Genomic DNA, 288358 nt, shown 5'->3' on the forward strand with positions numbered 1-288358 from the left:
AAGAATTGAGGAAGTGGAAGCTGATACATGCTGCTCATAAACAAAAAATTGTTAATAGTGTTAGGCATAGGAATGAGGAGTTAAATAAGCACTTTACTGTTTGAGTGAAGGTCTGCTTCAACTTCAATCAACAAGGCATGTTCTAGCAAAATCTTCTTTTTTTTTTTTATTTCCCTCACACATGATTGGGTTCTCAAAATGAACGCAGTTTCATCTTATCCACTAATATTCACTAAGCAAATGGAACACTCACTTTGCTAAGTGGACAACCTTGACTCAATAAATTAGTAAGCCAACCTCATGTTGTTCCATAGTAATAGCATGTAACACAATAATGAACCAAAGTTTTAGCTTATCTTATCTTATCACACTGCTTTGAAAGCAGTGTGATTAAAAAAAAATGCCCATGCATTAAAATGGCTCCACACCGTCTAGGTATGCAACTAAATAATTTCATCAGAAAAAACACCCTAGACCTGAGTGAAACATATCAGCTTATTTCCTGACCCCATGGAACAATGAATGAGGAAAGATTTAGCAACAGCCCATAATAAACCATGTGATTTAGACCTGATGATTTGCAGCCGACAGGCAAGGTGACATTTTCACAGACTTCTCTCAAGAACTCCTCCTAATACTTGAAAATCGTAACAGTTCATTCAATTATAACAAAACTGGCATTACCAGGCCACCTGATATCAATGCTGAACTCACTTGCTGGGATGCCTCTATGCATCAGACTTCTAAGATTAATAGTTCTCTTGCAAGAGGAAAGTTTCAGCAGCTACTGAAAAACTTGCCTCTAACATATCTAAGGAATAAAAATGTATATATAATGAAATATTCATTGGTCTAATTTAATTTCAACGGTCTTGCCACGTGTTGTTCACCTATAAAAGAGAAAACAATGCGTCATAAGCTGCAGTTTACCAGAACAAGAAGAAGAAGATCACATCTCACATTCCTCTCCGGTGACTGCACTATGGATTCCTTACTGCGTCAGATGATTGAGTGGGCCGGAGCCGACGGCGGTGAGCAATGGCTTCGGTCCTGTGGGTCTGCACCTACGATCGATTCCCCTTCTGCCTCCTGCCATCCTCCTGCTTTGGCTCGTCAGACTGACGATCGGATTGTTTACACGGATGCCTCCTCCCATGTTCAGCCAGATGTTCCTATGATGTCGGCTTCCTCTTCCTCCCGCTGGGTTCCTCCTCTTGACCCCGTGATACAGGGTCCGCCATTCGGGGATTTCCACGCTGATTCCGCCTATTCTCCGATCTCAGAAGACGGCGCATGCACAGTGGATCCTTCTATAATGCTGTGTACACACGAACGGAATTCCGGCCAAAAAAAGACAGATGAGAGCTTTTCATCGGAAAATGCGACCATGTGTATGCTCCATCGGAATTTAGCTGTCCGAATTTTCGCCAGCCAAAAATTGATAGCATGTTCTCAATTTTCCTGACGGAAAAACTTTCTATCGGTAATTCTGATCGTGTGTATGCAATTCTGACACGCCAAAAATCACGCATGCTCAGATTCAACTACGAGACAGGTGCTATTGGCTATTGAACTTCCTTTTTCTAGTCCCGTCGTACGTGTTGTACATCACCGCATTCTAAATGATCGGAATTTGATGTGACCATGTGTAGGCAAGACAGATTGAGCCGAATTCCGTCGGAATTCCGTTGGGAAAACTATCAGAGCTTTTTCCAACGAGAATTCAGATCGTGTGTACGCGGCATTAGACAGAAAAGAATGAGAAAAACACCGCAAAGATTTGAATCGTTTGAGGTGCAACTTCATACAGGCAAAGGTACTGCTGTTGGTCATTTAAAGAAAAAGTCTAAAAAGAGACATTTGAATTCAGCTGCACTAGAAAAATGTGCTTTAGAGAAAGGCATATGTATGATGGATAGTAATCCTACTACAGCCACTGTTGTTTGTGCTGCTAACCCTATTGCTGACAGTGTTGCTATGGTTACTGTTGATACTCAAGCTGCTGCTACTACTACTGACCAGGATGTATCTTCAGATGTTGTTCGACAGGGCAATGCTCCTATGGTTCAAGCTAGTTCAAATTTATCTGGAGGTGAGTCTTTAGATGGCTCTGTTCTGCGTATTTTGTTTTAAATATGTCTGCTTTATTGACAAAAATGTTGCCTACCCCTACATCATCTCCATCTGAAGCTCAATCGGGTTTGGCGTCAATGTGGATAGATAATATGACTACTGCTAATGATTCTACTGTCTTACATAATATAGCTTTGTCTTCTTCTGAGTTATCTATGACTCCTTCTTCTGTACCTGTATCTAATGTACCTGAACCATATATGAAAGAAGTACTTTCTTGTGAATTGTCACCATTAGGTTTTCACTTAACTGTTGCTATTAAAGAAAAAATATGGAAAGGTGATCACATTGAATTGTTGTCTCTATTGCCTTCCTTTAAAGACAATTGATTTGATAAAAAAGAAAGTGATAAATTGGATAATGACAGGCGATGGTCTAGTCCTCGCAATTTTAATAATTGGTTGCAAGCGTTTTGTATATATGCTAGTGTTAGGCCGCGTACACACGGGCGGACTGTTCGCCCAACTTTGTCCGCTGAACAGTGTTTGGGCGGACAGTCCGCTCGTGTGTGGGCTTTCAGCAGACAGTTTCAGCGGACAGTTGGACGGACAAGGTTTTTCGGAAATTCCGAAAAACTGTCCGCTGAAACCTTGTTTGAGCGAACAGTCCGCCCGTGTGTAGGCTTGTTCGTCAAACAAAGTTGCGCGCATGCTCAGAAAGGATTTTCACGCCGAAAGCTATAATGCAGTGTATAGGACGTCGTATTTTTCGTCCCGTCGTACGTGCCGTTCACGTCATCGCGCACGGTTTCAGCAAACTGTTCGTTCGTCGTGTGTGGGCATGTCCGTCCATGCTAAGTTTGAGCGGACTGTTTGCCGAAACTGTTGGACGGACAAAGTTGGGCGAACAGTCCGCGCGTGTGTACGCGGCCTTATGGGGGAAAGATATCCTGAGTTATGCAGTGATGTTCCAACACGTTGAAAGTATTTTATAGGCATAGAAACATTTTCCATGTTTGTCTTGGTTCTTTTATGATGAAGCTTTTAGACAAAAACTTTCTGTTCATAAATCTTTGAAATGGGGTATGAAAGACGCCGGCCTTTGGTTGAATCTTTTGTTGCCACAAAAACCTGCTGTTAAACCTTTAGTACCTGTAGCTGGACCATTTCGTAAGGGTTTATGTTTTAATTTCAATGAAGGCCATTGCAAATGGCTTCATAATTGTAGATATAAACATGAATGCTGGATCGCACCCAGCTATTTGTTGTTTTTAAAAAACAGGTACAGAATGCTACGTCTACATTGAAGGATACATTTCACAAAAGCAGTAATGCCAGTGATTTTGTAAAATTTTTTGCCATGGCTGCTTCTGTACCCAGATCACAAGAAAGCGGACATTTTATTTGATGGTTTCGGGTTTATTTTACCTACTTTCTCTGGTGTTGCTTGTATAATTTTTAAGAATTTAGCTTCCGTTTCATTCAGAGGCGGCTCCAGGCTTTGTGTGGCCTTAGGCATAACTTAGACATGAGGCCCCACTCTTGTTCATAAGGGAAAAAATAATTCAAGCAATAAAATTGCATATTAAGAGTACTGGCGTCTGTGTCCTCTATTTCAAAGCTGGTGTCAGTGCTGACACGCTCTCAATACTGGTGTCAGGGCACTCCACCTCAGTGCAGTGTGCTCTCTCTCAGTGCTGGTGTCAGTGCTCCGTCTCTCTCAGTGCTGGTGTCAGTGCTCCGTCTCTCTCAGTGCTGGTGTCAGTGCTCCGTCTCTCTCAGTGCTGGTGTTAGTGCTCCGTCTCTCTCAGTGCTCCGTCTCTGTCAGTGCTGGTGTCAGTGTTCTGTCTCTCTCAGTGCTGGTGTCAGTGCTCTGTCTCTCTCAGTGCTGGTGTCAGTGCTCCGTCTCTCTCAGTGCTCCGTCTCTGTCAGTGCTGGTGTCAGTGTTCTGTCTCTCTCAGTGCTGGTGTCAGTGCTCTGTCTCTCTCAGTGCTGGTGTCAGTGCTCCGTCTCTCTCAGTGCTCCGTCTCTCTCAGTGCTCCGTCTCTCTCAGTGTTGGTGTCAGTGCTCTGTCTCTCTCAGTGCTGGTGTCAGTGCTCCGTCTCTCTCAGTGCTCCGTCTCTCTCAGTGCTCCGTCTCTCTCAGTGCTCCGTCTCTCTCAGTGCTGGTGTCAGTGCTCTGTCTATTTCATCATCCCTGTTGGGCAGCAGTAGGTCCCCTCGGACTCCTCATAGTGGAAAAGCTCCTGGTGGGAGATAGCCACAGAGAAGCCGATCATGAGCAGTGCCAGCGCAGAATGAAGAGTGCCTTGCCCACCTTGGCTGAGGGATCACACTGGACTGAGCTGGGACCTCCCAACCACCGCAGTGGAGCCCTGGATGGCTGGGGATGAGGGTGGGGTGGACTCAGGTCAGGAGGACACGGGTTGTCAATCACAGGCAGGCACATTGGGACACTGGCAGAGGACTGAGCAGACCTGACTGTAAACCCCAGTCACATGTATCCCCCCAAGTCACATTCGCACCTCCCGTTGCATGCTCCCCCCCGTCGCATATACCCCCCCCCCAGTCACATTCACACACCCCCAATCACATGTTCTCCCTCCTCTAGTGATATGCACACACCTCCCCCCGTCACATGCACACACCTCCCCCCGTCGCATGCACACACCTCCCCCGTCGCATGCACACACCTCCCCCCGTTACATGCACACACCTCCCCCCGTCACATGCACACACCTCCCCCGTCACATGCACACACCCCCAATCACATGTTCTCCCCCTCTAGTGATATGCACACACCTCCCCCCGTCACATGCACACACCTCCCCCCCGTCACATACACACACCCCCTAGTGACATGCACACACCTCCCCCAGTCAAATGCACACACCTCCCCCAGTCACATACACACACCCCCATCACATGTGCTCCCAGTCACATGTTCACCCCCCCTAGAGACATGCACACACCCCTCAGTCACATGTTAACACCCCCCCAGTCACCTGCATGTACCCTCCAATCACATGTTCACCCCCCTAGTGACATGCACACACCCCCCATTCACATGCACACACCTCCCCCAGTCACATGCATGTACCCTCCAATCACATGTTCACCCCCCCCAGTGACATGCACACACCCCCCATTCACATGCACACACATCCCCCAGTCACATGCATGTACCCTCCAATCACATGTTCACCCCCCCCCTAGTGACATGCATACCCCCCCATTCACATGCACACACCTCCCCCAGTCACATGCATGTACCCTCCAATCACATGTTCTCCCCCCTCTAGTGATATGCACACACCCCCCCCGTCACATGCACACACCTCCACCCGTCACATGCACACACCTCCCCCGTCACATGCACACACCTCCCCCCGTCACATGCACACACCTCCCCGTCACATGCACACACTCCCATCACATGTGCCCCCAGTCACATGTTCACCCCCCCTAGTGACATGCACACACCCCCCCAGTCACATGTTAACACCCCCCCAGTCACCTGCATGCACCCTCCAATCACATGTTCACCCCCCTAGTGACATGCACACACCCCCAGTCACATGCACACCCCCCCCAGTCACATGTTCACCCCCTAGTGACATTCACACACACCCCCAGTCACATGTTCACCCCCCTAGTGACATGCACACACCCCCCATTCACATGCACACACCTCCTCCAGTCACATGCTCACACCCCCCCCAGTCACATGCATGTACCCTCCAATCACATGTACACCCCCCATTCACATGCACACACCTCCTCCAGTCACATGCATGTACCCTCCAATCACATGTTCACCCCCCTAGTGACATGCACATCCCCCCCCCCCCCATTCACATGCACACACCTCCCCCAGTCACCTGCATGTACCCTCCAATCACATGTTCACCCCCCTAGTGACATGCACACACCCCCAGTCACATGCACACACCCCCCCAGTCACATGTTCACCCCCTAGTGACATTCACACACACCTCCAGTCACATGTTCACCCCCCAGTGACATGCACACACCCCCCATTCACATGCACACATCTCCCCCAGTCACATGCTCACACCCCCCCCAGTCACATGCATGTACCCTCCAATCACATGTTCACCCCCCCCCCAGTGACATGCACACACCCCCCATTCACATGCACACACCTCCTCCAGTCACATGCATGTACCCTCCAATCACATGTTCACCTCCCCTAGTGACATGCACACCCCCCCATTCACATGCACACACCTCCCCCAGTCACATGCATGTACCCTCCAATCACATGTTCTCCCCCTCTAGTGATATGCACACACCTCCCCCCGTCACATGCACACACCTCCCCGTCACATGCATACACCTCCCCCGTCACATGCACACACCTCCCCGTCACATGCACACACACCCAGTCACATGTTCACCCCCTAGTGACATGCACACACCCCCCCCCAGTCAAATGCACACACCTCCCCCAGTCACATACACACACCCCCAGTCACATGTTCACTCCCCCTAGTGACATGCACACACCCCCCCAGTCACATGCTCACACCCCCCAGTCACATGTTAACACCCCCCCAGTCACCTGCATGTACCCTCTAATCACATGTTCACCCCCCTAGTGACATGCACACACACCCCCAGTCACATGTTCACCCCCCTAGTGACATTTACACACACCCACAGTCACATGTTCACCCCCCCTAGTGACATGCACACACCCCCCCATTCACATGCACACACCTCCCCCAGTCACATGCTCACACCTCCCCCAGTCACATGCATGTACCCTCCAATCACATGTTCACCCCCCCCTAGTGACATGCACACACCCCCATTCACATGCACACACCTCCCCCAGTCACATGCATGTACCCTCCAATCACATGTTCACCCCCCCTAGTGACATGCACACACCCCCCATTCACATGCACACACCTCCCCCAGTCACATGCATGTACCCTTCAATCACATATTCACCCCCCTAGTGACATGCACACACCCCCCATTCACATGCACACACCTCCCCCAGTCACATGCATGTACCCTCCAATCACATATTCACCCCCCTAGTGACATGCACACACCCCCCCCCCATTCACATGTACCTCACACATAAAGGCTCTGTCCCCTCACAGCTTGGTCAGCACATCCTCAGCTCACTGAGCTCAGTAGTCAGTCAGCTGCACACAGACAGGCTACAGCGAGAGGACTGGAATTGGCTCCGCCTCCAACACAGAAGCCCCACCCTGGAAGAGGGTGGACTCGCAATCCTGCTGAGGTGCTAGCTGTACCCAGCCTTTGCACAAGATATCGGCTCAAGGGACAGACATCATTTGCTGGCGGGGCTGTAAGGGGCGGGGCAGTTGCTAGTCTCTGTCGGCTGTTCCGATGGAGACTGGGCAGTCATCTCATGGGGCGTGGTGTAACAGAGCAGAAAGGAGGAGGAGGAGGACTGTTTGTAAACTGAAGGAGGCGGGCACAAAGCTCCCCTGCGCTGACTGTACTAGGATTGATGCAGGAGGATAGTAGAGGCAGCTCTTTAGGCAAACTAGGTGGTGACGAGGCTCCTGAGAGGGCGAGGCCCTTGAGAGGGCGAGACCTTAGGCCATCGCCTAATTTGCCTAATTAGAGAGCCGCCTCTGGTTTCATTACATGTTGAGATTGTTAGGGAAAAAAATTGTAATTAAATTGATGCAGGGAGGGTGGCTGGCCCATTTGAGACCCCTCCATTTGATAACTTTCGAATATCTCCTTTAGGGGTTATTTCTAAAAAAGAGGTTGGTTCCTTTAGGATTATTCATCATTTGTCCTACCCTGAAGGTCTTTCTTTAAATGATGAAATTGACCCAGACTTGTGTTTGGTTTCTTATTCTTCATTTGAAGATACGTTAATAAAAATCAGGGCAGTTGGTAATTCGGTTTTGTTAGCTAAAGCTGATATAAAATCGACTTTTGGCTTTTGCCTATTCGTCCTTCTGCGTTTAATTCTCTAGGTTTTGTTTTTGATAATCAGTTTTTCTTTGAGAAGTTTTTGCCTATGGGCTGTTTCATATCATGTTATTATTTCGAACTTTTTTCGTCCTTTTTAGAATGGGTTGTTTGTCGCAGGTCTAATTCTCCTAATTGTATTCATTATTTGGATGATTTTTTGTTCATAGATAAAGCAGATTGTTTAGATTGTTTACTTCTTTTTATTGAATTTCAAATAATTTGTGATTTATTTGGTGCCCAGTTGGCGACAGAAAAATATGTTTTTCCTTGTACTTGTTTAGAATTTTTGTGAAGACTAGGTTCTTGTTAGATTCTATTTTATCTAAACAGAAAGTTCAGTTGAAAACTATTCAATCTTTATTAGGTTTGTTGGCTTTTTCTGCTAGGGTAATTCCTATGGGGAGGGTTTTCTCTAAGCGCCTTTATAGAGCCATTTCTGGCATTAAATCTCCTAAACACTTTATTCGGATAACTAATGATATTCAGGAAGATTTGTTGATTTAGAATAGATTTTTGGTTTCTTTTAATGGTTGCTCTCTTTGGTAATCCCTTTTTGTGTGGCTTCGGCACTTTATCTTTATACGGATGCTTCTGGTAGTTATGGGTATGGTGCCTTTTGGCATGGTAAATAGTCAGCTGAACTATGGCTCTTCTTGGATTGAAAAGTGTTTTATTTGGAATGTTGTTCTTCTTGAGCTATTCCCTGTTGTGGTTGCTCTTGAATTGTGGGGTGTTCATTTTAAGAACAAACGCATACTTTTGCATTCTGATAATAAAGGCGTTGTGTTTGCTATTAATTGTTTGGTCTCTAAATCTCTACCTGTTATTTCTCTTCTCCGTTTCTTAGTTTTTCAGTGTTTAAAATTGAATATATGGTTGAAAGCTAAATTTGTCCAAGGTGTTCACAATGTCATAGCTGATTCTCTGTCTCGTCAACAGATGCACAAATTTCAGGAATTGGTTCCGGATGCAGAAGTGGTTGGGGAGTCATGTCCTCCTCATTTGTGGATGTTAGTTTGATGCAAGTGCAGTCTGCTATTAAAAATTCTTTAGCCCCTTCCACGTGGGCATGTTATGTTATGTATCAATGATTTAGAATTAAGCAGAGCATATGGATCCCTCAAATGCTCTGTCTAAATTAGAAGATCTAGAAATCCATAACAGAAAAGGAAACATTAGAATCAGCCAGCTCTTGCAGTTTATGGAAGACAAGGAGTTGTAAAGGCAGAAGGTTTTTTATCTTAATGTATGCTATGCATTACGATAAAAAGCCTTCTGTGTGTAGTAGCCTCCCTCAGCCCCCTAATACTTACCTGAGCCCCCTCTCTGTCCAGTGATGTCCACGAATCCCTCGGCCATCCGGGACTCTCCCTCCTGATTGGCTGGGACACAGTAGCAGTGCCATTGGCTTCAGTGGCTGTTAATCAAAGTCAGTTAACCAATCAGGTGAGAGAGGGGGAGTGGCAAAAAGTCAGATCCATGTCTGAATGGATACACAGAGCTGCAGCTCAGCTCGGGTGCCATAGCAAGCTGGGAGGGACCAGGAGCAGCAAAGAGGAGGATCCAGATGGAAAATGGGTACCCCCCGCGCTACTTAGGAAATAAAACAAAATAAAATAAAAACAAAAAGCCATGGGTGCTACAAACATCGTAAGGGTCAAACACTAGGAAACAAAAGCAAATCAATAGTTGGTGTTGCGCTCCTAACGTGTGCCAGATAAATAAAATAGTGTTCAAATAAAGCAAAATTAAATGCTTAGGCACAGTGTAACCAGTGAGGTACAGATAAGCATAAATAAACAAATATGATAAAGTGCAAAGTGTGCTAATCCAGTGACTACCGTGAAAAATTGAATATAGAATAAATTGATTCAATCCACAAAAACTCATATAAACGAAACTCATTACTATATATAAAAAATAATCAATAATAAATAAAAGTCCATATAAAGTGCAAATAGTGCAAATAGTGCTGATAGATCACAGACAAAAGCTCCTCTGGATTCAAATTGCAAAGTGCAGTGGGAGGGTTTTCTGTAGTAACATCAAATAACACACTTCAGTGATATGCGAATCCTCATTGTGTGTTCTACCCATGGGTGTATTAAATTATTACCTTACTGCTGTAAGGTACACAGCATTTCAGAAAGAGGGGGAGAGAGGGAGTAGATCACTCAGGATAGGTTGTTTCCTATGGGTCCCAGTATGTGCAGAGCTTTAGCAAATCCTTCCTTTCATTTCAGTAGGATGGCTGTCAGGGTTTCGTTCAAATGCATATAAACTGGACATATATGGGAAGGGATATATAGCCTCTATAAAGAGGAGGATCCTGGCTGCCCTGTGCAAAACCTTTTGGTTGATTGGCAGACTGGTTGGTGGGTTGAGCTATGGAATGTTCTGTTGGTCTTTTATGCATTTGCCCTTCCATATGCTCTTTGCTGTGTTATAGGTGGGGGCAGGGGCCATTTGTTTGTTACTGCTGTAAATATGGTTTGGGGGGACACTGGGCATCTTTGCTGCCACTGTGCTACATGCTGGGTGTGCAGTGTGCTCCTGGTCCTTTAAGGGGTGGACTGCCTCATCTATCCATGTAATGCATGTGCTCCCATTGTGGAGACGCTCATAAATTCAGTAGTGTTTAGGACTGCAGGCATACACAGGGCGCTGTGAAGAGGCCTTGCAGCTTATGCGTGTATTTGCAAAACCCCTGTTTTTAAAACAGACTGTTGGTTGGTAGAATTGTTGGTGAGCTGAGCTATGCAATGTATTGTTTTTGTCTTTCAACTGCATAGAGCCATTAAGTATAACACATTTGTTTGTTTGTTTTTTTGTTTTTTAACATAACTTTACAATCACTTTAACTTTACTATCACAACTCTTCTGCAGGAGTTTCTGTCAGAGATGGTTGGAATTTGGACCCACCTATTACAAAACAAAATATACTATATTGCAGGCTGCCTTGAAAAAGAAGGACTTAAAAAACACAACATTGAAGATTTCAAATTTTTCTTCATCAATTCACTTCTGATTATTCTCCACCGATTGCACTCAGAAGAGATACAAGAGCTCCTGAAATTGATTAAATTTACACTCCAAATTAACACCAACCACACCAGCCAGCACAGGCCACAATCAAAGACTTGACTATCTCCATGTTTAACCTTCATTTTTGGATGAACACCCATGAGAAAATAGACTAATCTCTGGTATACATTGTTTACATTCACACCCTTCTATCCCATCAAAAAATTTAAATGTTCCTAGCTAAGTCAGAAGTGTGTCTACAATCTCACTAAAAAAACAGAGCCCTTAACAAGTTGGCAGTTGGCACCACTCATCCTTAAAAGCTTGTTCCATTGCAGCTGCATTACACTTCTTCCTTTATGTTTAATGTTCTTACTGTACATTGGTCTGCTGTGCACCTTATTAGCATTTTTTTTAGCTTTTTATTATTGTTCTGTTGTATAATAAGGAACATTTTTAATATAAATTGTCAATTTAAAAAAAAAAAGAAGCTCGTTCCAATTGAACCTTAATAAACCTTTAACGTGCCCCTACCATATTCCTGTGTCCTCAGAACATGCCCCCCTAGAATTCTGATTATCTGATATGGAGCACCTGTTTAGAAACCAATATTACCCCTGAATATGGAACAATCATATCCATATTTATCCCTAACATCACATTTCTGTTAACTCTCTAATGGCCACTGCTAATAATTGGCTAATGTCCTATGTTGAACCAAGTTGGTGTACCAGGCCTCAGCCCCTCGTCTGGCCTCAGATGGGATCAGGATGCTTCAGCCAAGCCTGACTAATGAGATATACCAGGTGGGGATCTGTAACTCCAAAATGTATACTGTATGTTTCTACAATAAGTTAAACTGCTAAAATATGGGTATTAAGATTCTACTAGTTCAAGTAGATGAGTAAAAAATAACTAAAATAAGGCAGCCATCCTCAGAGTGTGTCCAGGAACTCTAAAACATGTGGAAAGCAGAGCATGAATTTCTCTTGCTTCCTGTAAGTCTTTTTAATCTTGTGCAATAAATGATGATATTCTAATACTACACTTAGTTGGAGCCTCCCCCTCTCTGCATTCTACAAGCCTGAATAATGGCTTTTGCTGCCAATATACTATGGATACTTTGACACCTACTGTATGTCTCTTGGATCTTTGCAGAACCTTGTTCATCTGGAATATCTGTCCTTATATATCCCTGTGGGCACTGGACTGAATCTTATGCTTCACTCACAGTATGTGCCACAGAGCTACTACACCCCAATGCCAACCAGTACTAAACAGAATGTTCTCATATAAGCACCTCAAAAATTAGATGCACTGAGATTGTCACTCATACCTTTCATGTGTACATACTCCCACTTCTTCACAAATAATTTCACCATGTGAGACTACTGTTCAAAGGGTCACTGTTATTGTTATCTTTATTGACTAATAACGTTTATTTCATAAAAAAAGTTTATTGAAACAAAGTTGCCCTTAGAGCCGGTTCACACAGGAGCGACTCGTCAGGCGACTTAGCCGCCTGACAAGTTATGTCCCGTTCTATGCAATGGAACCGTTCTAATCGGAGCGACTCAAGTCGCTCCGACTTAGAAAAAGGTTCCTGTACAACTTTTGGGGCGACTTGTATTGACTTCTATACAGAAGTCATTTTGCAAGCCGCCGCTAAAGTCGGATCCCGGTTGCCTGAGGCAGTCGTGCTGAAAGTCGTGCTGCCTCAGTGTGAATGGGCTCTTAAGTGCTAGCAGCCATTGCATAGCATGTGGAGTAGGGTATAAGGACAACCTACATTTTAATCACCTCAAACTTTTGACACTCACACTGCCCTTCACTAGCAGCATTTACACATTACTGTTATCACTATTATGACTTCCACAAGCGCATGGCACCTCTGCCAGTTAGCACCCTATATGTTCCTTCACAATCATGTCAACTGTGTAATATAACTGTATAAATGATACTAGTCATATTATTCCAAAGACTGTATTGATTGTCATTGATTATATATGTCCCTTCACTGTCGTTACAGGTTAACTGACCTCCGATCAACTGACCTTTCATGAAACCAGCAGAGCTTTCCAAGCTTAACGATCTGACCTCTACTCAACCCATAAAACTCTCTTGCTATGTCAGTTTGATTAAACATTTTCTGACCACTATCATATTATTATTCACCCTATTGCTCCCAGCTCGACACAACCTATGACAAAAATCGTTACTAGCTATCATTTAAAAATGAGGGGAAAAAATGAGAACCAGGCCATATGACCTCTTGCACATTGCTCAGTGAATATGACCTTCTCACTTTATACTAAGTAATCCCTTGTTAAAAGGCCCATTGCATGTAGAGCTGGGGAAAATGTGTTGTTTTCCTACTCATGTATGTAGAGACACGTTATTGTTTTAGGTATACGTCAGTTTTGTAACTTGTTCATTATGGTTCAATGTATACCTGGTTGATTATAGTTGAATTCACAGTGTGTAACTGTTTTAAATCCACTAATTTCTTTAGCTTAAATGAGAAGAACAGATAAAGCTCATTTAGCTTTACTTTTCCTGTGGAACACAGGAGCGCAGTTCGTTCTGCATTCCTGTGACCTGTTTTCGCTGACGTCACAGAGCCGCTCTGGAAAGATCACGACTATATGGTAGGGATCCGCCCACTTGCCTGGGTCGGCACCTGGCTCAGCCTCTCAGTGAGCCACTGAGAGCCTAAGCCGGCTGCTCCAATCCCCTCCACAGCTCAACGCTCCAGTGAGAGTGATGGGGGGGAGCAGTGACTGACAGCCACCAGCTCTCTGACATGTTTTTTTACCCAAAACGAACCAATTCAGTTGGTATCTATATGATTCCTTGTTCTTTTCTACAAGCGTAGCCTTCTCTATTCAAGCTTCTCTTACATAATACTTTGAAGAATACACTGCATCAGTAGCATCTCCGCTCCTATGCTGGAAACCGACAAAGAAAAATCACCCTTCTACATCTATATATAAATGGGTGGATGCTGTCACTAAACCAACTTTTTAATAATAAAGCTGAATAACAAATATACTGGACCAAGATTTTACTTAACTACTCGCCAACTGACGCACGTCGGCAGAATGGCACGGACAGGCAAATGGGTGTACAGGTACGTCCATTTAAATTTGCAGCCATGCCATCGCGTGCACGCCGGTCTGGATCTCCATGAGTCCCGCGGACTCGATCACCGTGGGGGCTACCAGCGATCGTCTCGCGGGGAGGAAGAACGGGGAGATGCTAATGTAAACAAGCATCTCCCCGTTCTGCCTAGTGACAGTGTCACTGATTTATGCTCCCTGTGATCGGAGCAGAGATCACACAGCCACGCCCCCCCACAGTTATAAATACTCCCCAGGGCTCACTTATCTCCTACACTGCCACCTAGTGGTTAACTCCTTCACTGCCAGTGCCATTTACATAGGAATCAGTGCATTTGTATAGCACTGATTGCTGTATAAATGACAATGGTCCCAAAAATGTGTCAAAAATGTCCGATGTGTCTGCCATAATGTCACAGTCATGATCCAAATCGCTGATCGCTGCCATTACTAGTAAAAAAATGCCATAAAACTATACCCTATTTTGTAAACGCTATAACTTGCGCAAACCAATCAATAATCACTTATTGCGATTTTTTTTTACCAAAAATATGTAGAAGAATACGTATCGGCCTAAACTGAGGAAAAACATTTTTTTATAGATTTTTGGGGGATATTTATTATAGCAAAATGTAAAAAATAATGCTTTTTTTCAAAATTGTCGCTCTTTTTTTGTTTGTACCGCAAAAAATAAAAACCGCAGGAGTGATTAAATACCACCAAAAGAAAACTCTATTTGTGGGAAAATAAGAATGTCAATTTTGTTTGGGAGCCACTTCGCACGACTGCGCAATTGTCAGTTAAAGCGACGCAGTGCCGAAATCGCAAAAAGTGCTCTGGTCCTGGCCTGCAAAATGGTCTGGGGCTTAAGTGGTAAAGTTAGTAAGCCAGTCTCAATGTTGGTAAATTTACTTACTTTCCATGACAAAAGTATTAAACCACTAATGTTACACTTAGCAGACAACATAATCACAGCCAAACTTTCCACTACTGTGAAGAAATTGACATCCTTCCTTACCAAATTCTATCAAAAACCAACTTCCTTTCAACCTAACCTAGTAGATAAGCTATTCCAAGGTATCACACTCCCCACCCTAAGGCAGGCACCCTGAGGCAGAGGTAACAATCCCGATGACAGACCAATTTTAAATATTGATATCAAAATACTATCTCAAATTTCAACTACCATACTCAATGTTTTCCAACTGTCCTAATTTATAGAGACCAGGCAAGCTTCACACAGGCAAGCATCACATAAAAATAATACCTGCAAAGTAATCCACCTCATTCACATAATGTGCTATAAAAAAAACTTCAAGGAAAGCATACATGTTGGATGAATGTACCAAGTTATAACCATGCACATATAGCCGTGGAAGTTTAACAAATGCCATATTAAGCCTCTGTTAGGAATAATGTAGAAGTATAGACCTAGGCAATATTGTTTTTTTTGTAACTATTAATGTATTGGCTTCATTTGATTAAACTCATATACATCAGCATATATTGTAAGGAGATTCCATAATACATTGCGTTATTGATTGTTGATTCTGATTATTGCTTTTACCCTGGAGATATATTGCTAATATCAATACAATACAAATCAATACAGGATTGCTAATCTGCTTAAGTAATTTAGAAAAACTTTAACTTGATACAATTTAGAAAATCTATCTCATGATAGTATTGCTTAATACTGAATTATCTCATGATCATGTCTATCTATTTCTGTAAAAATGTCTTTGTTTCAGGACGCATCTGTTTGTGGTTTTCCTCTCTGTACACTGTTACTGGGTATGGAAAGGCTAGACTTGGTTTTTAGGAAGTTGTGGCTGGCACGTCATGGTCAGCAGACGGTAACAGAAAGTATGAAGTCATTGAACTGGAATAAGCTTTGAAATACAGAGGTTAAGATTGAGGTCACAAGACATTAATAATGTGCTAATGAATATTAATGTGTATAATTTTGATTGGTCCCCAAAATTGGGGCAGAGTCTTGTAAAAATAGTATAAAACGGCAAAACCAGAATTAAAGATTGTAACCATTTCAGCATCACAATTGTGTATGAGTCATTGGTTATCTCGCCGGCGAGGACTTCCACTGAGCCATCTCCAAGAGCCTAGGCCACAAGGAGAAGTCGGGCGACCTAACAGTTTTGGTACCAGAAGTGGGGTCTGGCGTTTGTTTGAACAGGTAAGACACATTCTGCTCCTTTTTACCTATTTTTGGTGAACTGGTGTTGGTGCTTGCCTTGTTCAAATAACCTTGTATATCCACCCACTTACATAACTGTGCCTTCGCAACGGGCTAGGCTGGCCCCTTGGAAGGTTAGAGGGGCTCGCAGGTATTTTGGTTTTTTTTAGAGTAGTCTGACTAGGCTTGGTCTGACTGTATTGAGTATGTTAGGTAGAGGTAGAGGTATATATAATAAGTGTGTTTAAAACTCGGGAAGTATAGGATACGCCCGCAGTATAAGGAGTGGCTGAGTGGACGCCCAATCTTTTTGGGGGAAATATAGTGCACTTATAATAACATGTTGATATAATGTAAATTTGTTTGGCCATTGTATATATATATATGATTTTGCTTGTTTTTCTTTTAGGTACCACCGTAAGTATTTAGGGTGTATAGAGAATTAGAGATAAGTGTATGGTATATATATATGTATGACAACTGAATGTAAAGTATTGCATTGATTTGAAGGGTTTTATTAAGGCATTACACATATATGCACTAAATGAACAACATAAATCAGGAACCCGATTGTAGTGAGATAGCGCCCGCCTGCCCACGTTGCACCTTTGGTTTACTGTTCCTTAGTGTTGACAGGACGTGGATCCTGCTAACTACTAGACCAACTGGGTTCTCATACCGACTTGGTGCAAGGGGAGTATATCCTACCACGAGGAGGGGTTTCCTATACCGAGTACTGAGGGTTAACCTTCATAGCTATATCAGCCCCACAGCAATAACAGACGAGGGGACATATTCACAAGTCAGGGAACAGATTATAGCACAAACAGGTTGCTTTCATCTCTGTCCCTGTACTAGACACACCCTACCAAGGTTATTAGATGGGGAATTCTGCAGCAACCCAGACCACGGCCAACCCATCCCCCTATGAGTATGTTAAAAACACACTACCGGGGCCACAGGTAGAACCTTTTTGGACACAGGTCAGAGAACGGTGCCAACAGCTGGGAATACATGACCCAGGACCACTAGGTCCCTGTTCAGAGGATGAATGGAAAGAGGTGAGCAAGGTGTGTCAGGTGCACAAGCACTCTTATCCACCTGGGAAATGGGAAGACACCCAGTACATGAAAGATTGTTACAAAACATGGAATAAATGCTTAGCCAAGTACAAAACAAAGTATGTAACTAAAGTCCCCACAGTAAAGCCTGTAAACTCACCCGCCCTATCTCAGCAACCTGAGGCACCACCACCCCCCCCTTATGTGATGGTTAAACAGGAAGATGGAACATTGGGTCCATGTCTTCAGCTGTATCCATCCTTAGACCCAGCAGTGTTGGCCACCATAGTGTATGGGGCAGCTGATCAGGCACAAGTTACACGATGGGAAAACGAAAGTAGAAGCAGGAAAGAGGAAGTCCGGACAGAAGGTATAGAAAGTAGGGAAGAAGAGAGGATTAGAAAAATGGAAAGGGAATTAGAAGAGAAGTTAAAAGAGCTTAGAGAAAGAAAGGAGGAAATAGAGCAGAAAATGTCTAGGAGGGAGAAAGAGCTGGAAGAGTATAAAAGAGAGCTGGATAAGAGGGAAGGTGAGATGAGAGAATATTCTGCGATAACTAAGGAAGAAAGGGATAGAAAGACCCTGAAAGAGGGGGAAGAGGAAGGAGTCGGGAAGTTGAGCCCCAGGGAAAAGGAATGGGAGGAGAAACAGAAAGAATTTAATAAGAGACAGCAGGTAGAGGAAGAAAGAATACAGAGGAAAAGGGAAGATTTAGAGGCATACGAAAGGAAACTAGAGAAAGAGGCAAGAAGGATTGAGGAGGCCAAGGGAAAGATAATTTCACAGCCATCCACCACACTCAGAAGCCAAACGAAATCGGCCATAAGCCAGAAACCCCCACAGGAGGAAAGGGAGCAGGGTGAGAAAGAAATAGACGTGGAACAGGAAAGTCTGGGTGCCACCTTTAAAGCACCGCTTATGCATATAGGGGAGACGGAAGTCCATATTCCCCTACCTTTAGGCACACTGTCAAAAATAAAGGAATTATGCCCCAGTCCAAAGAAAAGCCCAAGGGAGGCTGGCGCTTTCCTTGCAAAATACAGTGCAGGGACAAGCTTGGATAAGGAAGATATAAAAGGGATCCTTAGTATAATTGACCCTGACAGTCCAGAAGGGCATCCCGTAGAGGCCTTATGGACAGCCCACATAAAGGAAGATAAAGATTGGGTATCTTTTTGGAAAGGCATGGGGAATCACTGGTCTACTATATACAAGGGTTCATCCGCACTCCAGGAACTTATCCTAGCAAAACAGGGACCAAAGGAAAAATTCTATGAATTTTGTACCCGGGTGTATGGCTTGTGGAAAGCAATAGATAACGCCAACCCCCAATTGTTCACCTCCACCATTATGGCTGGTGGCGATACGAAGGTGACACAGCTGCTTAAATTCACTAATCCAAAGTGGGCAGAACAAGCCCCAGATGAATTTATGAAGGATACTAGATCACGAGAAACATCAGGGGTATTTGAGCAGAAGGGTGGCATTTTTCCCTCCCTGACACCAACCCAGACTCCGCCCACCCACATAATGACAATGCAACCTTATCCACCAATGCAATCTTATCCCCCAGATCAGGCTTACCCACCAGACAAGGGATGCTTTAACTGTGGGGAACTGGGACACTGGAAGTCCCAATGTCCCTACAGAATTGGAACAAACGCTCAGAGAGGAAGAGGTAGGAATCTAAACACCACCGCCCCACATCGCCTTCAGGATATCAGGTATCCTCACCCACCACAACCCCAATACCAGCCTCAGCCTCATAGACCACCCCCACGCATCCCGATGCAGTGGCCATCCGCTCGGCGGACCCCACAATAGGGATGCCAAGAGAATGTCCCGTCCCTCAGCCTTGTGTGTTATAATCCATCGTGGAAAAGTCTTCCGCAGGTACTATTGCGGGTAGACAAACACCTGATATGTCTATTATTAGATTCAGGGGCTACATTCAGTAGTTTGAATGATGCCATATATGACACACCGCACTGTACTGAGGGAAACTCTATTGGTATAAATGGGACATCAATTACCCACCCCATCACTCCACCATTGCCCGTGGCTACTCCAGAAGGGCAGGAACTATGTACCCAGAGTTTTGCTGTCCTTGTGGATTGTCCAGTATCTTTAATGGGGAGGGACCTACTCTCAAAACTGAATATCACCATTAAATTTGACAGAGGGGGCTCCCTCACTGCCAGCTCACCATTTTGCGATTTACATGCTCCAAAGAGACACACTTACAGGGGACTCTTTGCATCATTACCACCCACTCTAGAAACACATGCCATATGGGCAGAAAACAAAGGGAGTGTGGGTTTTATTAACTGTACACCTTACACACCACAAATGCGTCCAGACGCCAAAGTACAATATCATAAGCAATACCCCCTGCCACTCGAAAAAATTGAAGGCATCACACCATTAATTGATGATTACATAGCAAAAGGGATTCTGAAACACATTATAAGCCCCTGGAATACACCAATCTACCCTGTGAAAAAGGCGAATGGGGAGTGGAGGCTTGTACAGGACCTAAGGGCCGTCAACAAGCAGGTTATACCTCTGCCACCTTTGGTGGCAGATATTTCTTTCATTTTTTTGAAAATACCTGCTGATTCCCTTTGCTACACAGTAGTGGACCTGGCAAATGCATTTTTTAGCATCCCGATCGATGAAGGGGTATTGCCCATGTTCTCGTTCTCATGGGGGTGGGGAAAAAAGGCTCAGCAGTTGACCTGGTCAAGATTACCGCAGGGGTATGTGGACAGTCCGGCAGCCTTCTCCATGGTCCTTAATGAGACAGTTAAGTCATGGACTGCTGAGCGCGGGTCGGTACTAATACAGTATGTGGACGACTTGCTCCTGTGCAGTCGATCTGCTGAAGATTGTGCGGTCGATTCCACATCTCTGTTACATCACCTGGCCAGGTCTGGCCACCTAGCATCGCGGAAGAAGATACAATGGTGTCAAAGTCAGGTAGAATACCTGGGATGCATTTTGAAGGAGGGAACCAGGCTAGTATCCCCCAAACGTGCCGCAGCCCTGCAGGCTCTCAGTCCTCCGAGAGACAAAGCAACCTTGCTGTCATTCTTGGGCGCAATCGTATATTGCCGCCAATGGATCCCAGATTGTTCATATTATGATGGCATTCTGAGGGAGGCTACCTTATCCACCGCCCCAAAGACAATAGATTGGACAACAGAAAGGCTCCATGCTTTTCAGGCCTTGTTAAAAAGTCTGACTCAGGCCCCCGCCCTGGGATTGGTAGAATATGGCAAACCTTTTCAATTATACTGTGTGGTGTCGAGAAATTCTTTTGCTGCGGTTTTGACACAGCAACATGGAACCGGGTACCGGCCAGTCTCCTATCTCTCAAAAAAAAGTTGCCTACCCAAGTACAAGGGATGCCATCTTGTTTACAAAACCTTGCTGCTTGTGCAATGGCAGTTCAAGAAGCTAACAAATCAGTATTAGGCCATGAGCTGACTCTCTACACTACTCATTCAGTGACTCACCTCCTGCAAAACATGAACACGCAGCATATGACAGCACAAAGGCTTAGTGGGTATGAGATCACACTTCTGAATACTGATAACCTCACCCTCAAACACGCACCACCAAGTAATCCCACTGTCCGCCTTTTGCATTCTTTGCTCAGGCTGCCACGAGACCCTGATCAGAAACACAATTGTGTTGAACAGGTTGCAGCAATAACCAGCCCTCGCCCAGATCTCACTGATATTCCCCTGCCAGGAGTACAGGACGTCTTCATAGATGGCAGCTGCTCCCGCCCCTCTGATGCAACATTCCTGACAGGGTACGCCATTGTCCAACTCCCTGATGTGGTGTTGGAAGCAAAAGCTTTACCACCCTCCTCGGCACAGGTAGCAGAATTGGAGGCGCTCACAAGAGCTTGCATACTTTTCTCAGATCAGGAGGTAAACATCTACACAGATAGTAGGTACGCTTTTGGGGTCACGCATGACTATGGCGTAATATGGGCAAATAGAGGATTTAAAACTGCTGACAACAAGCCAATTGCTAACTCTACGCAAATTAAAGCACTCTTGCAAGCGATTCTTCTCCCAAAGCGGATAGCGGTCATCAAGGTAAAGGCCCATTCATCAAATAACAGCAGAATTTCCAAAGGAAACGCGCTGGCAGACAGAGAAGCAAAAAAGGCCGCTGCCCTATACATTGGTCAGCCAGCCCCCACAACAATGTTCTTCAAAGAACATTTTACATCACCCAACTTTAAAACCATTGTGGCACAAATACAGGGATTAGCTACAAAGGAGGATGTTTCTTTTTGGGTCAAGGATGGTTTGACCAAGGACCAAGAAGGTCTTTGGTCAAAAGAGGGGAAGATATTGGGCATACCAGAAGCAAGCAGTGTTCTCATACTTTCCTATCTCCATGGTCCAGGACATATAGGTACCACCGCCCTAACGAACATATACACAAAGTCTTTCTGTACAAACAACTTAAATAAACAGGCAAAACTCCTCACCAGCAGTTGTATGACCTGTGCACAAAACAATGTCCAAGGGAAACATCATGGATTACATGGCCACCTGCCCCCACCCCTAGGTCCCCTAACAGATTTACAAATAGACTTTACACACATGCCCAAACAAAGAGGCAACTTGAGATGCCTTTGCGTAATCGTATGTAAATGGTCAGGCTGGATTGAAGCTATTCCGTGTACAGGTGAGACCGCTAAAATTGCTGCCAAATGCATACTGAACCATTGGGTTTGTAGGTTTGGAATACCAACGGCCATATGGTCAGACAGAGGACCTGCCTTCAGCTCCTCTGTTACACAGACTTTAGCTAAGCTACTAGGCTTACAGTGGAAACTGCACATCCCTTACCACCCACAAAGTGCAGGGGTAGTGGAAAGAATGAACAGGAACATTAAAGACAAGTTAAAAAAGGCTACGGGGGGCACCATGAAAGGATGGTTGGATTACCTTCCTTCTGTCCTATTTCAGATCAGAACAACACCACATGCCAGAACAAAACTCTCGCCCTTTGAGATTTTGATGGGAGTTCCTGCAAACATAGAGCTGCCCCTCTTAGATCAAAACACTGACATTAACATCTATTCCCAACAGGAAATGTACGTGAAAAATCTGGTAAGTATGCTACAGGAAATGAACGAACATGTCTCTGTCACTTTTTCTCCTCTTCCCACAGAGCCGACACACCCCTTCATCCCAGGAGATCAAGTGCTAGTCAAGCAACTGGCCCACAAAAAGAGGATCGGACCAATCTACTCCGGACCTTGGAAGATAGAGAAGGTTTCCAGAACTGCTGTACTGACCGATCTAGGAAACACCTGGATCCACGCCAGCCGGCTAAAGAAGTGTCCACAGCAACCCCAGATCCCAGACCCGCCTCCAGCACCCCAGGACTCCTCTGACCAGGAACAGCAACCAGACTTGAAGGACGTTCAAGAAGGCATAAAGCAAATCTCTCTGAACGACGAGACAAATCCCTCACCCACAGGAAGAAACGAGTAGCAGAACTTTGTACACAATACCTGACAAAAATGATTTCCACTTTTGTGTCAGGAAAAACATTATGCTTCTGGACATGTCTGATTCTGATAGTATTCATACCTGTTTGGTTAATAGCAAATTGTGTGTACCATCCAGAAGATTCAGGGCTATTAGAAGGCATATGTGGGAAAGCACAGACAGCCAATGCACCACCTAGTTTAAAATATAAAAGAAGTATACACCCCACTGAACCCCCTTCAGGTTTCACCGACAGAATGTTGTTGTTAAAGTTTAAGTACAGTTATGCACAAAAGTCTGGTTTTAAGAAATGTTGGATATGCAGCAAACTCCACCCTAATACAGCCAGAATCCCATTAATGGCCATTCCCTTAAACATCACTCCTTTCCTGAATGGAACACCCCCTATTGTTCTTGCCAATGTCATAAGGAAAAGTCCCAAAAAGCCCCTCAGTTTTCAAATCGTGGGTAGAAGCCATGCTCCAGATTGGTGTTTCATAATGGGAAACATTTCCAGGGGAGCTGAGGTGTGCAAATGGTCGAAACTTAATGTCTCCATGGCTTCCCTTACCGATAACTCATTTTTTCACACCACAGACCCTGTGATTAATGCTACCATCTATGACCTTTTTAATTCTAGCTCCCACTCCCCGGTCACACAGTTATTAGCTCTGCTGACGACATCTGGATATTCAAAAGGCGCAAGGACTATTGTTAGTCAACGACCCTTAGCACTAGGCAACACAACCTACATCTGTTGTGGCAAGCTCTGTTACCCATGGATTCCTGAGGAACCCCAAGGGTGGTGTTATCTAGCTAAAATAGTCCCTATAATGGGAGTAGTGGGGGATAATGGACAAGGACACCTACTTAAAGCTAGTACCCACCCAAGATACCCTCTAAAACACCATGTGAAAAGAGAAATGTTCCTAGAAAAAGACATGACCTGGGCCTGGTTTCCTTCCTGGACAGGATGGGGAATAGATTTGATGAAGAAACTAAACAACTACACTTCAATCATAGATGAGATCTTGGAAAAGGACTCTGATGACATCACAAAACTAAACCTAGAAACCAGAGCAATTAGGAAACAACTAGAGTTACATGACCTGGCTATAGAAAGCATGAGTGCAGCCCTCACTGGCCTCTGTGAAATTACTGAGGACTATGAATGCTGCACCTGGATACATAACACGAGTATCGAGATCCCTGATTACTATGACATAATTGCACAACACCGAAAAGAGGTAAACAAGCTACAACAAGATGCAAGGGACATTGGGAAGACATGGGACCCTTTCTCTACCGGGTTCAGTTTAGGAGGTCTCACTTCATGGTTGAAGAACACTGCAATGACTATTTTCACCATACTGCTTTTCGTATTGTTCTTGTATGCATGCTTCATGTTACTCAAATGCCTCTGCAGGAAGGGTAGCGAAGCACGTTCCGAAACCATGAAGCTGACTTCCATTTCCAGAGATCCCACTGTATGGTACGAGAGTCAGGAACATGAGGCCGGAGGATATGAATCCATGAGGCCTAACGAAATGGGTAGAGAATGACCATTTCGATAATATCGAATGGTCAAAGGGAGGATTGTAAGGAGATTCCATAATACATTGCGTTATTGATTGTTGATTCTGATTATTGCTTTTACCCTGGAGATATATTGCTAATATCAATACAATACAAATCAATACAGGATTGCTAATCTGCTTAAGTAATTTAGAAAAACTTTAACTTGATACAATTTAGAAAATCTATCTCATGATAGTATTGCTTAATACTGAATTATCTCATGATCATGTCTATCTATTTCTGTAAAAATGTCTTAGTTTCAGGACGCATCTGTTTGTGGTTTTCCTCTCTGTACACTGTTACTGGGTATGGAAAGGCTAGACTTGGTTTTTAGGAAGTTGTGGCTGGCACGTCATGGTCAGCAGACGGTAACAGAAAGTATGAAGTCATTGAACTGGAATAAGCTTTGAAATACAGAGGTTAAGATTGAGGTCACAAGACATTAATAATGTGCTAATGAATATTAATGTGTATAATTTTGATTGGTCCCCAAAATTGGGGCAGAGTCTTGTAAAAATAGTATAAAACGGCAAAACCAGAATTAAAGATTGTAACCATTTCAGCATCACAATTGTGTATGAGTCATTGGTTATCTCGCCGGCGAGGACTTCCACTGAGCCATCTCCAAGAGCCTAGGCCACAAGGAGAAGTCGGGCGACCTAACATATATGTCACCTCAGTTGGACAAAGAATACAGGTGCCTTGAGTGGATACACTGAAAATACTGGCATAAATTCTTACAAAGGGAGCTCTCTAAATATCAAGGAGGTACAGTGGGTGAGGTTATAATGGGGATAAGCTATTTCTTGGTGATTTTACAGTATATTTTGTACAATATATGGTATTTGGGGTACATGGCTTATATTAACGTATATTAACAGTGGTTCCTTTTTGTGTATTGGAAGGTAGAAAAAACAACTTTTTTTTTTTTTTTTTAAGCCCATGGTGTGTGCACCATGCAAAACATAAGAACGCAAAAAAGTGCACAGGATGTACACATGGACCTCCTCCAAAGAGGAAAGTCCCTTAACCTGATCCCCCAGGGTACAAGGCTCCTGACTGGGGCTGAGGTACTCACTGGTCCACCTAGCCAAATCCAGGTAGACCCCGTTCTCTGGGAGGTCTGCCAAAACAGAGCAACCCCAAGTACTAGGTGGGGCTCCCCAAAGGGAGACCCCATGAGAGAGGGTGGACAAATACAGAAGGCCATATCCACCCCCTCCCAAGACGTTCAGGGCAGGCCCGAGGACCTATATCCTATTAATCAAACTGTGATAAAGTGTATTGTGCAACAAAAAAAGACAAACATGACAAAAATACACAAATAAAAGTGGGGAAAAGGAAGTGGAGAAGTGTCATAGTGCCATACCATGGCAGGCCCTTTTACCAGAGACCAAAAAGTCCCTTGGTGCCAGCCAAAAGACCCAGCCCTAGAGGCAGGTGTGAAAAAAGTATGTAGTCAGGCAGTGCCCAAAAGCTCCAGAGGAGTTCCCCCACCTGCGAAAATTAACGCACCCCTGGCCAAGCCATACCAGGGGCACATACACCACGGGCTTCTCTCACAGCCCAGTCTTCGGGCAGACAAATACAGCCCCATCCCTACCAGGAGGCATCATAATTTAGACAGCTTAGGGAGAGCCTTGCCTACAACTGGGAATAAGCCTTAATCAAGGCCAGTGTTAACCCAGGAGGAAAAAGGCCCTCCCACCACAATCACCATTGCTTACCAATTACATCAAAGAGGAACACTAGCCAGCACTCTGTCTCTCCATAGGACACCAGCATTCTCTGTTCTGAAAACTGATAAGAACAGATGCTACACTTGATCTTAGCCAAAAGGCAGAGAAAAAAAACAACTATGCTACCTAATGGGAATTCGTCACCTGAAGAAATCTGGAAAAATCCCTTTTTTTAAAAAGGAACCTGTTTGGAGACCCGTTTTGGTGAGTCAGCATGACCTTAAACAAACATGTGTGCTTCAAATGAGATGCCAAAAATGAAGCTGGCATCATGTAATCGCAGCACTTGTGTGCAGGAGTTATATTATTGGTGGACACCCAAAAGCTAGCTGAAGAGAAAATACATCAGATGCAGAAAATAATAAGAATAAGATAACAGAGTGTCAGTGTGTATATAAGCTTCAAGGACGTACTTTGGAGATTAAGGGTTGCTGAGCACTTATGTGCAGATCAATGTTCCATAGTTTTTAGACATTGCTAGAATGTGTACAAGGGCAACATAGATACACTCATTTTCATGATATAGAGAAAATTGATTATGTGTGTATTCTCCTGTTTCTCATTGTTTTTTTTTTTTTAGATATTTATACTAAGGCCTCTTTCACATGGCCGATCTGTTCAGGTCCGCCTGTCAGTTTTTTTTTAGGCGGACCTGAATGGACGCTCTATAGACCTCTATGGAGCATCGGATGTCAGCGGTGACATGTCCGCTGACATCCGACCCACTCCGATCCAAAAAAGTGTGACGGAGGAAAAACCTACTTTTCCATCCGTCTGCAGATTGGATTGGGTGACGACGGACTCTACGGTCCGTCCTCATCAGAACCCCCATAGGGGAGAGCGGCGCTCTGACAGGTACGTCCCTGTGTAGTGTGCAGAGACAGACCTGTCAACTTCCTGATCAGCGGGGATCGACGGAGCAATCCCCGCTGAGCAAGCGGATGTCCACGGGGTGTATCATCATGGATCCGTTCCATGTGAAATAGCCCTTAGAGTCTTACTCTTAATTATAGGAGAGAAGTTAAACTTCACATTTAGATCCCATTTATGCAGCTGCCTTAACATACATGTGCTATATTTTATATATCATTTCTATACTGTTGTGTATGTGTGTGTCTGTGTGTGTCTTTACTACAGGGTTTAATGTAAATATCAGTCCTTTCAATCCTTTTAAGATATTAAACCATATGACACAAAGCAATGTGTGCTCTTTATTTAGTTTTTATGTAATCCGATGCTCTGAGACTGAAGATTACCTTTTTTTTCCCAGAAAATACTTAATACAGGATTAACACTACAGCTGACTTAATTTCTTAGGTACAAGGATAGCTAACCTGAATTCAAGAAAGTCATGCGTTTAAATGACTAAAATAATTTATTAAACATGTCTGTAACTTATTGTGATTTAAAAATGAAAGACATGGGTACTTAGCACTGCCAAATCTACTTCAGCAATTATTATTTTTTATATTCATTTTACAGGGTCTAAAGAAATTCACAGCCATGTAATAAATTGTAATGAAAATCTTGACTATTGTTTGTAATTTAATTATCAAATGCCACTGGAAACATTTACAAACCACAATGACGTGACCTCTATTATAACCCGGAATGATGTATATTAGCTTAGGAATATGCAGGGAATAGCCTGTCTTTTTTAATATGCGATAATCTGTCTCACAAAAAAAAAATAAGGCATTAACTATTTTTATATAAATATTTCTTTAGAAGCAAAGCATAGGCAAAAAGACATTTCTATGGCTGATAAAAAATTCATTGTATTTATTGATACCATGGGGAACCATAACCTTTACAAGCTAGTAATAAAAATATAAATGACAGCTTTTTGCCTAAGGTAATTTTGTCCTTCTTCCAAAACTACAATAAATGGGCTTTGAATAATAATAAAATTGCAAAACATTTAAAAATGTTCTAATTACCACAAGTACTAGTAGTAAGGTTAGTATTTTCTTTCTCTATTTTTAGACATATTCGTCAGACTGGTCAGATGACATTCATGGTATTCTTTTTGGATGTTTGTGCAGCTCTCTGTCTCATTACACTGTAAGTGAAGAACATCACCTTTAGGGAATAAGTCTAGAATGCCCTATACAGTATCCACAGGGTGTCTTCAGTCTTGTGGATTAAATGACGCCCATTATAATTCAACCCAGAAGACTAAGGACATGTTCTAACAAACAAGAATTACTGTGTGAGATATTATCAAAAAGGAAGTAAGTTGCTTTTTTTTTATTTTAAAACCTCTCATGAGACAATTAGAAAAAAAAAATAGCCTGAACGTAGGCTTTAACTAAATAGGTATTTTTTGGAGAAAAGACACAAACTAATATTGCAGTCTTGCCATGTAAGACATGCAATCTTTGAACATATAATATATAGAGTATATAGGTCAAACTGTAACATCTAGATAACTGACAAGCAAAATAAGGAAGGACTGAAAATGTGGATAATGTTTAGACTGTTTAAAGGCTGCCTGCCAGTGGAGAATTGCAAACAGGTTGTTGTTATGGGCTCTTGACTCTCAAACTGAGAGGGTAGTTGTGAGTTGGAAGGAAATAAAGCTGGATGTCTGTCGATGTGGAATCTGCCACTTAAATAAACTGATGATCAACACCATTTTTAAGAAGACAAAAAAAAACGATAATGATAACTATACTTTAATGTTAATATTATAATATACAATTGAAACCCATAGGGAATAAAATAGCTGGCTAGCTCTGGCCAGTACTAGGCAGTAAATATATTGCAGGTTGGCACGCAATGCATCACCATCCCACAACCAGGATAAAAAGTGCTTTTATGACCTCTAATTTTAAAATTCCTGTAAACTGAATACGTATATGCGGGAACAAATTCTGCTGAACAGTTGGGGGTTCATATGTGCAGTGAACAGTGAAAGGAGTGACAGGGCCAAATACTGGTAATCAGTGGAAGGTACATATATTCCCTCCAGTGACTGGGCCGATTGCTACTGAGCAGTGGGGGATTCATTCAAATTCTCCAATGTTTCAAACAGAAAAAGGTTCCTTGTCCATAGCATTTATATTATAATTAAATCACAGAGAACCAACTGACTTTTTTTCATGTAATAATCCTGAAATGGTTGTAATTTGCATAAACAGGTTTTCTTTAAGTCTTCACTCTCACACTTCAACGCTAGTTGACTAAACTCTAATTCAGGCTTAGACAGCAAATCTTGCCTGCAAGAGGTGGCTCACATGAGGGAAGGTAGAGTAAGATGGCAGTATTTCATCAGTGACCAAGCGGTTGGGGGCTGATGCAATGAGGTGCACATGAGCTAATGGAGTAGAGTGTCTTATGCAGCAGAGAAAATTAAGATTACAAAAAAAAGGCAATTACAAAAATGCCTTTTTGACAAAATGATTTAAACAGACATGATAGGGGGCAACCCTAACAACAGCAGAGCCAGTACTGCAGCAATTGGTAGTGTGTTTAAAACCCTGGGCTGCCACCAACATGGTGGTTTATTATGGTAATGAATTACTGTTTGGGCTCTCTCTCACTCTCCTTCTCACTTAATATGTGTGGGTTTTACTCTGACATTGACGTGGGTGTTAGATATGCAAGCTAACTGCTGTTCAGGGCTCTCTCACTCTCTTAATTACTCTTTCTCTGCTGTGGGAGTAAGCTGTTGTGTCAAATGGCTGACTTCTGACAGAAAATTAAACCTTGGGTACAAGTGCTCCCTGTTTGTGATGGGAGAACTCATTAGGAGGCACGTTGTTAGTCAAGAAATAACCTGAGTTTCGTTGGTGGCTCAGAGAAGCAAATGTGTTGTTTATTTTATGTTTTGGGCTTGCTATACAAAGCCCTCCTGTATTCAAACTCTGTTTGTTTGTTACTTTTCTGAATTAAAGGGCAGGACAAACCTGCTCGGACTATTCATGGGTGTCTCTGTTTCATGCATTGTTTACTACTGCAAATACCAGTTTAGCCTGTCTTCCTTACAACTTTTTGCTTGGATGAAGACAGCATCCTAAAGATACAGACACCAATTCTTGAACAAATGGGGGAGTTTGTAAAACAGCTTATACTGGCAAAGACTAACTAAAAAGGGGTGAACTTCTTAACTGCCCAGTGCATGCAACAGCTGTCTGTAGCCCACCAGGCCTTCTTAGAGGGTCAGCAGAAACTACAGGCTCTGTTAGAGAGGCAGATGGTGGCACAGGGACTTCATTTTACACCTCAACAGTTGGAGCACAGTGCTTTATGAAAATTGTCCTTGGAGGGAGTGTTTAAACCTACCTCAGCATCTTTGAGATACTAAATGTGGGACGCTACCCAAAGAGCAGTGAGATAATATGCTAGCACCATTTTTAATGGGGGAAGGGAGAATGTGAAGGGCAATACAACTACTTTGACTTACAACCTCAGAATACCAAGGAGTATAAGGCTTGGGGTTACAATTTCTGGCAACAGTGTGTGTTTACATGGAAATGTAAATGAAAATATGCAAACCTGTAATAAAGATTTCTGTAGGTACAGTAAATATTTCCTAAACGTACACCATTTAGGAGATATTTACTGTAGTAGCAGCCGGTGATGTCACTGACACATGCGCACTGTGCTATGAATGAATGGTGCCATCTATTCAGAGCTCTATGCCAAGGTCGTGGCTCCTGTGTGCATGTGCAGAAGTGACATCATTGTTGCTCAGTCATTTACACAGCCAAAGCCTGCAAACCCTGAAGGAAAGATGGAAGCTGGTACAATGTCAGGAAACAAAATATTCAAATTTGAAGCTTATGTCCTGAGTTAGGTGGATTAGTTGATAGGAAGGTTGAAAGGTTGAATAACGACAGGTACTTTAGCACCCTTGATCTTAATAAAGGGTTTGGCCGGTTCCTCAACAGCCAAGATATATGTGGTACTACCTTTTGGTTTACATAGGGCCCAGTTGCATTCCAAAGAATAATGACACACATTGTCAAACCCCACAATGCATATACTTCAGCATACCTGAATTATATTGTAATTTTGAATCTTGACTGGGATTACCACCTATAGAAGGTATAGAAAAGGAAATAACAGCCTTACCAATAAAAATGCACAATAAATCTGGAAGAAGCCTGGTATCTGGTCTACAGCTTTGGGCAGGAGTTCATAAATCTTTTAATAGACAAGACTGAAGCAATTAAAATTTGGCCCCAGCCCATGTCATACATTTCCAGTTAGAGCCTTTATATAGGTTGTTAGATATTACTGGAGAATTTTGCCTAAGTTTGCTACTGTAACCATTTCAAATTCCGATCTCACTAAGGGGAGCAAATACAACACAGTTAAACGAAGTAAAGGAACAGCGGAGAGAGCTTTTCAAGAGCGGAAGGCAATGTTGGGTAAGAGAGCAGGGTTAATCATTCCCAATTCAGTCAATAATTTCTTGTACAAGCAGATGCAACAGATGTTGCCCTGAGGGAGTCTTGTCCCAGGAAATTAATAGAGAAGAATATCCAGTAACTTACCCTTGCAGGGTGGGATTATTCAATAGTGGAAAAGACCATGAAGTGGACCCTAGAGTCATTGAGGTATTACTTTTTGGGCAGACAGTTTCCAATTCTTTACAGTCTATTCTCCTCTAGAGATAATGTTTCGTTTGCTTCATGCTATGGAATTAAAATTGTGTTTGTGTGCTGCCTTGCTAAATAAAAGTGCAAACCTGCTGGACTGTTCCTGGGTAGGGATGAGCTTCGTGTTCGAGTCGAACATCGGCTCCGAACGTTATGGGCCATTCGCGGCAAATTCGTGTGGCGCTCACGGCCCACAATGCACTGCGTTATCGCAGTGCATTGCTGGCTCATGATTGGCCAAGCATGCACTGTGACCCCGCATGCTTGGCCAATCACAGCGCCAACAGCGAGGAGAGCCATGATTGGCCACAGGCAGGATGCCTGTGGCCAATCATAGCTCAGGCTGTGTAGTACACGCCCCACACTATATAGGGCCGCCAGCGCGGCGGCTTTGTATAGTGTGTTGGTGTCTGAAGCAGTTAGTGGGTGTTCTGTGTACCTTCAACACAGTATACACCGATCGTTATCGGCCGATTTTCGATCTTGCTCTTCTGTAGTGGTTGTTGTCTGTGTGCCCTGACCGCAGTATACACCGCTATATTCCCCTCACCTATATAGCTAGTGATCTATCTTTTATAATAGAGCTTGCAGTCAGTAGTGTTAGGAGCTTGTGCGTGCTGTCTACGTGCTCTGTACCCAGTACACACCGCTATATCCACCTACATAGCTCTTCTCTATTTGAGCCATCTGCCATATGCAGGAGTTATTGGAAGTTGTGTGTGCCTCCAGCACAGCACAGTATACATCTGTATATACCCCTTTATCTCTGGTGTTCTATAATAAAGGCATCTGCAGGAGTTAGTGGGTGTTGTGTGCCTCCAGCACAATATACACCTGTATCTACCCTTTATTGCTGTTCTCTAATAGAGCCATCTGCAGGGCTTAGTGGGTGTTGTGTGACTCCATTACAGTATACCCCTTTATCTCTGGTGTTCTATAATAAAGGCATCTGCAGGAGTTAGTGGGTGTTGTGTGCCTCCAGCACAATATACACTACCCAACTGCTGTTTTACCCAACTCCCTTCAGGCCATTACCATGTCTGGAAGGCCAGCAAGGAGAGGCAGACAGGCGCGAGCCGATAAAAGAGGGCAAGCAGGCTCTGTGTCTAGAGACAACAGTGCTGGTCGTGGACGCGGTGCATTGTCATCAGCACGTGGCCATCGGACACGCTTGTCCTTCTTTTCGGCAGCTGGACATGTTGAACCGCAACATGCCAACGACTTGGTAGAGTGGATGACCAAGCCCTCTTCATCCTCCTCATCCTCTCTCACCCAGTCTCAGGGTACTAGCAAAGCAGCTGCCAACGCATCGTCTTCCCTCATCTCAATGTCATCATCAGTGACTCCTTCCCTAGACCCACCACGTCCTCCTGAGGAGTCTCCTGAACTCTTTGAGCACAGTGTTGGGTACATGCTCCAGGAGGATGCCCAGTGATTTGTAGGCTCTGATGATGACACTCAGCTAGAGGAAGGCAATAGCATGAATGCAGAGAGAGGGGATGCTCAAGAAGGACAGAAATTTGGCAGTCATGTTCCACAAGCTGCAGCATATTGCCAGGTTTGCTACAGCGATGAAGAGGGAGGGGATGATGAGGGCACTGACTCCACGTGGGTGCCTGGTAGGAGAGAGGAGGAGGAGGAGGAGGCACATGTCCAACGAGGCAGGATGCCCTCCGGGGGCCAGCTTAGGGGCAGCACACCGACTGAATCACACCGCAGAGCTCCGCCTGTGCAGGGCGCTGCCTCTGCTGCGTTATTCTAAAAGTTCTTTGGTGTGGGCCTTTTTTGAGACGAGTGCATCAGATCGCACCGCTGCTATTTGCAACATATGTCTCAAGCATATCTGGCGTGGCCAAAACATCAGCCGCTTGGGGACCACATGCTTGACCATGCAGCTCGTTGGCAAGCGTACCTCAAAGACCCACACCAAAGAACAAAGCGGACCTCTCCTTGCTCCTCATCAGCTGGCATCTCCAACCCCACTAGACCTTCAGTCCTCTCTGAAACCTGCTCTGAGAGGAATGAAGGTGTAGAATTAGGTGTGTCACAGCCAAGTGCTTCCGGGCACTCTGCTAGCAGTACACCCACGTCCGATTATAGCAGGCAAATGTCCCTGCCCCAGCTGCTGGACCGGCGAAAGAATTTCACTCCCAGCCATCCACATGCCTAGCGGTTGAATGCTAGCTTGGCTAAATTGCTAGCACTTCAACTGCTGCCTTTTCAGTTGGTAGACTCGGCCCCTTTCCGTGAGTTTGTACAATGTGCGGTTCCTCAGTGGCAGGTCCCCAAACGCCACTTTTTCTCACGGAAGGCGATTCCGGCTCTCTACCGGCATGTAGAAGGCAATGTCCTTGCCTCACTGGACAGGGCGGTCAGCGGTAAGGTGCATATTACCGCTGACTCATGGTCCAGCAGGTATGGACAGGGATGTTACCTGTCTTTCACGGCCCATTGGGTCACTCTTCTGGCAGCTGGGAAGGATGCAGGACAAGGTGCAGTAGTGTTGGAGGTTGTTCCGCCACCACGCCTCCAAAATGCTACTATTGGTTGTGACACACTTCTCTCCTCCACCCCCTCCTCTTCTTCTTCCTCCATGGCCTCTTCCAGTGCTCTGTCCTCAGAACCAGCGGTGCTCCGTAGGCGTTCCAGGGGCTACGCAAGTACGCAGGCAAAACGATGCCATGCCGTGCTTGCGCTGGTTTGTTTGGGGGACAGGAGCCACACTGGGATGGATGTTTTGTCAGCTCTGCAGGGGCAGGCCGAGAGGTGGTTGACGCCACGCCAGCTTAAGCCAGGAATGGTGGTTTGCGACAATGGCACCAACCTCCTCTCCGCCCTCCGACAGGGACAACTGACTCATGTGCCCTGTGTAGCTCACGTCCTTAACCTGGTGGTGCAGCGGTTCTTGGGCAGGTACCCGGGCTTACAGGATGTCCTGAAGCAGGCCAGGAAAGTCTGTGTGCATTTCCGCCAATCATTTAATGCCTGTGCTCGGCTGGCTGAGCTCCAAAAGAAGTTGAACCTGCCCAAGAACCGCCTTATATGTGACATGCCCACCAGGTGGAACTCAACGCTGGCCATGCTGCAGCGGCTGCACATGCAGCAGAGGGCCATCAATGAGTACCTGTGCGACTACGGCACCAGGACAGGGTCAGGGGAGCTCTGTTTTTTCTCACCACGCCAGTGGGGCATGATCAGAGGACTTCCTTGCCTCTCAAGGCCCCCTTTATCCAGACAGTGTTCCTGCTGTGCCACCCATCACACAGGAAGAAGATGAGGAGGAGGAAGAGGAGGAGGAATATGATTGTGTCAGCATGGAGGTGGAGGCTGGCACTCAGCATCAGCAGCAGCAGTCTTGTAGGGAGGATTTACAGTCCCAAGAAACCCGTGGACTTGTACGTGGCTGGGAGGAGGTAGCTACGGATCATGTTGTCCTTAGTGACCCAGAGGACTCCGGACTGAATGCCTTAGCTAACCTACGCTGCATGGCCTCCCTGATCCTGCAAAACCTGCGGAAGGATCCTCGTATTCTTCGGATCAAGGAGAGGGACCATTACTGGCTGGCCACTCTCCTTGATCCATGGTACAAGGGTAAGGTTGCCGACCTTATCTTGCCATCGCAGAGGGAGCAGAGGATGAGACATCTCCGGGAGGCCTTGCAGAAAGGTCTGTGCAATGCGTTCCCAGAGACTGGGAGGTTACAAACTCCTGGTCCTGGACAACGTGTTGCTGAGGCATCGGTCAGAAGGAGCGGTGGAGAAGGTGGCCGTCTGACTGATGCTTTCAGACAATTTTTTAGTCCGCAGCCCCAAGGTATGATCGGTTCCAGCAACCATCGCCAGCGTCTGATTTACATGGTGCAGGAATACTTAGGGGCAAGGTCAGACTTGGACACCTTTCCCACCGAAAATCCTCTGGCTTACTGGGTCTTGAGGATGGATCACTGGTAGGGATGAGCTTCGTGTTCGAGTCGAACGTACGTTCGACTCGAACATTGGCTGTTCGTCCGTTCGGCGAAATCCGAACATTTTGGTCCGTTCACGTCAAATTCGCGTGGCGTTCACGGCCCACAATGCACTGCGATGGCGCAGTGCATTGCTGGCTCATGATTGGCCAAGCATGCACTGTGACCCCGCATGCTTGGCCAATCGCAGCGCCAGCAGCGAGGAGAGCCATGATTGGCCACAGGCAGGATGCCTGTGGCCAATCATAGCTCAGGCTTTGTAGTGCACGCCCCACACTATATAAGGCCGCCATCGCGGCGGACTCGTGTAGTGTTTTGGCATCTGAAGCAGTGGGTGTTCTGTGTACCTTCAACACAGTACACACCGATCGTTTTCGGCCGATTTTATATCTTGCTGTTGTGTAGTGGTTATTGCCTGCGTGCCCTGACCGCAGTATACACCGCTATATTCACCTCACCTATATAGCTAGTGATCTATCTTTAATAATAGAGCTTGCAGTCAGTAGTGTTAGGAGATAGTGCGTGCTGTCTGCGTGCTCTGTACCCAGTACATACCGCTATATCCACCTACATAGCTGTTCTCTATTTGAGCCCACTTGCCATCTGCAGGAGTTATTGGAAGTTGTGTTTGCCTCCAGCACAGCACAGTATACATCTGTATATACCCCTTTATCTCTGGTGTTCTCTGGTTATTGTCTGCGTGCCCTGACCGCAGTATACACCGCTATATTCACCTCACCTATATAGATAGTGATCTATCTTTAATAATAGAGCTTGCAGTCAGTAGTGTTAGGAGATAGTGCGTGCTGTCTGCGTGCTCTGTACCCAGTAAATACCACTATATCCACCTACATAGCTGTTCTCTATTTGAGCCCACTTGCCATCTGCAGGAGTTATTGGAAGTTGTGTGTGCCTCCAGCACAGCACAGTATACATCTGTATATACCCCTTTATCTCTGGTGTTCTATAATAAAGGCATCTGCAGGAGTTAGTGGGTGTTGTGTGCCTCCAGCACAATATAAACTACCCAACTGCTGTTTTACCCAACTCCCTTCAGGCCATTACCATGTCTGGAAGGCCAGCAAGGAGAGGCAGACAGGCGCGAGCCGATAAAAGAGGGCAAGCAGGCTCTGTGTCTAGAGACAACGGTGCTGGTCGTGGACGCGGTGCATTGTCATCAGCACGTGGCCATGGGACATGCTTGTCCTTCTTTTCGGCAGCTGGACATGTTGAACCGCAACATGCCAACGACTTGGTAGAGTGGATGACCAAGCCCTCTTCATCCTCCTCATCCTCTCTCACCCAGTCTCAGGGTAGTAGCAAAGCAGCTGCCAACGCATCGTCTTCCCTCCTCTCAATGTCATCATCAGTGACTCCTTCCCTAGACCCACCACGTCCTCCTGAGGAGTCTCCTGAACTCTTTGAGCACAGTGTTGGGTACATGCTCCAGGAGGATGCCCAGTGTTTTGTGGGCTCTGATGATGACACTCAGCTAGAGGAAGGCAGTAGCGTGAGCGCAGAGAGAGGGGATGCTCAAGAAGGACAGCAATCTGGCAGTCATGTTCCACAAGCTGCAGCATACTGCCAGGTTTGCTACAGCGATGAAGAGGGAGGGGATGATGAGGGCACTGACTCCACGTGGGTGCCTGGAAGGAGGGAGGAGGAGGAGACACATGTCCAACGAGGCAGGATGCCCTCCGGGGGCCAGCTTAGGGGCAGCACACCGACTGAATCACACCGCAGAGCTCCGCCTGTGCAGAGCGCTGCCTCTGCGCGTTATTCTAAAAGTTCTTTGGTGTGGGCCTTTTTTGAGACGAGTGCATCAGATCGCACCGCTACTATTTGCAACATATGTCTCAAGCGTATCTCACTTGGCCAAAACATCAGCCGCTTGGGCACCACATGCTTGACCAGACATATGTTGACCTGCCATGCAGCTCGTTGGCAAGCGTACCTCAAAGACCCACACCAAAGAACAAAGCGGACCTCTCCTTGCTCCTCATCAGCTGGCATCTCCAACCCCACTAGACCTTCAGTCCTCTCTGAAACCTGCTCTGAGAGGAATGAAGGTGTAGAATTAGGTGTGTCACAGCCAAGTGCTTCCGGGAACTCTGCTAGCGGTACACCCACGTCCGATTATAGCAGGCAAATGTCCCTGCCCCAGCTGCTGGACCGGCGGAAGAAGTTCACTCCCAGCCATCCACATGCCTAGCGGTTGAATGCTAGCTTGGCTAAGTTGCTAGCACTTCAACTGCTGCCTTTTCAGTTGGTAGACTCGGCCCCCTTCCGTGAGTTTGTACAATGTGCGGTTCCTCAGTGGCAGGTCCCCAAACGCCACTTTTTCTCACGGAAGGCGATTCCGGCTCTCTACCGGCATGTGGAAGGCAATGTCCTTGCCTCGCTGGACAGGGCGGTCAGCGGTAAGGTGCATATTACCGCTGACTCATGGTCCAGCAGGCATGGACAGGGACGTTACCTGTCTTTCACGGCCCATTGGGTCACTCTTCTGGCAGCTGGGAAGGATGCAGGACAAGGTGCAGTAGTGTTGGAGGTTGTTCCGCCACCACGCCTCCAAAATGCTACTATTGGTTGTGACACACCTCTCTCCTCCACCCCCCCCTCTTCTTCTTCCTCCATGGCCTCTTCCAGTGCTCTGTCCTCAGAACCAGCGGTGCTCCGTAGGCGTTCCAGGGGCTACGCAAGTTTGCAGGCAAAACGATGCCATGCCGTGCTTGCGCTGGTTTGTTTGGGGGACAGGAGCCACACTGGGGCGGATGTTTTGTCAGCTCTGCAGGGGCAGGCCGAGAGGTGGTTGACGCCACGCCAGCTTAAGCCAGGAATGGTGGTTTGCGACAATGGCACCAACCTCCTCTCCGCCCTCCGACAGGGACAACTGACCCATGTGCCCTGTGTAGCTCACGTCCTTAACCTGGTGATGCAGCGGTTCTTGGGCAGGTACCCCGGCTTACAGAATGTCCTGAAGCAGGCCAGGAAAATATGTGTGCATTTCCGCCGATCATTTAATGCCTGTGCTCGGCTGGCTGAGCTCCAAAAGGAGTTGAACCTGCCCAAGAACCGCCTTATATGTGACATGCCCACCAGATGGAACTCAACATTGGCCATGCTGCAGCGGCTGCACACGCAGCAGAGGGCCATCAATGAGTACCTGTGCGACTACGGCACCAGGACAGGGTCAGGGGAGCTCGGTTTTTTCTCACCACGCCAGTGGGGCATGATCAGGGATGCATGCACTGTCCTGTCACCGTTTGAGGAGGCCAAAAGGATGGTGAGCAGTGACAGTGCATGCATCAGTGACACTGTACCTCTTGTCCACCTCTTGGAGCATACGCTGCGTGGAATAATGGACAGGGCACTTGAGGCAGAACAGAGGCAGGAAGAGGAGGACTTCCTTGCCTCTCAAGGCCCCCTTTATCCAGACAGTGTTCCTGCTGTGCCACCCATCACACAGGAAGAGGATGAGGAGGAGGAAGAGGAGGAGGAGGATGATTGTGTCAGCATGGAGGTGGAGGCTGGCACTCAGCATCAGCATCATCAGCAGCAGCAGCAGTCTTGTAGGGATGATTTACAGTCCCAAGAAACACGTGGACTTGTACGTGGCTGGGAGGAGGTAGCTGCGGATCATGTTGTCCTTAGTGACCCAGAGGACTCAGGACCGAATGCCTCAGCTAACCTACGCTGCATGGCCTCCCTGATCCTGCAAAGCCTGCGGAAGGATCCTCGTATTCTTCGGATCAAGGAGAGGGACCATTACTGGCTGGCCACTCTCCTTGATCCACGGTACAAGGGTAAGGTTGCCGACCTCACCTTGCAATCGCAGAGGGAGCAGAGGATGAGACATCTCCGGGAGGCCTTGCAGAAAGGTCTGTGCAACGCGTTCCCAGAGACTGGGAGGTTACAAACTCCTGGTCCTGGACAACGTGTTGCTGAGGCATCGGTCAGAAGGAGCGGTGGAGAAGGTGGCCGTCTGACTGATGCTTTCAGACAATTTTTTAGTCCGCAGCCCCAAGGTATGATCGGTTCCAGCACCCATCGCCAGCGTCTGATTTACATGGTGCAGGAATACCTAGGGGCAAGGTCAGACTTGGACACCTTTCCCACCGAAAATCCTCTGGCTTACTGGGTCTTGAGGATGGATCACTGGCCAGAGCTTGCACAGTATGCAACTGAGCTACTGGCCTGTCCTGCATCCAGCGTTCTTTCGGAACGCACCTTCAGTGCTGCTGGTGGCTTTGTTACCGATCACAGGGTCCACCGAATCAGTTGATCGACTGACCTTCATCAAAATGAATCAGTCTTGGATCACCCACAGCTACCAAGCACCTGAAGCTGATGTAACCGAATAATTTTTTTTGAAACACCACATCCCTTCAAGACTGCCTATGCTGATGCTGAGTGACTGTCCTGTTATGTTGATTGTCTATCCTCTTCCTCCTCCGCTGTTATGTTGGAAGAACATTTCTGGTTCTGGTTGATGCCATCAGCCCAATTTTTCTGCCCCTGTTTAACAGGGGCGTTTAAGTACAATTTTTGATGCAATGCTTTGCAGCAGGGCTAATTCCTGCAATAAAACTAGAGTATATGGCAGAGGTTGCAGTGTGGTGGCACCAGCACCAGTGCCTAAGGCCCAATTTTTCTGCCCCTGTTTAACAGGGGCGTTTAAGTACAATTTTTGATGCAATGCTTTGCAGCAGGGCTAATTCCTGCAATAAAACTAGAGTATATGGCAGAGGTTGCAGTGTGGTGGCACCAGCAGCAGTGCCTAAGGCCACATTTTTCTGCCCCTGTTTAACAGGGACATGTAATTACAATTCTTGATATAATATTTCACAGGAGGGCCCATTCCTGTGCCCACCCAGAGTAACGGTGAGGACTTATAGTGTTGTGGCACCAGCACCACAACCACCAAAGGTCAATTTTTCTACCACTGTTCAACAATGGCATGTAATTACAATTCTTGATATAATCCTTCACAGCAGGGCGCTCCAGCGCCCACCAAGAGTCACTTTGAGGGCTTACAATGTTGTGGCAAAACCAACACCTTGTTCCGCCATTTCTGCAGAGCATATAGGGCAGGCCCCTACTTTCAAACATCCAATTTACAAACATCTTCTACTTGCAAACGGAAGGAGACAACAGCAAGTGAGATGAAAAAAGATGTACGACAAAACAAATTATACAGGGGTGATAACCCTTCCCTATGTTTTCCAAAAAGCTTAAAAATAGTTTTTTTGACTGGAGCTACACTTTAAAAATGTACCAGTTGAAAATTACAAACAGATTCAACTTAACACAACAAACCTACACAGTCCCTGTCTTGTATACTGCTGTTCTGAGTATATAGGGCCTGGGGGCCACACGCATTTCCTTTTTTTAATATGGGTACTTGGTTCCCCTTAATATGCGTACAAGACCCAAAGGGGCTGGTAATGGGCAGGGAGGGCTACCCATGCCATTTTTCTCAATGATTTTCAACCATATTGCAGGAACCAGATATAACATTAAAACTGCAAGCAGTTTTAAATGATGTTATTTCCGTTTAATGTCATTTTGTGCAGGGACTGTTCTAAACACGGGAAACACGTGGCACTTCACAGGCATACTACAGACACCCCCCAGGCACCATATTTAAAGGAATATTTCACTTTTTTCACTTTAATCGTCATTAAAATCAGTGCTCCCGCCAAAACGGCCATTTTTAAAAACATTTTAGGCATTGACCCATGTCCCCTGGGGTAGGAGCCAGGTCCCCAAACCCTTTTTAGGACAGTATCTTGCATATTAGCCGTTAAAATTAGCACTTTTAATTTCGAACGTTCGAGTCCCATAGAGTTCAATGGGGTTCTAAAGTTCGTACGAATTTGGGGTCCGTTCGAAAGTTCTGGTGCGAACCGAACCGGGGGGTGTTCGGCTCATCCCTATTCCTGGGTGTTTCAGTCTCATACATGGTTTAACACTGCCAATATATATTTACTTAAAATTTACTATACAAATATTTTATAGAGCTTCATTTGAAACCCCCTGATACAGTACTAGTACACACTCATACACATAGGAAAAAAAAAAAAGAATGAACAGTAACATTAACTTATCCTAGTTGCAAATTTTTGGTTACAGGAACTGCCGTCTGAGCATTATTTTAAGTCCAGTGCCCATTGAGGCCCCTGCATGTCTCACAATGATAGTTGCTGAGTTTTGATAGTCATAATGACATTACTTTTTGTGCTCCATCTGGAAGCCCAATCAGTACAGTTCTGAGTTCTGTTTTATGGTCTCATCAGTTTATCTTTAATTCTGAGGTTTAAAGGCATTGTGGAAGCTTAATATAACAGGCTGTCTGACTGCTAAATACATCTCTGTAAATTCTATCTTAGTTGTTAAGTAGCATAAGCTCTATATTTGATATACAACTTATAATATATCATTTAACACCACACAAGAGATCGTGGAGACACAGTGTATCTAAGCAGCTTGAACATATGTATGAACAAGGGTAGAAAGATATATGGAGCGTGACAGACAACAGTGACGTGACATGGTGCTTGTGGCCATAGATATATAGTGTAGCAGCACGCAGGTAAAATCACCTGGTTGTATCCAGGATGGGAAATATGTGTGTCCTAGATTCAGGCTTTATGCAGACTTTTACAATTAGAGGGGAAGAGTTAATGAGCCCAGCTGAAGTAAGTGGGCTCATTAAGACCTCTACAAAAAACCCCAGCATGCATAGGGAGATGCTCCATCCTGGAACCAGTTTTGTGTGTATAGACTGGGGAGTCTGAGATCTGTTCTGTGCGGTGAGTTAACGCCTGTGTGGCAAACCCCTACAATAGAGACAGGGACTGGGGCTGCACCCAGTTGTTAGACAGGGAGTCTACGTGTGTAGTTAGAGGTCAAGCTGACCAGGATTTATTTTTTCTTGTTTTATTTTGTTTGGCTGTTATATGTATCACTGCATGTAGCCTAAATAAACCGGACCTTTTGTTTTTTGCACCTACACCGCTGTCTGCTGTGCCTGACTTTGTGTTGTGAACCCATCCAGGGGGTCACACACACCCGCTACCGAGCGAACCCCCTCACAGTTGGTGGAGAATTTTGGCAGTTTTTTTTTTTTTTTTTATTAAGGCCAGCATGGAGGAGATACTGAGACAGCTGGCTCTAGCGAATGCAAACCAGCTCAAGCAAATGCAAACCAGCAGCAAGCAAATGCAAATCAGCAGCAAACAAATGCAGCTTTACAAAAGAGCCTTGCAGCTCAACAACAAGCCCAGCAGCAGGCAAATGCAAATCAGCAGCAGACAAATGCAACTTTGCAGCAGAGTTTGGAAGCTCAGCAACAAGCCCAGCAGCGATCTGAAGCCCGCTTCATAGACCTGTTGCAGAATTTTCAACAGCAAATAGAGACATTGATACAGCAACGTCCGCAGACCAATGAAGCAAGTGGGTACAATAATACCGCAACCTTTGGTGTGAGCCGTTACTGACAAAAATGACTGGAGAGGATGATCCGGAGGTGTTTTTGACCACATTTGAAAGGACTGCTGAAAGGGAAAAGTGGCCTAAGGAGCAATGGGCTGGACTGGTGGCCCCTCTGTTAACTGGGGAATCGCAGAAAGCTTATTATGACCTAGAGCCTGACCAAGCAAAAGACTATGTGGTGCTAAAAGCAGAAATATTGGCACGGCTGGGTGTCACCCTGGCCGTCCGGGCTCAGCGTGTGCATAACTGGACTTTTCAGGTTGGAAAACCTCCCAGGTCTCAAATGTATGATCTCATTCACCTGAGCAGGAAGTGGCTGCAGCCAGAGATTTTGACCGCACCAAACATTGTGGAACGTGTGGTTATGGATCGTTTCCTGAGAGCTCTTCCTACTGCCATCCAAAAATGGGTAAGCCATGGAGACCCAGAAAATGCAGATAAACTTGTGGATCTGGTTGAGAGGTACTTGGCTACAGAGAACTTGACCACCTCTTCCAGGGACTCACGGACTTTCCCCCCTAAGGCCAGATCATCCCCAGTGGCGGGTAAGATGACTCCAAGGGGTGAGGGTGGAGAGAGTGAGAGGGTGGGAGTTCTACCTAAGGTCTGGCGGGAGCAGCCCAGGAAGCCCATGCTGCAAGAGGCAGCGGAAAAAATTATTTGCTACCGCTGCCGGCAAGAGGGACATATTGCAGCCAATTGCCCAGTTGTGGATGAGCCTATGCAATGTGACTTTTTAAGGGAGAGACGTCAGTCGCTGTTTGCGACAGTTGCATGCACTGCCATTCGGGGACCTGAGAAACATTTATGTAAAATGTGTATTAATGGTAGACATGTTGATGTGTTGCTAGATTCAGGTAGCCTGGTAACATTGATAAAAGCTGAATTATTTACTACAGAGGTCTCTGGGAAGAACAGGGTGGCTGTTATTTGTGTGCATGGGGACACCCGAGAGTATCCTGTAACTTCAGAGTTTTTTGAGACCCCCAAAGGTAACCTCTCTCATCAGGTGGGGTTAGTGTCTCAGTTACCACATGATGCTATTGTGGGAAGGGATTTTCCAAAATTCTGGGAACTCTGGGATTGTCCTGAGGCCCCCATTGGTGCCCCTTTAAACCAGGAAGATGACCAGAATTCCTCTGGGAGTGGTGAGGACTCTCCTGAATTTCCCTTGTCGGTATTGGCGGGGGAAACTCGAGAAACTGGGGAGGAGCCAACATCCTCAGATGAAAACATGCCGTCTGTGGAGTTTTCGGATCTTGAGGTTCACAGGGAAAATTTTGCCACAGAACAGTTAAAAGACCCCACCTTAATAAAGGCACGGGAAAATGTGGTGAAAATAGATGGCGAGTTAGTGAACCCAGATAAGACTTGCCCTTATCCTTACTTCACTATGGAAAGGGACCTGCTATATCGAGTGGCTCAAAGGGCAGAAGAAACCATTGAGCAACTTGTAGTGCCCAAACCTTACAGGAAGTTGGTGTTAGAATTGGCTCATGGACACATTCTGGGAGGTCATCTGGGGACAGAGAAAACCAGAGAGAGGGTATTGCAGAGATTCTATTGGCCTGGGGTCATGAAGGAAATAGAAAATTATTGTTCCTCCTGCCCTGTGTGTCAGAAGTCGGCACCTATGCCACATTTCCTTAACCCACTGGTACCTCTTCCTATCATTGAGGTCCCCTTTGAGAGGATCGCAATGGATTTGGTAGGTCCGATAATGAAGTCTGCTAGGGGGCATCAGTACATTTTGGTTATATTGGACTATGCCACCCGTTATCCGGAAGCAATTCCTCTCCGAAATACCTCGGCCAAAACCATAGCCAAAGAGCTATCCCTTGTTTTTAGCCGCGTGGGTATTTGTAAGGAACTGCTTACGGACCAAGGTACACCCTTTATGTCCCGGGTTATGAAAGAATTATGCAAGTTGTACAAAGTGAAGCAATTGCGTACATCTGTGTATCACCCCTAAACAGATGGGTTGGTTGAAAGATTCAACAAAACCCTGAAACAAATGTTAAAGAAGGTGGTGGATAGAGATGGAAAGAATTGGGATTGTCTAATACCCTATCTGATGTTTGCCATTAGGGAGGTACCCCAATCCTCTACGGGTTTCTCACCCTTCGAGTTGCTCTATGGGAGACACCCAAGAGGGCTGCTGGATATCGCCAAGGAAACTTGGGAAAATGAGAGTTCTCCTCACAGGAGTGTGATTGAGCATGTCGCCCTGATGCAAGATAGAATTGCACAGGTAATGCCAATTGTAAAGGAACATTTAACCCAAGCGCAGTTAGCACAGCAGAGAGTGTACAACCGTGGGGCCAAGACACGTACTTTTTCCCCGGGGGATAGGGTCTTGGTGCTAGTCGCTACGGTTGAAAGCAAATTTCTGGCCAAATGGCAAGGTCCATATGAAGTAATTGAAAAAATTAGTGAGGTGAACTACAGGGTTAGACAGCCAGGAAGGCGAAAGCCGGAGCAGATCTATCACGTCAATCTGCTGAAAGCCTGGAGGGATAGGGAATCCCTAGTCGCAGAGACTTTGTCACAAGTACAGCCTGATTGCTTAGTTCCTGAGGTTGGAATAGCAGACACCCTATCGAAACCCCAACAACAGGAGGTTAAAGAGTTTGTACTTCGTAACAAAGAGATTTTCTCTGAGCTTCCGGGACAAACATCTGGCGTAGAGCATGACATTATCACCCCGCCAGGAGAAAGGGTAAAACTAAAACCTTATAGAATACCAGAGGCCCGACGGGAGGCAATACGTGGGGAGGTTCAAAGGATGCTGGAATTGGGTGTGATAGAGGAGTCCCAGAGTGACTGGTCCAGTCCTATTGTACTAGTGCCCAAACCTGATGGGAGCTGGCGGTTTTGTAACGATTTTAGACAATTAAATAAAGTTACAAAATTTGACACCTACCCCATGCCACGTATAGATGAGTTGGTTGACCGGCTGGGAACAGCCCGATATATGACAACTCTTGATCTCACCAAAGGGTATTGGCAAATTCCCCTGGCCGAGTCGGCCAAGGAGAAAACTGCGTTTGTAACCCCAGATGGGGCATTCCAATATAAGAGAATGCCGTTTGGGTTACAGAATGCACCGGCAACATTCCAGCGGAAAATGGATAAGATTCTGAGGCCCCATCATAAATATGCTGCAGCTTACCTGGATGATGTGATTATCCATAGCACAGACTGGGTCTCACATTTGCCAAAAGTACAAGCAGTCCTAGACTCTATCCGGGAAGCTGGGTTTACGGCCAATCCAAAGAAGTGTACCATTGGACAGGAGGAGGCCAAATATCTTGGGTACACTATTGGGAGGGGGGTGATAAAACCCCAAGTCAATAAAGTCGAGGCCATACAGAGTTGGCCACGTCCCAACAGCAAGAAACAGGTACGAGCCTTTCTGGGAATCGCTGGCTATTATCGACGATTCATTCCCCATTTTGCTTCTCAGGCTGTGCCCCTCACCAACCTGACAAAAGGGAAAGAGTCGGTTATGGTTAAATGGTCCCCAGAGGCTGAGGAAGCATTTCAGTCCTTAAAAACAGCCTTATGTAGCCAGCCAGTGTTGTACTCACCAGACTTCTCTAAGGACTTTGTTGTACAAACTGATGCAACAGACGTTGGGTTAGGAGCAGTGTTATCCCAGGTCTGGAACGGGGAAGAGCACCCAGTCATTTACCTCAGCAGGAAGTTGAAGTCCCATGAGGTAAATTACTCCACGATTGAGAAGGAATGTTTAGCAGTGAAGTGGGCTCTAGATTCCCTTCGGTACTATCTGCTAGGTAGGCACTTTGACCTGGTGACTGATCACGCTCCTTTAAAGTGGATGGCTCAAAACAAGGAGACCAATAGAAGGGTAAATAGGTGGTTCCTGGCCCTACAGGAATTTAACTTTACAGTTAAGCATCGCCCTGGTGTTAAAATGGGGAATGTGGATGCTTTGTCTCGGATACATGCGTGTCTGGCTGCTTGTGTTACAACCCCAAGGTTGAAACAAGAGGGGGGGGTATGTGGCAGCACGCAGGTAAAATCACCTGGTTGTATCCAGGATGGGAAATATGTGTGTCCTAGATTCAGGCTTTATGCAGACTTTTACAATTAGAGGGGAAGAGTTAATGAGCCCAGCTGAAGTAAGTGGGCTCATTAAGACCTCTACAAAAAAAAAACAGCATGCATAGGGAGATGCTCCATCCTGGAACCAGTTTTGTGTGTATAGACTGGGGAGTCTGAGATCTGTTCTGTGCGGTGAGTTAACGCCTGTGTGGCAAACCCCTACAATAGAGACAGGGACTGGGGCTGCACCCAGTTGTTAGACAGGGAGTCTACGTGTGTAGTTAGAGGTCAAGCTGACCAGGATTTATTTTTTCTTGTTTTATTTTGTTTGGCTGTTATATGTATCACTGCATGTAGCCTAAATAAACCGGACCTTTTGTTTTTTGCACCTACACCGCTGTCTGCTGTGCCTGACTTTGTGTTGTGAACCCATCCAGGGGGTCACACACACCCGCTACCGAGCGAACCCCCTCACAGTTGGTGGAGAATTTTGGCAGTTTTTTTTTTTTTTTTTATTAAGGCCAGCATGGAGGAGATACTGAGACAGCTGGCTCTAGCGAATGCAAACCAGCTCAAGCAAATGCAAACCAGCAGCAAGCAAATGCAAATCAGCAGCAAACAAATGCAGCTTTACAAAAGAGCCTTGCAGCTCAACAACAAGCCCAGCAGCAGGCAAATGCAAATCAGCAGCAGACAAATGCAACTTTGCAGCAGAGTTTGGAAGCTCAGCAACAAGCCCAGCAGCGATCTGAAGCCCGCTTCATAGACCTGTTGCAGAATTTTCAACAGCAAATAGAGACATTGATACAGCAACGTCCGCAGACCAATGAAGCAAGTGGGTACAATAATACCGCAACCTTTGGTGTGAGCCGTTTACTGACAAAAATGACTGGAGAGGATGATCCGGAGGTGTTTTTGACCACATTTGAAAGGACTGCTGAAAGGGAAAAGTGGCCTAAGGAGCAATGGGCTGGATTGGTGGCCCCTCTGTTAACTGGGGAATCGCAGAAAGCTTATTATGACCTAGAGCCTGACCAAGCAAAAGACTATGTGGTGCTAAAAGCAGAAATATTGGCACGGCTGGGTGTCACCCTGGCCGTCCGGGCTCAGCGTGTGCATAACTGGACTTTTCAGGTTGGAAAACCTCCCAGGTCTCAAATGTATGATCTCATTCACCTGAGCAGGAAGTGGCTGCAGCCAGAGATTTTGACCGCACCAAACATTGTGGAACGTGTGGTTATGGATCGTTTCCTGAGAGCTCTTCCTACTGCCATCCAAAAATGGGTAAGCCATGGAGACCCAGAAAATGCAGATAAACTTGTGGATCTGGTTGAGAGGTACTTGGCTACAGAGAACTTGACCACCTCTTCCAGGGACTCACGGACTTTCCCCCCTAAGGCCAGATCATCCCCAGTGGCGGGTAAGATGACTCCAAGGGGTGAGGGTGGAGAGAGTGAGAGGGTGGGAGTTCTACCTAAGGTCTGGCGGGAGCAGCCCAGGAAGCCCATGCTGCAAGAGGCAGCGAAAAAAATTATTTGCTACCGCTGCCGGCAAGAGGGACATATTGCAGCCAATTGCCCAGTTGTGGATGAGCCTATGCAATGTGACTTTTTAAGGGAGAGACGTCAGTCGCTGTTTGCGACAGTTGCATGCACTGCCATTCGGGGACCTGAGAAACATTTATGTAAAATGTGTGTTAATGGTAGACATGTTGATGTGTTGCTAGATTCAGGTAGCCTGGTAACATTGATAAAAGCTGAATTATTTACTACAGAGGTCTCTGGGAAGAACAGGGTGGCTGTTATTTGTGTGCATGGGGACACCCGAGAGTATCCTGTAACTTCAGAGTTTTTTGAGACCCCCAAAGGTAACCTCTCTCATCAGGTGGGGTTAGTGTCTCAGTTACCACATGATGCTATTGTGGGAAGGGATTTTCCAAAATTCTGGGAACTCTGGGATTGTCCTGAGGCCCCCATTGGTGCCCCTTTAAACCAGGAAGATGACCAGAATTCCTCTGGGAGTGGTGAGGACTCTCCTGAATTTCCCTTGTCGGTATTGGCGGGGGAAACTCGAGAAACTGGGGAGGAGCCAACATCCTCAGATGAAAACATGCCGTCTGTGGAGTTTTCGGATCTTGAGGTTCACAGGGAAAATTTTGCCACAGAACAGTTAAAAGACCCCACCTTAATAAAGGCACGGGAAAATGTGGTGAAAATAGATGGCGAGTTAGTGAACCCAGATAAGACTTGCCCTTATCCTTACTTCACTATGGAAAGGGACCTGCTATATCGAGTGGCTCAAAGGGCAGAAGAAACCATTGAGCAACTTGTAGTGCCCAAACCTTACAGGAAGTTGGTGTTAGAATTGGCTCATGGACACATTCTGGGAGGTCATCTGGGGACAGAGAAAACCAGAGAGAGGGTATTGCAGAGATTCTATTGGCCTGGGGTCATGAAGGAAATAGAAAATTATTGTTCCTCCTGCCCTGTGTGTCAGAAGTCGGCACCTATGCCACATTTCCTTAACCCACTGGTACCTCTTCCTATCATTGAGGTCCCCTTTGAGAGGATCGCAATGGATTTGGTAGGTCCGATAATGAAGTCTGCTAGGGGGCATCAGTACATTTTGGTTATATTGGACTATGCCACCCGTTATCCGGAAGCAATTCCTCTCCGAAATACCTCGGCCAAAACCATAGCCAAAGAGCTATCCCTTGTTTTTAGCCGCGTGGGTATTTGTAAGGAACTGCTTACGGACCAAGGTACACCCTTTATGTCCCGGGTTATGAAAGAATTATGCAAGTTGTACAAAGTGAAGCAATTGCGTACATCTGTGTATCACCCCTAAACAGATGGGTTGGTTGAAAGATTCAACAAAACCCTGAAACAAATGTTAAAGAAGGTGGTGGATAGAGATGGAAAGAATTGGGATTGTCTAATACCCTATCTGATGTTTGCCATTAGGGAGGTACCCCAATCCTCTACGGGTTTCTCACCCTTCGAGTTGCTCTATGGGAGACACCCAAGAGGGCTGCTGGATATCGCCAAGGAAACTTGGGAAAATGAGAGTTCTCCTCACAGGAGTGTGATTGAGCATGTCGCCCTGATGCAAGATAGAATTGCACAGGTAATGCCAATTGTAAAGGAACATTTAACCCAAGCGCAGTTAGCACAGCAGAGAGTGTACAACCGTGGGGCCAAGACACGTACTTTTTCCCCGGGGGATAGGGTCTTGGTGCTAGTCGCTACGGTTGAAAGCAAATTTCTGGCCAAATGGCAAGGTCCATATGAAGTAATTGAAAAAATTAGTGAGGTGAACTACAGGGTTAGACAGCCAGGAAGGCGAAAGCCGGAGCAGATCTATCACGTCAATCTGCTGAAAGCCTGGAGGGATAGGGAATCCCTAGTCGCAGAGACTTTGTCACAAGTACAGCCTGATTGCTTAGTTCCTGAGGTTGGAATAGCAGACACCCTATCGAAACCCCAACAACAGGAGGTTAAAGAGTTTGTACTTCGTAACAAAGAGATTTTCTCTGAGCTTCCGGGACAAACATCTGGCGTAGAGCATGACATTATCACCCCGCCAGGAGAAAGGGTAAAACTAAAACCTTATAGAATACCAGAGGCCCGACGGGAGGCAATACGTGGGGAGGTTCAAAGGATGCTGGAATTGGGTGTGATAGAGGAGTCCCAGAGTGACTGGTCCAGTCCTATTGTACTAGTGCCCAAACCTGATGGGAGCTGGCGGTTTTGTAACGATTTTAGACAATTAAATAAAGTTACAAAATTTGACACCTACCCCATGCCACGTATAGATGAGTTGGTTGACCGGCTGGGAACAGCCCGATATATGACAACTCTTGATCTCACCAAAGGGTATTGGCAAATTCCCCTGGCCGAGTCGGCCAAGGAGAAAACTGCGTTTGTAACCCCAGATGGGGCATTCCAATATAAGAGAATGCCGTTTGGGTTACAGAATGCACCGGCAACATTCCAGCGGAAAATGGATAAGATTCTGAGGCCCCATCATAAATATGCTGCAGCTTACCTGGATGATGTGATTATCCATAGCACAGACTGGGTCTCACATTTGCCAAAAGTACAAGCAGTCCTAGACTCTATCCGGGAAGCTGGGTTTACGGCCAATCCAAAGAAGTGTACCATTGGACAGGAGGAGGCCAAATATCTTGGGTACACTATTGGGAGGGGGGTGATAAAACCCCAAGTCAATAAAGTCGAGGCCATACAGAGTTGGCCACGTCCCAACAGCAAGAAACAGGTACGAGCCTTTCTGGGAATCGCTGGCTATTATCGACGATTCATTCCCCATTTTGCTTCTCAGGCTGTGCCCCTCACCAACCTGACAAAAGGGAAAGAGTCGGTTATGGTTAAATGGTCCCCAGAGGCTGAGGAAGCATTTCAGTCCTTAAAAACAGCCTTATGTAGCCAGCCAGTGTTGTACTCACCAGACTTCTCTAAGGACTTTGTTGTACAAACTGATGCAACAGACGTTGGGTTAGGAGCAGTGTTATCCCAGGTCTGGAACGGGGAAGAGCACCCAGTCATTTACCTCAGCAGGAAGTTGAAGTCCCATGAGGTAAATTACTCCACGATTGAGAAGGAATGTTTAGCAGTGAAGTGGGCTCTAGATTCCCTTCGGTACTATCTGCTAGGTAGGCACTTTGACCTGGTGACTGATCACGCTCCTTTAAAGTGGATGGCTCAAAACAAGGAGACCAATAGAAGGGTAAATAGGTGGTTCCTGGCCCTACAGGAATTTAACTTTACAGTTAAGCATCGCCCTGGTGTTAAAATGGGGAATGTGGATGCTTTGTCTCGGATACATGCGTGTCTGGCTGCTTGTGTTACAACCCCAAGGTTGAAACAAGAGGGGGGGGTATGTGGCAGCACGCAGGTAAAATCACCTGGTTGTATCCAGGATGGGAAATATGTGTGTCCTAGATTCAGGCTTTATGCAGACTTTTACAATTAGAGGGGAAGAGTTAATGAGCCCAGCTGAAGTAAGTGGGCTCATTAAGACCTCTACAAAAAAAAAACAGCATGCATAGGGAGATGCTCCATCCTGGAACCAGTTTTGTGTGTATAGACTGGGGAGTCTGAGATCTGTTCTGTGCGGTGAGTTAACGCCTGTGTGGCAAACCCCTACAATAGAGACAGGGACTGGGGCTGCACCCAGTTGTTAGACAGGGAGTCTACGTGTGTAGTTAGAGGTCAAGCTGACCAGGATTTATTTTTTCTTGTTTTATTTTGTTTGGCTGTTATATGTATCACTGCATGTAGCCTAAATAAACCGGACCTTTTGTTTTTTGCACCTACACCGCTGTCTGCTGTGCCTGACTTTGTGTTGTGAACCCATCCAGGGGGTCACACACACCCGCTACCGAGCGAACCCCCTCACAGTTGGTGGAGAATTTTGGCAGTTTTTTTTTTTTTTTTTATTAAGGCCAGCATGGAGGAGATACTGAGACAGCTGGCTCTAGCGAATGCAAACCAGCTCAAGCAAATGCAAACCAGCAGCAAGCAAATGCAAATCAGCAGCAAACAAATGCAGCTTTACAAAAGAGCCTTGCAGCTCAACAACAAGCCCAGCAGCAGGCAAATGCAAATCAGCAGCAGACAAATGCAACTTTGCAGCAGAGTTTGGAAGCTCAGCAACAAGCCCAGCAGCGATCTGAAGCCCGCTTCATAGACCTGTTGCAGAATTTTCAACAGCAAATAGAGACATTGATACAGCAACGTCCGCAGACCAATGAAGCAAGTGGGTACAATAATACCGCAACCTTTGGTGTGAGCCGTTTACTGACAAAAATGACTGGAGAGGATGATCCGGAGGTGTTTTTGACCACATTTGAAAGGACTGCTGAAAGGGAAAAGTGGCCTAAGGAGCAATGGGCTGGATTGGTGGCCCCTCTGTTAACTGGGGAATCGCAGAAAGCTTATTATGACCTAGAGCCTGACCAAGCAAAAGACTATGTGGTGCTAAAAGCAGAAATATTGGCACGGCTGGGTGTCACCCTGGCCGTCCGGGCTCAGCGTGTGCATAACTGGACTTTTCAGGTTGGAAAACCTCCCAGGTCTCAAATGTATGATCTCATTCACCTGAGCAGGAAGTGGCTGCAGCCAGAGATTTTGACCGCACCAAACATTGTGGAACGTGTGGTTATGGATCGTTTCCTGAGAGCTCTTCCTACTGCCATCCAAAAATGGGTAAGCCATGGAGACCCAGAAAATGCAGATAAACTTGTGGATCTGGTTGAGAGGTACTTGGCTACAGAGAACTTGACCACCTCTTCCAGGGACTCACGGACTTTCCCCCCTAAGGCCAGATCATCCCCAGTGGCGGGTAAGATGACTCCAAGGGGTGAGGGTGGAGAGAGTGAGAGGGTGGGAGTTCTACCTAAGGTCTGGCGGGAGCAGCCCAGGAAGCCCATGCTGCAAGAGGCAGCGAAAAAAATTATTTGCTACCGCTGCCGGCAAGAGGGACATATTGCAGCCAATTGCCCAGTTGTGGATGAGCCTATGCAATGTGACTTTTTAAGGGAGAGACGTCAGTCGCTGTTTGCGACAGTTGCATGCACTGCCATTCGGGGACCTGAGAAACATTTATGTAAAATGTGTGTTAATGGTAGACATGTTGATGTGTTGCTAGATTCAGGTAGCCTGGTAACATTGATAAAAGCTGAATTATTTACTACAGAGGTCTCTGGGAAGAACAGGGTGGCTGTTATTTGTGTGCATGGGGACACCCGAGAGTATCCTGTAACTTCAGAGTTTTTTGAGACCCCCAAAGGTAACCTCTCTCATCAGGTGGGGTTAGTGTCTCAGTTACCACATGATGCTATTGTGGGAAGGGATTTTCCAAAATTCTGGGAACTCTGGGATTGTCCTGAGGCCCCCATTGGTGCCCCTTTAAACCAGGAAGATGACCAGAATTCCTCTGGGAGTGGTGAGGACTCTCCTGAATTTCCCTTGTCGGTATTGGCGGGGGAAACTCGAGAAACTGGGGAGGAGCCAACATCCTCAGATGAAAACATGCCGTCTGTGGAGTTTTCGGATCTTGAGGTTCACAGGGAAAATTTTGCCACAGAACAGTTAAAAGACCCCACCTTAATAAAGGCACGGGAAAATGTGGTGAAAATAGATGGCGAGTTAGTGAACCCAGATAAGACTTGCCCTTATCCTTACTTCACTATGGAAAGGGACCTGCTATATCGAGTGGCTCAAAGGGCAGAAGAAACCATTGAGCAACTTGTAGTGCCCAAACCTTACAGGAAGTTGGTGTTAGAATTGGCTCATGGACACATTCTGGGAGGTCATCTGGGGACAGAGAAAACCAGAGAGAGGGTATTGCAGAGATTCTATTGGCCTGGGGTCATGAAGGAAATAGAAAATTATTGTTCCTCCTGCCCTGTGTGTCAGAAGTCGGCACCTATGCCACATTTCCTTAACCCACTGGTACCTCTTCCTATCATTGAGGTCCCCTTTGAGAGGATCGCAATGGATTTGGTAGGTCCGATAATGAAGTCTGCTAGGGGGCATCAGTACATTTTGGTTATATTGGACTATGCCACCCGTTATCCGGAAGCAATTCCTCTCCGAAATACCTCGGCCAAAACCATAGCCAAAGAGCTATCCCTTGTTTTTAGCCGCGTGGGTATTTGTAAGGAACTGCTTACGGACCAAGGTACACCCTTTATGTCCCGGGTTATGAAAGAATTATGCAAGTTGTACAAAGTGAAGCAATTGCGTACATCTGTGTATCACCCCCAAACAGATGGGTTGGTTGAAAGATTCAACAAAACCCTGAAACAAATGTTAAAGAAGGTGGTGGATAGAGATGGAAAGAATTGGGATTGTCTAATACCCTATCTGATGTTTGCCATTAGGGAGGTACCCCAATCCTCTACGGGTTTCTCACCCTTCGAGTTGCTCTATGGGAGACACCCAAGAGGGCTGCTGGATATCGCCAAGGAAACTTGGGAAAATGAGAGTTCTCCTCACAGGAGTGTGATTGAGCATGTCGCCCTGATGCAAGATAGAATTGCACAGGTAATGCCAATTGTAAAGGAACATTTAACCCAAGCGCAGTTAGCACAGCAGAGAGTGTACAACCGTGGGGCCAAGACACGTACTTTTTCCCCGGGGGATAGGGTCTTGGTGCTAGTCGCTACGGTTGAAAGCAAATTTCTGGCCAAATGGCAAGGTCCATATGAAGTAATTGAAAAAATTAGTGAGGTGAACTACAGGGTTAGACAGCCAGGAAGGCGAAAGCCGGAGCAGATCTATCACGTCAATCTGCTGAAAGCCTGGAGGGATAGGGAATCCCTAGTCGCAGAGACTTTGTCACAAGTACAGCCTGATTGCTTAGTTCCTGAGGTTGGAATAGCAGACACCCTATCGAAACCCCAACAACAGGAGGTTAAAGAGTTTGTACTTCGTAACAAAGAGATTTTCTCTGAGCTTCCGGGACAAACATCTGGCGTAGAGCATGACATTATCACCCCGCCAGGAGAAAGGGTAAAACTAAAACCTTATAGAACACCAGAGGCCCGACGGGAGGCAATACGTGGGGAGGTTCAAAGGATGCTGGAATTGGGTGTGATAGAGGAGTCCCAGAGTGACTGGTCCAGTCCTATTGTACTAGTGCCCAAACCTGATGGGAGCTGGCGGTTTTGTAACGATTTTAGACAATTAAATAAAGTTACAAAATTTGACACCTACCCCATGCCACGTATAGATGAGTTGGTTGACCGGCTGGGAACAGCCCGATATATGACAACTCTTGATCTCACCAAAGGGTATTGGCAAATTCCCCTGGCCGAGTCGGCCAAGGAGAAAACTGCGTTTGTAACCCCAGATGGGGCATTCCAATATAAGAGAATGCCGTTTGGGTTACAGAATGCACCGGCAACATTCCAGCGGAAAATGGATAAGATTCTGAGGCCCCATCATAAATATGCTGCAGCTTACCTGGATGATGTGATTATCCATAGCACAGACTGGGTCTCACATTTGCCAAAAGTACAAGCAGTCCTAGACTCTATCCGGGAAACTGGGTTTACGGCCAATCCAAAGAAGTGTACCATTGGACAGGAGGAGGCCAAATATCTTGGGTACACTATTGGGAGGGGGGGGATAAAACCCCAAGTCAATAAAGTCGAGGCCATACAGAGTTGGCCACGTCCCAACAGCAAGAAACAGGTACGAGCCTTTCTGGGAATCGCTGGCTATTATCGACGATTCATTCCCCATTTTGCTTCTCAGGCTGTGCCCCTCACCAACCTGACAAAAGGGAAAGAGTTGGTTATGGTTAAATGGTCCCCAGAGGCTGAGGAAGCATTTCAGTCCTTAAAAACAGCCTTATGTAGCCAGCCAGTGTTGTACTCACCAGACTTCTCTAAGGACTTTGTTGTACAAACTGATGCAACAGACGTTGGGTTAGGAGCAGTGTTATCCCAGGTCTGGAACGGGGAAGAGCACCCAGTCATTTACCTCAGCAGGAAGTTGAAGTCCCATGAGGTAAATTACTCCACGATTGAGAAGGAATGTTTAGCAGTGAAGTGGGCTCTAGATTCCCTTCGGTACTATCTGCTAGGTAGGCACTTTGACCTGGTGACTGATCACGCTCCTTTAAAGTGGATGGCTCAAAACAAGGAGACCAATAGAAGGGTAAATAGGTGGTTCCTGGCCCTACAGGAATTTAACTTTACAGTTAAGCATCGCCCTGGTGTTAAAATGGGGAATGTGGATGCTTTGTCTTGGATACATGCGTGTCTGGCTGCTTGTGTTACAACCCCAAGGTTGAAACAAGAGGGGGGGGTATGTGGCAGCACGCAGGTAAAATCACCTGGTTGTATCCAGGATGGGAAATATGTGTGTCCTAGATTCAGGCTTTATGCAGACTTTTACAATTAGAGGGGAAGAGTTAATGAGCCCAGCTGAAGTAAGTGGGCTCATTAAGACCTCTACAAAAAAAAAACAGCATGCATAGGGAGATGCTCCATCCTGGAACCAGTTTTGTGTGTATAGACTGGGGAGTCTGAGATCTGTTCTGTGCGGTGAGTTAACGCCTGTGTGGCAAACCCCTACAATAGAGACAGGGACTGGGGCTGCACCCAGTTGTTAGACAGGGAGTCTACGTGTGTAGTTAGAGGTCAAGCTGACCAGGATTTATTTTTTCTTGTTTTATTTTGTTTGGCTGTTATATGTATCACTGCATGTAGCCTAAATAAACCGGACCTTTTGTTTTTTGCACCTACACCGCTGTCTGCTGTGCCTGACTTTGTGTTGTGAACCCATCCAGGGGGTCACACACACCCGCTACCGAGCGAACCCCCTCACAATAGCCATAGCATTTATCTATAAGGAGTGATAATATTCAGTGACAGGAACATTGCACTATTAAGCACTGCTTGGTACATATGCAAAAAAGATGTTGACAGACAGTATGACAGGGATACTGTGGTACTGAGCAAGGGATATTATGTGTGTGCTGGAAGTGTTGATATGGTAAGAGTAAATATAAACTGGTGATTTTTCTACTGAATGATTTAACCAGTGGTGGTAGCAGCAATGGATTTCAGTGTGTTGTATAGTGGTAATCAAGGTAACTACTAACAAGAGCTTTAATTGCATGAAAACATGAGATTGCGATTGCCAATATACTGTAGGCTAGCCCTACTTGTTCTGCTGCAACTTGTGGCTCCTAGATGTCTTATTTTTCAGCAGTAATGTCCTTAACATGAATGGATATGCCTTTGTAAATTAATTAACCTTTTTTTTTGCCAGGTCTCAGAAACTTCTTAAACATATAAAATGTTCTTAATAGATATTATTTAAATGAATGCAAAATGCAGAAATTGTGTGTTCAAAATGTTACTAGGAAACTGCATATAATGACAGCATTAGCATTACTTGTCTCTATATGAATGCAACGTTCTGAAGTCGACTTTTAGAGTCCTCAGGAGATATTTGGGATAAATAACACCTGATATCACAAACCAAGCAAAAATCAGATATGCAGATATAATAATCTGGAAACAAAGATTAAATATGTTGTTTACTCCTAATTTAAATCAAACACCTGGTCTCCATTAGGAGCTGTGCTAGTGTTAATATGTTGCAGGTGTTATGATACGTTTTTACTATCTGACAAGACACCTGTCTTTTGTGGCTCCATTAGACATGCTTGAAGTGAATGAAGACCCCCTCAGGTATGCTTTGTCCCACCTAAAAAGCCACAGTAAGCAGTGTCCTGTAATTAGAAAATCAGAGTCCTCATGGTTGAGAATACATTTTTAACAAATTACACCTAATTAGTTTAAAATTGCCTTTAATTTGTGATGAAACCATAGGTTTAGCTGTGTCCTGCTACACCTTCCTCTTTATCTTTATGCAAATATGATTACACATTATCAAACTGGCACACCCAGACATACAACAGCTGCAGCTAGTTTTCTGCACACCAGAGAGGTCCTGGAAGTATGCCACTCAATAGTTTGTTTGGATATGTATATTTTCTTATATAACTAGTAATTGTTTTTATGAATCAGGATACTAAGTCTGTAATCATTGTAATACCAGCAATTGATGCTATTGGTTCTATATAATGTAGAAAGCCAAAGTGTAGAGTCTGATTATAGGAATCTGTATTGAAATCTGGATGGGATGAGGGAGATGTTGTCTTGTACAACTGTTTGCATTATAGAAGAACAGAATACAACCTATGTCTAAAATGTTCTTGGTAAGGCTCTAGAAAATGGCAGCAACACCAGCAATAGCATAATTATATTTTGGTAGTTTATCCATGACTCCAAAATGGCATGGCATGAAAAAGTTGAACAAAACTACAAGCATTTGTCTTTTAGTCTTTAGAACTTGAATCAATTATCACAATTCCCTTCCTTTGAAAGTAAACTGATAAACCGACTTTCTTATTGGCTAAATTACAGCCTAATGACTAGGAATGTGAAATCTCATCCCACAATGCTCCCACACCAGGACCATTTGCAGATTACAAATATAGTGCATTAGTGAGGAATTCAAAAATTTCTTCCATGAGATCAATTCCGAGGCCAGCCACAAACACATAAACAGCATGTATGTAGGAATCTCCACTCCAGTTACAGTATTTTAGGATATCCAAATATAGGATGCAGTCACTGTTCAGCTGACACTTTTTGATCCAAATCCCTTTTCAGTCGAAGTTTGTTGGGTCAGGTGATGCTAACAGGACCACACATGGAACCGATTTAGCAGGCATGAGCCAACATTGTGGTGGTAGTTTTTGTTTCTACCTAAAATAAATAAAACATTTAAAAAAATAGCAATTCATAAATATACAATCTAGATTGCAGGACAGAATTCAGCAGATGAGAAGAACACTTTATTGACTGTTTATCTGTATGTTGCACCTAAAGAGTGCATGTATAGTGAAAACTTTTGCTTTAGGTTTTAGATGGAGTCAATAGAAAATTAGGAATTACCATCTTAGAAAGGTATCACAGGAACAAGTTTCCCCATTGGATAATTTAGCCTTGACTTTGGTGACAACTGCACAATAGTTAATTTCCCCCTCACTTTCTGTTTCACTAACAGTATTCACCAGAAGTTGACAAAAGGTCTAGCCCCCCCCCCCCCCACTCTATCCAAAACTAAAAAAAATTTTTGCCTTGACGTATACAGTAAACATTAAAGCTCTATATTCCAGGTGTATTTGGGTCATTTTTCTTGAAAAATAAGTGTTATGCCGCATACACACGATCAGAATTCTTGTCGGAAAAAAGCTCTAATGGTTTTGACGTGTCGGAATTGCATACACACGATCGGAATTTCTGATAGAAAGTTTTTCTGTCTGTAAAATTGAGAACATGCTATCAATTTTTAGCTGGCGGAATTTTCGGACAGCTAAATCCTGATGGAGAATACACACTGTCGCATTTTCCGATGAAAAGCTCTCTTCAGTCTTTTTCTGTCTGGAATTCCAATTGTGTGTATGCGGCATTAGAGTTTATACATGCTAAAGTAGTAACAAGATCTAGGTAAGTGCTTCTTGTGATTCAAAACAATAAATATGCTTGAATCTAATTTATACAGATTTAGTTGGCATTGGTCCAAAGTGCCAGAGATATCTCATACAGGTGTATTTAAAAAAAAATATATATCATCAAAAAGTTAATGTATTTCGGTAAGTGAAACTCACATATTGTATAGATTCATTACACACATAGATATATTTAAAGCATTTCTTTCTTTTAATTTTGATGATCATGGCCTACAGCTAGCGAAAACATAAAATCCAGTATCTCAGAAAATTTGAATATTACATAAGACCAATAAAAAAAAATATTTTTAATACAGAAATGTTGGCTTACTGAAAGGTATGTCCATGTGCAGTATAGTATGCACTCAATACTTGGTTGGGGCTCCTTTAGCATGAATTACTGCATCAATGTAGTGTGTGGCATGGAAGCATTCAGCTTGTGGCACTGCTGAGGTATTATGGAAGCCCAGGTTGCTTTGATAGCGGGCCTTCAGCTCGTCTGCATTGTTGGGTCTGGTGTCTCTCATCTTCCTCTTGACAATACCCCACATATTCTTTATGGGGCTTAAGTTGGGTGAGTTTGCTGGCCAATCAAGCACAGTGGTACCATGATCATTCAACCAGGTATTGCTACTTTTGGCAGTGTGGGCTGGTGTCAAGTCCTGCTGCAAAATGTGAACAGCATCCCAAGTGCTCTAGAATTTCCTGGTAAAGGGTTGCGCTGACTTTGGACTTACATATTTACATAGTTAGTAAGGTTGAATAAAGACACCAGTCCATCCAGTTCAACCTGAGTGAGTGTCTACAATTGTCCCTATCCCTGTACATTGCACACTCACATTGGTCACTACACCCTCAAGGAGCCCACAACAGCCTTGATACAACACAGTGGACCAACAGCAGCAGATGACATGGATCCCCAAATCATCACTGACTGTGGAAACTTAATACTGGACCTCATACAACTTGGATTATGTGCCTCTGCACTCTTCCTCCAGACTCTGGGACCTTGATTTCCAAGTGAAATGCAAAATTTACTTTCATTACAATAGTTTTTATTGGCAATTTTTCAACAGTAGCACAAAAGTGTAATACATTATGGAAAGCCCACTTTGGCCCTACATATTAAGGAACTGGGTGCATACAGGAACAAAAAAGACAAAGTCAGTCTAATAATTCCCACTCATTGGTCGGATGGTAAGGTTACTGAAGAGATAAAATCCGGACCGTAAGCCACGAACCTTAGTATCATTTGCATCATCCCCAACAGGGATAACTATTGTGTGATATTAAAAAAAAAAGCGTGAAGAAATACTATGCATAGTACTATGTTAACTTGAACATATTATTAACTTCACGTTATATTTATTGACTAAGTCGCTCCGGACCAACAATGTGTTTAAGGTTAATCCATTTTGTAGAATGAATGGAGAAGGAAAGATGAGTGGGAGAAGGAAAAGGAAAAAAAAAAGAAAACCCAGAGGGGGAAGTATTAGGTAAAATAAGAGAAAAACTCGTAGAGCAAAATTCACTTTCATCCTAAAAGAGGACTGGGGATAACTGAGCAACAGTCCAGTCCTTTTTCTCCTTAGCCAGGTAAGATGCTTCTGATGTTGTCTCTGGTTCAGGAGTGGCTTGACACAAGGAATGTGGCAGTTGTAGCCCATGTCCTGGATACGTTTGTGTGTGGTGGCTCTAGAAATGAAATGAACAAAAAAATTTAATTAATGCTTTGCTAACGGGCCTTCAGCTCGTCTGCATTGTCTGGTGTCTCTCATCTTCCTCTTGACAATACCCCACAGATTATTTATGGAATTTAAGTCAGGGGAGTTTGCTGGCCATTCAAGCACAGTAGTATCATGATCATTAAACCAGGTGTTGGTACTTTTCCTGCTGGAAAATGAAATCAGCATCTCCATAAAGCTGGTCAGCAGAGGGAAGCATGAAGTGCTCTAGAATTTCCTGGTAGAGGGTTGTGCTGACTTTGGACTTGATAAAACACCGTGGACCAACAGCAGCAGATGACATGGTTCTCTAAATCACTACTGACTGTGAAAACTTAAAGGGGTTGTAAACCCTCGATTTTTTTTTGTTTTTTTTCTATTACAAGAGATGTTTACATTCCTTGTAATAGGAATAAAAGTGGCACATTTTTTTTATTAAAAAAAGTCTAAAAATAAAAATAAAAGGTAAAATAAATAAGAAAAAAAATGTAAATGTGCCCCATCCCTCGCATGAAGCGAACACATACGTGAGTGACGACCGCATAATGAAAAAGTGTTCGAATCACGCATGTGAAATATTGCCACGATCAGTAGAGTGAGAGCAATAATAATAATAATAATAAGCATGAAGTGCTCTAGAATTTCCTGGTAGAGGGCTGTGCTGACTTTGGACTTGATAAAACACAGTGGCCCAACAGCAGCAGATAACATGGCTCCCCAAATCACTACTGTGAACTGTGAAAACTTAAAGGGGTTGTAAACCCTTGATTTTTTTAAAATAACAAACATGTCATAGTTACCTCCAATGTGCAGTGTGTTTTGAACAGAGTGGCCCCAATCAGCCTCTTCTGGGGTCCCCCAGTGGCGTTATCAGCTCCTCCCTGCATTGGGAAACCACTTAGGAGAAGCGCTCTCCTTGGGGGGCTGACTACGGCTGAGTACGGCTGGGTATGGCTGAGTATGGCTGGGTATTGCTATCGCTTATGGAGTTTTTTAAGGGTAAAAGTTTTGTCACCTTTCCCCGAGCAGACGCAATATTGAAGTGGGACATGTTAGGTATCAATTTACTCAGCGTAACATTATCTTTCACAATATTAAAAAAAATTGGGCTAACTTTACTGTTGTCTTATTTTTTAATTTAAAAAAAGTGCGCTTATAAGACCGCTGCGCAAATACTGTGTGACAGAAAGTATTGCAATGACTGCCATTTTATTCTCTAGGGTGTTCGAAAAAAAGTATAATTTTTGGGGGTTCTAAGTAATTTTCTAGCAAAAAAAAACTGTTTTTAACTAGTAAACAACACATCTAAAAAAAAGAGGCTCAGTCCTTAAGTGGTTAATATACTTGGATACAGCACTCTGTGAACAGAGAGCTTCTTTAGCAATTACCCTTTGTGACCTATCCTACCTGTGGAGGATGTCAATGACTGCCCTCTGGACAACTGTAAAGTTAGCAGTATTCCCCATGATTGTGTAACCTACTGAACCAGACTGAGAGACCATTTAAAGTGGTTGTAAACTGATTACAACCACCTTAACCTACAGTTAAGCCTAGATTAAGGCTTAATTCCTTAATGCTCTGGTTATTAAGGGGGTAAAATCTTCTGTGGATTGGGGCTGAAGTGGTTCATGATGAAATAGCAATTAACCCCACAGATGTGTATGGGCAATTGATCCATCTGATGGGAATCATATGATTTTTGCTAATTTTTTTTGTTGTATTTCCCAATTAAACATATGTTAAACATATGTAACATATAATGAGTGGTGCTGTCTTTTTTCATGCCAATCCTTATTGATAGGGTGTTGTACAGTGGAAATAACATTAGTCTGTACAAATTATACTAGAGTGGTCTGCTTCCCTTGCCTGTACTTTTTAAGGTTTTTTGCTTTTTTTAATGCTTAGATTTTTTTTTTTTTAAGTCACTTGTCTTAATTTAACACATTTAGTAAATAAAATACTTTGGGGTTGATTTACTAAAACAGGTGAGTGCAAATTCTGGTGCAGCTCTGCATAGAGATCTATCAGCTTCCACTTTTTTTTGTCAAAGGTTAATTGAACAAGCTGAATGTAGAAGCTGGTTGGCTTACTATGCAAGCTACTGCAGAAAAAAACAAATAAATAGATAAAAAGCTGCCAGCACACTTCCTATTTATGTGAATAACAAATGAGTGCATCTCTAAGTGGAAACAAATTATCGATAAATGCGATATGTGAACCCCTGTCCTGGATGGTCAGTAGTGTACAATGCTCAATACGATCTACCAATCCTCAGTAAAGTGCAAGCAGTCAAAGCTCCACATGGATTCCCAATCATAAACAAAAAATATAAACAGATAAAGTAAATAAATAAATTAATAAAGTGATATAGATAAATGGGAATAACGGATGCAATAATAAAACAATATTGTATATCTGTGGGCTTCCGCGCTCTATGGAAAATTTGGGAAAGGTAAATTAAAAGCAGCAGCAATCACTGTTATGAGTAAACTCTCAATATAGGATAAATTAATAGGGGGGTGTGTGCGCTCGCTTTTAAACCAAAAAAAAAGAGATAACAGACAATGTTTTCAATAACAACCAGGTGTGAGTGAATGTGAAATATGTGAACCAGCACAAACAGTAAGTACGTAAACTTATATATAAACTATGTGGACTCACACAAGTAAAAAAATGGAAAGTGACTTAGTGCAAAATTAAAGTTGCTGCATACATAAAAGATGCATGCGCCATATACCTTAAATATTCTAATAAAATCAAATAAATAAAATATGGCAACAAACAGTGAAATGAAATATGGTACAAGCCATATATGTGAAACACAGTGATATCAGTGCATCAGGCTAAAGTGTCCCAAATAAGATGCAAACATGCAACTCAAAAGATCGCAGCAAAAAAAAATTTAATTTAAAGTGCAATGTGCCAAACGGGGGACGATCCTCTAGTGGTGATCCGTGCCAGTAGTGCTAGCGCTGGGTAATTACCTCCCCGCTTAACCCCAGTTGAAGTCCTATTGATGACGTAACGCGTAGGAACCGGAAGTGACGTTTACATCCGGGCTAGACGCTCGGCGGTCTGCTGTGCTTATGTTGGCATTTCCTTGTGAGTAGATATTTTATTTAACCACTTGCTTACTGGGCACTTAAACCCCCCTCAGTCCCAGACCAATTTTCAGCTTTCAGCGCTGATACACTTTGAATGACAATTGCGCGGGCATACAACACTGTACCCAAATTAAATTTTTATCATTTTTTTCCCACAAATAGAGCTTTCTTTTGGTGGTATTTAGTTACAGCTCGGAGTTTTATTTTTTGCTAAACAAACAAAAAAAGATGCAAAAAAAAAAAAAAAAAAATCATGTTTTAATAGTTTGTTATAAAATTTTGCAAACGGGTCATTTTTCTCCTTCATTGAAGTGCGCTGATAAGGCGGCACTGATAGGCTGCATTGGTGGGCACTGATGGGCTGCATTGGTGGGCACTGATAGGCTGCATTGGTGGGCACTGATAGGCTGCACTGGTGGGCACTGATAGGCATAGTTAAGGCGGCACTAATAGGCACAGATAAGGCGGCACCGATGGGCACAGATAAGGCGGCACTGATGGGCAAAGATGGGCACAGATAAGATGGCACGGATGGGTGGCACGGATAAGTGGCACGGATGGGTGGCACGGATGGGCACTGATAGGTACCACAGATAGATGGGACTGATGGGCACTGATAGGTGGCACTGATAGGTGGCTCTGATAGGTGGCACTGCTGGGCACTGATGGGCGGCACTGCTGGGCACTGATGGGCGGCACTGCTGGGCACTGATGGGCGGCACTGGGGTGCAGCACCTTTGAGGCAGATTGGGTGGCACTGTGGGTGGCACTGTGGGTGGCACTGTGGGCACTATGGGCACAGACGGGGGGCACTTACTTTCACTTTTATTTATCCTTCAGGATGGCACTGCGGGAGGCAGGTGGGCACTGGCAGGTGGCATGTGGTGCCTTGCATTGCTGGCCATGATCGGGACTGATGTCCCGATCACGGCCGCCGGTGATCGGCTTTTTTTTTTCTCCTCGCGCTGTCAGCGCGAGGAGGAATAATAGCCGATTACGGCTCCGTTCTATCACATGATCAGCTGTCATTGGCTGACAGCTGATCACGTGATAAGGGGTCGGGATCGACCCCTTGCACGGATCGGTGATCAGGCGAGTCTCACGGACTCGCCGATCACAGAGCGCGCCGCGCGCGCCCCTCAGGGGGCGCGCAGGCCGCTCGTAACCGGGACGACGTCAATAGACGTAGTCCCGGAAATCTAGGTCCGCGCTAATGCCGTCATTCGGCAATAGCGCGGTACCCAAGTGGTTAAAATAAAAAGGTGTTTTAAAATACTACACTATGGCGGTATCTTTTGGTTTATCCTTCTGAGCCCGGTGACCATATACGAGGAAACTGGAGACATTTGTGTTATCCCCAAGACCTTGCTGTACAGCCATCCCTTGGATCATCCTCTGCCACCTGGTTGCCTGTGTGATTTTTCGCTGCTTATCTTGCAGCGGGGAGGTAATTACCCAGCGCTAGCACTACTGGCACGGATCACCACTAGAGGATCGTCCCCCGTTTGGCACATTGCACTTTAAATTAATTTTTTTTTTGCTGCGATCTTTTGAGTTGCATGTTTGCATCTTATTTGGGACACTTTAGCCTGATGCACTGATATCACTGTGTTTCACATATATGGCTTGTACCATATTTCATTTCACTGTTTGTTGCCATATTTTATTTATTTGATTTTATTAGAATATTTAAGGTATATGGCGCATGCATCTTTTATGTATGCAGCAACTTTAATTTTGCACTAAGTCACTTTCCATTTTTTTACTTGTGTGAGTCCACATAGTTTATATATAAGTTTACGTACTTACTGTTTGTGCTGGTTCACATATTTCACATTCACTCACACCTGGTTGTTATTGAAAACATTGTCTGTTATCTCTTTTTTTTTTGGTTTAAAAGCGAGCGCACACACCCCCCTATTAATAAAACAATATTCTTATAAACAATTATTAAATGAGGAATAGTCCCATCTATAGTGAATACGGACAATATAATAGTCCGATGTATAGTGAATAAAGGTGAAATGCTATAGACCGAAGCTCTTCACTTTGATCCACCTCTGTGCATGCGACAAATCACTCCTTGTGCAACCCTTCACCAGATGCCCCCTTACCTTAAGGCTTATTAAAAACATGTGACAGTGGTTAATCCTCTGGGGTATTTCTCTTATTTGTTCCTACTTCCTTTGGTATATATCTTAGGCAACCGATTCCACCATGTAATATTCCTTCCTGATAGTCACCAAAGCCCTCCTCTCACATCACCCACATGCAAAGTAAAACTGGCAATAGTGCTTTATCCTTTTAAAGCACTCATTTGCTATCGTTTTCACTATTGAAAATATTTGAAGGTTAGGGTCCAACCAATAGAAGTATCTGGTGGCCACTTCAAAAATACTTAGACATCAATACATTTCTATTTCTCAACTCTTAAGCCGCGTACACACAATCCGACGGACAGTCCGTCCTACTTTTGAATGAACGGACTTGACCACACACGATGAACAGACAGTCCGTTGAAAGCTTGCGCGATGACGTGTACAGCACGTACGACGGGACTAGAAATACGACGTCCAATACACTGCAATGCAACCTTCGGCCGTGTAAATCCTTTCTGAGCATGCGCCATACTTAGTCCGTCCAACTTGCCTACTCACGAGCGGACTGTCCGCTGAAACCAAAGTTGGACGGACAATATTACGGAAATTCCGAAAGACTTAGTCCGCCAGACTGTCCGCTGAAAAAGTCCGCTGAAGCCCACACACGAGCGGACTGTCCGCTGAAATGTGTTTCAGCGGACTAAGTTGGACAGACAGTCCGCCCGTGTGTACGCGGCTTTACATTTGTTACAGTAATTCACCAATACTCTGTCAACCAAAAAGCTCCATAGTCCTGTAACACCAAGGGAAGAAAGCATGTTCTCCTATCTGATTTTAGCCTAAAGCAAAGGCAAAATATCTTTCTGGAGTAACATGGTGACATTAATAATTTAAATTCAGACACAATGTTTTGAGCCTCAATGCTATTGTCAATGGTATTACCATTATAAGGTAAGGTAACCTCATTGTTTCAGTAACACATTTTAACATTTCTGATATTAATGTTACTGTTACATACCCCTTTTTAAAATGAATGTCAGGTAATCTATTTTTTTATGTTGGAGTAATTTAGTTTAAAAGGATATACTCATAGATTGCTACAGCATCACTTAGTGTGGGAATATGTATTGCTAAAACCAGCTGCCCTTGAATTTTTTTTTTAAATCCCATACCTGTTCTTAGTCTGCTAACATACATACCCATATGTCTGTGTGGCATGGTGCCCACCTAGACATTTGTTAAAGCAAGGGGACTGGGCCATGTGTTCTATACAATGGTTGGCTGACTCTATAGTTGCGGTCAGTAATGATCTGTCTGCAATTCCATGCTCCATCGTGTTTACTAATTGCTATCAGAATAAGTTGAATACAAATCTCAGTGCGGAGGTAGCTCAGTTAACCATAAGGCTCATGCTGATTAATGTTATTTCCAAACAGTTCTTTTCTGTGTGTTCAGTGAATATAGTTTCAATGTTGTGTAGCATTTATAACAACAGTAGTTTGAGGATTTCTCCTTCTGCAAGCGAAGCTTGAAAGAAAACAGCAGGCGCCATTGGAATTAATTCTTGATCAGAATGGAGCTTGTAAGAGCCAAGTTGCATGAAGCGAAACACAGAGTAATGGTGAAAGCAGAGAATTAATATCATGTTCCTGAAAACCAGGAATTGGGGCCAGGAGTTTTAAGTATCCACATACAGCTGAAGTCATATGGAGAGTGCATTGAAGATCCATGAGAAAATTACAAGTTCTACCTTGAGATAGAAATTTTGTATTTGTAGTGGGATGTCCTGCTAGCAAAATTTGAATTATAATTAAAACCTTTTTATAGTTGTATTGAGATCTAATTTACTATAAAGTTCAGATTCAAAAAATATACTTATGTTACTTCACCACTACAACAAATTATAACCTTAATACGTCTACAAGGATTGTACAGTATATCTGGTAAAGTTGCAGTATACTATTCTAATCTTCTAATCAGCCCTCTACCCCAGCAAGATATTCAATTGTAAATATATCAGCGAAAAAGCCACACAGACCTTTCTGCACGTGTTAGTTTTCTGTCTCTCAAGCTGATCCTTTATCTTCAATACTCTTGCTATAGGTGTCTGACCTGAAAAGGTACATAGATATAGCATTTTTAATTTTTTCTAACTATTCTGATCTGCAAACTACATCGGTGACTCAGGAAGTTTTGAAACCAGTCAACATAGTAGCCAGGCAGCTACCATTTCAGTTGGAGATCATCAACAGAAGCCAATTATCTCTCAGAAAATATGTGCGCTATGGGAAAAGAGACTCTCATCTATTAGTTGCATGTCTATATGCGATAACCAGTAACTGTATGAACCAAGAATATCTGAAACAGGTAATTAAAACTGCAGATTTTTGGTTCTGGAGATCTGAGGATGCAAGATTTTTGTTGAAGCTTTACTCCCTCATCAGCACCCCTCTGCAAAGTGCAGTCCTAACTCTAATCTTTGAAAGTCTCCATGTAGAAGCTATATAGCAATGGATAAATTAAGGGAAGGAGACAACTACTTTTTTTCAGGCGGAACATTTTTTAAGTATCATTATGCTGCTGAAGTCATATGGACAGTGTATTAAAGACAAAATGATTAGCTCTACCTTGGGTCAGAAATTTGCTTTTCTAGTGGATTATCCTGTTAGCAAAATATGTATTATTGGACTCACTATGTGCTGTAACTTTGTAAAATAATTTCACAAATAACGGAGCATATGGGTTAGTGGTAAACCTTATCTAACCTTACATTTGCTACGGCACGTCCAGTTGGGAAAATGCAATATTGCATTTGAGATCAGCTTTAGATGCTTCTGAAATGATTCTAAGGTTCTTAACAAGTGCTTCTGTCTCCTCATGTTTTGCATTTGATTTCCTAAATGATATTGAGCTGCATCAAGCTACTTTGGCATATCTGCCGACTCATATGGGGAGAAAACAAGTTGTGACTTGAAAAAAGAAAATAACATTTGCAAAATATGTTTGGATTAAAATATGATTTGATTGAAGTTTTTGCATTAGATTGCTACAATAGTTATTCCAGTTAGGGGATTAACTTTCGCACAAAATTAAGAGAACCATAGGGCCTATAAAGATTTTTTGTTTATGTTTTTACTTCAGAACTAGTTTTTTAACAAATTTATAGCAGTATTTTCTTTATTGACTATGATCAGGAAAAAATGATTTAACATAATTAAGCACAATAACAATATATTTTTAGGTGAATATGAAATATCTTACATTAATTGTTTGTCATCTTTTTTGAGCAAGCATGTGTTTTTTTAATGCTTCATTTCACTTATTGTTCTGAGTCTCGTTACCTACTATTGTAAAAAGCCAGTTGTTTACAAGGGTCAATAACTCACGATGAAATCTGCACACAAGTGAATAAGCCAGAGCAGTGGCATACTCCCTCATTCTCCCTTCCCTGAGGTTTCTAAAGACTTATGAACTATTTATGAATTAAGGCTGACCCAAACCATCATGGATTACCTTTAATGACTGAGACTGAGTGAGAAGATAGAACAATATAGATAAGAATTAGCACATTCTTAAAAAAAACTAAGTTAAAGCTTTGTTTTCACAGTACACTTCTGCATTCCCATTAAAGAAAATACCTTAGTCAGAGCTTTGTTTTTCCACTGGGGTATTCTGTTTCCAGTAGATATGTCTCCTTCTCCATCCTCTTTCACACCCCACCTCTTCTGCTTTATTGACCAATTATACTTTAACAAAATGAACATGCTACCCGTCAAACAGTCACCCCTCTGAACTGCTGTGGTCCCAAGTGGCAGATCTCCTTTCCCTGTCTGCAGTCACCACAATATGCTAGGTTTCAATCACTAAATGCACCCAAGTACCTGCTCCCCTATTCCTGTTCCAACTCCTGTCCAGACCACTCCACTCCCAGGCAATGCCTCCCTGCCCAGGCTGCTCCACTGACAGCCTATGAACCCCTCCCAAAACATTCCACTCCCAGCCAACACACCTCTGCCCACACTGCTCTGCTCCCTTTGCAAGCATTACTGTACAGGGAAGGCAAACAGCTCTCACTGCTCCCACCATCTGTTCTATGCGTAACAGCCTTGCAATGTAGATCTGGTGTGATAGTGGCCATGGCACTGGCCAAGGGCTTGGCTATGTTTGCATTTTCTGAATTTTTGAACCACTCCCTGGAGAGAGCTGTACTGACCAGGTCCCTCAACTTGATTATCAGGGAAATGGGAGACTTTCCAAGAATTGTGCACTCCCAACATGACCTCAGTGATACCACCGGAAAGGGAATAAGGAAAAGTCAGCCCCTTTGGGAGTCACTTGTGTGTGCTGAGGTGACAGAGACTTTCTACCTGCTGTTCCACCTGTCATATTGTCACACCTGATGCTGTGGGGCTAGCTTTTTTTCATTGATTCATTGTTCATTGTTTAGAAAATAAAAATAAAATAATTGTTACTGTTATAGCCAGTTTGCCTTTATTTCTTAGCACCAGTGTTCCTAAATCAGTCCCTCTAGACCCACTGCTCCCCCTTCCTTTAACACCCACCACATTTGACCCTCCTCACCTCACCTTACCTCGCTACCCTTTTTTTTTCTTTTTTTTTTTTAAGTTTCAAAAATCGTTTATTAAAACTTTCAAAAATAACATCCATCCGACAATGAAAACAGAATGCAGAAGGTGAAATTGGTACAAAGCATAAGTCAACAGACTCTGAACGTCAAAGCAGGTATGACAAAATACGGGTGGATGAGGAAAATACATACCCTCTAAGAAGTAAAACCAAAAAAGAAAAGAGTACGTAAAGGGTTCCAGGTAATAGAGTAGACTTCCGTGTGAGTAGCTGTCTACTTGGAATGCTCAGCCAGCTCTGCTAACAGGTCTTGGATGGTGAGATTGTACACATAAACGGACGGGACCCTGTTTCCAAGTCCCCCAGGATCAAACCCCGGTCAGGACCCCTCACTCCATAGGGATCTTGCTGTGAGGGGGCTGACCAAGGAGACCCCGAAGGACCAGCAAAATTAGCCCAGGAGGGCCCTCTGTCCTGAAACCCAAACCTGAGAAAAACTAGGACCTCTATGAGGAAATGCAATTAACATAGGGAAGTTGCCATGAAATGGGCCGAAGGAGGACAGACCCTCCAGCCCATACTCTGGATGGGAGCCCAAATCAGAGGCCGTAATAGAATACAAAAAAATTACATCGTATACATACAAACAGGGAAGAGAAACAAAGAACAAAAAACCTAAACGGTTGTAAAGACCCACTGTCATCCAGTATACTCCAGTACATGTGGTGGGTCAAGACGGCCTCGCGACAAGGTAAGTAGTAATAGAGGAAGTCAGAGAGGGAGATTGGGGTTCGAAGGAAGAAAAGAGCGGGGAAAAAAGGGAGTTAAGGAGGAAGGGGAGGGCAGGAACCTTCGCAGACGAACCTGTTTTTTAGGGGGAATCGGGGGGGGGGGGGTAGGGATCTTGAGGAATATCAGGGCAAAAGGGATATTCCAACGTAAGCAGCCCAAGGTTCCCATATAAGTCTAAATTTCTCAGCCGAGTCCAGGATCTTGCTGGCCACCTTTTCTTGTGCCATTATCCAGGATATTTTTTGTTTGGCCTGGGAGAAGGAAACTGAAGGGGATTTCCACGAGTGTGCCAGCGTGATCTTGGCTCCCAGAAGGATAAAGTGGATTAGAGAGTACGTCTGTTTAGGAACCTTGGGGATGCTAGAGTTGAGAAGGGCTGTGGTGGGATCCTGTTTAATTGCCCGTGGACTTGCGAATGAGATTAAAAATTTTGTTCCAGTAGCCCCTGATTTTGGGGCATTCCCAAAACGTGTGCAAGAGAGAGCCCTGAAGGCCGCACCCCCTGAAGCAGAGCGGGGAAGACTTGGGGAAAAACTTGGTGAGCCGGGTGGGGACCAGGTACCATCGAGATATGACCTTAAGGTCTGCTTCCACAAGGGCGTAATTAAGAATGCCCCTGTAGGAGCGAAATTGAGGTGCCAGGTGTCCAGATCCCATTCGAACTGAAGGTCTTGCTCCCACATCACCATGTAGTTCGCTTTTCCCTGGGGATCAGCTAGCACAGAGTAAATAAGGGAAATTCCCCCCCTGACCCCCATGGCTGAGGAGCACCAAAGCTCATATGGAGTCACCGACAGAGATTTGTCATGGCTCATCCAAATCCCATGCAGATAGTGTGAAAGTTGATGGTAGCGAAAAGATTCTGAGGGTGGCATGTTTAATTTGGAGATGCAGTGTTTAAGAGATAAGGGGCCATTGCAGTTGAAAAAATGTCCTATTCTATAGAGGCCCTTGTCTAGCCACCACTGGAAAGCCTTGATATTGAGACCAGGGGGAAAGTGGGGGTTATGGAAGATGTGTGCGAGGGGGTGCCAGGGCGAAATCAGGGAATGTTTTTTGTGAAGGGTGTCACACAAGGCTAGTGTGTGTGACAAGGTTGGAGAAAGGATTGGGGGCCTTTCTTTTTCTGGTCTCCAGGCGAGAAAGTCAAGGGTATGATGCGGAGTAGCCTGTCTTTCTAAGTCTACCCAGTCGGGTTTCGGGCCTTTCGAGTATATGGCCGAGAATTGGCAGAGTTGGGCAGCTTGAAAGTACCACCATAAGTTAGGTAGCCCTAGGCCTCCTTTTTTCCTAGATCTGAAAAGAACCGACTTAGAGAGGCGGTGGCCTTCCCCCTCCCCCAAATAAATTGAATAATTGCTGGCTGGAATTTATCCAGTGTGCGTTTTGGAATGGATATGGGAAGGGACCGGAAAAGGTATAAGATCCTGGGGAGCAGGGTCATTTTAATTGCATTTACCCGTCCCAGCCACGACAATTTATAAAGCGACCATTGCTCAAGATCTTCAGATAACTTCTTGAATAAGGGAGGGTAGTTATGGTGGTATAAAAGGTCTATCTTGGGGGTGAGGTGAATACCTAGGTAGGATAGAGAGGAGGAACTCCAAGAGAAAGGGCAGTGGACTTTGATTCTATCTAACAGTTCTTGAGGGGTGGATATGTTAAGGGCAGTAGACTTGGACATGTTAACCTGAAGTCCTGAAATTACCCCGAATTTTTGAAGGAGTAGGAGAACATTAGGTGTGGAGATGAGGGGGGCGGTGATGAACAGCAACATGCCATCCGCAAAGAGGGCGCACTTGTGGGTTTTTGGACCACATTGTACTCCATGAATATCTTGGTGTTGTCTGATAGCTAAGGCTAGCGTCTCGATTGCTATGGCAAAAAGAATGGGTGAAAGGGGGCAGCCTTGCCTGGTTCCCTTAAGGATTGGGAATTGGTCGGAGAGATGACTCTGCAATTTAACTTGGGCTTTTGGAGAAGAATAGAGGGATGAAAGTGTTGTGAGAAACATCGGGCCAAAGCCCCATTTTTGGAGAGTGGTAAAGAGGTACGGCCAAGTGACCGTGTCAAAGGCCTTTTGGAGGTCTATAGAGAGAATAAATCCAGATTGGGGGGAGTTCCCGTCCCAGGAGGATTGCATGAGAGAGATGAGGTCAATAGCTCTCATGATCTGGTCCGGCCCCTGTCTCCCCGGAATAAAACCAACCTGGTCTTTGTGTATATATTTACCAATAAACGAGGCCATTCTGTTCGCTAATATTTTTGTCATGATTTTTAGATCATTATTAATTAAAGATATTGGCCTGTAATTGCCTACTTCACTGGGGTCTTTGCCCGGCTTGGGGATGACCGAAATGAACGCAAGGTTGGCCGCTGGCTCCAATTGGGAGCCCTCCCGAAGAGAGTTGAAGACCCGGACCAGATAAGGAGAGAGGACCTCAGAAAAATGTTTTATAGTAGCGTGACGAAAAACCATCCGGGCCTGGGGCGGAGTCGGGCTTGAGGTTCTTGATGACGTCCTGGACTTCCCTGATCTGGAATAGGGAGTCCATGACGTCACGGTGAGAATTTGTGAGTTTGGGAAGTGCCACCTCATCTAAAAATGCATTAATGGAATCCGGATCGGTCGGGATGGAATTGGAGTATAGATTCGAGTAAAAGGTATGGAAGGCCTCTAGAATTTTATGGGGGTTCTGAGTAAGGACACCTGCTCGGGATTTTATCTTAGGTAAAGAGAAAACCTTAATTTTAGGGGAGAGTCTCGCTGCCAGCTGCGAGCCAATTTTACCGGCCTGTAGATAGAACTTGCCGCTTAGCCAGCTTAAGTGTTTGTTCGCATTGGATGTGAGGGCTAAATTGAGGGCCACCCGGGCAGAATTAGCTAAGGTTTCTGGGGTAGGGTTGCTTTTGTGGGCTTTACTACAGGACTTAAATTTGCTTTCAAGTTTTTCCACATCTATTTTCCATTCCCGTTTTAGTTTAGACGCTAGTTAAATTATTTTCCCCCTCAGGACCGCCTTATGCGCACCCCATCAATTGGTTGGGGAAATGTCCCCAGTATCATTGAGACTGAAGAATTCACGAATATCTCTTTCCAGCATGGTGCAATGAACTGGATTGGACAGAAGGTTCTTACTAAGGCGCCACTGAGGGGGGCCAGGAGGGGAGAGGGAGCTAGTTATGCGCAGGGTCACAAGAGAGTGGTCCGACCATGGAACTTCATGAATATCAGCATGAGTCGCAGTGTGGATCTCCGAGTTTGGAATGAAGATATGATCAATCCTGGCGTACGTTGCAGAGTAGTGAGTGTAGTCTTTGGCCGTAGGGTTTAGTTCTCTCCAAGAGTCAATCAGACCTCTGTCATGGAGGAGACGAGCAATTCGTAGACTCTGTTTAGGGGGTCTTTTTAGTTTGGCTTTGTCTAGAGTGGTTTTGTCAAGCATGTGGTCGAACGAAATGTTGGAATCACCTCCCAAAACAATTCTGCCTTCCAAGTGTGGGGCAAGGGTGGAAAGCATGGAGGCAAAGAAGCGTGTTTGGCCCTGGTTGGGGGCGTAGTAAGAGATAATTGAATACATAAATCCCGCAATGTGACCTTTAACTAGTATGTATCTACCTTTGGTGTCTTTGATCGTTTGAGAGTGTAGGAACGGAATTCGTTTTGCCAGTAAGATGGCCACCCCCCTTTTTTTGGAGTCGGCATTAGCTAGGTAAAGTGTTGGAAAGCTGCTGTGAAGAAAGGAAGGTGTATAGCTGGCAGGGAAATGGGTCTCTTGGAGGAGCACAATATCAAGGCTTCTGGTGTGGTAGCTCTGGAATGCCTTACGGCATTTTGAGGGCGAGTTGAGCCCTTGGGTGTTATGCGAGGCTATCTTGAGCGAGAGAGTATGGGCTATAGAATATATAGAATCAGCCATGGAAGTCAGAGGTGGGTGGCGAGCATGAGTGAGTGGGGCTTACCTTAGTCCTTGGAGCGTTGGGCACGGATTGTGGGGGACTATCCTCCCGGGGGTCTCCTGAGAGTTGAATGAGTGACGGTCTCCGCGAAGGTTCCTCGAGGGAGAGAGGAGGGGAGGGGAGGCGCCCGAGAGAAGGCAAAGATAGAAGGAGGAGAGGGGAAAAAAGGGTGGAGCGAGAAAAATGAAAAAGAACATATTTAGTACAGCAGATATGCAAAACATAACGATCAGCTATTCTCTTATGAAAACAAAAAGGACTGGCGAACCAAGTCCAAGTCCGGGGCCCCCTGGTAAGGAGGGCTTGGAAAAAGTACAACCGCTAAGGGTTGTGTTCCTGGTGTCACCCGGGGGAGGTGCGTCCCTCCAAGTCACAACAGGTAGGGTGGCATGATGGACCGCTCCGGCCGCGGTCCCCAAGAATTAAAAAAAAAAACATAGTACGGGGACAAATGATATAACATATGTCTCTAGGGTCAACTGTAGAAAAAAAACTAGTGTCAAGAACTAGAATAGTGCAAAAATTAAATAAAATAAAAATAAAAAAGGGGACCCCCCAGCAGGACACGAAGTAGAAGCAAAACAGGAGAAATTTACATCACAAAAAAACAACTTTGTATGAGAGGCATAAGCTTCCTGGGTAGAAGGGTAGGGTGGAGTGTCTTAGGCTGGAAGCTGGGGAGAGGGGAGCCTCACTGAGCTTGGCTAAAGACCGGGGGATGCTGAGGGAAGAGGCAAGAAAAACAACAATATCAAAAAATAAAAAATAAAAAGATAAACAAATTGTGAAGTGGGGAGATAGAAGTCCTTGAGGGAAGTCCCGTCCCTAGCCGGGGTGGAGGAAAATAAAAGCACGGACAGGTATCCCAGTTAGCCATAAGGGGGCTAATGGAGCCCGACCATAGAATGCAGAGGATTCTGCAAGGGTCCAACCTAAAAGTCAGAGTCCAGGGGGGGTTGTCCACTTACTCATTTAAGTGGGTCCCCCCTGCAATCCCATGAGAGGAAAAAATCGGATCCGGGTAAGGATCCCGAGGAAAGAACTCATCTAGGGGGGCATGAGTCCTGTTGCCTCTTTGGAAGCTGTTTGTTCCATAGTGGGTTTAGGGGGCTCCCTGGAGGTGGTCGCTTGGAAGAGCTTGTCTTGGTCGGTTGAAGCAAAGGAGCTAGTTCCTGGGCTATAAGTCCGAGTTTCAGTAGCAGGCGCTCGCCATCTTGGAAACAGGAAAAGCCATACTGTTTATCTCTTAGTTGAAACTGGGGGCGAAAGGGGAATGACCAGCGGTATTTGATGGAATTCTGATTCAGGATTTCAAGCAGGGGTTTAAGGGCTCTGCACTTCTGAATGGTAGTGGGGGATATGTCCGCAAAAATTAGGATTTTGTGACCCTGGAAGGAAAGGTCATCCAGATTACGGGTTTTTCTCATCACTTCTTCTTTGACGCTGTAAAAATGGGGTTTAACGATAATGTCCCTCGGGAGGCCATATTGGCAGGGGGGGCTGTAATGCTCTGTGGGCTCTATCGAGCTCTAGCCTATGGCCCTGGATATCTGGGATGAGTTCCTTGATAAAGAGTTTGACAGTGCTGGGTACATCTGCGACAGATTCAGGTAACCCCCGTATGCGAAAATTGTATCATCTGCTCCTGTTCTCAAGGTCGTCAATTTTAGCCTGGGCGGCTTCTAATTGATCCTGGAGCGATTGGATGCAGGTCGAGTTCTGGATGGTGCGGGCCACTGTGTTGTCCACTACATGTTCTATTGCATCCAAACGGGCTCCTAGGTCTTGTAAGTCTTGTAAATCTGCCTTGATGGTGGATGTAATCTGCTTAGCATTTTGGGCAAGCCCTGCAGCAAGCATGTCAGAGAAGCTCTGCATTAGTAGGTTTACATCATGGGACTGGGCCGGCAGCATGGGGGATGAATGCATGGTGCCTGGGATGCCTGTGAGGCCTGCCAGGCCTATGGGAGTATGCAGGGAGGGAGTCTGGAGAATGCCCCCTACTGTTCTGTCTAGCAGGGATTCCGTGGAGGCAGGGGAGAAGCCTTGTGGGGAGGCTGTACTCACAGGGTTTGCCAGCAGTGAAGACCGGTGCTGGATAGGGGATGGAGGATCCTCTATGGATGCTTGTTCCTCCATGTTGTCTCGTGCCTGCGATGCGGCCGCCATCTTAGCTGCTCTAGGGGCCTTCTGTGTGAAGTCCAGCTGGCGGCTGACGTCCATCTTTCTGGGACCGATCAGCATGCAAATTGTTGCCTGAGTGGTTCAGGAAGCTTGGGGGTCCGTGTAGAGTGTGTCCCGCTCAGTGTAGATGGAAGGGGAGCCGGACGGGGCCGGAGCGGTGCGGAGCTCTCGGTTAGAGCGTCTTCCCGGGAGTCCCCCCTCCCTCCCTTCCCGGGAGCACCCCCTCCCTCGCTTCCCTTACCACTCTCTATGCCTGCATTCCCCTATCTCCCACCCCTTTCTGCAGTTGGTTGAACTGGATGAACGTATGTCTTTTTTCAACGAGGTTACCTATGCAACTCACTATAACGACAGCCCACCTTTCCCTCAACACCCTCCACACAGCACTCTGTCTATAAATCTTTGTTTTGTCTCCTTTTTCAGACCTGCAAAAAGTGTTCCTTTCAATACGGTGCCTGTACATTCTTTCTCTCAGTCAAACTCCATACACCCACGCTACCTCTGCTTTCACCCAGCCTTGCAGGAAGTGCCAGCCCCCCCAGCCCCTTTGAGATACACTGTCACTCATCCTACTCTGCCTGCTCTTACCATTGCCCCTGCATCCCCCCTCACCCCATCAATACTCTTACTTCTCCAGTCTTGTCTGTTATCCTACAAACAAAACACTAATACAATTTAAATCTAACTTAAAACCTATTACTTTGAAAATCAGTACTAAAACTTTAAAAAGATATATTAGATATTTTATTATATTGAATAATAAGAATAATAGATGGTGTAAACTCAGCCTAGCATACCTGTACAGTTAAAACTTAGTTCAGCACACCTATTTATTCAATAAAAAGCAATTCTGTATTAAGCCCCTTCAGTTGCACATTATATAATATAGAAATCTATTTAGTCCATTTCTCTCTTTGAATCTGAACTCCTTCATTTCAGCATTATTACTTGTGAACGCAGAAGCCCAAGTTCTTGGGTTATCCAAGCCAGGTGGCACCACTTTAGAGCAGAGCCTCTCCCCCATCGGGATTAGGAGTCAGGCCCAGGGGCCAGTGGGTATGGTAATGAAAAGGCTCACACAGAAACCAGCAGGATGAATACACAAGTAGATTCCTCTAGAAGGTTAAACAGGCTCATCTGAGACACAGGGTTTAAGCATCTATCGGTCTTCACTAGAGCTCTGGATGGTGGAGATTTTGCTGCATGGTCTTGGCAGGTCACGGTCCTCAGGATTGCCCCACCAGTAAGTGAGCAACCCAGGGGGCACTAACAGATGTAGAATGTAGGAATCAAACAAAAGAATAGTAGGTAAACAAGCCAAAGGTTGGTAACAAGTGGTTGCAGGTTGGGATCAATTGGAAGCGTAGCCAAACCAACCAAACCAGACAAAGGTAGGTAACAAATATTTGTAGGTTGGGAACAAGTTGAAGTGAAATCACAGAACAAGCCAAAGATTGATAAGAAATGGTTGCAGGCTGGGATCAAACAAAAGCCCAATCTAGGAACATGAAAAAAGGTTGATGATGAATAGTAATAAAGATGCGGACTGCAACGGGAGCATAAGGTAAAAAATAAACAGAAAGGGCAAAGGCGTAGCTTTAATAGGAGTTCATGGAAGCATCAAGGAATTCAAGGTTCACCTATAATCAAGATAGAAGACAAGTTTGTCCTAGGAATCAGGCAGGGAACTATCCAGCATCTCAGGTGCCTCAGCAAGAAAAGCTACTGGGTTCAGATTCGGGTCCTGACACCTCCATTGTGGTCACACTGGCTGTCTGCAAAAGGGTCTGTCTAAAGCACTATATAAATACTTAAAAAAAAAATAAAAAAAATAACTTAGTTAACCTAGAGAATAATTTGAACACTGTTTACATATGTGGGCGCATCTTACATGTGTGTTTTCTTTGCAGCGTAAGCTCACGGGGACCTTACATTTTTTTTTTTTATTAATTGTTTTATATATTTTTATTTTTTTACATTGTTACTTAAAAAAAAAAGATATCTCTTTTATTGCTGTCACAAGGAATGTAAACATCCCTTTTGACAGTAATAGGTGGTGACAGGTACTCTTTATGGAGGGATTGGGGGTCTAAAAGACCGCCAATCCCTCCTTTGCACTTTAAAGTATTCACATTCTGAATACTGTCATTTTTTTAAAAACGGCACCACTGGCAGCCGAATAAACCGGAAGTGACATTGTGATGTTGCTCCTGTGTTTACAGAAAGAAGACTGGCTACATTCCAGTCTTACTATAGCCGGCAGAAGTGCCAGATTGTGTCTTAGGTCTCCCGGTGGGACGGGAGGCCCGGGAAGAGTGGCGGAAGGCAGCGGGAGGCAGCGGGAGGGGGGACGTCCCCTTTCTCTCCACCGGTATAACATCCAAGAGGCTTTTAGCCGCATTGATTGTTATCCCTGAAGAGCCGAGCGTCCGCTCTAAAAAACGGTGCAGCTGCATGCATCATCCCGGTATAACCCCTTAAACCCGTGGCCGCATATGTGCGTATTCTCGACGGGAAGGAGTCAACCTAGAGAATAAAGTGAAGCTGTGTTCACTTCAGTCAATCAATGTTTAAGGCAAAATACAGTTTTTTTTATTCTCCTGCACATGACTGGCTATCGGGATCTTGACTTCTTTGGGTTGTAGATCTATTTATGTCTATAATATCATAGCTTTGTTAGAAGGATATGATGGTAAATGTATATGTGGGAAATAGACAAACATTTTGGCATCTGGGCTATCATTCAGCCATCACTTAATATTGTAATATTCTTCATTGTTATATCCATTGTTGTTAACATTGGTTTAAAAATGAATTCATATTTATTAATAAAAGTTGACATTTTTAGAAATAGGAGTTCATAATAAGCAAACATAAGCATTGATTTATAAGTTGCAAGATTGGGATTTCTGACTTTTATTACAGAAGAGATATTCAACAGGTCATTTTAGTTCATTTTGCATAACTTATACTGAGATGGAAATCTTCACATGTAAGAATCCTTTGATCCTTATTAAATTCTCTGTATGGCATTGAAGCAGATTATATAGGCATGTAAAAGGAGGGCATGACATGTCTCGCCTTCTATTCTGCATGACTGATATTCCAATCGATCTGAAGCGCTTTGTCTTTTCACTGGAATCTGTCCTGCTTGACAATGAATGCAAACACATGTGGAACCAATAGAAAGCAGACTTCAGGGCTTCGATTCACTGTACCAGCCAATGTCAGAAAGTTCTCACTTAACAGATGGAACAATTAATAAAACAGTCAAGTGGTATGATAGCATCAAGGTGCCTTAAAGTGCTAACAATCCTCTTTTGTCTTTGTGCTGTGGTGCGCAGATGGATTCTCCACTCAGAAAAAGAACACCATTGTATCCCTGTTTACTACTGCACAGTGTCACAGTGTTCAGAGAGTGCCAGGTGTCCAATGTCATTTACATTAAACTCAAATACAAAGCTGAATGACCCCCCCCCCCCCCTTTTTCTCAATGTATAATTTATTCCGCTTCAAGTATAGATGTTTCCAAAGTAAATTCATCTCTGAAAGCTGTCATTCAACTTTTAATGTTCTGTTTTGTCATTTTACATCTCAAAAGTATTGTTATAATAAGGGCTGAGTATGTAACCTATAATAAAATATAAAGGCAGTTGATCACGAACAAAATGTGAGTGTGATTTGTAAGTCAGTTATATGGAATTTTATTGTAAACAGTACTTGAGAGCAGAGTTGTAGACATGTACCATAATACACTCAACGTAATTACAAGTGGAAATCCACTACAAGCATTGTACATTAAAAATAAGCAGTGTCTTCCTCCTTGCCAGCTTCTTTGCAATACAAAAAGAACAGAGGCTTACAATGGAACACTTGTTATAGTGTTCCTCTGCACCAGATGCCTATAAACTGTATCCCAGGAGGAGCTGCCTTATACAATGAACACATTCCAGTTTAGTGATAAACCCCTTGTCTAAATACATTGCATGGTATTCTCAAGAGATAATTAAAAAAGCAGCTTCTGGGTTCAAAATTACAAGCTACACCAAAGTAAAAATCTGCTTTTTTTTTCCCTTAAAAAAAGTTGGGTTTTTTTTTCCATAAAAAATGAAATCATTACTATTAGTCATTGTGTATATATGCATGTATGTACGGTTACGTGTATCATATATGGAGCGCGCACACCTGAAAACAGTCACAACACTCTTGTGTACAGTAGCAGTATTAAAAAATGACAGAGGTATTAAAGGCATACAAAGTTTAGTCAAATTGTAATGCCTTTGCGTTTATACATTATAATGTTGTTTTACATTATAATGTTTCAGCTATTGAAGGCTCTTTCAATAACTACGATTAAAGTGACACAAAATTCTGTTTTAAAAAAAAAAAAGATCTATTGAAAAATGTACCTTTTATTGATCTCAGCCTCCTCCGAATCTCCAAATTATTATTATTTTTTGCTTCTGTGATTCTGTGATCTGTCTCCCTGTTAGAGGGTGGTGAAGTTCATTCTCCACGGCCCCACTGTATGTAGGAACATAGCCACTCTCTTGCTCAGACTATGGGATATGCAATGTACATATAGCAGTGTATATGACATCACCTAATATGCACCACTCATTCCAAACAAGCAGAATTGAGGCAAAAAAGTAGAAAAATATATTACAGGGCTATTAAGTAGTGAATGCACATGGATTTTTCTGGAAAATAAGGATAACGTTTAGTGTAACTCTAATGCCCTGTATACATGGTCGGACATTCCGATGGCAAAATCCATCAGATTTTTTCCGATGGATTTTGGCCCAAACTTGTCTTACATACACACAGGCGCACAAAGTTGTCGGAAAATCTGATCGTTCAGAATGAGTTGACGTACAACACATACAACGGGACTATAAAGAGGAAAGTAACCAATAGCTTTCATCACATAATTTATTCTGAGCATGCGTGGCACTTTGTGCGTCGGAATTGTCTACACGCGATCAGAATTTAAACAATCGGATTTTGTTGTCGGAAAATTTTAGATCCGGATCTCAAACATTGTGTGCTGGAAATTCTGACAGAAAAAGTCATATGGAGGCCACACACAATCGGAATTTAGGACAACACAATCAGATCGCACATTTTCTGTCGGAAAGTCCGAATGTGTGTACAGGGCATTTCCCTTTATAAATATGAGCTTGAATACACATGCTGATAGATATTTTAAGGTATATATTATGACTTTTATTTTAGGGATCTTCTTAAAATGGCTAATTTAGTAAGTCTGGCAAAGAGAAATGTTAATGTGATAAGTAATGTTAAGGTGTTTAGGTATTCTATCCACGGCAACCTCTCGCAATTCTCCGTTTTAAATCTCTGTAATTGGATCAGGTAAAATCGTTTCTGACAGAGGATTGTGTTGCAACCATTAGCACCTTTGTACTGCATTATTGAATAAGCCTGAATGTGGAAATGAATGGTGTCATTTATGAAATGTAAGGTTTATATTTGTAAAATGTATTATATAATGTTTTATAGCATTCCACTGCAGAATTTTAAGTTGTCTTTATTTGTTTTGAATTCTAAATTGTGCAACATAGGACGTAAGAGTGTAAATATATCACTGTTTTCTATTTATACCCCAAATTGATTCTTTTCCTATGAAATGAATATGGTATTAGAGGTCATTACTTAATAGTATTTTCCCTGCAATGATTTATGTGGATATTTCAATCTTGTGTTCAAAGCAAAACTTTGGACAGATATAGTCCAATTCATTCTAGTTTCAAGGATGTACAGCTGCAGCCTGTTCAGTTTTTGTGGAAGTATTTGTCAACACTGGGAGTGATTTTCATCCCATTCTCTTCCTATTTACATACCTATTTAGTGGCAGATTAAATCTGCCCAATAATTCTGTTATGTGAGGTCACTTTAGCACTCTTACAGTTTACAGTATGAGGTACATTATCACAATTTTTTTTGTGCTCCCCAGTTAAATATATGTCATCCTGTTTTAATGTGAATGTCATAGTTATGTAAAACTACCCTTGGCAAGACATGCTGATTTATTGTCCCAGGTTCTATTTCTGCTAGTGAGAGCATATCAAAATGTTCACTCTCCTGCACTGTGTGGTAAGTACCAACGTGTTATCAGACTCTCATCTTGACATGTTAGTATATGTGGATAATGCACACCTCGCTGTCTTTCAAAGACTGGGGGAGTCTAAATGAACGGAAAGCATAGAAGAACACAGAAGGTGCATAGGCCTAGTGCATTGTCCTCAACACATGTTTTATTTTAGTTACTCTCTGATTCCAGCAAACAAGATCTCCATATGAACTCCCAAGGCAGGTCTTCAGTGGCACCCCTCCTAATTCCCTAGATCTCTAGATCCTTTTCTGGGGCCAATTTGTGAAATCGATTTAGCTGAAAACAGGACAGGGAATCAGCAACAACATTAGTATAACTTATAATTAGTATAAATGTAACCTTAATCCACAAATTAAGTTCTAAACATTTAAGAACAATATGTCTCATGACTGCTAAAACAGGCAATGACTTGGATGACAAACAATTAATCGCATTTGCAACCCCCTTGTTTTCGGAATGAAATAATAAATGTGAATTGCGAATTGATGTCCCCAAAGTTCTAAAGAAACCAAGTCCGGAATAGTTCAAGTAGAACTATGTTCTTCGTACAACCCATCTCAAACCAATAATGGCCACAGGTGCTGCTGACCAATGAACTTGATAAAATGCACCATAGCCCGAACTCCCTGCAGCATCTGTGAATAAAGAAATGACCGAAGCATCCTGGAAAGGGGTTTGCCAAAAAGAACAACCATTGTATGAAGTAAAGAAATCATTCCAAACCAACAAATCAGACACTAAAGAGGAAGTTATGTGCACAAAATGTCTTTGAGATTTAAAACAAGAAATGGCACTGTACAATCTTTTAGAAAAAACACATCCTATAGGAATAACACGAGTAGCAAAGGCAAGTAAGCCCAATAAAGAATGTAACATGTGAACCGTCACCTTAGGTTTGGAAATTACAAAAGAAATTATAAATCGTAAACTGTTCAACTTAGACTGAGATAAACTGAATTCCATCCTGTCAGTGTCAATAGTAACACCCAGGAAATCGATGCAAGTTGTCGGCCAGACCGATATTTCAGGGGCTAAAGGCACTTCAAAACAATGACAAGTCAAACAGAATTCCATGAAAAAATACAAATATTCTCAAGAATTAGCTGGACCGAAAAATAAAAAATCATCAAAATAATTTATTATATTACAGATCCTGTTAGAAGAGAAACAACCCATTCCAAAAAGGAGGAAAACAATTCAAAATACATACAAGATAAAGAACAGCCCATGGGAAAGCATTTGTAATAATAATCATAATAATAATAATAATAATAATTAAAACCAATATGATAAAAACTCAAAGAATTAAAGGCTGTAGGATTTATTGGCAACAAACGGAATGCTGACCTAATATTAGCTTTGGCCATAAATGCATATCTTCCTAGTTGTCGTATCTTGAAAACCGCATCGTCAAAAGATGAGTAAGTAACATAATGTAAACGAGGGTCAATATCATCATTAAGAGAGGTTCCAGCAGGAAAAGACAAGTGGTGTATAATACGGAAACTGTTAGGCTACTTCTTAGGTATCAAACCTAAAGGACAAACCCGAAATTTAACAAAGGGGGGAATTAAAAGGTGCCTGCCACCCTACCTTCAGACACTTCTTTTGAAATTTTTGTCAGAGACAACAGTAGGGAAACGGCGGACAGAAGCAAGATTGTCACAATAAAAACAGCTGGAGATAGAAAATTGTGGCAGCCGAAAGCCAGCAGAAAAACCTTCAATTAGTGTGACTGCATCTGACAGTTTGGCCAAATGTGGAGAAACTATGGCTTCCTTCAAACAGCTTTCAGGCACCGGATGAGGCATTGGATGCAATACTAGTAAAACATTAATATCTTCAACAGGCAAACATGGGCCAGTGGCCTATAGTCCACATTAGGTAAAGACCCTGCAAGTACAGCAGCAAGCAGGCATTTCTTAAAATGATCTGCTAAAGAAGCAAAAGAGGACATCCACATTAACAAAGCATTCAATTGATCAGACTCATCACTAGGTGCCACCTGTGACACAGACGTTGCTGTAACCATAGGTCTGGAAGACCCTTGCAGGTCATATGAGACATTTTGTGCAGTAGGCACTAAACCAGACGGGAGAGCTATAGGAGAGTAAACATTACTGACACTATCATGAAATAATATGCAGTTTGTGGAGGAACTGGTTCATGTAATGAAGGCTGTATAACTTGTGAAGGCAAATAGGTATATAAATTGTCACTATGCAAATTATAGAGCAGAGAAGACGAGGGCAAAACATTGGAAAAAGCTGATTCAACAAAAGGAGCAGAATTAGGATTAATCCCTTCTACTACACTTTACTTTACTTTACTTTTTTCATTAGGCGGAAGCCCCGGGGTTCGTTCCAGCAAACCGTCTTCATTCTTATAGACCATTCAATATCAGTATTCACTGCACATACGCCAGTTTCGGTTGGAGGCTCCGGGACATATATTGAAGAGAGTTGAGTCACGGCTGATGTCATCAAAGGAGGAGCTGTATTAATAGAAATCACCTGGGCAGCCCATGAAACATCTGGGGGGCAAACTGAAGGAAACTGAAGGAGGGGCCCTGGGAGAAAGTAACAAAACTGGTTGGGCCTGGATGGGAAGAAGGAAAAGCTGGATGCTGTGCAGGAGAGAGAGGGGAAGAAGAAGGAGGGGAAAAAGAAGCTGGAGTAGTCGATGGTTTCACCGATGAAAGGCAGAGGTGCATCCAGGATTCCCTGTCCTGACGCAGTAAATTTTCCATGGTGTTGAGACCGACACAGGAGATGCTTCTTCTTGTAGTGCTGCCATTGTTCCGATGAATGTTAAATTTGTTCTTTCTTCTCATAGGTTCTCCTGACCCTTTCAGAATCTTCCAGAAGATTTAAATAAAGCTTTTTGTTAACAGGTAAGTAACTAATTAAATTAATTTAACTTTAACTGCCCTTTTGTGTCAGTCCCTGTTCCCATAGGCAGGGGTCCCTATTGAGCTTCTCCTGCCTTTAATTTGTTTGTAAACACATCTAAAATAGTTTTGAACGTATTTGTCCTCTCTGCTGACAGCACAAACTGTGAAAGGGAGTGCCACAACAATACTGCCCTAACAGTAAAGTGAACCTAACCTTTAATCTTATATCTGTTATATTCTGAACTGTACTCATTCAATAGAATAACGTTAAGTCTAAGCTCACCTTTTAGGAAAAATATTACATGCACATTTTTTCACAGAATAGATGTATATATATTTTTTATTTCTACAGGAGCCTGCAAAGCCTTGCATCCGTGATCAGTGGATCGTGGGTGCAGTGTCAGACTCCTGCGCACTGCCCCCACAGCTTTGAGCCCATACCGCTGTATGTGCTTTCATTTAAAAAGCTGGCGCAAGAATGAATGCACTCATATTCCATTAGGAACTACAAGCCCATCTACCATGGTGGCAGAGGGTACTTGTAATTTCTTCATTCACAGATTCCTGTAAATGAGTGACATGGCTGTGTAGGAGCAGCCCTGCACAGCCACTGTGATTATAAGTGTGACAGCGGTTGCAGGGAGTAGAACCCCCAGCCGCTATACAGTGGAGAGAAGCTCAGGGGGTGAGAGGGGCAGGAGCTGGAACATATTATACCATAGGTTTGGGTGTAACATATAACATGTTTCAAAAGTGAACCTATTCTTTATTGACTTTCTCCACAAGCTGCATTGTTGGTACAAAAAATATATTCTTTATTATAAAAAGGATAAATGTCTGCCTCCAGGTCCCACAATTTAGAAAAGCAAAAACAAAACATACCTTTTCATTGTATCGTATCTCATATAAAATCTGTCACTACACACAAAAGGCAAAATGCTTCTGACAGAAAAGTTTGGTTTGCAATTGTTTAGCTTAAAGCGCCTGTGTTTTTGTTTTTCTTTGTAAAATGTGGCACCTTTGTACAGTATGTTCTCTCAGTAATCCAAACAGAAACTTGTCATCGTGGTTTTGTGTGTATGAGGTCTATCCTTTCTCATGTTTCAGCTAAACAGTTCCCATTTGGGCTGAACAGCATATCACATGTCATAAATCACTCCCTGATAGATATTTGGCAGACGTTAAGCATCAATTTGCAACATATACTACATCCACAATAGGGGGAAGCAGAGATTTTTAAGATACAAGGTACTCATCCTGCTATTTCTTATAGAGAAAATAATGCTATGAAAAGTGTTATGTGCATCAGTCGTATTCTAGAATAACACAAAATAAACAATTTAAGATATTGAATGCACATGTTCAATACAATCAACATGACTACTGAAACAGTCCATGTGCAAAGTACTTTAATAAAACAAAAATTTTAATTTATGTTTCACTAATATTAAAACAGTTATCTAAGCTCTGATTGGTTATTATAGTTATCTGCACATCATCGTTGCTTGTAGAAAGATCTTATAAAATACAAATATGCAGTAAACCACATTAGTTTGGTGTGCAAATAATGAAACTGTCAAATACGAATCATGTTTATTAAAAAAAAAAATCCCAGTGTTTAAAACAATGTCCTGTTTATTGTGTCAGCTTGAGTTGTCCGTTGGATAATTACACTCCAGTTTTGTTTTGTTCTATGCATTCCATCTGCATGACTTTACCACAGTTTATAGTCCAGAGAGTTTTGGAAATAGAAAAACCAAAGTCTGTTCCTAAGCTGAAACGTATTGAAAATTGTACACTAGGGAAATCTAAACAAATAATGATGAATTCTGCAGTTTTAAAGGTCATTCTTCCAAAAAATAAAACTTTAAGTTGATTTAGGTGAAATCAAGGCCAGGCAAATGCAGGGAAAATAGTGGTAAATTAAACCACTGACTGAAAGGGAATAGGAACTATTTTATATACAGTGGTCTTTTTGGAAAACAGGACTCTATCATTTTGGCACTGTAGACACAAATTGGACTTTTTAAAGTGCTAACATACTTCGGTAGCATTATTTTTCCATAAACTGCTTTATACAATCAGTTTCAAGTATAATAATACAAGAATATATAAAGGTTTATTATGCACATTATTAAACTGCAAAGTGAGCTTATGGACAGAACATATGCGTTCAATTAGTTACATATTCTTAACCAGCAAAGGTAAGTAAGGTTTCAAACAAGCCCCACTGCCCTTCGCGGCTGTAGGCATTGGGGAGCAACACATCCTCAAAGTTCACAGCAGAAGTACTGAAGGTGCCTGAATCATTCTTTTAGCAGTTATACGGAGGCCTTTCTTTCTTCTAATCTCTAATTTAGACACAGGACAGGAACTCTGGGAGAGGGAGCATGGAATGTTGTGTTGCTGAGAAAGTGACATAAGCTTGCCCACTGGTTCACTTTAGGCTATTGGACACATCCAGCAGCTTTTCATTTTTGTAAATGAGTAACAAGGGGTACTCAATACCTCATACTCAATCGCATAGGGGGACACAGATATCTGGGGGGGTTCCCTTATTGTAAAAAATCAGAACATATGTCACCAGCACACAAGGAATCTCCAGGTCAGAAGCTTAACCACCTGAATTTCGATCCATGTATGGCCAGAATGCCCGGCACCAATTTCAGAAAAGCTATTTGACATTGTCAATGCTATTAATAACACATACAGGAAATTTATGCAGAGCTCAGCTTTAAATTAAAGCTTAGCCTATATAGTATATGTATCAACTCACAAAAAAAATTAACATAACAAATTAAACATTTATGTGAAACATAATGATATAGTTTCCATGTGATACACAGGTGTAAAATTCCCACAAAATATAAAGTTAATCCAGCGTCCAACCTTCTACATAATATATGTAAAAAACATCTACACAGATCACAGCCACCACGCAGTGCTCTTCAGGAGTGCCCTCTCTTCCTAAGGTGGACTTTAATGTGTAAAAGAGATCTTAATCAGCATATTGATCAACCAGCCTACTAAGAACGCCTCTACACAGATCTTATCCACTTTTTTCTTCAGAATTAGGCATAATAAAGCTAAAAAAAAGTAATGGGGACATTCATAGTGCTAAACTACTTTATTAACCGCTTCTCGACCGCCTGACGCAGATATATGTCGGCAGAAGGCCTCATACAGGCAAACATATCTGTATATGGCCCTTTAAGAGGCGGCCAGCAGCTCCGTGAGTCAGGTCGTGGGTCCCGCGGACTTAATCACTGGGGGGATACCCACGATCGCCTACTGTAAACAAGCATCTCACCGTTTTGCCTAGTGACAGTGTCACGGATTTCTGCACCCTGTGATGTGACACGTAGCCACGCCTCCCACAGTTATAAACACTCCCCAGGACAAACCTAACCCATACACTCTCCCCTAGTGGTTAAACCCTTCACTGCCAGTGTAATTTACACAGAAATCAGTGCATTTGTATAGCACTGATTGCTGTATAAATGACAATGGTCCCAAAAAAGTGTCAAAAATGTCCGATGTAAAAATAAATAAAGTAAAAATTGCTGATTGCTGCCATTACTAGTAAAAAAAAATAATAATAATAATATGAATAGAAATGCCATAAAACTATCCCCTATTTTGTAAACGCTTAACTTTTGCGCAAACCAATCAATAAATGCTTATTGCATTTTTTTTTACCAAAAATATGTATAAGGATACATATCAGGCTAAATTGAGGAAACATTTTTTATATATATATTTTTGGGGGGTATTTATTATCGCAAAATGTAAAAAAAATAATGCATTTTTTTTCAAAATTGTCGCTCTTTTTTGTTTATAGCGCAAAAAATAAAAACTGCAGGGGTGACCAAAGACCACCAAAAGAAAGCTATATTTGTAGGAAAAAAGGATGTAAATGTTTGTTTGGTAGTATGACCGCGCAATTGTCAGTTAAAACAACGCAGTGCAAATCGCAAAAAGTGCTCTGGTCAGGAAGGGGGTAAATTCTTCCGGGGCTGAAGTGGTTAAAACCATCAATAAAAGTTGTGGTATGTAAACCAGTATGCAACAAACAGTTCCTCAGCAACAGCACATCCTGTTTACCCATTCGGCGAATTCTGAATGTTATGGGATGTTCACGCCAAATTCAAGTGGATCGATGCGGCCCATAATTCACTGCGGCATCGCAGTGCATTGCTGGCTGACGATTGGCCAAGTATGCACTATGACCCGCATGCTCTGGCCAATCACAGTACGGAAAAAACGGAGAGCCGTAATTGGCCAAAGCCAGGGTGGCTTTGGCAAATTATGGCTCAGGGGGCTTAGTCCATGCCCCACACTATATAGGCTGCCTGCCCGGCGGCCTTGTGTAGTGTGTTGTGGCAGCAGAGAAAGATAGACAGAGAGACAGTGTGATTGAATTTCATTTGAAGCTGTTGCAATTACAGTCGGTGTATTGTGTCACCTGCACAGTGTACACCTAAAGCTACCCCAATTGCTGGTGTTCTGCTGATCCTATACCACAGGCAGGCAGCTGCTGCAGCAATTACAGTCCATATATTGTGCCACTTGCACAGTGTACACCTAAAGCTACCCCAATTGCTGGTGTTCTGCTGATCCTATACCACAGGCAGGCAGCTGCTGCAGCAATTACAGGAAGAGGACGAGTAGGAGGAGGAGGAGGATTGTGTGAGCATGGAGCCTGGCACTTAGCATCAGCAGTAGTCTTTTAGGGATGATTTACAGTCCCAAGAAACCTGTGGACTTGTGCGTGGCTGGGAGGAGGTGGCTGCAGATCATGTCGTCCTTAGTGACCCAGAGGACTCCGGACCAAATGCCTCAGCTAACCTACGCTGCATGGCCTCCCTGATCCTGCAAAGACTGCAGAAGGATCCTCATATTCATCGGATCAAGGAGAGGGATCATTGCTGGCTGTCAACCCTCCTTGATCCACGTTACAAGGGTAAGGTTGCAGACCTTATCTTGCCATTGCAGAGGGAGCAGAGGATGAAACATCTCCGGGAGGCCTTGCAGAAAGGTCTGTGCCACTCGTTCCCAGAGACTGGGAGGTTACAAATTCCTGGCCCTGGACAACATGTTTCTGAGGCTTCGGTCAGTCACAGAAGGAGCGGTGGAGAAGGTGTCCGTCTGACCGATACGCTCAGACAATTTTTTAGTCCGCAGCCCCAAGGTATGATGTTGATTGACATGATGTGTACGATTTACATGTTACAGGAATACCTAGGGGCAAGATCAGACTTGGACACCTTTCCCACTCTGGGTTACTGGGTCTTGAGGATGGATCTCTGGCCAGAGCTTGCATAGTATGCAATTGAGCTACTGGCCTGTCCTGCATCCAGGGTTCTTTTGGAAAGCTCATTCAGTGCTGCTGGAGGCTTTGTAACCGATCACAGGGTGCGCCTGTCCACCAACTCGGTTGATCGACTGACCTCCATAAAAATGAATCGGTCTTGGATCACCACCAGCTACCAAGCACTTGAAGCTGATGTAACCGAATATTTTTTTTGAAATGTCAGATCCCTTCAAGACTGCCTATGCTGATGCTGAGTGACTATCCTGTTATGCTGAGTGACTATCCACTTCCTCCTCAATGATCATGCTGATAGCTTTTAGATTTTTAATTTTTGATGCAATACGTTGCAGCAGGGCTCATTCCTGCACTCCAGATAGAGTATCTGTGAGGGGTTGCAGTGTCGTGGCACCAGCACCAGTGTCTAAGGCCCAATTTTTCAGCCCCTGTTTAACAGGAGCGTTTAATTACAATTTTTGATGCAATATTTTGCAGGAGGGTTTGTTGCTGTGCTCAACTACAATATTTGAGAGTGGTTGCAGTGTTGTGGCACCAGCATCACTGCCTAAGGTCCTTTTTCAGCCACTGTTTAACGTGTAATTAAAATTTTTGATGCAATATTTTGCAGCAGGGCTAATTCCTGCACTCCAGATAGAGTATTTGTGAGGGATTGTGGTGTCGTGGCACCAGCACCAGTGTCTAAGGCCCAATTTTTCAGCCCCTGTTTAACAGGGCTGTGTAATTACAATTTTTGATCCAATACTTTGCAGCAGGGCTCATTCCTGCTCTCCAACTAGAGTTTCTGTGAGGTGTTGCAGTGTTGTGGCACCAGTGCCTAAGGCCCAATTTTTTTGCCCATGTTCAACAGGTGCATGTAATTACAATTCTTGATATAATATTTCACAGCTGGGCCCGTTCCAGGGCCCACCAAGAGCAACTGTGAGGACTAACAGTGTTATGGCACCAGCACCACCACCCCCACCAAAGGCCCAATTTTTCTACCACTGTTCAACAATGGCATGTAATTACAATTCTTGATATAATAGTTCACAGCAGGGCGTTCCAGCGCCCACCAAGAGTCCCTTTGAGGGCTTACAGTGTTGTGGCAACACCAACACCTTAGGCCCAATTTTCTGCAGAGCATATAGGGCAGGCCCCTACTTTCAAACATCCAACTTACAAATGTCTCCTACTTGCAAACTGAAGGAGACAACAGGAAGTAAGTTGAAATCTACTCCTAGGAAGGGAAATTCTCTCCTGTAAGAGTTGATATGGGAAAAACGTGTCTCCTCTCCACTGATGCTTTATCCCAATCCTTGTTTTACTAAAAACCCCAAAATTTCAAAAAACATTTGTCATTGGGATAGAAATTGAGGTGAAATCTTCTGAAGAGGTGCACAGACAGCAAAAAATTAACTTTTTTTGCATTGATACATGTCTCCTGGGGTAGGACCTGGGTCCCAAAAACCCTTTTTAGGGCAATAACTTGCATATTAACCTTTAAAATTAGCACTGTTGATTTCGAAACGTTCGAGTCCCATAGACTTTAATGGGGTTCTAATGTTCGCACAAATTCTCGGCCCGTTCGCAGGTTCTGGTGTGAACCGAACCGGGGTGTGTTCGGCTCATCCCTATCGATGATATCATATCCATACCCACCTGATGCATTGCGTCCCCCTAACTTTCTCAAAGGCAACTAACAGATACAGACATTCTACAAATATAGGTAGCTCTTAAAGAACTAAAGTTTGCAATACTCAGGGGCATGACCAGGATGTGATACCAAGCCCCTACTGTTTTATACTTTACTTCTCCTACTATCCTTGGATATCTCCAGTTCACTATTGACACAGCTTTAGGCACCCTTCTTACCAAATACCACATGTCTTCTAGAATGTTCAAGCCAGCACTCACACTGATGGCTTCTTCCTGTGCTCCAGCTGCAGTGGTCATCTTGGAGTCTAATCATGCAAATAAAAAATTCTGTGATACTACCCATTTAATACGCCATCAAGCAGAGCTCACAGATGCCTGGTCTACAGTCTCCCATCTGAAAGTAATGATCCTCCATGAAGGTAATCCTCACAACTAATTTTGCTCTAAAATCTTGCTTTTATTCAGCAAACCACAGTGTACAATATGCAGATACAGTCAGTTGATGCGTTTCAGCAAACATGGCTTTAGTAATGATTAAATTCGTGTAGGCTAAATTGTGTAAACTGACTTCATGAACCATCTTGGAGTCTCCATTTATTTGCAGGAGGTTGTCTGTGGCTATTCAGACAGAAGAGATGATGATTCATCACATAAATACTGGCGTTGTGGACTTGGTGCATGAGCCATCATGATATGTTTGTAAATTGTTAGATGTATTGTGTATCTGAAATCACTAGTGACCTCCAATGCACTGGTTGGAGCTTGTAAGTTAACACTCTCTATATCTTTAATTCTCTCTACTAAATACAGATTTTAAAAATGGCTACAATAGTCACTTCCCCACCAGGTCCAATGTCAAAAGATTCATGCAAATAAAAGTAAGTCTGCTTCTAAGTTTTTTTATCTTAAATTTTGGTCCTGCTTTAATTGCAACATTTTTACAATGGGGTTAATTTACTAAGATGAATGCGCCGTGTCGGTTCATATCTTATTTTGTGCGCCAGATCAATTATTAAGTAAGTGTATGAACCATAAGCACAACAGATAATATGCTGGTGCACGCGATAATAATATGCCATTGATAATAGCGCACGCTGTATCATTAACAGTCCATTCACACAGGGGCAACACGACTTCCAGCGTGACTTTGGGAGGCAACTTGGACACGACTTGAGTATGAATAACAGCGCGACTTGGGGCGACTTACAACACAACTTGGGGTGACTTACAACACGACTTTAAGTTGCCCCCAGGCCAGGCGTTTTTAATTAAAAAAAAAACGGCATGGGTTCCCCTCCAAGAGCATACCAGGGCCTTCAGGTCTGGTCTGGATATTAGGGGAACCCCGCGGCAAAAAAAGGGGGGTCCTCCTCAAAATCCATACAAGGCCCCTTAGGTCTGGCATGGATATTAAGGGGAACCCCGCACCAAAAAATTAAAAAAATGGAGTGGGGTCCCCCTCACAGTCCATACCAGACCCTTCAGGTCTGGAATGCATTTTAATGGGAACCCCACGCCAAAAAAAAATGGCATGGGGGTCCCCCTCAAAATCCATACCAGACCCTTATGCGAGCACGCAACCTGGCAGGCCACAGGAAAAGAGGGGGGATGAGAGAGCAGCCCCCGTCTTGAAATGTACCAGGCCACATGCCCTCAACATTGGGAGGGTGCTTTGGGGTACCCCCCAAAGCACCTTGTCCCCATGTTAATGAGGACAAGGGCCTCATCACCACAACCCTGGCCGGTGGTTGTGGGGTTCTGTGGGCAGGGCGCTTATCGAAATCTGGAAGCCCCCTTTAACAAGGGGACCCCCAGATCCCAGCACCCCCCTTGTGTGAAATTGTAAGGGGGTACAAAAGTCCCCCTACCATTTCACCAAAAAAGTGACAAAAATGTAAAAAATTACAAGAAACAGTTCTTGACAATTCCTTTATTAAAGTCTTCTTCTTTCATCTTCTTTCTTCTGGTCTTCTTCCTTTCTTCATCCTTCGGTTTCTTCCTCCATCTTCTTCTTCCTCCAACTTCTTCTTCCTCCGATCATCTGCTTCTTGCTTCAGTGTTCACACTCAAATTCATAAAGAATTACTGCTGTTTCACAGAAAAGGAAACTGACGGTAAATGAGACCAATGTCATTTTGGAGTAATTTGTGTTATGAATGGGGAGTTTGTTTCCCCATGTTGCTGGTTGCCAGGATGCTGGTGGCATCAAGGCTGCTAGCATTCTATAGCAACCAATGACACTCAACCACACAACGTCATTGGTTGCTAGGATGCCGGCAGCCCTGAGGCCACTAGCAACCTTGCAACCAATGAAGCTCAGCTGCGGGCTTTGCAGGCTTTGCAGCAAAACAAAAAAAGTCTGCTAAGGAAAGCAGTGGGTGTGACTGAATTACAGTAACAATGGGAGTGGCTTAAAGGGGCATGGGCCCTCCACCACCTTTCTGCCTGGATTCACATCCCCAAGCCAGAGCGGCAGAAAATAAAATATAAAACAGCAAATAAAACAGCCTGGACCCCCAAATCGTCTCCCCCAAATCCCACCTCCCAGCCCAACCCTCATCCCCAAATCTACCTCAGAAGATATCAGCTTCCCCTCAAATCCCCCAGCACAAATTATCCCCTGTCCCCAAATCCCATCCCCATTACTAATCCTCTCACCCCAGAACAAATCCTTTCATCCCAGCACAAGTTATTCTGCCCAGGTTATTCTGTCACCCTGACCAATTCCCTCCTCCCTCCCTGAACTTACAGTGTGGCATAAGATATATTCTTCCTCCCAGTCTACCTGTAATGTTGTGTCTTGTCATATGTGAGAGACAAGGAGGAACCTAGAGGAAGCTTCACTCAGCTCAGAAGTGATGTTCTGTGACAGACAGCCAGCAGGGAGCAAAACCAGATGCTGCAGTGGCAAGGGATCCCAGTGTCACAGTGACATAGTTAAATCTTCCCTTACTTGCAGAACATCATCGCATGTGAGGTACAGTTTTTTTTTTTCACTGAATCAACACATTCTTAGCCCCTGTACACACGGTCGGAGATTTCGACAACCAAATCCGTCGGATTTTGTCTGTCGGATCTTGTCCGAAACTGTTGCATACACACGGTCGGAGAAAGTTGTCGAAAATTCTGATCTTTCAGAACGTGATGACGTAATTTCGTTACGATGGGACTACATTCAGGCTAGTAGCCAATAGCTTTGATGTAGGAATTTGATCTGAGCATGCGTGGCACTTGGTCCGATCAAAATTCTCTACACATGATCGGAGTATGTCCGATAGGCCCAGTTGGTCGGGAAATATTTCCAACAAGTTGGAAAATTGGGTCCAACGGATATTCCGACTTAATCAGTCCGATGCATACCACACACAGTCGGATTATCTGACAACACGGTCCGATAGGACACATTCCGATGGATTCTCCGACCGTGTGTACAAGGGCTTACAGCACAACATCCCTATTCCCACTTTTTGCTGTAGACGATAATACAATCAGGTCATCCCCTGCATTCATAATAGAGGGAAAATAACTGGTTCTGTACTTTCAGGTAGTGGGGGACAAGTAGGTTCTACATCTGATGGCCAGACCACATCTTTGAAAGGCAGGAAACATCTGCTTTTCTTTCTGCCAGTTGGTGTGCTATTCAGCCAGAGCATGTAGAGGGGGTAGCTTAGTGCTTCACCAAGCCTTCTTCATTTTCATCATCTCTGCCACAGAACAGCCCGTTTTTCATGACAGCTGCAAATGCACCTTCTTCTTCTTCTTACTTATCTCCTGAAGCCCCGGAAACTGACATGGAGGAGTCAGATGAAATATTTCAGGACAGCATTTTAATAACTTGCTGCAGGAGGATGGGGAGGAATTTATGTTATCAGCTATTGACTAAAAGAGCACCAGAAGAACACCTGAGTGCCAGAGATAATATAAGAGGTAAGTGATGGAGAGGTAGAACCTCAGTGAAGCAGTATTTGGTTCAGAGTCAGGGGCAGCTTGCAGAGGAGTGGAGGGAGCTGCTGTCTTATTTTGTGCTGCTGCCCCAATGGTACAGGCCACTCCACACAACTTTGTTTACCCATCTGCTGCCCATAGTAGTATTGTACCAGTCTCAGCCATGGTAAATCTACCAGCCATTGGGGGACAAATGAATCTGAATCCCAGTGGCAGCTACCCTTACACCATTTGTTTGCCCAGAAGACCATATCAGGCAGCCCCTAAACTATATGATTGCACACTATTTGGGGTCCAGGGCTTATGTGGACACTAAATAAAACAAGAACCCCATGAACTATTAGGTATCCAGACTGGACCACTGGCCAGAACCTACACAGTAGGTGTTGGAGCGTTTGGCTTGATCTGCATCCAGTGCTGTCTGAGAGGAATTTGCATGTCTTCTGACAATGTAGACTGGCTCACTTTCAATAAAATGAACTAGCTTCTGTCTCCTCTGCTGGCATGCCAGCATTACCAGCTCTTACAATCTTTGCTGGTGTGCAACCATTAACAGGTCCTGCCACCTCTGCTGGACTGCTGCCACTACCAGCTCCTGCCACCATTACTAGTACCTGCCATCCCTGTTCTCCTGTCTCCATTACCAGCTTTTGCCATTTCTCCTAGCCTCTCATCATTCCGAGCTTCCACCTCTCATGGCCTACTGTTGCCACCATTGGCAGATTCTGCTTCCTCACCTGGTCTGTTATTGCTTCTCGGCATTTTGGCTAAGATCAAGTTTAGAATCTGTTCTTATCAGTTGCCAGAAGAGGTGTTGTGCTACTCCCAAAGGGGCAAGGCTATGCAAATATGATGGTGTAATTGTACCCTTATGGCCTGGCTTGGTAGGGACCACATTAGGTTCTCTCAGGTTGTAGAGGCCAGTGATGGTCATATCTGAGCAGACTTGATGGGTGCTCCTGGTGAGGATGGGTGCTGCATTTGGTCTGGCTGAAGGGCTGGGTTTTCTTGGCCTTCTGACTAGGATTGGTGTGGTTCCTGTTCCTGTCAGCGTCTGGTGGAGGAGCTGGCATCACCCTGGAAGTGGCACGGGCTGGCACTATGCAAATCCGCCGGGTTGATGGGGGCCTGGAAAGGCTAGTTCCAGTGGAGGCTGCTTTGCTGGCTCTCTATCTGGCAGGGAGACCCCATAAGAGAGGGCGAACCAAGCCAGAAGGCCATGTCTACCCCCTCCCAAGACTTTCAGGGCAAGCCTGAGGATCTATACCCTACCAATCACACATGCAAAAACTGTGTACAAACATAAAAATACAATTACAAACATGGGTTTAAATAAAAGAAAGTGGTGGAGAAGGAAGTGGAGAGGAGAGGAGAGGAAAAAATGTTCATTGTGTGAAAACAACAACCAAGCCCTCCGGCCAGGAATCAAAAATTTCTCCGGTCCCAGCCAAAATGCCCGGCCCAGGAGTCAGGTGGAAAAAAAAGTATGGTATGGTGCAGTGACCATGGTGCCATAACTCAAAGTGACCCTCACTCACAGTGATTGTATGGCACCCCTGGACTGCCACTCCAGGGGCACATACACCATGGGCTTCTTTTCACACTCTGTTTCAACAATGCAATAAACATTTAGGACAATACAGTGTGGTGCTGTAAAATGGAAGCTCACAGACTATACTATGAAACTCTTCTGCCACTTGGTCAATTGGTACAAATTTGAGGGCTTTAGCCTTTTTTCTTTAACACTGGAGTTTAGGAATGACAATTTTTTTAATAGATGCATGGTAGAGCTTGGACCAATGTAAGTATGTATGTAGCTCACTTGTGGCATCTCAGTGGCTGGCAGTGCCCAGCTCCTTATACATTTTTGAAAATCATTAGCTTTGAAATTGATAAGAAATAGATTTTAAGTTTTAATACATGAAAGTAGGTTCTACTACTGCCCAGTATTGTAATACGGCCTCATCCACACGGTTCGTATAAACAAAGAAAAGCTGGCACAGTGTATACACTAGAATCTAGTGTTTATTGGTGGATAACAAAGAAAAAGAAAATCCGACACTCCGGTGTATATTCTGCAATCTAATGTTTATTGGCGGGTAGCAAATGACAGCCACAAATGTCAATGAATTTCAGCCAAACTGACTTTATTCAATTCAAGTTTTGCCCACATAGACTACAAAGAGGTTCAGATTTAGGCTTGTAATTTTTAGACTTTACAATGGATTTGATGTACGCCCAGTAAATAGAACCCAAACACATTTGCTTATGTCTTCAGATTTCAGGACTAACAGTGGAACGTTGTTCACATAAATTTTCCAATAGACAGAGATTAAAAAACAGCAACATCCTTAACCATTTGCCGACCGCCTCACTATGATATACATTGGCAGAATGGCACGGGCAGGCAAAGTAACGCATGGGTATATTACTTGCCTCCCATGAGCCGGGGGGCGCGATACCTGAGGCAGTCAGCATTGATCCAGGAGCGATCCATGCTGAGGGGGAGGCCACTGATTCATGGCCACCCCCTCGCGATCGCTGCTGGCGAATGGGATGTAAAGGCATGTTGAGTCCATGGAATATTTTATATTTTGCCACAAGTTGCGGGAAAAATACAAACCTTTTTTTTGTACAAAGTTTTCACTAAATGATACACAGTGGGGCAAAAAAGTATTTATTCAGCCAGCAATTGTGCAAGTTCTCCCTCCCTGTAATTGTCATCATAGGTATACATCAACTATGAGAGACAAAATGTGGAAACAAATCCAGACAATCACATTGTCTGATTTTTGAAAGAATTTATTTACAAATTATGGGGGAAAATAAGTACAAACAAGCAAGATTTCTGGCTATCACAGACCTGTATCTTCTTCTTTAAGAGGCTCCTCTGTCCTCCACTCATTACCTGTATTAATGGCACCTGTTTGAACTTGTTATCAGTATAAAAGACACTTGTCCACAGCTTCAAACAGTCACACTCCAAACTCCACTATGGTGACGACCAGAGGTGGGGGACTTGAGTCACATGACTTGACTTAAGTCAGACTTAAGTCACCTGTTTGAGGACTTGTGACTTGCTTGACTAAATTCATTAAATGACTCGACTTGACTTTGACTTGTCACTACTGACTTGCGACTTCACTTTGACTTGGGCTATATGACTTGCAATGACTTGGCACGTTGGCACCATAACACTACCACCACTAACTAACACTACCCCTAACTGTAAACCACCACTAACACACTAACCGCAAGCAATGCCTACCTGATCAGCGTGTCATGCAGACAGAAGGCGGACATTGCAGTGTTCAAAAGCCGTGCCTCCTCGTCTGTGATAGGCGGAACACTCAATTTCACAGCAGGCAGTGTTCCGCCTATCACAGACATCCTCTCATCCTCGTCTGTGTTATGAGGATGAGCGGATGTCTGTGATAGGCGGAACACTGAATGCTGGGAAATTGAGTCTTCCGCATATCACAGATGAGGAGGAGGTACGGCTTTTGAATACTGGAATGACCGCTGCCCACGGGGACGCCCCCGATCAGGTACACGGCTGCCTGACCATAAAGTTTATAATATAATGTACTGTATAATTTAATATAAAGTAATTTAATACATATATATAGTAATTTAATATATATAAAACTAATGAGAAGTAATTTAATATATAAATAAGTAATATATATACTGGTGAGAAGTACCGTATATACTCGAGTATAAGCCGAGATTTTCAGCCTCTTTTTTGAGGCTGAAAGTGCCCCCCTCGGCTTATACTCGAGTCATCGCCGTCTGACTGCTCGATCAGCGTATCGAGCAGACAGACGGCGGACATACTACAATTTGAAAGCCGCGCCTCCTTCTCCGCCTCCGCCTGTGATAGGCGGAACACTGAATTTCCCAGCAGCCTGTGTTCCGCCTATCACGGACATCGTCTCATCCTCGTCCGTAGTACGAGGATGAGACGATATCGGTGATAGGCGGAACACAGGCTGCTGGGAAATTCAGTGTTCCGCCTATCACAGGCGGAGGCGGAGGCGGGGCTTTTGAATTTTAGAATGGCCGCCGAGGCGATCCTGGCAAGGCACGGGACGGAGGCAAGGCAAGGCAAGGCACGGCACGGGACGGGACGGAGGCAAGGCACGACACGACACGGGACGGAGGCAAGGAGGCAAGGCACGGCACGGGACGGAGGCAAGGAGGCAAGGCACGGCACGGGACGGAGGCAAGGAGGCAAGGCACGGGACGGAGGCTCGGGACACAGGTAGGCTGGACACACACACACACACACACACACACACACACACACACGGACACACACACATGGACACACACACACAGGGATGGATGGATGGATGGAGACACACACACACAGGGATGGATGGATGGATGGAGACACACACACACAGGGATGGATGGATGGAGACACACACACACAGGGATGGATGGATGGATGGACACACACACACACAGGGATGGATGGATGGATGGACACACACACACACAGGGATGGATGGATGGATGGACACACACACACACAGGGATGGACGGACACACAGGGACGGACACACACACAGGGATGGACAGGCATGTCTCACCCTCGGCTTATACACGAGTCAATAAGTTTGCCAGTTTTTTTGGGGGTAAATTGGGGGCCTCGGCTTATATTCGGGTCGGCCTATACTCGAGTATATACGGTAATTTCCTTGTTCCTCATCTCTGCCATTTTATATGGACAACCACCTCTACATATCCTCTTCTTTAATAGAGAAGATATCTTGTCAATACTAGGTTTAGTATATTGTATATGCATAGTATATTTTTATATAGCATGTTTTTTAATTCTGCTGTAGTACAATGCACAATCAAAAAATAAAGCCCACATCTTTGGTTCAAAAAGAATCTCACTCAGATTTGTCCGTTAGGTCACTTGTTTTACATATGTTAAAATTGTGTTTTTATATGAAACTTAAGTGCTAGCTGATGTAATCATAGTGATTATCACACTGACCTGCACTGTAATTAAATGTTATTTTATCAGGGCATAATGCAGAGGATACAACTACCACTGACTATAAATGTATAGGGTGCTATTTACAAAGTATATTTAAACCCTAAAACTGATCCATTGCACGCCCCCATATATGGCATTTTAAGTGGCTATTCTCATCACCATTCAAGTGTCCAGATGTTGGCATTGTGTCCACTGATTTAGATGTTAAAATACTGTGTTATTAGTTTGAAGTTCAAACTTTGAACTTAGTTATTTTCCCCCCTCAGCAAGGACTACATTTTTTTCAGGCTTGTTGGCCATTTAATTGCTGAGTGTTCTGCTCCTTGTCTGCTGTTTGGGCATTCAAAGTGTTTCTTTAATATGCCAAGAAAAAAGCACAAAGCAGTTTTGTTAATGTTGAAAATAAAACAAAACCTTTCCTGAACACTGACTTTTAACAAATTTAAAGGTGGAAATGGGGTAGATCAGTATTTTGACTTGATTTGTGACTTGACCAAAATAAATGACTTGAATTGACTTGCTTGACTTCCAGCAGGGACTGGACTTGACTTGCTTGCTTGCTTTTCTCCACAGTAACCTGGGACTTGCTTGAGACTTGAAGTTTAAGACTTAAGACTTGCTTGTGACTTGCACATGGGTGACTTACTCCCATGTCTGGTGAAGACCAAAGAGCTGTCGAAGGACACCAGAAACAAAATGACCTGCAGAGAGCTGGGACCAACGTAACAAAGGTTACCATCAGTAACACACTACGCTACCAGGCACTCAGATCCTGCAGTGCCAGACGTGTCCCCCTGCTTAAGCCAGTACATGTCCGGGCCCATCTGAGTTTTGCTAGAGAGCATTTGGATGATCCAGAAGAGGATTGGGAGAATGTCATATGATCAAAGAAACCAAAGTAGAAATGTTTGGTAGAAACACAACTCGTCATGTTTGGAGGAGAGAGAATGCTGAGTTGCAACCAAAGAACACCATACCTACTGTGAAGCATGGAGGTGGCAACATCATGCTTCAGGGCTGTTTCTCTGAAAAGGGAACAGGACGACTGATCCGTGTGCATGAAAGAATGAATGGGGCCATGTATCATGAGATTTTGAGTGCAAATATCCTCCCATCAGCAAATCTTTCAGCATGTCAATGATTCCAAACACACCGCCCGGGCAACAAAGGAGTGGCTTTGTAAGAAGCATTTCAAGGTCCTGGAGTGGCCTAGCCAGTATCCAGATCTCAATCCCATAGAAAACCTTTGGAGAGAGTTGAAAGTCCATGTTGCCCAGTGACAGGCCCAAAACATCACTGCTCTAGAGGAGATCTGCATGGAGTAATGGGTCAACATACCAGCAACAGTGTGTGACAACCTTGTGAAGACTTACAGAAAGCTTTGACCTCTGTCATTGCCAACAAAGGATATATAACAAAGTATTGAGATGAACTTTTGATATTGACAAAATACTTATTTTCCACCATAACTTGCAAATAAATTCTTTCAAATATCAGACAATGTGATTGTCTGGATTTGTCTACACGTTTTGTCTCTCATAGTTGAGGTATAACTATGATGACAATTACACGCCTCTCTCATCTTTTTAAGTGGGAGAACTTGCACAATTGGTGGCTGACTAAATACTTTTTTGCCCCACTGTATTTCTCAAACATGCCATGGGCATATGTGAAATTACACCCCAAAATACATTCTGTAGCTTCTCCTGATTACGGAGACACCACATGTGTGAGACTTTTTGGGAGCCTAGCCCATGTACCCCTACCTATTTACCTGGGGGGAAAAAACAATACAGGTTTTTAAAATACTTTATTAGACAGCTCCGGGGGGTCTTCTTCCATCTTTGGGAGGTCTTCTTGCCAGATTCCTCTGATATCTTCTGCTTTCTCTTTTACTAGTGGCAGAGCCGGCTTTCTCCTTTGTCGCCACTGTACGGGGTCTTCTTCCAACTTCTGGGGGTCTTGTCCTGCTCTTCGGGGTTCTTGTCTCGCTCTTCGGTTCTTCTTGCCAGGCTTCTGCTTTCTTCTTCCAGCTCTTTTACTAGCATTGGCCCGGTCTTGTCGCTGTTGCCGCCACCTTCTGCTTCTTCTTCCTTCTTCTGATGTTGACACAATACTCTCTCTGGCCGTAATCGCAGGGGCACGTTGTGCGGCGACTTATATAGGGACAAGGGGCGGGGTCACCGGGTGATGTCCCATTGTAACCCTGCCCCTTATGATGTCACAGTCTCGGAGGATGCTGGGACTGTAACATCATAAGGGGTGGTGTCACCATGTGCTATCACCCGGTGACCCGCCCCTTGTCCCTATATAAGTCACCACACAACGCATCCCTGCAATTAAGGCTGGAGAGAGCGTTGTGTCAAGATCGGAAGGAAAAAGAGAAGAAGAGAAGATGAAGAAGGTGGCAGATGTGGCGACAAGACCGGGCCAGCGCTAGTTAAAAAGCTGGAAGAAGAAAGCGGAGGCCTGGCAAGAAGAACCGAAGAGCGGGACAAGACCCCTGAAGAGTGGGACAAGACCCCCGGAAGGCGGCGGCAACGAAGAAGAAAGCCGGACTCCTCCGCTAGTAAAAGAGCTAGCAGAAGATAGCAGAGGAGTCCGGCGAGAAGACCCCCGAAGATGGAAGAAGACCCCCGGAGCTGTCTAATAAAGTATTTTAAAAACCTGTGTTGTGTTTTTTTATGTACACTTTTTTCCCTCAGGTGAATGGGTAGGGGTACATCGTACACCATACACCATACTCATTCACATAGGGTGGGGGGCCGGAATCTGGGGGCCCCTTATTAAAGGGGGCTCCCAGGTTCTGATAAGCCCCCACCCACAGACCACGACAACTAATGGCCAGGGTTGTCGGGAAGAGACCCTCATCAACATGGGGATAAGGTGCTTTGGGGTGGGGGGCCACAGGGCCCCTCTTCCCCAAAGCACCCCCAATGTTGAGGGCACGCAGCCTGGTACGGCTCAGGAGGGGGGTGCTCGCTCGTCCCCACCCCCTTTCCTGACCGACCGGGCTGCTCAGATAAGGGTCTGCTATGGACTTTGGAAGGACCCCCACGCCGTTTTTTGAGCGTAGGGGTTCCCCTTTAAGTCCATACCAGGTGACGGGGCTAGAGAGGTGTCAATCTCGCTGATGGAGGCGGGGACATTGACCTTCTTCGCTAGTCCCATCATCCTGGAGCCACTTTCAAAATGAATGGACTTTACTCCATGTGTGGGCAAGTCCGTTCCTTTCAAAAGTCCGGCAGACTCCCGCCATAGTCCGGCGGCTTGTCCACCAGACCTAGTCCACCGGAAAAGTACGGTCATGCGTGTGCGTGTGTGGGCAAGCCCGCTCGTTCGGAAAGCCCGGGGGATAGTCTGATCGTGTGTACACGGCATAAGTGATATTTTTGTAAAAAAAAAAATTTCATTATTCAATCACTTGGGACAAAAAAACGAAATATTCAATGGGCTCAACATGGCCTCTCAGAAATTTTCTTGGGGTGTCTACTTTCCAAAATGGGGTCATGGGGGGGTTGTACTGTCCTGCTATTTTAGCACCTCAAGAAATGAAATGAGAAAAGAGAGGCAGTCATAAGCTAAAAGCTGTGTTAAATTCCAGAAAATGTACCCGTTTATAGACGTTATAACTTTTGCGCAAACCAATAAATATACTCTTATTGACTTTTTTTTACCAAAGACATGTGGCTGAATACATTTTGGCCTAAATGTATGACTAAAATTGAGTTTATTGGATTTTTTTCTAACAAAAAGTAGAAAATATCATTAAAAAAAAATAATAATTCCATTTATATCGCAAAAAATAAAAATTGCAGAGGAATCAAATACCATGAAAAGAAGTCTCTATTTGTGGGGAAAAAAAGACGCAAACTTTGTTTGGGTACAGCATTGCATGACAGTGCAATTAGCAGTTAAAACTAAAAAGGCAAATACTGTATGTTTTAGCAAGAAAAATTGCAAAAGTAAATTAACATAAATTTGTATTTTTTCTATGTATTATGTATTTCATTTACTGATTTCATTGAGGTCATTGTCATTGTCTAGGACTCCTGCAGACATTTAGTAGCGATTGTCCATATGGGAACAATTCAGTCGCTGAACAATCTTTTTAAAAGCTTGTTCTTATGTACAGGGGAGCAGAAACAACCCTGTAATTCATAATTGCAATAAAGATTTTCACCTTAGGAAAGTTTAGGTAAACATATTTGTTGCCCTTATGATAGGCTTACACACATACTAACATTACCTAATCTGACTGTATACGGCTGGATTATTCTGTAGGCACCCTAAAGCAGTGGTCATCAACCCTGTCCTCAGGGCCCACTAACAGGCCAGGTTTTATGTATTACCTTGGGGAGATGCAGACTAGAATACTGCAATCATTGAGCATCAAATGATATCACCTGTGATGTATTTCAGTTATCTTGTAAACCTGGCCTGTTAGTGGGCCCTGAGGACAGGGTTGATGACCACTGCCCTAAAGCAAACCTGTAATGAAAATAAATAAGTAAATAGGCTTCCATTATTGGATTGCTGCCGGTATCAGCACAAGGGACAATTCTCAATTCTCAAGATGAGTACCATTCCTTGTGCTGATTTGTTTTTAAAATTCCCTAAACTTAGGCTCTTCAAATATTCATATATATTATACTTCATATACATTATACTTTAACCATTTGTTTACAGTCACCTACTTTACAGCTCAGTGAAATCAATGTGTTACGGCCAGCAATCCTTTTAAACAGGAAGAGATTCTAGCCATGGACCAACTGTGTGAGGTACATACTGCAGTTTTTAGCTACTTCCATTCTACATTGATTATGGTCATTGGTGAATGTCAATATTTAACTTGGAGGCCAGTTCTAACAATTCCCTGACTTGCATTTTTATGATATAATATTCCACCATGTGGAATTCAGTTCTCCTGATGTCAGGCCCATCGTCTACACAAATAAGCAGACAATGTTTCATGTCAGCATGGGGCATCTCAAAGATCCATGTTGCCTAAATTAACTATTTACTTTTTTCTTACTGTTACATCTATTTCATATTTCCCAACTGAGGCCACCCACATAAAAAATCACAACTGGGGCAGTTCTGTGATTCGATGACTTCATTATAAATGTTTCAAGATTTTCTCATTGGCAGGAGAATCAAAGCTGTTCTCGCTCTTCATTTCCGCAGCAATCCAATCCAACTGTAAAATATATGATATTTTCATTTTACAAAAGTGACTTGAATCCTGAAGATAACCAGCAGGTGTGAGTACAAGCCATCTAAATTGAAATGGTTCAGACGTGGAAAATAAAACAGCAGACTCTACATTTAAGATATTTATTTGGAATCTGTTTGTTGTTCTTGACTGATACACTCTTCTGTAAACAGGCTATCCACTAAGAATAAATGTTATGCCTGTGAATTTTTGGGTTATATGTAAAAAAAAAAAAAAAAAAAGAAAGAAAGTTTACACAGAAATAATTTTTAAATAAAATACACAATACTTGAAAATATTTTTTTTTATGCAAGCATTCTTTTTTTTCTTTTAAGTCAAATTATTGCATAATGGGAAAGTAAAACCATTTACACTGCTACTGGTTTCAAATGAACCGTTGCAAATCCAGCAAACTAGTCTTGTCACTTAAACATTAAAGTGAAACTCCATTTAAACAGCTAAATGTAGGGCAGTGTGCATATATGCTTATTGTTTCACCTGGGAAACAATTTGTACTTCACTTTGGACTGTATAGTAGACATGTGCATTTGTTTTCATCCGAATGCATTTTTGTCCAAATTTCAGGTATTTTCGTTTTCGTTTTGACAAACGATAACAAAAGTGCAGAATCCGAAAAACGAAAGATCCGACATAAATAAATGCTTTATTTTCATTTCCGTTGTTACAACAGTTCGATATAGAATAGGAGAATCAACGTGATTCTGACAATAACAATCTGTGTCTATTGAACCTATGGTCGAATGTGCCTAACCTTACCTCTATTAGTCCAAGATTATATAGAGAAAATATTTGACAGAGAGAAAATTTTCGACATAGAGAGAAAAGATTTGACAGAGAGAAAAGATTCTAAAGTGCTAATTTTAAAGGCTAATATGCAAGTTACTGTCCTAAAAAGTGTCTGAGGACCTGGGTCCTGCCCCAGGGGACATGTATCAATGCAAAAAAAAGTTTTTAAAACTGACGTTTTTTCGGGAGCAGTGTAATATTCCTTTAATTTTCGTATCTGGGGGGTGTCTATAGTATGTCTGTGAAGGGGCGCATGTTTCCCATGCTTAGAACTGTCCCTGCACAAAGTGTCATTTCTGCAGGAAAAAAAGTCCTTTAAAATCACTGCTATCATGGCTATAATGAATTGTCAGCTCCCGTAATACAGAGAACACTCATTGAAAGTCATTGATAAAATAAATAAATAAATAAATAAAAAATCTGACCCCACCCCCCTCTGATGTAACGCAGGTTTCCGTTACCACAGAGGGGGGCGGGGTCACTCGCATGTCACAGGGGAAGCCCGGGTTTCCCCTTGCGTCAGAGGGGGCCGGGGTCAGGTGACGGGTGGCCCCGCCCTCCGCATATAACAAATGTCACGCCGTCGGGATTCCGCAGTGTCTCCTCCATGGAGACAGAAGATGGATGGATTCGCTGCTCTGGATCAGTTCAGCCATTGCTGGAGAGATGATCATCCATCGCTGGATAGCAAGAGTGGATTACCACCGCTGGAATCTTTTTTTATTTTTTTTTATTTTTATTAAAGGACTTTTTCAAAAGTGTGTTTGTCTTATTTAACAATTTTTTACACTTTCTTTGTGAAATTTTGTACCCCCTTACCATTTCAAACAGGGGGGGCGGGATCTGGGGGTCCCCTTGTTAAAGGGGGCTTCCAGATTCTGATAAGCCCCCCGCCCACAGACCCCCACAACCACCGGCCATCAACATGGGGACATGGTGCTTTGGGGGGGACCCCAAAGCATCCTCCCCAATGTTGAGGGCATGTGGCCTGGTATGGTTAAGGAGGGAGGGGCGCTCTCTCGTCCCCCCTCTTTTCCTGCGGCCTGCCAGGTTGCATGCTCAGATAAAGGGTCTGGTATGGATTTTTAGGGGGACCCCACGTCAATTTTCTTTTTAAATTTGACGCGGGGTTCCCCTTAATATCCATACCAGACCTGAAAGGTCTGGTATGGATATTTAGGGGGAACCCCGCGTCAATTTTTTTTTTATTTGACGCAGGGTTCCCCTTAATATCCATACCAGACCTGAAGGGCCTGGTAATTGAATTAGGGGGAACCCCACGCTTTTTATTTATTTATTTATTTATTTATTTTTTTATCGATGACTTTCAATGAGTGTTCTCTGTATTACGGGAGCCGACAATTCATTATAGCCACAAGTTATTTTAAAGGACTTTTTTTCCTGCAGAAATGACACTTTGTGCAGGGACAGTTCTAAGAACGGGAAACATGCGCCCCTTCACAGGCATACTATACACACCCCCCAGAAATGAAATTGAAAGGAATATTACACGTTTATTGTTTCACTTTAATCATTAATAAAATCACTGCTCCCAAAAAAAACTTCCATTTTTAAAACTTTTTTTTGCATTGATACATGTCCCCAAACACTTTTTAGGACAGTAACTTGCATATTAGCTTTTAAAATTAGCACTTTAGATTTTGAACGTTGGAGTCCCATAGGCTTTAATAGGGTTCTAAAGTTCACACGAAGTATGCTATATACTAGCTCTGTCTAATCTTCTTTATACATTTGACAGACACCATAAGCCTTCAAAGACAGATTCGACTGTAATTCATGTGGATTTTCGGACTAATGCAATTTTTGAACGAAAAACTAAATAAATAAAAACGAATTTCGGGAATAACTAAATAAATTTATTTTTCGGACGAAAACAAAATTCTGAAAATGAAATATTTCACTCTGCACATGTCTACTGTATAGGCAGTCTTTTAATTGCACATATTGTTGTGATTATTCGTGTCTTCTCGCATTTAGTTGCTCAAGCAGTGATTACCTGTGGGTAATCACACAAAATATAACTAGCTATTATTTACAAGTAGTGACACCAGAGATCATTTTCCCAGGGAATATCTGATTGCCTTAGGGCAGGGGGCTCCAAAATCCATCCTTCAGGCCCAAACTGGCCAAATACAGGATTGCATAAGGCCTGCAGCTAGGGTCAGGTTCCCTCCACTGCACTGATTATTCAATTCAGTATGTCGCTAGGACCACCTGCCCCCTAGCAACCAGTGACATACTTTCCCCAGCAGGAGGATGGAACATCCTCTGTCCATACCTGATCTGGCTCCTGGCTTTCGCCCTACTGCTACACTGACTACAGCCTTGCTGTAAGCAAGCTAACCACTGATAGAGATGGACGAACTTCCGACGGGACATTTCGCAAACGCAAACCGCGAACGTGGACAAAAGTTTGCGAACCACATGGCAGGCAAACCTTAAAAACCTACAGGTCATATTTTCAGCCACAAAATACTTACTAGCTGTGCACACATAGTCCCACCACATGGACACTGACATAACAAAAGTATGAAGTGAATCTGGGATCGACAACGACAAGCATTCTTTTTTTATCTGTGAAATTTTGACGATTCAGGCGCGCATGAAGGCTATGGAGGAGAGGAAAGGTCAGAGCAGGCTATGAAGAGGGTGCAGGAGATGATCACCAGATAGAGATAGAGAGAGAGCACTGACACCAGCACCAAGATAGAGAGAGAGCACTGACACCAGCACCGTGATAGAGAGCACTGACACCACACCAGCACCGTGATAGAGAGCACTGAGACCACACCAGCACCGAGATAGAGAGCACTGACACCACACCAGCACCATGATAGAGAGCACTGACACCAGCACCGAGATAGAGAGCAGTGACAGCAGCACCGATCTAGAGAGCACTGACACCAGCACCAAGTTAGAGAGCACTGACACCACACCAGCACCAAGATAGAGAGAGAGCACTGACACCAGCACCGAGATAGAGAGCACTGACAGCAGCACTGATACCAGCAACACGCTGCTGGGCCCCAAAAATATGACACCGCTCAACCTCTTCAAACAGGAGGGTACGGGCATATAGTACGGTGTGCTTTTTTTGTACAAGGAAGTGAGCCAAAGGTAGAAAAAAGGTCCGTGTGCTCGATTAAATAAATCATTTATAGAGTTATGCATATACATGGTCTACTGGTCACATGTGTTGAATTCCTCTGAGATCCATGCCTCATTCATTTTTATAAATGTCAGGTAGTAAACACTGTTGCGAGCTAGGTGAGTGTGCTTATCGGTCACGATCCCCCCTGCTGCGCAGAACTTCCTTTCGGACAGGACACTGGACAAGGGGCAAGCCAACAGTTCCATTGCAAATTGGGCAAGCTCTGGCCAGAGGTCAAGCCTGCCCACCCAGTAGTCCAGGGGTTCATCACTCCTCAGAGCATCTACATCGGCCGTTAACCCAATGTAGTTGGACACTTGTCAGTCTAGACATTCCCTGTTTCTGTATCCAGATGACACCTGTCGATGGGTCGGCTGAAAGAATGACCTCATATCAGAAGTCACCAACACATCTTCAAATCGCCCTCTTCTTGCAGGCGCTGTTGGATTGGTACCCGCAACTCTTTCTCTGGGAGTGGGAATTCCTCCTCTGCCAGCGCACGCAAAAGCAGAATGCAGCAGTTGTCGAAGCAAGGCCTGGAAGTGCTCAATTCTGACAGCCCTCTGTGACGGTGGTAACATTTCCGCCATTTTGTGTTTGTACCGGGGGTCTAAGTACGTTGCCACCCAGTACTGGTCCATGACCCTTATTCTTTTTATACGAGGGTCCCTGTTAAAACACTGGAGCATGAGGGCCCCCATTTGCACTAAACTGGTAGCGGTGTGGTGGGCTGGCTCCTGCTCATCATCCAGGATAATGTTGTCCTCCTCGTTCTCCTCTCCCCATCCACGCACAACAGGGATCCTGGAAAGGTTTAAAGCATGCTCTTCTTACTCCTCCTCATCTGCCCTGGCACCATCCTCCTCTGACTCATCTTCAGACTCCTGTTGTTGACTTGTCTCAGATAGAGTAGCCCCCCCTGGGAATTCATCCAGCATTGCGACTTCCTCATCTTCCTGCTCCTCCACAGCTTGATCAATGACACAACGCAATGCACGCTCCATTAAGAAGGCATAAGGTACCATGTCACTGATGGCGCCATGGCTGTGACTGATCAGTTTGGTGATCTCTTTAAATGGGCGCAGAAGTCTGCATGCGTCGCGCATGAGCAGCTACTGGCACAGTGAAAAAAAAAACAAGCTCCCCAGAACCTGTTCTGCCGCACAGTTCGTACAGGTAGTCGTTAACTGCGCGTTTCTGCTGGAGTAGCCTATCAAGCATATAGAAGGTTGAGTTCCATCGCGTTGGAATATCGCAAATAAGACGTCTGACTGGCAGATTGTGTCGCCGTTGAATGTCAGGCGAGCCATGGCCGTGTAAGATCTTCTGAAATGGGCCGAGATTTTCCTTGCCTGCCGCAAGATGTCCTGGACCCCAGGGTATTTGACAACGAATCGCTGCACGAAAAATTTTAAGACGTGTGCCATGCATGGCACGTGTGTAATTTTGCCCTGTTTCAATGCGCTAAGCAGATTTGCACCGTTGTCACACACCACTTTACCAACTGTCAAATTGAGCGGTGTTAGCCACTGATCTGCCTGTGAACGCAAAGCTGAAAGGAGTGCAGGGCCAGTGTGGCTCTTCCAGGCACAACAGATGCAGTACAGCATGGCAACGTCTCACCTGGCATGTCGAATAGGTTCTGGGGAGCTTGGGCGGCGCATCGGAAGAGATGCTAGCAGTGGAAAAGGAGGAGTCAGCCGAGGAGGAGAGGGAAGAGGATGGAGTAGGAAGAGGAGAAGAAGAGCCAGGCCTGCATGCAATCCGTGGCGGTAAAACCAAATATACACTGGTGCAACGGGTTACATGCTTGACGGCCGTCAGTAGGTTCACCCAGTGGGCAGTAAAAGTGATAAACCTTCCCTGCCCATGTTTGCTAGGCCACGTGTCTGTGGTCAGATGTATCTTGGCACCGACACTGTGTGCCAGAGAAACATTCACTTGCCGCTGAACATGGCCATATAGCTCTGGGATGCCCTTCTTTGAGAAATACTTCCTTCATGGGACCTTCCATTGTGGTGTTCCAATGGCCACAAATTTTCGAAAGGCCTCCGAGTCCACCAGTTTATATGGCAGTAGTTGGCGGCTATCAGTTCTGACAAGCCAGCCGTCAACCGTTGGGCAAGAGGGTTATCCGGCGTCATCATTTTTTTTACGCTCAAACATTTGGCCTACGGAAGCCTGCCTTTTTCCAGAAAAACGTGAGGATGGCATGATGGAAGGTGGAGTGGAGGACAATTGTGAGGAGAGAGGAGAAGGAGAAGTAGAAGACGAGGCTGGACGGTGAGACCCTGGAGTGTGGCTTTGTGGGTTCCGTTGCTCCCACTGGGCTCGGTGATGGCAGCTCATGTGCCTTCTTAAGGCGGTCGTCCCTAGGTGAGTGTTGGGCTTACCGCGACTTATGCATTGACTGCAAAGATTGCAGATGGCAACACTATTGTCAGCAGCAGACACGTTAAAAAAAGCCCACACTGCGGAGCCATGTGTCGGCATCCTAGGAGCGCCAGCTGTGACTGTACATGGTTAATGCCTCGCTCCTGATACATTAGCAGTCTGCTTTGTCCCTCCTGTGCAATGTAAGTTCTTCCTGCTTCTCCTCCCTATCTGCTGGTCCATATCTCCCTCTGAACTCCCTTCCTCTTCCTCTCTTGTGGGCACCCGCGTGACATCACTAGACATGTCATCATCGACGTCACCTTCCCCACCGCTATAATTAGAGATTTCGGAGTAGGCAGCAACACCGGGGACCAAACTCCTCCTTGGACTGATCTGGGTACTGTCGTCAGACTGCTGAGTGGCGGTTGTTGCTACCTCCTCTTCCTGATCCAATGCCAAGAGTGGCTGCTCATCGGAAATGTCTTGATATGGATCGGAAAATAATTCCTCTGACTCAAGCGGAAGGAATATGGTGGTGGTGGTGTTGGTGGTAGTGTCTTTGGGGATGCACACTGCAGAGAGTGAAGAGGGTGCAGATCGAGAGGATGAGGAGGGTGCAGAAGAGTAAGGCTGAGTGAGCCACTCAACCAAGTCTGGTGCATCCTTTGACGTAATCGCACGCACCTTCTGCAATTTGCCACTTTGGCTCAAGCCTGTTGCTCCTGCCCTACCCCTACCACCCCTGCAGAAGGGCCTGCCTCTTCCTCTGCCTGTCATTTTTTAAATGACCTTGTGACAAAAGTCTCTAGAGAAGTGCAGTATGTATGTGGAAGAAGGTATATAACACCCCGCTTCAATCTGTCGTTTTTGGGAGCCACTGGTCTATCACACCAGTTATAATACTTTTTTTTTTTATTGCGTTTGTCACTCTTTGTAGTAACGCTGCAGAACCACTCAGCAATCACAATGCTGCACAGTGGAAATGCACTATACTATGCTTTCTGTATGTGCAAGTATTTTATACGTGTATTACACACCTATATACTGCACACCAAATAGTACACCTATAGCAGTCCTTAAAAGGAAATTTGTGGACCTAGTAGCTAGTGATTTGCAGACTGTCCCTCAGTCCATACACTGATAAAAGACAGCTGCAGAATCGGGCAGCAGTCAAGTATAATATGCTTTCTATATTGGAAGAAAGTATATTATACATGTACAACCCTATATACTGTACACCTATACCAGTCCTTAAAAAGACCTTTGTGGACCTAGTAGCTAGTGATTTTCAGACTGTCCTTCAGGCCCTACACTGATAAAAGACAGCTGCAGAATCGGGCAGCAGTCAGCAGCAGTGCACCACAACCCTATATATTGTACACCTATACCAGTTCTTAAAAGGATCTTTGTGGACCTAGTAGCTAATGATTTGCAGATTGTCCCTCAGTCCCTACACTAATAAAAGACAGCTGCAGAATTGGGCAGCAGTCAGCAGCAGTGCACCACAACCCTATATATTGTACACCTATACCAGTCCTTAAAAGGACCTTTGTGGGCCTATTAGCTAGTGATTTGCTGACTGTCCCTCAGTCCCTACATGATAAAAGACAGCTGCAGAATCGACAGCAGTCAAGTATAATATTCTTTCTATATTTGGAAGAAAGTATATTATACGTGTACAACCCTATATACCGTCCCTCAGTCCATACATTTATAAAAGACAGCTGCAGAATCGGGCAGCAGTCAGCAGCAGTGCACCAGCACCCTATATATTGTACACCTATAGCAGTCCTTAAAAGGACCTTTGTGGACCTAATAGTAATAGCTAGTGATTAAACTGACTGTCCCTGCTCCACACAGCGTCCTGTCCCTACACTGACAAAAGACAGCTGCAGAATCAGTTAGCAGTACACTCAGCAATCATCAGCACAGCAGTGCACCGAACCCTATATACTGTACTACACCTATACCTGCCCTTAAAAGGACTTTTGTGGACCTAATAGCTAGTGATTTGTGTCACTACAGTCTCTCCTTGCTCCATACAGTGTTCTGTCCCTACACTGACATAAGACAGAATGTAAAATGGCTGCCAGATCAGGTCTATTTATAAGGTAAGGGGTATGTCCAATTGTCCATGTGCCGAAATGTCTCAATTAGGCTGTCCTGTACCCCATGATGGATGTGTCATTATGGGTCAAAGTTCTTTCACAATGTATATGCCAAAAGTCCGCCGGTTTGGCGAATTGCGAACGCGCAAAATTCGCCGCAAACCGACCGCCGGGCGAACCGCAAGGCCATCTCTAACCACTGATAGGAAATCTGATGTAAGGGCAGCTCTGATGGAGACCCTGATGTAAGGGAGGCTCTGATGAGGACCTTCATGTAAGTAGGGCTCTGATGAGGATCCTAATGTAAGGGGAAACTCGGATGTAAGGAGGGACTCCTAAGGCAGACTCTGATGTAAAGGGGCTTTGTTATGAACTTACATGGAGTGCACCCATATCCAAGTCAAATTCACTCATTTATTAATAATTGATTTATAAACTTTTTATTTTTTGGGCCAATAATATATTTAAAAAATGTACAGTGTGGCCTTTGTACTGAAAAGTTTGCAGACATATGCCTTATGTTTCAATATGTTTATCGAAGGTTTTCAGTACAATACAAACAAAAGTCTCATCAATGCGGCTAAGTATTACATCTAGTACAATGCACAATTGAGTAATTCACCGGTCATTTCTTAAAACACTCTGTCGGTGGCAACTCAGGTCCTATAGCCAAAGACTCTGGATCACACATGACCCCACCTGCCGATGCTGTTACCTCTTATGTTTTATAGGTATCTAATCGTGCAACTAGCACCGCTCAATGAGAGATGTGAAGAAAACAAAGAGCAGAAAAGAAGAGGGGAAAGACCCAATAGTAGAAAGGGAGAGAGGAGTAAAGAATAGGAGAAGGTAGGGAAGGAAGAGAATTGGGGGAGAGCTGTGATCCTAGATCCTCGAGTCCTTACTACTATAATAACATTAACCACTTGCCGACCGCCGCACGGCGATGTACGTCGACAGAATGGCACGGGCAGGCATATGGGCGTACCTGTACGTCCCTGCCTTCCCGCGGGTGGGGGGCCCGATCAGGCCCCCCCCGGTGCCTGCGGCGGTCGGTATTCGTTCGGGAGCAATCCGGGATGAGGGGGCGGCCATTCATTCATGGCCACCCCCTCGCGATCGCTCCCGACTAATGAAAATGCTCCGTGACATCACTTCCTCTCCTGTAATGTAAACACAGGAGAGGAAGTGATGTAATCTCTCCTCCGTGTCGGTATTTTTCGTTCCGACACCGAGGAGAGAGGATCGGTGAGTTGCACCAACACGACACTACACAGTAGAACATGCCAGGCACACTCACACCCCCCGATCACCCCCCCAATTACCCCTGCCCCCCAGTCACAGTGACACCAATGTCATTTTTTTTTTTTGCATTGGTGTCATTTGTGACTGTAAGGCCGCGTACACACGGGCGGACTGTTCGCCCAACTTTGTCCGCTGAACAGTGTTTGGGCGGACAGTCCGCTCGTGTGTGGGCTTTCAGCGGACAGTTTCAGCGGACAGTTTGACAGACAAGGTTTTTCGGAAATTCCGTAAAACTGTCCGCTGAAACCTTGTTTCAGCGAACAGTCCGCTCGTGTGTAGGCTTGTTCGTCAAACAAAGTTGCGCGCATGCTCAGAAAGGATTTTCACGCCGAAAGCTGTTATGCAGTGTATAGGACGTCGTATTTTTCGTCCCGTCGTACGTGCCGTTCACGTCATCGCGCACGGTTTCAGCAAACTGTTCGTTCGTCGTGTGTGGGCATGTCCGTCCATGCTAATTTTGAGCGGACTGTTTGCTGAAACTGTTGGACGGACAAAGTTGGGCGAACAGTCCGCCCGTGTGTACGCGGCCTAATAACTGTTAGGGCAGTTAGGGTTAGCCCCCTTTAGTTCTAATGTACCCCCCTAACCCCCCAATAAAGGTTTAACCCCGTGATCACCCCCCATCGCCAGTGTCACTAAGGCTGGGTTCACATTGCAGCGGTTTATGAGAACGGATGTGATTCGCATCGCACTGCAGTGCAAATCACATCCGATCTCTGTGTGATTCGAGTTCAGCCATACAGATAGTATGGCTGAATTTGTGTCGCACCCGCCGCACCCGCCGCAAACTCGCACGGGACCCTTTTTTTGGTCCGCAGCAGAATCGGATCGCATGGGTGTTCACACCATGCGATCTGAGTTTGCAGATCGCACTGCGATATGCGAACTGATCTGGGGGTGTCATTAACATTTCACTGACACTCCCAGCAGTTCGCATAGGGCAGTGTGAACTGCCGCCGGGAGGCATGCGATGCGGGAACCCGCCGCGGATTCGTGGCGTTCCCGCATCGCTCCAGTGTGAACCCAGCCTAATAAACAATCGTTTTTCTGATCGCTGTATTAGTGTCACAGGTGACGCTAGTTAGGCAGGTAGGTATTTAGGTTCGCCGCAGCTTTTTATAGCGCCAGGGACCCCCATATACTACCGCATAAAGCCCCCTGATTGCCCCCTAGTTAACCCTTTCACCAGTGATCACCATATAACTGTTACAGGTGACGCTGGTTGGTTAGTTATTTTTTTATAGTTTCAGGGCACCCGCCATTTATTACCTAGTCTCACTAGTGTACCCCTAAATTTAGGGGTGTCTACTTTCCAAAATGGGGTCATTTGGGGGGGGTTTGTGCCATCTTGGCATTTTATGGCCTTCAAAACTGTAACGCCCTTAGAAAGCCTGAAGGCGGTGCTTGGTTTTCGGGGCCCCGTACGCGGCTAGGCTCCCAAAAAGTCCCACATATGTGGTATCCCCGTACTCAGGAGAAGCAGCAGAATTTATTTTGGGGTGTCATTTCACATATGCCCATGGCATGCGTGAGCAATATATCATTTAGTGACAACTTTGTGAAAAAAAAAAAAAAAGTTTGTAATTTTCCCGCAACTTGTGGCAAAATATAAAATATTCCATGGACTCAACATGCCTCTCAGCAAATAGCTTGGGGTGTCTAATTTCTAAAATGGGGTCATTTGTGGGGGTTTTGTGCCATCTTGGCATTTTATGGCCTTCAAAACTGTAATAGGTAGTGAGGAGTGAAGTCAAATATTTACGCCCTTAGAAAACCTGAAGGTGGTTCTTGGCTTTCGGGGCCCCGTACGCGACTAGGCTCCCAAAAAATCCCACACATGTGGTATCCCCGTACTCAGGAGAAGCAGCAGAATTTATTTTGGGGTGTCATTTCACATATGCCCATGGCATGTGTGAGCAATATATCATTTAGTGACAACTTTGTGAAAAAAATAAAAAAATTTTTTTTGTCATTATTCAATCGCTTGAAGCAAAAAAAAAAAAAAATGGGCTCAACATGCCACTTATCAATTTCCTTAGGGGGTCTACTTTCCAAAATGGGGTCATTTGGGGGGGGGGGGGTTTGTACTGCCCTGCCATTTTAGCACCTCAAGAAATGAGATTGGCAGTCGTAAACTAAAAGCTGCGTAAATTCCAGAAAACGTACCTTAGTTTGTAGATGTGACAACTTTTGCGCAAACCAATAAATATACAATTATTGACTTTTTTTTACCAAAGACATGTGGCTGAATACATTTTGGCCTAAATGTATGACTAAAATTGAGTTTATTGGATTTTTCTAATAACAAAAAGTAGAAAATATCATTTTTTTTCAAAATTTGCGGTCTTTTTACGTTTATATCGCAAAAAATAAAAAACGCAGAGGCAATCAAATACCATCAAAAGAAAGCTCTATTTGTGGGAAGAAAAGGACGCAAATTTTGTTTGGGTACAACATTGCATGATCGCGCAATTACCAGTTAAAGCAGCGCAGTGCCAAATTGTAAAAAGACCTCTGGTCATTGACCAGCAAAATGGTCCGGTCTGAAAGTGGTTAAGCAACGCGTGTCCTGGGATCATTAGTTAGATAGACAATCCATGGGTCCCATATTCTGTGAAACATTCCCATCCTGTCTTGAGACAGCGCAGATAGCCGCTCGTTAAGCATTAACCATGACATTTTATGTTTGAGCTGGGCTATCGGTAATGCGGCAGACCTCCAGTTACGTGCTATGGTAATCTTAGCTGAAATAAATAGAAAAGTAAGGAGCCTCTGCTGATGCTTGGAGGCCTTTACCGCTTTACCCCCCAAGAGGGCCAGCTTAGGTGATTTTTTCAGGTTCAGGCCCGTGATTGTATAGACAAGGTTATACACTCTAATCCAAAACCTTCTGACATTCGGGCATGACCACCAAATATGTTAGGTGGTCCCAACCTGGCCGCAGCCCCTAAAACATTGGGACGTTGCCCCTGGTACAAAAGCGGCCAATCTGGTTGGGACCATGTACCACCTTAACAAAACCTTATAGTTTGCCTCTATCACCGATGTGTTGGTGAGTGAGCGATATGCCGTCTCAGAGAGTGTACACCAATCATCTAATTCAAAGGTGTCCTGAAGGTCCTGCTCCCATTGGATCATATAACTCAGTTTCTTCGCTGCACCCCTTAGTATTGTATATATGGCCGATAAATGGGCTCTAATTTTGTCATATTGTTTACTCAGCTGTTCCATGGGAGTCAGGGACCCCAGGTCTCCCCTATGGGCCACACTCTGCACATAATGGCGCAGTTGGGCATATCGAAACTTCTCAGAGGACGGCATATCAAATTTATCTATCAGAGCTCGTTCAGAAAGCATGCCCCTATGGTCGCATAAATCAGCGATGCGCAGTAGCCCTTTATTTGTCCACCAACTAAATAGTTGAGGAGAGAGGCCCGAGGTGAACTCATTATTGTTCAATAATAGCGCTAGCGGATTGTGGGGTGACCTGAATTTATGTATTTTTGACAGTCTGTCCCATATAGCCAGAGCCAGTGACAGAGTGGGACACAATATCAGTGGTCTATCCTTCATTGGAAGCCACATTATCTGCAAAATCTGTGAGGGCATATGCCTTAGAGGATCAGTAAGGAATGTTTTTTCTCCCATTGGGGCACATTGCTTTATATGGGCTTTTGCCTTGATGCGGTTTGTTGTGTATGACGCTGAGTAGTCACGAGCAATCAGTTTGCCTATGCTGACCCGTGTCTACAGCCAAAATCACCTACAATGGGCACATGCACATCAGAATGGGACCAGGAAGCAGTAGAAAAAAGATGGGCTGGTGGGGCGTTGACTGGACTCAGGTGAAGATGTCTGCTTAAGTCTGTAGCTCTGGCACACAGGTCCATTTTTTCTTACACACAGAGGGAGACAAGCTGAGCCATCAAACCTGAGCGGAGAGCTCTTCTGAATCTTGCTCCTGCACACCCCTGGGTGCAGCTAAGCCTCTGGCAATACTCCTCACTCCATAACTAGGAGATTGGCACTATCTGCCCACACACAACCAGACACTGCAACCCAGCTGATCACAAATTGCTAAGCCTGGACAATCTACTTGCAGTGGCTTCCAAAATCAAGGAAATGCAATCAGTTGCAATTTTGGACTTACGCCTGGACATCCAAGTGGCGACCATGAGACTGGAGGAGGTGGAGGACACTTTGCAACATCGCAAAGATCTCCACCCCTACTTGAGCTCCTCCAGGAAGGGAGCTATCATACAAAAGGAAATTTCCTTCCTCCCGCAAGTCTTTGAGGACATAAGATCATTCTGTGAGAGCCTGGATTTGGCAGTTGTGGAGCTCCCGGATTGGGACAGTAACCTCCATTTTCCTACTTAATTCCTTGCTGAACAGATGAAAGTACAGCGACAAAGGGAACCCCTTATGTCCAGACACTGCTGCTTTCTTCCCTGTGCATCACCTCCACCCACCAGAGAACCGACTCTCCCCAGGAGAGGATAGTGTCCCTGCATCTCCCACTCACTGCAGAGTGTGACTTGAATGATGATCCTGTTTACCCAGACAACTGACTGGATTCTTCACAGAAACTCTTTTAAGATGATGCTTGCAGCCTCCTACTTATAATAGTGTCCTCGTTCCTTCTGATCGTCACAACTCTTTGGTACATTTACTATGTTTCTGTTATGTGTGAACCTTATCTACCTCCTGGGCCTCCAGCAAATCCTACTCCCTATTGACCCATTGTTAACTTACCTGGTATTTTTGCCCAAAGCCTACCCCAATGTAGGACTCTTATGAAGATTTGAGACTTGACTCTCAATCTTGATGTAACCAATTTTTTATTATTTTCTCAATCCTAGCCATGCTTATGCTTATGCTTATGCCAGGATGCTGATTATTTCCCTAACTTCTGTATTAAATGACTCACTTTTTCAAATTATGCTCCTCTGATCTCCTTGTGACCCCCTCTCTCTCCCCCCAACCTGTTTCCTCCCCTCCTTTCCTGCTGTCCCCTCCCCCCTTGTCCATATATATTGCCCCAGATGTCTACTGACCTTCCCCAACTTCTCATCAACTGCTCTAATTTTCCTTTTATTAAGCATGATTCATGCCGTAATAGGGGACATGCACAATTAGGGCATTCACTATCTGGTACTGCTAACTAATGGAGTGCAGACTCCCTTATACTTACATGATTCCATGTGGCAGAACTGATAAGCGTCATCAATAGTGCCGTGATACCCACGATTTGCCTTTTTTCCCTCTTTTGTGTAGTCTGCCATCTGGACCTATGCATGGTGTATATTTCCCATTCCTACAGGCTTTGTTATGGAAAGAGGTAGATAAATTGGAAATTTTCTAAATGATATTGCTTACATGACAGTTATTCATATCCTTGAATTTGAGTGGTAAATATATTGCATACTTTTCATGGGGCTACAAGACAAGTTAGGTTGTCACTCAATTGTTACTCAAATTTCCTGAACACAGGGACTTAAGCCCGCCTTTTAGGTCTCCACCAATAGTTAGTATTATTGCATGTAGCCCTCTAACCTTCTATGAATACAGTTAGTGTACTAGTAATATTTCTGTAAGTAATAATAAATAACATCCACATATGGCATATGATTTACTTGATATGTAACTCACAGCAAGTCTTTTCCTTTTCCCATCCTCCTATTTCCTTCCTATATCTACCATCTGCTTACCCTTCCACATTGTCTTTAATATATTAGGCTCAGATTGTACTTCATGGCTTAGTTCTTTGTTAATTTGTTCAATATTAAAGGAAATTAAAGGGTGTACCTTAGAACAGATTACCATTTATTGTGATGTTTGAACACCAGATCAGGCTGAACTTGCTAAGCATGCCAAATCTTACTTGGTTGATTACCCTCCTTGAGGGCAAATTGGCCCCCTTGGAAGGATGGACATGGGGTTGGGAATATTCGTCATGCCACAGATTAATACACCTTCCTATGCTTGGGGCCTTCTTGGCTAGTTAAAGTGGATGTAAACCCACTCTCATCCTTTCTAAACTACTGCCATAGTGGTTATCTATAAGGATATAAATGCCTCCTGCATGTACCCTTACCTGTCAAGTGTCTCCCCTCTGTCTGTTTTAAGACCCGGAAAACTTCAGATTCTGTGATGAATCTGTTGTCTGGAGCTGGGTGGGTGGAGTGGTGATGTCAGTAGACTCCCCACCCACCTCTACACTCCCCTTGGCCAGGCATCGATATTTCTTACACTGAACTACTGCTGGTTTCGTGGATTATGCCTCATGATCACTAACATCCAGTCAAAACCCAGGAAAGTCACCACATGACTTTTATCTCACTGAAAAAAGATAAGAGGACTGTTCAGAGCTGGATTAACTCTTCGTAGCAAGACTGGGCACAGATGACATGGAATCCTATACTGTACAAGGTGCAAGCCTTAATTAAAAAAATATGTTTTGGGTTTACATACACTTTATATATGGTATTTACATTTTATATATATATATATAAATATAATATATATATATATATATATATATATATATATATATATATATATATATATATATATATATATGTGTTTAGTTTATAGTCACAATCATACCATGTTTCCTTCCTTCCTCCTTTTGTAGCCATATGTTGCCTCAGAAAGCGAACACCAGGCTATATGTGGAATTTTGCAGACAAGCCATGAGAATGCTCCCTACCACAGAAGACACTTAACAAGGGTCCCTCTTTAAACAGGACACTGGTTATTATGCCTTAAACAATGGCAAATTAATGAGTTGATATGCCTACATGTCTTCTGGATTAGATGAACTTCTGTCTCTTACTGTTCATTTAATATTGCTCTCCCTCCTGTAACTAATTTGGGTAAAATGGCCACGTTATAAATACTGTAACGATATATTTTGCATTTACCAGCCTCAATACCCTATGCTCCCTCCATCCCTCTCCTTCACTCATTAGCTAAATTAGCTTACGGACCGAAGATTTGCCAGTAGACAGTACGTCTAGGTATTTACTGTGTAAGTGTCACAGCCTCCTTCTTCTGTGTCTTACTGCTTCCCTACACAGCAGAGCCTGCGTGTTTGCGCTTAACTTTTCAGTTCCACTCTCTCATTTAGGGCGGGTTAGTTGGTCTAACCTTGCCACCAATTACTGCCACACCCTACTGACTCTATTTGCTCATACCCTTCCCTTCATACCCATCTTTCGGACCCCCACACCTCAACCCTCTCTCTGCCCTTCTTTGCCTAACTCTTGCTCTACTCATCTCTCGCTCCTTCCCCAAATCCCTATTTTCTTTGAGGAAAGGGATTTATTGAGGGTTTTTTTCTCTCTTTATTCTCCACGCCACTGTTAATTTCGTTGACACATTGGACAGATGACTCTCCCCTTCTCCTCCTAAATCATATTCAAATTTGCAGTGGGAAGTATTGGCTGCACACAGATCTAGACCTCATGAAGTCCTCTACAAAACATAATTCTGTCACAGTGACTCTTAAAGGAACTTAAAATGTTTGTAACCTTTAAAAAACTGTCACTGCCAGCTTTTCTCTTTTATACAGCCATAATGCACAGTGTAAGTGTTTGCTGAAAATGAAGCCTGTAAACCAAGACGGAAATCTCCTTCTGACGTCAGCCAAGGAGGTCAAGTGGCTGGCCTGAATAGATCTGAAAAAGGGTATTTACAGGCTTCCTGTTCAATAAACACTTACACTGTGTATTATGGCTGCATAAAAGAAAGGGGCTGGCATTGACACTTTTGTACAGTTTACATTACCACTAATAGCGGCAGGAGGGGTGGGTGGAGGCTGCTCACACACAGGAGCTGACAGGCAGAGAGGGGTGGGGGGGAGAGAGGAGAGCTGCGAATGACAGAGGCATGTAAACTCACCACAGTAATCAGTGCTCAGCAGCCATGATTATTGTAATCAGTACACAGAGGGAGGTCACAGGAACTGGCAGGATCAGTAAGGTTTTTTACATCTTATAAAAGGTCAGATTGAACAGCACAAGCACTGTGCTGTTTAATTTACTATAAGGGAACAGAATCTACTTCTTTTTGTTTTTTTTTGGGGTTACAACAACTTTAATCTCCCAGAAAAGCGCTCCCAATTCCTAATGAGCATGCAAAACTTGAAAGCTGATGTCATCCTTCTGCAAGAAACCCATTTTCGCTATGATAACATTCCTAAGCTTTCACATAGGGACTACCCCACAGTCTATCATGCCACAAATCTGCTCTTAAAGGCAAAAGGAGTTGCCACTATGATCTATAAACACCTCCCTTTAAGATAACCAATGTAAACCGATTACTTTGTCTAGCATCTATAGTCCTAACACAGTGCAAGTGGGCTTCTTCCACAATACAGCCTCGACTTTGGCTTTTTTCCAATCCAGTGTTATAATTTTTAGGCAGCGATTTCAGAAATAAGATATCTTCTCTGGCACATCCTCTCTGCCATATCGTGACCTTGAGCAGATTAAAATCCAACTTTATGACCTCTTACTCTATGATGCAAGGCACACCCTTCATCCCAGGGGGAAAAAGACTACTCACTTTTCTCCCTGTCACACAATCTTTACTTGAGGATTGATCACATTTGTTTTACAAAAAAAGACCTTCCAATTCTCTTTGCCACAACAATTGAACCAATGTTCTTATCCGACCACCACCCAATAACAATGACCCTAAGGTTTCCTAACAAGCTCACTAAATTCAAATTCACTAAAACATGCAGACTAGACCTGATTCTAGGTACAGATGCAGCCTGGGTGAATACAATTCGAGAACACATCTTGGAATTTTTTGAGAGTCATAACATCACAGAAACTAGTCCTCTTGTTCAATGGGAGGCTCAAAATGTGTGATAAAGGGTTCTTTACTTGCAATGGTGGTGGGACATAAACGGGCCAAACAAGCTGCTATTGATGCTCTCCTAAAGAAATTGCAGACTTTAGAACAAATCCATAAGAGGACACATGCTCAACAAACCCATTCGGCATTGCTCCATGCACGCACCCAACTTTTGAAAGAACTTGACCTGAAGATTAGGCAGAAGTTCTTTAACAAGCAGAGCAATAAAAAAGGGAAACTTCTAGTTAGAGCCATTCAAGCCTACCGTTGGTCGCATTCACACTCCCCAAGGACAAACTCTCGTAAGTACCGATGTTGCAAACCACTTTGCGCAATATTTCTCCAATTTATACAACCTTCCCCTGGAACAATGACCTCCAGGCAACAAAAGACCTCACTCAAGGATATTAGATGACTTCCTTAAAAATATGGCCCTACACCAATCACTCATCAAGCAGCTTACAGGATGGACAGTCCGCTCACACTCAAAGAGCAAATTGAGTTGGGCAAAAGTCTGGGTCCCAGTGGGTTCTCCTCGACTTACTATTACTATTCCGGGCAGAGAGGCAAGGGACAACACTGTTAAAGCCTTGAATATTCACTATCGGCTTACCAGTTCTAAACAGCAAGGTTTCTTTCTATCCTTGGACGTGGAGAAGGCATTCAACAGGCTGGCCTGGGACTACCTAGAAGCAGTTCTATGAACACTGGGTTTGGGAATCGCCTATTCCACTTTATCATGTTCCTATATGCAAATCCCACTGCAAAAGTCAGGGTAAATGGCCTTCTGTCGAACACCTCCAATTGAACCTGACAGGCATGCCCCCTTTTCCGCCCTCCTATTCATACTCATGCTTATACCTTTTTTACATCGCCTACGCGTAAATAAGGATATCCACAGAGTGGCAATAGCTGGACATCACTACAAGATAGCTGCCTTTGTGGATGATACTCTCTTCTTTTATTATCAGAGCCTGTCAGGAAAGATGTGGGAATCCTCGTATGCAAAGTAACCAGAGTACTCCTGCCCATCGCCATGTAGCTGGTGTTCAAGCGCAAACGAATGCACGTGCGCATTGGCACCAGGCAGGCTATTTAAACTGCACTATGTCAATGAGTCAGTGCCATTTGGTCTTAGATGCTCTTGAGCATCTGTTCCCGTGTCTGATACTCTGTTGCCAACCTTTGCTGACCTGGCTCTGACTGAATGCTGCCCGTACTGACCCCTGGCTTGCCTCTGGACTATCCTTCTGCCTGCTACGTTGGATAACTGGCTTTTCTTTTACCGACCCTAGCCTGGCCACTGCCTTCTGTCTTTATCTGCTCAAACGTTGCCAACCTGGACTGTCTGAGGTCCACATAACACATTTGGCCCTATATGCAACTTCACCACTTTTTCCACTCTCTCCACCGTTCATAGTCTTCTTTTTTTTTTTTATATATAATTTTATTCAACTCCAAACAGGGGAAGACGGTCCCCATGGTACATAGTAAAACAAAGTAAAGCGGAACAAAAGGCAGTCAAATAAAACTTGACGTAGATATACATATCACTGGAAGCCTGCCTTTCATCAATCCAAACATTCTGAGGTATATAGGAGATGCAGTACCAAGATTCTGGGCCACACCAACACCAGGCCCTTCTGTTATTAACCCTCAATCGAGGGGGGGGCCTCATTCCCGATTTTCACTCTTTCCAAAGGGGAGGAGGGGTGGCGGGGGAGAAGAAGAGAGGAGGGAGGCAGAAGGGAAAAGGGGTGAAAGAACAGAAAGAGGGGAAAAGAACAGGGCGGGACGCGATGACACTCCACGCCACTATGACGCTAGCAGGCGACGACCCTCCAGCGAGAATATAAAGGCATTCCAATTGTCCCACGTCTGTTTAAAAGTTTCTTGTTTATTCTGAGACGTCAGAATCAGGTCTTCCATTTTTTTAATGTCCTCTATTTTCCTAATCCAGTGCACAACAGAAGGAGGGGTGCGCTGTTTCCAGTAGAGAGGAATGCAGGATTTTGCCGCATTTATCAAATGCCGCAAAATTTGTTTTTTATACTGCTTAATGGGAATCCGTGAGTGGTGCAGAAGGAAGAAAGCCGGTTCCTCCGGGATGGGAAATTCCATGAGCGTTTGTATTATGCGGCGGACCTCTGTCCAGAAGTCCGTCAAGCCGGGGCATGAGCAAAAAATGTGGAGCAACATGCCCTCTTCCTTTCCACACCTACAGCATCTATCGGAAGTGGAAGGAAAGCATTTTGCAGTTTTGTTGGGGTCAAGTACCACCTGGTGAGGCGTTTAAAGTTTGACTCCTGTATCCTAGTGTACAACGAGGTTGTGAGAGCCAAGGTGATAATGCGTTGTCTTTGTGTCGGGGAGAACGAACAACCAATATCTCGTTCCCATTTAGACGGGCAGGTCAAATGAGGGTGATCTGGCGGCCTATTCAAGAGAGCGTAGGTCTGAGAGAGGATGTGGGCCAGGGGGCCTTCGCTCCTAAACAGAGTCTCAAACTCCGTCTGAGGGCAGGCGAAAGCATGAGGGTTGGGAATGGAGTGGAGAAAATGGTGTAGTTGCGCCGCCCTCCAAAAGAAGTCGATACAGACCTGTTTGGTCAATTAGGGAAGCGATAGAGGACCACCCCCCATCAATGACGAATTTAGACGTGTGGTCTATGTTGAAGACCCTAAGCGATTTGTACCACCGTTCATAGTTTTCAATGGGTGAATAAGCCTGTTGATGCAGGAAAAGTATGTAAAGCTGGTGCCGAGACTTACCAGTGAAGACTGGGAACATAATTACCGAACTATCCATAAAGGGTCTGTTAATGTTCTATTCAAGAAAATTATTTTAAACTTAAGTCCCGATGGTATCAAACTCCCACTCTATTACATAAATTGGCCCATTTCTTTTGGATCGCTGCTGGCGCTTTCATCAAGCAGCTGGCACTCTACTGCATATCTGGTGGGATTGCCCACACATTTAAACCTTCTGGCCCGCAGTCCACGAAAAGATAGCCTGAGTGACAACATACACTTTGAACTTTTCCCAGCTGAATACTTTCTCCATCAGACACTGAAAGCCTCCATTCTTATGTTAAATCTCTGGCCATGATGATAGTGAACGCTGCTAAAATGTGCATAACCATACATTGGGGCACACCCCAGGCTCCCGCTCTATCTGAGTGGTAAGATAAACAAGATTGCTGACATGTAAGAACTAACTCCTGTCTCAAAAGGCGCACCTTCCAAATTTACTCCTACCTGGGCCTGCTGGCTCCACTCCACTTTCACTCTACTGATGATGATTATCTTCAGGAACCTGGTATATCCTCATATAGCCCTTCCTAACTAAGCATTTGAATGACATCTGTTCTTATTTTCACTATCCCCAGGCCACCATACATTCCTTAGCCCTATCATCCCTATCAGTTATGCTAGAAGAAACCTCCCATTGGCAGAACCATCACATACATACCGCGTATGTCTCTCTTTTAAGGTGTCACCCACTCCCTAACCAACCAACCTTCCCCCTTTTTTCCCCCTCTTTCTGCTTCTATTTTCCCTTTCCTCTTTCTTCCCCTTTCAGCTGCCTTTATTATTCCCCACTCAGCCTCTTCTTTCTCCACTTAAACCAGAAAATGCCTGAACTAACATGGTTTGACCCCTGGATCAGCCAGCAAATATGAGTAATTTCATTGGCTAGCGTGTACATCTTTTAATCCAACACCTTTTTTATGTCTAAAGCCCTCACACACCAAACAGGATTAGCCCTTTATCTCCCGGGAACGAACCCAGGTCAGTTTGACGATAAGCCTGAACAGTAGTTGCTCCTTCAGTAAGCCCTCATCTAAGCACAGCAAGTTGGTGCAATTACCCTTAATAGTCTGGTGAAAGCTAATCTTGGGCAGCTATGTGTGGACAAAAGGAGCACACTGTTCATTTTGCATTACTGTATGTTTATATGATTATATTTACATGTGCAATGTTCTTTACACAGTTGGATAGTGGTTAAGATACTTTATATACATAAACTTGCTTTCTTCCTTTTGGATATTGTAAGTCTATGTTCTGTCCAACTATTGGACTGTTGTAAACCCTTCTTTTTTTCAATAAATTTTGTTCAGAGAAAATAACAGGTGGGCTAGTCTGATGAATCTTGTTTTCTTTTACATCATGTGGATGGCTGGGTGTGTGTCACTTTCCTGGGGAAGAGATGGCACCAGGATATAGTATAGGAAGGAGGCAAACCAGAAGAGGCAGTATGAGGCTTTTGGCAAGGTTCTGCTGGGAAACCTTGGGTCCTGCCATTTATGTGGATGTTACTTGACATGCACCACCTAGGTAAACATTGTTACTGACCGAGTGCACCCCTTCATTGAAATGGTATTTCCTAATGATCTCCTTCAGCAGATTAATGCACCCTGCCACACTGAAAAAATGGTTGGTTTGAGGAACACAACAGCAAGTTTGAGGTATTGACTTGGCCTCCAAATTCTGGAGTGCTGAATGACAATCTAGCTTGTCACATCTAATGTTACATGCAAACTAGGCAGTTTTGTTGTGATTTAGACCACCCACAACCAGCTTCCCATCACAAGAACAAGTAGATCATGGGAAGTTAATTATGAAACAATAAAAGCTTTTGTTTGATATGGTTAACTGTGCAAACAATAGCTGAATGAAAATGGTTAATGCCTCAAAAATGCATATTTTATGGAGAGCATAACCCATCTCATGCATTAAAGAACTCCATATCAATACATTTTCTTTTACTGTTTGACAGAGAGCTTAAAACATTCCAGCATCTTTTTTATTTGTTCTACAACTCAGATATGTTCTACTCCTTGTATAACTAAGACTCCCCCACACATAATACTGTTTTCCAGTTATCCAACAGCCAAGGCTGTGTTTCTTGCACAATGCAACTGTCATGGTTATGCAATAGAGTTTGTCTGCTTACCTATTTTCCATGTGTTCATCTCTAGAGACCAGCCAACCCTCACCTGACTGCTTTTGTAATCCATCCTCTGGCATGACTCCACCCTAGCTCCTATCAGAGAACTCTATATTAACCTGTGCACTGCAGGCCAGCCTGGCTGATCAACCATTGTGTATTCCTTTGTGTGTTTAGCTTCCTGTTACCTGCCGTGTGCTCGTCTGTTTTTCCGTTACCGACTTTGGCGTGTCCTAGAATATCCTTGTTTGCCTGTGATCCTGACCTATTGGCGTGTCCCTGACTATTCCTGTCTGCTTGTGGCCCTGACCTTGGCTTTATCCCTCATTATCCCTATCCTCCTGTTGCCTACTGTGGGTGCAAGCTGGGGGACCCCGGGGGTCGCAACCTGGAGCCAGTGACAGCCAAGTCCATCCTCACCACTAGAGGCTCTGGTGAACACCTGCTGGCTCTTAGACTCCGCGCCCCAGGGAATCTTACGCTCTAACCTTGGTGGGATCTGTCTCCCGTCCGCAGCAGTCAGCCTTAGGGTCCACAACCTTACGGTGCACTCCTGATCCCTATGGTGTGCATCTGTCACCTCGCTTTAAGGTGACCTGACAGTTTGATCAGCCACGGACCCAGCTGATGTGCCGCTATCCGCAGATGACCCATGGCAGGGCTTAGTTCGCAGACTTGAGACCCAAGAATCGCATCAGACCCAGGTGATGCGATTCCTTCAGGATTTGGCATCCCGTGTTGAACAGGTTCAGGCCTCATTAGGACCTTCAGTTCGACAACCTCAACCGCTATCTGGGGACTCTAAGTCTTGCAGGGGGTTCCTTAGCCAGTGCACGATTCATTTTGAACTTCAGCCCCAAAACTTCCTGTCCAATCGGGTGAAAGTAGCATATATTTTATCCCTCCTGTCCACCGAGGCGCTAGCTTGGGCTGCCCCTTTGTGGGAACTGAATGATCCAGTGGTTTCTAGCCTGTCTGATTTCTTGAAACTTTTTCAGAATATCTTCGAGGGAACCGGGTCGTGTCTCCTCAGCGGCTAGCGCTCTTTTACGTCTCCGCCAAGAGTCTGCTTCTGTGGGACAGTATGCTCTTCAGTTCTGTATCCTTACAGCTGAATTGAGCTGAAATAATGAGGCCCTAGTTGCAACCTTTTTACATGGTCTCTCTGATAGAGTGAAGGATGAATTAGCAGGAAGATCCCTTCCTGCTGATCTGGACAGTGTCATCAGCTTGTGTAACCAGATCGATATTCGCTTTCAGGAGAGGGCCCTGGAAAAAGGACGCCAGAGCTCCCCGTTCTTTAGGCAGCTTGAGCCCCCAGTCCCTTCTCTTCGATCCGAGGAGCACCCCCTGCCTACTGAGGAGCCTATGCAGTTGGACTAAGTTATCTCCCGAAGAACGTGCTAGGCACAGAACTCTGGGCCTATGCCTGTATTGTGGGGCCAAAGGTCATTTCCGTGACACTTGTTCTGTTCGTCCGGAAAAACGCTCAGGGCTAATACATCTGGAAGGTGGAGTATTAGACCCTGAAATATCACCATCACCTTCTCGTCTTCTCCTTTCTGTGTTGCTTCATGTAGGTGCTTCCTCTTGTTCGGCACATCTGGATTCCGGAGCTGCTGCCAATTTCATGGATTGGGAAACTGCATCCTCCATGAGACTTACCCTTATGCCCCTTACAACGCCATTGTGTCATGGTCGTCCCCGAAATCCAGCGGCCCATGGAAGACCTATTCACAGAATCCCTTCGTTGAGCGCTAATAGGTTTCCCTGGGCGCGCGTTGGCGCGAACGGACGCACGCGGGTGCGAGCAGGTACGAACGGGCGCACGCGGGTGCGCGAGGTTGCGAACGTGCGCACGCGGGTCACGAACGGCTGCACGGTTTCACGTGGGCGCGCGCGGGCACGCCGTGCGACCGTTCTTGGCGCCCAGAGGGCTTCTTAAGGAATCCGTTCTAGTGCCCCGGTGCTGTCCAGTCTACAGTCCGCCATCTGTGACCGCTGCTGTCCGCTGCCAGCCTGCCAGCCGATCCAGTCCGCCATCTGTGACCGCTGCTGTCTGTTGCCTGCCTGCCAGCCGCTCCAGTCTGCCATCTGTGACTGCTGCTGTCTGCTGCCTGCCTACCAGCCGTTCCAGTACGATCACCTGTACCCGCTGCCAGCCGCTGCCTGCTCACCAGCTGTTCCAGAACCACCTACCTGTACCCGCCTCTGTCTGACGCCAGTTCCAGGGCCAAACCTACTATGACCTGCTTGGCACTTGTGCCCTCTGAACTCTAGAGTCCCTGTTCCCACTCTCAGGGAATCTCGAGCCAGAGGCTTACGAGAGGCCGCTCCCTGCACTCCGGGCTCCTTCCACCAGGTACGTGACACATTGATGGTCTTGGCGATTGATGGCACTGTTCTCCCAGGGGGCCCTATCCGCTTCCAGACTCTTCCTGTTAAGATGTCAGTAGGGACACTCCACCAGGAGTGGATATCCTTCCTTGTCTTACCTAAGGCTTCATCTCCAATCATATTAGGTCTTCCTTGGTTACGGTTCCATTCTCCACATGTTGACTGGTCTGCTGGACAGATCCTGGCCTGGTGTTCCTCCTGTTCCTCTTCCTGCCTAGTCAAGGGTACCCCAAAAGAGAAACTTCCTGTTACCACCATCCCAGTATCTTCTGCTCTTCCCGCTGTATATAGCGATCTCTGGGATGCGTCCTGCAATAGTCGGACTGATGCACTCTCTAGGTCATGTGGTACTCTGGATGAGGGGCCCACCTATGAACCTGAGTCGATCATTCACTCCAGTTTGCATAACCATTTACCTTTGCCTGTCCCTAATCTCCCTTGGACGCACAGCCAGGCTAACTTGTCTGCAAGTTCCACAGTTGATATGCCCTGTGATGCGATTGAGATGGTTGCTACACCTGACAATACTATTCAGTCGGCCTCTGCACCAGTTATGCCAGTCCAGCCCATGCCCAATGAGCTTCCTGCTTCTTGTTCTGGACCTTCGGTGACCCAGCCTCACCCTACTGCTACTATGTCCGTTCTAACCCATTTAAGAGGCTCAATCCATCCTTTGGATAGACTGCCTCATTCGGCCAGGTGGGGTTTTCAATCTTTTTCTCAGGGTTCTCTGCATTCTGTTTGTGTTTCAGCTATCCAGCTTGACTCTTGTAACATGTCACCTTCTAACCAACCTGACCTCAGGGATCCACTGACCCCTGCCCAGTCTGGTGGTCCTGTTCTAGATGCCCAGCTCATCTTTAAGGGTCTGGGGGACCCTGCTCAGGCTCCGGATCTTCTCATGCCCTTACCCATTCCTAAAAAGCCTTTAGTCCTCAAGTCCTCTCGTCCTCTCCCTACCTCGGTTCCGGTCTCTGAGGATAATCTAAAATATGAGGTTAGTCAAGTTTTGGATTCCCGGCTCCGTAAAGGCATTCTTCAGTACCTCGTACATTGGAAAGGGTTTGGCCCCAAGGAGAGGTCTTGGATCACTGCATCTGAGGTCTTTGCTCCTAGTCTGTTGAGGAGGTTTCATCTGGAGTTTCCCTTTAAGCCTGGACCCAGGCGGGGGAGGGGGAGGCCTCGTAAGAGGGAGGGTACTGTCATGGTTATGCAATAGAGTTTGTCTGCTTACCTGTTTTCCATGTGTTCATCTCTAGAGACCAGCCGACCCTCACCTGACTGCTTTTGTAATCCATCCTCTGACATGACTCCACCCTAGCTCCTATCAGAGAACTCTATATTAACCTGTGCACTGCAGGCCAATCCGGCTGATCAACCATTGTGTATTCCTTTGTGTGTTTAGCTTCCTGTTACCTGCAGAGTGCTCGTCTGTCATTCCGTTACCGACTTTGGCGTGTCCTTGACTATCCTTGTTTGCCTGTGATCCTGACCTATTGGCGTGTCCCTGACGATTCCTGTCTGCTTGTGGCCCTGACCTTGGCTTTATCCCTCACTATCCCTATCCTCCTGTTGCCTACTGTGGGCGCGAGCTGGGGGACCCTGGGGGTCGTGACCTGGAGCCAGTTGCAGCCAAGTCCATCCTCACCACTAGATGCTCTGGTGAACACCTGCTGGCTCTTAGACTCCACGCCCCAGGGAATCTTACGATCTAACCTCGGTGGGATCTGTCTCCCGTTCGCAGCAGTCAGCCTTAGGGTCCACAGCCTTGCGGTGCACTCCTGCTCCCTACGGTGTGCATCTGTCACCTCGCCTCAAGGTGACCTGACAGTAACAATTTCTGGTTATTTGCTAGTCTCATATGTGTTTTCTTTGAAAATCTCCCTCGAAGGCACATATCCTAGTATCCTAGAGTAAATTTTTAACTGCTGCAGATCATAATAGTATTTTTGGCATGTACTATTCAAAGGAGGGAACGACTGAAGACCTCAAAGGTATATTTTTATCAAACTGCAGATTCTAATGTATTAAATTATCTCACATACAATAGCACAAAAGTTAAGCTCATTGGGGTTAGGATTAACTAAGGGGCAATAAGGGGTTAAATAGGAACATTTTTGGTTAAAAAAAAAATATTTTATTTTTTTACTTCTGACAATGCTTTCATTGACCATATGTGGGGATCAAATGAATGTAATTTGATCTGCACATTGAATATTAGTGTAAATTCATCGTAAGAATAATATTGTCACAACATATTTATAAATGTTCTCTGTGAACTCTGAGCTCCCTTTACTCAGAGTAGGAATAGATGGTCAAAAGACAACCAGGTCATGGCAATTGCAGGGACAGAATTGCCACTGCAGATGAGACAGAATAGGATACAGCAAAGTTAAAGCAAAAGTAATTTAGATGATTTTTTAAGGCATATCCAATGTCCTTTACTGGTTAATAAAAAAAAAAAAAAATATATATATATATATATATATATATATATATATATATATATATATATATATATATATATATATATATATACACTCTTGTTTTTCACATGCCAGTTTCATGACAGCTTTACTTGTTCAAGCTCGGACAGCTCGACCACATCTGTGAGTCTCAAGGAAAGAATTATCTTGTCAAACATTACCACAAAATATATTTTTTCAATTTTTGTTTACTAAATTCTTTAAAAAAAAAAACTGTAATCATAATTTAAAATTAATAAAACTGTTAACCTTGATTATACTGTTATTTGTACTTGTAGCCCTATATTCCTATATTACATGGATTTGTATTTGTTGCAGTAAAAATTATAATATGGGGGATTATGGAAAGTTAGGCAATTATGTAAGGTTTAGCCAGGCTGAAAGTTCCATGATGAGCGTAAGGGAAAAGCCGTTTCCTGAGATGACAGATTAAGGCATGTGTTCCTTAGTATCTATTGAGAGCCATTAGATCATTTGTTAGCACCATGGTTATGTGTATTCACATATCCAGCATGGTATTTGAAACAAAGTACTTCTGTTATCAGCACTAATAGAAATGTAAGATTTGTGGAGATTTTAGGCCTCGGAATTCATGTTGTGTCAAATATAACCTATTTGCATGCTTTCAGTTAGAACACAGTATAATTGTGTCACATACAAATGGTTGTCAGTATCATCTAACAGTAGTCTTATGTGTATGAGTGTCTCAAGATGAAAGTATGAGACATGCATAGTACTGGTATAAGCATATAAATGAAACAAACTGGTTCCTAAAAATAGTTACCTATTTACATATATAATAATGTGTTTAATAAAACTGCATGATATTAGGTACAAAGTCATAATATTAATGAAGTAAAAGGAAACATTTGTAGTGTGTTAAATACAAACTTTGTAAATCTATCCCTTTTCTGTTCCTGTTTGAGGCTTGTAAATGGAAAGTTTTCAATAACAATATTTGGAAAAAAACAAGATCCCGAGCCTTACAAGATCCAACATTTTAAGGCAAAATTCCCAATTTGAGGTGCTACCATTTAATAGTATGTCTTAAACAGAACAAATGGTGATACACATATTATTGTGAGTCTTACCTTAAAAAATAAAATGTATTATTACTATTATATTATATTATTATTATTATTATTACTATTATTGTTATAATTATTAAGCCCCAAACACATTTTCTGCTGAATTTTTCCTTCAGATTTACCAAAACCATGTAATAGAAGGGCCTGTCTGATTGCATACAAATTCAAACTCCTAAGGTTTGACCTCATATTATATGGTTTTGGTAAATCTGAAGGAAAGACTCAGCAGAAAATCTGATAGTGTGTATGGGGCTTCAGTCTAGCCTAGAAAAGCATAAATATAATAGAAAAACACATCTCCCCTTGCCCTGCATAGTAACAGCTGCTAATCTATGATGGATATAGCACACTATCAGCATGAGGTGGAGCCCAAATTATGAAAAAAAAAACCTTATTTCAATTTGTAGAAAATCTTTGGGGTTAAAACATCTGTATTAAATCATATATGTATCTTCCAAATGATCTCTAATGTCCATATGCATCTGAAAAACCAAGTTGCTTGTCAACACAAATCAGCAGCATATCTTGACAAGGACTATGATAGTAACTTCAAACCCTCTGCTTATTTTCAATTCCAACTAGAACATGTATTCTAACTATTATCAACAGCATCTCAATGGATGAAATAAAACAGACTTACTTTATGTTAACTATCAACATTCAGCATGATTTACCTCACCAATGCATTGGTCATTAGTTACCCAACCTTATCCTATTTGCCCAGTATTATGTACTTGTGGTAAATAGAATGCCACATGCCAGGTCACAGATGGGGTAAGTCAGGCATCTACAGTAATGGCCCATACACACAATCAGATGATTGTAAAAAATACAGCTTTCTAAGCGATCGTACAATAATCTGATCGTTAGTAAACAGCTTTCGAGAGCCAATCAAGAAAATTCATGCAAAATTATCTGATAAGATAAGCACAAAATGTTTTCTCGTACGATACCAGACAGTACGATTATCATTTATTCACTACATTTGTCTTCCAAAAATACAATACAAATACAATACATTACATCCCTTCTGATTTTTATTCTGTTGAATGAGAATTTGTCACGTGGATGTCACGTGGACAAGAGGTGGGGCACATCAGCTGACGTCAATGCATTTTGCTTAATCATAGGACTTTACATTACAGGATGTAATGTAGTATCCATCAGGTATGCCTCCAAAAGTGTATTCTCATCTTGTTTTACCACCTGTCTTTCCCTATAGGCTTCCTCACCCGGCGACTGGTAGAGTCCCTGGGATTATAGGGGGGCGCGCCTCATCCACTTCGCAGGGTGGGGCTTTAATCGCGCCTCCTCTCTTTTTCCTTGCACGCCTCCTGGCCGGTCTGGCGATAGGAGAATTACGCAGACGGACGTTGTGGGATTGCGCAGGCGCCCTACATCATTCCGGCACAATTACAGGTGTGGGCATGTTGGGTGCCCTCTTTGAGTGCGCACGCATGCGCACTAGGTTCTACCAACATATCCGCAAGTGAGGGCATGTCCCATGCCCTACTTGCGTGAGGATTACTCTGCTGGACAGCGTAGGTCGGTCATTGACCCAGGGGCAGGCTATACTCACACGCTGGTCAAGGTAAACGTCTATCTTTGTTATATTGGGTCTTCTATATAGATGTAATAGGAGTTTCTATATTGATGGCGCATATGCTTTTGCATTTTAGGCGACCATCAATAAACAATTATTCATCGTAATACCAAGGCAAACATATCTGATACATGAATGTTTACCTAGGGTCTGCCTATACAAATAGGCATTAGGCTTGTGCAATTCGTTTCGTAACGAATCGAAATTCAGCCGAATTTTGCATCTTTCGGACATTTGGAAAGAAATATAACAAATGAATTCTAATTAATTCGACATGATTCGGTAATTCTTTAAAGATCTAATGAAACAAAAGGTCAGCTGGTTGTTCATCCTTGATGTGGAGACAACCCTTACGAGTTTACACTTTATCTATAATATTTTAATTGTGTGGTCACATCATGATTCGGACGGCTCCAGCCTCACTATCCTGTAGTTTGTTTTTATCACTTACGTTGGCACATGCACTCTATTGCAAATTCTCCACATCCCATCCTCCTTCCCTTTTTTTGGGCTCTAACAATGTTCTCTGACCTTTCTTTTTCTCCCTTCTCTTTCCCCTTCTGCTATTTCATTTTCTTCTGTCCTTCTTCCTTTTCTTTTTTCCCCCTTTCCTTCCCTCCTTTTACTCCCTCCTCTTTCCCCCTTCCCTCCTTTTCTCTCCTCTTTCTTGGTTTTCCTACCTCTCCTTTTCCTCCCCCTTCCTTTCCTTCTTTTCCCACCCCTCCCCATTCTCTTCCCCTTCCCCCCCTCCCCCCTTTTTCTCCTCGCCGCCCCCCCCCCTTTTCTCACCCTTTTCTTTTCTCATTTTCTCATTTACCCAATTCACCAAGCATGATTTTATTATCTAGCCTATATTTATTGTTTACAGATATTGAACTTCTATTAGCACACATATTAGTGAGAATTTTATGGTTGTATGGGCGGTTTGACCGGACCATCTATAACCATATATTAATTTGGCTGCAGTCAGCCATTTTTCTATTCTAATGTAATTTAATATCACATATCTCTCCTAGATATCGGCCTGTCCACTTTTCTAATACTTCCCCCAGTCGCTGGGGGAGACTCTCGGGGCCCTTCGGTGCTTCGGTGGTACTCCGTCGTGGGTAAGAGCCATATTTTGCGTTGTATATCAGTTCCCTTCACATCTTTCATAATGTATTTTAGATGATTATTGTTTTTTCTTGTCCTATTTATTGTACTTGTTTTCCACAGACGTATGTATTTCCTGAAGAAGCTCTGTCAGAGTGAAACTAGTTGAAATATGTCACCACCTGTACCACTTTGTATATTGCTAAATGTTTTTATTATTTGAATAAACTTTATATGTATTTTATTTTGGTTCAAATATTTGGTTATTGATATTTCTACATGTACCGTAATAGTCCTGTAGCTCACCCTTGCCCTCGACAAGCCTGACATGGGAACCAGGTTTTTAGTTTTTTTATTTCATATAATTTTGGATGATGGTACATCTTATCAATTTATTAGTCTACTTGAGTGACAGTTCAGTGGCTTTCATTCTCATACTCTGTACACCTGTCTTTCCGATTTAAATAGGCTGCACATACATGGATAGGGAATAAAGCCAAGTGCTTGTTCATAAGGCACTGGGCCACACATCCTAGGCAGGACTGAGAGGAAAGTCCAATGGAAACAGCAGCTTGAAAGTAAGCATTCTTTTTCAAAATGGAGGACTGCATATTAATGTATTGGGTAAGTTGTACTATAGAATGTTTGGCAGCTGAAGAGATCCAGGAATAAGTGATTGGTTGCTATCACTCTGGCAGGCAATGGCTTTGTTAGTAGCCAGGGAGCCAGTTTTTTTTATTGGAGAAGTAGTGGTAACTCTTTTAGAATCTGGTGCAGGCATAGTGATAGATTCTTTACAGAAGCCATACTACTAGAAAACTGTCATAACTACTTTTATTCCCCCGTAGAGTTAAGCATATAAATCCAACTTGCCTCTATCTGTGGGAGGATCTTATCTCAATCTTCTCCACATTATGACATCTGGGGATTGTTTATTCTTTAACATTTCAACCCATCTGAAGAAGATTTATGAAATAATGTGAAATATCCATCTAGATGGCTCACAGCTAAGTTCCTGAACCCAAACAAAAAAGGAGGTATCAATCCCTGTGATGCAATACAAAAATAATCCCACAAGGGGACACAGGAGGAAATTGGGATTATAAAATACCCAACGGACAATAAAGAAAAGTAAAGATAGAGTAAAGGTAAAAAATACAAAATGTATTCAAGCAATATTCAAACCTCAAACCTCAAAAGGGGAAGATCATTGAGCAAAAGTATAAAATACAAAATACAATACAAAATCACATGGTAGTGCCGGTTGAGAATACATGAGAGGTTTCCTCCCGCATCTCCTTATTTTTAGAGAGTTTTTTTTTGTATTCCATCTAGATGACTCTTTTCTTTTTGTCTCAAGTTTTCACATATATGTTCACCTATCCTAATCGTCAACTCCCTTTTTTCTTGCTCCTATTCATTATACATTTTCATACCTGAACATGTGATAACATACATTACACAGGTAGTTTTGCAGGTTATAAATGCTTAAATGTAAAAGGATTTAGATCTATCATTGTTCCCCAAAAGAGTTGTTTTCCCACAAACTTGCACATACTGCAGTGATCGCATTCGAACATCCCCTTATGTAGTTCATTAGCTTTAGTCACCTTTTTAAGCATAGAGGTATATTCATTGTGGACCAAAATGCCCTGTAGATTTGTGATTTGTTTTGTGACCAGGTTTGTTTTTTGGCCTACTGTTTCAGCCATGTTGTTATTCAGCATTAAAACTGACCAGTGCTTCACAAGCAGGGAACATGGTGTTTCCAGTAGGAAACTTATTTGGTGACCTAAACTACCCTCATTTCCTTCAATTGTTCTTTCTTGTATCTAGGAGCTCAGATTTGTCACTTCTCATTCCTCTTATTTTGCATCTTTTTAAAATTCAATTGGGATATCTGCTTGCTTTAAACCTACCATTTAAATCGTTATTGTATTTTTGAAAGTCTTGATAAGAACACTTTAAGATCAATTTACTGAAAGACTACACACCTCAATTAATTCACCTTTATTAAATACCTGTATCACAGAATCCACAAACCACTGAACTTATATACTTATACTATAACTTATATATGTATATACTGTATATAGTATCTCACAAAAGTGCGTACAAACTTCAAATTTTTGTAAATATTTTATTATTTCTTTTCATGTGACAAACCTGAAGAAATTACACTTTGCTACAATGTAAAGTAGTGAGTGTACATCTCGTATAACAGTTGCTGTCCTCTCAAAATAACTCAGCACACAGGCATTAATGTCTAAACCGCTGGCAACAAAAGTGAGTACACACCTAACTGAAAATGTCCAAATTTGGCCAAATTAGCCATTTTCCCTCCCCCGGTGTCGTTAGTGTTACAAGATCACAGGTGTGAATGGGGAGCAGGTATGTTAAATTTGGTGTTATCTTTCTCACTCTCTCATACTGGTCACTGGAAGTTCAACATGGCATCTCATAGCAAAGAACTCTCTGAGAATGTGAAAAAAAGAGTTGTTGCTTTACATAAAGATGGCCTAGGCTATAAGAAGATTGCCGAGACCCTGAAACGGGTCTTGGCAATGCACTATGGTGCAATGCAGTATGGTGGCCAAGACCATACAGCGGTTTAATCCAGAAGTTGTCTTTGGGAAATAGACATATGAGTGCTGCCAGCATTTCTGCAGAGGTTTAAGTGGTGGGGGTTCAGCCTGTCAGTTCTCAGATCATACGCCGCACACTGCATCAAATTGGTCTGCATGGCTGTCATCCCAGAAGGAAGCCTCTTTTAAAGATGATGCACAAGAAAGCCCACAGTTTGCTGAAGACAAGCAGACTAAGGACATGGATTACTGGAACCATGTCCTGTGGTTTGATGAGACTAAGATAAACTTATTTGGTTTAGATGGTGTCAAGCATGTGTGGTGGCAACCAGGTGAGGAGTACAAAGACAAGTGTGTCTTGCCTACAGTCAAGCTTGGTGGTGGGAGTGTCATGGTCTGGGGCTGCATGAGTGCTGCCACCACTGGGGAGCTACAGGTCATTGAGGGAAATCATGAATTCCAACATGCACTGTGACATACTGAAGCAGAGTATGATCCCCTCCCTTTGGGGACTGGGCCTCAGGGCAGTATTCCAACATGATAACGACCCCAAACATACTTCCAAGATGACCACTCCCTTGCTAAAGATGCTGAGGGTAAAGGTGATGGACTGTCCAAGCATGTCTCCAGACCTAAACCCTATTGAGCATCTGTGGGGTATCCTCAAACAGAAGGTGGAGGAGTACAAGGTCTCTAACATTCACCAGCTTCGTGATGTCGTCATGGAAGAGTCAAAGACGACCCAGTGGCAACCTGTGAAGCTCACAGAGCTTGCCCAAGAGTGTTAAGGCAGTGCTTGAAAATAATCGTGGACACAAATATTGACACTTTGGACCCAGTTTGGACATTTTCATGTAGGTGTGTACTCACTTTTGTTGGCCGCGGTTTAGACATTAATGGCTGTGTGTTAAGTTATTTTGAGGGTGCAGCAAATTTACACTGTTATACAAGCAGTACACTCACTACTTTACATTGTAGCAAAGTGTAATTTCTTCAGTGTTGTCACATGAAAAGATATAAAAGATTTACAAAAATGTGAGGGGTGTACTCACTTTTGTGAGATACTATATATATATATATATATATATATATATATATATATATATATATATATAGCACTGACCCCCAAAGGAACTGCTGGTTTTGTTGGGCTTACTGTTACCTTCTTGACCTCGCCATCTGTCTGGGGGTTCCCGTGGTAGATGGCCTAAAGAAATGCAGAAACTGACACTGGATCCTCTTTTGGGTTATTTATTTGAGAAGATAACACAGTTTCTTAATAAAGGGTAGAGGGTTAGGAAGGAAGTTCAGGTACTTTTGGAACTGCAAAATCCAGACAATAAATGTTTCACAGCTGGATTGTCACAACCTCTGCATAGACCTTCTCTCACTAGGCCTAGCAGCCGGCAAGGTGTTAAGTAAAGCAAAGTCTCTGCCACAGATTTGGATGTAGAAAACTTGAGAAATAAAAGTCTTTGCCACAGACTTGGATGTAACTGAGGGACGTAGACAAATTTAGAGAACTATCATACGGTACCAGTATCTCTCAGCCAGTCCGGCGATACCGCATGAATATAGATCCACAAAGTGTCCTTCAACTGAGCCTCCAGGCTCCCTCTGAGAAACCAGCCTTACGCATGGCCCTCTCCCGAAGAGTCCTCCCCTGGATGCTTCTCCAGTCGCTGGGCCTCTCCCCAGATGAGACGGCACCGGACCACCTTTGAATCATTATGGCCTTACATCCATTCAGGCCTGTCCCTACAGTTGCTTTGCCTCGGGCTATCCATTGCATGGATCCGCACCCCATGCCAGGAGGGCCATGGGGCCTGGTCAGGAGGGCCAGGACCAAACAGACAGAAAATCTCTTCTGGACCGGAACTCTAAAGCACATGATCACAGTACCTTAATTACCACTTCCCAGAATGCACAGCAGGAAAACACTCCCACTAGGCTGGTTCCAAGACAATGATGGCACTCAATACACCCAACTAGACTGCGTTCTACCACTTGCTGGCGGTTACAGCGACACCTGCAGCCAAGGAGAACTCAGTGCAATCCAGCTAGACTGACACTGAAACGATAATTTGGCAAAATTAGCCCTAAAACCCAACTGTGGTTTTAGGAATATTCATTTTCAAAAACCATATAGCACGGGCTCATCAGGAGCCGGTGCTACATATATATATATATATATATATATATATATATATATATATATATATATATACATACTGTATATCCCAGAAACTACAATCAATAAATATCTTAAAAGCCATGGTATTTCTACAGAGTGAAGGGCTATCTCCAAATTGAAGGCAATTGCCGGCAAAGGCACCGCCCGAATCGGTCAGCGTTGCACCAATTTTCATAGACATCTGTGCAGCAATCATTCGGGACTGGCATGCGGGAATTAAATCGTGCGGGTTTTACTGAACTAAAGCGATTTCATTCCCACTGTCAGTGTGAACCTGGGCTAAAGGAATGCAGGCCCAGCAGATTTCCTCATTAGTGCCCTGCAGCTGCTACACCTGACTGATAATTATGAAACCACTCCCATTAGACCTACTCAGAACAGAGGCACAGACAAACACACATGGATTTCTTCAGAATAACAAAAGGTAGGAATATGCAACAAAGGTTGTTATAATCCTTGCAATGTACAGATCACCCAGGGTGTGCAAAACTAGAGTTGCAAACAGGACACAGCAGTTGTATTTGGCTGGTGCCTGCCAATAAGTGCCCCTGTAGATTAACCTAGTGGATAAAGAGATATACTGTATTGCAATTGTACACACATGGACATCCAGAATTCACGATTAACACTTTGCATCAAACCCAGTCACTGTAGTGTATATTCATATCTTGCAAGGCGATATCAAATGGAATAATCACAGATAGATAAAAATGTCACTATAAGTTGTCTGTGTAATTCAAATAAATCTTAAAATACATCAGGAGAGATTTACTAAAACGGGTGCACACAGAATCTGGTGCAGCTGTGCATAGTAACCAATCAGCTTCTAGGTTTTATTATCAAGGCTTAATTGAACAAGCTGAATTTAGAAGCTGATTGGTTACTATGCACAACTACACCAGATTCTGTGTGCACCAGTTATAGTAAATGTTGTTTAAAGTCTCTATAACTCACACAAATCCAGTCAGGACTCTAGCAATGAAATCTGCACATAGGGGATACTGTTCTATACTAGTTATCATCATGCAAGTGTTAAGTTTTAACAAATTGAAAACTAAGTGCATAGGTAAATCCTTGAATATTTATAGCATCCCCAGGTTGAAAGCATAGCTGCTGAGTGGAGTGAGCACAAATTGGTCCACGCTTGACCATTTTTGCCAGTCCCCGCCAGCTGCATCAGGTAAGTCTTAAACACTATCCTCCACATGGGTTCTAATTGGGGATCCATCCAATAATCCTTAGGGCTGGATACTGACTTTAATGTCCCCCTTTGTTGTATATGTTTTTGTAGACTGCCTGGTGTTCCACCCCCCTCATGCAAACCCATATTCATTCATAACTCTGTAACAGAGGATTTGATCCTTAGGGGGCTGGCTTCATTTTTACAGTGGAAGTGAACAGTTCCTGTGAGCTCATAGGTACTATCCTACTAGTATGCTTTGTGTGTTTCTTTTCCTCCTCCTCTTCTCTTTCTTGTAACCCTTTTTTAACTGTCTACATGCATAGACACTACAGATGAAGCAGCAGATTTTGTTAAAAGCTTGAAACCTAGTGACTTAAATTTTTAATTCACCAGTTTATGCGGTTCTAAGACGGTAACATTCCTTGATTTGACTATTGAAATTGGAGAAGCCAGACAGCGGGTTATTTGCTTATATAGAAAGCCCACTGCAACAATCTACTCCAAGCAACCAGCTTATATCAACAGATATTAGTAAAAAGCATACCAGTAGGACAGTTCCTGTGAGCTCACAGGAACTGTTCACTTCCATGTGGCTAGTTATAAATGGCTATGTCAGATATATCAAAGAAATATGGACAGCAGCAGGGATTATTTCCTTTATGGACATGATCATGATGAACCAAGAGAGATCAGTATACTGAGCTTAAGTTTTGCCAACCTATAAGATTCAGGATATTTGAGCTAAATGTTTGCATTTGTTGGTGGATGAATACACAGCAAAAATAATGTGCATCTATAGCAGTGATGGCGAACTTTGGCACCTCAGATGTTTTAGAACTACATTTCTCATGAAGCTCATGCACTCTGCAGTGTAGATAACATTGGAAGTGGGAGTTAAGAGGGATATGGAGTCTCTAAATGTGACAGATGTGAATATACTGGCTCTGAGGAAAGGGGTTCTCCCCAGAAACGCGTCAGCCGTTTACGTTGGGGTATTCATCAATCAATCTATCTGACATCAGATCTGGATGTGTCGATGTTTGGTGCAACGGATCCAATTGTATTGATTATGCCTTTTATCAATACTCGTTTGTGAGTCGCCATTTTGCTATATGTTCTGTTTTCAATAAAGCTCTTTTTATGGGAATGCACTAGGTCAGTACGCTTTCCCTTTTTGTTTTGCTTTTCTCCAGATGTGAATATTGGCCATATATAATAAATATGATTCAAACTGTTATATGATCACAATGTACATGTTTGTACATTTAACTTGAGATCACTGATAGCAAGACATTTTGTCTTTGAAGATAATGGAGATGTGGAACTCCATGTTGGATTGTTGAAAGGGTTAAAAAAATCACCCTGGGGGGATGACTTTTGACCATTTGTTCTTACAGAAAGGAACCAAGTGGATCTGAGATCAAGAAAATGACATCCCCAGCCTGAATGATCATTTAGGTTTCAGGCATTTTGTATAAAATTTTTGTAAAAAATTTTGGTAACATTTGGAATTTTTTTTATTTATATGATTGTAATTCTGGAAACATTATCAGAAGCCACTTCTCATTAATGGTACATTATTGGTGGGTGTGAAAATAAATACATTATTTATTAGAATTTATAGAATTTGGTAGAGGGGATATATTGAAGGTTTGTCATTGCCTATCTGGACACATCCACCTTATGAATGTTTTATATCTAAGGCCGCGTACACACGGGCGGACTGTTCGCTCAACTTTGTCCGCTGAACAGTGTTTCAGAGGACAGTCCGCTCGTGTGTGGGGCTTCAGCGGACAGTTTCAGCGGACAGTTTGATGAACAAAGTTTTTCGGAAATTCCGAAAAACTGTCCGCTGAAACTTGGTTTGAGCGGACAGTCCGCCCGTGTGTAGGCCACTTTCGAAATGAGCAAACTGTTCCCGCTCGGAGGAAAGTCTGCTCATTTCGAGCGCGTCTCCAGGTAGGCGGGGCCCGCGAAGGAGACGTCGCGGGCCCCGCCGCCTGGTATGGACTTAAAGGGGAACCCCAACGCCGAAAAAAATCGGCGTGGGGGTCCCCCCAAAGTCCACAACAGACCCTTGTCCGAGCACGCTACCCGGACGGCCAGGAAAGGGGGGCGAGCGAGCGCGCCCCCCCTCCCGAGCCGTACCAGGCCGCGTGCCCTCAACATGGGGGGTGCCTTGGGGAAGGGGGGGCCGCGCGGCCCCCCCACCCCAAAGCACCTTGTCCCCATGCTGATGAGGACAAGGGCCTCTTCCCGACAACCCTGGCCGTTGGTTGTCGGGGTCTGCGGGCGGGGGGCTTATCGGAATCCGGGAGCCCCCTTTAATAAGGGGGCCCCCGGATACCGGCCCCCCACCCTATGTGAATGAGTATGGGGTACAATGTACCCCTACCCATTCACCTGTAAAATAAAAGTACCCAAAAAAAAAAACACAACACACGAGATAAAATATTTTATTGCACAGCTCCGGGGGTCTTCCGTCTTCGGGGGTCTTCTCGCCGGACTCCTCCGCTATCTTCTTGTAGCTCTTTTGCTAGCGGAGGAGTCTGGCTTTCTTCCTCCCCGCCGCCGGCCTCTTCTCCCGACTTCGGGGGTCTTGTCCCCCTCTTCGGTTCTTCTGCCGGGCCACCGCGCCTTCTTATAGCTCTTTTACAGGCGGTGGCCCGGTCTTCTGTCGCCGCTGTCGCCTTCCGGTCGCCTTCCGTTCTTCTTCTTGTTGTTCTTCTTCTTCTCCAGGAGATGTTGACACGTCGCTCTCTCCGGCCGGAATGCCAGAGCCGCGATGTGCGGCCACTTATATAGTGACAATGGGGCGGTGTCACATGGTATATTTCACATGGGTTGGTCACATGGGTTGATGTCACATGGGGACTATGACATCGCAAGGGGCGGGGTCACCATGTGACCAACCCATGTGACATATACCATGTGACACCGCCCCATTGTCACTATATAAGTGGCCGCACAGCGCGGCTCTGGCATTCCGGCCGGAGAGAGCGACGTGTCAACATCTCCTGGAGAAGAAGAAGCGACCGGAAGGCGACAGCGGCGACAGAAGACCGGGCCACCGCCTGTAAAAGAGCTATAAGAAGGTGCGGTGGCCCGGCAGAAGAACCGAAGAGGGGGACAAGACCCCCGAAGTCGGGAGAAGAGGCCGGCGGCGGGGAGGAAGAAAGCCGGACTCCTCCGCTAGCAAAAGAGCTACAAGAAGATAGCGGAGGAGTCCGGCGAGAAGACCCCCAAAGACGGAAGACCCCCGGAGCTGTGCAATAAAATATTTTATCTCGTGTGTTGTGTTTTTTTTTGGGTACTTTTATTTTACAGGTGAATGGGTAGGGGTACATTGTACCCCATACTCATTCACATAGGGTGGGGGGCCGGTATCCGGGGGCCCCCTTATTAAAGGGGGCTCCCGGATTCCGATAAGCCCCCCGCCCGCAGACCCCGACAACCAACGGCCAGGGTTGTCGGGAAGAGGCCCTTGTCCTCATCAACATGGGGACAAGGTGCTTTGGGGTGGGGGGGCCGCGTGGCCCCCCTTCCCCAAGGCACCCCCCATGTTGAGGGCACGCGGCCTGGTACGGCTCGGGAGGGGGGGCGCGCTCGCTCGCCCCCCTTTCCTGGCCGGCCGGGTAGCGTGCTCGGACAAGGGTCTGTTGTGGACTTTGGGGGGAACCCCACGCCGATTTTTTTCGGCGTTGGGGTTCCCCTTTAAGTCCATTCCAGGCGGCGGAGCCCGCGACGTCTCCTTCGCGGGCCCCGCCTACCTGCACACGCGCTCGAAATGAGCGGACTGTTGCCTCGTGTGTGGGCGAGTCCGTTCATTTCAAAAGTTGCGCGGACTTAGTATGACGAACAAAGTTTGCCGTATTTGTCCGCTCAAAAAGTGCCGTGTGTGGGCGTGTTCGTTCATTCAAAAGTTTGAGCGGACTGTTTGACGAACTTAGTTTCGGCAGACAGTCCCCGCGTGTGTACGCGGCCTAAGGCTTTACTTTTTTTATAGGCAGTGCCATGTATAGAGTGGATGTACACAGGGAGTGTTGTGATACACTTGTGACATCATGATATTGGCATCCACTCAATGGAAGAGGCCAGTTCCACCATCTTCTTTATGGGTTCCCTCATTAGGACCCACACAAAGGACAGCATCCAAACATTACCTTTAATGCAGCTGGCGAGCACTGACAAAACTGGTCGGGTGCAGGCCATATTTTGGCCCATGTTTTATGTCTCGTCTATTCTTTTTTTTTTATTCCACGTGTTTACATAAATCTAAGAGAAGTTTGGTTATTCAGAGTAAACATAGGTTTGTCTCATATACTGTCATTCACTTTGAAATTAACAATAACAACCTCTACTAATCAACCTTTACAAAAGATAGTAATGCAACACTCACTACATACACTGAAAAAATCTAAGAAAAGTGGAAAATAAATAAATAAATAAAAATGAGGGTACAGAGTGTAATGGGAATACATGGATCGATATGCAGATTTATCAAACATGGGAAGTTTGAGAATAGAAAGGCTTTGTTATGTACTGTCTTTTTGTAGAAATACTAGTTGTATTATCATATAGCTAGCATTACTTAATTTTATGTGTTCTTGTCAGTCATTTGTAATAATCAGATTTAATGTATTTTTTTTTGTAATAAGGGGCATATTGTAAAAAAAATTCCCACCATGTGATATTCATCTAGGCTTTAGGTCACATGGGGGAACCAAAAAACAGGTACATTTTACTTGAAACAATAATATGATTTGGTAAGCTATTGATGCAAGTGAGAATTTTAATAAATACCAGAATTTTTTTTTTGAACTACCGGCAACTTGCACTCATGATCATGAATCGTGAAGCATTGTGTGCATTTGTTTTCATTGTTCTTGCGTGATTTCTTGATCAAATCTTTCCCCCACTTGTTTATCTGAAACATTTTAAAATGTGGCCATGCAATGGAAAAACAAATAAAATCCTAGGATGCATCACTAGAGGGATCACCAGAAGGTGAAAGGAGGTCCAGATTCCCCAATTTAGTGAGAGCTCATTTAGAATACTGGGGGTTATTTACTAAAACTGCATGGTGCAAAATCTGGTGCAGCTTTGCATAGTAACCAGATCAGCTTACAGATTTTATTGTCAAAGCTAAACTGAACAAGCTAAAGTTTAGATGCTGATTGGCTACCTTGCACAGCTGCACCAGATTCTGAGCGATGCAGTTTTAGAAAATATCCCCCTCTGTGTCCAGTTCTAAAGACCTCACTTACAAAAAGATATTGATCAGATAGAACAAGTCCAGAGATGGGTAACAAAAATGATGAAAGGTCTGGGGGATAAAACATATCAAGGTCAACTTAATATGTATAGTGTGGAGGAAAGATGGGAAAGGGGAAACATGATTGAAACCTTTAAATTCATCAAGGGAGTGAATAAGGTTTAAGAGGGTGGGATTTTCAACATGAAACCAAAATCAAGAACATGGGAAAATGACCTCAAACTAACTAGAGGAAAGTTCAAAACTAATCTTAAACTGGCCATACACCTATAGATTATCTGCAGATTTTCTATGATTAGACGGAAAAAGTGCAACAGATTTTTCCATGTTAGCTAAACTGTGTGGATGGAGTAATCTCCCACTTTTTCCATCTAACCATAGAAAATCTGCAGATAATCTACAGGTGTATGCCCAGCTTAAGAAAGTATTATTTTACTGAAAGGGTAGTTGATCCTTGATATAAACATCCAGAAGAGGTAGCGAGCCAGTCAACAGTAAATGGCTTCAAACATGTTTGGAAAGAACTAAAATCTATACTGATGAAAAAGTTAACAAAAAACAAAACAAAAGAAAAATACTAAACATGTATAAAAAAAATGGGCAGACTCGATGGACTACTCTGTTCTTTTTCTGACATCACTTTTCTATGTTTCTATGTAAAATTTTAAGCAAATGTATTCAAAATATTATTCCTTTCATACAAGCCTTCTTATTCATGACTGTAGAAAAATATAATTCATAAACTAGTAGTACAAACTTTTAGACTGTAAGCTTCATGAGCAGGGCCCTCCTATTGCTACTGTATTGAACTGTATTGTAACGGTACTGTCTCCCTTTATATTGTAAAGCTCTGTGCAAAGTGTTGGTGCTATATAAATCCTGTATAATATTAACCACTTTCAGACCAGACCATTTTGCTGGCTTAAGACCAGACCACTTTTTGCGATTCGGCACTGCGTCGCTTTAACTGACAATTACGCGGTCATGCGACGCGGCTGCCAAACAAAATTGATGTCCTTCTTTTTCCACAAATAGAGCTTTCTTTTGGTGGTATTTGATCACCCCTGCAGTTTTTATTTTTTGCACTATAAACAAAAATAGAGCGACAATTTAAAAAAAAACGCATTATTTTTTACTTTTTGTTATAATAAATAAGCCCCAAAAATATATAAAAAACATTTTTTTCCCTTAGTTTAGGCTGATACGTATTCTTCTACATATTTTTGGTTAAAAAAAAGCGCAATAAGCGATTATTGATTGGTTTGCGCAAAAGTTATAGCGTTTACAAAATAGGGGATAGTTTTATGGCATTTTTATTAATAATCTTTTTTTTTTACTAGTAATGGCGGCGATCAGCGATTTTTATTGTGACTGCAGCATTATGGCGGACACATCGGATATTTTTGACACATTTTTGGGACCATTGTCATTTATACAGCAATCAGTGCTACACAAATGCAGTGATTCCTGTGTAAATGGCACTGGCAGTGAAGAGGTTAACCAGGGGGTACAGTGTAGGGGTTAAGTGTTCCTAGGGGCCTGTTACTAACTGTGGGGGGCTGGGCTTTGTGTTAGTGAACACTGATCTCTGCTCCAATCACATGGAGCAGAGATCAGCGTCACTTGTTGCTAGGCAGAATGGGGAGATGCTGTTTACAATGGCATCTCCCCGTTCTGCCGCCACATGAGACGATCGCGGGTATCCCCGCGGCGATCAAGTCCGCGGGACCCGCGTCCAGACTCACGGGGGTCCCAACCGACACGCGAGCACGCCGCCGGCAGCACGCACCTGATGGCAGGGCGGCATATAAAAAGGGACATACATGTATGCCAATATGCCTGCCCGTGCCATTCTGCTGAAGTACATCGGCGTGTGCACCGGTAGGGTGGTAAATGGTAACTGCATTTTCGTGGAGAAAGGAAAAAATAATATAGCACATATAATTACGACACAAGTCATACTGTAATTGAATGTTATTAAAAATCACCTTTCCTTTTTCAATCTGCAGCCACTTTAATGTTCTGAGAATGCATTGCAATATGGCTACCTGGAGCTGTTCTGTACACAGAATGTGTACTGACTACTCCCCAGAAACATAATTTTATGCTTGTGTGATTGGCTCACATTTTTCCAGAAGTCTGTCTAAGATACAGGTCAGATTTCAGGCATCCCCTGCAACATGAATGTCATTTTTGGTGAGATATTTCCAATAAGAACACGTCTAAAGCGACGCAGGCCAAGCAGCTTTCATTAGTGCTCTGCAGCTGCCACAGCTGACAGATACTGTATTTATCGGCGTATAACACGCGCCGGCGTATAACACACACCCCAAGTTTAGGAGGGAAGTTTAAGGAAAAAAACTATTAGGAGGCAAGTTTAAGGAAAAAACCTTACATTTTAAATGCCCATCAATGTAGCCTTCCACTGTCCCCCTGCAGCCCTACACTGTTCTCCTGCAGCCTTCCACTGTTCCCCTGCAGCCCTACACTGTACCCCTGCAGCCCTACACTGTTCTCCTGCAGCCTTCCACTGTCCCCCTGCAGCCCTACACTGTCCCCCTGCAGCCCTACACTGTCCCCCTGCAGCCTTTCACTGTCCCCCTGCAGCCCTACACTGTCCCCCTGCAGCCTTTCCCAAAATTGCAGGATGGTTAGTTTTAAATCTACCGCCGCTGAGATCTTCAGCTCCTCCCGCCGCCGCTGTCCAGATCTTCAGCTCCTCCCGCTGCCGCCGTCGAGATCTTCGGCTCCTCCCACCGCCGACATAGACCGAGCCGAGCCAAGAGTACTCGGCTACTCGGCTCTGCTCGTAGTAACGCCCCCGCCCCACCCCTTGTCCTGGCTCCTGTGATGGACACAACACCGGGCCAATGGTGGGACGTAAAGGCTAGGAGGCGGGACTGGGCATGACTGAGAGCGGAGCCGAGTACACAGTACACTCGGCTCAGCTCGGTAAATGTCGGCGGCGCTCCACAGACACAATGCAGATCGGCAGATCGGCGGGGGGGTCGGAGTATAACACGCACCCATGATTTCCCCCTGATTTTAAGGGGAAAAAAGTGTGTGTTATACGCCGATAAATACAGTAATTATGAAACCAGTACCATTAGACTCACTCAGTACAGAGGTACAGAGAAACACACAGAGATTTCTTCAGAATAACAAAAGTTAGAAATCTGCAATAAAGGTTTTTATAATCCTGGAATAAGTGGAGTTATGCTATAATAATAATAATAATTATTGCGTAAAATTACTTTTTTTTACATAGAAATGTCTATCCAATGAACTACATGATCACTATCAGGGTCCTTGAACAAATAGAACAGTGTAGAATGTGTAGAAAAATATAGACTTCCCTCATCTCTGCACGTTTCAGCTATAGTAGTCCATGACTGCTGCAGTAGCGTTACCATCCCCACTACAGAGACACACACAAACATATACATATTTTAGGAGACATTTTCACATACACTGATCATATGTGAATATACCCCGCTACATCTTGCAAAGTCTTGTGCCTATACATAGATACACTTAAAGCAGTGAACAGCGCTGATCAGCAGACATAAATAGGACCCTTAAAGGCAAAGTAAAAACTTTTTATTATTGTTAAAAAATAATAATAAAATGTTCACCAACACATACAGCAGTCAATTGATGGTCATGCAGAGACTTGGATTAAAAAACTGACAGTACCTGAAGGCTGGAGCCGCATTGATGACACAGGGACTTAGGGAAACCCAGCACAAAGCCGTTGGACAAAGAACACAGGAGCACCGCTGGTGGGGGCCCATCAAGGACCGTAAGGCCAAGGGTCTGATGAAGAGAGAACCAAACTGTAGGTCCAGGAACTGTTTGGGCCAGTATACAGCGGCCGCTCACACTGTGTACGAAGTCCAGAAGTAAATGTCACAGCCTGGCGGAAGTTAGCCAGGGGAATCTGAAGGGTTTGGGCAAATCCTGCTGCTGGGGCCAATTAGGAACTGTTGATGCCAAGGGAGCAAAGAGAGTCATACATCACCGACTGGAGCAACTATGTGTTTTTCGGGGACACGTCCCCTTTTCAGGTTAGCCTTAGGGGCGTGTCCCTGAAACATGTAGGGTAGTGTAGTGTAGTTATTGAAAATCATTTCAACTGAATATTGTTAAATCTGTTTATGGCCACAGAATTCACTATCAGATGGGTTCATGATATGACTGGATTGCCTACCTACCACCTCCTTATCAAGTGGGACATTGACAGGTTACAGACATCTGTTTCCTCAATTATTTAAATTGATCTAAACTATATAACATTTTGCCCTTTTTCAGGTAATAATGTTTATTTCACAAAATGAACTATACATGAACTATAATTAATTTCACATAAAAGTGGCATCTAATGTGAGTTCAGCACCAGTGTAAAATGAAATGAAGATTCACACTCATGCTATCCACCTGTAATCAAGTATGACCAATCTTGATTATTAATACATACAAACATGCCAGAAATATGCAACAGCTGTAACAAAGGGTATCAGATACAATATTACCCTACCAACCAATGGTTTGTTGTTGTATTGTTTCTAGTGCCTATATCAAAGAGAAATGCTGATACAAATGTAATAGAAAGAAGCAGAAGATAGTACAGCTTTATTCATACAACAGCTTTGTGTGGAATCACTTAAGCAGAAAGAGCCAATGTTTTCACAAGTACAGTCTCTGATGACTTAAGCAGGTATAACAAATCATGAGGCCACTATCTTAAATTCAGATTGTAAAAGAGGCATGATTATAAAATATACACTCTTCGATTTTAATGCTTATTCCATTGTTCACTGCAGTACAATTTCCTTCCTGTTACTGGCAAAATAAAGTACAATTTTATCCCAAAAAACTGCATACAAATTACCAAACCTGAAAATAGTTCAAACAAAGACCAACCTGGTCAACTTTTTCAGCATAACAAAAGTGCTGACATTTGCAAATTGTCGTTGTGGCTCCCTATTGCATTCCTCACACATGGCTCACACTTTTTTTGACCTGAAGACACATCTAGAAAGACTTCAGATTATCATAGTGAAATGAGAGTCATCCATCCCTGAACAGCTGCCGATATTAGTCTGTTTTTAACATTCACTCACTTCTTCGCTGTTGAAGTACATAATGTGGTTTATAAAATACAAGCACAGGCTTCTTTTTTTAATAGCAACATTTGCTCTTTTGGTCTTTTGGAAAAAAAATGATTGACCTAATGTGTAACTTAATAGTCATCCCCTTAAAGAGTATTTTCACTTTTTTAGCCAATTTAGGATAAAAATTACATTATATTTGTAACATGATCCAAGTCACATAGTATAACTTAAAAAGGTTTTAAAAATTGAAGCTTGCCTTTTTTTTAGATGCTTTTTTCTCAAAACACTAGGAAAAGTCTTACTTTGTGCTTAATGTTTATAATGGGCCTGGGGACTCCGGATTGACATAAATTACTCTTTCTGCACTGTCAATAAAATATCAATAAATACAGAACTGAAAAAAAATCCCAAACAACTATCAATCAATTCAACAATTTGTAAAAATTTAATAAATATGATAAATGTGATAAGCTGTTTCATATTAAAATATTTTCAATACATATGAAAAAATTCCACCACTATGACTCTTCCAGCATTCAGAAAATTCTGAAAGCTCTCCTCTGCCATTCTCTGGGAATGCAAATGATTAGGCAAGCGCAGCTTGTATATTTCCAATAAAGATGGTGTTCACATTAATCCTTTAAAATACTGCTTTTTCCCCTTCCACTTCTCAGCTCCCCAGATGGACATAAAAAAATCTGATAAGACTCAGATAGCGTGATAACTTTTGTAAAATTTTATTAAAAATAATAAAAATATACTCCCATTCAATTCATAATCAGCAGGTATGCAAATCAAATCTTAATAGAACACTCATTCAGCAAGGGGATGGAGAGATTAGCCGGTTGTCAGCTGATCACATGGTAAGGGGCCGGGACCAGTGATCACAGCACGCAGGGCGCGTGCAGGGAGCGTGCAGGGAACTCACACAGGGGAGGACATCCTATGACGGCCTCCAGGAAATTGAGGTCCACGCTGTAGCCATCATTTGGCTATGGCCCAGACCTCAAGTGGTTAAAGTGGTCATAAACCCCTGAAATGAATTATTATCAAATGCACATCCTTCTATAGTGTGTACTTGCCTCAACTTAAAGGGGTTGTAAAGGTTCGTATTTTTTCACCTTAATGCATTCTATGCATTCAGGTGAAAAAAACCTTGTAGTGTCCGGCTCCCCGCTTTACTTACCTCAGTCCAGAATTTCCATGGGCACGATCCTGCTTCGCTCTCTCCACGACTTCTCGGCTCTTATTTGGATAGATTGATAGTAGTGCAGCCATTGGCTCCCGCTGCTGTCGATCAAATCTAATGACGCGGGCACCGAGGGGCAGGGCTGAGTCATACACTCGGTGGCTATGGATGCCGAGTGTATGAAACGGGAGTGCGCCCGCAAGGTAACCCCAGAGGGGGTTATCTATTGCAGGGAGGAGCCGCGGGAGCCACCATGGGACCCCAGAACAGGTGGATCGGGGGGGCCACTCTGTGCAAAATGAACTGCACAGTGTAGGTTAGTATAATATGTTATTAAAAAAAACTGTACCTTTAGTGTCACTTTAAACCTCTGTGATTTCTAGCTGCTCTGTCATTCTTCTACCATCAGCATGAGTGATTTCTGACAGTTTAACTTGACACCAGACCATCCCGGGACATTTCCAGTATACAACAAGCAATTGACAGCCCCAGCTTTGCATGCTTCCCTATGAGACTATAAGAGGGAGTGTTTCCCTCCATGCAGGTTTCAGATTACATTCCGCTAGCTCCCTGCTGTTGGGCAGTGTGTGATATCAGCTAAAAGTGTGTGCTTTAGGTGTCTACAGAGAAGAGGGAGGTGCAGATAAACAGGTACAACTTATGGAGGGAAATTTGTTTGTATCTCTGTGTATCACCTGAGGCTAGTCACTTTAATGAGTATAGGGAAGGGTTTACAACTACTTTAAATTGGCATGGTAAATTTGTGCACAGTAACTTGTGTGTCTGTTAGTAGTATTTCTACGCAACAGTAATGCATTGTCTTTTTAAATAGAAAAGTCGATTTGGGAATTAGTGTGTAACACAGGCATTGTGTTTTTTATCCAACATTTTTTTCTATTTACTAGTGATAAATTAATAAAAAAGTTTGGATATTTGCCTTTACTGATACACTGAATACATTTTTAATTTTTACCACAGATTTATATTTGTGTCATTGAGAAATCTTCACCAAAAATAATGTACAGGTGCCCAAGAAAAACAGTGCTGTAACCGTGCTGCCATTGTGTGATTGGAATTGTCTGATACTGTGTAAGTATAACATTTTACTGCTAAAATATATGTTAAATAGTGCAGGAAATACTTTCAGGTAATGGATGGGGTGTTACTTATTTCTTATTAGTGACAGGATTAAAGTTAGTATTCATGCTTCTGTAGCGATACCCCCAAGGGAGCTGCTTATGTTTTTTCAGTCCGTTACTCTGCCTCTCAACCCTAATAACAGCCTCAGCCCCACTGGTACACCTGGCAACAGTGTAAGTGCAATGAACAGTGAGAAACACACGCATTATAATAAAACACAGAAATTGTCTTTACTGTAATATTTCTGTGAAAGAATTGCAGACAGTAACAGTATGTATTCAAGTGATCAACTAGTGAGCAATAGCTGAGATTTAAGAGCAATATAGCTTTTAATCCTATATTCAGGCTGCGTTCAGGGGATTCCAAAACTGAGAATGTCCCCAAGAGCAGAGGCACACTTTAATGGTATATAAAGCACAATATGACACTTTAAATGAGATTTACTCAGATTGGCTCTATGAGTCCAGGCAGGAGGAGAGCAGAGGAATGGCTCCCTTTGTGTCAGGCCTCTCTCTATTGTCCCCTGACACCACAGGCCCTACTCTACAAACTTATTCAAGTCAACAAGTAATGGCTTAACTTTCTAGATAAACTGTCCCACACACTCAATGCATATGCAGAGCCCTGAATACGTGTGTGCGGATCCATATGGCGCTAGTAGCTTCAGTCCTTTTGAAGAAAAGATAAGATTTGTTGTCTTCAGCTAACCATTTTCGTTGGTGCACTTAAACTCCTGTATAGCAGACCCAAACAACACAACTGGCCCAGCTTTTCAAGTGAAACAGGCAGGATCCTCCTCAGCAAGGTGAGAGGACAATGATGTCTGTATACAGTGTCCCGGAAATGGATAGCCGCATCCCTTATCCCTGTGGCTCTACAAGTGTCAGCAAGATGTATGTATACAGTGTTCATACTCCTCCTCTGATGCAGTGTCTCTGTTCCCTGCAGATGGGCAAAATGTCCTCTTACCAAATCCCGTGGTCAAGGCCCAAATGAACATCCTGCAACAGCAGGCTTTCCCGGTGGCCCGACTAGTCACCTCACACTGGAACACTTCACCGTCGGTGCAAGTGCGCCTCGATATGTACCTGGAATCCTCCTCTCTCAGGCTGGATGTCCCGACTGGCAGTGGAGGCCTGAATTGTGTGGGAAGATCATCTGAGAGACAGCATCTCTCCTCCAGGTCTGATCTTTTTCACTGCCTCATGACAACTGAGATCTCTTCAGGAATTAAAAATGAGTCTTTTGTTTCCTGCCTCCTAGCGAATGCTGGATCTTGTATTTCTGTCCCCATAGAAAGCTATGGGGCCGATTTAGATAGGGACTACACATTCCATAATCCTTTGCATCAGCTGCTTGTTAAAGCCCCATCGATTTGTTCCTGTAACTGCTCCTTTAATTGGCTTTCTTTCTCCTGCAAATAGGAATACAGGGAAAAACAGAATAGCCAGTGTGGAACAGCTCACATTACATTAAACTCAGTCAGTGAAACAGGAAGACGCAGGGGGGTGAAAAAGCCCATGGAGACATGACAGGCAGCTCTCTCCCTCTTTCTGGCTGGAAAGCCTGTGTACATTGCAGTGGTTTTCTTGGCGGGGTCGCGGATTATAGAGCGAGACACCCGCTACACTTCTAATTTACTTATCTTGGTTAAAGAATTTAAAGCAAGCATGTATTGGACATATGCGCCCAAGTTTTCACTGCTAATATGTGTGTTGCAAAAATTTCAGCAAAATATCCTAATGCACAAAAGCATGGTCATCATTTTTTGTAAAACAAAAACAGTGCAGTATTTGTATTTACCTGAATGTACCAATCATTACAATTATGTTGTCTTGTGTCCATAAACACTCTTCTCTATGTTATTGTCAAGTGCAATTGGAAAACCAAAAATTTTTCTTTAATAAATAAAATTTTAAAAAATATTAGATGTAGTGCGACTGCACTTCCAAGTGCACTTGCAGTGCAAAGTGGATTTGCCTTTGGTAAATAACCCCCAATATCTGCCAAAATTTCACGAATCTCCACTTTGAGTGATCATTCCAATTTGATTTAGATCAAACAAGCTGATTTACTATCTATCCATGTACACAAATCCTCATACCCACTTCCCACCCACAAAATATTCTCCATAGACTCTACACAGTGCAGATGTCTCCCTCATATTATTTCCTCCGCTGGTCAAATGTTTTAGCCAATAGGGTCAGGCTATTTTTTCTGTTGATGCATGTTAATTTTCATGGTCAAATGTTCCTATGGCTATTTTTCTCTTAGGATAGAATGTTAGGGAATATTACATTTGCCTGGTGAAAGGCAACAAAAACCTATTACACACATATCACAAACATTACGGGTATTGTTTGTTCCGCTTTAATGAATGTTGATACTTTTTTTTAAATTAGACCCCATAGTGTACATTAACAATCAAAACATATCCTGAACTAATGTACCAGGTCATAGTAATAATAAAGATCAGTTTTGTAATTAAAAAATGAGCCAACAGAGTATGTACAGAACTGGAAAACTTTATAGCTTCTTAAGTTAATTTTATGGTATTTTATCAGATGTTCTCTAAAGTAAAGTAATTGTAGTGAAAATGATACTTTCATTTTAACATTAGTTTATGATTTTTTTTTAATTACAGGATTTAGTCAAATTAATTCTTTTTTTATACAGTATGCAAAACATGTAATTTTTGTGGGATATCATTTTTTTGCCAAATGCAAATGATAATTTGGCAGTTATTAAAGAGTATTTTTTGACAAAGCAACCAAGAAAATTAGCTTGACTATCTGCAAATAACATGCACAGTAATTAAGTGAAAAGAGAAATCAAGGCTTAAGGATACATGAATAATCAGTAGAACATTTCAATATTAGAAAAATCTGTAAAACACCATAGAAATACTGTAATATTGAACTCTAATAATCCAGGCAAGTCAAAAAATGTTTATGAATTATTTACCCCTTTCATAAATGTGTATTTAGATCCAAGAAGTGCATTGTCAGTTGATAAAATAGTGAACATTTTTGAAGTACCTCTTATATAACCGTTGTTACTACAAAAAATGGCTACAGCGCAGTTGTCTGGTTCTGGGAGGGCGTCCATGGATGTCCTCCCAGAACAGAGCCCACCACGCTCGCTGCAGTGCACATCTGGAAATCTCAGCGGCCCTTTACCATGTGATCAGCTGTGTCCAATCATATCGAGGAACTGGAGAAGGTTCAGAGAAGGGCAACCAAACTTATGAGGCATGGATGAGCTCAGCTATGAGGAAAGATTAGAGGAACTGAATTTATTCTCTCTTGAGAAGAGAAGATTAAGGCCCCTTTCACACTGGGGCAGTGCGGGCATCGGCAGCACTTTACCATCGTTTTAGCGGCGGTATGCGGCCGTTAGCAGGGCGGTTTTAACCCCCGCTAGCGGCCGAAAAAGGGTTAAAACCGCCTGCAAAGCGACCACTTCAGTGGCGCTTTGCCGGCGCTATAGCCGCACTGCCCCATTAATTTCAATGGGTAGGAGCTGTTTAAGAGCGGTGAATACACTGCTCCTTCACCGCTCTAAAGATGCAGATAGCAGGACTTTTTTCATCGTCCTGCTATCGCACTGCTCCAGTGTGAAAGCCCTCCGGCTTTCACACGGAAGTTAAAGGGGCCGATTTTTTCAAGCGATACACAGGCACTATTTTTAGCGCTGTATCGCCTGAAAACCACCTCGGTGTGAAAGGGGCCGAAAGGGGGATATGATCACCATGCATAAATACATAAGTGTTACATTGTCATGGTCCCTTTTAGATGGCCAGGTGTGGTCGCGCCCCAAGTGGCTCTGGGTGGTATTGAACTAATGACTGTTGTGTCTCCTGTTTGGCCTAAGGCTCCAGTATTCCTGTGCTCCAGTTACAGCGTTCCAAGACTGACTCCGGCTTCTGACCCTGGCTCTGCTTATCGTTTATTCTGACTTCTGGAATCTCTGACTATGGCTCTACTTTGACTATCCCTTGGCTATTCCTGTCAAGCTCTCGTGCACAAATTCACAGCCCAGGTAGCTTTGTTACCGTGGGCTGTTTGTATTTGCAAGCATACATCTCTGCACCATGGACTCCAACCTAGGTAAGCCCTCACATGCATATAGTGAACTTGTAATGTATTTAGCGCTCCTAAAATGCCCTGCCTATTGGATTGAATGGGCAGCACTTTCAATGTGCCTGAAAAGCGTTTTGAAAGCACCGCAAAACAGGAGTTTTTAACCCTTTTTTGGGGGCTAAAAGCGCCCCCACTATCGGTCGAAAAGTGCTGCTAAAACACGCTGCTAAAATAGTACTAAAGCGCCACTGAGGCAAGCAACACCTAAGACCCCTTTCACACTGGGGCATTTTGCAGGCACTATAGCGTTAAAAATAGCGCCTGTAAACCGCCCTAAAACCCCTTTCACACTGGGGCATTTTGCAGGCACTATAGCGTTAAAAATAGCGCCTGTAAACCGCCCTAAAACAGCTGCTCCATTCACTCCAGTGTGAAAGCCAGAGGGCTTTCAGACTGGAGCGTTGCGCTGACAGGGCATCAGAAAAAGTCCTGCCTGCATAGCTTTAGCATGGATTTAACCCCTTTTAAAATGACACTGACGGCGGCACAGTGTGAAAGGGGTTTTAGCGCTAATGACTGGAGCTTTCAGTGTAAAAGCAGTCTAAGCCCTTGTACACACGGTCGGACATTCCGACAACAAAATCCGACTGATTTTTTCCGACGGATTTTGTCCGAAACTGGTGTTGCATACACATGGTCGGACAAAGTAGTCGGAAAATCCGATCGTCCGGAACGTGATGATGTACGTACGTTACAACGGGACTATGTTCAGGCTAGTAGCCAATAGCTTTGGTCTCGTAATTTGATCTGAGCATGCGTGGCACCTTGTCCGATCAGAATTCTCTACAAACGATTGAACAAAGTCCTATCGGATCATGTTGTCAGAAAATGTTATATCCAGCTCTCAAACTTTGTTGGTTGGACATTCCGACGGAAAAAGTCCGATGGAGCCCACACATGGTCCGATTGGACATTTTCCGTTGTAATTTCTGACCATGTGTACAAGGGCTTAGAGCTGTAAACATGTGGAATAGACCCCCTCAAGAGCTGGTTCTGTAGCTCAGTAGCTTGCTTTAAAAAAGTCCTGGATTATTTCCAAAATGTACATAATAGAACTGGATACTGACATTTATAGGTAAAGTTTATCCAGGGAATATCCAATTTCTTCTCAGTATTTTTTCCCCTGCTGGAGCAAATTGGATCATGCTTTGCTGGGCTTTTTTGCCCTCCTCTGGATCAACTGTGGGTATAGGATTATGTATATTGAATTGTATGATTTTTTTTCCTTGTATTGGTTGAACTAGATGAACTTGTGTCTTTTTCAACCTGACTTACTACGTAACCTGTTACCAGCCTCTTAAGACATATGTATGGCAGCAAAAAGATGGGCAGAAAGTTTTAACACCCACATGCCGCACATATGCATCACTGGTAGACTCATATTTATGTGCTAAAAGTATGTTCACTGTGTGCTCAAAGCACAGGGACCAAGCAGTCAAGGACAGCTCTATATCCCCACTAACAATTGGTAACTGACAGGGCCGACTTCCAATCATGTGACTACTGTGACAGCCAATCACCGGGGTCACATGATCAGTAATTCCCCATGCACAGATCCTATTGGAGGGACACCAGGGCTCTACAGAAGGGGTTAAAGGAGCTCTATTGTCACCGCATACACTTTCACTTCATACCACCAGCATTGTGTCAATACTACAAAAATTTTTACTTGAAAAATCTCCTTCATGTTCACAGTTCCATCTGTCTGCTAGCCATCTCATTCCTGGATTCCCTGCATACTTTGTAGCTTCTACTCTGCTGTTTACTTTTCATTTCTAAGGGCTCCATGGTATCTTGCTGCCTGCAAGCAGTGATTTATCATTTATAAACGTTTTTATTAGGCTATAACATAAAAAAAATGTGCAATTGGAGCTTGTTGTCGGAAATTCCGACCGTGTGTAGGCTCCATCGGACTTTTTCCATCGGAATTTCCGACACACAAAGTTTGAGAGCTGGATCTAAAATTTTCCGACAACAAAATGTGTAGACAAGTCCGATTAACAAAGTGCCACGCATGCTCAGAATAAATTACGAGACGGAAGCGCTCGGTCTGGTAAAACTAGCGTTCATAATGGATATAGCACATTCGTCACGCTGCAATGTTAACAATTGTTTAATGCAGCACATTCTCTTTTTCTTTATAATGCTAGAAGAATGAAGTTGCTTTGCTGCTCATATTCGCAGACTTCTCACAAACTTCTTTCTTTATTATTTCTCCTGATTTCATGATTTAATATTTTTTTAATATTTTTATTCGTCAGATCTCCCGAATCATTTTTTATTTTTATGTTTTAATATTTTAAAAAAAAATGTAGTTGTTTTTTTAATCAAGATCTCCTGTTTTTTTTAGTTTTTTGTTGGTGATCTCCATAATTGTTTCTTGTATTTTTTAATCTCGTGGAGGTTGTTTGGTGTTGGTGTGCCTTGTTAGTTTGACTTTGTATTTTATAAATGTACCTGCCTACTCACAAATAAACTGTCCTTTTTGAAGTAAAACACATAGGCAAGTATTTCTTTAACCAAAAAAAAACTTCATTAGGGGCAACCAAATAAAGAGGAAGGCAACACTGGAGAAACTGCTGAAATTGGCAAAGCCTTTGCCCCCCAGGGCACACATCAACTATTTAAAGGCAAAATTGGTGGCCCGAGGAGTCCATATATAAGGGAATACAATCTGGTCCAGAAGTCCAAGAGATAAGTAACAGCAGCAGAGGACATCTATGTCCCCAGGCTGTGGTCATACAAGAGCCTGCATCTTTTGTCAGACCATACTGAACCCAGGCCATCTCTCTCTGATCTTCCTTCCATGCTTCCTTCCAGACTGTGGCTGTGGAGTTGGAGGTCTGGCAGAAGGAGGAGGAGGATGGTCCAACTCACACAGTTGGGTTATGTTGGTGAGTTGTCCCCTCAACCCCTTATTTAGTGTGTGGTACATGATTTCCTCACACATGAGGCGTTGCCCCTCCATCATTTTCTGCAGTTTGCATGCAGCCATGGAGGCAAAGACCTCTTGAAGAGTGGGGGTGGTTTTGAGGGCCGCAGAAGCGTCCCCAATCAGCCTGAGTGCTGACTCCTCCATGTTCCTCCCCTTTCTGGGCCTTTTGGTTGGATGGCGGAAGGGAGGGACCTGGGATTCTGTGAGGCTCCTAGGCCTGCCCACCTCCTGGCTGACACTAACCCCTGCCTCCTCCTGGCTGCCCCATTTCCACAGCCACCTCCTCGCTGCCACATTCCACGTCCTCATACTGGCTGATGTCTTCCTGTGTATGAAAAAAGGGACATACTTTTAGTTTTTGCTTCATCAATCACACACAATTTTCAGCTCATGACTTGCAAATTGAATGTTAACAAATAGAAAAAACTATCATTCTGATCCCAGCAGTTTTCATTCTTGTCCCAATTATTTTTGGCTACTACTATCTATTGATATGTAAAACACTTTATTAAATTAGCAATTAGTGATCAATAATCACATCTAGTTAACATCATAAATTTTTACAAAAAAAATTATATATAGAACAATACTATACCTGGCTCAAACTGGGCTCCTCCACTTCTTCCTGGCTGAAAGTCCCAGGGTGGGCGTCAGAAGTGAACAAATTTTTGTTGTGGCGGGAGGGCTCCTGGGAGTTCTGCATACAATATACACATTTGGTAAGTCAGGCTAATAGACTCTCCAGTTAGCTGGGCTATTAGTGAGGTGGTTTCATGCCAAATAGGTCCCAATGCCTTGCAACTCCAGAATGTGTGTAGAAGCGTACCCCTGTCTGGGCATCCTCTAAAGCATGTGTCAGGGACCAGTGGGTATATCCTATGTAGGTGGTCTGGGGTGTAGATGGGTTCACTCCTACTCCTGTAAGATGATATAAGGAATCTAGGGAGGTCATTAGGTTGGGGAGGGAAATGAGGGGATCAGAGATAAATAAGAGGTCATTGTCGGCATATAGGCTAATTTTAAATTCTTGATCATCTTTTTTATACCCCCTTATGTTAGGGTTATTAGAGATGGATCGGGCCAGGGGTTCCATAGCGAGGGCGAATAAAAGGGGAGAGAGGGGGCATCCCTATCTGGTTCCACGGTTCAGGGGGAAGTATTCAGTGTTGCATCCAGGGAGCTTGATACGTGTACAGGGGCAGTGGTACAGGGCCTTAAATCCATGTATGAACTCGCTGTTAAATTCAAATTTGGATAAAACTGTGTCGAAATAGGGCCAAAGGACACTGTTGAAGGCCTTATTAATATCTAGACTCAGGAGTAACACCTTCTTGGAGTGAATGTCAGCATCTTGAAGAATGTTTGTTGTTAAGCAAATGTTATCGGTGATTTGTCTAGATGGCATAAAGCCAGTTTGGTCAGGGGATATCAAGGTAGCAATAACCGAGGCTAGGCGGCCTGCTAAAATCCAGCCTAAGATCTTTAAGTCATTATTATTGACAAAGATGGGTCAGAAATTTTGGGGGAGGGTATGGTCTTTTCTTGGTTTTCGGTATAAGGGAAATGTTAGCCAATAGCATTTCCTCTGGGAAATGTTTTCCTTTCAGGACATAGTTATAGAGTTTGGTGAATTTGGATATTAAGGATTCGGCAATTATTTTGTAATAGGAGGTAGAGAACCCATATGGGCCTGGGGTTTTAGAGGGTTTAAGAGAAGAAATGATGGAGGCAAATTTCCTCTGTTGTACACGGTGGGGCATTGAGGATTTGCAACTGCTCTTCTGAGAACTGGGGAAGAGCAAGGGTGTCTAACCAGGATTAGGGGGAGGGAGGGAGTTGAAGGCTAGGGTCAGAAAATAGCTTTTGGTAGAAGGAGGAAAAGATGCTTAGGATGTCCTTGGGGTGGGATGTAAGATTACCATTATGGTCCCTCTGTTCCCTCGGTGTGTCGGTTGGGTCATTTCTTTGAGTTTCCGTGCAAACATAGTGGATGCTGCATTGCTGTGAAGGAGGAAGCGGGCCATAGCCTATCGGTATGTTCTGAGAGTTGGGTGTCTAGGGCCCTTCTTTTTTCATTAATCTGGAGCAGTAAGTCTTGTGACGGAGTCTGGCTATGCTTATGGTAAAGTTTCTCAAGATCGAGGGTGTGCCTTTGAGTGTCCTGCAGTTTTTGGTGTTTTCTAGTGATGGAAATTTCTATTAAGTGGCCCCTCGTCACAGCTTTATGAGCTGCCCAAAGAGAAGTGGGGGATATTTTGTCTATGTCGTTATGTCTAAAATAGTCTGCAAGGCGCTCAGATAGTTGAGTCAATACTATAGGGTCTGTGAGTAGTGTGTCATTAAGCTGTCAGGGTCTAGCAGCGTAAGGGAGACCTAAACAAGATAGGTGGCTGGATACCATGTGGTGGTCCGACCATGGGCAAACATGAATTCTTGCCAATGTGGAGTTTGCAATTAGGGAGGGAGTGCAAAAAATATAGTCCAGACGAGGGTAGCTATTGTGAGGGTGTGAATAAAATGTATATTCCCTAAAGCCTACGTTGTGAGCCCTCCAGGCATCTATCAGTTGATGGGACTTTAGGGAGTGTTGCAAAGATTTAGAGAAGGCATTAGAGTAGGAACCTGTGCGAGTTCTATCAATGACAGAGAGGGCTACCAGATTGAAATCCCCCCGATCAGTATGTGGGGTGAGTGGAATCTGTCTAGGACCTGAAAAAAATTCTTAAAGAAAGTTGCCTGAGATGCATTAGGAGCATACACTTGACTATAACAAAACAAGACAATACACAAAAGTAATATAAATATTATCTTCATATATTTATATACTGCCAATTCAAGTAATTCAAAGATGATGAACCTAAATATATTCCCGAACACCCCTATGGGTGCTAAACTGTGTTCGGGACAGTATTAGTAACCTGTCATTTAATAGATACAAAACAAAGATTAAAATATTAGAGCGGGGTAAGTAATTTTTTAATTCAAGTTATCTAGGAACAAAGAACTCGTGCAATGTTTTGGGGACTAGCCCATTTTAACCATGGCTGCCATATTTTATGAGTATGTTCTTTTTTGTGAGGCCGAAGAGCTAGAATTGATTCATAAATGTAGTGAGTTTGAGTCGATTCTATCACTTCTTTTATGGAAGGAGGATCAAGATTTTTCCAGTTCCTCGTTATACTGATCCTGGCTGACAGCAAAATATGTGTAAACACATTTCAAAACTGGATAGGATATCGATCAAGATCAATGGATAATAGAGCCAGTGATGGATTTGGAGGAATGACTGTTTTGGTAATTTCAGACATAACTTGAAAGATTTGTTCCCAATACTTCCCAAGTTTAGGGCATGTCCAAAATGTATGTAACATATCACCTTTTTTGCCGCACAATCTCTAACATTTGTCGTTAAATGTGCCATTGAATTTAGATATTTTCTCAGGAGTAAGATACCAGCGTTGAGTCAATTTAATGGATACTTCCCATAATGTAGAGCAGCATGTTGCTTTATATGTGGTGTTACAAGCTTTTTCCCATTGGTCAACTGTATAGGTGTATCCTAAGTCTTCTTCCCATCTAATTAAAGGGATAGTCTTTGTAAACACACTTTTTTGTTGAAGAAGATTATAGAAAAGAGAGATCCCTTTTTGTTGATGTATGGGGATCTTAAGGAAGGACTAAGCCGATTGGGGAACATTATAGGTCCATGACGGGAGGTTGGAAATGCAATTCTTAGTTTTTCCCCCAGGTGAATGTGTAGGGGTACGATATACCCCATACTCATTCACATAGGGTGGGGGACCGGGATCTGGGGCCCCCCTTATTAAAGGGGGCTCCCGGATTCCGATAAGCCCTCTGCCAACAGACCCTGACAACCAACGACCAGGGTTGTCGGGAAGAGGCTCTTGTCCTCATCAACATGGGGACAAGGTGCTTTGGGGTGGGGGGGCCGCAGGGCGCCCCTGTTCCCCAAAGCACCCACCTCCCCATGTTGAGAGCACATGGCCTGGTACGGTTCAGGAGGGGGGTGCTCGCTTGTCCCCACCCCCTTTCCTGACCGGCTGGGCTGCGTGCTCAGATAAGGGTCTGGTATGGACTTTGGGGGGACCCCCTGCCATTTTTTCGGCATAGGGGTTCCCCTTAAAATCCATACCAGGCGACGGGCTCGCAAGGTGTCAATCTCGCAGATAGAGGCAGCAACATTGACTTCCTTTGCTAGTCCCGTTGTACCTGAAGTCACATTCAAAATGAACGGACTTTACTCCGTGTGTTCCTTTTTAAGTTTTTCTACTATGTTGCACAACAGGTATTATTTTTGTAGTTTGCATTTTGTATGTGCATAAAACTCTCAGTTATCAGTGCCCACAGAAGCAGTTTTACCCCTCAGGGATCTGTCCTCAGCTCATATAGATTCACTTCTCAGCCTTTGTACACACGGTCGGAGATTCTGCCGGAATGTGTCCTATCGGACCGTTTCGTTGGATATTCCTGACTGTGTGTGGTCTCCATCGGACTGTTTCCGTTGGAATATCCGACGGACCAACTTTTCCAACTTGCCGGTAAAATTTTCCGTCAAAATGCTGTGATCGCACATACTCCGATCATGTGTAGCCTACTCCGACGGACAAAGTGCCACGCATGCTCCGATCAAATTCCTAGACCAAAGCTATTGGCTACTAGCCTGAACGTAGTCCAGTCGTAACGAAATAATGTCATCACGTTATGTACAATCGGATTTTCCGACAACTTTGTCCGACCGTGTGTATGCAACAGTTTCGGACAAAATCCGTCGGACAAAATCCAACGGATTTGGTTGTCAGAATGTCCGGCCGTGTGTACAAGGACTCAGAGTTCATTCCCCAGACATGTATGCTAACTGCTCAGCACCCAGTAACTATCTTATGTAGATTGAACCCTTAGCATTCCTTACTAAATATGGGATTTACCCTCTGAGCACTTATTCTTCTGCTTATATGCAATAATCTCTCACCTGTCAGTATCCAGCACATGTGCATTTACTCCTCCACAGCCAATCCCCAGCACATGTGTAGTGACTCCTCTGTGCCCAGCACATGTGCTTTAAACCCATAACACCCATTCTCCTGCGCATGTGGTATAATCCCCCACTTTTATTCAATGCATTATGCCAAATATCAGTCTCATCTCCACCAACCAGTCCAATGGGATTATAAGCTCCACTGCTCTATTTTCAGCTTGAATAATCTAGAGCAGTGATGGCGAACCTTGGCACTCCAGATGTTTTGGAACTACATTTCCCATGATGCTCATGCACTCTGCAGTGTAGTCGAGCATCATGGGAAATGTAGTTCCAAAACATCTGGGGTGCCAAGGTTCGCCATCACTGATCTAGAGCAACAAGGCCAAATAAAATGTACCATGTTCTCAGCACTACCACCCCTGTTCCTAGAATCATGACAGAGTAACTGCTAATTACCTGAATAAATGTTAACTTTTCTTCCCATTGCCATGCCCTCCTACCTTCTGCTGCACATAAAGCCTGCTGTCATACCTTCCACAATTATATTCTGTACATACTCTCCTCTGGACTTCTGCAGTGCACATATTGTCCACTGTGAAACCCCATTTCTACACATACTACCCACTGTCATGTTCTCTGTACTCCTCTCCTGTACATATATTTAGCCCCTGTAATAAACTTTGCACTCCTCTCTGACACATACTGCCTATCACCATACCATACTCCTTTCCTGCACATACTTCCCTCACAATGCCAACTACACTGCACCGTTGCCCCCTGCCCATGATACCCTCTACATAGGAATGCTTAAGGCACCTATGCATGTTACATTTTATTGAATAAGCTGATATATGTTAACACAAAAAGCTAAATATATTGACACTTGGTCTTAAGAAAGAAATGTTAATCTGATTTTAGATAGCTACTCAAAAGTATACCATACTGATAAATCCATATTTAAGCCTCATACTGGAGAACTAAAACATTTACAAGAAAATGTTTTTCAAATTGCATCTTCACTAACTAATGTCAGATTTAGTAGTTCTCTGAGACTATATTGCTTAACTGTACTTCCTGAAGGGTAATTAGATTATGAAAACTCCAGATATGATAAGCTTCAGGATCCCATCTGCACATTCTTACATACCAAATATCTCCCTCAGTGCTATATCACTACGTGTTGTCTTAACCAGCCCCAGATTCAATCTATTTTGCATAATTTTGCTTTCTTTAGTGCATTTATGTTAGAAACTGTTAACAGACATTGACTCATTCTTCATCTAAACAGACAGTCTCTATGATTTTTATATTAACATTGTCATGACAGAGAGAAAATTACTATTTCAAGTTATTAAACAGTTGAAACATTTGCACAGCACAGCTGGTTGTCCATATTGCACAATGATTTTGGCATTTTGGAGTCTTTTGTCTATCAGGAGGGTCAGAGTGAAGCTGTCCCATGATAACATAGCTGTTCTGAAACCTTTTCTCGGGATGCATTAATGGTATACAGCCCGCTATGCAGTTACTTACAGACAGATGTGTTTGGAAGCCTTACTGTTTAATTTACGACTTTAAGCAGAAGTTACCACTAAGGAGACAGAGATATATTAGGCGATGAAATTCCAGAGGATTACAAATAAAGTCCCTAGGAACCTTACAAGTCTTTTTATGTGTCAGAAAAAGAATAAAGGGTGACACTCCCATATAAGTGTACGAAACTCAAAGCAAAATCTTATCAATCACAATTTTTTAATATTTAATAAATAATTAAAATCACTGCTTTTTTACACATTAAAACATAATTAAATACATTCATAAATTCAAGTGGGTAAGGCAAGGTTCACACTATGTGCGGTGCGGGGCACATCAAGGGGTCTGGTGCATCCCCGTTCATCGTTTCAGGTCTGAATTGGGTCCGAAACTTTGCCTGAATTCGGACCTAAAACGGAGCCTAAGACACACAGGACTCTTCTGCCGTGTGCTCCGCGGCCACCGCAGAGATGTGTGAACCAGCTCCATTGAGAGCTGGTCACAGTCTCCTGTCATGCGAATTGGATGCAGAGAAACCCGCATCCCATTCGCATATGTGTGAACCCAGCCTGAAGTACCTTTGCACTAAATGCAAGGATGCAGTCCCAACCCTTCTCCCCCCATGCAGGATGTTTAATTCAGCACTACAAAAAAGAACAGAAATAACAGTCCTATACAGTGCAGGACACAAGAGGCTCCTTCCTTAACTGCACCTCCTGCAACAGGGCACCCAAGACGGGTGCCTCTGCTGTGGACACAACCCTTTCTCTATGTCAAAATTTAATAAATTGTTTCCAGAACAAATAATTTCCCTGATAGATTATATCCAATCACCAATTTCCATCCCATCTAAATATATTTTATATACACTTCAGTTGGACTGGTTACCATGAATTGAAATTTTTTTCCATGCTGGTTGTGCAATCAGCATCAGCTGTTGATAGTTAAAGGGGCCTTTATTATCAGAGCCGCCCTGACCGGTGTCTGCAGACCTTATTGGCAGGACGCCGGCTGGACAGATCTCTCATCCTAACATCTTGTCTGCTGGTGTTTTAGGAGTGATTTTTAGGTGAAAAATCTTTTTTCTCCTACTACTCACACCTTTTTTTGCTGACTGGTAATTCTGTCACTCTCCTTGTCTATCATGGTCTATGTACACCCCTTCATCAATTTTCTTCACTTTTTGTTAACCTGCACACTCATACTTTCTTTCACACTATTACATTATTTTTAATTTTGCACACCATTCACTGTTTACATTCATCTGCATATACTTACTACATAGTATATACTTGCCTTATGGCCAGCACTCTCTCTGTACCCTTTGAGGGTCACTATCAATTTCAAATTACTTTCGCATCACATTATTTTCATTAATCATACATACTATTAACATTTTGTTTTTAGATATGTTGTTTTCAACAATTGCCACACGCTCCATATCTGATACTCTTCAACACTGCTGTATCTTTTTGGTTTTGCCTGATATCGCATCCATGTCTATGCCGCCTCAGTTCCCGGGGAGGGATCTTGCCCATGGCCCACCCTACGCCCACTGCCGCACACTGCACTTTCCATCCGGATTGGTGAGTCTGCCCTGGCTAACCATTTACACGCATTAAATCCCCATTAATTTATTTTTATTTATATGGTTAGTATATTATATTATTTTTTATTCTATTTCATAGGAATTTTTTGGTCGCATCAGCTCCTGATGAGTGGGGAGACACCCACGAAACGCGTCGAGCTTTTGAAATGATGTCCCAGCTATACTTTATACGGAACTATATTTATTTTATTATGAATTTACTTTTTTAACTATATATTAACCACTTCAATACAGGGCACTTTCGCCCCCTTCCTTCCCAGCCCAATTTTCAGCTTTCAGCGCTCTAGCGCTTTCAGTGACAATTGCGCGGTCATGCTACACTGTACCCAAATGAAATTTTTATCATTTTGTTCGCACAAATAGAGCTTTATTTTGGTGGTATTTATTCACGACTCCGTTTTTTATTTTTTGCGATATAAGCGCAAAAAAGCGGAAATTTGAAAAAAAAAAACAATATTTTATTTTTTCTACTTCAATAAAAATCCAATAAAATCAAATTTTGTCATAAATTTAAGCCAAAATGTATTCTGCTACATGTTTTTGGTAAAAAAAAAATTCGTTAAGTGTATAATAATTGGTTTGTGTGATCACGGACATATGTACGCAAATGATCATGTACATATGTGTGCAGGTGATCACGTACATATGTGTGCAGATAATCATTGGGACATGTGATTTTAGTGGGACATATGTGGGGGACATGTTTTTATTATTAGGGACATGTGTTTTTATTATTTGGGGACATGTATGTTTTGGGGACATGTGTGGGGACATTGTGTTTATACTGTGTGATGTGTTTACTGTGTGGTGTGTTTACTGTGTACACTAGACTGGTGATCAGTGAGTAAAAAGCTGTAAAAACAGCTCATACTCACTGATCAGCAGCCGGCTGCAGCGATCTGCTCTCCTCTCCACAGCGATGACTTCTGTGTGAGGAGAGGAGGAGCCGATTGCCTAGCAACCGGCTGTTTGTTTACATCACATGACGGCCGTGATTGGACACGGCCGTCATGTGATCAGGAGGGCCAATCACAGAGCCCTCCTGCCGATCTGAGATGCGCCGTGTCCGGGTGACACGGGCACATCGGGATCGCGCCGCTGCGCGGGCGCACGCGCGCGCGATCCCGCTACTCCTGAATGACGTTCCTGAACGTCCTATCAGGAGTAGGCGGCTCCCACCCGGCCGTATATGTGCATTGGCCGGGTGGGAAGTGGTTACATTTATTTTTGTTTTACATCTAGTGGATGCATATCTATTATGTGGATGTACTTGCTGATGTCGGTTTTGCTGTCATAGGCACTACCATGCCATACTACCCAATTATTTTATTTATTACTACTATGTGCTGCTATATGTGAATACTATATATCATGCTTCTACTGTACTTACGCCTATATACTTTATGAATTTGATCTTTATTATTTTTTATGATCTGTTACTGAACAATCAATAAAATTTTTTTTTTTTTTTTTAATATGGTTAAAACCTACCTCCATTATCCAAGTGCTTCATTTTAAAGTCCCAAACTTCCTCTATTACGTATGAATTGAAATAGTGGAAAAGATCATTTTTCTGATTTGATTGATATATCTGAAAGATATGGTCATCAATTCGGAATCTATATGTGTGTGACAAACATAGGATGTATGCATATCAAGTCAATCAGTGTTTTTAAGGTAACAAGTAATATGCAAGTAAGTAACTAATAGCAACATTTAAAAAGTCACCATCCTTTACTCTGATTCTGATTACCTTAAAAAATCAAGTTCTTCTTGGTTGCTGGGCAAAGCTACAAATCCTTGCACTTTTCAAATTGATTTTTTTTTTAAAGGAACATAAACAGGGCATGAAACCTGCACAGGCAACACAGACCATGGCCTAGGGAGGGCTCACTGCTATCAAAGCACAGCAGCATGTCAAAGTGCAGCTGGGACTTTGCAGTTGGATGTGGGTTGCCCCGAATCCAAGTAGCATAGCAGGAGATTGTAAACATCTCTCAATGGAGCCAGTTCACACATCCCCGCCGCAGCTCCGCTGCGAACTGCACGGGAGTCCTGTGCATCTTTTGGTCTGTTTCAGGTCTGAATTCAGCCAAAAATTCAGACTGAAATTGGGCCTGAAATGGTAAAAGGAGACGCACCGGACTCCTGCTGTGAGCCACTGTGTGTTCTAGTGTGAACTCAGTGTACTTTGTAATTACAGTTTATCTGCTCAAGGTCTACAAGGAGAATTTGAAAAAGCACTGTGGTTTGAAGAAGCACTGAAGTCACCTTGAAACGCATGCGTCACCTCCTGGGTTCGGACACTCTGTCTTTGTTGGCTGCCATTTGCTATTTTTGGAGTAAAATTGTTGGAACGTTTCTGTGGTGTGCAGCTGTACTCACTTTTGGTGCCAGTGGTTTAGACATTAATGGCTGTGTGTTGAGTTATTTTGAGGGCACAGCAAATTTACACTGTAATGCCCTGTACACACGGTCGGACTTTCCGAAGGAAAATGTGCGATTGGATCTTGTTGCCTGGAAAATTCAATCGTGTGTAGGCTCCATAGGACATATTCCATCGGAATTTCTGACACACAAAGTTTGAGAGCTGGATCTAGAATTTTCCAAAAACAAAATCCGATTGTTTAAATTCCGATCGCGTGTAGACAATTCCGATGGACAAAGTGCCATGCATGCTCAGAATAATTTACAAGATGAAAGCTATTGGCTACTGGCCTCTTTATAGTTCCGTCATACGCGTTGTACATCATCTCGTTCTAAACAATCAGATTTTTTGCCAACTTTGTGCGACCATGTGTATGCAAGACAAGTTTGGGCCAAAATCGTCGGAAGAAATCAGACGGATTTTGTCGTCAGACTGTCCGGCCGTGTGTACAGGGCATTATACAAGCTGTACACTCACTAATTTACATTGTAGCAAAGTGTCATTTCTTCAGTGTTGTCACATGAAAAGATATAATAAAATATTTACAAAAATGTGAGAGGTGTACTTACTTTTTGTGAGGTGTAGATGAAGGAATTTTATATACTTATATTAAAAGGGAAAATTAATTTAAACAATTGGGGCCTACATATCCTAATATAGATTAACAGCTTTATTCTAAAATTTGTGTACAGCTGACAGTATAGAAAACAACAGCGTTTAATCACTAAACAAAAGTTCTGGCATAAAAATATTGCAGCAACCACTAATGAGAAGTAGCTGGCCAGGCTTAGTCCATAGTCTAGAAACATATAAATGTTATTACCATATTAGCATAAGCCATAGAAACATCACGTAATAATCCATTTTCACTATTTTAGTCCCAGATTCAACGTCCTTAGAGGCCGTTTGCAATATGTTTCTGTAGGAACGCCAAAGATTTAATTTATGTTGGTTTGAAAAACAGGTGGATCTTGACAACACAATTATGCAAGTGTTATTAATCAAGCAACAATTAGAACTATACCTAAAAAATACCCCAACAAAGATATAGTATGTACTTTTTAGTTAGGGTCATATATATTTTGCTTTGTCTGATATTTTTAAATCTCCACAATTTTTTTTGTGTTTGTTTACTTATCTAGAATTTGGCTTAGTTTGGTATTTTGTTCCTGATGCCATCTGTCTTTCAGATTTTTCCTTTTTACACTGATGGAAATATCTTTTGTAAGAGCCTGAAAGATTTTTAACAAACATTGAAAAATACATTTTTACCTTAAACAAACAATATACTTTGAAAACATTTACAGCAATGCTTCAATGTATTTTTTATAAACCAATAAAAAACACAAGGCAGTTATTTTGATTTATAGAGTTATTCTGCTGGGCGTTGAATCAAAATTGATGTTTTTTTTAAAGCTGGAACAACTCTGTTTTAGTCCAGGTCATTATGGGTTGGCGACGTCACAAGGGGGCAGTGTTACTAGGTGACATCGCTGGTGGCCCCACCCCTTAGCTATTTAAGAAATGTCACCCAGCGGGGCAGCCAGACCATGGGAGCATTTTTGGTGAGCATAGCTTCTTTTTTTTTCAGTTATGGCGGTGGTGTCTTCGTCATGTGTGATGATGGATCGATATCAGGGGACAGTTGTTTTATTTTTTTAATAAAGGAATTGTCAAAAACGTTTATACCGTCTTTATTCACTTTTCCACAATGTACCCCATACTGATTCACATGGGGGTGGGATCTTGAATCCCCCTTGTTAAAGGGGGCTTCTAGGTTCTGATAAGCCCCTCACCTGTAGACCCCCACAACCACAGCCCAGGGTGGGTTTTGGGCAAAAGCCCCCCTGCCCCAAAGCACCCCCCCATGTTGAAGGCATGTGGCCTGGTATGGTTCGGGGGGGTGCTTGCTTGTCCTCCCTCTTTGATGACCTGCCGGGCTGCATGCTTGGATAAGGGTCTGGTATGAATTTTGGGGGGAACCCCATGCCTTTTTTTATTTTGGCGTAGGGTTCCCCTTAAAATCCATATCAGACCCAAAGGGCCTGGTAAGCATTGGGGGGGGGGGCCTAAACTTTTTTTTCAGGATTTTTAATTGCAGGCATTTTTTTTTTACATTCAGCTGTTGAGGGAACTCATCCGTTGCTAAGGACGTGGTGTCCGGCTTTCCAGCCTACTCCTTAGCAACCAGATTAATGGGGTAAATTACTGCATGAAAAAATGCGATAATTATTGCTCAATCATACAAATACCGCATTCATTATTCAATTCAAAATTCTTAGTGGAATGCACATTAAAAACTGATTTACCGCAAACGCTATTTTACCCCATTTTGTTGGTCGTTTTTTAACTCTTAGTGAATTGACCCCATTGTCCCTTCTTTTGTATAGCTGCACCATAAGGGATTATCTTCTGGAAAGAATGTAATTTTTAAAATTAAAACAGGATTTATCAATCTGACCCAATCTCTGGCCATTATAGTGCCATAATCTACAACTATGTTGCGATTGAGTCTCAATTCTGATGTTTCCCCTAAACCATCTGCTGGAACAACTATACCCTCATTTACTAAGCTGTGGAGCAACTGCACTTGCAGAGTGCAACTGCACTTCCAAAGTGTACAGCCTATTTGCTTTAGTAAATCCATCCCATAGTGTTCTTCATCTTTGTCTTCAGATTGCTACTAACGCAACTGTATGAATCAGTAAAAGCTGTGATTGTAAAAAGCATGTGAAAGGATAGTAAGCACTTGAGGTTCTTGTTTCCAGTGTAGTTCCAGAAACATAGTACATTAAAGTATAACATATACAGTATGCATAAGAAAACTATGACCACCCACAGAAAATATTTAAAAACATTGACAACCCAAAGAAAATATTACATATGTACTTAACCAAAATTTTTGCATTCAATTTGCATAGTAGACACCATCGGATGCATGCGTTTATCCAATGGGAAAACCGGTTATGTGTACGCGACATAAGAAACCTATTGAGGGGCACCTGGCATTGTACAGTGTAATGCAGCGGAGGTGGTTCTCAGAGAAGCATATAGTAATTATACATAAAGCAAGCTCCAAGGTTTCAGATATTACTAGGTCACTTGCAGAAGAATTGTGGAAAAGGAACTACACAGATTAAATTTGGAGATTTCCCAGTATCCACAGGAAATAATAGTTAAAAATGCTGTTCTAAGAGATAGACGTGCTTTGAAGAACAAATCCAGACATTTTCTGAACCTTCCCTTGGTGTCTATTTTCTCTTCATCTCGCTGTCACTACTCTTCTGTGCTACCATGCTTCTTCTCAGGGTTTTCTCCAGTGTCCCCTTTTTGTCCTTCCTCTACACATTCTATTTCTTCTTCCCGAAGCTCTCAGTGCCTCTAATTTCCTAGTACCTTTGTTCTCTCAATCTTCACTACACCTCCATTTCACATTTCACATAACTGGAGGAAGAGTAGGAATTTCCGCAATCTGCTCACGATAATGTCTGCTTTCACTGGTGTTTCTTTCCCCTATAGCATTTATGGACTGGTCATGCGTGCTACATTAGTACTCCTTTTGTCTCAGCTCTTTATCTGACATTCAGTCATGCAGTCCATATCTCCCTGCTATCCTGTGTCCCCCAAGATAAGAGATAAGTTCCCAATATATTTTCTGCATTCTTGCTCCTATTTCTCTTCCTACTATAAACCTCTGTTCTCCCCCCTCCACATTATGTTCCCATTCCCCATCCCACGCCCATTTTAAGCTCTTGCTTTTGTCCCCCCGGTGAGACTGTTCAAGTATACAAACATTTTTGAAACATCATATGCAAATAAAGGTGTCCACAAATATTTTAATCTGATCATAACTGTAAAAAAAATAAAGCCATGTGGTTTTGAAATGATGACATACCTTGATCAAGGAAACAAAAGTTGAAACAACAAAGGTCTTTTTAACATTATATTTAAGTAGAAAACAAAGTCACAATTTAAATCATTATATAGAACCATTTACTCTTCATTGTGTCTACAACAATAATGCAAAATGACAACAGATATCTAACAACACTCCGGGCTTCATTTACTAAGACACCTTTAACACTGGGGCCACCTGTGCATTAGCGGTAAAACCCTGCTCCTTTTAGCAGCACTTTGTTGTGTTGCAGTGCTTCTGAAGAGCTTTTCAGGCACTTCGAAAGCGCTGCCCATTCGTTTCAATAGACAGGGGTGTTTTGGGATCGCTGTACACAGCACTACCAAACTGCCTCAAAGATGCTGCTTGCAGGACTTTCTCTAACATCCCGCAAGCATACCGCCTGGATGTGAAAGCACCCATTGCAATGAATGGGAGGCAGTTTTCAGGCACTTTACATGTGCTGTTTCTAGTGCTAAAACGCTTGAAAACTGCCTTGGTGTGTAAGGGGTCTTAAGCAGGAGAGTGCAAAATCCGGTACAGCTGTACATGTTAACCAATCCGTTTCTAACTTGTTCAATTAAGCTTTGACAAAAAACCTGGACGCTTATGGTTTCTATGTAGAGCGGCACCAGATTTTACACTCTCCAGTTTTAGTAAATCAACCCCACCCTGTCTGTATATGTAGATATCTTTCTACAATCAAAAAGCCACCTCACTTTATTTCTTTAAACTAGTTGAAAAACATTCCTCCTAATGCATAACACAAGTAAGTACTGCAAGGTGTTTTTAAAAATGATACTTTATATTTACATTTTTTTTAATACAGTCAAGCGTTTGTTTTTGTTTTGTTTTTTGTCTCAATGGGGTTGATTTACAAATACAAAAAGAGTCCAAAATCTGGTGCTGTTCTGCATAGCTTCTAGTTATTTTTTTGTCAAGGTTAATTGAACAAGCTGAAGTTGGAAGCTGACTGATTTTGCACTTTCCAGTTTTAGTAAATCAACCCCAAAGTGTATCTAAATCCCTAAAACAAAAATGCATTATATTTCAGCTTACCAGTTCTTACATAAGGTGCCTGTATAGCTTTTTCAGGCTTTTTTACCTTTATTTTCACCTGACACTTCTGAAAATAACACACTAGCTGTCCTTGGGTGTCTATGCACATTTCCCCTGTGTATCTATGGAGGGTTGCAACTCAGGCTGGACTTTAAACATGTCTGCCTTTGTTCATCTCCATTATATGGGGGTAGGAAGTATTAGTGCTTTACAGGAGGAAGATAATATTGATACACAATAATTGATCAGGACAGTACAGGGGGTATTTACTAAAACTGGAGTGTAATATCTGGTGAAGCTTTGCATAGAAACCAATCAGCTTCCAGGTTTTATTGTCAAAGCTTAAAGTGTTTGTTAACCCCCCCCCCAAAAAAAAAAATGATTCCCTGGTCCCTTAAAGCAGATTAAACAGCAACTTGCTTGTGCTGTATAATCCCCCCCTCTAAACTGTAAAAAAAATCCTCCCTGAACCCACCACTTCTTGTATGCCCTCTCTGTACTGACCACGAAAATCAAGGCTACTGAACCCTGATCACCGTGGTCTGATTGCCTCCCTTCATCATACGCTGCTGTCCCTTCTTCTCCTCTCTCCCCCTCACCCCCTCCCTCCTGCCTGTCAGCTTGTGACTGTGTGTCTCCGTCGATGCCACCCCCCTCCCCACGCCGCTATTAGTAAAATCAAAAATGATAAATGCACACTGCCAGCCCCTCTATGATATCCCAGCATACCACACTGTAGTAGTCTTTTATAAAAATGAGCCCTGTAAATACCGTTTTAGCTCTGTCATTAGGCCAGTCACGTAACTCTCAGCCAGGTTTCCAGGGCTACTGCAGGAGGGGCTGAGCAGCCACGTGATCTCCCCAGCTGACGTCAGAGGGAGATCACGGCCCCTACTGCAGAAGCCATCCATTGGATGTATACATTGGCTGTGAGTAACATGACCAGCCTGAAGATCGTTGTAAATCAGTATTTACAATGCTCGTTTTTATAAAAGACTACTGCAGTGTTCTCTGCCAGGCTCTAATAGAGGGTCTGGCAGTGTTTCTCTTATATGGTTTAACAAACACTTCAATTGAACAAGCTGAAGTTAGAATCTGATTGGCTACCATGAACAGCGGCACCAGGTTTTTAGTGCTCCGGTTTTAGGCTAGATTCATGCTAATGCATTTTTTTATGCATTTTGCATTTTGCAGAAATGCAGGGAATTGTTTTAACATGGGTTTCAATAGAATATGTTCACATCAATGCATTTTTGGAAAGGGTCAGGGATTTTTTTCCCGCAAAATGCAGCGTTTTGCATGTAATAGACTCCAATGGACATGCATCCAAAACTCAAGTCCCGCAACTTTGCCATGATTTGCATTTTGCGATTTGTTTTTTGTTTTTTTTTTGCTGTACATTCACTGTATATAACTGGTTGCTAGGAGGAAGCTGGGAAGTCAGCCGCCACGTCCTTAACAACCGATGAGTCATCAGCTGTCAGCGGGCTTTCTCACAGAATGTAAACAAAAGAATTGCTGGCTAAAAAAAACAGTGAAAAAAAACAGTGTGGGGTCCCCCCAAAATCCATACCTGACCCTTCTCCGAGCATGCAGCCTGGCAGTTCAGGAAAGGGAGGGGATGAGGGCGAGTACCTCCCCCTCCTGAACTATACCAGGCCGCATGCCCTCAACATGGGGGGTGCGCCCCCCACCCCAAAGCACCTTGTCTCAATATTGATGGGGACAAGGGCCTCTTCCCAACAACCCTTGCTTGTCAGGGTCTGCAGGCAGGGGCTCGTCGGAATCTAGAAGCCCCCTTTAACAAGGGGGACCCCTCCCCTACCAATTCACCAAAAAAAGTAGTGTAGTGTGAAAAAATACAGTAGACAGTTTTTGAAAAGTCTTTTATTAAAAATATCTTCTTCGTCCCCATTTCTTCCTCTGATTTTCCTCCATCGTCTTCCTCATCTTCCTTCTCCGGGCTTCTCCTTCCCGCTGCTTATTCTCTACCTCTTCTTCTTTCTCCTATCTTCTTTGTAGAGTGTTCTCCTTCCTCTGCAGCCGACGACCCTCCTCCAATGATGAGTCCTTCTCCTGCCGATGACCCTCCTCCGATGCTGTGTCCCGCTGATCTGTCTGCGCATGTCTTAGATAACAATGGGAGTGTGGCCCTCATATGATGTCACCCAGAGGCCAATTCCCTTGTGAAGTTACGACCCATCATGCCCCGGGTGGTGACCTCACAAGGGGGCTGGGCCTCTGAATTACATCATCCGATGGCCATGGCCCCATCGTTATCTAAGACATGCTTGACATCAGCACAGGCAGATCAGTGGGACGCAGCATCGGAGGAGGGTCGTTGGTTGGAAGACTGGAGGAAGAAGTGGAGAAGAATAATTTTTTTTAATAAAAGACTTGTCAAACTTTGTTTACTGTATTTGTTTACACTATACTACTTTTTTTTGGTGAATGGGTAGGGGTACAATGTACCCTATACTCATTCACATAGGGGGCGTTCAGATTCGGATAAGCCCCCACCCACAGACCCCAACAACCACCGGACAAGAGCACAGAGCCCCCCTGCCCCAAAGCAGCCACCCCTCCATGTTGAGGGCATGCATCCTGGTATGGTTCAGGAGGGGGTCGCTCCCTCATCCCCTGCCTTTCCTGATCTGCTGGGCTGCATGCTTGCATAAGGGTCTGGTATGAATTTTGGGGGGGTCCCCACACCATCTTTTCTTTTTACATTTTTTTAAAATCCATACTAGACCCAAGGGCCTCGTATGGACCTGGGAACCCCACGCTGTTTTAAAAAAATAAATAAATAACCGGCAGTTATTTCTTTTACATTCAGTGGGGAAGCTCACTGCCAGCTGATGACTCATCGGTGGTTAAGGATGCGGCGGCCGGCTTCCCGGCCCCCTCCTTAGCAACCAGCTATATACAATGTAAAAAAAACGCGAATCGCGGAAAAAACGCATGTCCAAAAATGCGGCAAGCACCGAAAAATGCAATGCAGAAATGCTCAAAAGCAACATGCATAGATGTAAATCGAGCTTTAGCAACTCTCCCCCTGCATTTCTGGCAAGATGAACAGATATTTTATGTAGTTGCTAAAAATGTTCTTAGCTTGAAAAATAAAAAACAATGCACTCACCACATCTATGGATTGGTAATCTCATATTACATTTTTGGTATTGAGTTTATTTATACTTTAAATAAAATTTTAGAATGCAAAACAGAGACAAATTAACCAGATCACAATGTAATACTTTATATGTATAATTGAGACATTTTTTACGTTTAAAACATACGGGTGAATGTGGGCAAAGCCAAACACATTAATGTGATCTGTGGGAGAAGCTATTGCCAGGTTTTTAAAAGTTTACTCATCTCTGATTACTATCCATGGACATAGAACGTTAAATAGGATTAAGAATACAATGGAAGCTTAAATTGTTCATCGGGCTCTTAAACTTGTTTGCACTAATTTCATCAATTGAAAAATTATTTAATTACTTCAGCTTTCACAACTTTATATCCCCTATATACCAGAGCAATTTCCACATTTTTGCTTAGGGCCTGTTTATGCGGTAAAAATTCAATGACACACCAATCTTTCTTTTCATAATGTTGCTTTGCAAATATGATTTTTTTTTATGCAATGTTTAGACAAAAAAAAACTAAAAATAAGTTTTTCTTTTTTGACTATTGATAGTTTTTAAAAAATAAAAATGTTATGCTATGGTTGGTCCTGTTTAAAATGACACTATAATTACCATTCTGGTACAAAGCACTGCAAAATCATTATACATTAAATAAAGAGGTTTTCTTCATTTAATGCCTTCACGCCGGTGGTATGTATCTATGCAGCTAATCGGCAGGTGGGCCTTAAAGCAGAGTGGCCCCATATATATGCATACCCGAATGTAAACAAAACAGTGCCGAGCAAACGCGCCCTGCCTGTTTCAGGTATAGTTACCAGCAGCTAACTAAAGGGTCCTGATCTCTACGATTGGGAGCCTTAATGATCATGTGATCACTGTAACAGCCAATCATGGCGGTCACATGATCAGAAATGTCACCCCTACCTTGTGGCATCAGAAACCTCTTAAAGGGTGTTAGGAGGTTAATGTAACATTAAAATGTAAGAACAAAAGAAAAGGGGGAAAATAAGTAATGATGTGTAAAAGAATAGAAATAAACAAAATAAGTATCAGAAAAATGATAGTCAAAGGGAGAACAAGAGAAATTAGACAATTGGAGCTGATTGGAATAGGTTGCTTTAGCTGGCATCATATGCAGATAGAAGCTCACCCATTTGATCTTAAGTAAAATAAATGAAAAGTAACATCTGTAGCTCACTAGTTCTGAACAATGTTGATAAAAACTGTGTGATAAGATCATTTTTGACAGCAGCCGTTCCTAAATCCCTGCTTTAATTATTAGACCTGAATATTGCCAGCAAGTCAGGGTGGTAGACACGCAGAGCAGCACAAATGGACGTACAACATATGCCTTGTGTACTTTGATTGCATTTTTTGGGGGCAAGTGTAGCGTGTCCAGTGTCCTCTACTAGTCAAAAGTAATTTTCAATCCACAGTTTTCATTAAAATAACAGCAAAAGGGGTGATCCTGCAATTCAGGCCCTTGTTCAGGCATTTGGTATGGGGGGACAATGCCTTGCCCTGTCTCTTCAGGTTCGTTTTTTATTCTCTAAATAGGTTCCTTTAAGCTAGTGCATTGTTGGTTCACTTACCTTTTCCTTCGATTTCCCTTCTAAATGTTATTTTTCTTTGTTTTCTTTGTCTGAATTTCTTACTTCCTGTTCCTCCTCAGTAAGTTGTTCTGGCTAACTAAACACCGCTCGGATGATGGTGTGAAGTTTAGTGAGGACAAACAGGAAGTGAGAAATTCAGACAAGGAAAAAAACATTTAGAAGGGAAATCGAAAGGAAAACTAAGTGAACCAACAATGCACTAGCTTAAAGGAACCTATTTAGAAAATAAAAAACAAACCTTTACAACCCCTTTAATGATTCAGTACACTATCCATTTTGGGTTTGCATCAACTTTAGCCAACTGTGGAGATGATTATTTAATGTTCATATGTATTAAACTGGTTTATATTTTGTTTTACTAATTACATAATATGGTTACTATTTTCTAACATTACAATATAGTCACTTCAAGGGAATTACAGTGATTTTGTACATATGCTTTTTTTTTTACTTAACATGGTAATAAAATGTTTTAATTTTTTTATTATTCGTTTTTGTTCCTTTTCACTTTTTCCTTTATCTCTTTATAGCCTGCTGAAAAAATATTACTTACAGACATTATTTACAGACATCAAAAGATTCATCTGAAGCATGCACAGCTAAAAATAGATCAAAATTTGGCTGGTTTAGCGGAGACCAGATAATATTTGATCCATCTATGACCATTCCTGCTTTTTTGATTAGTCATCAGGATTATACAAAAAAAGCTAAATGGATTCTCCCATCTACACATTCAATGTGGATGAAGGAATCCTCTGTGCTGTGCTATTGTAGTCTGAAAGTTGGACTCCTCTACTGTCAGAGGAGTCCAACTTTCAGACTACAATAGCACAGCACAGAGGATTCCTTCATCCACATTGAATGTGTAGATGGGAGAATCCATTTAGCTTTTTTTGTATAATCCTGATGACTAATCAAAAATTCCATTTATAACCAGATTAAGTGACTCACAGCAGTGACTCCTCAGTCTCACAGTGATCTGTTTCTTATTGGTCTGCTCAGTCCAAAGCATGAATCAGAATAAGCAGTGTCTCATACCAGGTTGCAAGAAAACAATATATAATCAGTGCAAATATCACCTAAACTATGTGCAAAAATATCTCACAATATTAATGGCCTAAAATTGAGGCCCTCTTTGATTGCTGCCAACATCTTCCAGAGAGCACTATGTTTTTCCATTTTTATTCTATGGTTACACGTGGTTGATCGAGACTCAAGCAAAGGAATAGTGTGGTTCAGGGATGTTTCTTTCAGGATTATTCCAGCATCATCCTGAGAGAGACCTTATCAGGCGATTGTGACTCTGTAGTGGGGACATCTGTCTAGAGGTGGTGGTCACTGAACACACTGGATTACATTACTATTATCACTTTGAGTTATCACAGCGGGGGAGCATATATTCACAGTGGGGACTTTTTTGTCATATCAGGTTGCTAATTCTGTGACTCCTAAAAAAATAATCGTTCTCTTTGCCATGTATTCAATGCTTATTTGTAAAAAAAAGTTTGCACGAATGTAGGAAACAGTGAATATAAATCAGCAGTTTAAAACTCCAGTTCAAAAGTCCACCAAATTCAACCAATTTAAAAAGCAATACAAAACAAAAAGCAAATAAATTGAAAACCCCCATATATACAATCATATACCTATAGTTGATCAGGAGGAAGGAAAAAAAAAACTTCATGAAGCATGATCCAATTTGCTCCAGCAGGGAAAAACATTCTTCCTAAACCCCCCTCTCCAGAGACAATCAAATATTCCCTAGATCAACAATTTCTGGAGTTATAACCTATGCATGTTAATATCCAGTTATATTTGGTGCATTTAGGAATGCAGTCAGCTATTTTTTAAACACTTCAGCCCCGGAAGGTTTGGCTGTTCAATGACCAGGCCATTCTTTGCGATATGGCACTGCGTCACTTTAACTGACAATTACACAGTCATGCGACATTGTACTCAAACAAATTTGACGTCCTTTTTTTCCTACAAATAGAGCTTTCTTTTGATAGTATTTGATCATCTCTGCAGTTTTATTTTTTGCACTATAAACAAAAAAAGATGGACAATTTTGAAAAAAACACAATATTTTGTACTTTTTGCTATAATAAATATCCTATTTTTTTAAAAAGAAAAGCCAATTTTTTGCTCAGTTTAGGCCAATTTGTATTCTTCTACATATTTTTGGTAATAAAAATCACAATAAGTTATATTGATTCGTTTGCGCAAAAGTTATAGCGTTAAAAAAAATAGGGGATAGATTTATGTAATTTTTATTTTACCAGTAATGGCGCGAGCTGCGATTTTTATCAGGACTGCGATATTGTGGCGGATAAATTGGACACTTTTGACACATTTTTGGGACCATTGACAATTATACAGTGATCAGTGCTATAAAAATACACTGATTACTGTATAAATGTCACTGGCAGGGAAGGGGTTAACACTAAGGGGTGATCAAGGGGTTAACTGTGTTCCCTATGTATGTTCTAATTGTAGGGGGGTGGGACTGACTAGGAGGTGAGAGAGATTGGTGTTCATACTTAGTATGAACACACAATCTGTCTCTACCCCCTGAAAGAACCGGAATTTGTGTGTTTACACACACAGATCCCGATTCTCGCTCTGTCACGAGTGATTGCAGGTGCCTGGCACTCATTGCGCCCCCCAGGCACTCGCATCAGCTCCGGGCACACACTGTAGGCACACGCCTCCAGCAGTGTGCACCCGTCCCTATCGGCCAAAAGGTGAAGCGATGTAAGGTAACGTCGTTTCACCCAGCCGTGCCATTCTGCTGCAGTAAAACTGCGGTGGCTGGTCGGCAAGCAGTTAAACAATCTACTGAGATAGCCAACTCATTCTAGAGGGAATCTATTCCAAATGTTCACAGCTCTTACTGTGAAGTAGCCTTTCCTTATGTGAAGTTTAAATCTCTTTTTCTCCATGTGTAAAAAGTGCCCCCTTGTCCTCTGTAATGACCTTAAAGTACATAACTCTACACCATGTTCACTATATGGACCACCTATGTATTTATACATGGTAATGATATCCCCTCCTAATTGGCTCCTAATAAATTCAGTTCAGCTAATCTTTCCTCATAGCTGATCTCTCCCATGCCTCTTATCAGATTGGTGGCTTTTCTCTGCACTTTCTCCATATGATCAAATCATTTTAATTTATTTTAATACATCTGTATCGCAAAGCGCAACAATTGCTTTCAGACTGCCTCTCTACAATTGGAGCTCTGTAGCAAACCATACAGTACAGACAGCTAGAGAAAGGCAGGAGATTTAGGGAATTACTTATTATGTGTGAATGTGAAATTGAGCTGTTGAAATCTGTTAAGAACAAGCTTTTTTTTTCAGCAAAACAGTAAAGAATGGTTTCCTAAGCACATGAAAATACAACTCCAGAAAGCAAATGTAAAATATCCATCTCTAACAAAAAAAAAAAACTGTAATTAAAGGAGTAATAAAGGAATAATGGAACTAAACCATTAACACAAAACAATCCGTCTAGTTTTTGTTTTGTAGGAAAGACTGTCTCTTCCACCGAAAAAACACTTTCACTTGCCACCTAACAAACATTTATTACCTATACACTGACTTTGACACATGCACAGTATAGTCCAGCATCTATATGGAACCAGATGCTGAGATAATGTAACTCCAGAGTTACATCATCAGTTACATCATCAGTCACTCAATCTGCTAAGGAAGAAGCCAGGAGAAGATGGCTGCAGTGGTGACAAAGTGGAGAGAGATTCAGATCTAATATCACCGGGGGAGACCATACCCAAAGGCAAATGTGCCATAATGTGCAAGAATGCTATGCATACTTGCACATTATGGCAAAAGCTGTCAACATCCTTCCCCCCCCCCCCCCCCATTAAGTTCCACTTTTAAAAATATTTTTAATATTTTTTTCATGATGTATACAAACATCACTGAATGCGCCATTAGGAATTCAAATATTGTAAACGTTGCAAAGTTATTTCCTATGTTTATACCCTCCTGTTTGTATTAATTTCAGATACAATAATCTATGCTTGATGCATCATTGATAATATATTGCACCTGGCTTTTTTACTGAAAGACTGCTGACACGTAACAAAGAGAAAGCCTTTTCACTTGAGGGGTATATAAAACACACAATAATCCTGTTCAGACGCATTACTAATCAGGAACGTGTTCAGCATTTTGTTAGCTACATCCTTTAAAATAAATCTCTTCTTCTTAGTCAGTTATTTCCACTGATTAAATGTTCAAATACTAGGTTAATTAGGGACAGTATAACAGTACCATAATTCATTTATTTGTGAAGTGATTTATTTTGACGCAAGTAGTGGATTGAAAAGATACTGAATGTTCTTTTCTCTCTTGATCATATAAACATTAGTTCAGCACTTTGCAAGGATCATGATGTCATAGAGCTTTAAAGCTGTCATATGTATAAGTCTTCCAGAGCCACTAACATTGTACAAAGCAAAGGGCAGCATAATACACGCATTGTTGAGTTCTCACTGTTCTTCCTCCTTAATGACATTGTTGTTGTTATTATTATGATGTTAAACCTTCACAACTGGTAAGATTTGGGCTCATTTCATTATTATTAGTAGTAGTAATAGGTAAGTGGAAAGTTTACTGGGAAGTTCAAGAATTTGTTACACATTACATATGCTCCAATACACAGTACAAGAATAAATATGTGCACAGTGGGCCTGATTTATTTACCATTTACTAACTAATCTGTGCATATGATTACACAGGGATGATAAGTGAACAAGCAAACCTGTAGCTCAAGGTAAATGTCAATGCTGTGCGTGAATATACATACACAGGTTACAGTGAGCATAAGTGGAATTTTTTATATACGGTAGTTCGTTTGCTATAGAATCTATGCACCAGTGTCTAAATTAAAGACTTACATTTTTTTAAAAGTATGAGAGAACCATATGTTGGGAGGAATTGCACTGCACATGAGCAGATCTTTGTGCATATGTTCAGAAGTTCAGGAACTAGTCAGTATATAAGAATCCATATGCAGAATATTGATTCTAAAGATAAATACACCTACATGAAATGGAGGTTATTTGCGAAAGGCAAATCCACTTTGCACTGAAAGTGCACTTGGAAGTGCAGTCGCTCTAAATCTAAGTTGTAGATCTGAAATGAGTGGAAGTTCTGCTGAATTTATTATCCAATCATGTGCAAGCTAAAATGCTGCCTTTTATTTTCCTTGCATGTCCCCTTTGGATCTACAGCAACTTTACTTCCAAGTGCACTTTCACGTGCACTTGAGGTACAAAGTGGATTTTCCTTTAGTAAATAACCCCCAATGATTTTTGATATGACAGCCGATAATTGTACATGTGAGTGAACCCTCATAATTTTTACCTGATCTTGTTTATTTTATTTAGCAAACCCCTCACCAAGTCAGAATAAACCAATCTCACCATGTCTGAACAGACCAGTTCATAAACAGTCCGTTAAAAAAGATCCAGTTAAATCGTGATAAAGTGAATTCAACTCCAGAGGTGTCAGCAACATTCACCATCACCCAAAGTGTAGTAGGAGTATCTGCTTACCAAACTACCATGACCCTCTTATTGCAAGAGAAATCATATACAGCCTGTGTAATCACTCAAAATCACCAATACACTTCCCAGACCACTCTCATAGTTCCTAGGGTATCACCAATGGGCAAACATACCATAAGCAGTTGGCAAAAAAAGATCCAGTTAAATTGAGATGAAGTGTTCTTCAGTGAATTCCACTCCAGAGGTGTCAGCAACATTCACCATCACCCAAAGTGTAATAGGAGTATCTGCTTACCAAATTACCATGACCCTCTTATTGCAAGAGAAGTCATACAAAGCATGTGTAATCACTCAAAATCGCCAATACCATTCGCAGACCGCTCTCTCAGCTCCTAGAGTATCATCAATAGGCAAACATACCAGGGCTCCAACAGAGGGTATTAATGTGAAAAGAACAGACATGCCTCTGCATAGTGCAATAAAACCTCTAGTGTATTTATTAAATATAAAAGTGCACTTACAAACTTATATAAAACAAATGCACATAGACAGTAAAACCACCAAGCTGGCATGGATCAACAGTTCTGGAAGTGCAATGACAATGGCACTTATCAACTTGACAACTGCCCGATGCATTTCATCATCAAAAGACATCTTCCAGAGCTAGGGGTACCATGCCCCATCATGATAGATATAGATACAGAACATATCTGAAAATGCTACACCTATTTGCTTGTTGATACAATCCTCCACACCCAAAGTGCTGCATATTTTTGCTTTATAAACTACTCTCTATACTTATATATTAACTAAGTTGAAAAAGGGGATACTCTATCACTGAAATGTCAACAAAGGAAGAGCTGCTAGGAAGCACAAGCAACAAAAACAAGCAACAAAACACAATTTTCAGAGTATTTAACAAGAAGTAAAGAACTATTTTCAGTTTTTTTTTAAATGTAGACCTTTTGTTAAAGTGAATGCAAAATCTTTTTTTACGTTTTGGACAGAGTAAGGAAGGATTAAAACCCCAGTCAGTTTATTTTTTGCTGTCTGTGTACCATTGGGCAAATTTACGTTCTGTTTTTTACTAAAAATACAACGAGTAAGGAGGATAACTTCCCTCTTTGACATTTGCTACTCAGATAGGTGTCCCCATTGGAAGATTTCCCCTTGACTCTTGTTCTGGAGACAATTCTAAAATTTTACAATTCCTCTTACTTTTTTTCTCAGTGACAATAGTCAGCAGTATAAATAAAGAGTTGATTCTCTCCAGTGGAGACACAGACATAAAAATCTGACAACAGGTCTAACCCTTCTTCACTCTTCCTCTCTATTCAAAATTAAACAAAAAAGGTTTTGCATAGAGATACACTTTTAACTGTTTGGTACAATGGCTGTTTATCATTATTATTATTCTTGATTTTTATAGCACCACCAGTTTGCATAGTGCTTTACAAAATACAGGTTTTCATAGTTATATACCTTATCAGTGGCGTAACTAGAACCTTCAGGGCCCAGATGCAAGAAACCATGAAGGGCCCCCCTGAACCCCAGCCAGGGCCCTTCCCTCCGAGTCCTGCGGTGGAACTCCAGGGCGTGGTCACAGGTATGACCTTTGTGAGCCCTGTAGTTCCACCACTGGTATCAGTAGTTTTTTTTTATTATTACATTTTTTTAGGTGCCCCATTGGGAGACTGTCCCTAGGCAGGATGGGGTCCCCGCCCCCAGAAGAGATGAGGTCCTTTTCTCCAGGGCAGATTAAGTTACTGCTCCCAGGTGAGAAGGGGTCCCTGTCCCCAGGGGAGGCGGGGTCCGTGTCCCCAGGGGAGAAGGGGTCCCCAGGGGGAGATGGAGGGGGTATGTAATGGTGTGTGGGATGGGGTCCTCTCACTCACCACGACCAAGCTGTAGGCTGCGCACTCATCCATGTTGGCCTGGGCTCCATCCAGTGTGCTGGATGGGTGATCAGCATATCTCCCAGAAAGACCTTTCATCATCTGTGTATGACGGGGAGGAGGGGGGCTGGCAGACAAGTCTGCAGTGTCCTCCGTCGAGCCGGCTCTCATAGGGCTGCACTGCATCTGTGTGCTTAAAGTTTGTTTACCCGGGAGAAGTATGCAGTGCAGAGTGGGCTGGACTCGGGGGGGGGGGGGGGATAGTCGAGCATGGAGCTCTGCTAGTCACCCTCCACCTCCAGCCACCCGTGTGCATGGTGCACTGGTACCCCTAGCTGCCTATGCTGCTGCCGGCCATATGTAGAGGGGGCTGCATGGGCCCCCTGCATCACAGGGCCCGGTTGCGGTCGCGACTGCTGCACCCCCTATAGTTACGCCCCTGTACCTTATGTATGTTTTTATAGCATACTACTCTTGATGTTGCCTGTAGCTACTTATGCACTTCCACCTTATTACTTCCAGTGATGAACACACCTTAAAGTGTTACTAAACCCAGGACCCTGCATTTACTATAAGTGGTCTCCCATGGTACACAGAACATGGAAATGCAATCATTTTAGTAAATATAAACTAAGTGCCTTTTTTCATCATCAGTATATAGCAGTCTTGTGACTATCAGTCACAAGACTATCTATCAGTGTCTGGTCGAGCACTAGGTAAAGTTGTTTTCATTCTCCTCTGATTGTCCTATGAGGATGCAGGACCCATGACCCTTTGTCTGAACAGTGCTGATTGGCCCTGTGCTGCTCACAAGCACCCTCCAAAAAAAAAAAAAAACTCTCTAGCAATACACACCAAACTCAGCATGTGCAAAGTGCCTCTTAGGGCTCTGTACTATAATCAGATGGATAGGGGAAGGGTAGGAGCAGAGTAAACAGAATCAAAAAGCCTTTTTACACAATGCAGAGGAGTAACCCCCTTAGGTTCCACAGTGAATATAACAAGTGTACTTTACTGCATATACAGACTGATTTTACTGTTGTGGGTTTACTAACACTTTAAGCCTGCCTTAAGCTAGTCTAATTGTATTCAAAATGTAATGTTCGTTTGATTTTCTAATCATCAGTGGGGTCAAATATCGATACTGATTTTTGACTGCCGTGATGGGAAAATTTAAAGGAGCAGGATGGAAATTTTTTCCTAAACATACACATTTCTAACAGGGGTTTTTCATTCCAGAAAGTTCATTCATTACAAAATCAAATATCAAAAGCAAGGGATCAAATCATCAATTGTTCTGGGAATTTTCGTGTGAATGTTCATGCACACTTTCATTTTAAAATCTACTAATGTATGGCCAGCTTTAGTCTCTTCAGATAAGGAAACTTACAGATGTATAAATACCTTTGCACTAGGCAAGAATTCACTAACATATAATAATGTTTTGTTTTATTAAAGTGTGTATAATCTACAAATCTATAAGAGTTGTGTATGTGCTTTTTGTTACATGGATTTGCACATCCCTTTAAGAAATATATGTGAAAATGGCATTTGTCTCATGACTATATTCTCATTCCAATCTGCGGATGAACTAGTTCCCTCTGCTACCAATCACAAGCTAGACATGTCTAAATAATTCAGAAAATAAACAGGCATTCCATAGAAAGGCTGTGGTGGGAACTTTGCAGGGTATGCTTTTTTTAAGTGACCTCTCTCAACCCAGCTGTAAATGTGGATGGAACATACACTCTATTTATCTAGGGGAGTTCCAGGGGCCTCCAGAATTAATCAGGCTCTAAAAGATGAAAGCTCATGACAACAGTCTTTTAGAACATGTATGAATTTTACTCAACATACTCTCAAACTTAGATTTACATCTTTAAGGTGAACAAATGCATTGCCCTTAATCCTTAGAAAACAAAACTCCAAAGTATATCCTAAGATTTATTTTGGGAAACAGTCTCTAAGTGCACACCATTTATTAAATGCACTTAGTCATTTAACAAACTAAAATAAAAATACTTTTGGAGTTTAACAGGCCTTTGGTTCTTTGAAATCAAAGCTACAGTTTTTAACTCTAGTGTTTTCAAATAATTGCAAATTTAAATATTGCTCTATCTGCCTATCATGTTTTGGAATCTCAGGACAAATTGTATTTGAATTGTTGTAATGTTTTAGAACTGTTTTCTTCCCTTGCGCTCTCAAAGGTCTCATTGTAGTGAACAATGCAAAGTTTCTGATGATTGCAGAGTAGAGTAAGAATCATTTTTGCAGAAAAGCCAAAATCGATTTTTTATTTAGAAAAGAAAACATTTTTGTATTCTCGGCCTGCTTCGTACAAAATAAATGATGTTAAGGTCCTAGTGCATAACTATATTTGAGAAAACATGCTTGAGTATTTTTCTTATCTGGTTTACATTTATTTCACTATAAGAATAATAAAGTAACTTAAAAAAATGAATTAACTAACTAATAAGATATGTTGAGTTGGTTGCACTGACTTCAAATACTTCTCCATTCACACATTGATAGAAGAAGGAATTACAATTAGTGACACATGCTGGGCATATTATAGCTAAAGCAGGCTATATTAAACAGGTTTTTTTTTTTTTTCGTTCAGCCAGTGGACTGAACAAAAACAAAATCAACAGATTCCTCCATCCACTTAGCCAAGGCGGATGGAGGAATACCCCCGCCCATCAGGACATTGTATCCTGAAAGCAGAGCCAGAACACATTGAACAGTGGCTGCAAACGCTACTTGACAAAAGTTTTCCAGCCTGTCCTTCAACAAATGATTGACTTCTTCCAAGACGGGCTGGCCACACACTGCTGAACTGGAGAAATTCTGATCTGTGCACGGCCTGCTTAACCACTCACCTCAATATACGTCGGCACTTTGAAGAGGTATATCGTTGTTATGGCAGCAGCTAGCTACCATAACCCCAATATCCTCTTCTTCAGTGAGTGGTCCGGTTTCAGATAAAAGTGGTCTCTGTGGCAGATTCGCTGCAAGATCACTTTTATCGGGGGCGGGAGAGGCCTCCACTCCCATCGCTCTCAGGTGCCCTCCACTGCTTACCCGAGCCGTTGGTAAGCAGGGGCAATCGGGTCCTCTTGGCTTGGTATGGAGATGAGTGAGGGGAAGATGGCCCCACCCATCTCCATACCATTGCAGGGCAGAAGCGACGTCAAAACGTCACTTCCACCCATAGCTCTTAAAGCAACATTTTTATTTTTATTTATTTTTTAAATTACATTTATTTTTATTTTTTATTGGATTTTTGTGTAAATATGAGATCTGAGGTCTTTTTGACCCCAGATCTCATATTTAAGAGGTCCTGTCATGCTTTTTTTTCTATTACAAGGGATGTTTACATTCCTTGTAATTGGAATGAAAGTGACACTTTTTTTAATTAAAAAGAACAGTTTAGAAATAAAAAATAAAAGGTAAAATAAATAAGAATTTTTTTTTAAACGCCCCCTGTCCTGCAGAGCTCACGTACAGAAGCGAACGCATACATGAGCAGCGCCCGCATATGAAAATATGAAAACGGTGTTCAAACCACACGTGTGAGGTATCACCGTGATCAGTAGAGTGAGAGCAATAATTATAGCCCTGGACCTCCTCTGTAACTCAAAACATGCACCCTGTATAATATTTTAATACATCGCCTATGGGGATTTTTAAGGGTAAAAGTTTGTCGCAATTCTACGAGCAGGCGCAATTTTGAAGTGTGACATGTTGGGTATCAATTTACTCAGCGTAACATTATCTTTCATAATATAAAAAAATGGGCTAACTTTACTGTTGTCTTATTTTTTAATTAAAAAATTTTATTTTTTGCAAAAAAGTGTGCTTGTAAGACCGCTGTGCAAATACAGTGTGACAGAAAGTATCGCAACAACCGCCATTTTATTCTCTAGGGTAGGGTGCTAAAAAAAATATATATAATGTTTAGGGGTTCTAAGTAATTTTCTAGCAAAGAAAAAACTGTTTTTAACTCGAAAACACCAAATCTTAGAAAGAGGCTTGGTCTTTAAGTGGTTAACAGTAATCATAGTGCTTGCCACTGTGAAGTCTTTTAGCACCGACTCCTTTGTGGCTCTGAGATGTTATTCAACCAAATGCCAATAGCTCAACAGAAGTTAATGCTGGAAAATGTAAAAAGGTTTGTCAAAATAAACACCCACCTATCACCATGACTAGTCATTACAACACCATGAGACACTTTTTGTGATATGCTGTCTTTAGCCCACAGAAATCTGGTCATACCATAAAATAGCCACTAGGTTGTTTTTGCAACCTAGGCCAATGGTGCCAAGCCGTCTTCTGGTTCTAAAAAGAGTATTTTAAAAACATTACTATGGTTTGTTTAGGAATATCAAACCATAGACTAAACTTCAGCAGGCAAGATTTAGTTTTGTTAACCAGTTTTGGACATTGTGCAAAATATATATACTTCATGTATTTTTTGGCAAGTAGTAGCTCATATCCCTGATGTAAGGTTTGGATTGCTTTTACAACCTGAATCCCAATGAGCCGAGTTTTAACTGCCTTTGCTTAAAGGACAAGTTATATTTGAAGAAAAAAACGGTTAGCCTGCCCTCCATAGCCCCCTAACCTAATCTAACTCAGAACCCCCCCCCCCCCCCACACACACACACACCTGATTATTTACCACTAAATGACAGGGGCAACTTATAAACTTATATACTGTATGATGACAATATTTAGTACATGCACTTTTTTATGATTGCACATTTTTATTTATATTTTTCCACAGCCGACAAAGCTGTCCATCAAACTCCAGTACCTGAAATTCTTTCTGCTGTCCCATTCAACGTATTCATTTTTCTTCACGTCCACATGTAAAGGGCAACCCATCATTTTAATAGCATACCTCTATACAGGTATATATCATAAAATTAGAATATCATCAAAAAGTTAATTTATTTCAGCAATTCATTTCAAAAAGTGAAACTCATATATTTTATATAGATGCGGTATACACAAAGTGATTTATTTCAAACATTTATTTCTTTCCATTTTTGATGATCATGGCTTACAGCTAGTGTAAACCCAAATTTCAGTATCTCAGAAAATTAAAATATTACAGAAGACAAATAAAAAAAAAGGATTTTTAATACAGAATTGTTGGCTTACTGGAAAGTATATCCATGTACAATATAGTATGCACTCAATACTTGGTTGGTGCTCCTTTTACATATATTACTGCATCAATGTGGCATGACATAGGGACAATCAGCCTGTGGCACTGCTGAGGTGTTATGGAAGTCCAGGTTTCTTTGATAGCTGCCTTCAGCTCATCTGCATTATTGGGTCTGGTGTCTCTCATCTTCCTCTTGACAATACCTCACAGATTCTCTATGGGGTTTAGGTCAGGCAAGTTTGCTGTCCAATCAAGCACAGTGATACCATGATCAATAAACCAGTGTGGCAGTGTGGGCAGGTGCCAAGTCCTGCTGGAAAAGGAAATCAGCATCTCCATAAAGCTGGCCAGCAGAGGGAAGCATTAAGTGCTCTAGAATTTGCTCTAGAATTTCCTGCTAGAGAGCTGCTCTGACTTTGGACTTTTGATAAAACATAGTGGAGCAACACAAGCAGATAACATGGCTCCCAAAATCATCATGGACTAGGAAAAATGTTGCATTTCATTTGGAAATCAAGGTCCCAGAGTCTGGAGGAAGAGTGGAGAGGCACAGAAGCCAAGCTGCATGAAGTTTCTACAGTCAGTGATGATTTGGGCAGCCATGTCATCTGCTGGTGTTGGTCCACTGTATTTTATCCAAAGTCAGTGCAGCTCTCTAAGGCAGATGATTTTTTTTCTCCCATATCTCTCTCCCCTCATTATCACAAATACAAGCAGACTTGCTAGAAAATCAGATCTCGGCTAATGAAGTGCTCAATGCTATAAAAACATTAAAACTTAATAAGAGACCTGGACCTGATGGGTTCTCTGCTCTATATTTTCTTTCTTTTGCAAAAACGTTATCTCCTGTTTTAGCCAATGCCTTCAATTCACTCCTCAAAGGTCAGTCTTTTAGACAAGAAACACTGACAGCAATTATATGCATGCTTCCCAAACCCCACACCAATGATACAATCTGGTCGAATTATCATCCTATTTCTCTGTTGAACCTAGACATCAAGATTCTAGATAAGGTTCTTGCCACTAGATTGAATAGATTTATAGGAAATCTTTTACACCGTGAGGTGTAGGTTTAATGCCTGTTCGGCAAGCCAGCGATAATATTCGCTGGGCGGTCCTTTTATCTCACTTTGCTAAAACACATCACATTCCATCCTGTTTTTTCTCCTTAGACATTAAAAAAAAAAAACACTAACTTCATCATGTCATGGTCTTATATGCATTTTACTTTGCAGAAATTGGATTTTGGCCCTCATTTCCTACAGTTGATCAATTGCATTATAAAATCAACCTAAGGCATATATTAAATATGCGGGCTATAAATCAGATGCAGTTTTTTATAGGAAGGAGCCAAGACAAGGGTGCCCTCTTTCTCCTCTTCTATTCACCCTGCTTATTCAACCATTGTCCAAGAGAATTAAAACGTATTCTTCCATTACAGGTATAGAAATAGGTGGATATCACCATAAGTTGTGTTTATTAGCGGATGATATTCTTCTATTCTTATCCTCCCCACAAATCTCTATCCCTAATCTTATGAACATCCTAAACAGGTTTTCAGTTATTTCAGGTCTTAAAGTTAATATGCGGAAATCAACAGAATTGAACATTTCATTATCTGATAAGGAAGCCTTTCCTTTTTTAAATGGGCTACACGCAGTCTGCTTTAATTAGGTATCCAGCTCACTGCAGATCACAAAGATCTTTTGTCCACCAATTATCCAGCCTTATTGAAACAAACCATGAGATTATTGTCAAAATGGTCATCTATTCCACTTTCCTAGTTTGGGAAAATTAATTTAATAAAAATGACCATTCTTCTGAAATGTTTATGTTTATTTTGAGTTCTCCCTATACACATGCTGGCTTATTTTTTAAGAATTATACAGCAGAGTGATATAATTCACTTGGGGACACATTAAACCAAGATTTGTGGGGTGACTTGGGTTTTCCTAATTTCAATACATATTATAAGGCTTATCAAATGGCACAACTGTCAAAATATCAAGCTTCTACTAAAACCCCTCTCTGGGTTGCAGAGGACAGTGACCCTTTCCCAATATTGAATATAATATGGTTACATCCAAGGGATTGTAAGAATCTTCTGAACCCGATCACTAAACATTCTTTATCATCATGGGATACACACAGAACTATGTACGGTCTACAATCTTTACATAGCCCACTCCATTCATTCCACAAAAACCCAGCCTTCTATCCAGAATGGACTTCTCCCACTGCCTTCCGAGCCTGGTAAAAGGCTGGTACCTCATGCTTACACAATTTGGTTTCAGATTAAACATGATCTATCCACACTCTCTTATGTGGCCAGATAGGAAAATGATCTGTCGTAATACTGATACAGCAGAATGTTCTGACATATGGTCCATAACAAAATCTTCCTCGCCGAAGGTAACAGCAGTTGAGACTGCATACAAAGTACTCACACAATGGTACTTAGTAGATATGTGCATTTGTGTTTGCCCAAATGCATTTTCGTCCGAATTTCAGGTATTTTCGTTATCGTTTTGACAAACGATAATGAAAGCACAGAGTCTGAAAAACGAAAGATCCGACATAAATAAATGCTTTGTTTTAGTTTTCGTTTTGACACAGTTCGATACAGATAGGAGATTCGACATGACTCTAACAATAACAATCTGTGTTTATTTAACTTGTATCATGACAGTCCATTCATTCACACAGAGGCAACATGACTTCCAGCACGACTTTGGGAGGCAACTTGGACACGACTTGAGTGTGAATCACAGAGCGACTTACAACACGACTTTAATGTAAAAAAAAAAATGGCATGGGTTTCCCTTCAAGAGCATACCAGGCCCTTCGGATCTGGTATGGATATTAAGGGGAACCCCACACCAAAAAAAATGGCGTGGGAGTCCCCCTCAAAATCCATACCAGGTCCTTCAGGTCTGGCATGGATTTTAAGGGGAACTCCACGCCAAAAAAAATGGCGTGGGGGTCCCCCTCAAAATCCATATCAGACCCTTATCTGAGCACGCAACCTGTAGGCCACAGGAAAAGAGGGGGGACGAGAGAGCCCCCTACCCTCCTGAACCATACCAGGCCACATGCCCTCAACATTGGGAGGGTGCATCATCCCTACAACCCTCGGTCTCTCCCCCCTCTTTTCCTGCGGCCTGCCAGGTTGCGTGCTCGGATAAGGGTCTGGTATGGATTTTGAGGGGGACCTCCACGCCGTTTTTTTTTGTTGGCATGGGGTTCCCCTTAATATCCATACCAGACCCGAAGGGCCTGGTATGGAATTTCGGGGGACCCTCACGCTTTTTTTTTTCTTAATTTTTTTTAATGACCTGTGTGCAATGCTAGTAACTAAATAAATGTATTTTTCGGACGAAAACAAAATTCCGAAACAAAATATTTCAGTCTGCACATGTCTAGTACTTAGTTCCAGCTAGAATCTCAAAATATGTTTTGGATCATTCGGCTTCCTGTTTTCGTGGCTGTTCAGAGCCAGGTTCACATTTGCACATATGGTGGAAATGTCCAGTGGTTCAAGAATTTTGGAAATCTATTTTTATGCTTGCCTCAGAAATGTTTGAAAGCACTTTTACACCTGACCCGGCATTGGCCCTTCTAAACTTAAGACCAAAATTTCTACAACAAAAACAGTTGAAATTATTAATACAGCTCCAGACTATACAGTAGCTAAAGCTTAGAATGAACCAAACTCTGTTACATACAAAGATGGAAGCATTTGATAAAAACAGTCTAAAAACGTTTAATAATCTATGGAAACCATGGATTAAACATTGCTTGCCATCAGACTTCGAAAACCAAGTGTTTTTACCCTGGTCATTACCCTCTGGCAGTAACCTACCTTCGGGGAACTCCTATCCCTCCCTCTTCCTACTTGCTTTCTATCCCCTCCTTGTTGTAAACCCCTTCCCCTCCTTATTTTTCATATTACCTTTTTAATTTGGGTAAACTTCACTATAGATGGTTGACATACCGTAATGTTATGCTGATATTAGGCTCCAAATCAGTGGTAGATTAACCACAATGTTCCACTACTGAAAAGCCCACCAAATATACTAGTGACTCTACATACATGTATATATATATATATATATATATATATATATATATATATATATATATATATATATATATATATATATATATATATTTATTAGATTCTTGTTTAGATAGATAACTATTAATTTACGGCATTGATCTGTCTTAATTTAATTCTTAACTAAACAATTATATGATGTCATATGCGACTAGAGATATACTTTCCTGTAATAAGATTATCTTAATGTTACGATGTAAAATATTTCTTTTTACTTTCAATGTTTTCTGTTAATCTTTAATAAAATACTTGAGCAAGGAAATATATCACTCTGTGTGTAACGCATCTATATGAAATATATTGCTCTGTACACATGACCGGTTTTCCCGTTGGAATAAACTTTGAAGGTTTTTCCGACGGAGTTCCAATGGAATTCCGCTGAAACTGTCGTGCGTAAACACGATAACACCAAAGTCCAAACATCAAGAATGCGGGGACGTACAGCACGTATGAAAAAGGAAGTTCAATACCCAGTGCGCCACCCTTTGGGCTCCTTCTGCTAATCTCGTGTTAGTAGAAGTTTGGTTAGAGACATTTCGTGCTTTTCAGACTACAGTTTTTTCAGATCATTTTACTGCTGTTCAGTTTGTGCTTGTGGGTTTGTATCTGGTTTTCAGTGCGTGTAGTCAGTTCGTATCTGGTTTTCATTGCGTTCTGGTCCACTCGTTCAGCGTTCTGGTCCACTCGTTCAGCTTGCTCTTCACAGGCCTTGCTGTTCTTCAGTGCATTCTGTTAAGTTCGTTCTGACCAGACAACCGTTTTGAAACCATGGTGTGGGTACATACTTGTCATAGAGTTTGTGCTGTGTGGGGGCTTGGTGTTGGGGTTTATACTTTGACCCAAGCCCAGTCCATGACCAGGGCAAGGAGGAGTTTATGTACCAAGAATTGGTTACTCCAGCGTGACCAATTCTCGCACATGCATTTGCTTCGTGAGGTCCAGGAGAATAATCCTGATGATTTCAGGAATTATGGTCAGGATGACGGACCCCCTTTTTCACCATCTATTGGCTTTGATCACCCAGTAATGGATGTGACTAAGGTATCACATAAAGTTGTCATATAAATGGTGTACAAATGGTGTCAGGGTGGATTCAGAGCGTGCATGCTTTATATTCAATAATTTGATCAGGGGCAGATATAAAAATACTGGCACGTGCTCCAAGACGACGTCAAATCTGTGATGAAACGTGTCGGAAAGAGCGACGTGCTGACGTCACCACGCGCTACGTCCATCTGTTTGTTAGCATGGGTGTGTGTTTTGTAGCCGGCCGGCCACTATTTTATGCTAATTTGAAGTGCTGTGTGTTTATACGCTGCAGCGTTTTTTTTTTTTAAATAAAAATACTCTACGGGTTTTACCTATGATTGCTAAATTTTTCCTTCTTTTGAGCAAACAATTATCTACCCTTCGCCATTTCATTTGGTACCAGTGGAGAGCCGATTGAGTAAGGCTGGGAGACCTTTATAGAGGATTTGCCGATTGAATCGTTCTTGGCGATTGGATCGCGTGGGGAGATATCTCTGAGGAAAAGGCCCCGGCCATGTTATGGCCATATGCGTTTGAAGTTTTTACAGCTGGTAAGCGTGCACTTCACTTGGTGGTGGGATCCTTTCAGCACAAGTCAATTTGCTGTGGAAAACATTTCAGCTGTCACTTGATTTCTTCACGGACTGTGGATTGTTTCATATTTTTATTTTTTGCTCTTATTTATTTTGCATATTCACTTTCCTTTTTTTAATTTCCATGTATATTTTTATATGAATTTTTCTATGAACACATCTATGAATTAATTTTCACAATTTTTTAATAGTAATAGTTATTTCTTTATTCACTACCCATCAAATAATTTTTTTTGGTATTTTTAATGGAATTGGTATTTTTTGTGTATAGGATTTATAATTTATTCATCCATTCATTGTTGAAATTATAAATTGATTAATTTTTAGGTTGTTTATTTCATGTTTTATTTTCTTGAGCGCAACTTTTTTGGATTTTTATGTTTATTTGTTGTTCCATAACATTCAGTTTATTTAGAATATTGTCGATTTCCCCATTCCACAGCCTGAATTCGTGGATGAGCCTTTGGGTGCTGGCCCTAGTGAAAGGTTCGGCTTCCTGTTCCACAACCAGCACCATCACCTAAAAATTGGTTAAAAAACATGTATTTAGAAATATGCAGGCATTCATAGATTACCTGAAGCTGGGGCGTCAGACACTCACCTGTTTGGGTGACCATTTCGCCCACTTCCTCCACCTCTTCTTCCTCCTGATCCACGGGGGGGGCTTGGGCTGATTTCCCAATCTTGGTGATGTGGGGGGTCCCTGGTGTCCTCTGAGTGGTGTCCTCCGAGTCTTTTCTCCCTTATGAGAATGAAACAAAAGGTATACTTAGCACACAGATATTTGAGTCCAGAAATAGGAATATGAAACATTGCTTGGAAGTGTTGTACAATTGTCTGTTTGGGCAGAGATCCAAGTTGAAGACATGATTAATTCCCTTTTAACCAAGCTGGAATACTTACCTTTGTTGGCCAAGTTTCACAGATGGAGACACCCCAAGTATCCACTGGAGCACCTGTGTGGGTCACCCTAAAAAATGTGCTCTGGTGTCCCACAATAGTGCTCCTGAGTCCAGATGTTTAAACAGCTGCTGAATGTCCTCTTCCTAAATTCCACTGAATGAAGTTTGCAATTCATTCTAGTTTCAAAAACATCTAGACCACAATGTCCTAAACTTATTTTAAGACAAATTAGCATGACCAAAATGTAGTTAACCCTGTATCAGCTAAAAACATCCTATTTATTTGCAAATGAACAATGTTTCCTACGAGCGATTACTGTGCCTACGAACATGAAAGTAGCCATTTAAAACTGTACAACAGTAAAGAAAAGCACATGGAGCAGCATGCAAGTTAATAATCATAATAGGAACACACGACAAGTACTTACTTTTTTGAAGCACTTTCTTCATCCTTCTGTACTGATCCGTCTCCCTTAATTTTAGGTTTTAGACCAGCATTTTCTTAATTGCTCCTTTGATCTTCGTATCCCAAATTTGTGCTGCAGACTCTTCACCACTTTCATCATGATTTTTGCTTTGCACAGATTGGGGCCCATTTTTTGCATCATAGTTGGCCCTCCTCAACATGTGGACAATCTCCACCATCTCCTCAAAGGACATATTGGAGGACTTAAACCTCCTGGATTGGAAAGTTCCAGCCTTATAGACAATAGACAATCACTGCTTAAACTAATAAATGTTACCATGTTTTTATTGAACACACCATGTAAACATTCACAGTGCAGGTGGAAAAAGTATGTAAATCCTTGGATTTAATAACTGGTTCAACGTCCTTTGGCAGCAATAACTTCAACCAAACGTTTCCTGTAGGACCAGGTATATTATATTTTGACATATTTATTGTCCTAATATTAATGATGTTAACTAGATGTTATAATTGATTACAAATCAATGATTTTATCAAAAAAATTATGTATACATATCACTAGACAGTAGCGGCCAAAAATGTTTGGGACCAGCTTGAAAAATGCTGGGATCGGAATGATAGTCTTTTCTATTTATTAACATTCAATTTGCAAGTCATGAGCTGAAAATTGTGTGTGACTGATGAAGCAAAAACTACAAATATGTCCCTTTTTTAAACATAGATGGCTGGGCCCAGTGTCAGCCAGGAGGTGGCTGGGCCCAGTGTCAACCAAGAGCTGGCTGGGCCCAGTAGGAGCCTCACCCAATCCCAGGTGCCTCCCCTCTGCCTTACCACCAAAAGGCCCAGGAAGGGGACAATGACGGAGCAGCACTGGGCCGCATTAGGGAAGCCAGCGATTTGAACCCGCCCAATGCGGAAGAGGCCTATGTCTGCTATCTAGCCACCAGGTTACTGGAATTGGACAAGGGCCAATGCCTTCTCTCTGAGGGAATTTTTTTATGATGTCCTTCAGAAGGGGATGAGGGGCCAGCTGACTGAGAACAGCCACATATATGAACAAGCCTATCCTCCTCCTCCTCTTCCTCCTCCTGCCACAAGTCCACCACCAGAGCCACAGCCACCAAGGAAGTGTCAGGGCTGGCTTAGCCCTTCCTCCTCTGGGCTGGCCACTCAGCTGTCGGCTAATTGCCAGCTCTCTTCTCACTCCACAGTTACCAGCTGTTCCCAATGATGCTCGTCTGGCCTGCCTATATAAAGTCTTCCAGCTCATTTCTCCATTGCCTTCACATTTGGTCACATCACTAGGAACCTTCTCCTGCTGTTGTTTCAAGACTGGCTTGCTAACATCCCTCCTGGCTTCCATCCTGCTTGCAGTTGCTCTCCTTGGATCCCTGACGTCTGGACTGGCTGATTACCCGATCTGGTTTATGAACTTTGGACTGGCTGACTACCCGATCTGGCTACTGGACTCTGGCTTGCTTGACTACGCCTTTTCCTATTTACCTTTTTATTTTTATTAATAAACAAGTGTGACTTGATTGTACTTCTGTCTCTGTTTGTTTCATGGTTCCTGACAGGAAGGCTGCAGGGACGGATGCAAGGAAGCATTGAGGCTGCTTGGAAGAAAAGAAAGTGATGGCCTGGGTTCAGTTTGGTCTGACAGAAGATGCAGGCTGTTGTAGTACCACAGCCTGGGGACAGATATGTCATCTGCTGCTGGTCCTGATCTCTCGGATTCCTGGACCACATTGTGCTCCCTATTATATGGACTCCTCAAGCTTACAATTTTCTTTTCCACAGACTTGTTGATGTGTGCCCAGGGGGCCAAAAGGCTTTGCAAATTCCAAAAGTTTCTCCAGCGTTGACTTCTTCTTTATTTTGTTACCCAGGATAAATGGATATTTTATTTTGACAAAATACTTTCCTATGCGTTTTTATTCAAAAAGGACAGTTTGTTTGTGAGTAGGTATACTTAAAAAAGATAATGTCAAATTAACAAGGCACAACAACCTCCTTGAGGTTAATAAAAAATATAAGATTTTAATGTTATTGTGGTAACTTGACACTCCAAAAAATCAAATTATATGGAGATCACTAGAATTTTTTTTTTAAGTAATCGTAAAATAAATCTTGATCAAATAAAAAATGATAAAAGATGTATAAAAATTAATTGTAAAAATTATTTATGGAGATCGGGCTTTTAAAAAATATAATATTATTCATGAGATGAGGATAAATAATGAAGAAATCAGTTTGTGAGAACTCTGTGTGAATATGAGCAGCAAAACAACTTCTTCTTCTAGCATTATAAAGAACAAAAGAATGTGCTGCATTAAAAGATCACAGAATTAGCAGCGTGAGGAATGTGCTAGCTCCAATATGAATGCTAGTTTTACCACTCCGATCGCTTCCGTCTCATACTTGCTTCAGAGCATGTGTCGTTTTTGGTCCATTGGAACAGCATACAGACGAGCGGTTTTCTTGAAAGGAATTAGTTCCGTCAGAAATATTTAGAACATGTTCTATTTCTAGGTCCGTCAGAACTTTTGATGTAAAAAGTCCAATGAGGCATACACACAATTGGAATATACCATGAAAAGGTTCCATCTGACTTTTTCTGTCTGACATTCCGCTCGTGTGTATGTGGCATAAGAGTTTCATTTTTTTAATTGAATTACTGAAATAAATTAACTTTTTGATGATATTATAATTTTATGAGATGCACCTGTATAGGCCCTAATTAGGTTGATTAAAAACTTTCACAATTATGATAAATTATCTTTGTTTTTCAAGCACAATGCTTTGCGAATATGCTTGGGTTTGATTCACTGGCTGTTCAGAGCTCCTTGTAAAATTCACAAATTGCAAACTTTAGTGCAAACTCCATTAAAGGTAATGGGAGGCGAATCTTGAAAATCAATTCTGGCCTTTTCAAGGCTAATAGGCAGGGGATTATCAAACAAAGGGCATGGGGTGCTGGGCACTGCCAGGAGGCACATATACCACTGCATTAGCAAATACTCCTCAGCAGGGTCAAGGTTTTTAAATAAGGCTTAAAGTAAAATATTAAAAATTCACAATTCTTTTAAATGCTTGCTTTAAATGCTTGGGGAATGCCTTAAACATGTGTGTGAAATAGCAAACCTGTAGGATGTGCTAAAGCAAAAGTGACATTTAGAAAGAAAAAAAAGTTACAGTTTCTCATTGTAATGACATAAACAAGTGGCTGGGGGGTTGTGAGTGATGTCTTTGACCACATACGATCTTGACAATATATGACCAAGGACATTAACCTTATATAAAAATAACACACCATTGATCTTTACACAAAAAACAAAATGTAGTCCCCCAAAATCCATGATAACCTAAGTCACGTGATATAAATCTATTGTCCATTACATTGTTCAGTGTTGTATATCCAGTGTCAATCACAACGAGCAATGATCCAGTTGACACAAGCATGACAACCAATGCACAACAATCCTCACCGCTACAGGCAGAATCACTGTTGCTATTCAGCAGCCAGCCAGTGAGCTAATTGTTGCGCCAAGAATCCAATGGGAGAGAAATCCCAATGCATCCTTTTTTAATGTTTGTGTTGGTGAGTTAGCTGGATTGTTGTTCCTCATTATTGACTCTGGTATTGACCACATTTTTAACCAATTACATCACTTTTACAATTTGAAACAAGCCAGCAGGCAGCAAGATCCTTGGTTGCCAAAGAATGCATCACAGCAAGCAAAGATGCCTCTAGCCCAAACAGCAGAAGTTTTCATTTACTGGTGGTAGTAATGGTAGGGTCAAGTTGCTGACCATGGCCAAGTCTGGCAATTTAGTTTGCCCAGGCCCCAAAACCATGAGCCATGCATTAAATGTAATCTCTAATTAAGCACTACCTAATGAGTACTAGTTCCATTGGGATCAAAGTCCCTAATCACATGTAACAGCGGTTATATGCGTACAGGGGCAGGACTGGCCATTGCTTCATATAGAGTACAAGTCTGGCCATGCAGCCACTAACCACAGCTTACCATACCCAGTGTGTGCATTGGGCACACCTTCTTTACTGGCCAGGGGAGAATGTAATTGCCGGTGACTGTCAATCTGAATGAACCAAAAATTGTGCATATGTGGGGTGTTTATTTCCTTTTGTATAATTTATTTCTATGTTTTTATTACTTTTTCTAATAGAAATGATACCAGGGGCTTTACTGAAATATCAGGGGTCTAAACAGACCCCTAAAATTCCATCTTATGATGGGGAAAGAGATTGAGTCCTCAATCTCCTTCTCTGCGACAGCTGGACACTTACTAACACTGAAATCGGAAAGGCCAAGTACTCAGCATATCTGTGTTTATTCACAAACTGTAGAGATACTAAGCATGCCTTTCATTCTTACTATTTTTTTTTCATTATAAATGAACATCAGAGTGCTCAGTGCTGAACACTCCTGTGTTTATTTAGAAAAGGGCCAGTAAATGTGAAAAATATGAAAAATATATTTACAGATCCTCCACTTTAAATCCTGAATAACCAGATCCCTCGCAAATTCAATGCAATACAATCCTCTCTAGGACCCGTTGCCTCTGCTGAGGGAGTATTAGGATTTTGAGAGGACACAGGCAAAGAAGAAGATGTTATGATTGCAGCACACAGTGGGGATGATCTGACAGGCAAGGCCAATAGCAGGTGTGGTAACAGTAATATCGACAGGTACGGGTACATCTTGAGCAGCTATTCACTAATGAGAAGTACCTGGCACCCTTCTATCATAAGTTCATGATTGCAGAAGTAACTATGAGCTTATTGCAGGAAGGAATGCAACCAAAGTATGGCATACTGAGCTTACCTACTGTTCTGTCCCATCATATGCCTTACACCAGTGGAAGCAAGAATGATTAAACTTAACCGAAGGAGAGGGGCATCTCATTGTTGCTGATTTCCTTCTGCCACTTTCTGTCTACATATACACACTATTCTGACTATACATTATACTCCAGCAATACTTACATAGCATAGCAGGAAACCATCATCAGAAGGTTTCCTGATGATGTCAGGGGTGAAATATGTCTGCATAATGTGTTTAGATGTGTAGAATAGACCGTTTTATATCCTATAACAGGAGGTGCATAAACAAAATATTACTGGTAGGATCATCAGACATTATTAAAAAGAAGATGCAGATTAAACAATATTCAAATGATTTGTTTAATTAAATTAATGCGATAATGCTGAAGTTTAGGACCAAACACATTAGTTACCTGTAATAGTGAGTATCCCATGCTCTGGAGGCTGTTGCTTTATTTAAAAATCCTCCTTTCATGTCACTAGGTACTGCCAAGTGTGATCAAGTGGTGATCAATCATTTGCTGCTGCAGGGGTTCTGAACAGCGACTAGGCCCTTGCTGCCCCATCAATGAGTCGCAGAACTTGTACTATTATTTTCCCATAATGCATGTTCTGTGAATGGAGGAGTGGCTGAATGACAAATACCAAGCTTCAGTTTTAAGGGCTGGATCACACTAGCCTGCATGGTAAAATGCAGAATTTTTACCATGCGGGCAGCTGTCAATGTGAGATCCAGCAGGGAGTAGTGCAATGCGCATTTAAGTGTGTTTACTCTTTTATTTTTTTATTTAATTGAAGCGTCACATGGTGCGCTGCAAGAGTGGTGACATGCAGTACTATCCAGTGCTCTGCAGAAAAATGCAGACATACTTTATTTTTAAACTACACTGCACTGAAGATCACACCAGCATTGTGATATAAATGGTGCACATAGAAAACAATTCTTTTCTATGTGCTTTTGAAATGACTGTTGTTTATCCAGTGTGGGAAAAAAGCTATCCACCACCCAAACCCTGATGTTTATATAAGATGTTAGTGATTAGTTTTACTTATACTTTAATTGTAAGCTCATAAGTGATCTCCCTTCCTCCTTCTTCTATCTTGTACAAAGACCAAGGGGTGTAATAGCCAAATACATGTATTTTACTCTTGCTATTTGTATATAAGTATATATATATATATATATATATATATATATATATATATATATATATATATATATATTAGCTATTTGAATAATTCAATACATTTTCTTTTAGTACAACCTGACAAAGTAACTTTTTGCTAACTTCTATCCAAAAAGTTATCATGCACCTTATGAACATCTTTGACCTAAATAGTTTTAATGCTACCGCTTACAGTACACCAGTCAGTATAGTCTACATTCTTATTTTTTCTGTACAGTTATGTTCAGCCTTCTTATCATATAATTCATTTTACTCAAATATAATGTGTGGTAATTACTAAAGTGGTATATTTCCCAAACACTGCCTTGCTTTCCCTATGTATGTATTTTTATGAGTGTGCTGTCAGTGGATGAGAGGTGTGTAATGTGACATTGGCAGGTATGGTGGTGGTGCATCCATTAGGGGTGCCGCCCCCTCTATCAAGCCACCCTCCTCTGTGTAGAATGGATAGTTCCTAATACCGTGTATTGCCTCCTTTAACATCAATGACAGCTTGAAGTCTTTTGTAGTATTTGTGGTTGAGGCTGTTTATCTTCTCAGATGGTAAAGTTGCCCATTCCTCTTGGCAAAAAGCCTCCAGTTCCTGTAAATTCTTGGCCTGTCTTGCATGAACTGCACATTTAAGATCTCCCCAGAGTGGCTCAATGATATTGAGGTCAGGAGACTGAGATGGACACTCCAGAACCTTTACTTTATTCTGCTGTAGCCAATGACAGGTTGACTTGGCCTTGTGTTTTGGATCATTGTCATGGTGGAGTGTCTAAGTACGTCCCATGCACAGCTTCCTGGCTAATGAATGCAAATGTTCCTCCTGTATTTTTTGATAACATACTGCATTCATCTTGCCAACAATTTTGACCAATGTTCCTTAGCCTTTGTAGATCACACATCCCCAAACATCAGATCCCCCTCTGTACCTTTCATCATAGGCCTTGTTGACTCCTCTCCAAATTAAGCCTTTATAGTTGTGGCCAAAAAGCTCAATTTTGGTCTTATCACTTCAAATGACTTTGTGCCAGAAGGTTTGAGGCTTGTCTCTGTGCTATTTGGTGTATTGTAAGTGGGATACTTTGTGGAATTTGCATAGTAATGGCTTTCTTCTGGCGACTCGACCATGCAGCCCATCTTTCTTCAAGTGCCTCCTTATTGCACATCTTGAAACAGCTACACCACATGTTTTCAGAGAGTCCTGTATTTCACCTAAAGTTATTTGTGGGTTTTTCTTTACATCCTGAACAATTTTCCTGGCAGTTGTGGCTGAAACTTTAGTTGGTCTACCTGATTGTAGTTTGGTTTCAATAGAACCCCTAATTTTCCACTTCTTTATTAGAGTTTGAACACTGCTGATTGGCTTTCTCAATTTCTTGGATATCTTTTTATATCTCTTTCCTGTTTTATACAGTTCAACTACCCTTTCCTGCAGATCCTTTGACAATTATTTTGCTTTCCCCATGACTCAGAATCCAGAAATGTCAGTGCAACACTGGATGAAAGAAATGTTTTTGTGTTATCATTCATTTTCTCTGAAAAATGGGCAAGAAATCATAAATTCTGCCAGGGTATGTAAACTTATGAGCACAACTGTATGATGGGCACAAGCTGCTGCATATGATGGGGCACAAGTGGCTGCATATGATGGGCACAGTGACTGCATTTGATGGGCACATCGGCAGCATTTGATGGACACAGTGGCTGCATTTTATGGCAGAGTGGCTGCATTTGATGGGGCACAAGTGGCTGCATTTGACGGGATCAGTGGCAGCATTTGATGTGCACAGTGACTGCATTTGACGGGTACAGTGGCTGCATTTGATGGGGCACAAGTGGCTTAATTTGACAGGCACAGTGACTGCATTTGACAGGTACAGTGACTGCATTTGATGGGGCACAAGTGGCTTCATTTGACAGGCACAGTGGCTGCATTTGATGGGCACAGTGGCGGCATTTGATGGGGCACAGTGGCTGCATTTGATGGGCACAGTGGTGGCATATGAAGGGCACAGTGGTGGCATTTGATGGGCACAGTGGCTGCATTTGATGGGCACAGTAGCAGAATTTTATGGGCACAGTGGCTGCATATGATGGGCACAGTGGCGAAATTTGGCAGGCACAGTGGCGGTATTTTATGGGGCACTAGTGGCTTCATTTGACAGTCACAGTGGCTGCATTTGACAGGCAAAGTAGCTGCAGTTGATGGGACACATTGGCTGCATTTGATGAACACAGTGGCGGCATTTGATGGGCACAGTGGCTGCATATTATGGACACAGTGGAGGCATTTGATGAGCACAGTGGCTGCATACGATGGGTACAGTGGCTGCATATGATGTGCAAACTGGCGGCATTTGAGAGGCACAGTGGCTGTGTTTGATGGGGCACAAGTGGCTTAATTTGACAGGCACAGTGGCTGCATTTGATGGGCATAGTGGCTGCATTTGATGGGGCACAAGTGGCTTCATTTGACAGGCACAGTGGCTGCATTTGATGGGCACAGTGGCTGTATATGATTGGCACAGTGGCGGCATTTGACAGGCACAGTGGCTGCATGTGATGGACACAGTGGCAGCATTGAAGGGCACAGTGGCTGCATTCGACGGGCACCGTGGCTGCATTTGATGGGGTGCAGTGGCTGCATATGATGGGCACCGTGGCTGCATTTGATGGGCACCGTGGCTTCATTTGATGGGCACAGTGGCTGCATTTAATGGTTTTGTTTTTCAGTTTGTTTGTGCCCCCCAAAAAATTTTCAGCACCAGCCGCCACTGGGCAGGTAACATAACTGATCTTTTTCGGCTTTATTTTTCTTCCAGTTTTTGTGTTAAGCACATTTGTAAAACACATTATTGTGATTTCTAAATGTGCAATTTTCTTTTAAAGAAGCAGTATGGCTGTAGTAAGGCCATATTACTGCTTTATAAGTCACCCCACTTACTTAAATTTAGGATAACATTTTTAACATTTGAATCTTCATGAAAAAGCTTATTTTCTAATGTCAATGTCTGGCAAAAAAGCAACAGCTACACTCTGACATGGTACAGTTATTCAAATTAAAGGATTTTGTAATGGCATTTACTTTCCTTCCATTTGGGAAGTCATTTTATTGTTGCAGATTCATGCCATCACATTTGGCCTCAATGACAAACTGAAAGTCAAAAGCATTCTCCAGCGTACTTTACCATCTCTGGAGATGCTGCTTGCAAACCTTAAACCAGAATGCAGAAAGGCCAACATAGTGGACACTTGGCATATGCAGAAAAAGTTGGTAATTAGTCACTGTCAGTCTAAGTGTGCTGAAAACTCAGTTCAGGGATCTCCTCTCTCCAGTATGCACTACAACATAAAATAAGGCTCCTTCTGAAAAGCTATTAATAAAATCGTTCCTTATGCTTTAGTCATCATATACTCAAAGAAGGAAAAATCTATATTTATAATAGTTTGAAAATCAATTACTCACTGTAAATTCACTAAAAGAACATTTTGTGTGCTCATCATAAAAATTTGAGACAAGGCCAAAAGGCAAAAGCACAGCACCACAATAAAGTGGCTTACAATCAGAAAAAATGGCAAAGAAAATAACAAAAAGACCAAAATGCCAAACAAACAATAAATAATAAATAAAAAGGAAGTTAATGATGCGCTATGGCCAAAATTAAACAAAAAAGCATATAGCACAATGCCTCAGTACATAGCATAACCACAATTAAACAACCAGAGCTATGTGTAAATATTGATCATTGCTTTATTTGTTTACAAAGTTATCTCCTGTGTAACAATCCTCCCAAAATCATAAAGTGCAAATAAAATAAATGTAAAAAAATTACAAGGGAATATCATATAATAGAATTTAACAAGATACATATTTGCAGAGTCTATAGAGGAATATGAGCGGTTAAACACCAATCTTTGATAATTCAATAAATGGTGAGAAAGTCCAAAAGTAGGAAAATCCTCTCAGACCAAAATGAGCAAGATGGGGATGTGAGAGCCCCTGAGAATAACCTGAAGCGCTTTTGACCATTTCGATTGTAGGCTCTAACGAGCAGGGCTCTCTAATTCCAACTGAAATAAATTGTATTGTAATTGTACTGTCTGCTTTTATGTTGTAAAGTGCTGCATATCTATAGTCACCTATGGAGGCCCATCATAAGTGAATATAGATAAAATATTAGAAAAGTGCATGTAATGTCAATGTCAATTCACCAGCATTAAAATGGCGAAGATGTTGAAAAGTGCAATGAAGAAAAAAAATTATGAAGCCCCGACAGTTTAAATAATTATGGAAAAAATTAATATTTAAGAAAGATAAGGCCAAAAAAGATGAATACCGATGAACTGATCAATTGAGGCAAAAGAGGATATGGAATAAAAATAAGAAATAGCCAGAAGGAGAAAAAAAATGGTGTATGATGGACATACTGTATGAGACAAGCTCTGGGCATTGTTCATTATAGAAACAGAACCTGAGAATTGTAGAACAGCTTTATTAGACTATTACAATATAAGCCCAAGATTCCCAAGTTGGATCTAATGTAGTCAGGGAAAAAGCCAATGAACCTTTTTTTTTTCATTTTGACAAATGTGTTCAATAATTATTTGAATATGTATTAAGGCTTATATTTTACATATTTCCTTAATTTTATGTGTATATATGAAATAATATGAATAATTAATAATTTATTTGGCTCCTTTTATTTTAGTGAAGTGCCAAGCCATTAAAATCACAAAACCCTGCCTATAAATAATTTAATTCATTTTTTTTTTTTTTGTGTATGGGGGGTTGGTTAATTAAATTTTTCTTTACTCTTTCACACGTTATTGAAACAGGAAAATAAGCAGCATGTCCAAACACCCCCTACACTGTGTATTGTGGCAGCTATTCTGCATAGTGTGTGCGGTGGATAGAGCTTTCAGCAGCGCTGACCGAGAACAGCATGTAGACAGGTGTCCCTGGCAGCTGGAGGAGGATTTTACAATAGTTTAGCAGGCTGTAGCTGGATTAATACGTCAATGTAATTTGTTTTTTAAGGAATTAAGCCACTTCAGACCTATATAAATGAGATTTACATATTTCTGATGCTGTTTTCTGGTGGTATTTTACATGGTCCTAAATAGCAAATATTTACAAAGCACAAGCACGCAGTCAACCTATGTTTTTTGAGATTGCATAAATCCTGTTCTTAATGATCAAAATCTCTTAGAAAAACATCTGCAGAAATGAAGAATATTTCACACTCACATTTTCTAAAGAGAACAAAATGCTGGGTCTCAGCTAATCCGTTTCAATGATATGTTTAAACAGGATTCCATGAAAACGACTGCAACGTAATTTATTATAATAAATAAGAATAGTAATCTCTGAAGCTAAGTCTGTCTGTTGGTACAAATACAGATGTGCTCATTTCAGTCCTCGGAGCGGCTAATATATACTGACAACAGCTGGTAACACTATCAGATACAAAGGCACTGGCCAAATACTGTTACACATAATCATCTGGACAGTGACCTTGAAATATTGCCCTTTATCAGGAATGATGAGGTGTGATTTTAATCTAGACACTCATTTACGTTTTTTTCAATTTGATAGTATAGGCTGCAGCTGCACTGAAGCACCTTGACCATAAGCATACAATGAACTATACTTTCTGCTTTTATTAGCACTATAGGAAACATATTTCGTGAGTAAATAAAGAATATTTTCCCATTTTCAACCAGTTTCAATAACATCCTGTATATACAATGAACCAGGAGTTATCAAAATCTTTTCTAATGCTCCTCAAAATAATCAGACTATCAAATTCCTGCACAATTTTTAACAAAAAGGTTCAAGCAGCTGCCTTGACACGTTTAAGTTCTATTACTTTCTCTGGGTCAGACAGCAAAAGTAACAGGGAAACACCTTGCTGCTTAACTCAACTGGAAATAACACCACATTTTTAAAACATATGGCTGCTATATCTCATTTTGACCTGAAAATGCTCTACTCTTCTATGTGTTCAATGGCTAACACTTTACAACTCCATAACAATAATTATTCATCCAACTTAGTTGATGTAAGCAGGCCTACAGTAAGCTGCAGGAAAATATGGCTTATCCCACCATTGCCTGTTGCATACCCATTTCTGTGTACTCCCTGTGCACTTTAGTTAGTTGGGAAAGCACATCTACCAAAAGGTTGCAAAGGAGGTAAATAGAACTTTTCCTTAAATTTACTTTAACTATTACAATTACCTCCCAAGTGCTGTAGAGTGATGATTCCTTGATTTGTTTTTGAAAGCTATCATTAACTATGACAATTTGACTTGTGGACCATGCTTTAGAAGCAAAACTAAGATAGTACAGCATTAGATTTGCTTCAACATATAATTGGCAAAATAATTTGTGAAATGTTCCTAATTTTACAACCAAGCTGTTAGTAACATAGCAATTAGCCCCCCCCCATACATGAGAGCTTAACCTTTGCCTTTTTTCTTTCAACTCAGTGCACCTATAAATCCCCAACATTTAGTCACTACAGCCATGTATTAAAGCCCAAACTGCTGTCTTGAAACCAGGCGTGCCTAATTTTGGTCCAGAGATCCAGAAAAGGCTTACACTTGTATGTCCTTTCCATAGGCTTAAACAGTCATTTCAATTTGGAATAAAGTCAGTTATCAGCTATTTTATAGTTCTTAACTGTGGAGGAAATCAGAGCACCCAAAGGAAATGTGTGCAAACAAGGTGGATCACAAAGCCTCATATTGATATTGTATTGAGTGGAAATTTAAACCAGAACCCAAGCACTGCAGTTTGAGGGATGCCTACTAGGGTGCTTTCCTGCTGCATTTATGCATGTTTTCTATGTGCACTCCCTGCTGCATGCTCATTTGCTTGCATGTGCCCCCATGGAAATGTGCAGAAGCACTTTTAAACTTATTAGGGCTAAAAAATAGGTGTTGACCAGTCAGACCTGTTGGATCACCATATACATTTTCACTTTCAATACATTTTTATTGAGGTTTTAAGAGAATACAGGTTGTATCCCATGCAAATATAGGATCAAAAATAATGTGTCTGTGAGTACCAGAATTGTGGCCAACAAATTATAGTAAAAGAAGATAACTGTACTGGAAAACAATAAATATTCTGGATTGTAAACAAATATTATAATACAAATGAACATTTTACATTGCAGCGTGGACCAATCTTTGGCTGTGGGCAATGAAGCAGTCAGCACAGACGATAGGGCCACTATACCAAACAGCAGGGAAGGACGGTGTCTCACAAAAGTGAGTACACCCCTAACATTTTTGTACATATTTTATTATATAATTTCATGTGACAACACTGTGGAAATTACACTTTGCTACAATGTAAAGTAGTGAGTGTATAGCTTGTATAACAGTGTAAATTTGCTTTCCCCTCAAAATAACTGAACACACAGCCATTAATGTCTAAACTGCTGGCAACAAAAGTGAGTACACCCCTAAGTGAAAATGTCCAAATTGGGCCACACAATATTTGTGTGGCCACCATTATTTTCCAGTACTGACTTAACCCTCTTGGGCATGGAGTTCACCAGAGCTTTACAGGTTGCCACTTGAGACTTCTTCCACTCCTCCATGATGATGTCACAGAGCTGGTGGATGTTAGAGACCACCTTCCGTTTGAGGATGTCCCACAGATGCTCAATAGGGTTTAGGTCTGGAGACATGCTTGGCCAGTCCATCACCTTTACCCTCAGCTTCTTTAGCAAAGCAGTAGTAATCTTGGAGGTATGTTTGGGGTGGTTATTATTTTGGAATACTGCCCTGCGGCCCAGTCTCCGAAGAGTCTGGAGACTGGAAACTGTGGCTCCCCAATGCTGGCAGCACTCATGCAGCCCCAGACCATGACATTCCACCAATTTGCATGACTGTAGGCAAGACACACTTGTTTTTGTACTCCTCACCTGGTTGCCACCACACACTTTGAACCAAATACGTTTATCTTGGTCTCATCAGACCACAGTACATGGGAACAGTAATCCATGTCCTTAGTCATACTTGTCTTCAGCAAACTGTGTGTAACCTGTCCTGTTAAACCACTGTATTGTCTTAGCCACTGTGCTGCAGCTCTGTTTCAGGATCTCTGCAATCTTCTTATAGCTTAGGCCATCTTTATGTAGAGCAACAATTCTTTTTTTCAGATCCTCAGAGAGTTTGCCATGAGGTGCCATATTGAACTTCCAGTGACCAGTATGAGAGAGTCAGAGCGATAACACCAAATTTAACACCCCAACTCCCCATTCACGCCTGAGACCTTGTAACACTAACAAGCCACATGACACCAGGGAGAGAAAATTGCTAATTGGGACCATTTTGTCAGGGTGTACTCACTTTTGTTGCCAGTGGCTTAGACATTAATGGCTGAGCATTGAGTTATTTTGAGAGAACAGCCAATTTACACTGTTATACAAGCTGTACACTCACTATTTTACATTGTAGAAAAGTGCCATTTCTTCAGTGTTGTCACATGAATACATTTAAGAAAATATTTACAAAAATGTGAGGGGTGTACTCACTTTTGTGAGATACTGTATCTTCAGAGATCTCTATAGTGGGAGGGTCAGAAAAGATAGGAAGTTAAGGATGTCAGGAACACCCCAGCCCACATTCTAGGGCCTCAACACTTGAAGATGTAGGATTTGTTTTGGACATAGTGGGGGGGGGGGGGCATATTGTATCAATGGGGTTCAAATCTTTAGAAATTTCTTATGTGTATAAAAGAGGATACTAGTTAGTTTTTCATTAATAAAGAAGGTATCCATACAGACTTCTGTAAAATGGACAAACTGCTATTTTCAGGCAATTGCTATGGTTAGCTTTCCCATCAGTAGGATGTGCGTTGCTAGCTTAAATTGAGACATTGTGAGGTCCGGAGGCTTTAAATGTAATAAGACATAAAAGGGGACACTAAGAAATGAATAAATTAGCAAGGATTGAAGAAGCTTAAGGACCTTTGTCCAGAATCTAGAGATTCTCACACACCCACCATGTATAGAGAACATCCTCAGGGACAGAGCACTGATATACCACTTTGCAATATTCTAATTGCTGATTTAAATGTGAGATTGTTAATGGAGCTAGAGCCTATAGTTGACCAGATTTGGGACCAGTCTCCCATGTTCTTCTTGTGTTTAAGATTTTTTTCCAACTTGGGAACTTTAGTGTGGCTACTGGGGCTATTAGAGATGTTCAACTGTAAGTAAATGGTGGAAGAGAGGGGTGTACAATACCAAATATGTTCGTGAAGTGAAATTTGGGGAGCCAGGTCTTTATCAGCATGTACAGGAGTTGACCAATGCTTGATTTGTAAGAAGCAAAACAGTTCAAAAGGGGAACTTGGTATTTCTCTGTAATTTCCACCCAAGTGTACACTGAATGACCATTAATAAAGGAGTATATGTAGTGAAAATTATGAGAGTAGTGAAAAACCAGAAGTGTCTAGGCCTGGGGGAAACAAGGGGTTACCTAAATGAGGAAGGAGGGCCACATATACATTTTACTGCTACCATGTTTGTGGCAGTTCTTAGCAACACTGAGTTTAGAGAGTCTAATAATATTAAAGTTTTGATTTAATTAACCACTTGCCGCCCGCCCTATAGGCAATTGACGGTGGCAAAGTGGTTTCATAATCCTGATCGGACGTCATATGACGTGATCAGGATTATGAGCCGCTGCGCGCCCCCGGGGGGGCGGGGGCGATCGTTGTTACGGGGTGTCAGTCTGACACCCGGCAACTACAATCTCGGTAAAGAGTCTCCGACGGAGACTCTTTACCACGTGATCAGCCGTGTCCAATCATGGCTGATCACAGTGTAAATGGGAAGAGCCGGTGATCGGCTTTTCCTCACTCGTGTCTGTCAGACGCGAGTAGAGGACAGCCGATCGGCTGCTCCTCTGACAGGGGGGGTCTGTGCTGATCGATTATCAGCACAGCCCCCCCAAGGATGCCCACACTGGACCACCAGGGACGCCACCAGACCACCAGGGAAAAGGTAATCCTCCCTAGACCACCAGGGATGCCAGTCAGCACAATGGATGCCAATCAGTGCCCATAATGGATGCCAATCAGTGCCCACAATGGGCATCACTGATTGGCATGCATTATTGTTTGGCACTGATTGGCATCCATTAGTACAGTATAACACCAATGCCGCCTATGAGTGCCCACCTGTGCCGCCTATCAGTGCCCACCTGTGCCGCCTATCAGTGCCCACCTGTGCCGCCTATCAGTGCCCACCCATGCCCATCTGTCCCGCCTATACATGCCCATCTGTGCCGCCTATACATGCCCATCTGTGCCGCCTATCCATGCCCATCTGTGCCGCCTATCCATGCCAATCCATGCCAGCTATCAGTGCCAATTTGTGCCACCTATCAGTGTCCATCCGTGTTGCCCATCCGTGTCGCCCATCATTGCCACCTATCAGTGCCGCCTATCAGTGCCACATATCAGTGTCCATCAATGCCACCTCATCAGTGCCACTTCATTGGTGCCACATCATTGGTGCCCATCAGTGCCGCCTTATCAGTGCCCATCAGTGTAGCCCCATCAGTGCCCATCAGTGAAGGAGAAAACGTACTTATTTACAAAGTTTTGAAACTGAAACAAAAAAAAACATTTTTTTTTTCAAAATTTTCGGTATTATTTTATTTGTAGCGCAAAAAATAAAAACCATAGAGGTGATCAAATACCACCAAAAGAAAGCTCTATTGGTGGGAAAAAATGATAAAAATTTAATTTGGGTACAGTGTAGCATGACCGCGCAATTGTCATTCAAAGTGCGACAGCGCTGAAAGCTCAAAATTGGTCTGGGCAGGAAGGTGTTTAAGTGCCTGGTATTGAAGTGGTTAATGACTGTAGGGAACAGACATTAGGCTCATGTTCAATAACATCTGATGCTTTGCTTTCCACCTTCAACTGACACTAAACAGCCTGTTACTTCCACAGCGACTATGATACTATGAACTTGGAAGTGTGCATTCCTAAACACTTCTGAGTTCATTCAATGCATAGGAGATAATGCACAGAAGCTGTCCAATCTCCATCTACTTTTCATCCTGAAGTATTTTGTAGCAATCCGGGGATTACAGATGACTCAGGTCAGACATGAGATCCTGGAAGGACAGTCTAGTATAGCATTAGAGGAGTGATCGGTTTGTTTATAGTCACTCAAACTATAACAATTTACACAGTGCTTTACATACTGTGCATTCACATCAGTCCCTGCTCTCAAGGAGCTTACAATCTAGGGTCCCTATCTGACATGCATACATTTACACACACATACTTAAGCTAATTTGGAAAGAGCCAATTAGGCTACCAGCATGTCTTTGTGTAAATCAAGAGTACCCAAAGGAAACCCTTGCAAGTACAGGGGGAATATGTAAACTTTATGTAGATAGTATCCTGACTGGGATTCAACCTTGGGACTCTGGTGCAAAGCAAACGCAAACTGAGCTTCCCAGAAGTGTAAGTCACTTCTACAAAACACCAGCTGAGCATATGGTAATATTTTTATTAAATAGTAACTAGGAGCTTGTACTAAGCCATTGATTGCCACAATATTTAGGATATCCTTGGGGAGGTTGAAGATTTAAAGTGTCACTTCTCGCAAAATGGTCACTACATATCATAAATATTGAATCATATCTAAATACAAGTAAGCTATGTCGATTTTTTTCAAACCATCTAAAAATTATTTATAATCATATAAGCGTACATAAACATATAGCATTCTAAATCCAAGAAAAAAAGTAGCCCATTGCAGCTTACGAGTCCTTAGATATAATGGCTGATTACTTTTTCAGGCTAAGAACCTTTTCAGCAAGTACAGAAATTACCTGTTAGCTTGTCAGAAAACCAGAGAAGACCAAAAATGTTATCTTTCCAATCAAATCCACTAATCTCATTAGTCATGATGTTATGGAGATATACAAGAGCAAATATATTAACAGATACTGTATATTAGCAGACCAGATGTGGCATTTGTGGCTCCCTTACTAAATACAGTGTTGTAAGTAGGGATGAGCCGAACACCCCCCGCGTTCGGTACGAACGTTAGAACCCCATTGAAGTCTATGGGACTCGAACGTTCGAATTGGAAAGTGCTAATTTTAACGGCTAATATGCAAGATAGTGTCCTAAAAAGGGTTTGGGGACCTGCCTCCTGCCTCAGGGGACATGGGTCACTGCAAAAAAAAGTTTTAAAAACTGCCGTTTTGGCGGGAGCACTGATTTTAATGACGATTAAAGTGAAAAAAAAAGTGAAATATTCCTTTAAATATGGTGCCTGGGGGGTGTCTGTAGTATGCCTGTGAAGTGCCACGTGTTTCCCGTGTTTAGAACAGTCCCTGCACAAAATGACATTAAACGGAAATAACACCATTTAAAACTGCTTGCGGTTTTAATGTTATATCTGGTTCCTGCAATATGGTTGAAAATCATTGAGAAACATGGCATGGGTAGCCCTCCCTGCCCATTACCAGCCTATTTGGGTCTTGTACGCATATTAAGGGGAACCCCGTACCCATATTAAAAAAAGGAAATGCGTGTGGCCCCCAGGCCCTATATACTCAGAACAGCAGTATACAGGCGGTGCAAACAAGACAGGGACTGTGTAGGTTTGTTGTGTTAAGTTGAATCTGTTTGTCATTTTCAACCGGTACATTTTTAAAGTGTAGCTCCAGTCAAAAAAACTATCTTTAAGCTTTTTGGAAAACATAGGGAAGGGTTATCACCCCTGTATAATTTGTTTTGTCGTCCATCTTTTTTCATCTCACTTGCTGCTGTCTCCTTGCGTTTGCAAGTAGGAGATGTTTGTAAGTTGGATGTTTGAAAGTAGGGGCCTGCCCTATATTATAGCGGTATGTACTGGGTACAGAGCACGCAGACAGCACGCACTATCTCCTAACACTACTGACTGCAAGCTCTATTATTAACCACTTGTTAGCCCAATGTTTGCATAAAGTGAAAGATGAAGTTATGCTGAGTAAATAGATATCAAACATGTCACTCTTCAAAATTGCACATGCCCGTGGAATGGCGCCAAACGTCGCTACTTAAAAAATCCCCATAGGCGACGCTTTAATTTTTTTTTTACTGGTTACATGTTTTGAGTTGCAGAGGAGGTCTAGGACTAGAATTATTGCTCTCGCTCTAACATTATCGGCGATACCTCACATGTGTGGCACATGCGAGCACATGGGGACATGGGCGCTTTAATTTTTATTTTATTTTTTTATTGTTCATTTTACTTTATTTATGTTAGTTTGACATTTTTTTCCCCAAAAATATATTTTTGATCACTTTTATTCCTATTACAAGAAATGTAAACATCCCTTGTAATAGAAATATGGGGTGACAGGTCCTCTTTACAGTGAAATCTGGGGGGTCAATATGACCCCACATCTCACCTCTAGGCTGGGAAGCGTGAAATAAAAAATAAAAAAAAGATTCTGGCTTTGATCGTACTGGCGAGTTGGTAGAAGCACCGGAGGGCGGTGAGGGGTGGGGGGCGTCTATGGCTGGGTATTTCAGGGTATCACCGAGTATGGCTGGGTATCTCTGAGTATGGCTGGGTATGGCAATTTATGGCAGGGTATTACAGAGTATTGGCGGGGTATTGGCGGGGTACTACATAGTAATAGCAGGGTACTGCAGAGTATTGGGGGGTACTACAGAGTAATGGCAGGGTACTGCAGAGTATTGGGGGTACTGCAGAGTAATGGCGGGTACTGCAGAGTAATGGCGGGTACTGCAGAGTATTGGGGGGTACTGCAGAGTAATGGGGGTTACTGCAGAGTAATGGGGGGTACTGCAGAGTAATGGCAGGGTACTGCACTGCAGAGTAATGGCAGGGTACTGCACTGCAGAGTAATGGCGGGGTACTGCAGAGTAATGGCAGGGTACTGCAGAGTATGCACTGGTATTGCAGAGTATTGGCAGGGAATTGAGGGGTTAAATTCGGTGAGCAGCGATATGTGGGCACTGCAGATGCAGCCCACATCGCTGCTGACACTGATCTCTTTCCCCTCCGCTGTACCGATCGGTACAGAGAGGGGAGGGAGGAACAGGCGTCATAACATGACGCCGGTTTGTTTCCAAGTGATCACTCCGTCATTTGACGGAGCAATCACGTGGTAAACGGCCGCTATGAGCGGCCGTTTACCGTGATCCGTGATGCGACCCGGCGGTCACGGATGCTCTCGAGTGCGCACACCTCGGGGCACGCGAGAGCAGAATTCTGGGAGGCCGTTAATTAACGGCCTCTCAGAGTTAAACAACCCCCCTGAAGCCGTTAATCGGCAATGGGCAGTTGTTAAGTGGTTAAAGCTAGATCACTAGCTATATAGGTGAGGTGAATATAGTGGTGTATACTGCAGTCAGGGCACAGACAACAACCACTACACAGCAGCAAGATAGGAAATCAGCCAAAAACGATTGGTGTGTACTGTGTTGAAGGTACACAGAACACCCACTGCTTCAGATGCTAAGTAACACACTACACGAGGCCGCCTCAAAGGCGCCCTTTTATAGTGTGGGGCGTGCACTACACAGCCTGAGCTATGATTGGCCACAGGCAGGATGCCTGTGGCCAATCATGGCTCTCCTCACTGCCGGCGCTGCGATTGGCCAAGCATGCGGGGTCACAGTGCATGCTTGGCCAATCATCGGGCAGCAATGCACTGCGCCAACGCAGTGCATTATGGTCCGCGCGCGTCACTCGAATTTTGACGCGAACGGCCAAAACGTTCGGAATTCGCCGAACGCACGAACAGCCAATGTTCGAGTCGAACGTACGTTCGACATGAACACGACGCTCATCCCTAGTTGTAAGTGAGCATAGTGACCCTAGGACCAGAAGTAGATTATTCACAGGATTACAAGGTGAAATACAGTGCATCCGGAAAGTATTCATTCATCTTTCTCTCGAACCCGACTAGTCTCCTCTGAAAAACATCCCCACAGTATGATGCTGCCACCATCATGCTTCACTGTAGGGATGGTATTGGCCAGGTAACGAGCGGTGCCTGGTTTCCTCCAGACATGAAGCTTGCCATTCAGGCCAAAGTGTTCAATCTTTTTTTATCAGACCAGAGAATTTTGTTTCTCATTGTCTGAGAGTCCTTCGGATGCCTTTTGGCAAACTCCAGGTGGGCGGTCATATGCATTTTACTGAGGAACAGCTTCCGTCTAACCACTCTACCATACGGGCCTGATTGGTGGAGTGCTGCAGAGATGGTTGTTTTTCTGAAATGTTCTCCCCTCTCCACAGAGAAACGCTGGAGCTCTGTCAAAGTGACCATCCAGTTCTTACCACTTCCCTGACTAAGGCCGGCGGACTTCTGGCGCTGTTCGCAGCGGACATATTTGTTTACACTGTGAAGAACTTTGACCCATGACACATCCATCATGGGGTACAAGACAGCCAATTGAGACATTTCAGCACATGGACATACCCCCTACCTTATAAATAGACCTGATCTGGCGGCCATTTTACATTCGGTCTTTTGTCAGTGTAGGGAAAGGACGCTGTGTGGAGCAGGGACAGTCAGTGTAATCACTAGCTATTACTATTAGGTCCACAAAAGTCCTTTTAAGTACTGATATAGGTGTACAGTATATAGGGTTGTAATACACTTATAATATACTTTCTTTCAAATATAGAAAGCATATTATAGTGCACTGCTGTGCTGCTGAGTGCTGACCGATTCTGCAGCTGTCTTTTCTTGGTGTAGGGAGGGACAGTTTGGTGTTTGGAGCATGGACAGTCTGCAATTCACTAGCTACTAGGTCCATAAAGGTCCTTTTAAGGACGGGTATAGGTGTACTATATAGGGTTGTAATACACGTATAATATACATTCTTTCAAATATAGAAAGCATATTATAGTGCACTGCATGCAGTGCTGCTGACCGATTATGCAGCTGTCGTTTCTCAGTGTAGGGACAGTTTGGTTTTTGGAGCAGGGACAGTCTGCAATTCACTAGCTACTAGGTCCACAAATGTCCTTTTAAGGACTGGTATAGGTGTACAGTATATAGGGTTGTAATACACGTATAATATACTTTCTTTCAAATATAGAAAGCATATTATAGTGCACTGCATGCAGTGCTGCTGACCGATTCTGCAGCTGTCGTTTCTCAGTGTAGGGACAGTTTGGTTTTTGGAGCAGGGACAGTCTGCAATTCACTAGCTACTAGCTAGCTACTACTAGGCACACAAAGGTCATTTTAAGGACTGGTATAGGTGTACAGTATATAGGGGTGTAATACACGTATAATATACTTTCTTTTAAATATAGAAAGCATATTATAGTGCATTGCATGCAGTGCTGCTGACCGCTTCTGCAGCTGTCATTTCTCAGTGTAGGGACAGTTTGGTGTTTGGAGCAGGGACAGTCTGTAATTCACTAGCTACTAGCTAGCTACTATTAGGTCCACAAACGTCCTTTTAAGGACTGATATAGGTGTACTATTTGGTGTGCAGTATATAGGTGTGTAATACACATATAAAATACTTTCAAATATAGAAAGCATAGTGTAGTGCATTTCCACTGTGCAGCATTGTGACTGGTTCTGCAGCGATACTACAAAGAGTGACAAACGCAATTAGAAAAAAGTATTATAACTGGTGTGATAGACCAGTGGCCCCCCAAAGCGACAGATTGAAGCAGGGTGTTATATACCTTCTTTCGCATATACTGCACTTCTCTAGACACTTTTGTCACAGGGTCATTTAAAAAATGACAGGCAGAGGAAGAGGCAGGCCCTTCCGCAGGGGTGGTAGGGGTAGGGCAGGAGCAACAGGCTTGAGCCAATGTGGGAAATTGCAGAAGTGCTCTCTATCTCGGTGCTGGTGTCAGTGCTCTCCATCACGTTGCTGGTGTCAGTGCTCTCTATCTCGGTGCTGGTGTCAGTGCTCTCTATCATTGTGCTGGTGTCAGTGCTCTCTATCTCGGTGCTGGTGTCAGTGCTCTCTATCTCGGTGCTGGTGTCAGTGCTCTCTATCTCGGTGCTGGTGTCAGTGCTCTCTATCACGGTCCTGGTGTCAGTGCTCTCTAACTCAGTGCTGGGGTTAGTGCTCAGTCTCTATCACGGTGCTGGTGTCAGTGTTCTATTTCAGTGCTGGTGTCAGTGAGGGAGATAACAGCGGAGAAGCCAATCTGCAGGCAGTGCCAGCACCATGGCTGAAGATCAGCACTGGACTGGCACCTCCGGACCACCTCAGTGGAGCCCTGCATAGGTGGGGTAAGGGCCGGGCAGAGGGAGGGGTCAGGGGCTCAAGCACAGGTTGGCACACTGGGACACTGGCACAGGACTGCGTTGCCCTAACTGTGGCACTGCTCATCTCCTGCACCCCTTCATAGCCTGGCCTGACCTTGCCTCTCCTCCATGGCATTCATGCGCTCCTGAATTGTCAAAATTTCACAGATAAAAAAAGAATGCTTGTCGTTGTCGAATCCCAGATTCACTTAATACTTTTGTTGTCTCAGTGTCCATGTTGTGGGACTATGTGTGCACAGCTAGTAAGTATTTTGTGACTGAAAATATGACCTGGATGTTTTTAAGGTTCGCCTGCCATTAAAGTCAATGGGGTCCGCTGCGAACCTTGCAATTTGCAAACTTTTGGCCACGTTCGCGGTTCACGTTCACGAAACGTCCCATCGGAAGTTCGTCCATCACTACTAGTAAGACTCCTCATGGTTCTAAACTTCTTCCATTAACAGATGATGAAGGCTACTGTGCTCATTGGGACCTTCAATGCTGCAGAAATTATTCTGTACCCTTCCCCAGATCTGTGCCTCGAAACAATCCTGTCTCAGAGGTCAAAAGACAATTCCTTGGACTTCATGGCTTCATTTGTGCTCTGACATGGATTGTTAACTTTGGGACCTTATATAGACAGGTGTGTGCCTTTCCAAATCATGTCCAATCAACTGAAGTTAAAATTCTTTTTTTGTTTATAGTGCAAAAAATTAAAACCGAAGAGGTGAGCAAATACCACCAAAAGAAAGCTCTAATTCTGGGAAAAAAAGGACATAAATTTTGTTTGTGTAGAGCATTGCACGGCCGCTCAGTTCTCAGTTAAAATGATGCAGTGCCGTTTTGCAAAAAATGGCCTGGTCATTAAGGGGGCAAATCCTTCCGGGGCTTAAGTGGTTAATATCTATACTCTTCATAGTAAATTTCTTTACAACATTTCCTATCACTCAAAAAGTTTACTAGTCTTATGCCTTTGTTTGCACAAGACTAGTAAACGTAAACTAAAAAAAAAATATTTTACTTCCCTGACTGATCCAAATCCTCTTTCATTTGTGTTTCACATTCTCCCCTTCCCAGACACTACAGTTCTCAGTGGAAGAATTTCAGTCACAGACTCAGTACTGTTGATTTAGAAAAGAGGGGCAGTACCTGGTTTGAACAGGTGCTGACTGACAAGCTACATACTTGTGAATCTGCAGTGGCATTACTAATAGTCATGCCCCCTGAAACATTTTTTCATCCCACTGTAGTGCAAGCAGGCACAACCTACATGAGAGTAAAAACTCTGCTCTGAATTCAGAAGCAGTGCAGCATCATTGCCACACCATAACAACAGGAAGCTATATTAGGTGGATTCCAACACCATGTTTACAGGTACTTGTGATTTTTTTGCAGGGGGGAATAATTAAAGCTGAATTCCAGGAATTCAACTACTTTGTAAAAGTGAACTCACATTATGAGTTAAGTCCAAGGAGCTGCATGACATGTCCTTGGCATATCTCTATTATTTTTATTTGACAGGTTTATTGCTCTGCTGGAGAGACAAGGGGGATCTGAGAAGAGAAAAGCCCACCAATCCCATCTGCTGCCCATTCACAGAAGCCTTTGTTTTTTGTGAATAGGTTCATATAATACTAAGTCTTCTTTGAACGGACAGGAGGAGATGAGGGGTGGGCATAGAAGCAATGTGCTCCTGAAACAAATGAAATAGCTGTCTTCCAGGAGTACTATAACGCTGTTAGAAAAATAATAGAGCTAAGCCCAGAAGGTGCCATGCACCTCGCTGGATTAAACTCATAGTGTGCCTTAATTTTTTACAAAGTAGCTGAATTCCTGGAATTCAGCTTTAAGTGCAGTAGATTTTTTTTAATGGGAGGCCATGGCTCTATTTTAAAAATAAATTCCAGAAAAATAAAACCATAAACAAAACACTACATTATCGGGGGTTAGCAGTGTGAGTAACTGTTTATATGTCCAAAGTAACAGCAAAGACCAATCCCTCTGCAGTATTTGTAATCAAGAGAAATTGGAAGATAGCACAGTGTGGTCCCTGGTGAATAAAACTACATTTTACATTTTTTGTGTTATAATGACTCTTCACACGCGTACAGCATACTTTCTAGGTTTTATTTTACAGTGTGCTTTGAGTTCCACTATGTATATGGTAATTCTTGAAAAAAAACTGTGGCTTTTTAGTGTTTGCAGTGCAGTTAGTAGATCCCAAGATAAAGGGAAGCAGGTGTCAGACATACCCTGTTTCCCTGAAAATAAGACCTAGCATGATTGTCGGTGATGGCTGCAATATAAACCCTACCCCCCAAATAAGCCCTATCCTGTTTCCCCCGAAAATAAGCCCTACTCTGAAAATAAGACCTACAAGGACTTTAACTAGGGCTTATTTGGGGGGTAGGGCTTATATTGCAGCCATCACCGACAATCACGCTAGGTCTTATTTTCAGGGAAATGGGGTATGTAGGCTCAGCAGAAAACTGATAAGAAACAATATAAATCTCACAACTAGCAGTCCAATTTTCACAGAATTTCTTCCAGGGGGCATGTCTATACAAATTCATTCCAGGTAATATCTATATTTAACAAAACAGTGATGATCCCAAGTCTGCACTGTGTTTAATTTATTTTTTATGTGCATATGTGCATGTTTTCATTGCTTTGCCAAGTACTATCCCTGACAATAATGTACTAAAAAAAATCTTTATCTTCCAGTCAACTCAGCACAACATATTTTTGCAGTGAGGAAAGATACTTAGAACAGAGGATAGAAGAAACAGATTGTCCACATGTCTGACATGATAGCTCAATCTGGTGGTTTCCATTACAAATGTATGAGAAGCCCATTTAACACTGATGTCATCTTAGTGTATAGTGCCCTCTCCAACCACCAACACCACTAATTCAATAGACAATCCTTAAGCTAGGCAATGAATGCATTACTTTTTTTCAATCAAATAATAAAAGTTTGAAAGGTACTTAAAGAGAAACCTGGCTTGGCTTGGCCATTTTTTTCACTCCCAGGTTTGATATAAGCAGGTGGGTTCTGGTTACTAGAAAAGGGTAGACTTTTGGTAGACCGCAAATACAGGAAGTACTCAAACCCAAGAGATCGCAAGAAGGACATGATTTCTCTTTAGTACAGGCAGCATATAATATTGTCCTTTTCTTTTCAGAGCCTCTTAAGATAAGTGTTTAATTTCTAATGAAAATGCAGTGGTTTTAAACCTCAGACATGAAATATGAACAATGCATATCCCTCTATAGTGTGTATTTGTCTTAAAGCGGGAGTCCGCCGGGAGTCTGACGTTTTTTTTTTTTTTTAAAAGCCAGCAGCTACAAATACTGCAGCTGCTAACTTTTAAAATAATGACACTTACCCGCCCAGCGCGCCCGCGATGTCGGCACCCGAAGCCAATATCTCGATCGTCTCTCGGGTGCTGCCGCTGCCATCTTGGGTATGGGAATCAGGAAGTGGAGCCTTTCAGCTTCATTTCCCGGTTCCCTACTGCGCATGCGCGAGTCGCGCTGCGCAATAAGGATGCTCCCTGCTGTCTCTGGGATCCGTGTGTTTCCCAGCAGGCAGCGGGGGACCTTCGGAAGGGGCATAGATTCTGCGGAAAGGGGCGTACCTTCTGCAGAATCTACGCCGGAAGTGGGTGCATATACCTGTACTGTACAGGTACCTGCACCCCCCTCCCCCCTGAAAGGTGCCAATTGTGGCGCCGGAGGGGGGGAGGGTTCCAATGAGCGGAAGGTCCACTTTAGGGTGGACCTCCGCTTTAATCAAATGCACTAAGTTCAGAAGAGTCACTTCTGAAAAGTTTTCCTGAGACCAAGAGAAAAAAGGTGACAAGGAAGGAGTTCCAGCACACAGCCTGTAATTGACAGCCTCAGCTCAGTTCCTGTGTGCTGTGTGATTGGGTGGGGTGTGTCTTTTGGTTTACAATCACTTTAAACTCTAAACTGAAAAATGTTTAGAGATCAAAGATCAAACTTCAACCAAAGAAGGTCTTCAGGTTTTGCATTGCATTCTCTACTTCTCTTTTAGGGCTGCTGGTAGGTGCATTGCACACAAGATAGCATTCATAAGGTGGGATACAGGAGGACTGATTTACTAGCAAATAGGCTGCTCACTTTGCAAGGGAAGTTGAACTTTGGAAGGAAATTTTCCCCAGAACTTAGTGAATGTGGTGAATTATCACATTGCAACAAATACCCAATCGCGTCCAAGGAAAAAAAACAAGAATAATAAAAAACAGCATTTTTTCATGTACACAATTGGATGATGGATGTCAGCAGATGTGCGCCTCTGGGAAAAATTCCCTTGTGAAGTGAACAGTCTATTTGCCTTTAGTAATTAAACCCCAGGGATGTTTGGAAACCAACAAAATGACATAGAGGGTCACAATAAAAGTTAAATGAATAAAACATACATAATTACCTATAATCAAGAAAATTAAGTGCAGAAAATCTTGCGTGGTAAGAAAAAGTAAAATCAGTCAGAGAGCTACTAATTCTAAAATAAGTAAAAGGGAATGCAAAAAGGATTATTGCCATTGAAAAAGAAGCCTCCTTTATTGCAGTGCAGCCTTAGAAAAATAAGTTGTGCGTTGAAGAAAGTTTTAGGGCTGGCCTCCTTCCTTTGTTATTCCTTTGTCATTCTAAAAAATGGAGCAGGTTATCCCCTGAAATGTTTCTCACAACTTTATTAGCAGTTGATTTTTGTAGGGCTGCTTTTGAAATAAATGAGGCTTATTAAGCAACTCAAGAATACAGCTTTTCGTAACACGTAACCTTACATTTATTAGTGAAGCAATATTTCCATCTTTCACTAAAACAAATATTTCTCCCCAGAAAACACTGTTGTCATGATAAGCTTTGAAAGTACACTTATAATAATATGTGTTCTAGGTACCAATGAATCCACTGCACACATGCTACAGTGAGATTCCTAAACGTCTATCTGCATGCGATAGAAAAAAATGTACAGTGGGCAATATCAGAAATATTTATCCTCCAACAGAAGGGGTTCACACCCAGTGCAGCAGATTACCAATGAAGAACATTTTACAGACTTGGGTAGCTATTTGCATTACAGCCTTGGCTTAATGTTCAGTTTTCCCTGAAGAATTCATTCAACATACACCTTTGCCAATACAATAAAGTTTCTACATATTTTTACAACAGTAAAAGAGATTTTAAACAAGTGTTCACTGACCTTTCAAGCTGCAGGTACTGTGAAAGTTCATCTTCAAATTTCATTGTCAAAGTTCACAACAAACACTCTGAAATCAGATTTTTGCTATTATTTAACAACTTATATCACCTGAAGTGTGTTTAAATAAAATAAAAGCAATTTCTGTTGTGAATTTATTGTCTCTGTTGAGAACTCTGAGGATGAATATTTTCACAATGCTTATAGCTACATAGGTGTATGAGGACTTTATTTAACATGCTTTTACTGCTTGTTCAGAGCATGTAAATTCTTTAATTGCCATAATTTGAGCACAGGTTCTCTTTAAACGATCTATTATGCTTAAACACTTTATCATTTCAATGTAGTTCTTGTACAATAACAACAGAAAGTTATGCAATCCTAATTCTCAACATACTTTCTCTATTGTCCCACTGAGAAAACTTATTGTTGAGGCCAATGAATCACTTTGTATGCAGTTGGCATATGACATATGTTTTTTTGCTAATCATAACCACTGCTAAGTAGTAAAAGTATTTTAAATGACATCTTATAATTTTAGTTAACAACAGTCTGACAAAGAGATGTGTAATTTGCTTTCTTCTAATAACTTTTCTCTTTTGGCAAGAAGGAAAGGCCCAAGAGAGCGGCAGAAGAGACATGCAATTTGTGTAGGCAGGTGTGAACACTGGCACATCTGTAGCATTTTAATCTTGCTCATTTACATGTCCTGCTTCCCCTCTTCTGGTAAAACACTGCACATGACCATCCATTTCCCTCTTTGGCTGGCACACAGAAATCACTCAACTTTTACATGTGGCTGGAAAGCTGATGAGCAGCTGTTTTTAACCTCCGTAAATGAAGCCAACCACTGCCTCGCCAGGATATATGGATGGGTTTGATTTTTTGGAAGAGGGGTTGCATAAAATAAAAAGCTCTGAAAAGTATCTTATTAATATGCATCAGACTGCTGTTTTCTTATCTGGCAGAATGCACACTATCTTCAAAGAACCAAATGTACATCTTTCACATTACCCTGATCTCAAATTAAACAGAGCTTTTCAGAATTTTCTGATCATCGTCCTTTATTATTTTCTAGACAAATTAGCTTATTTAGTATAGAAAAGGTCAATGTACAACACATGTGTAACCATCATTGTTCGCTGGCCTGACTGCCCTAGACTGGGGGAAGGTGCAGTTTTATTAATTATGCATTTCTTTCAATTTCTTTACACTGCCAGAACAAATTACCTGAAGCAGCTTATTATTTATAGGTAGTATACAATTTTAGTTGAGGTAGACAATGTTATGTTGTTCTGCATGACATTTTCTCATTTTCCATCAATTTTCTGCCATTTATATCCCCCAAAAAATTAGGATTGGGAGGCATAAGTGTTACTTGATTATACATCCTGGCCTGAACAGTACTGGGTACACTTTCATGTGTAATCCTCCATGATTAGTCAAGAAAAGTTTGGGTGTGGGGACACAACCTCTTTACCTGTCTATCCCCATCTCTTAACCCCCCCCCACCCTCTTTGTGCCAACACCCCAAAACCCATCTACATCTCTTTACCCCATTTTTGCTCACCTCTTTCTTTGTACTCTACTATTAACACTTTCCTACTTACAACTGTCTCTTGACTGGTGAGGGAAGTTTTAATGGTCATGAGTTGGTAATAAGTCCCACTATGTAATTGTTTACTTATCCTCTTTGTATGGTCCAGCTTTGTGAGACTATTGTTAACACCAGGCCTCTGTGTGGATTCTGCTGTTTATATACTGTTTTCTCAAAATAATTTAAGTGAATAAACTGAGTAAAACAGCAAAGTACCACTGTGCTATATCTGTTTGTACATGTGTCTGTTTAAGTCTTTGCATCTGTGGTCATTTCCATTTCGCCAATAAACAGGGGGAAAAAATCAGCAAGAACATGCAGTCATTTTACTGTTGCTCTGTCAGTTTTTATTCATTCTTTAATCTCCCATTTAAACAATGTTTGTAGTTTCAGTCATTAATCCTTGAAGTTGCTTTTTTTACTAGTTGTTGCATTAAAGTAGAAATTTTAAGCAATAATATATGATTGAAAAAATTTATGAAATCTTCCATCTGGCAGAAACTGAGCTGCAGACCCGAACTGCTTATAGAAATAAAATAATTCAAGATCAAAGACTAGAGTGAATGATGCCAATGTACACATCTGAGTGCAGTGCAGGTGCAGCAACCAAGAACAACTGGTCATATTTAATTTGCCTAAGACACGTGGCTAAAAGTTTAATCAAGATTCACTGCTGGGAGTTAGTATCCATTACTCATTAAATAAACTCAATACTAGTAAACAAAAATAACAGCGTTTACAATGGTGTATTTCTTTTAACCACTTCCCGTCTGGCCAATGCATATATAACCAGGCAGGTGCTCTGCAATTCTGGGAGGATGTAGCTGGATGTCCTCCTACATTTGTGTGCTTCACTTGCACCCTCTGGGGCATGCAGTGGCACTATCAACGGACACAAAGGATCACAGTTGCCGAAACCAGACTGCTGTGATTGGCCTAGGTAGCATGTGATCACTGTGACCAATCACAGTGATCACATGATCACAAATAAACAACTGTCATGAATGGCTTTTATTCGTGACAGCATTGCTTAAAGTGGTTGTTAAGGCACTCTAACCCGTATACACCATCAGCACTGCCTCCTATTGTAGTATCCCCATCTGTGTGTGATTTATAAAAGTAAATTCTTCAAATACTTAATTTCACTGCCGAGAGTGCGCTCACATGACTGGCCAGCTTCCTCTTTTCCTCCACTGAGAGATGCAGCAGGCGGGGCTGAGATTCCTCTTCTGATGTTAGTCTGGAGGGGAGGAGGAGAGAGCTGGCTGGTCATGTGATCGCAATCTCGGCTCTTAAATTAGGTATTTACAGGATTTATATTTATAAATCATTCACAGAGGGGGACACTGTATACAGGTTAGTGTTATGAGAGCAGCAGGAGGGGGAGGGGCAGCTCACACACAGACAGAGAGGGGAGGGGGGGAGGACACAGGAGCAGTATCAGAAACCATGAACCAGACAGAAGTACAATAAATCACACTTGTTTATTAATAAAAAATTAAAAGGTAATAAAAAGGTAGAGTAAGCGTAGTTAAAGTAAGTCCAGTAACTGGATCGAGTAGTCAGCCAGTCCAGAGTTCAATAACCAGATCGGGATATATGCCAGGCCAGAAGTCAGGGATCCAAGTGGAGAAACAGAAAGCAGGATAAGGAGCCAGAAGGCAAGCACTGTATCATATAACATGCTTTAAAGGAGCAGGATCAATTTTTTTCCTGAAATTAGACAGTGATCACATGCTGCAGAACCAAAAAGGGGTAGATTGGCTGAGAGCGCCATTCAGGAGCCAATTGGAAGACCTTTTTTTGGTCACGCCCCTTCGACAAAAGCCAACTGAATGGACTGAATGTTGTCCAGTTTCTAATGAACCAGCCAATGCTGTCTGACATGAGGCTGCTGTGTGCTAGGCTTTAGCCTCACCTTCTACAGAGATTTCCCAACTCATGGAACAACAATATAAGCACCAGCGGATTGAGAGTGCCAGGGCAAATAACTGAGCAGTTAACTTTTCACACAAGCACACAGCAGCCTCCACCACGTCTTTTACCAGAAACATGCACCATTCACAGTACTTGCTGCTACCTGCTATTGCAATTCTGACTTGTTTGTATCACACATTTATTCACAGAGGCAAAGTTCCTTAGTTCATTAGGAGGTGCAGCTTAATGTTAATTTTAAAATATCGTAAAGTATCAGGCCTGGTTTACATCCAGTCTCGCTATTGTACAAAAAAGCATGAAACATGAAAAAAGCATTAAAAAAGCAGAAAATATTTATAGAAAACATATCACCAAAAATATATAATTAATAGTAAAATAAAAGGGTTTTTAAATTGTGAAAAAGAGTTTAAATGTATTTCCACTTTTACAATTAGAGAAAATCGCTAGGTGTGTGTTATGCATTCTTATTTACACAGCATATCTAAAAATATAGAAAATATAAATTTCTTACCTTTCCAAGTGTTTGGAGCAAGCCTTGGACTAGGGATGAGCCGAACACCCCCCCCCCCCCCCGGGTGTTTGGGGACCCGGGTACTGCCCCAGGGGATATGTATCAATGCAAAAAATCATTTTTAAAATGACCATTTTTTCAGGAGCAGTGACTTTAATAATGCTGAAAGTGAAACAATAAAAATGAAATATTCCTTTAAATAACGTGCCTGTAAAGTGGCGCATCTTTCTAATGTGTTTTACTGTGCCACAGCCAAATTACATTTCTAAAGGAAAAAATGTCATTTAAAATGATTCACTCCAAAGCACTTTGTTCCCATGTTCATGGGGATAAGGGCCTTAGCCCTACAACGCTTGCCCGGTCAATTACTGCACCCGATGGAGCTAAAAAATAGGGAACAAAAAAGCTCTACCTTGATGGGAGGCATCCCGCCGACTGCTGTCTTTTGGCTGTGAAAGCTGTTATATATAGGCAAGGGCGGGCCACCCGGTGACATAAACGGGCGACTCCACCCCCCTTCTATACACTGTGTTATATATACGACACTGCCTGCACTGACTGGATATAGAGTATACAGTGATTATCTAATCTCCACTAAATGCAGAGTGTATATATATATATATATATATATATATATATATATATATATATATATATATATAGCGCTGACATCATGGTTTATTGATGTGATTATACATGCTGTAATGTGAGGTATATAGACATTACTGTGGTTTTTCATTAGAGCCATCTAGTGGCCAAATATGGGTAACACACCTGTTTATCATTTACCTCAGGACAACCTATGTACAACCCATGAACACTCTCTTACGCAGTGCATGGTGGGTAGGGGATATAAGGGACAGCAGCGGCCATTTTAGGTCTCTTGGGTCCACGTTACCTGCCTGTGCGGATCTGTGGAAGGGTGTCCCGAGAGGCAGCGGCTAACAGCTATTGTGGAGCGCCAGACTGCTAGCGTTTGTGAGGTGACCTGAGCCAGAAAGACAGTAGCTAGATTGGGATGGTCCAAAGGCACTCGGCGGAGAATCGGAGAACCGAACCGATTCAGCGGAGCGATACAGAGCGTCTGGCCTAGCTGACGGAAAGACAAACTATTGTCACCGGATCAAAGTGATCACACGGAACTCTGATCCAGTTGGTGAGCGGGCTACGGCCCACCGTTTGTTAACTTTTGCAAACAGACTCACGTACAGGCCTCACTGGAACCTGCAGTTCCATGGAGGCGTAGCAGATCCACTGACACTGAACAGGATTGAGGCCTATTTACTTTGGCGCCTCAGTGCATGTAAATAAATTACTGAAATTACACCAGGAACATTTCAGCTTAATCTTCCACCTTACTCTGGATTACAAATACAAAGGAGTGACTGAGATAGTGAAGAAAAGAAGACCCCGGATTAAAGTACTTTAGTGAGGCCTCACGTATAGCCTTTAAAACAAGGGGACATTTCAGCTTAATCTTCCACCTTACTCTGGATTACAAATACAAAGGAGTGACTGAGATAGCGAAGAAAAGAAGACCCCGGATTAAAGTACTTTAGTGAGGCCTCACGTATAGCCTTTAAAACAAGGGGAACTCCCAGGTTCATATAAATACATTTATATACATCTGTTATAATCTGTTATATTTTGTTATATTGAAATATATTGTGCTGTCGTCCTATGTTGGGATGACAGCACAATTACTGTGACCACCTATTGAAATATTTTTCAGTAAACAGTTTTTCTGGTTAAGTATCCAGTTGTGTGGCATACTGTTTTCCCCACCAGGTGGAGCCAATGGATCCTGAGGGTACAATACAGGTACTTTGCATGGTTGTATATTGTACTGTATTACATTGCACCGCAGCTGTGCCAAGGGGATTGAGTCAAGTCAGTGGGGATTCTAGGTAGAGTGCAGGCCCAATCAATATCAGCAGATCCTTCAGAGGTAAGTGCTACATACATGTATATATATATATATATATATATATATATATATATATATATATATATATATATATATAAATATATAGTCTTGGCCATTTTTCAGAGAATATGAATGATAACACAAAAACTTTTCTTTCACTTATGGTTAGTGTTTGGCTGAAGCCATTTATTACCATATCAATCAACTGCGTTTACTCTTTTTAACCACTTGCTGACGGCTGCACTCTGATGGAACGCCGGAAGAATGGCATGGGCAGGCAAAAGGGCGTACCCGTAGGTCCCTTTGAATTTGCCACCTAGCGGATGTTCACCGGTGGCCCGTGATTGTGGCAAGGAGAGGCACGTTGTAGTGAGCTCATCCCCCCTACAGTTAGAACACATCCAGTGAACACACTTAACCCCTTGATTGCCCCCTAGTGTTTAACCCCTTCCCTGCCAGTGTCATTTATACAGTAATCAGTGGCTATTTGTAGCTCTGATTGCTGTAATAATGTCAATGTCCCAAAATAGTGTCAAAAGTGTCCGATCTGTCCACCCAATAATGTCGCAGTCCCGATAAAAACCGCAGATCGCCGCCATTACTAGTAAAAAATCTATCCCCTATTTTGCAGATGCGTAAACCAATCAATATACACTTATTGCAATTCTTTTTACCAAAAATATGTAGAATACATATTGGCCTAAACTGTGGAATACATTTTTTTTATATATATTTTTGGGGGATATTTATTATAGTAAAAAGTAAAAAATATTGCTTTTTTTTCAAAAATTTTTTGTTTATAGCACAAAAAAATAAAAACCACAGGAGTGATCACATACCACCAAATACCACATACCACCAAAAGAAAGCTCTATTTGTGGGGAAAAAAAGGATGTCAATTTTGTTTGGGTACAATGTCGCACCGCCGCGCAATTGTCAGCTAAAGCGACACGGTGCTGAATCGCAAAAAATGCTCTGGTCGGAAAATGGGCTAAATCATTCCGGGGCTGAAGTGATTAAATCATAGTCACAACAGAAACTACCCAAATTTCCCTGATAAAAGTTTACATACCCCAGTTCTTAATACCGTGTATTGCCCCCTTTAACATCAATGACAGCTTGAAGTCTTTTGTGGTAATTGTGGATGAAGCTTTTTATCATCTCAGATGGTAAAGCTGCCCATTCCTCTTGGCAAAAAGCCTCCAGTTCATGTAAATTTTTGGGCTGTCTTGCATAAACTGCACGTTTGAAATATTGAGGTCAGAAGACTGAGGTGGCCACTCCAGAACCTTCACTTTATTCAGCTATAGCCAATGACAGGTTGACTTGGCCTTGTGTTTTGGTTTATTGTCATGTTGGAATGTCCAAGTACGTTTCATGCGCAGCTTCCTGGCTGATGAATGCAAATGTTCCTCCAGTATTTTTTGATAGCATACTGCATTCATCTTGCCATCAATTTTGACCAAATTTCCTGTGCCTTTGTAACTCTCAAATCCCAAAACATCAGCAATCCACCTCCATTTTTCACAGTAGGAATGGTGTACCTTTCATCATAGGCCTTGTTGACTCCTCTCCAAATGAAGCCTTTATGGGTGTGGCCACAAAAATGACTTTGTGCCAGAAGGTTTGAGGCTTGTCTCTGTGCTGTTTGGCGTATTGTAAGCCGGATACTTTGTGGCATTTGCGTAGTAATGGCTTTCTTCTCGACCATGCACCCCACCTTTCTTCAAGTGCCTCCTTATTGTGAATCTTGAAACAGCCACGCCACACGTTTTCAGAGAGTTCTGTATTTCACCTGAAGTTATTTGTAGGTTTTTCTTTCATCCCGAACAATTTTCCTGGCAATTGTGGCTGAAATTTTAGTTCGATCTACCTGACCAGGGTTTGGTTTCAACAGAACCCCTTATTTTCCACTTCTTGATTAGAGTTTGAACACTGCTGATTGGCATTCTTAATTCCTTGGATATCTTTTTATATCCCTTTCCTGTTTCATACAGTTCAACTACCTTTTCCCGCAGATCCTTTGACAATTCTTTTGCTTTCCCCATGACTCAGAATCCAGAAACATCAGTGCAGCACTAGATGAAGCATGAAAGGGTCTGTCAGGAGTCCAGAAACTCATTGAACTTTTATACACACACACTAATTACAAGAAAACAGATCACAGGTGAGGATGGTTACCTTTAATAGCCATTCAAAAACCTTTGTGTCAACTTGTGTGCATTTTATCAGGCCAAAATCATCAGGGTATGTACATTTTTGATCAGGGTCATTTGGGTAGTTTCTGTTGCCATTATGATTTTAAAAGAGTAAACACAGCTTCAGACAAGCACTATGAGTGAAAGACATTTTTTTGTGTTATCATTCATATTCTCTGAAAAATGGCCAAGAACTCATAAATTCTGCCAGGGTATGTAAACTTATGAGCACAACTGTATATATTAGACTGTATATATATATATATATATATATATATATATATATTAAATACACTGCCACTAACTAACCTGCCTCCCTAATCTAGCTCAATCTATCTCCGTCCACAGTCACACACTATACACGGCCGCTATGTAAGCAGCCTTATATAGTGTGGTCCTGGACTGAGTTCCCTTGAGCCACGATTGACCAAAAGCCCCCTGCCTTTGGCCAATTATTGCTCTTGCAGCAGAGCACGCTGTGATTGACCAAAGCATGTAGGTCAGGTGCATGCTTTGGCCAATCATCAGACATCAATGCACTGCGATCTCGCAGTGCATAATGGGGCGTTCCGCAGTGCTCGAATTTCCCGTGAATGCCCCATTCCCTGTTCGGCAAACGGTGAAAATTGAGCTCATCCCTACCTTGGACAGACTGCAAGCTCTAAATAATTTTAAACAATATGGACAGCGATAATTATGATAAACATAAACTCCCCAGCCCCCCTTCAAGTTAGAAATTTTCAGAAAAGTGCAAGTAAAAGGAAGGCAGCAAATTTTTTTTTTTTTACGTTTTGTTATGTGAATGAGAACATGTAACGGATATAAAGTAGCTATTATCCCATTCTGGCTGCAAAAGTAGAAAAACCCTTTAACCACTTACAGACCGGACCATTTTGCTGGCTTAAGACCAAACCACTTTTTGCGATTCAGCACTGCGTCGTTTTAACTGACAATTGCGCGGTCGTGCGATGTGGCTCCAAAAAAAATAGACGTCCTTTTTTTCCCACAAATAGAGCGACAATTTTGAAAAAAACACATTATTTTTTACTTTTTGTTATAATAAATATCCCCCAAAAATATATAGAAAAACATTTTTTCCCTCAATTTAGGCCGATATGTATTCTTCTACATATTTTTGGTAAAAAAAAATAGCAATAAGAGGTTATTGATTGGTTTGCGCAAAAGTTATAGCGTTTACAAAATAGGGGATAGTTTTATGGCATTTTTATGAATCATTTTTTTTTTACTAGTAATGGCGGCGATCAGCAATTTTTATTGTGACTGCGACATTAGGGCGGACACATCGGACATTTTTGACACATTTTTGGGACCATTGTCATTTATACAGCAATTACTGCTATACAAATGCATTGATTCCTGTATAAATGACACTGGCAGTGAAGGGGTTAACCAGGGGGTGGCAGTGTAGGGGTTAAGTGTTCCTAAGAGCATGTTACTAACTGTGGGGGGCTGGGCTTTGTTTTAGTGAACACTGATCTCTGCTCCAATCACATGGAGCAGAGATCAGCATCACTTGTTGCTAGGCAGAACAGCTGTTTACGACGGCATCTCCTCGTTCAGCCACCCCGTGAGACGATCGCGGGTATGCCCGCTTCGATCAAGTCCGCGGAACCCGTGACCGGACTCACGGAGGTCCTGACCGGCACGCGAGTCGTACCCGTACGCCAATATGCCTGCCCGTGCCATTCTGCCGATGTACAGGGAAGTGGTTAAAGTCATCTAATGTCATCATAGACATAAGAAGTAAGGACGAACTCTCATGATTGGAAAAAACTAACTATAGGTCAGTGCATTAAGCCTCATGCCCATGGAGAGTTTGAGGCTGAAAACATTCACTAGCATAAAATCCAATTTTTTTCCATGCCCAGGCACAGGTGACTCATACAATTGCAGTGAAAGGCTGTGTGCTCTGCTATTCAGACATACAAAGATGCTTTTGTGCACCAGCGTAAACATGTGTGTGTGTGTTTACCCTGATGCACAAAAGCATCGGCATATATCTGAGTACAACTTTTCACTTCTATGGCTGACTGTACACACCACCTATTGCTCTGTGGGCACAGAAAAACACCAGGATTTTATTCTAGTGCATTTTTAGGACTCAATGCCCGTGTGCATGAATCCTTAGTGTATAATAACCTCCCATAGTCTCTCTAATAGTAAATCCTAAAGCTCAAAATTACTGGACTTTCTTTTCTCAGAATGGCTATCAATTACTCTTATTTGAGTTATGGTAAAATCAGTGACTTGTGCATGGTATGTTCCTAAATAAACACCAGGAAAATATACTGTATATATTGTTGGAGGGCATGTCTGGCTGGCTTCAAGGACAGGCCCCTTTCTGAGGCGCTCTGTGCCTTCAGCCTCTTCAGTGACTCCTTTCAGCGACAAAGGTGCCTGTCACACTGCTCACCAGTTCCCACACCACCTGCCTTCAAGACTTATGCCGAAGAGGAGCAATTAGCAGTCAGTACCCCAAAAACTGACAGCCTTCTTCTCTGGGGTGAGTTATCCCCATCTGATGGTCCCACTACATGAAGCCCGGCTAAGACGAAGAAGGCTAAGCAGAGAGACATTTTAGAAGAGGAAATTGGTTATGCAGAACCAGCCACTTCTCCTCTGCGGCAGACCCTGTTTTGGATCAGAATAAAAGTCCGATATTTTATCTACCCCTGATCAGATTGAATTTAAAGTATGCATGCTGTGAAGTAATATGCTGACACCAGTTCAGCGTAAAATACTTTCTGTTTTAATTAGTTCCTGTTCTCAACTTATATATTAATAGCCGGATATTTCATTATCAAATTAGGCAGGCTTATGCAAACTACAAAATAACAACAAAAACGTATACATTTTATGATAGTACATGACAGTACATAGATTTTAAGTTGGGTCTTTGTCCATATAGGGGAGTAGCATTCTATTATAGCCACATAGGGTATCTTGCTTCTTGACACCAATGTCATCTCTTCGGTGTAGAAGCAGGTGCAGTCTTTTTCGTTAACGCTTGCTGTTCCATGAGAAGGGAGGGGTGGGTTGTGCACATTATCTATTGAGTATGAGTTTAAGGCTAATAATCAGAAGCTTGTTTGAAACATGTACTTATATATTTAAAAGCATATATGGAATAGACATTTCATTGTGATATTTCAATCCTATCCATTACAACCCCATTAGAGCAACTCACTGCATCTACACAGCCAGTGTCAGTATCCAACTTCAAGGATATGTTGATCTCGTTATGTGATTACCTTCATTTAGATACGGTTATTGTATTTACAACGGTTAACAATTCAGTGCAGTCTCATACATTGTGCTTAAGATGAAAGATATATACTTAGCTCACAACAGCCTGGTGGACACTTGCAAAGATCAATAGCCAGAATTACAAGCAATCCAAGCTAAATTGGATAACCTGGAAGATAGGACATAGAACATAAAATTTTGTGGAGTGCCAGAGTTTATTTCCGCTCCGAAGCTAAAGAGCCTTTTGCACCAAGTATTACACACTCTGGTACCTGTGGCGCAGGATTTTGAGCTTATCTTAGATCCGACTCATAGAATCCCAAAACCAGCATACTTACCTGACACAGTACAGAGGCATGTCCTTGCAAGAATTCATTATTATCATGTCAAGGAAAAGGCTATGCAGGCAGCCAGGAAAATCCATGCTTATCCGGTCAATTTTCAGGAATTGCTTTGTATGCTGACATGTCACAATTTACATAAGTTTTAATCACAGCATAAGAATATGTCAGTGCTTTTCAAAAGTACTGTCCTATTCCTGGTATGTATATCTCCCATCTCAGAAGGCTTCAAAGATAATGAGCTTGATGGAGTATACAGGGTTCCTGCCAGCATCCCAACATACAACTGGATGATATGCATAAAAAATAGTCTCCCAGATTAAAGGCAGGGTACAGAAAAGGTATAAACAACACCGAAAGGTGCTACTACCCCAAATGAATGAAACTCCTCCTGAGCTTTTAGGTGTAGGGTAAGCAGTTGCTCAGCTGCCAAAGAGATGAATGGATAAAGGACAATCCGCAACTCCATACATGCGCTTTAAATCAGTCCAAATTTATTATACCTCCATAAAGATAAAAGTACAGCAGAGCTAGATGCGTTTCAGCCGCAATGGCATTGTTCACATTGTGAACAAGGCCGTTGCGGCTGAAATGCTTCTACCTCTGATGTACTTTATCTTTATGAAGATATTATCAATTTGGACTGATTTAAAGAGCACGTATGGAGTTGCAGACTGTCCTTTAGCCATACAGGAAAGGTAATTGCATTAAAAAGTGAATTCTTATTATCAAATACAAAAGTAAAAAGGACAACAACAGTCCATTAAAATATTACATATAAAGAACCATGTGTATAAAAAACACAGATTGTTTGATACATATACCCTGTACATCAAAATATACCCCACATCCCATATACCCCTTATTTCATAAGGCTGTTCTTTTAATGGTTTGTGATAACTGTAGCTCTAAAATAATTGTGAAATAAGTGGTATGCTGATAAGAACAAGCCTTATTTGAGTTCCTAGAAATAACATGTGCAGGTCAACCTTGTGATCACCAAATATAATATAAGGAAGAGGTCCTAAGTTCACATAGAAACTTCAAGAAAAAATGTTTTCTTTTGTAGTTTTGTTGGGAACCTTTAGACCTGTCAGTTTTAACTAATGTCTGTGTCCCTGCTGGGGAGATTTCTCAACTCTTCATGATCTGATTATACAAAAGATAGTAAGGAATTTTCAGAAAGGTCATTGACAAAAAAAAGAAAATTTTTCCATTTCTAATAATAAAAGTTCTGTTTATTTTCCCTTTGGACATCTTCTCCAAACTTTCTGTCCTGACACATACGTAAATAAAGATAAGTCTACCCAGCATATACTTCCAATACACAAATTCAAAATTTTCCATTCCATAATCTACTATATTTTGTTAAATAATTGAAATTCAGTAAACAAATTTCTTCCAATGCCCATTTGTCAAGATGCACTAAGAAAAATAAGATTCTAGTATATACTGTAAAATATTTTTCTTGAAGTTCATTAGGGATACAGCAATATAGTAATTCTTTGAGACACTGGCAAACCAAAAAGCTATTAATCCACCCCTTGTATAATACTGCCTCCAAACATCACTTCAGTTTTGTGAGCAGGCAATACATAAGGCCACAACAGAGGATCTGTGTCCTTCAATAGACTTCAATTAAAAGATGTATTGGCAAGCATCCCAACTGAGGGGTGGCCAAAAGCCACTGAGATAATCTTACTATAAACGCTTCTGAAGAAAACAATGCCCAAAACAAGCCTAAATAAAAATGGGGAAGTACATATGCAATTGTTATGACCAAGAAAAGGCAACGAAAATTAATCTGGTGTTTCAGAGCAGGAGAGGTAGCACCACTAAGGGGAATATGCTACCTGAAAAAAATACTGGACCTCAGCAATAACGTAGAGAACAACCAAACACCCGCTGTAATCAAAGCAGGTGAAAAAAAACTTTCTGAAAAGAAGATTTAAAGTGATTGTAAAGTTTTTTTTTTTTCTAAAAATAATAAACATGTTATACTTACTTGCTGTGTTGCAGTGGATTTGCACAGAGCAACCCAGAACCTTCTTTTCTTGGGTCCCTCTTCTGTGCTCCTGGCCCCTCCCTCCTGTTCTGTGCCCCCACAGCAAGCAGCTTGCTTTTGGGGCAACTGAACCGATTCACAGCTCCCTCTGTCTATTCAGGTACGGAGCCCGACCCGGCCCCGCCCACACTCGGGAGGGAGCATCTCAGACGGCTAAGACATTTGTGTACATCGCTGGACAGAGAGGGACCTCAGGTAAGTGTTAGGGATGCTGAGGGGAACTGTTGCACACAGAAGGCTATTTATCTTAATGCATAGAATGCATTAAGATTAAAAAACCCTCTGCCTTTACAATCCCTTTAAATTGGACCAACAGCTAAATTAATCAACCAAAGAAGAATATTTCCTAAAGAAAGGGCTGAAACGTAGGAAACCTAACCCTTGATCTCATGGAAGAAAGGTTGGACAAACAATGTATGTCTCAACAAGAACAGCTTGGTCTGAGCATGAGTTCAGGCCGAACATTGGCTGTTTGCACGTTCACTGAGCCCCCGAATTATGGGGACATTCAACCATTTGTTCTGCCCACCGCATAGTGCATTGAAAGCCCTGATTGGCTGAAGCAATAAAAGCTTTGCCCAATCAGGGCAGAGAACATTTTTAGAGCCATGATTGGATGCTGTCATGATGACTCTATCCAATCATGTCTCATTGCTCTTAGTCCCGTCCCACACTTAGTCCCGTCCCACACTATTCTTTCAATAGCAGCCATTTTTAGTGTGATATCAGCATGGAGAGAGATAAAACAGGGCTCTGTTCAGTGCTACTAGACAGTTAGTGGGCTATAGTCTGCTTTTGCGATTCTATTGTCAGTGTAGAATATCAGTTTGACTAGTTCAGTCAGTGTGAGTATAGTGTGACCACCATTCATCTTTATATTAGTGTGAATCTAGGGATAGTTCAGTCAGTGTGAGTGTAGTGACCACCATTCGTCTTTACATTAGTGTAAATCTATGGATAGTTCAGTCAGTGTGAGTGTAGTGTGACCACCATTCATCTTTACATTAGTGCGAATATAGGGATAGTTCAGTCAGTGTGAGTGTAGTGATCATTTAACATACTATATTTCAATAATTCATTGCATTACTGCAAATTTCACGCCATATATTTTAATGCATTATGTACCATTTAATGCGGTAAATTTCTGTGCATTAGTGCACGCTTAACGCAGTATATTTCAGTGCGTTACTGTAAGGTTAACACCGTATATTTCAGTGCCTTACCTTCCATTTAATGCCGTATATTTCAGTGCGTTATTGCAAGTTTAATGCTGTATATTTCAGTGCATTACCTTCCGTTTAACACTGTATATTTCAGTGCATTACCGCAAGTTTAAAGTTGTATATCTCATTGCGTTACATGCCCTTTAACGCAGTACAATTCTGTGCGTTAGTGCGTGCTTAATGCAGTATATTTCAGTGCATTACTGCAAGTTTAACGCCTTGTATTTCAGTGTTACCTTCCGTTTAATGCAGTATATTTCAGTGCATTACTGCAAGTTTAATGCCATATATTTCAGTGTGTTACTGCAAGTTTATTGACGCATATTGCAGTGCATTACGTGCTGTTTAACGCAGTATATTTCAGTGTGTTACCATCCGTTTAACACAGTATAGTTCAGTGCAGTGCTGCACATTTAATGCAGTATATTTCTGTGCTTTACTGTAAGTTTTACTGCCATATATATCAGTGTGTTATGTGGTGTTTAACGCAGTACATTTCTGTGTGTTAGTGCACACTTAATGCAGTATATTTCAGTGTGTTACTGCAAGTTTAGCACTGTATATTTCAGTGCATTACTGCAAGTTTAACACTGTATATTTCAATGCATTGCCTTCTGTTTAATGCAGTATAGTTCAGTGCGTTACTGTATGTTTAAAGCCAATGGTTTATTGCAGTACATTTCTGTGCATTAGTCCACGATTAGCGCAGTATATTGCAGTGCATTACTGTAAGTTTAACGTCATATATTTCAGTGCATTACCTTCTGTTTAATGTTGAAAATATTATAGTGCGTTACTGCAAGTTTAATATATATATATAGTTTTATATTTCACTGCGTTACATGCATTTAATGCTGTATATTTTCAAATAACAGTTTTTATTTTATTTTTATACACAGTACTACATGAATAAGTGCACTGCATTACAGGTATAATTGAGCATTTTGTGTCTGTTTGCTCAGTTCTAGTGCTCTAGTACTGCTAACAACATAATGCAGTAATTTGCATAAGTAAACATAGGAGTCACTAGGGAACTCGTATCGGAAGGGGGGAGGAGAGAAAGAAAGAAGAAAGAATAAGGAATCATCGAATTAGCTTATCCTACCTGTTCATGGGGGGCCCTCCCGGAGGTGCCACAACTCCCAAAACGTATCATGGCCATCCAGCCTATCCTGCATTCTAGCAGTCATTTTTTCCATCATTTCTACATCCTTAATCCTGGCATGTAGGGCCTCTGGCGAGGGGGAGAACGCCTCTTCCAGTTTATCACCACTAGGCAGCGAGCTGCCATGAGGACGTGTCGAACTAGTTTCTTATTGAGCACTGGGATTTTCAGTGGCGACAGACTAACAGACGAATTTCGGAGTGATAGGCATCGATCCTCTGAGGAGGCACCCCAACAATTGCTGGACCAACGTCCAGAAAGGAGCGATCAATGGACAACTCCAATATATATGGAGGAGGGTGCCCCTATCCTCTAGACATCGCCAACTGCGATCTGAGCTGGTGGGATAAATGGCGTGTAGGACATCTGGGGTCATATACCAGAAATACAGGATTTTGTAGATATTTTCCCTGTAGAGTGTACAGAGCAAGCTTTTCGCTGCCTGGGACCAAATCCTCTGCCATTGTTCCACGGGGATCTCCTTGCCCAAGGCCCTTTCCCACTTGACCATATAGGCATGCTTGCCCTTAGTATCCAAAGGATATGCATTCAGAATTTTGTATATGTCAGATATTATACCCTTCTGAGCAGAACCTGCTAAGACTAAGGTTTTGAATGGGGTTGGGGGGGAGAATTGCAGATTTGGTGTTATGGTCAGCGAATAGTGGCGAATCTGAAGGTACCCGTAGAACTCCTGTCGTGGCAGATCAACCTTGGCCTGCAGCTCGGCAAAGGATAGGATAGTAGTTTGCGGGACCTGGGATCCACCAGGTTCCCAAAATAGAAAAGGTTCTGCGTGGCCCATGGCATGGACTTACGATGGGTGAGGCTATCTGGCACCTTGGGTTACAGACAAATGAGGTCAGGAGCAAGCTGTTTGAGGTCACTTTATGTTGTTGGGTCAGTTTACGCTATAATCGTAGTTGGGTCATAGGGCCCAGCATGTGTTCGGGCTCTATCTCTGCGTTTGCATTCCATAATAAGTTGTCCGGGTTCACTGGGGCTAGCCACATTTTTTCGATTTCCATCCACTTATTATAGGAGCGTTGAGTGAACCAAGAGGCTATTGCTTTCAGCTGGGCCGCCTGGTAGTATTTAATAATGTTAGGGAATGCTAAGCCCCCATCTGAGCGTGCTGCCATTAGTACTGAGCCTGGTATCCTATGTCTTTTATAATTCCATGTGTATTGGAGTAGATCAGTTTGAAGTTTTTTCAGGCGTCCGTAGGGTATTGGAAATGGTAGGGTTTGGAATAGGTACAGGAATTTCGGGAGTATTGTCATCTTTATGGAGGCTATTCTCCCTAACAGGGAGATGTGATGTTTTTCCATTGTTGTAGGAGGGCCCTTATGGATCGATATAGGGAGGGGAAATTTTCCTGGTATAGAGTGGTGAATTTTTGGAGTGATGTGGATCCCCAGATAGTTTAGTGCCCTGTGTTTCCAGGTGTAGGTAAAGTTAGACTTTAAGTGATTTATTTCTGCCTCTGGTATGTTTATTGGGAGGGCCTCCGAATTAGAAGTGTTAATTTTGTACCCTGAAAGTGCCCCGTATCTGTCAAGTTCCGCATGTAGGTTTGGCAGGGAGGTTATAGGCTGTGTCAATGTAAGGATCCCGTCGTCCGCAAACAGTGAGATTTTCTGACTGAGATGCCTTTTATGTCTGGGTTTCCATGGATTGTGGCTGCTAGGGGTTCCACGCAGAGCGCAAAGAGCAGGGGGGACAGTGGGCACCCCTGCCTGATGCCATTCATCACTGAGAACTGGGGGAGATAGCATAAGGTGTTTTAACTTGGGAGGCGGGAGTAGAGTACAAGTGTTGGATTGGCCCGAAAGGCTACAAAAGGCGATGAAAAGCCTTTTCAGCATATAGGCTAAACAGCAAGGACTGCATGTCCCCCCTGTTCGTCACTTTGAACAGGTCTATAATTTTCCTGGTGTTATCTCCCGCCTGGTGGAGTGGGACAAAGCCCACCTGGTCTTTATGGATAAGCGAGGGGAGGACCATATTCAAGCAGAGTGAAAGTAGTTTGGTGAAAATCTTCAGGTCCGAATTTAAAAGAGCTATAGGTCTGTAGTTGACGCAGAGGGAGGGGTCTTTGTCTGGTTTGGGTATAACCGTAATAAAGGAACGCTGCATGTCTGAAGGGACGGGGGTATCTTGGAGAAAAGCATTGAATAGTTTGCACATGTATGGGAGCATGTGAGGGAGAAATGCTTTATAGTATTGATATGGTAGACCATCTGGCCCTGGGGCTTTATGGGAGGGTAGGGATTTGATAGCCTGCTCTGGCTAGGTCCTCGGGTTGAAGTTGGGAAATCCCACTTTTCTCGAGATAGTGTTGCATACGCTGGGAGAGTTCGGGGGACGGGGGGTTGTGGGGGATATCCGGCCTATTATAGAGATCTTTATAGAACTCTGCAAAGGAATGGGCTATTTGGATGTGATATCAGGGATCCGAGGGATTTTTAATTTGGTGGGGCCTAATTGCATGGGTGCTATTCCGTAGCTTCCTGGTTAGGAGGGAGTGCGTCTTGTTGCCTTTTTCATAGTAAACTTGTTTTAGCTTAGTTAAAGCTTTCTCCACTTGTCCTATAGAGGGTAGCACCAAGGGAGGAGATTTTTTTAAGAAGAGTAAGGGATGGGGAACCCTGCAGGCAGCGTTCTAGGGCCTTAAGTTCCTTTTCTGTTTGTCGTTTTAGGGCTTGTGCATCTCTCTTCATGGTGGAAGACAGAGCCATATATTTGCCCCTCATTACTGCCTTGTGAGCCTCCCATAGGGTGGAGACAGTCATGTCAGAAGTGTAGTTTTCAGCAAAATAATGATTTAAAGTGGTATCTAATTCTGTTTTGGAGGGAAGGTGTTGGAGAAGGAACGTATTTAGGCACCAGCTATAGGGTCTGCGGTAAGGGGTGCCTAGGTCCAGTGTTAGCAGTATAGGGGCATGGTCTGACCATAATATTGGTAGTATTTGCGCTGTGAGGTTCCGCCTTAGGGTGGGGTGGTTGACAAAAAAAGTAGTCTATATGGGTATGTGTGCGATGGGGGGCTGAGTAAAATGTGTACTGTTGGTCACATGGAGGGAGGACCCGCCAGGCATCAAAAAGGGCATAGCGTCTAGTTAGCTGTCGGAACAGCCTTGAATTTCTGATAGTTCGAGCCGAGGATGATCTGGGGTCCACCACATGGCGATCTGAGGTTTCTGAGTGGGTCAGGTTGAAGTCCCCCCCATTATCAGTATGCCATGTTCCTGCTTAGAGAGACGGGCACACACCTTGGTCAAGAACCTGTTCTGTTGGACGTTTGGGGTGTAAATCACACAGAAGGTGACTTCCTGTGATTGCCATCTACCCCAAAGGATAATAAAATGGCCTTGGGGATCACTGTAATGGTCAGAGAAAGTAAAGGGGGGCCCCTGCTTTATAAGTATGGCAACCCCTGCTTTCTTATGTGACCCCGAGGAGTTGTAGATCTGGGAGTAGTATTTGGAAGCAAACGCAAAGGAGCCCCCTTTGCCAAAATGAGTTTCCTGGACCATAATAACATCTGCCCCCGACTGTCAACGCTATTGCCGCGTATTGCCGGGGGTTTTCACCTTTTCTCGGCCACTAGCGGGGGGTAAAAGCGCCCCGCTAGTGGCCAAAATGCGCCGCTAATCCGGCGGTAAAACGTTGCTAAACATAGCGCCATTTTACCGCCCACGCTATGGGCGGTGTGGTGTGAAAGGGGTCTTAAGGACAGGATCTTAGCCATGGGAATAGATATAGGGGAGGGGGGAGATACTCATCTGCTGAAGCTGTTGTTCCGGCGCCAAAGGTCGGGAGCGGGCACCCCACAAGAGGACCTCCAGGCAGGGTTCGGAGTCTTTCCGTGAAGCCACACAATGACAGTGGTGTAAGAAGATAGTAGGAGAGCTAGAGAAAAAATAAGTCATTAGTTCAAGGAAACAATAGTTACATAGTGCACACATTAGCACACAACCTTTGGAGGCCAATGGGCCTAGGTCAACAGGGCTTCCCATGTGCTCCCCCAACCCAGGACCCAATGGGAGAGTCAGGGGGCACAGGGGAATAGGGATGGCCTTGCGGTTAGCCCAGCGGTCGGTTCACGGCGAATTTAGCGTGTTTGCGATTCGCCAAACCGGCAGACTTCTGGAGCTGTTCGCGCGGTGGACATATGCGTTTACATTTTGAAAGAACTTTGACCCATGATGACACATCCATCATGGGGTACAGGACAGCCAATTGAGACATTTCAGCACATGGATAATTGGACATGCCCCCTACCTTATAAATAGGCCTGATCTGGCGGCCATTTTACATTCTGTCTTTTGTCAGTGTAGGGAGAGGTTGCAGGGACAGTCAGTTTAATCACTAGCTATTAATTTTAGGTCCACAAAAGTCCTTTTAAGGACTGGTATAGGTGTACAGTATATAGGGTTCTGGTGCACTGCTGCTGACTGCTGTGCTGCTGATTGCTGAGTGCACTGCTGACTGATTCTGCAGCTGTCTTTTGTCAGTGTAGGGACAGGACGCTGTGTGGAGCAGGAACAGTCAGTTTAATCACTAGCTATTAATATTAGGTACACAAAAGTCCTTTTAAGGACTGGTATAGGTGTACAGTATATAGGGTTCTGGTGCACTGCTGCTGACTGCTGTGCTGCTGATTGCTGAGTGCACTGCTGACCGATTCTGCAGCTGTCTTTAGACAGTGTAGGGACAGGATGCTGTGTGGAGCAGGGACAGTCAGTTTAATCACTATTACTATTAGGTTCACAAAGGTCCTTTTAAGGACTGGTATAGGTGTACAGTATATAGGGTTGTACACATATAACATACTTTCTTTCAAATATAGAAAGCCTATTATACTTCACTGCTGAGCTGAGTGCTGACGGATTCTGCAGCTGTCTTTTATCAGTGTAGGGACTGAGGGACAGTCTGCAAATCACTAGCTACTAGGTCCACAAAGGTCCTTTTAAGGACTGGTATAGGTGTACAGTATATAGGGTTGTACACGTATAATATACTTTCTTTCAAATATACAGTGCCTTGCGAAAGTATTCGGCCCCCTTGAACTTTTCAACCTTTTGTCACATTTCAGGCTTCAAACATAAAGATATAAAATTTTTATTTTTTGTGAAGAATCACCAAGTGGGACACAATTGTGAAGTGGAACGAAATCTATTGGATTTTTTTAACTTTTTAAACTAATAAAAAGAATGAAAAGTGGGGCGTGCAAAATTATTCGGCCCCCTTGCTTACTTTGTAGAGCCACTTTTTGCTGCGATTACAGCTGCATCCATCTTCCCCTCAATTTTAACCATCTTCCCTGTCCCTGCTGAAGAAAAGCAGCCCCAAACCATGATGCTGCCACCACCATGTTTGACATTGGGGATGGTGTGTTGAGGGTGATGAGCTGTGTTGCTTTCACGCCAAACATATCGTTTTGCATTGTGGGCAAAAAGTTCGATTTTGGTTTCATCTGACCAGAGCACCTTCTTCCACATGTTTGGTGTGTCTCCCAGGTGGCTTGTGGCAAACTTTAGACGAGACTTTTTATGGATATCTTTGAGAAATGGCTTTCTTCTTGCCACTCTTCCATAAAGGCCAGATTTGTGCAGTGGACGACTGATTGTTGTCCTATGGACAGACTCTCCCACCTGAGCTGTAGTTCTCTGCAGTTCATCCAGAGTGATCATGGGCCTCTTGGCTGCATCTCTGATCAGTCTTCTCCTTGTCTGAGCTGAAAGTTTAGAGGGACGGCCAGGTCATGGTAGATTTGCAGTGGTCTGATACTCCTTCCATTTCAAAATGATCGCTTGCACAGTGCTCCTTGGGATGTTTAAAGCTTGGGAAATCTTTTTGTATCCAAATCCGGCTTTAAACTTCTCCACAACAGTATTACGGACCTGCCTGGTGTGTTCCTTGGTCTTCATGATGCTCTCTGCACTTTCAACAGAACCCTGAGACTATCACAGAGGAGGTACATTTATACAGAGACTTGATTACACACAGGTGGATTCTATTTATCACCATCAGTCATTTAGGACAACATTGGATCATTCAGAGATCCTCGCTGAACTTCTGGAGTGAGTTTGCTGCACTGAAAGTAAAGGGGCCGAATAATTTTGCACGCACCACTTTTCAGTTTTTTATTTGCTAAAAAAGTTTAAATTATCCAATAGATTTCGTTCCCCTTCACAATTGTGTCCCACTTGTTGGTGATTCTTCACAAAAAATTAAAATTTTATAACTTTATGTTTGAAGCCTGAAATGTGGCAAAAGGTTGAAAAGTTCAAGGGGGCCGAATACTTTCGCAAGGCACTGTAGAAAGCCTATTATACTTGACTGCTGAGGTGAGTGCTGACCGATACTGCATTAGTCTTTTATTAGTGAAGGGACTGAGGGACAGTCTGCAAATCACTAGCTACTAGGTCCACAAAGGTCCTTTTAAGGACTGGTATAGTATATACGATATAAGGTTCCAGGACACCAGGACACCACGGTGAATCCACTCAGAAAACAGAAAACAAGTGCCTGTCACCGAGAAGTGAGTATGCTTACCAGATGGAAGCTTAATCAAAGCCTTGTATGCAAATCATCTGTGTCCTTCTCCTTATAGCTTGCGCTCAAAGATCAGCTAACCCCAATGAATGGCAGCGTTCACATAAACATATCTCTCGTTCAGCGGTCCAAAATAATGCTAATAATAAACAGTGGCTCCAAAGAGAAGAGGAAACCCACATAGTATAACACCGTTTGGATAATTTATTTTAAAACATGAATATTACACTTATAAAGAGAATAAATTATCCAAACGGTGTTATACTATGTGGGTTTCCTCTTCTCTTTGGCTGCCATTCATTGGGGTTAGCTGATCTTTGAGCGCAAGCTATAAGGAGAAGGACACAGATGATTTGCATACAAGGCTTTGATTAAGCTTCCATCTGGTAAGCATACTCACTTCTCGGTGACAGGCACTTGTTTGCTGTTTTCTGAGTGGATTCACCGTGGTGTCCTGGAAAGAATTGCGACAGAGGACTTCTTTATGAACTTTGTTTGCTCCTTCCTCTTAAGTTGATGAATTATAATTTATGTTATTTCACTCACTTATTTTGTATGTAATGTGATCTATAATAATCCATTTATTTATTATATTATATTTTTTATTTGTTTTTGCAGGCAGTATATATGGGTTTTTGGCGCAGCTTTTGAAATTTTCCTAGTGTATTTGAGTGTGTGTATCCCACTTAGAGCTGCGGCCTTTTTTTTAGGTTATTTTGTGTTTTGTTTTTACTCGAGCGTGGTTTATTTTCCTATACTCACCTAGGGACGACCGCCTTAAGAAGGCACATGAGCTGCCATCACCGAGCCCAGTGGGAGCAACGGAACCCACAAAGCCACACTCCAGGCTCTCACCGTCCAGCCTCGTCTTCTACTTCTTCTTCTCCTCTCTCCTCACAATTGTTCTCCACTCCACCTTCCATCATGCCGTCCTCACGTTTTTCTGCAAAAAGGCAGGCTTCTGTGGGCCAAATGTTTGAGCCTAAAAAAAAATGATGAAGCCGGATAACCCTCTTGCCCAACGCTTGACGGCTGGCTTGTCAGAACTGATAGCCCGCCAACTACTGCCATATAAACTGGTGGACTTGGAGGCTATTCTAAAATTTGTGGCCATTGGAACACCACAATGGAAGGTCCCAGGAAGGAAGTATTTCTCACAGAAGGGCATCCCAGAGCTATATGGCCATGTTCAGCGGCAAGTGAATGTATCTCTGGCACACAGTGTCGGTGCCAAGATACATCTGACCACAGACACGTGGTCTAGCAAACATGGGCAGGGAAGGTATATAACTTTTACTGCCAACTGGGTGAACCTTCTGACGGCCGTCAAGCATGTAACCTGTGGCACCCGTGTAGATTTGGTTTTACCGCTACAGATTGCATGCAGGCCTGCCTCTTCTTCTCCTCCTCCTACTCCATCCTCCTCCCTCTCCTCCTTGGCTGACTCCTCCTTTTCCGCTGCTAGCGTCTCTTCCACTGCGCCACCCAAGATCCCCAGAACCTATTTGACATGCCAGGTAAGACATTGCTATGCTGTGCTGCGTCTGTTGTGCATGGAAGCCAAGAGCCACACTGGCCCTGCACTCCTTTCAGCTTTGCGTTCACAGGCAGATCAGTGGCTAGCACCGCTCAATTTGACAGTTGGTGTGTGACAACGGTGCCAATCTGCTTAGCGCATTGAAACAGGGCAAAATTACACACATGCCATGAATGGCAGACGTCTTAAACTTGGTCGTGCAGCGATTCGTTGTCCAATACCCTGGGGTCCAGGACATCTTGTGGCAGGCAAGAAAAATCTCGGCCCATTTCAGAAGATCTTACACGGCCATGGCTCACCTTGCTGACATTCAGCGGTGACACAATCTGCTGGTCAGACGTCTTATTTGCGATTGCCCGACGCGATGGAACTCAACCTTCTATATGCTTTATAGGCTGTTCTAGCAGAAATGTGCAGTTAACGACTACCTGTACGAACTCTGCGGCAGAACAGGTTCTGGGGAGCTTGGTTTTTTTTCACCTAGCCAGTGGCTGCTCATGCACCACGCATGCAGACTTCTGCGGCCATTTGATGAGATCACCAAACTGGTCAGTCGCAGCCATGGCGCCATCAGTGACATGATACCTTATGCCTTCTTTATGGAGCGTGCATTGTGTCGTGTCATTGATCAAGCTGTGGAGGAGCAGGAGCAGGAAGATGAGGAAATCGCAATGCTGGATGAATTCCCAGGGGGGGCTGCTCTATCTGAGACAAGTCAACAACAGGAGTCTGAAGAGGAGTCAGAGGAGGATGGTGACGGGGCGGATGAGGAGGAGCAAGAAGAGCATGCTTTAAACATTTCTGGGATCCCTGTTGTTGTGCGTGGATGGGGAGAGGAGAACGAGGAGGACAACATTATCCTGGATGATGAGCAGGAGCCAGGCCACCACACCACTTCCAGTTTAGTGCAAATGGGGGCCTTCATGCTCCAGTGTTTTAACAGGGACCCCTGTATAAAAAGCATAAAGGTCAAGGACCATTACTGGGTGGCAACGTACTTAGACCCCCGGTACAAACACAAAATGGCAGAAATGTTACCACCGTCACAGAGGGCTGTCAGAATGGAGCACTTCCAGGCCTTGCTTCGAGAAATGCTGCATTCTGCTTTTGCGTGCACTGGCAGAGGAGCGATTCCCACTCCCAGAGAAAGAGTTGCTAATCCAACAGCGCCTGCAAGAAGAGGGAGGTTTGAAAATGTGTTGGTGATTTCTGATATGAGATCATTCTTTCAGCCTACCCATCGACAGGTCTAATTCCGATCCAGCATCAGGGAACGCCTAGACCGTCAGGTATCCGACTACATCAGGTTAACGGCCGATGTGGATGCTCTGAGGAGTGATGAACCCCTGGACTACTGGGTGGGCAGGCTTGACCTCTGGCCAGAACTTGCCCAATTTGCAATGGAACTGTTGGCTTGCCCCTCGTCCAATGTCCTTTCCGAAAGGACGTTCAGCACAGCAGGGGTGATCGTTGACCGATAAGCGCACTCGCCTAGCTCACAACAGTGTTGACTACCTCACATTTATAAAAATTAATGAGGCATGGATCTAGAAGGAATTCAACACATGTGACCAGTAGACCATGTATATGCATAACTCTATAAACAATTTATTTAATCAAGCACACTGACCTTTTTTCTACCTTTGGCTCACTTCCTTGTACAAAAAAAGCACACCGTACTATATGCCCGTACCCTCCTGTTTGAAGAGGTTGAGCGGTGTCATATTTTTGGGTCCCGCAGCGAGTTGCTGGTATCAGTGCTGCTGTCAGTGCTCTCTATCTCTGTGCTGGTGTCAGTGCGCTCTCTCTATCTCGGTGCAGGTGTGGTGTCAGTGCTCCCTATCTCGGTGCTGGTGTGGTCTCAGTGCTCTCTATCTCGGTGCTGGTGTGGTCTCAGTGCTCTCTATCACGGTGCTGGTGTCAGTGCTCTCTATCACGGTGCTGGTGTGGTGTCAGTGCTCTCTATCTCGCTGCTGGTGTCAGTGCTCTCTCTCTCTATCCCGGTGCTGGTGCCAGTGCTCTCTCTCTATCTCGGTGTAGGTGTGGTGTCAGTGCTCTCTATCTCGGTACTGGTGTGGTTTCAGTGCTCTCTATCTCGGTGCTGATGTGGTCTCAGTGCTCTCTATCATGGTGCTGGTGTTAGCGCTCTCTATCACGGTGCTGGTGTCAGTGCTCTCTATCTCGGTGCTGGTGTCAGTGCTCTCTATCTCGGTGCTGGTGTTTTTGGGCTATGGACTTTCTAGGCACAATTACAACTAAATAATTAAAAAATAATAATTTTTATTTACAAAAACATTAAAAGGCAATAGTCAGTACATGAAGAGGTCATCAGAAATCCAACAAACTCCTCCTCAATTGTGTTACCACTCATATATATTATTGATACACTATTTGGTAAAAGACACTACGCATCATTCCAAAAGGTGAAATAGTAGGTAATCCAAAAGTTGTGGAACATCAATGAGGGTTGAATGATGATGTTATGCTCAACATGTTTTGCGTATCTCAAACGCTTCTTCTGGAGCTTATTGTAACTGACTAATAGGATGAAAACAAAATATAATTGAATAATACCAAAATATTCACCAATAGAAAATATATATTAATTACTATAAAACATCAAGAGATATATAGAGCAGCTTGGTTAAAAGACACGAACCACCGGTGTATAGCCGGACATTAGAATAGGGAGCACCATGGGGGCGTGTATAACATATTACAAATGAAAATATATGGGGATTACATAGTATATAATAGTAGACAGTGTATTGTTCAACAGTAACTTACTGAGTATGTAGGAAATCACTAAACCAATTTCCAATAAAAAAAAGGAAAAGCCAGAATGGACAAACACCCACTAGTAACTGCATGTACTATACATCAGTGCCAAACCCTCAAGGTCTGTGTGCTGATATATTGAGAGGTCCCAGAGTAAGTGCTCTGAAATACAAATAAAACAATATATTTATAGCTATTAATTGCTAAAACAAGTCCAAAAGTTTATAAATATATAAGTAGCCCAGTCAGATGCAACAAAACTCAACAAATGATTATAAATGGAGCAAGGAGTAATGAAACCGCGAAGAGAGAAACACAAGTCTATGGTAACAAAATCAAATATGCCCGCAAAGAAGTAACCTGAGTAGAGATTTTAACCTGCCGGGCGCCACTGTATAGTGCCAGAGATTAAAGCAGTATGTAATATGAGATAGCAATAAGAGAGTATATAAGGCTAAAAGAAGCATATATAATGTCGCCAAAAGAAAAAATAGTACCAAGGCAGAAAAGCAGTGTAGATAAAGGATTAATACCTAATTTGGGATCCCAGACAGCATGTGTGTAAATTGGCAGTACCCGATACACAGTATCCTCAACAAGAGACGCTAGAGGGGCGTGTCTTTTATACGCACGTCCCAGCGGTATTGAATATTCTCTTCTTGCAGTGTGCGCAGTAGTGGTTGAAGAAGCCTACATTTCTGCAGTGTAATCCAGGAAAGATCAGGATAAAGTTGTATGTGAGCATCGTCCAAAGTCACTTTGCGTGCCAGGCGGGCTTGTTTCATGATTTCCTCCTTCACAGGGTATAAGCTCAGCCTGCAGATGATGTCTCTGGGTTTAGAGGAGGTCCCTTTAGGACGCAGGGCTCAGTGTGCTCTGTCCATGTCAATAGGCTTAACAGGGGGTTTGCCAATCAGGTTGTTAAACAGGGTCTGTAATGTGGAGTGCACATCCTCAGGGCCTTCCATTTCCGGGACTACCCATACCCTGATATTGTTCCTGCGTCCCCTGTTGTCCAGGTCCTCAAGATGTCGCTGCATGTCCCTGAGTAAGGAGCGGTGGTCTGCACCTTGGAGTTGGATCCTCTGAACTGCCAGTTTGGTTTCTTGTATCTCCTCCTCCGCCATCTCTACTCTGTCTGCTAGGTGTTTAAGTCATGATTGGAGGGCTTGAATCTCTGAGCGGCAGGTGGATTTCACATCTTCTATAAGCTGTCTGAAATCATCTTTGATGGGCATCGCTTGCAGATAGGAGTGCCATTGTGGAGGCATAGGTTGTAAATGCCCCGTCTGTTGTTGCGGGTGGGGGAGAGAGGAGGTGACCTCGAGTATGGCCGTTGAGGGGTACGCAGGCCTGAATGGTGGGGTGGCTGGTCCCATGGCTCAGATCAGACAGGGTCTTTCGCATGTGGGGGGCCCTCTTTGGGAGCCCCATGGGTGGTAATGGAGCTGGGGCGCTGGCCATCTGTGTGTAGGTGGCAGGGGAGTCAGCATGGGAGTTGGGGTGATAGGGGTCTCTGGATCGAGACAATCGCTGCACTTTGGGAGATGGTGGTGCTGCTAGGGAGACCATCCGCGCGGCCTGGGATCCAATTCGCCCATATGGAAAGTGCGGGTGTAATGGCGAGTGGTCGGGCTCTGGGAGAGCTGGGAAAGCTTCTGATTCGCCCGAGAGTGTAGGGGAGCCTAGTTCCACCCCATGAAGTCCAGGATCTGGTGCCGTCCGCAGCAGCTGTGGAAATGCTCCAGTACACTGGGTGTACTGCTGCTGTGGGTGCACCAAGATGGCGGCCAGAAGGCCTAGTAGTAAGGCCTTGGGTGGGGGAGTCTGCTGACTTGGGGGACTCACTGCTCCCAGTGGATTACAGGCTACCCCCGCGGAGTTTGCCGGCGACTGCTGGCTTGCGGAGGTCTGGAACTGTGGCTGTACAGAGTGGGAATGCTGCTCTGAGGCCCTCGTGCAGGGAATGGAACTGTCCGGCGGCATCTTGGCTGTGCCGTCCGTGACATGTCGGGCAAGGTGAAGTACTTCCGGAGGTCTGTAGAGGCTCCTGGCGAAGGCTGGGATGACCCCTGGGCTGCAGTGGAGCGGGTCGTCCTGTTACTGCCCATGTAGAGGTGCGGGAAGGTCCCCTAAGTCATCTGATTATCGCGGGCTGAGAGAGAGCTCAGACTTCAAGCTGCCCTGCAAGATGAGCTCCGGACACGCCCCCCAATGCTGTATATTTTTGTCTATTACTGCAAGTTTAACGCTGTATATTTCAGTACATTACCTTCTGTTTAATGCAGTATAGTTCAGTGCATTGCTGCAAGTTTAAGCCATATATTTTAGCGCATTAAGTACCGTTTACTGTAGTACATTTCTGTGCGTCAGTGCATGCTTAACGCAGTATATTTCAGTGTGTTACCTTCCGTTTAACACTGTATATTTCAGTGCATTACTGTAAGTATAATGCAGTATATCTCAGTGTGTTACGTGCCGTTTAATGCAGTACATTTCTGTGCTTTAGTGCATTCTTAACACAGTATATTTCAGTGTGTTACTGCAAGTTTAACGCCGTATATTTTAATGCATTACGTACCATTTAACGCAGTATATTTCTGTGCGTTAGTGCACGTTTAATGCAGAATATTTCAGTGCGTTACCTTCTGTTTAACACCGTACATTTCAGTGTGTTTCTGCAGTTTTAATGTATATCTCTGTGCGTTACAGGCCATTTAACGCAGTGCATTTCTGTGCATTAGTGCACTCTTAATGCAGTATATTTTAGTGCATTACTGCAAGATTAATGCCGTATATTTCAGTGCGTTACCTTCCATTTAATGCAGTATATTTTAGTGCATTACTGCAAGTTTCACACCGTACATTTCAGTGCGTTACGCGCCATTAAACACAGTATATTTCTGTGCGCTGGCACACATTTAACGTAGTATATTTCAGTGTGTTACTGCAAGTTTAATGCCGTATATTTCAGTGCATTACTGCAAGCTTATTGCCGCATATTTCAGTGCATTATGCACTTTGACTCAGTATATTTCTGTTAGTTAATACACATTTAAAGCAGTATATTTCAGTGCATTATTGCAAGTTTAACGCTGTATATTTCAGTCCGTTACCATCCATTTAACACCGTATAGTTCAGTGCAGTACTGCACCTTTAATGCAGTATGTTATATATATATATATTACATGTGTTTAATGCAGTACATTTCTGTGTGTTAGTGCACGCTTAATGCAGTACAACTCTGTGCTTTAGTGCATTCTTTACACAGTATATTTCAGTGTGTTACTGCAAGTTTAACGCTTTATATTTCAATGCATTACGAACCATTTAACGCAGTATATTTCTGTGCGTTAGTGCACGTTTAATGCAGTATATTTCAGTGCATTACCTTCTGTTTAACACTGTACATTTCAGTGCGTTTCCGCAGTTTTAATGTATATCTCTGTGCGCTACAGGCCATTTAACGCAGTACATTTCTGTGCGTTAGTGCACTCTTAATGCAGTATATTTTAGTGCATTACTGCAAGATTAATGCAGTGTATTTCAGTGTGTTACCTTCCATTTAATGCAGTATATTTTAGTGCATTACTGCAAGTTTAACACCATATATTTCAGTGCGTTACGCGCCATTAAACACAGTATATTTCTGTGCGCTGGCACACATTTAATGCAGTATATTTCAGTGTGTTACTGCAAGTTTAATGGCGTATATTTCAGTGCATTACTGCAAGTTTATTGCCGCATATTTCAGTGCATTATGCGCATTGACTCAGTATATTTCTGTTAGTTAATACACATTTAATGCAGTATATTTCAGTGCGTTACTGCAAGTTTAACGCCGTATATTTCAGTCCGTTACCATCCATTTAACACTGTATAGTTCAGTGCAGTATATTATATATATATAGATCACATGGTGTTTAATGCAGTACATTTCTGTGTGTTAGTGCATGCTTAATGCAGTATATTTCAGTGTGTTACTGCAAGTTTAACACTGTATATTTCAGTGCATTACCTTCTGTTTAATGCAGTATAGTTCAGTGCACTACTGCATGTTTAAAGCCATATATTTCAGTGCATTAGGTACGGTTTATTGCAGTACATTTCTGCTAATTAGTGCACGATTAACGCAGTATATTTCAGTGCATTACTGCAAGTTTAACGTCATATATTTCAGCGCGTAACCTTCCGTTTAACGTTGAAAATATTTTAGTGCGTTACTGCAAGTTTAACGCAGTTTTTTCACTGCGTTACATGCATTTAACGCAGGATATTTCAGTGCATTACTGCAAGTGTAAAGCTGTATATTTCAGTGCGTTACTGCAAGTTTAACGCCATATATTTCAGTGCATTATGTACTGTTTACTGCAGTACATTTCTGTGCATTAGTGCATGCTTAACGCAGTATATTTCAGTGCATTACTGTAAGTATAATGCAGTATATCTCAGTGTGCTACGCGCCGTTTAATGCAGTACATTTCTGTGCTTTAGTGCATGCTTAACGCAGTATATTTCAGTGCGTTACTGCAAGTTTAACACTGTATATTTTAATGCATTACATACCATTTAACGCAGTAAATTTCTGTGCGTTTGTGCACGCTTAATGCAGTATATTTCAGTGCATTAATGCAAGGATAACGCCGTATATTTAAGTGCCTTACCTTCCGTTTAATGCTGTATATTTCAGTGAGTTACTGCAAGTTTAATGCTGTATATTTCAGTGCGTTACCTTCTGTTTAACACCGTATATTTCAGTGTGTGACCACAGTTTTAACATATATCTCTGTGCGTTACGTGGCATTTAACGTATTACATTTTTGTGCGTTACCTTCCGTTTAACCTTGAAAATATTTCAGTGCGTTACTGCAAGTTTAACGGCGTATATTTCAGTTCATTACATGCCATTTAACTGATTGTTGACCGCCTCACAATGATATACGTCAGCAGAAGGGCACATACAGGCAGAATCACGTACCTGTACATTGCCCTTTAAGGGCCGGCCAGCGGGTACATGCGCACGCCCGCAGCAAGCTCCGTGAGTTGGGTCGCGGGTGCCACGGACTCGATCTCCGCAGGGATACTCGCGATTGCCTCACAGGGAGGAAGAACGGGGAGATGCTAATGTTAAAAAAGCATCTCCCCATTCTGCCGAGTGACAGTGTCAATGATCTCTGTTCCCTGTGATCGGAGCAGAGATCAGTGACATGTCACACACAGCCATGCCCCCCACAGTTATAAACACGCCCCTAGGACACACTTGACCCCCACACTACCACCTAGTGGTTAACCCTTTCACTGCCAGTGAAAAAAAATCGCTGATCGCCACCATTTAAAAAAAATTATAAAAATGCTGTAAAACTATCCCCTATTTGGAAAATGCTATAAATTTTGCGCAAACCAATCAATAATCGCTTATTGCGATTTTTTACCAAAAATATGTAGAAGGAGGATATTTATTATAGAAAAAAAGTACAAAATATTGTGTTTTTTTCAAAATTGACGTTATTTTTTGTTTATAGCGCAAAAAATAAAAACCACGGGGGTGATCAAATACAACCAAAAGAAAGCTCTATTTGTGGGAAAAAAAAGAATGTCAATTTTATTTGGGAGCCACGGCGCACGACCACACAATTGTCAGTTAAATCGACGCTGTGCCAAATCGCAAAAAGTGCTCTGGTCAGGAAGGGGAAAAATCCTTCCGGGGCTGAAGTGGTTAAAGCAGTATATTTCTGTGTGCTAACACACAGTTAACTAAGTATATTTCAGTGTATTACTGCAAGTTTAACGCCGTATATTTCAGTGCTTTACGTGTCGTTTAATGCAGTATATTTCTATGCGTTACTGTACGCTTGACACAGTATATTGCAGTTCGTCAGTGCAGTATATTATACTGCATCAATAGAGTGTGTCTGTGTAGTGAGTACTCAAGTTAAAGTGCACCAAACACCACTTTCCATTGATTAAAGTGCATCCACGTACACATTTCCACATGTTTATTAGATTTTGTTAATAAGTACCCCCCATCATGTCTGGGAGGACAACGAGAGGCAGACGTTCCCACGGCAGGGGCCAGCAGCATATGTGTCCACAGGCAAAGGTGGACATGGTCAGCCCTCAGGCAGGGCATAATTTCCTCTGTTTAGTGATGTTGCCTGTGCTATCCAGCCACGGCATGCAAAAGAGGTGGTGGACTGGCTTACTAAACCATCCTCATCCTCCTCGTCCTCCGTCACCCAAATAGAGACTAATGTGCAGTCTACTGCAGCTGCCAGAGTTGCTAAACGTGCCTCCTTGTCCACAGCTATTACTGCCATACTCCAGCATCAGGCATGGAGGAGTCGGCTGAGTTATTTGAACACAGCATCAGCCACTTTCCCCTTGACAATACACAGCCATTACTTGATTCAGATATTGGTTCTGAGGTTGAAGAAGGCAGGAACATGAGCCTACAGAGAGGGGAGAACATTGGTACACAAATTGGCAGTGATGTTCCCCAGCCGCAGCTTATTGCCAAGTTGTCTCCAGTGGTAATGTGGATGGGGGAGATGATGAAGTCACTGTTGAGGCTTGGGTGCCCAATAGAGCAGAGGAGGAAAGTGAGGGTGAGGTACAACCCCAACAAGGCAGCCATCATGGAAGAGTAAAGAGCAGCCACTCTATTCCATCACATTGTGGAGCTGTTATCTTCCAGCCCACTTCCCACAGCTCAGCTGTTTGGGCCTTTGTTAACACATGTGCAGCTGATCACACTGTTGCAATTTGCAAACTTTGTCTCAAGCACATCAAGCATGGCAAGAACACCAGCCATTTGGGTACCACATGACAAGGCATTTACCCTCCAACCACTCAGCCATTAGCAAGAGCACCTGAAAGCCACACAAAAGGGGCACAAATCTGTTCTTCCTCTTTACTCACCTCAGTCTGCCCCAGCTATACCTCATGACCTCTCAGCAGCCACCACTGACAGGTATAGCGCAAGCTGTCCCAGGTTCTTGTAGCACATCTGCCAGCAGCACACCACCAGCTGTAGACTTTAGCCAGCAAATTTCACTGTCCCATCTGCTGCAGTGGAAAAAAAATACAGTCACTGCCACCCACATGTCCAGCGTCTAAATGTAAGCTTGTTAAAGCTGCTGCTACAACTTCTGCCTTTTCGTCTGGTGGATTATGCCCCTTTCTGTGAATTTGCAGAATGTGTTGTACCACAAAGGCAGGTTCCCAGTTGATTATTCTTTCACATAAAGACATTCCAGCTCTGTACCATCACATGGAAGGCAATGTTATGACATCGTTGGGCAAGTCAGTCAGCCACAAAGTCCATGTGCAGACTTGCTGTCATTGGACTGCTGACACGTGGTCCAGCAAGCATAGTCAGGGACAATATATTTCATTCACAGAAACTGGGTAACTCTGCTTGCAAATCAGAAAGATGCAGGACAGGACTCAGTGCTGCAGATTGTTGTGCCCCCATGTCTCTATACAGCTAGTGGTGATGATGATGCAAGATTTGTCAGCTCTACCCCCTCCTCCTCCTCCATGCCCTCCTCTGCTGAATTGTCCTATGAACCACAAGTACCCCCTAATCGTTCAAGGGGCTATTCAATGAGTCAGGCAAAAATGTGCCATGCAGTGCTTCAGCTGGTTTGTCTAGGTGACAGGAACCACACCAGAGCACAGATTATTGCAGCTCTGCAGGGGCAGACCCAGAGGTGGTTCACACCACTCCAGTTGGAGCCAGGAATGGGGGTGTGCGATAATGGCACAAACCTCCTGTCCGCCATTAGACAGGGAAATTTGATACATGTGCCATGCCTGGCACATGTTCTTAATTTGGTGGTGCAGCATTTCCTAAAGCGGTACTCAGGGTTGGAAGATCTGCTAAATCAGGCCAGAAGAGTCTGTAGCTATTTCAGGCAGTCATACACAGCCAGTATTCGGTTGGCTGAAATTCAGCGGGTATTTACACCTGCCTGTAAACTGCCTGATTTGTGACATGCTCACCAGGTAGAACTTGACTTTGGAAATGCTGCAGCGGCTGCAAATGCAGAAGAGGGCCGTCATCGAATACCTGTGTGAGTATGGCACAACGATAGGCTCTGCTTTTTTTCCCCATGCCAATGGCTGCTCATAAAGGATGTATGCATTGTATTGTCACCATTTGAGGAGGCCACAAGGATGGTGAGCGGTGACAATGCATGCATCAATGACACAATCCCTGTTGTATTCCTGGAGGAGCAGACTCTGCGTGGCATTATGGAAAGGGCTCTCGAGGCAGAGTAGAGGGAGGAAGAGGAGGACTTCCATTCCTCTCCCACTTTATGCAGACACCATTGTTCCTACACCACAGAACACAAAAGAAGAGGGAGGAGGAGGAGGATTCTGCCAGTTTTGGAGTCATTGAAACAGAGGAAGACATATTTCAATCAGTAAGAGATGGTTTTCCATCCCCAGAACTCTTGGAAGTAGTACATGGCTGGGAAGAGGCAGTTCCAAATACTGTAATCCTCAGTGACCCTGAGGAGTCTGCTTCTCATGCCTCAAATTTGAGGTGCATGGGCTCCCTCATGCTTCAAAGCCTGCAAAAGGACCCAAGAATACATAGCATAAAGGAGAAGGATCACTATTGGTGGGCAACCCTCCTTGACCAAAGTAAGGGGGTTTTTAGGTCGCGCTATGGATTGTGGTTTGGGTAAGAGCAGCCCCTATTCAAATTCCTACCCAATGGGAAGGAATAAAATGAAATGAGGAGGGGGGGGGGGGGAATAGGATTGGCGCTATACCCTTTAAGAAATTTGGAGACTTAGGTATACAATTAGTAAGAAATTTCCAGCGGGCTGGATAATAAAATAAAATAACTATGAATAACTGTGTATGTGTCAATAATTATTGTGTCCTTTAAAGACCATAAGTGTCATAACGAATCATAAATGCATAAATCATTAGACAATTGTAACAGCATACAATGAAAAATAAAGTGCGAGGTGCTGGTGAACAAATTCTGGTATTTGTGACAAAACTATATGAATAAAAAAGTAGAGCTTAGTATAAAAGGTATATATATAGAATATATATAAAAATATATATCAAAAAATATATATATAAACTAATCCGTTTATCTGTTAGACATATCAAATCCTCACGTAGTGTAACTGTGATGAAAAGTGCATATTACATGGTTGAATAAAGAAGCAAAACGGTGAAAAAATGTGGTAAAATATAGCAGTATAAAAATGCAAAAATAAAATAAAAATGGAAAAATAAAAATAAAAATAAAAAATAGAAATAAGAATAGTGATTAAAAATATTAAAAATATTAAAAAGTAAAAATTAGTAAAAAGTGTCCCTCAAAAAGGTGGTTATGAATTAGAGGGGTGTCTTCTGCAGGTGAAAGTGAAGTGAAGGGTGGAGGAGATTTCAATTGTTGTTCCCGGTGCTCTGTGGCTATTTTTATGCAGTTGCTCTCACCAGAGTTATGGCCCCTTCCGGGGTGGATCAACCTTCACAGTATCAGCCACTGTGTAGCTCTCTGGCTTGCCTCTATTGCGATCCCGGGAAACCTTCGTTCCTCCGTTCATATGCCGTGTTCGGTTATATGTAATGAATAAGAGGCATATCCATGGTGCAGTATGTCTTATAAAACTTCGTATTTATTATATAGGCAAAAATATTACTCACAAACATCCGTTCATATGTATATATTGAAAGGAAAGATTCCGTTCGGCTAGCACGCTTTCTGAGTTAGCAGTGTATGCTTCGTGGCCACGCCCTACGTGTTTCGTCATCAAAGCTCCAGAGGACGTCTTTGATGACGAAACGCTTAGGGCGTGGCCACGAAGCATACACTGCTAACTCAGAAAGCGTGCTAGCCGAACGGAATCTTTCCTTTCAATATATACATATGAACGGATGTTTGTGAGTAATATTTTTGCCTATATAATAAATACGAAGTTTTATAAGACATACTGCACCATGGATATGCCTCTTATTCATTACATATAACCGAACACGGCATATGAACGGAGGAACGAAGGTTTCCCGGGATCGCAATAGAGGCAAGCCAGAGAGCTACACAGTGGCTGATACTGTGAAGGTTGATCCACCCCGGAAGGGGCCATAACTCTGGTGAGAGCAACTGCATAAAAATAGCCACAGAGCACCGGGAACAACAATTGAAATCTCCTCCACCCTTCACTTCACTTTCACCTGCAGAAGACACCCCTCTAATTCATAACCACCTTTTTGAGGGACACTTTTTACTAATTTTTACTTTTTAATATTTTTAATATTTTTAATCACTATTCTTATTTCTATTTTTTATTTTTATTTTTATTTTTCCATTTTTATTTTATTTTTGCATTTTTATACTGCTATATTTTACCACATTTTTTCACCGTTTTGCTTCTTTATTCAACCATGTAATATGCACTTTTCATCACAGTTACACTACGTGAGGATTTGATATGTCTAACAGATAAACGGATTAGTTTATATATATATTTTTTGATATATATTTTTATATATATTCTATATATATACCTTTTATACTAAGCTCTACTTTTTTATTCATATAGTTTTGTCACAAATACCAGAATTTGTTCACCAGCACCTCGCACTTTATTTTTCATTGTATGCTGTTACAATTGTCTAATGATTTATGCATTTATGATTCGTTATGACACTTATGGTCTTTAAAGGACACAATAATTATTGACACATACACAGTTATTCATAGTTATTTTATTTTATTATCCAGCCCGCTGGAAATTTCTTACTAATTGTATACCTAAGTCTCCAAATTTCTTAAAGGGTATAGCGCCAATCCTATTCCCCCCCCCCCCCCTCCTCATTTCAACCCTCCTTGACCACCTTTACAGGGGGAAAGTCTCAGAACTCATCATGTCCCCACAGAGAGTGCAGGAGATGAAATCTCTTTGGGGCTCCTCACTTTTCCCGACTCTGGTAGGTTACAGTGTCATGGAAAACGTAGTTTTGAGGCTTCTGTTGGTCAAGAGAGGAGCAGTGGAGAAAGCGGCCACCTAAGTGATGCAGTTCACAATTTTTTTGTCCTCGCCACCCAGCTTCCACATCCCATTGGCAGCACCTGCATCACATGGTAGATGATAGTCTATGGGTGAAAACAAAGATGGAGAGCTTTCCAGCCAACGATTTACTGGTATACCGGGTCATGAGAATAGACCACTGGCCATTATTAAAATCACTGCTTCTGAAAAAACAATAATTGTAAAAACGTTTTTTTCATTAATACCTGTCCCCTAGGGCAGTACTCGGGTCCCCATACACTTTTTATGACAATAACATGCATATAAGCCTTTAAAATAAGGACATTTGATATTTCATGGTCGTGTCCCATAGACTTTAATAGGGTTCACATGTTCACTAGAACATTTTGCCTGTTCGAGGTGTTCTGGTGTGAACCGCACTGGGGATTGTTTGGCCCATCCCTACTGATAATAGAGCATGCCTGTCCACAGACTCCGTGGACCATCTGACATTTATCAAAATTAATCAGTCATGGATCACCAGCAGCTATGAAGCCCCTGATGCCGATGTCCCTGATTAATTGTTTTTGGGATGTGGAATCTCTGCAGGACTTCTAGGCTACTAGCATTATGGGTGTTGATTTGATCTGGAAGAATGTTTTTGGTGTAGGTTTCACGGGCACAATTAACACACAAAGACCCAAAGGCTCTGAGGAGGAAAGACATCCCTTCGAAACACATCAGCCAGCAGTGGTCCTCATGTCCTCTCCTTTATCACCTGGAGACTGTTGTCATCAGACCAATTGCTAGCAGCTAAAGGCTTTCACATTGCGGTTTCTTTCACATGCTTGTGAGTCGTTTTTAAATAATTTTTTAAATATAATTTACCAAAGGATAATGCACAAGGCTGCTGCGCCCTCTTTTCATTATTTTTATTTTGACTGTTAGGATACCCCTATCCTGGAGGGCAGCAAGGCCATAGACATTATCTATCATGAACTATAGACCACCTGATTAACACACTTGTGTGCAAGATTATTTGTTTGCTGCTACCAATTTTCCTGCACCTGTTTGACATGTGCATGTCATTGCAATTTTGGACAGCAAGGCCAATTATTGCTTTCATCAAGTGTACCTCTTGTAGGGTTACGGTGTGAAGCTGCCAATGGCATCCAAAGACCAATTTTTCCATCTGTGGAAGAGACACCAGAATCTATCCAAAAAATCTCTAATCTTGTTCCCAGTGCACAACATTGTGGCCTCATCATACAGACTCACTCCCCAAGTCATTCAATAAATCACTGCTCATTTAAATAAGTTTTTTACAAACTTTGTTTCATTGATATATGTCCCTCAGGGCAGTACAAGGGCAGTAACCATTGCATGCCCAATTACTTGCATATGAGCCTTCAAAATGGGCATGTTAGATTTTTCGAGTTTGGGTCCCATAGACTTCAACGGAGTTCATTATTCAGTTCCGAACTTTCAAAATGTTCAAAAGGGGGTTGTTTTGCCCATCCCTAGTCTCAACCATAAACAAACAGTGGTGAACAGCTCTACGTTGAAGTATAACACCCATAACTCTAGACTTCAGGGAAAGGGAGATCTATAATACAAACAGTCCTCTCAGCAACAATCATAAGGTATGGAAATCTTCAATCTGAAACAAAGAATAGCATAATATTAAGTCTCTTTTGAGGAAAGGGTAGAGAGATCCTCACAGCTATATAAATAGAAGGCTTGGTGAGGTCATACTGTATAGAATACAACAGACTTAGAGGGGGCACAGGACCTCATAGTTCAGAGGTGTGATAAGCACAATACAACCTGTCCGTTTATATATGTGAATAATTAGTATGGTAAAAAGAAGGAAGCTTATATTTCTTCCCACAAACAGGTCCCATAAAGACCTCTGGACTTACAAATTTCCACACAGGGGAACCTCTGAAGCTAGGTAACAGTGTGCTGCATCTGCTGACCTTTCAGGAATGTACAGAATTAACAACATGGACATTTACTCATGATAATGGAAAATGGGTTGCACTTGTGATCAGAATCCTCACTGTTTAAGGTGTAAAATATCTGATGCAGGGATCTGGAGGCAACAATCTACCAGTGAATTGCAGAAGATATAGAACAGACATGTCCAGTGGTTGAATGCTAGCTTGGCTAAATTGCTAGCACTTCAACTGCTGTCTTTTCAGTTTGTAGACTCTGCCCCCTTCCGTGAGTTTGTGCAGTGTGCGGTTCCTCAGTGGCAGGTTCCCAAACACCACTTTTTCTCACAGAAGGTGATTCTGGCTCTCTACCGGTATGTGGAAGGCAATGCCCATGCCTCCCTGGACAGGGCGGTCAGCGGTAAGGGGCATATTACCGCTGACTCGTGGTCCAGTAGGCATGGACAAGGATGTTACCTATCTTTCCCGGAGCATTGGATGACTCTTCTGGCAGCTGGGAAGGATGCAGAACAAGGTGCAGTAGTGTTGGAGGTTGTTCCGCCACCACGCTTCCAAAATGCTACTACTGGTTGTGACACACATCTCTCCTCCAGCCCCTCATCTTCTTCTTCCTCCATGGCCTCTTCCTGTGCTTTGTCCTCAGAACCAGCGGTGCTCCGTAGGCGTTCAAGGGGCTATGCAAGTACACAGGCAAAAAGATGCCATGAAGTGCTTGTGCTGGTGTGCTTGGGGGACAGGAGCCGCACTGGAGCAGATATTCTCTCAGCTCTGCAGGGGCAGGCTGAGAGGTGGTTGACGCCATGCCAGCCTAAGCCAGGAATGGTGTTTTGGGACAATGTCACCAACCTCCTCTCCGCCCTCCGCCAGGGACAACTGACCCATGTGCCCTGTGTGGCTCACGTGCTTAACTTGGTGGTGCAGCAGTTCTTGGGCAGGTACCCAGGCTTACAGGATGTCCTGAGGCAAACCAGGAAAGTCTGTGTTAATTTCCACCGGTCATATAATGCCTGTGCTCTGCTGGCTGAGCTCCTAAAGGAATTGAACCTGCCCAAGAACCGCCTTATCTGTGACATGCCCACCAGGTGGAACTCAACTTTGGCCATGCTGCAGCGGCTACACGACTACGGCACCAGGACAGTGTCAGGGGAGCTCAGTTTTTTCCCCCACGCCAGTGGGCCATGATCAGGGATGCATGCACTGTCCTGTCCGTGTTCCTGCTGTCCCGCCAATCACACAGGAAGAGGACGAGGAGGAGGAGGAGGATTGTGTCAGCATGGAGGTGGAGCCTGGCACTCAGCATCAGCAGCAGTCTTTTAGGGATGATTTACAGTCCCAAGAAACCCGTGGACTTGTACGTGGCTGGGAGGAGGTGGCTGCGGATCATGTCGTCCTGAGTGACCCAGAGGACTCCGGATCAAATACCTCAACTAACCTACGCTGCATGGCCTCCCTGATCCTGCAAAGCCTGCGGAAGCATCCTCGTATTCAGCGGATCAAGGAGAGGGAACATTACTGGCTAGCAACTCTTCTTGATCCACGGTACAAGGGTAAGCTTGCGGACCTTATCTTTCCATCGCAGAGGGAGCAGAGGGTGAGACATCTCCAGGAGGCCTTGCAGAAAGGTCTGTGCAATGCATTCCCAGAAACTGGGAGTTTAAAAATTCCTGGTCCTGGACAACGTGTTGCTGAGGCTTCAGTCGGTCACAGAAGGAGCGGTGGAGAAGGTGGCCGCCTGACGGATGCGTTCAGACAATTTTTTAGTCTGCAGCCCCAAAGTATGATCGGTTCCCACAACCATCGCCAGCGTCTGATTTACATGGTGCAGGAATACCTAGGTCAGACTTGGACACCTTTCCCACCGAAAATCTTCTGGGTTACTGGGTCTTGAGGATGGATCACTGGCCAGAGCTTGCACAGTATGCAATTGAGCTATTGGCCTGTCCTGCATCCAGCGTTCTTTCGGAACGCACATTCAGTGCTGCTGGAGGCTTTGTAACCAATCACAGGGTGCACCTGTCCACTGACTCAGTTGATCGACTGGCCTTCATAAAGATGAATCAGTCTTGGATCACCACCAGTTACCAAGCACCTGAAGCTGATGTAACCAATTTTTTTTTTTTTTTAAATGTCACGTCTTCAAGACTGCCTATGCTGATGCTGAGTGACTATTCTGTTATGCTGCCTGACTATCCTCTTCCTCCTCAATGATCCTGCTGATAGCTTGGAAGAACATTTTTGGTTCTGGGCGCTTCCACCAGTGGCTAAGGCCCAATTTTTCAGCCCCTGTTAAACAGAAGCATGTAATTACAATTTTTTATGCAATACTTTGCAGCAGGGCTAATTTCTGCGCCCCAACTAGAGTATCTTTGAGGGGTTGCAGTGTCGTGGCACCAGCACCAGTGGCTAAAGCCCAATTTTTCAGCCTGTTTAACAGGGGCGTGTAATTACAATTTTTGATGCAATACTTTGCAGCAGAGCTCATTCCTGCGCTCCAACTAGTGTATCTGTGAGGGGTTGCAGTGTCGTGGCACCAGTGCCTAGGGCTCAATTTTTCAGCCCCTGTTTAACGGGTGCATGTAATTACAATTCTTGATATAATATTTCACAGCAGAGCCCGTTCCAGCGCCCACCGAGAGTAACTGGGAGGACTTACAGTGTTGTGGCACAGCACCACCACCACCACAACCACCAAAGGCCCAATTTTTCTACCACTGTTCAACAATGGCATGTAATTACAATTCTTGTTATAATAGTTCACAGCAGGGCATTCCAGCGTCCACCAAGAGTCACTTTGAGGGCTTATAGTGTTGTGGCAACACCAAGACCTTAGGCCAAAATTTCTGCAGAGCTTATAGGGCAGGCCCCTACTTTTAAACATCCAACTTATAAAACATCTCCTACTTGCAAATGGAAGGAGACAACATGAAGTGAGATGAAAAAAGACGGACGGCCCAAAAAAATTATACGGGGTGGTAACCCTTCCCTATGTTTTCCAAAAAGCTTAAAAATAGATTTTTTGACTGGAGCTACACTTTAAAATTGTACCAGTGCAAAATTACAAACATATTCTACTTAACACAACAAACCTACACAGTCCCTGTCTTGTTTGCACCGCCTGTATACTGCTGTTCTGAGTATATAGGGCCTGGGGGCCCCACGCCTTTCCTTTTTTTAATTTGGGTATGGGGTTCCCCTTAATATCCGTACAAGACCCAAAGGGGCTGGTAATGGGCAGGGGGGGGTACCCATGCCATTTTTCTCAATAATTTTCATCCGTATTGCCAGAACCAGAAATTACTTTTTTCTGTTAGAAATGTCATTTTGTGCAGGGACTGTTCTAAACATTGGAAACACGTGCCACTTCACATGCATACTACAGACACCCCCCAGTCACGATATATAAAGGACTATTTCACTTTTTTTTTCACTTTAAGCGTCATTAAAATCAGTGCTCCCAAAAAAACTGCCGTTTTAAAAAAGAAAGTTTGCATTGATACATGTCCCCTGGGGCAGGAGCCGGGTCCCCAAACCCTTTTTAGGACAATAACTTGCATATTAGCCTTTAAAATTAGCACTTTTGATTTCGAACGTTCGTGTCCCATAGACTTTAATGGGGTTCTAAAGTTCGTATAAATTTTCGGTCCGTTCGCAGGTTCTGGTGCGAACCGAACCGGGGGGTGTTCGGCTCATCCCTACTGGAGAAGTGCGAGTTCCATCGTGAACAGGTTAAATTCCTGGGATATGTCATTTCCACTGCTGTTTTTTGATGGACCCATAGAAACTTGCGTGTTCTACAGTGGTCCGACCCATGGGTTTACATCCTCAGCAGCATTTCCTGGGCTTTGCCAACTATTATCAGAAGTTTATTCGTAACTTCTCATCTCTGGTCAAGCCTCTGACTGATATGACCAGAAAGTACGGTAACCAGTGTTAATTTTGGCAGCAAATTTCGATTTTGTTTTAGTCTTAGTCTTAGGACTAAAATGGCATTTTAGTTTTAGTCCCATTTTAGTATTCTGCAATTGTTTTAGTTTTAGTTGTATTTAGTCGACTAAATCTCCAGTACATTTTAGTTGACTAAAACTAATTTTAGTCGTCTAAAATCTAATAGGTCTAATTAAATTGTAATGCATTAGTTAACATTTCTCTACTATTTCCAAACTCGTTATATACTGCTGAAGTGAAAAATCGAATATGTTATTTATTATGGCATTGAGGTATGAACATGCACTACAGACCAGTGTTAATTTTTAAATCAAATTTCAATTTACTTTTAGTCTTAGTCTTTTGATTAAAATGGCATTTTAGTTTTAGTCCCATTTTAGTCTTGTCCTAGGCTTCACTTAAAGTCCCAACCCTTCCTTTAGTCCATTTTAGTCTTTTGGCTAAAATGACATTTCAGTTTTAGTCGTATTTTAGTCATCTAAAATAATATTCATTTAGTTGACTAAAATGTTTTAGTCATTTTAGTCGATGAAAATAACACTGACGGTAACCCACAGAGTTGGTCTCCGGAGTCCATTAAGGCCTTTGAGAGTCTCAAGGCTGCCTTTGTTTCTTCTCCTGTGTTGGCACATCCTGATCCTACGTTACCTTTTATCCTTGAGGTTGATGCTTTTGAGATTGGTGTTAGCACCCTTCTCTGTTCTACCTCTGAGAACACTATGTATCCTTGTGGCTACTTTTCAAAGAAATTGTCACCTGCGGAGTGCAATTACGAGATTGGTGACAGAGAGCAGTTGAAGATCATTTTAGTCCTGGAAGAATGGAGACATCTCATCGAAGCTACTACTGTATCTGTTCTCATTCTTACTGACCATAAGAATCTCACATTTTTGTCTGAGGCTAAACGCCTCTCTCCCAGAAGGGCATGACGGGTGTTTTTCTTGTCAAGTTTCAATTACATTGTCTCATTCTTACCCAGTACTAAGAATGTAAGGGCTGCGCCTTGTCACTACAATTTTCCTCCACTTCCAATTTGGAGTCGGTTCCGGTTCCTGTGATTCCCCCTGACCGTATTCTGGCTACGGTTCGCACCAGTCTCACTTCTTGTTTGGGTGACAAAATTCTTGCTGCTCAGGCCCATGCTCCTCCTGAGAAATCTTGTGACCGCTGCTTTGTCCCAGAGAGTCTCCATACTGCCGTGCTCCAGACTTACCATTCTCCCAAGGCTGCTGGCCACCCTTGGAAGAATCAACTATTTTGGGCCATTTGCCAACAATTCTGGTGGCCTAGTCTATGTGCTGATGTAACTGCCTTCGTAGCTGCCTGTTCCGTGTGTGCTCAGACTCCACGATACCGTCCAGTGGGCCTCCTACAACCCATACCCAATGAAGAAAGGCCCTGGACCCACCTGTCTATGGATTTCATTATGGAGTTACCCAACTCCCAGTGCAACACAGTTATCCTAATGGTGGTATACTTATGGTGGTTTGCTTGGGAGATCTTTTGCTTACATGGGCTACCCAATGATTGTCTCGTACAGGGGTAGTCAGTTTGTGTCCTGGTTCTTGTGAGCACTTTGTGCACAGTTGGAAATTCAGCTTGCTTTCTCCTCTGTGTATCACCCGCAGTCTAATGGGGCCGCAGAATGAGCCAATCAGTCCTTGGAGTAATTCCTAAGTTGCTATATCTCTGACCATCATAAAAACTGGTCAGACCTATTACCATGGGCAGAGTTTTCTCGCAACAGTGCCTTGAATTCTGCTTCTCAATTGTCCCCATTTTTGGTGAACTATGGTTCCCAACCCTCCATGTTGCCTGACTCGTTTGTTCCGCAGAGTATTTCTGCATTAGAGGAGCATCTCTGTGGTCTTCGTTCCACTTGGGCACAAGTCCAGGAGGCTTTGTGACATGTTAATGATAGGTACAGACTCCATACTGACCGCAGATGCCTGCCTGCTCCTTCCTATCAGGTTGGGGACAGGGTCTGGCTATCATCTTTCAATCTCTGACTTTCCGTCACTGAAGTTTGCACCTCGGTTTATTGGGCCTTTCCATATTCTATGCAGGATTAACTCAGTGGCCTATGCATTAGACCTTCCTTCTAATATACGTATTTCAAATGTATTTCATGTTTCCTTATTGAAACCTTTGGTCTGCAACTGCTTTACCACCTCGGTGCCATGTCCTCACCCTGTACAGGTTGAGAACCATGAGGAGTATGACGTACAGTCCATTAACGACTCCTATAGGTTCTGTGGGCACATACAGTCCCTGGTGCATTGGAAAGGATACGGTCTGGAGGAACGCTCTTGGGTCTCATCCTCAGATATACATGCCCCTGTCCTCCTACGTGATTTCCATAGACGTTTTCTCCTCAAGCCTGGTGGTCCTCCGAGGGGGAGGGGTCATTGAGGAGGGGTTACTGTCACGGCTGGGCTCAGCCCTTTCTTCTCTGACATGGCTAATTGCCAGCTCCTATCTCTCCGCAGTTACTCAGCTGTTGATGATATCCTGCTCATCAGTCCTGGCTACTTAAGCCGTCCAGTCCAGAGGTTCTCTGCCTTTGCATTGATCAACATCACAGAAACTATCTCCTGCAATCCTGTTCAAGACTTGCTTTGCTGACATTCCTTCTGGCTCCAGATCCTGCTTGCTGTTCCATTACATTGATCCCTGACTTCTGGCTTGGCTGACTATCCATTACGGTTACTAAACTTTAGCTATGTTTTGACTATGTTTGTTCTTTTTACTTTTATTATTAAACAAGTTTGATTTAACTGTACTTATGTCTCAGTCTGATTTCATGGTTTCTGACACCTAAAAAGGGTAAGTGGGATAGTATCTGCTATACTCAAAGAACAGGAGGTGATAACAAATGGTATAATGGGAACTGCGAGAAATCTAAGACATAAAATTGTCTCAGAAAGCATATATTAGGCATTCTATAATTGGGAAGGTAGGAACAAAGGGAGCACTAGGATGAATGTAATTGTTATGCTGCGTACACACAACCAGACTTTTTGACAGCAAAGGTCAGACGGAACAAATCCGCCAAACAATTCGATTGTGTGTGGGCTTCATCAGACCTTTGCTGTCTAAAACTCAGATGGACTTTAGAAATAGAACATGTTTTAAATTTTACCACCCAAACCAGTTCCTATAGAAAAATCCATTCATTTATATGCTAGTCCAACGGACAAAAACCGACACTAGGGAAGCTATTGGCTACTGGCTATGAACTTCTTTATTCTAGTCTGGTTGTACGTCATCAAGTTCGAATCCATCTAGCTTTGGTGTCATTGTGTGTGTCCAAGTCCGTTCGTTCGGAAAGTTCATCGGAACTCCTCCGAAAGTCCATCGGGAAGACACTGTCAGACCTAGTCTGCCGGGAAGTTCAGTCGTGTGTACGAGTGTGTTTAAACACTTTTAGTGCTGAAATCTCAGGGAAACTCATAGTTACATAATCAGGTTGAAAAAAAGAAATAAGTCCATCTAGTTCAACCAATAAAAAAACCTCACACAATCCAATATACACAATCCTTCACCCACAATTGATCCAGAGGAAGGCGAAAAACCCCAGTAAAGCATGATCCAATTTGCTACAGCAGGGGGAAAAATTCCTTCCTGATCTCCCGAGAAGCAATCAGATTTTCCCTGGATCAACTTTATAAATGCCAGCATGCAGTTATATTATGTGCATTAACCACTTGACCACTGGGCACTTAAACACCCTTAACCACTTGGGACCCACGCTATAGCCGAATGACGGCTACAGCGCGGATCTCCTTTTCCAGGACTACGTAGTCCCGTGCACGAGCGGCCTGCGCACCCCCTGAGGGGCGCGCGGCGTGCTCTGTGATCGGCGAGTCTATGAGACTCGCCTGATCACCGATCAGAGCAAGGGGTCGATCCCGACCCCTTATCACGTGATCAGCTGTCAGCCAATGACAGCTGATCATGTGATATAACGGAGCCGGTAATCGGCTATTAAAAAAAAAAGCCGATCACCGGCGACCGTGACCGGGACATCAGTCCCGATCATGGCCAGCCCTGCCAGTCCCCACCTGCCCCCTGCCAGTGCCCACCTGCCCCCTCATCAATAAAGATGATAAAAAAATAAGTGCCCCCCGTCAGTGCCACCCAGCAGTGCCCATAGTGCCACCCAGCAGTGCCCACTGTGCCACCCAGCAGTGCCCACAGTGCCACCCAGCAGTGCCCACAGTGCCACCCAGCAGTGCCCACAATCTGCCTCAACAAAGGTGCTGCACCCCAGTGCCACATATCCGTGCCCATCAGTGTCATCTACCAGTGCCCATCAGTGCCCAGCAGTGCCGCCCATCAGTGCCCAGCAGTGCCACCTATCAGAGCCACCTATCAGTGCCACCTATCAGTGCCCATCAGTGCCATCTATCAGCGGTACCTATCAGTACCCCTTAGTGCCACCCATCCGTGCCACCCATTTGTGCCACCCATCCGTGCCATCTTATCTGTGCCCATCTTTGCCCATCAGTGCCGCCTTATCTGTGCCCATCAGTGCCGCCTTATCTGTGCCTATTAGTGCCGCCTTAACTATGCCTATCAGTGCCCACCAGTGCAGCCTATCAGTGCCCACCAATGCAGCCTATCAGTGCCCACCAGTGCAGCCTATCAGTGCCGCCTCATCAGCGCACTTCAATGAAGGAGAAAAATTACCTGTTTGCAAAATTTTATAACAAACTATTAAACATGATTATTTTTTTTGCATCTTTTTTTGTTTGTTTAGCAAAAAATAAAACTCCCAGCTGTAATTAAATACCACCAAAAGAAAGCTCTATTTGTGGGAAAAAAATGATAAAAATTTAATTTGGGTACAGTGTTGTATACCCGCGCAATTGTCATTCAAAGTGCATCAGCGCTGAAAGCTGAAAATTGGTCTGGGACTGAGGGGGGTTTAAGTGCCCAGTAAGCAAGTGGTTAATAACCAGACCAATTTTCAGCTTTCGGTGCTCTCACATTTTGAATGACAATTACTCAGTCATGCAACACTCTACCTATATGAAATTTTTGTCCTTTTTTTACACAAATAGAGCTTTCTTTTGGTGGTATTTAATCACCGCTTGTTTGTTTATTTTTTGTGCTATAAAAGAAAAAAGACCGAAAATTCTGTAAAAAAATGAATTTTTCTTCGCTTCTGTCATAAAATTTAGCAGATTAGTAATTTTTTTTCATAAATTTTGGCCAAAATGTATACTACTACATATCTTTGGTAAAATAAGTACAAATTGGTGGATATTATTTGTTTTTTGTGAAAGTTATAGTGCCAATATCTGAAAATTGATCACACCCGAAGGACTGACGGCCTATCTCATTTCTTGAGACCCTAACATGCCAGAAAAGTACAAATACCCCCCAAATGACCCCTTTTTGGAAAGAAGACATTCCAAGGTATTTAGTAAGAGGCATGGGGAGGTTTCTGAGGTTGTCATTTTTTCCTACAATTCTTTGCAATATCAAGATTTTTTTTCCTTTTTTTATTTTTTTTTCACAAAATTGTCATATTATCAGGTTATTTCTCACACACGGCATATGCATACCACAAATTACACCCCAAAACACATTCTGCTATTACTCCAGAGTACAGCGATACCACATGTGTAAGACTTTTACACAGCGTGGCCACATACAGAGGCCCAACATGCAGGGAGAACCATCAGGCGTTCTGGAGCACCCAGGCCAATTCTGACATTTCTCTCCTACATGTAAAAATCATAATTTATTTGCTAGAAAATTACATAGAACCCCAAAACATTATATATGTTTTTTTAGCAAAGACCCTAGAGAATACAATGGTGGTTGTTGCAACTTTTTATCACGCACGGTATTTGCGCAGCAATTTTTCAAACACGTTTTAAAAAAAAAAAAACAGTTTTGTGCTTAAAAAAACAGTAAAGTTAGCCCAATATTTTTGAAGTTATGCTGAGTAAATAGATACCTAACATGTCACCCTTCACAATTGCACACGTTCGTGGAATGGCGCCAAACGTCACTACTTAAAAATCCCCATAGACGACGCTTTAAATTTTTTTTTACTGGTTACATGTTTTGAGTTACAGAGGAGGTCTAGGGCCAAAATTATTGCTCTCGCTCTAATGTTCGCAGTGATACCTCCCATGTGTGGTTTGAACATCGTTTTCATATGTGGGCGGGACTTACATATGCATTCGCTTCTGCATGCGAGCACATGGGGACAGGGGCGCTTTAAAAAAAAATTATTTTTTATTGTTCATTTTACTTTATTTATATATATGTATATATGTATTGCAGAGTATTGGCGTGTATTGAAGAGTATTGGCGTGTATTGCAGAGTATTGGTGGGTATTGCAGAGTATTGGCAGGGTATTGGCAGAGTATTGGCAGGGTATTGCAGAGTATTGGCAGGGTATTGGGTATTGCAGAGTATTGGCGTGTATTGCAGAATATTGGCAGGGTATTGCAGAGTAATGGGTAATGCAGAGTATTGGCAGGGTATTGCAGAGTATTGGGAGGGTATTGGGTATTGCAGAGTATTGGCGTGTATTGCAGAGTATTGGCGGGTATTGCAGAGTATTGGTGGGTATTGCAGAGTATTGGCAGGGTATTGCAGAGTATTGGGTAATGCAGAGTATTGGCAGGGTATTGCAGAGTATTGGGTAATGCAGAGTATTGGCAGGGTATTGCAGAGTATTGGCAGGGTATTGGGTATTGCAGAGTATTGGCGTGTATTGCAGAGTAATGGCAGGGTATTGCATAGTATTGGGTAATGCAGAGTATTGGCAGGGTATGGCAGAGTATTGGGTAATGCAGAGTATTGGCAGGGTATGGCAGAGTATTGGCAGGGTATTGCAGAGTATTGGGTAATGCAGAGTATTGGCAGGGTATTGAAGAGTATTGGCAGGGTATGGCAGAGTATTGGCAGGGTATTGCAGAGCATTGGCAGGGTATGGCAGAGTATTCAGGGTATGGCAGAGTATTGGCAGGGATTGGCATAGTATTGGCAGGGTATTGCAGAGTATTGGCAGGGAATTAAGGGGTTAAATTTCGGTGAGCAGCGATGTGGGCACTGTAGATGCAGCCCACATCGCTGCTGACACCGATCTCTTCCCCCTCCGCTGTTCCGATCGGTACAGAGAGGGGGAGGGAGGAACCCGGCGTCATAACATGACGCCGGTTTGTTTACAAGTAATCGCTCCGTCATTTGACGGAGCGATCACGTGGTAAACGGCCTCGATGAGTGGCAGTTTACCATGATCCGTGATGCCCACTGGATGTCACTGGACCCGGCGGTCACGGATGCTCTCCAGTGCGCGCCCCAGAGCTGAATTCTGGGAGGCCGTTAATTAATGGCCTCTCAGAGTTAGACAACTGCCCTGAGGCCGTTAATCGGCTATGGGCCGGTTGTTAAGTGGTTAAGGAAAGAATCCAGGCCATTTTTAAAGCAATCTACTGAACTGACCAGAACCACCTCTGGAGGGAGTCTATTCCACACTTTCATAGCTCTTACTACAAAGAAACCTTTCTGTATTTGGAGATTAAATCTTTTTTCCTCTAGACGTAAAGAGTGCCCTCTGTGATGACCTTAAAATAAATAACTCAACACCAAGTTCACCATATGGACCATTGATGTATTTGTACATATTGATCATATCCCTCCTTAATCTCCGCTTCTCAAGAGAGAATAAATTCAGTTCCTCTAATCTTTCCTTAAAGCTGAGCTCCTCCATGCCTCAGTTTGGTTGCCCTTATCTGCACCTTCTCCAGTTCCCGATATCTTTTTTGAGAACTGGTGCTCAAAACTGAACTGCATATTCCAGATGAGGTATTACTAATGATTTGAACAGGGGCAAAATTATATCTCTCTCTCTGGTGTCCATACCGCTCTTAATACAAGAAAGGACTTGGCTTGCTTTGGAAACCGCAGCTTGGCATTTCATGCTATTATTATCCTTATGATCTACCAAAATTCCTAGATCATAATCTCCACTATGGATTCCCCCAGTTGTACTTCCCCTAGTATAATGATGCATGCATATTCTTAGCCCCCAAGTGCATAACTTTACATTTATCAACATTAAACCTCATTTGCCACACAGATGCCCAATTAAACAGTGCATTGAGGTCAGCTTGTAAGTTGGAGGCATACTGTAAGGACGTTATTCCACTGCATAGGTTGGTGTCATCTATAAACACTGAAATGGCACTTTTAATCCTAGACCTTATGTAATTTATAAAGATATTAAAAAGTAAGGGTCCCAACACCGAACCTTGGGGTACACCACTGATAACCTTAGACCCTTCATACTCTCTGAATTAGTTTTTTTTGCCAGTTTTCTATTCACTTACAAACTGATCTTTCCAAGCCTGTAGACTTTACCTTACACATTAGCTGTGTGTGGGGAACTGTGTCAAATGCTTTTGCGAAATCCAAGTGTATAACGTCCACAGCCACCCATCCAAGGTTTAAGTTACTTCCTCATAAAAATCAATCAGGTTTGTTTGACAACTTCTATCTTTCATGAATCCATGCTGCCTGATGCTTAATTTTTTTTTTTCCAACAAGAACTCATCTATGTGGTCTTTTATTAAACTATTCAGTATTTTTCTGACTATAGAAGTTAAACTAACAGGTCTATAGTTACTTGGTAGAGACTTTGATTCCTTTTTTAACCCTTTCCCGCCAAGCATA

The 288358-nt window shown here is 42.9% G+C and overlaps 2 pseudogenes; one reads left to right on the forward strand and one right to left on the reverse strand.

The window, feature by feature from the left end:
* Positions 1 to 26304: 26304 nt before the first annotated feature.
* On the reverse strand, positions 26305 to 26418 carry LOC143979954 (U2 spliceosomal RNA; annotated as a pseudogene).
* A 73222-nt stretch (positions 26419 to 99640) lies between these two features.
* LOC143979977 (U2 spliceosomal RNA) lies at positions 99641 to 99765 on the forward strand (annotated as a pseudogene).
* The last annotated feature ends 188593 nt before the right edge of the window (positions 99766 to 288358 follow it).

Source organism: Lithobates pipiens, unplaced genomic scaffold (assembly GCF_037356315.1).
Source record: "Lithobates pipiens isolate NorthernLeopardFrog02 unplaced genomic scaffold, aLitPip1_a1.2 Scaffold_13, whole genome shotgun sequence".
Lineage (NCBI taxonomy): Eukaryota > Metazoa > Chordata > Amphibia > Anura > Ranidae > Lithobates > Lithobates pipiens.